This window comes from Bacillus rossius, chromosome 10 (assembly GCF_032445375.1).
Source record: "Bacillus rossius redtenbacheri isolate Brsri chromosome 10, Brsri_v3, whole genome shotgun sequence".
NCBI classification, from domain to species: Eukaryota; Metazoa; Arthropoda; class Insecta; order Phasmatodea; family Bacillidae; genus Bacillus; species Bacillus rossius.
This window is the reverse complement of record NC_086337.1, coordinates 37,858,605-38,146,962: the sequence shown is the minus strand read 5'-3', so window position 1 is coordinate 38,146,962 and position 288,358 is coordinate 37,858,605. Positions and strand designations below refer to the sequence as shown.

The window sequence follows — 288,358 nt, the reverse complement described above, 5'->3', positions numbered from 1 at the left end:
CTGAAAGGAACAGCCTCAACACAGTAGACCCCTGGAGGGAAAGAGTGGTGCCAACAAGCCCTACCCCTACACCGAAGGTAGAAGACCTCAACTCCCAAGCTCGGCTCGAAGGTAGACCGACCCCGAGCCTTATGTGCGTACAGCACCACCCACAACAAGAACTGCCAAGAGTCAAGGTGCAACTGGACTCACAGCCCATTCAGGCTCTTATCGACTCAGCCGCCACCACTAATTATGTGCGCGAGAGTGTCGTGCAGATAATAGGGACCCCTATTAATTCTCAACCCCAAATGGCACAGCTTGCCACCCAGGGATCCACCATGACCTTACTGGGCAATGCTGTGGTACAATGCTGCATAGCCGATGTGGAGATGGAGATCCCATGTCTAGTCGCAAAGGACCTTCGAGAAGAACTTGTGCTGGGCCAAAATTGGCTCACGCAGCAGCAGGCGATATTGGACTTTGAAGATCAAACTATACACTTCGGACGAACGTCCCGCCGGACTCTTGACTGGGGCACCAAAGGAATGGGTGACCTGAATGCCCCTAATCAAAGTGGTGTTAACCCTAATCCTGGAATCTGCACTGAACAACACAGAGACCAACCTATGGTTGTGTTGACGCAAGGGGACCAGAGACCTCAAGAAACTCCTTCCCTTCGCCCTACCACTACCAAGCTAAGTCAAAATAACTCGGGCAGTAGTTTTCAGTGGTGCCAGAAAGGAGGAACCCCAAAGGGGAAATCGACCATGCAGTCATGGAGACAGCCGCTGAGCGACGCCCTCTCAAAGGCAAGATGCCACTGGAAGAAAGAGCCTTTTCCAGACCGAGGAATATGGTTTCCCCAGAACAGGATTCACCTGCAGCCATGGAGACGGAAAACAGATCTGTCCAAAAACCCCGAACCCCAGGAACCTACTAGCCCCTCTCCACCAGGACAACTACCTCCAAAACCCTACGACCATGGGAACGGCTGAGCAGACCAGCCCGCTACCGACTAACCTCCGCGAAGTGTAGTGGCCAGTGTAGAGGAGCCAGCCTGGGACTGTAGCCCAGCGTGCTGACTCCTGGCATGTGCAACGATCCCAGCCAAGGCCACAGAGGGAGGGGGGCGAATTGTCATGTCCACCAGTTTGGCCTCGGCTGGTATGATAGCACAAGCCCCAAGTGCGCCACCCATCCTACACAATCTATGGGGAGGAAAGTTAGTTCGCCACCCGCCCCTAGATGGCAGTCAAATGGGAATGTAAATTAAGGGAACTTTGTCTACCTGCCCAGCCTAATTCAGGACGAATATGTAAATATTTAGTGGTATCAAGAAGCCTTTAAATTATACAGGTTAATGTAAAGAGCATTGTAATTCGAATATGTATGCACAGGAAGGGTACAGATGTGCCCTCCCTGATGAATATGTACATACATTGTATATTTACTCTGGCTGAGCTAAGCCAGGCAGGAAAGCTCTTCCCAGTAATTCTGGGTAAATAAAAGTGGCAAAAATACTTGAGCAGTATAATTTAGGCAGCGACCTCTCTGGAGGACCGCTCCTCCTTCCTACCTCTCCCTGCCCTTGGGCAGCGACCCCTACTCGGGGACTGCTCCCACTCTCTCCCCCCTTGCTCTTGGGCAGCGACCCCATCTCGGGGACCGCTCCTGCTCTCTTCCCCCCCCCCTACCCGATCTCTCCCTGCTCTTGGGCAGTGACCCCTGCTTGGGGACCGCTCCCGCTCCTCCCCTCTACCTGGGACAAGTCACTTTGAAGCCGGAAAACTGCGTAACTCATTTACGCTGTCCTTAAACTCTGGACATGAAAATTACGTAATAAAAGCAAAACTCTCTGTTGGGCTAAAATGATTAGTTAACGAGTCACACGAAAAGACGTGCGACTGAGTGGGATCGGCGCAGAGCTGATTAAAGGATTTTAAGAAGTTACACTATTGCTGAGACTTGGATGAGGTGCGAAATCTGAAGTATCTGAGTTCGGGGAGCGACCGACACCTGCGAGTCCCCGACGGCAACTGAGCACGAGGGTGCCCTGCGACCTCGCGCCGAGACACGTAAAGCGCGGGAAAACAGCTCCGACCAGTTTTTGACTTAAATGACATATTTCACAATATATGATTATAGAACAATAGGACATAATTTCCCTTGAATTAGTTATCTTTTAATTGTTATTAATTTGGTTGTTTTTGAGTTAAAATAATAATTTACCAACGACCTAGAGATATATAGAATGCTTATCACTCTGGTTTCATCGCCAATTGCTGCTGTCGACGGCATACTGGGGAACTACAATCCGAGCGAGAGAGACAGAGAGCTGTTTTGACAGAATGGTGGGCAAAACATAGCTGTAAAAGCATTGGTTCTTATGGGAGAAAGATGCAAGTTGCTAGTAAATTCCCTAAAAATGTATGTTTTTCGCAATTTTACAGTTTTTGCGGGTAATACTTAAAGATGGAACGAGTGAAATATAATTTTAAATTCAGTTTCATCGTAGTGCGATGTGTAAGTACGACATTAAATGCGCTAGAAAATAGCTAACCCTTCTTCGACCCAACATTTGTGAACAATATGTAGATCAGTTATTGAACTTATTATGTATGTATTTCGGGTAGGTAATTTGATACAATACATGGAATTTATCTCATCACTAACTACTATTAATTTAAAATAATCGACTGAAATGGAATAAAAACCATTTTCTAAATGATTTGTTTGAGTTTTATTATTTGTGTTATTTGTTATTTGTCACTCATCCCGTAATATTACATAATTAACTTAGTACACTGCCACTTTTCTGCTGTCAACGTATGTCATCTGCTAACAAAGCACTGTTTGCCAAGATCTATTGACCTTGACTGTTTGCCTACCATTCTGTCAAATTCAATTGGAATCAAAGATGGCCTCCCACTAGCAGTCTATAAATATATCTCTAGGTCGTTGTAATTTACTGATTTAGTTTAGCGCATTCCCACACATGGCCGGGCGCTGTAATCGAATTGGCGTTCGTCGCGGTGCACTTACACTCACTCGGCGGACATCACTCTCGGGCTTGTTCGATGCACTTAAGAGTAAGTGTTGTTGTGACATAACGGTCTTAGCGGACCAGAGGGAGCACCGGCGGTTGGCGTCAAAACATAAAGTTCCTTTTTGAGAGTGGCGTTTTCAGGGGCGGCATTTTGTTAATAGAGTGGACCAACACTACGTCAGTAGCCTGTTGGCCAACTGGAAAATGCGGCGGTTTATTGGTGACGTGGGAGTGAATATAGACATATCAATCGTGGGAGTCGTTCGACTCGTGTCACACGTCGCACCATGATACGTTTGTCTTGTCTTTTATATCTACGACTTGTTTGGTTTTTAATATCGAACTCTCGTTTGAATTGATATCGATTTTTAAAAGGTTTCTTCATAGAAAAAATTTTCGAAAAAAAATTATTTATAAATTTAGAAGTAGAACTTTTGCTGTAGAAGGACATATGAAGTTATTGAAATGATGTTTTCGTTATGTAATACTTTTTTTGTGTCAACAGGGAAGTAATAGTAATTATATTTAATTAGCTTGTTATACGTGTGTTGTTATTTACTTTTCAAAATAAATAACTTATTGACAGCTGACGCTCGACAAGTAGTTTTAAATAAAGAACCTTCACATTATTGCGTACCTGGATGCAATATGCAATACTGCAGTCGTAATGTGATATGAGTGTAATAAGTCAACAAAGTGTTTGAAAAAAGACATAATTAAAACGCTTCTGTTTAGGGTATGTTTTATTTAAATTTTGTTTCTGGAGTAGCTGTAATTAAAAGGATTTGAAAGTGTGAAAAAGTTACATATGAAGGTTTTTTTTAAAGTACAGTAAATGATTATAAAAATAAAAGTCGTGAAAGGTAAAGAATGAAAGTGTTAGTCTTTGGTTGAACATTTAATTTTTATAGCACGCTTGTATAATGTAATGATATAACGTTTCACTTAAACGGTTTTTGCTAAATTAAAAAAGGTGTTTTTTCATGTTTAGTTGTACGGCTTATGTAATGGTATATCTCAAAAGTATTGCAGTTTAAAAGAGGCTTGTTTACTGACTAGTTAGCTTAACCTTGGCTATCTTGTTCTCAACATGCTTTCCTCAGTTAAAATCAAAAACTGAAGCTGTGGGGTGTAGCATATTGACAGAAAAAATTTGACTCAAATGCCCAATGCAAGTTTTTGTTTCATTGCATAAATTCAGTTATGATTTAAAATTTTCATGAATTTACTTAATGAGTTAAAATATTAAAATAAATAAATAAAACCGTTTATTATTATTTTTTTTCCATTAATAAGCTTAATAGTATTTCACACCACAAAGTCATCTGGATTTTTTCAAAGGTTAAAGTTCCTTATCACGTGTTTCTTGATATTGATGGCATGATATTGTATGCATTCTTTCTGTGGTACATGATACTTGCTATTTTAATTTAGTACGTTGAAAGATCCTGACCCGACAAAAAAACTTGTGGTAAAACAATGAATAATGATCATATGTTGAATACAAAATATATTTTCCTTTTTATTTAATTTAAGATCATAATTTATTGTTTTATCATAAGTTTTTGTTATGTGCAGGACCTTTTGACATAGTAAATTAAAACAGCAAGCATTGTGCCACAGGATTAAAATGTATAGGACCATGCCATCAGGATTAAATGATAAACTTGGATATATGTAATACAGAAATTTTAACCTTACCTAAGATGAGCGAGTCAAATATTAACATTTCAGCAAAAACAAAGGATAATATATTACCATTTTGTAATTTAAAAATTTAAATACAAATGGCTTATGTTTCAGCTATGTTTGATGCAGTACCTTTGATGTTTTTAAAGGTTTTTATTTTGTTTATATATAAGTAACTAGAATCTGTACTTACTATTAATTATGGAATAAGAATTTTAAAGAATCCTCAAACAAATAATGCTGTGCCAGAAAAAAGCCAAAATTGTGTCCTTGAAAATGTAAAAATAACCCATTAACCTTTGAAGTTTTATATGAATATTTTCTTAATTTTTGCATAGTATACATACGTTTGTAAAGTTTATTATATCCTGGATAAGCTAAAAAAAACTTTTGCTAACCAATGTAAATTAAATGCATCCACTTCTCATTAGTATAAAAAGAAAAGAAACTAGTAACCAAAAATCTTCGCTTATTAGAAGCATTGAGGGATAGGTTATTTTATATTTTCAAAATACGTTTACAAAATTTTTTTAATGTGAGGTTTTTTTTTAAAAAATCTTGAGTAAAAGAATCGCAAAAATACTGCAGAATTAATTTGTTGTTTCTGAGAAAGGAACATAAAAAGCTAAAGTGTTTTTTTTTTTTTTTTTTTTTTTTTGTGTGTGTTTAGATGGGCAGTAATTTTTTATATGGTGCACGGCGGTGCGACCCTACCCGCGTTGCGCAGTTGCTGGGCGTGTGCGCAGATGTCCTCGGAGCGGAGCCCGCCCGCGCCCCCCCTCCCGCCCCTGCTGGCGGGTGAGGTGCCGGCAGCGCTCGCCTCGGTGCTCTCCGCCTGCACGTGTGGCAGCCCGGAGCAGGAGCTGCTGGCGCTGCGAGACCGCCTGTGGCTGCGCGAGGGCACGCCCCAGCCCCCGCACGTGTCCTTCTACCGGTACATCGAGCCCGTGCTGCAGGACGGACCCAAGTGAGTGCGCTCGCCTCGTCCGAGATCCCTGCCGTCGTGCGTGTGTTCCCACGCGAGCGTGTCGAGGGCATCATGCCAGAAGGGCGTATCAACGAAAATGCAAGTTTACAGGGGATTATGCACATACGCCCATCTAGCATGACCTGATTTCCTTTTCTTATTATATGCCATAATGTAATAGTTCACCACCACCTAATCTAATCACATTGACCATGCGCCCTTCTGCCACAACATTTACGTACCACATTATTAGGTACCCTTACGCCAATTATCTCGATATTGCAAAAAGTGTACATATTATGTACATTCATTTTTATTTTTTAAAATTAATGTGTTTTAATTGGGAAGTTAGTGTCAAGCCTGATTGTAGGGTGGGACCTGGCTGACACACTATCATCTTCGTTTTTATTCCTTATCAGTAGAGACAGGAAAAATTTGCGAATTCATTTCGCGACAGGCTAAAATACGAATAGTTATACCTCAATGATTCCTCTGCTATTGGCTCACAACTCACCCGGATGACTCTGGTCTGGGCCAATGAGAAACGCCCGACCAAAGCTTTATCGAATCACAGGCTGCTACGCTGGGACGCCTCACAAGACAGCAGCCAATGAGTGGGTGGTATTTGACCGAGTGTACGTAGGACTATGGAGTTCATCCTAGAAGTCAGTTGAACACGCAAATTTTCCCGGTCCCTACTTATCGGGGTCAATCTAGCCTGTAACTGCTGGAAGAAAATTAGTGATCATTTCAAGCAGGATAAAACTGTCTTAGTAAAATACACCAGTCCAGAATGTTGACTTTAAAGTGTTTAAATGTACATCGTGTTCCACAAAATATTGTACGGAAGCTGTACTGCGAGCTGTAGATTAATATTTTGAAAAAGAAATATGGCACAGATTTATCTCCATTGACACAGTCCCAGTGGCTAATTTCCCAAAGGAACTTTCGCCACAGGTAACTTTACCTATGTTAGAGTGTAAGTACTTAAAGGCGCCTTGGCTGTAATTGCAACACGCATCAACTAGAATTCGCAAGGCCGTCGCAAGTTTGGACAAGAGTCTAGAGCACGCGCAGAGTGCTTGCCATGAACCACCAATCGTCCGTGTTTACGACGAACACGATTAGTTTCGAGTCTCATTTGATACCTTCTTGTGCAATCAAGAGCGATGCTAGATGTGATACCAGCCCTGGTCTAGACGCGAGCCTCGGACTCCCTGCACGCCCTACCCAGGATCACCGGGAGCATAACTGCGCGATAGAGATGGGGACTGTGTGCTCCCGTCCCAGGCTGCCAGTGAGCCTGAGCCACGCCGAGGCACATTGCGCTTGTGTGACGGGCTTGTGCAGGTGGGGAGGGGTTTGAGGTGCCAGTGTGTCTGGTGCGCCGTGACTACTGGTGCAATCTGTGCTGCCAGGGTTCCCGCTCACAGGGAAAACTCAGGGAAAATTAACATTTTATTTACATAACAGAATGAGTAGTTCTTTGTGCAATGAAGTATATTAATATTTTTAATCCATTAGCCTATGTACTTCAATTACATTAATTTTTATGCCATTTATAATCCGTATCATTAATTAAACGTAAGGGATGGAAGCCTGTGTGTTTTAATTTCAAGTAAAAACAAATATTTATAGTACTTGGCCTGATCATAATTAATTATGTATTGTTTCAAGTACATATATCTGTTTGCTTTTCGATTTTGTTAGTAGTGTTCCTGAAAAATACAAAGTAAACTGTACACAGTTTTGTTAATTTTCTGCAATTCTGCATGTTATGTATGGTTGTTGAAATGTGTTGTGATAATAGGTAATGTGAATTGAAATACAACTTAAGATCATTGGGTCAGGGGAAAATGTTTAGGGTTGGCTAGGAAAAAATAGAAAACTCTGGGAAATTTACTGAAGTAAAGAGTGTGGGAACCCTGGCAACGTAACATGACCTCACATGATTAGAATGTTAATGTTATTTGAGTTACGGAGGATAGAAGTAATTGGATCATGCCATTTTGGTTTCAGCAGTTTTCAAGTCATAGCAGTATATTCTATAAGCTTATTATTAGAAGTTTCTCTTCGTTAAGGTGTAGTGCTTAGTTTCTAATGGAATGCCTGGAGTGGATAGTGATTTGCTGCTGCATACTTTTCCCTTGTGAAATCAATGTTGTTAGTAGTGAATTAATTTTTTGGGAAGGACTACATATTAATAAAATATAATGCCGTCAATAGTCACTGTAGTTGATAGCGGTTGTGCTTGCTAATGCTTTTCGTAAACGGATACAACATTGATAGCTTTAGCAGTTATCAGATCAGGGGCGTAGCCAGGGGAAGGTTTTTAGGGGTTCAAACCCCCCCCCCCCCCCTTAGCACCAAATCTTTAATTAATTTCTTATTCATCACTCAAACAAATTTCATATTAAAATTAATAAAGTTTCTTACCATTACAATATTTAAATATGAAGTACCGAAAACTGCTAAAATAGCACTATTTTACACCTTAAAATCCAAATTTTCCGGGGGTAGAACCCTGGCCGGGGGGGGGGGGGGGGGGCATGCTTCTTAACAACCCCCATACACAAATCCTGGCTACGCCACTGATGCTGTTAGTAGTGAATTAATTTTTTGGGAAGGACTACATTAACAAAATAATGCTGTCAATAGTTAGTTAATAGTGGTTGTGCTTGCTAATCCTTTTCATAAACAGATACAACATTGATAGCTTTAGCAGTTATCAAATCACTTGGTTCCTTCTGAAGCTCTGCATAATGTATGTGTGCCCAGATAGGCGGGCCCTTAATGTGCACACAAGGTGGGTTTTTTTTAAAACAGTAACTAGTTGATAATGATGTGTTATACTCTGAGAACTGTTGGATCCTCGCGAGGAGACGTGCGGCCGGCAGGTGTGGCCTGGTGGCGCTGAGCATGGCGTCCTCCTGCACGGCCCACCCGCTGCCCGTGGACCGGCTGCTGCGGGAGGCGCGGCTGCGCGGCTTCACCAACCACGGGGAGATGTTCAGCGCAGACGACATGGCGAGCCTGGCGCGCGACCTGCTGCGCCCGTGCCGCGAGGTGGAGGTGCTGCGTCAGGGCCTGGACGACCGGGAGTACGTGGTGCGCTGCGTCTCCCGGGGCGGCGTGCTGCTCGTGCCGTATCCTTCCTGCACTGCAGCAGTTGCGGCAGGAAATATTCTTGCTGCGACTGGACAGATTGCGCTAACCGTGATTGCTTTGAGTGTAAACACACAGTTTGATACTGATTTATTCCGTACTGCAGCATCGCGTGCCCATTGCAGCAGTTGTGGCGGGGAGAATTCTTGCTGCAACTTGACAGGTTGCGTTAACCGTGATTGCTTTGAGTGCAAACACACAGGTTGATACTGATTTATTTATTTATTTTTATTAAATTATAAATTTGTAACATGCCACACCATCAGCACAAGGTTCCAGTGGTGAGCACCTTCCATCGCATATTTTTAAAGCCTAATTTAAAATTTCACAGTAAATAATATTTCGTAAGTACATTTGCAGACGCCCGCGTGCGTGTTTAGCTAATGTTTGTACGTACTACGCTGTCTTGCAACTCGGTAGCAGCTCTAGTGGGAAATGCCGGAAGCTTTCGAGGCTGGTTCACATCTTGCATGACAGGCTGCGCTGACTCCTAGTCGTGCGTACACAAAGTTACTCTTTTTTTTTTAGAATCGATTTCAATAGAAACTAATTACTAAACCTAATAAGTACTAAATACAATTTATACATTTATATTTTTCTTAAATTGTATTTAGACATGTTAACAGTATGTAAATGCGTACATTTAAACAAAATAAATGTCATATAAGGAATAGTAAACAAACGGATTTCAGTGGGAGAACCAATTATTATGAATAACGTGCACTCTTATGGCAAAAACGTATTTGATTAGCGCTGTTTTGATTATCGCTCTATTTTCCTGGAACGAATTAGAACGTTACTTCGAGGGGCTGGTGTATATTTAATAAGAGAAAGAGTTCTACTAGATGAGGAATATAAATAATCCACATGCCTATGGAAGAATACTTTTGAATCTAGAATAACTCCAAGACCTTTAATAAAAAGAGGTTTATCAATTAAGAACTAATAATGTTATCAAAGAATTTAACAAATTTGGTCCTTAATCATCTAACATTCTGATTATACAAAACCAACTCTTTACAGTTTAGCTTTACTTCACAGAGATTTTAGTTATGGTACTCCTCCAGGTACACAAACACTTGAAGGACTATGCCTACTAGAATTATTAGGCTCATCTGTGGTGGTTATGTTACTAAGAATCTGCTCTAGTTTAAGTTTTCCATAAAAGGGGCTGATCATACAGCCACTAGGCCAAAAAAACCAATATTGTTAATCCTTATGAAGTCTTCTTCAAGCAGTGACACATGGAAAGAAGCATAAATGTATTGTATTTAGTTATAAGTTTGGTCACCTTGACTTGCAACAGGTTGAGTTCCTTTGAAATATAGTCTATGATTTTTTGTTCTTGGACAAGGGGCTAGATTCTTGTGAAGAAAAGAGCGTTAGTTTTTTTTTAGTGATTGGATTTTCGATACTTCGATACCTTCGATACTTGACAGTATCACAAAGTATCGAAAATCGAAACTGTAAGTTCGATACATTTTTTCGATACCGGAATGCTTGTTCATTTGTATTGAATTAAGTTTTGAGTCGCCATCCTACAAAATACAACTACAGTAGAACCTCGATGATACGTTCCCGTTTCATACATTTGCCCGTGTCATACGCATATTAATTTTGGTCCCGCCGAAAGTACTATATTTACAATGGTTTACTTTCCCGGAATATACACTTATAAAATCATTAATTTCCCGTTTAATACGTTTTTACGAAGCGGAAAAGCCCTAGAATTCGTAATTTTTTTTGTTATATTCCTCCTGATAAACTACGTTTTAATGCTTTTATTTTGAAAAACGTTCATTGTTTACCTTTGCAAACTTAAAAAAATTACTTTATTGCACCATAGATATAGATAGTATCAGGAAGACTGTGCACTTCGCTAGTAGCATCTATGGCCAGCACCAAGCGAGACTAGTGGCGCAAACTAGCAATGATTATGAAAATGGTGCACGCGCTTTACCAAGGCACGGATCTCATATTTTTTGCATCATTAATCTTTGAACTGAATATACCCGTTTGTTATTGTTTTCTTACGATCGGATTGTTTTGTTTTTTACGTTTCTCAAGTTAAAATTTTATTGAAAATTGTTCTGTTGCATAAAGTTGTTTGTAAAATGAAATAAACAAGCAAAAATTTCTGATTTTCTTTTTACAATAGCCTAATTTTTTTATTTCTAATTTAGGCTTGGTGACTTTTCCCCTCCTCCAAGAAAGGACTTCATAACATTTTGTAAAGCCACTGTTTCTCATGTCAGCTTTTCTTGATTATGGACTGTATTTTACATTTCTGGTGGTTTTATTATATGTATATATAATGATGAATTCATATCTTTCATTAATATAATGCAATTATTTACACATTATGTATTTAAGTTTAATCTGACATTGTGCTGGTATGCTAGATTGAATTTATATAGTTTAAAACTAATTTATGTTATTTGTAATAATTGTTACTTAATGGAAAAATATTTTTCCCTGGAGTATCGAAAGTATCGAACGTATCAAACTGAAAAAAAAATACAGATTCGAGTATCGAAAGTGTGGTATCATCCCACCTCTAGTTTTTTTATAAATAGGGATTTGTAATTGTTTTGAGCAACTATATGTTCCTAATACCCGTAGGAGTAATACCAAACTCTTTTGTCTGAATAAGTTTTTGAATCGACCAACCATAACTACAAGGGGTAGAAAAAGCAAGGGTTGAAAGACAAAAAAATCGTAACTCCCTTCATAAGAATAACATCAAATTTGTGAATATTTTGTATTCATCGTATAATTTTTACCTAAACTTTTGTCTGAAACAATTTTTGATTAGAACCATTCTTGCAAGGGGTTGGGAAAATAAGGGGTAGAATTTAAAAAAATTCATATCCCCCTTAGTAAAGTACACCATTAATTCCATTCAAAAGGTTTGTAATTTTTTTCAAGTCTTCAAGTGGCAAGATACAAGTTTGTTAATATAATGCAACCCCCACTCTTAGGCACAGCAGTTTTGGTTTAAATAATATCATTATATTCTGGTAAATATGGTAAATATATAGATAGAGAGCTAGATGTAGCGATACCTATATATGGTTTGGTATATATAGAGTAACTAAAGGTTAAAAGAGGGTATTTTATAAATGATAAAATCTTACATTGGAATTAATTGGGAATGTCTTGTTCAGGGGCAAACACTATTATTAGTCAAACTGAAAAGAAAAAAAAACACAGTTTTGTTTAGTTTTATACTACAGTGGTGTGTTCTTATGTGAAACACGTGTGTCATTTTTAGCTTTTAAGATGTTTAAGTGTGTGGTAGATCTTATTGCTGCTATTAAATATTTTTATTGTATCCCATATTTTAATTTTTGGTTATTTCCACTGTTTGTGCATGTAAGCATTCCAGTATTTGAGAAGTCTGGTTGACTAAGTTAAATTAGCAGTAAATTAATTTAGCTCCGTGCAGTCACCTGATGCACAATTGCGCCGGTGCCCTTGACCTCTCGCCGCAGCTACGACGCTGACGCGAACCACTCGCCGTGCTGCCGGCGCGGCCACAAGGCGCACTGGGCCGTCGTGTCGGGGATCCTGGTGTCGCAGCGCCGCTGCCACCTGGTGGCGCGGCAGGGCAAGAGCCGGCACCTGGCCGTGTGGCCCTACGAGGACCTGCGCCTCAGCAACCTCAACCTCTTCGAGCTGGACCCCGCGCGCGCCGCCGACGGCCGCTCGTACGTGCTTCCCGCGGGGGGCGTGGCGGCGGGCCTGCGCGGCCGCGCCGTCATGCTGCACGGCCTGGGGGGCCCGTGAGTTGGCGACCGTGGCTCCCGGGCTGCCTCGATCCCCCTAGTTCCTACTTCCCTTCCCGACCAGTTGACGTGTCAGCCGTGCTGAAGTGATATTCTGCTGCCTTTGCCTGTCGCACGTCCTGACTTGCCACTTACCTCGTCGTGCCGAGTAAATGGTCATTATTTTAATATATTTATCATATTGTTGCTGTTAGTTCAAAAAAGGTCGTATGTCGAAAATTTGGAATTTTTAAATTTCTCGGCTGTTCGTGTATTTCGGAAGGCAACCTATGTTGTGGGGAAAAAAGTCGTTTGTCGATAGCTGTAAAGTAAGAAGCGTAATTCTAAGAATGCTACTCAAAATTTCACAACATAATACGATAACCCTGACGAATGAAACAGTTTTTTTTTTGATCTCCTGGAAAGTGAGACATTTTCGACATACGACCTTTTGCAGTAACAGCGACGATATATCTGTTGTTCATTTGTTTGCATTCATCAACTTGTAATAGAATATACAAAACTATATACTGAATTTACTCGATTCTAAGACACTTTTTATTATACTAATTGGCGTCGTTATTTCGATTCTTAGATGCACCTAGTATTGATTTTTTATTGATTTTTTTTTTTTTTTTACCGTGGGTTAGGGCTTAACAATATTGATGATTTCCTATGTTTGCAGGCAAACTCGTTACATTGGAGTAATAATAAATATTTTGCTAGATAAGAATTCGGTATGTGGTACGAGAAACGGTCTGCTGTAACATTAAAGTTAAATGTTGATAATTACAGGTGCATCATGTAAACAAGGCTCATATTGATTTCAAAAAGACTCAGAGCACGTGAAACATTAATAAACAACAACCTCCCCTGACTTAAAGCTAACCAGTAGGCCTGTGCGAAGCGTCGCAAATTTGAATCAATTCGAATCATAATTTAATATTCGCTTCAATTCGAATACATTTTAAATATTCGCATGTTTAGAATAATTCGTAGCCGAAACACTACGTATCGACTAATAGCGTGCACGAGTCGACAATCGATCCTTACTTTGTGACAATCGATATTGCTTCTTGACACAATAGTTTCTTTGTTCCTTTGTTCCTTTGAACGGTAAATAACACTTGCTTGCACTTGCTTTTGTTTTTGAGAACGTGAGAGAGGTCTGCGCTTTTTAAGTTTTTAAAAACCACGAAAAGATACTGGTATTTAACGGACCGGAGATTGTGTCTGATTTAAACTCAGAAAATACGCCCAAAAGAAGAAAGAGTGAAGTATGGCATTATTTCACGAAAGGGAATGACGACGTTGCGAAATACAACTCCTATAATGTGAAACTAAAAACGCTACGAGGTAAATTACGTTGCGATGCTAAATTTGTTTGAAATAAAAATTGTGCCACCTATGTATGCCTATTTACTGTCCAAACCGAAAGTTTATTAATTAAAATTTGATGGAAATATACAGTTTTAATTACTGTAACCTAAATGTCCCGTTTTAGTTACTCCATCCAACCTATTGTAAACAATGTCAGGAGAAATTTAAACATGTGTACATAGGATATAATTCGCCGAGGTGGACTGGAGTTACAAACCATTGCCTTTACTAGACAATTATTCCAAAAGGAGAAATAATGTATAGGCAATTTATTGACTTACAATTTGAATGAATTTAGAGGTTAGGAAAAGGGACGTGTAGGCCTGTATTTAAATAAAAATAGCTGAGACTTTGTGGGGAAGCTGGGTGAAGGTTTGAGACTCAATGGACTACCCAGACTGTAGTCTGTTAATGGTAAAGAGCATTTTTAAACCAATATTGGAATATCATTACAACATTCTTTGTTTTAATTTCAATTTGAGTATTCTTTTATTTGCTTAGTGAAAATGGCAGGGAATTATGCAAGTCCATATTTATTCTTAACATCTTAAAGTTTAACTATCTACCATGAACAACCTATGCCTTTATTAAAATAAAGGCATAGGTTGTGTATTAACAAAATATATAGAAAATAATTTTTCTATATATTATTTATTTGTTAATGCATACACCACACATGAGTACCTTTATGTTGTGGTTCGGTTCCAGGTACATCCTCTACATTGCAAAATCACTTGCAAGCTAAACATGCAGCATTATACCATTGCATGATGCAAGATAAGAAAGAGACCTCAACAGTAAAACGAAATTCCGAACAAGCTACTAAAACAAGCTTGCGGCAGCCGACCATTTCACAAGTATTAATGAAATCCACAAAAATGCCACCAAGTGACCCCAGAGCTCAGTCCATCACGAAACAAATTACAAAAATGTTGGCAACAGAGTTGTTGCCATACGATTTCGTAGAAGGTGAAGGTTTCAAAGAACTGATGGCCAACCGGCACGTAGCACCAACTTACCAAGTACCTTCTCGGACCACATTTTCCGAACACTGTGTCCCGGCCCTCTACGAAGAAACTAAACAGGCACTTCAGTCAATGCTTGTTGCAGACCTTCCATCACTGTCAGCCATATCATTAACATCAGATGGCAGGACTTCTCGTTCCAGTGAAAGTTACATCAGTCTGACGTGCCACTACCTCAGGCCCGACTTTTCCCTGGTTTCATTTGCCATGAACAATATTGTAGTTCAGGAATCTCACAGAAGTGTCAACATTGCTACAGCAATTAAGTCAGTTTTATGTGACTGGGGTATTTCTGTTGAAAATGCCACTATACCCATTTTTTGCATCACTGACAATGCTGCAAACTATAAATTAGCATGTTCTTCACTATTTCATGAAATTGCCCGAAATTGTTTTGCCCATTCGCTTCAATTAGCCATTGAAGATGCAAAGAAGGAATGTGCAGGTACACAAACACTCCTTTCCAAAGCAAGAGCTATTGTTGGTCATTACCGACGTAGTAGTTCTGCAAGGAAACAACTGCACAAACTTCAAGAACAGATGAACATACAAAAACTGGAGGTTATCCAAAATGTGGACACACGTTGGAATTCTGAATTTGCTATGCTGAAGCGGCTGATTCAGGTAAGACCTGCTATGGTGGCCGAACATGCAGATTCAAACAGTACAGAAATGCTCTCTGTGTCAGAGTGGAAGCAAGCAGAAGGTATTGTTGAGATTTTAAAACCACTTGCAGAGGCCACAGATGAAATGAGTGGGGAAAAATATGCTACATCCCAATTTTGCACTGCTTGTTGGCTAACCTTGAGCTGCATATTCACCAGAAGAAAGATGGAGTAACATTTGCAAGAGTGTTAATAAAATTTTTGAAATCCAGATTACAAAATTTTATTATGGAGTCAGTGAATCACATTTCAATGTTAATAGATTCAAGGTTCAAGGGTGTGTTAATTTCTGACACAGAAGCACAGGCTACACTGATTTCTGCACTCAGACTATTGCCAAAAGTAAATAAGTTACCTCAAGATGTACCTACATCCTCTCAGAGTTCAGCATCAAGTTTGTGGTGTGTCCTAGACTCTATTCCTAATCAAGTGGACATACATGAATCGGAGGAAGTGAGAAGATACCTCAAAGAACCACGTCTTAACAGGGGTGACGATTCCCTTCACTGGTGGAAAATTGAAGGCAGAAACAAATATCCTCACCTAGCACAGATTGCTGTTAAATACCTGGGTATTCCTGCAACTCGGGTATCATCAGAGAGACTTTTTTCTTCTGCAGGAAATGTGGTCAGCAGCCGTAGGGAAAGTCTCTTGCCCGAACATGTGGAACAGCTAGTATTTTTACGTGCTAATTTGAAGCATAAGAAAACTGTGTAGTGTCCTTTAAAAAAAATATACTGAAGTGTATTTTGGCAATGTAAAACTATTAGCAGAGTAATGTATGGCTATAATTTTTAATAACTAAAGTATTTTTTTTAATGGTTAAATTGCAACTGCAAGGCTACAAGTGAATTTATTATTCTTCCATTTGAGTGTTATTTATTTATGCTACTTAAATTTTATTTTTAATATACAAAAAGTAATGAGGTTTGGTACATGTGTTTCACTATAAATTGCAGTGAAAAATTAGTATATTGAAGTTTTCAGTTGTATTGTTTAGTTTGGAAGTGAAAAACATTTTAGAGGATTATGTTGGCTTCTTATATTATTCTTGCACTCAATATTGCTTAAGAATCTGTAATTTCTATTCAGTAATTTTTATAAGAAAAAGCAATACCTTTACTTTCAGTAGCAATATATGGATTTGTGAATAGTCAGTATATTGAATCTATTACTAATTTTAATGAAATTACCTACCAATATGTAACTTGCATTTTGTTTTCACTTGTTTAACTACATATGTGCAGTTAAAAATTTTTTTAGAGTAACAAAATTCATTATTTAAAATTACAGCAGAAAAAAATATTTACTATTCGATTTGGCGTCGCACGAATAGTAAGTATTCGCTTCGCACTTCGCTTCGCATTGAAAAACCGGTATTCGCACAGGTCTACTAACCAGTTCAGCCATGCTCTAAACATGCTAGGTAGTACTGTTGTTAAGTAAACTACTTGAAATAACTAAAGCACCAAAGATAAAGTTCACCAGGCTATTACTAACAACAGGTTACTTAAATTTAAGTGCATCGAATATTTGTAGGTAAACTTCTTCTTTTCGAGAAAATTTAGAATCAAAAGAGGAATCAATGGTGTCTTATATTTGAGTAAATACGGAAGTTGCTAGGTGGCTTTCAATACGTTTTGTTGAATTTTTCTCTATTAATTATTAAATGCATTAGCTGTATTAGGTCTGGTTCTTTAATATCATATTCATGTCCACTACAGATAGCTGCACTGTTTAGGACAAAGTTTTAACCTTTAAATACTTTTTTTTTTAACCAGGGCTCTGCATTTTTGTAGCAGGTGTAATTAAAGGTGTTCATTGATGTATCAAGACTGTAAAGCTATGCTGTTCATATATTTTAATCGGAATGAAGTTATCTAACTAAAAGAGTGTGTTCATTTATGAGTGGAAGATGTTAGTGATGTTTATAATTTTTATTGTTTTCATGAACACCTTATTCAAAAGGTAACTTGATAGTGTATTTTATTTTAAATATTTTCTGCTTTCTTATAAGTAAAAACAGTTCTGAAATCTACAGTATTTGAATGAAATTTTTAAAATAATTTTTACAAACCTAGAAAATCAGGGTGATAACATTCTGAAAAGTCAAAGAAAATGGGGCAAATCTATGGAAGATGGAATTGGTGACGGAACATAAGGGTATTTACTTGAAATCCTGGAAAAGTCATGGAAATCCCCCCAGTTATAGTAGGTATTTTGAGGGGAAAATATCATGATCCAGTCTGCTATTACTCTGGTGGTGGTTTAATGCATATATAAAATGCTATTTAATGCAATATAAAAATAGCATAAGCAAGGTTCTGTTTAAACTAGGCCAGCTATTGGGTTGGTGGTAGCTGGATTTGCTTTATTTCTTTCATAAAATTGAAAGATAGGTAAGTTATTGAAACAAACAGTTAGGGAATTTTTTAAGTTGGGCATGGAAATTCTAGAAAAAGTCAAGAAAATTTTATTTAGATTTGCCTAGACACCCTGATGATTCTAGGTTTTTTTTAAATTGTTTTTAAGACAGTACAAAATATATTTTTTTGTTTATTTTTTATTAAACAATGCAAACTATTTAAAGTTTTACTGCTTCATAGTGGAGTTACAGTTATTTACACGTTTCTTGCTTTGCCTGACAACTAAACTTATTGTGTGAATTCTTTTAGTTATTCTTTATCAGTTTGTTATTACGTATTTCTTTATGAAAAAATAAATTTTAGTTGTGTTTTTGTAATCATATAATAAGTTTAGCATAGATAACAAAGAGTTATATGTGTTAGTACAGAAGGCCTCTCGATATGTAGAGATGTTTAGTTTTTTGAATTCAGGCAGCTTCATTTTGGGGTTACATATACGTTATAGTAACTTGAGTGAAATAGTGAATTACCTTTTCAGGGCTGATAATTAGATCCTGTAAGAATATGTGATAATAATGATTATTATAATGTATATAGATATCTTAAATCAAATTTTTATATGAAATAAAATAAATTATTTTAATTTTTATGTGTAAAATACATTTTGGTACATACTTGTTACTGGTAATAGCTTTTTCGCTCATTCTTAAAATATATAATATTTAATAGAGCTGTGTCAATACGAATCAGTAGAAGCTGATTTTGTTGCTATTTAGTTGCATCGCCAATTCTGTCGATTCACTATATACTTGTTAATTTTCGGCCAATATTATTGAAAAATGAAAGTGCCGGTCATAACCTAAAAATCTCCCAGAACCCTTTACACTTTTTGTACTACTACATAATTAAAACTCGCATCATTTCCTAGCTATGTAAGCCGGTCATACATATCAAACTTAAACATCCTATGTTTTGATAATGTTCTTGAATCTAATACATCGTAAATAAATATATCACTAGCACGGTAAAGATAGATAAGAACAAAAACTTGCTTTATTGAGAGCACGGCTACCACTGCAAACAGAAAATACCAACTGCTTGCACTGCAAAGAAATGTTCGTAATATTGTGACAGAGACATTTTTAAAATTAACTTAATGTAAAGTTTTTAAAATTTAATAAATAAAAAACCAAATAACATAGAACTTCAAGTAATGTAAATTACTTTTACTGTTCTGTTTCCCGTGCAAAGTGACCACATGAAATGCATTTCCGTATCAATGTTTAGTACCATAAATTTTTGCCGCCTCACACGTGAATTTGGTATTGGAATTCCTGTTCTTTAATTAAAAACAGGTACAAAGTCTTGCAATTTAGCATTTTAAAATTCCTTTTTTTAATTTTGTATTTCATAGTTACCTGTTATTAAATTTTCCAGCCTCCATTAATAAATTTATGTTTCATTAGCAATTAACGGGTCATCAGCAAACAAATGAAAAAAGTTAAAAATACGAGTTTAAAAAAAAACAAGTTATGTTACGTTTATAAACTAAAATACATGTGCATTATACATGAGTTATATTGTATTAGTATTTAGAAAATTTATAAAAAATATTTTTAACCAAACTGTTTTCTCCTGTATTGGTTCGGAATCTGTGAATCGGCAACAGTTGTATCGGTGTATCGGAAAAATTTTGTTTCGGTATAGCTGTACTATTTAATTGTACACTAGTTTATCATTCACTGAATTTTAGTTTTAAAATTTGTTGAATTGGCCATTTATTTTGGTCTTTTTTTAATGTTGTTTACTTGCATTTCTGAAAGGAAAAAAAAAAACAGTAACAAGTGAATAGTAATTATATTGTTTTATTTAAACAATTAAGATATTGCATATCTGTAACTTTTTGTTTTATGTATTTTTATGTTGTACTTAATTTATTCTTTGTTAAAAAGATGGTAATGTAAGGATAACAGCTGTGTGGTGTGTAAATGTGCTGTAGAGGGTTTGAAATAGTTCAAGTCTTTACAGGAAACAATTTTACAGAGTCGTAATATATTTTTGCACAAAAAGAAAGTGCGTACTGTAGAGCTTTTCTGGAAGACTACTTTCAGGACGTTTTGTCTCTCGTAAACATTATATTTAAGGCCTCCAGAAATGTAAATAATGGCGTGTACACATCCTGTAACTTAAAAAATTTAAATGTAATCTTAATGAAATTGTCCAGGGTTCCTTAAATGTGCTGTGTCACACACATGTTATCATTGGAGTCACTGCTCGGTGTGTGGACACACTGGGACACTTGATGTACTGACCAGCGTCCCTCTAAGATCTTCCTTACCTTGGTGCCAAATAAAGGGCCTTGCCACATGGGCGCTGTCGCATCTGTGCGACATGTCTCTCCTTGTTGGCCAACCAGTCTTCAGTAGCAGCCTACCATGTTCGCTGGTGTGGTGATGGTTCTGGTTCACGTGATACTGCATAGAGTGCAGCACACAGGGTAGATTGCTACAGATGTTCATCTTGGCTTTAGTCGAGAGCTTGATACAAAATACAGATCAATGGAAATATGTATTAACAAAATGTTGATACTTTTTTTTTTTAATGAGCTAAGAGTTTAATGTATATTTGTTAAAGTGTTATTTTCATGCCTACACAAGTTATAATTTTTATTTAAATTTTTAGGTTTTTCCATTTCAGAAAAATTGTGTCCAAGACAAAATGGTAACCTACATTTAAAATCTTGTTTAGAATTTTTTTTTGCACTTTTTTTTTTTTTTTTTACTCATTATGCTATTATTATCATTCTCATTTTTTCGTGACGTCAGATGCTGTCTGACCTTGAAAGTTGACGTTTGCCAGCTCTGGTCAGACAGATCCGCTCCATGCCACCGTACCATCACCGCCTGATGTCACCTGTCACATGAACCAATCAAATCCGCATCTGCACCTCCAGCTCCGACACATCAGCCAGACACGACGGCGCGATTGTGGCATGTCCGTAACAATACAGTGAACCTCATTACAAAGTACCTCTCTTTATAAAGTATATATTTTCAATCCCTACAAGAGGTACTGAGTACCAAAACCATGGGTTTTTTCCAGGTATGTTCATGGCCCCATAAAAATTTTTACACACTACATCTCTTGTACATGCAATGTGAATTTTATAATTGTGCATGCATGTTTAGGTAGGTCCACCCACATACAGTAGATTTCACTAACCTGGCAAATATATCAGATTGGGTGACCGAAATAACCAGATAGTTCATTTCTTATTTCAATGCGACATAGCAAGAAAATAAGTGGAACTTAAAGAATGAACATAGATACTTTTCTGAAGTATTTTTTCATACTGTATTCTGTAATTTTATGAAGATTGAAACACAAAACCCATTTTATATGTAATGGTACAAGATAAAAGGAAAAATTATACTTGTTAAATAATCCATTAGAGTAAAATAATTGTCAACGGTTCTGTTTCTTAAATTTAAAAAATGTTGTACAATTTTGTATGTTAGTAGCAATCACTTCTCTATTATTTGTAGTTTCTTGGAAATCAAAGATGCCTTTAGTTGGAATTTCTCACCGTTATTTTCCACTAATATTTTTATGTATTAAATAAATACTGTCTCATTTCAAGTTTTCATGGTATGTATAGTCTTTGTAAGATACACTCTTTAAAATTATTTATTAGATGAATGTTATCCAAGTATGTAATTGCATGTGTAATGAAAAATTTGAAAAACTAACATTTTTAATAATTATATTGCATACTTGTTTGTGGGCAGTTTAAAAAGTGAGATTATGAATTCTTGTTTAGGTATTTGCATGTTACTTGGGCTATATTTCCTTTTCTACTGTCAGCCGCTTAGATCACTGACAAATGTTCCTTTCCACATATCCCAAGGCAGCTGATAGGTAGCTGTGGAATGATTTGACATCTGGGATGGAGGCTATGTTTTCTGTTGGTAAAATGGCAGGAACAGGAACTTCATGACACATCTGAAATATTGTTTATATGTATCAGCATTTGTTATGATATAACTTGCTCATGTAGCTCATGCAACAATAAGGTAAACCCTTTGTAAAGTACTCATGAATATAAATCCTGAAACTTATTTTTTTGTTTTTAAATATTAACTGGTTCGCAAACCTGTGTAATTTTAAAATTATGTAATGTTACTGTATAGGAGCGAGTGATAATTATTTTGAGTCCGTTGTTTGGTGTAAACTGTTATTTTAAAGCATATTTATCGTGTGCTTGGAAGTAGTTGGCGGCACGGCCATTATTTCTACTGCCGATGGTGCAGACACATTTCACAACTGAGCTCACCAACCGGCGAGTGACGTTATTGCCCAGAAGCCTGTGAGCTGTCAGTTGGAAAGGAGGCGTGGCCTTGAAGAATAGTCGTATGGATGGTTGAAATGTAATAGTGTGTTGTTTTTCATGGCTGAGACATGCATAGTAAAAACTCCTTAACCACATATTTTAAAAAATGTATAAAATTATAAGATTATAACCCATGCTCTGCGTATTACATTAATGAAAATTATCATTGTGCAGAGATGTGCCATTTGTGGTTCCCTCTTTTCTCTCCTTATAACGTACTTTTGTCTATCTTTTTATTTAAAGTTTTAATGTACCTGTGTTTTTTATTTATAAAATATTTCAAGTATGGTAATGTGGAAATAATTTTGTAAAAATATTTCTCATACATAGTGTGAAAGGTAAGAGAACAATGCAAAACAAGACTTTTAAAACAATAAGAGCTGTGTAAAGTTCAGTTATGCAATAGGTATCTTTAAAAAAAAAATGTGATAGTTGCATTACAACAGTCCCTATAGTATACTAACATTTGGTAGTTGCCCTTGAAAAAATGCTTCAAGTCCAATTTTGTATTTTTCATATTGCATGAATTAGCAAGACTATTTTGTGAAATAAAAGTGTACGTGTTATGCACCAACATGGCATAATGATTATAATTAACTGTTCTGCTTGCCACTATAAAAGTGCAGTGGGCAGTTTGTGCTGCAAATGATTTTGCAAACTGATTCTGACTTCAGTATCTCTGCTGTTACCAAAGTGTATGCTGTGCGCTTGTGTGAAAGTCTGTATGGTGTTGAAAACTATTTTTTTGTCAGTTGGTATATTTTATGCATTAAACAAGTTACAAATTTTTTACCTTATTCATTTCTATTTTCATTGTATACACTTTCGTTAGTATGCAGGGCAAATAATTTGTCAGGCCACCTCCCCATTACTTAATGTAAAACTTTTCAACCCACAAAAAAAATTATTAAAGACTAAACATTTCGCCATTACTATAAACATAATAGGTGTGAACTACTAGACTTGTAAGATTTGCAATGAATTTTATATACAATAGACTTGTAATTGCAATTCTATCAAGATAAACACAAGCATTAAAAAAAAATCTGGAAACTCGGCTACACCTCCTGGTGCTTGGCTGCTGAGGATTTGGCCTCCAGCCTCCCCTCGGTGGCTGTTATCAGTACATTTTAGTTTTTTAATTAGGTGCTGGTATTATACTGCACAGTGCTCCTAAACTGTAAGAAATCACCTGAAACAAATGGGATATCTTATACACACATCTTCAATCTTCCAAAGTGGCCAATGGAATGACACTACATGGATACATCCCAAAGCAGTGGAAGGAGATAATTGAAACTTAACAAAGATCCTACTATTGTTTCCTCTTTTCGACCCATAACTCTAATGTCCTGTCTTTGGAAAATGTTTGGATGCATACTGAAAAACTGGCTTGAATGGTGGCTGGAGGCACACCATCTTATACGCAGGGAGCAGTTTGGATTCCGCCATGCTAGATCAACCATTGATGCTGTGACCATACTCCTAACCTAAGGTGGATACGAGAATCTCTGGATCATAAGAGTATTCTTATTACATCTTTTCTAGATTGCATTGATGCATTTGATACTGTTTATGTGTCAGTCCTGGTACAAAAGCTGGGAGCCTTGAGTATCCCTTATTATCTTATCACTGTTCTCTACAAATTTTCTTACATGCAGAACTACTTATATCAAAATTTGGGAACTGTATTGCATCAGGTACAAGTACTCCCCAAGGTGAAGTATTGATCCCTCTACTCTGCATTCTTTATAAACAGGACTTTATATTCAATATTGGCCTTTACATCAGATCCATTACATATGCTGATGATGCATTTCTATATTTGTTACATACTATCTCCCATGAAATGGAACATATGGCCAGCTCTCTCCAACATTTTGACATCGTCTGGGCCTGTGGCCCCTTTGAGTCCGATATGCCACCGTCCAAAAACCACCATCTAACTAAGCATCTGGCTTGTGGGGTCATAATTAACACTACAGCATCTGTAGCATTCTGTGAAGAAATCTTTGCTTGCTATTAATGTGGAATACGGAGTACCAGACTTGCTTATGGCTGCAACGGAAACGTAGGCCAATATTCGTTGCGATCAGTTACACATTATATGCCTTAGTTTCATCTTTAAAAATATTATCTTTCAAGTCTTACATTTGCCAAAAATTAAAGGTGAGGTAAGTATGTGGAAAATCATGTTGACGTCACCAGGCTGTCCCTCCGTCGTTGATTTATGCCCGGCTGCCCAGCTGCTCTAGGTAGAGAAGGGTTTGGCCAGATTATTGGTCCGGGAGGAACCAGCTCGAATACGTAATTATTCAAAGCCTGTGTTAGCAGAATGTCTTTTTTATTCGCACAGGGACTCTACATGGGGCTGGCCCGGCTCCGCCTGCGACAGTCTGAAGCTTTGAGCGGCAACGCAAGTATTGTTCACCTGCTCCACCACTGACACACTGTCCTGCACAAACTATTTATAACACTGAAAATCTAACTCTAAACCCATATATGTACAAACTAAGTGGGAAAGAGAGATGACTGTTCCTTGGTAAAGCGTGCGGTCCTATCATTGGCCTCTCCCCATCCCATGCTAACGTGCCGGTAATTCGCAGTCTATCCTGTCGCTGTCCACGTGCCGCGATTGGCCCGTGCCTGCTGCTTGACCTATTGAGCCAATGACGCTGCCCGACCGAGCTCGTTCCCAGACCAGGGCACTATCCCCAGTAGTCTGGAAAGTCGTTGCTGCTCCCTACGTCACAACGCCGTCGTCCACTTAGGCGCTGCCCGCCTCGGCGTCCTGCGTGGCACGTCTGTCCAGGGGCGTAGCCAGGGGGGGGTTTTAGGGGTTCAAACCCCCCCCTTAGCACCAAATATTTAATTAAATTTCTTATTCATCACTCAAACAAATTTCATATTAAAAATTAATAAAATTTTTACCATTACAATATTTAAATTTAAGTACCGAAAAATGCTAAAATAGCACTATTTTACACCTTAAAATCCAAATTTTTCCGGGGGAGGACCCCCGGACCACCCGCTTTAATAGGGGGGGGGGGGGAGGAGCATGCTTCATAACACCCCCCATACACAAATCCTGGCTACGCTACTGCGTCTGTCCACTGTGAAGGCCTGTCGGGGACTGCCGGTCGGGCGCGCGACTAACTCTCTCCCCCCTCCCTCGCGGCTCGGGTCGCCCCTGACGTGTCGCAAGCGGGAGACCGTGACGCGGTCGCCCAGTGAACAATGATTAACACAATCCCTTAAATATTAATAAAAACACTATAAAAAGGAATTAACAAAGAATATTTACAGAACGATTACAATTATTTATTAATACGATTATTTACACAACCTCCGAATCTTCTCAAAGGAAATTCCTCTTCGGCCGTTGGCCCCCCTAACGCGCGTGTCTTCTCCCCCCGGCTCTAGGCGACCTGCACTGCACAATACGGCGCTCTCGCCACACAGGGCAGGAGAAGGCGTTGGCGTGGCATAACGGGCTGCGGAAGCTAGGTAGACACTTGGGTCGACGTCAACGTATGTGGAAATAATATTTGCATAAAAGCAAATAATATGAGATTATATACGTTTTTATTAAATAGTTTTGAAAATGAAATTTGAACAGTTAACATTAATTTATGAACATGGATTTTATACTATTTCCTGTGAATTGTGTAAGGAATTTAAAAAAAAATGAACACTAATGAATGTATTAAAAATAGCATTTCAACTATAATAATAAAAACAACAGTACTAAATTCAAATTAAAATAGCCCGCCACGGTGACAGTAGAACGAAGTTCGTAAACCTACTAGATCACACTACCAGTATGAGAATGAGTTGGAAAACGGTAGGTGGCAGAACAGTCGTGCAGTATATTTATTGGAACATTAATAAACCGTTGTCTTACTCTACAGCGTCATAGATAAGGATGTTGTTTTTATAAAGCACTATGTTTTGAGTAATGATTTTGTGTGCACATGTTGGAATCTTCTGTTAATGTTGTGAAATTACACGATCACCCTTCCATTGTCAACCAGTGCTGTGAATTACTTAACTCTGAATGGCCAAGAAGCATAAATTCAAGGTAGGTAACAATTACGACAGTTTTAAGGTTAAGTACGTTCGTCATTGTACAGAGACAAGTCATTCCACGTAACGCTGACAAATTCCATCCCGGTTTTTTTTACATCGAAATGTGCAATTATACAATAAAAATTAAATTAGAACTTCAGCACAGTAAACATGAGTGGCAGAAAGCGGGATGCTGTACGGCTTTTATTTTAACATGCTGAGAACCAAAATAACTAACTGCTTTCTAGGAATATGTGTGTCATATCCACATAAACTCTGTGGCGTGTCCCGAACATGCCAGATTAGAGATTTTAGTGTAGTATTTTTTTTTTTCTCCAGAAAAGTTCATGCCATTTACATCTGATTTTCTTAATGTTATCTGATATTATGGGATTAAGGTAGCATTTCAAACCAATAATACTAATCACCCCGATGTAGTGCTCTCAAATGTCCCACTTGCTGTGCAGGTGTGCCACTCTCCGTACATCTCGGGACGAGTTGCCAACATGCTTTTGCCTGGTCCAGTCTGACCAGGTGATAGGGCACGCCAAGCTGTCGCCTCTCCTCAGCCACCCTGGTAGCTGCACCGTTCACTCAGGTATGCTCTTCGTGCTGGGACTCTGTTGGACCTGGTCCAAGTTTCCAGATATCCATGCTCTCAAGTGTATGCATGAGTGTTCAGGGCCTCATCGTATAAAATATCATCCTTGTATTATAAAATTTTAATGTTTTATGAACCTTAACAAACAGTCGCAAAAATGTCAGTAGTATTTAGACAGGCCCATCTGTGATAACATCATTCAAAGGCTAGGCCTGCTACCAAGCCTAAAAAATCTTATTTTGCAATTTATTTCTTGCTCTTTATATGTTTGGTGTATTATTACCCTTCACCTTACACCTCGTAAAAACTGTCTGCTCTTTCTTTGCACATGGTAGTTGTCTTGGAGTAGCAGCTGACCTTTAAAAACCTGAATTATAACAATTGTGTGGTTGGTTATTCAAATTTTGCTTACTTATGCCTCACAAGATCTAGGAACTGACACTTAATATTTTTTGGCATGACACTCAACAAAAATTTATTACAGAGAAATATTAAATGTAGAATCAGACCTGAGTGTTGTCGCACTTATTGTTCTGTGCCAAATTAATTTTCAGATGAGTGGGCATGTGTTGTACAACTATCTCTCTCACACACACTACACATCCCCTCTCCCTCTAAAAGTCACTCACCCCCATAAGACGTGTTTTCATATAGGTTGTTAATACTCTATATATAGGTAGGCCAACAAAAAGTTTCCATTTCTGTGAGTGTTATTTAATAGAAATAGGTAATAATGGTTTAGCATGAAATGTTGGTGGTTAATGTTTAGTTATTATTACTTATTTATTGTGGATTTTGATTGCCAGGCAAACAGTTAGGGAACCTTTACTGCTGACACTATACAAAAACAAAAACTACTGTCACAGAACAACTGACACACACATTCATAACTATACTAATAAACATATTTATGTATGTGATTGTCAGGTGTAAATGTACCTTATACTGCATGTATGTTCCTTGGCTGAACATCAAGATAGTTCAAACCTATTTTATTAAACTTCTGTAATCCAATAAATAAAAAAAAATAAGGTCTGCACTTCTTCCCACAAATACATCCATTGCCCGTGATTTTCTTGCATGTGTCTTCAAAATAAATTTTTTTGTAATGCATGTGAGACTTGGCGAGTATATTTCAAATATAAACTCAATTTGGCCATGAATTCACCCAACACCTTTGTATTTTGTGCTGCAGTGTTAATCCACCCAGGACACAGGAAGAAAGGTTTAGGCAGGCTGTTAATGGAGAAATGTGAAGAGTATGCAACAAGGTATGTACACTTCCACATCAAGCTAACGCCTAACCCTTTTCATCATACCTTGCACGAATGAATCTAGAGCGGGGGCAGAAAGGGCAGTCATATTTTGTGCTGGACAGTGAATATGTTTAGGGTTTAGGTAGTATGTATGTCAGTGAAAGTAAGTTAAGTTTCTGTACGTTTTGTTTTCTCAAATCACCAAATTTTTTTTGCTGTATTGTGAATTATCTGGAACAGTGTGTTGTGGTCGGAAGATGGCAGCCTTTGAGCTTATGTGAATTTTCGGTTTAAGGATAATAAAAAGTAGTAAAAATCAGTCGTTCTCCAGAGGCTTTATTTTTATCATGAATCGTTTAAAGCAACATTTTTATGGAATTTAAACATTATTAATGAACTCAACAAATTCAAGTGTTTTTATGTACAGTATACGCCCGATTATCCGCGAAATTAAGTGGCAGGGCCACCGCGGATAGTGAAAATCGCAGATAATCCACAAAAGAGCCGAAAATGGGAAACAAAAAAGGAATCATTAATTTCAACTTAAAAATCTAAAAATTTATGTACACTAAAAGTTACAGTTAATAGTAAAAATTATTAAATGATGCTAAAATGTTATTATTTTACTGAATATTTAACATACAATACATTTCAGTGATGTAATCATAAAAGTGCTTGGTAATTACTCCCTAACAAGGATACAGTACTGTACGTATGCAGAGACTTCATTAGACACTAAAAAAGCACAACTCTTTAAATTTCTTTTTGGAAAAATCAGTCACTTGTTTTTGTTTCTTCTTTGGAAACATATTTTCTTAATTCTAGATAGAATTTCCGCAACATAAGTTTTTCAGCCAACTGTGCATCGTCGTCTTGTTCCTCTAAATAGTGAAGCAGTCAGACGACGCTGCTTCGTGAGTCATCTGCGCCTTCGCACTGGGCTCGCCTGTGGCAGTTTTACTGTATACTGCACACAATACACTCGTCAGTAGAGTTCAGAATTGCTCACTTGTAATAAATTCCAGATTTACATATGTGCTGTATTTTTTCGTAGCATGCGCGGATAATAGGGAGTTTACTGTATTTGCAATTCACACCAATTTTTAGCTAGCTGGGAGGTCTAGGTTGTAACAATCTCCAATGCAAGTTTTAACATTGTGGAGGTGCACAGTTGGAAGTGTGCTCCAACTGTCACCTGTATCATGGAGGAATCGAGATTTAGGGTCGTGCTTCTGTTGGTAGCACTGTAGCTGTGTAAATATCATAGTAAGAACTCCTATGTGTATTAGAATATGAGCATGGTGTACAGTAAGTCCTCGGTTTACGTCGGGGTTACGTTCCTGAAAACCGCGACGTAAATAGAAACGACGCAAAATGAGCCATGTTTCATGCCACCCACCGGCCACGGCCCAAGGTCGGCCGGAAGCGCTGGCATACAGACGTGACAACGGGCAATTTTATCAGCAAATGACAACCGACAGCGTGGGAAACAAGTCCAACTAGTACTTCTCAGCTTTATAGAATGGTTATTTAACCAGCTGCTTTATTACCTTTATTGATTGAAATATAAAAACAGATATATAGTACATACTGTACGTAAGAGCAGGAAGCGTCCCTCATGATGTATGATAAGATAAGGCGGTGAACGTGTAGCTTACGCTACATAGCATAAATTAACTACCGAAGGAAACAAAGAATTATAAACGAATTATATACGGTGTTTTGGTTAAAATAAATATTTACGGTCATTGTAAACGACGTTATTGTGAATCGGCGACAACTTTAATTGAAACATGAGTACTCAAACATTAGCGACGTTAATCCGAAACAACGTAAATCGGTACGACTAGGACTTACTGTATTTTATTGCACATGTAGAACAAATTACATGTGTTTTTCTGGTTTTTGAACTTGTCTGTTGTACAGGTATATTCTATTAGTCAGCTGTAAACTCCTGAAACTCATGTACCTACGTTAAACTTCCTACTGCCCAACGTTGTAATGGCAAAATATTTGATAAGTATAGTCTTAATAAGCGCCAGCACATCAAATGTAAATCTCGAATGCAAGTGATTTATAAATAAACTGGCTTAGATATTCTATCATTTATTAAATTAAGTTATCAGAGTAATAATTATCTTTCAAATCAAATTTCACAATATAGTTACCTTTTGAGCCCTGCAGAGCTATTTTATGGAGAACTATAAATACTAATAGGTAATTGGTCTCAATAACATTCAAATGGTACTTATGTATTGGACTGCTAGCTAACGACTTACAAATTGGATTTTTTAATGCACAATTTAAGTTTAACACTTATTATAAAATTATCCTTGGACTAGCTAGCATTGTATTGGATTTTACAGCTTTTTTAATTAACAGAAATACAAAGTTGACCAATGTGTAAATTTTCTTTTAAAGACATTTTCAAACCTTATAACCTTTACCTGTTAGTCTTCGTTGCCGCTGTGTACCACTTATGAAATGTAGTCAGTGCTAGTTGGTATCATTCATGTTTGGTTACGTTGATGCCTGTAGAGAGTGCATGCACGTAGTTGAATATCTATATCAATAGCTCACCAATTGCATGCAATCCACATGCTCTGTGTAGTGCTGAACTAACTACATTTGATCACCTGCTTTCTTTCTTTTTTAGTATGTACTACAATAGTTATGTGTCAGTTCTATGACTTATTGATTTAAATTGTTTGGTGTACTTTTGTATAGGTACTCTGCTTTTTAAATAAATCCGCTATCATGAATAGCTTTATCTTAACAAATTTTTGTTGTATAAAAATCGCATCTCTACTTTCTAAACTTGATTTTAGTAAAAAAATGTGTGATGACTATGAGATTTTGATTTCCCTTAAACAACAGATACTGCCACCAAATAAGCCTTAACCTTATTGAAGTGATTCAGCATTAAGATTCAACAGTAAAAATTTCATTACAAAATTCTTTTATTGAACATGGTGTTGAATATGTATAGGCTATCTCTCTATAGTATTTTGAACGCTGTTTTATCTCTACATTTCAATGTTGACTAAGGATTATCAAAATGATAATGCATATTTTTTAAGTTGTCATTATTTCTTCTTATGACTATAAATTACAAGTATTAGAAAGTTTGGTTTGGCCCACCAAAATGCGTATTACATCCCCATGATGTTCGCAAAAGTTTATAAATAGATTAATCACACGGGTCCGCCATATTTTTTAGATTTCTGAGACTTCCACAGATAGCAGCACCGTGTTAAGGGATGCATTTCCGTTCCTTTCACAAAATTACTTCTACCAACGCTGTGCACTGAGAGCTAAGATGTTTACACATCAAAAACAGTTATCAATCACCACAATGTTTTCGGTAAGGGTTTAGAGGGCAGCCCTTCTCACTGAATATACTTGTTGGTCCGTGTTTCAGTGTAGGCATCCACACAATCTATCTATCAACGGATGACCAGCAAGGCTTCTATGCTGCATTGGGCTACGCGAAGTGTGAACCATTTTCCATCTACGGTTCCAGCCCAATCCATGGGCGTGACACCAACTCAGATATCAACAAGAATGACTGTTCAGAGGAAGCTAAATTAAAAACAGTAGAGAATCTAGCTCCAGGTCCAACTACAGCCGAGAAACCGCCACCACCACCCCCACCTCCTCCCTCTCTAAAGCCCCATGCATATGCTGCAAGCGCACACAAAACTTTCATGAGGAAAATTCTCAAAAAGGAAAAATAAACCAGTTGTGCCTTTAATTTTAATGCTTGGCTTAGTAAATCACATCCAAGCATTAAGAGTACATTATGTTTCATAATGTGAAAATAGTATAAACATTATTTGTGAAAACTTCAAATGTACACCAGTTATGGTAAAAATAATTTTCCTTGCGCGTTTGAACTGTTCACAAAGTAGATACCAGACAGAAAGAACCCTGGTCTTTTCCTTTTGTCTACCTCCGAGTGGTATCACCCCTGTGTGTGAACATGAAGTACTGGATGCACCATGACAACATGCAAGTGCATTGGAGATCTTTCTTTCCCCACCATTTTCCCTTTAAACCTCGTCCTATAATAAATCTTCCTGAACACAGCTGCCATTCAGTTCTTAATCTGTGCTTTTAGTCAGTGACGGCAAAGCATGATGAACCAGTCAGGGATAAGTTGGACTAGCACACTAAGGTTTCCCACTACTGCAGAAGAATACATCCACTGAAAAAAAGGGTTGCAAGTATACGCTTGCTGTGAGAATATCATCCATCTTTAGCTTGGCCAACCTTTCATGCTATTATAATTAATATAAAAATATTTTTAAAAATAATTTCTAATCAACTAGGTAGCTCTGTACAATAGTACCCCTCATACCTTAGTAAAAACCATACTGCAAAATTTACAATGTGATACATAACATGCTGTCCAAATTATAATTCTCAATTTTCTCTCTTGGAAAGGGGGAGAGTGTTTTATAAGATAAGATAAAAAAGTTACGTTATTTTCTTTAAAGGTGAAAATGGAAATTTCAAAGGTACTTTGCCTGAAAAAGTTAGGAGAATGGTTATTTATGAAAAAAAAAAAAATCTTAATATGCATAGGAAATTTAATCTCCATTTATATATATATTATATAAAATAACATTCATGTTTACTGTGTTCAACAAAACATAGCTGGACAATAATACACATTTTACTCTAATTGATGTCTCACGTATTGGTAGCTATCCCTAAAACCTTATTGTAATACTCTGGTTTCGACAAGCTTTCTACAAGAAACGCGCCAAGGTCTTCTTTCGAAATTTGACGCCCTGGACTTGCATCTTCTTTCACTGTGTATTTGCTACTTGGATTATCTGCAAACAAACAATAATACATGCAGCTGGTAGCATAAAATAATAATAAAACTTTAACCTGACCTTGTACCATTCGTCTATACCATTCAGTAAATTTGTGTAGAGAACATACTGGCCAATTTGTGAAAATTTCAATATTGCTTGTAATTCTAAGGCTGTGATCATAATCACTTCACAGAACAAGTAGGAAATTTCAGGCATTCTGCAGGACATGAAAGTTCTGAAAGTAACATAATAATAACAGTGTCAGAAGTCATGAAACTCCTCATTTTCATGAGTCTTTTACTAACTTGCACTTATTTTCTTAAAGGCTCACTTCAGTTAAGTCATACATTAATATAAACAGTTGGAATCTGTTCACTTAAATCAAGGGGAAATTATTTGTGAAAAAGTTTTATCTTTATATTTTAATAATTAGCATTCATTTTCAAATGAAAAGATAACATTCCTAGCAAACAACTGTGCTTTACTACACACTTAACTGGCCAGGTCTTTACACTTGCAGCGAGCCATTTTTTGTCAGTCACATTGTAAAGCCAGCGCAAAGTAAATTTTTTTAACAAAGTAAATCAAAGCTTACCGGAAATGTGTGGTGGCAAGACAGCAATCCACTTTAGCCCGCTGGCCTTTAAGGCATCAAACATTCTCTTGTGGTCAGCATTGACGTTACGAAACACAGCCGGGACTTTGTCGTCTTCGAAGAATAGAAATGCTGTCATAAGAATTATACCACCATTAGAGAGGCTATTATATAGTAAATTAACCCTAGAATAACTCTAAAATAAATTCCTATACCAACTAACATAAACTATTTAAGGTTTGGATTCCAAGAGAAAAATAATTTATAAGAATTTACAAAAATTAAGCATGATATGTAATACAGCAGCCATATGTATTTAATGCTAGGGATGTGCATGAATTCAAACAAACCAAAAAAATATTTTTTTTTGACTTCAGGACTGTTCGGAATATTTTAAGATTTCCAAATTTTTTTTAAAAAGACCAGAGAGCCTTAAACGCTGGATTTAACATTTGTCCCAAGCCATAAATAACATCCGCGGTAGCAGCTAACTGTATGTTACCAGCAAGAGACGCAATCAAGCTGTTAAAAAGGGATTAGAACTGTCAGTATGTTTTTCTAATGAACGAACGGATGCAATCCCACCCTCAACCCTTAGCACAGTAACTACAAGCCATCACCCCTCCCCCCCATATTTTATCTTGACAGCTCAGGCAATTATCTTCTCATGCCTAGTTAACAATATAAAAGGGTCGACTCCTGTCGTAAGGAGGCTAAAAATAAATACCTTGGCATGTTTTACACAAGTTGCACGCATTGGAGAAATAAAAGAAAACGAGCTAAGTTTTTACTACAAAATGTTAAATATAAGGCGAGACTTTATCGACAGGAGCTACAGCCAACACTTAGATTTTGGAAGCTGGATATTCTTCTAAAATAAAAGTGTAAATGAACAAAGAATCATCCCTCCCAACCAGATATACATAGGATCACTCTCCCCCCCCCCCCTCCCCAACTAACTATACTCTTCTAAAGGAGATAAAATTATATCAACAAACAGGGATCCTTGCACGACTATTTTGGTCATCTTAATAAATATTAAGCTTCAGTTGTTTAGAGCTCCACACTACCTGTATGCCATCTCAATCTTTGCAACTACTTTTACAATGCAGACCTTTCAAATGTAACTATGTACATAAGTTAATGTATCCAAATATATTAAATTATCTTCAACTTTGTCTTTGGCAAAAACTTAAATCTTTGTCTTAGGTTTTGATTTGAATTTTTTTAAAAAAATGGTCTTTGCACACCTCTATTCAATGTACACATTCAATCTAAACATTTCACATTAAGAAACACAACTATACCTGAAAGACACACTGACACCATGTCCACTTGCAGACACTTCATTGCTGAGATAATGTTCTTCATCCCATCTGACATTGCTGTAGTCGGTGCTGTACAAGTAACAACCACCATAACATAAACTTGCGATATATATTAATAACTTTAAAAAGTAGCACACATTGTTTCAGTATTTAACTGTAGAAGTTGTTTCATAGTCTTATCCACTATCCTAATTTTACAAAGCAAAATTCTATCAAACAACAAAAGCAATTTCAGCTATTTGTACATGTTTTCAAGTTTTGATATTAAGTAATACTGTCTTTCACAGTTGGTAACACTGTTAAAAGTACTTTAAATCAATATTTGCACACACCACACACAAACAGATATATATATATATATATATATATATATATATATATATATATATATAAACACAAAAAAATACAACACTCCATGCAAACCTCAAGATAACTAGAATATTTTATGACAGCTTCTTTTCTTTCAAAAAACCTGTAAAAAAAAACTTTTTAAAAAAAATGCAGTTCAACACAAATACAAGAAATTATTTAAAAATATATTTAAGTTTTCATGATGTACAGGCCTAAACAGTATACGTGTAATGTTCACTCACATAAATCATTTCTGGTTCCAAGTGCTACGACGACTGCATCGGAGCCCTCCACAGTGCGCTTAACATCATCTGCTTTCGTAGCATCGCCTTGTTCAATGGCGACTTGTGTCCGTAACTCCTCGGGCATTTTGGATGGGTCACGCAGCAAAGCCCGCACTTTAAAACCTAGCAACAAAGCCAAACAAAAATTATTTGGTGGATCTTAACAGATTGCCTTTCAACTACTACAAAAAAAAAAAAAAAAACTCCTTTTGTGGTTACTGTAGTTAACTTGGCATTCTACACGTTGAGCCTAAAGGCGAGGCTACACTACGTTCGCTGCAACAGGTGGCCACACAGGACAGTCTAAGTTTGCGATGTCGTAAAGACACATGCCGTGGGATTCAGGTGATGATCTCGAAGTTGATGGTATTCTGCTGGCTCCAGCAGTGTGCAAACGTAAAAAATAAATGGGTTCATGAAGTCAATTCAAAAAGCAAATAATTTGGAGAATTTGATCAAGCAGGGGCATGAGGGCAAACAATGAATATAGGTAACTCAGTTTGATAGCATTTTATTTGTCATCAAGAATAAAATTGAGAAGAAAAAGCTAAATTACAGGGAAAGCATTTTAGCAGAAGGACAATCAACTACTTGCTTGAGGTCAGCAACAATTATTTCATGACGTGTAATTCTTTAACGATTGTCAAAAAAATAAAAGGAAAATTAAGATCAATGGGAATTAATACCAATTATTATTTCCTTAATAACATCTTAAGAAATCAAATCCCAAGCATTATCTTGCATATATTGCTTTCTATATTATTCTATACATTTATTCCATTAACATGGATATTTTTGAACTTCAGTGAACTTTTCCATCGACATGATAAAAATTTGTACAGTACAATTCCGTGCGAAAACAGATGTTTTTGTTTATCTGTAAAATACTTTAAATGGTTGCTTTGGAATCACAACATAGCGTAGCAACTGAATACTTCCGAAGTTCACCTAAGGTTACATAACTCAGTAGCACATATTATTGGATAAGTACATGCATGAAAGATGTCCATGTTGTCTTTCATCTTTCATAGACTTACGTGAAGGAGAAATTAAAGAATAACAAAGCTATATTAGAAACACTTAAAAGTGTGGACGGTTGATTAGGTTAGTAGAGCTGTATTAAAAAACTGTGAAATTGTGGGGACAGGTGGTTAGGTCAGGATAGCTATATCGGAAATTCATAATTCCTAAGCAACTATTAAAAATATTTTTAATGTAGCTATACTAACCTAACTAACTATCCACAATGTTTTAAAGTAGTAGGTATTTTTAATGAAGCTAACCTAACCTAATTGACCATTCTCAATATTTGACTTAATTTCTCCAAAACATAAACACACCGACCCACTGGAAAACAAAAATTGCGGTGGCCGCGTCTATGCACAGGTATTGTAACACAATTTACGAATAGTGATTTCTCAGAAACCAGTAGGAATTTAGAAACACTGTTTTTAGGGTAAATAAAGGTTCAAAAAAAATATTTTCCAAATTTTATTATTTCAATTACGGAAAAGCCACAATGCAAGAATTTTACCTTGTATTATAATTCAGAGTGGAGACACTTGTTTTTTGCCACTTAATCTTGCACTAGCGCCTGCTATCAGAACTACATGGCATTTGAATTTGTGATGTTCAGTTGATCAGTAGTCAGATAATCAATGTTGTATTTTAATTATTTGGTGAAATGATCTGCTGGTATCTAGATTGTTAATTGCCTTTGAATACAGCTGCAAAAAGGCAAGCCAAAACATCTGGCAATCCATCATGCAACAGACATTGTCTCAAGCCAGAAACCAAGAATTAGTGGTAGTTACAAATTCTGCAGTCATTGCAAAGGTATTGTAAATGGTTTAAAAGAAATTTGATTTAGAACAATTACCTTTGGTTGTTATCTGCTATTTTCAAACTGTCAGCAAAATATTAATCAGCAAAATTTTTGCCAGTCTAATTGTCTCATGATAACTCACTAAAAGTTAGAGGTGGGTCGCAGAGTATCAACCTGCTACTTTGTAACTGATACACACCTGTATCAGGTACTGCAAACGAGTACACTATTCAAGAATTAAGTACTTTATTATCAGTTTAGAATTCACCTGGAACAACACCACGGCCAATGTGCGCAGAACCCGATCGCAGATGACGGTCACTTGGGCAGAGCTTGTGAAAGGGGAGGGAGCGGCATGACAAATAAGGGATAAAGAAGGGAAAGAATGTAGGGGAGGAAGCACAGGGGAAGGCGTTGAAGGAGAGGCGCATAGCGAAATTGTTACGAGTCGTTTTGTTTATTGTCCCACATCAAAGTATGCTTAGTGCACAGTGCGTGCTTCTTGCGAAGACTGAATATTCTAGCTAGTACGCTAATAGCGATACAAGACCAAGGACACTGGTTCTAGATCCATCATCCTTAGGTGATAGATATGTAGATGTATGATCTAGGGAGCAAAGCTAAAACACAGTCTCGTTCAATGATAAAACTAATGAAATTTTAATATTAAAAAGTACATTAATAAAAGATATAATATTTATATTTGTGCGCCTAACAGCTATGAAAATGCAAATAAATTCTCAGTTGACTCTAATAACAGATGTAGGTAATCAAGATATGGACTTTCTTTTTTCGAAAAATATTAGTAACTAAATAGTGTTTTCATACATTAAAAGTTTACGATTTTATCAAAAATTAAAAATAAAAAAAAACAGATAGGTACATTAGTGAGCATACTATATCAATAGACATTTGAGTTACATCAGGCAGATAGCAGTGCCAATATCGATAAAAAAAAACACTTTGCAAGTTCAGTTACTATTTAACAAATAAGTATTGCATTATTTTCTTAACTTTCTCGCTTGATGTTCGGGAACGTTGATCAGACACAATAATTCCAGTTTTTGAGAACAATCGTTCACAAGGAACAGAGATAGCAACTGTAGCAAACTTCTCTAGGACTACTCTCTTGAGATGTGGGTAGTTACGAGTGTCGATCATCGCTCATACTTCTGGACAGTGATAGTGATGTTAAACTATCTTGATTATGATCAGGTAACAGTACAGTTGGATGTTTACGTTTCAAATGTTTCTTCAGATTAGTCGATGATGATTTATAACTTAGTTTTTGTTTACACAAATTACACTTAGCAAACTCATTATTTTCCGTGAAAAAATTCCACTCAAATTAAGTCTTTTTCCTGCACTTATCCATTCCTTATTTCACTATAAAGATACTAACTACAAAGCATGACAGCCCGCAACAATGTGCGTGGTAATACACGGCCAGGACGAACTGCAGTGAATGTTGAACTAATTGATACTGGCTGTATTAGGCGGGCATGAGCGTAACAGAGGTAGAGAATTACCGGGCGTGATAAATAATGTATCAGATTCTCCTTACGGTCGCGCGGTCTGCGTACGCGGAGTTTTTTTTTTTTCCCTCTCTCTCTCTCTTCTGTTGGAGAGAAGTAAGAACAGGGACGGGAGGTTGGAAGAGAGTGAGAAGTACTCCTTTAATGTTGGAAAGGGGGGAATGAAGTATTTCTGGACAGGGGGGGGGGGGGAGGGGCTGCAGATTACGAAAGGCGTGGAAAGAGAACACCAATACCTTTTTACGCTGGTGATGATGGCACGGAGGATGTGTAACCTGTAACGAGAATGCTGATACCTTGTTGCTTCCTGGAATCGCTAATGCTCTAGTTGATTCAGAAGTATCAGCTACTTGTAACTAGTACATTACTGTATCAGTAAAAGGTTGGAACAGATACCGAAAATTGCTGTAACAACCCACCTCTACTAAAAGTTCATTTACTGCATTTCCACATCACATAAGAACTTTAACAATAATAATAAAAATTATATGGCATCTGTATGGTAATTTCTGAAGGAGAGCCACTTTACTAAAAAATAATTTTAAAAATCCCTTAATTCTTAATGGTTTTGAATCATTTCCTAAAATGACATTTCTCATAAAACGTGTGACCCATTAGTTTCACACACTAGTCTGGATAAAAACAGCTTTATCGGGACAGTTAGCCAAAATAAGTAATGCCGAAAAGCAGTATTCTACCACTTTATGTTTCAATTAGCCACCAACAAATAATCACCCAACTGAAAAAAAAGTTTAATATTGACAAGGTACCTTGGGCTAATGCCTTCTTCGTGACCTCTAGCCCCACGTTGCCTGAAGCGCCAAAAATTGCTAACACAGTCATTTTTCTTGTGACTTTATTTCAGAATAGTTGTACATACATACAAGACGCTCATAAACTCAACTGTCAGCATGACCACAGCATAGAATGAATCGCTAAAATTGGCTGCAACTTGACGTTAAATTAACGCGTTGTTTATCAGAATACGCAGGTAGTCGATATATGAGCTGTGAATGTTCCGACATTCATCAAAAATTACTACCACAGAATGATATCTAATTTTTGCTGAAAAATCTTCTCTTATGCTTGTTGCAACTACTGTATAAGTTGCTTTCCCGTTTATACTATCACCAGATGTGATCATTAACGAGTGTTCCTTTAAATTAAAAACATGTAACAAAATCCTCTCTTCATTGTAACAACCACACTTTGTGATACTAACCTAGCATTTGTGTACATTAGTATTAACAACCTCAGAATGTAGCAAACACAGTAGAACGGAAAGGTCTAGATACAAGGATGGAAGAGGTGCGAAATGAGGTCAGGAGTTTGATGGGAAGGACAGTGGTGTATCCAGAGGGGGAACATGAGGGTAATACACCTCCCCCATACCCTTAAATATATTCCGATTTTTTACTAATTCCTTATCATAGTTTACCAAAATTACAAAAGTATTATTTTACTGCAGTGATATATATCATAGGTTTTTGAATCACAAGTAAAATTTACTAAATATTTAAATTATAAATATACTAAAATTTAATTCCCCCCCCCCCCCCCTAACTTTAGTAAAGTAGACTGATGAACCTACAGGATACGCCCTTAGAGGTTGAAGACATCTAAGCCAGATGGAATAGGGAACAGTCACCTTAAGTTGGGTAGTGAGTAGGTATGTAGATACTTAACGGTGATGTTAAAACAATCCCTGAAGGAAGGAAAGTAGCCAAATAAATGGAAAGAGGTGGTAGTGGTACCAGTTTACACGGAAGGAAGGGATGATACAAACCCGGCCAACTACAGACCAGTAAGCCTGACAATTTGTAGGGAAAGTAATGAAGAAGCTTTAAGGTAGGTACATGCTGAGAGTAATGTTTGATCTAGGTTGGGTGGACGATAAACAGCATGGATTCAGGAGAAGGTTGTCGTGTGAAACACATATGGTGGGGATTAGGGGAAAGCAGGTGAATGCAATCTTAATAGAATTTGAAAGGCCATTCGATTGAGTACCACACAAGAGGCTTTCGGAAAAGGTAGAGATGTTGGTGGATGATGAGAGAGAAGTTAGTTGAGTAGGAGAATTCTTGAGAGATTGAAGGTAGAGGGTGAGGGTGGGTGAGGAACGGCCATTCTCCAATGGACATGATGCTTAAAATACACTTAGACTAATACACACTAGCAAACTACCTCCGAACATGCGAACTCTTTATTAGGTATTAAACTTCATACAATAATGGCACATGGCCTTAATTTTATGCCACATGGGCTGGACAAAAGCAGGCCTGGAAATTTCTCAGGCCGTATTAAATTAAAAATGGGAATGCTGCACATCTTGCCTAGCCGGTGGCCCTGTGCGGGCTAAACTGCAAATGCCTTGCGTGGCGAAGATCTGTTAATTGAATTCGAGGCTACGATCCGCACCCAGACTGACAACGATTAAATGTACAGATTAAAATAAAACTTCCCACACTTGGGATCACATCATTACGTTAAGCAGCTGGTGAGTTCAGGCCGGCCAAATAAAACCAGCCGTGGGACCGATGCAAAAGGATTTGTAAAACTTACACTATGGCTTGAAGGTGATCGGCGAAACAAAGGTTGAAGGCCCCACAAAGCACGATGTGGCTAGTCTCGATGAGGGGTGGTGATGAACTCCCCGAAATAGAGGAGCGCGAAAACATGCTGTGTGTAAAAGTGAAGCATGCCTGTTCCCAGCTTAGTCTTGGGAAGACAAAGTTGCATATTATTAAAGTCCATCCCTTTGGAAACTTTCATTAACAATTGCAGTCACCCGCGGTCTCGTGATTGAGACCCGGGGCAGTGCTTTTCAGTGGCTCTTAAGGAAATCTCCGGTGGGCGCCAGGTTAATTCGAGGATTAACCGAGGTGGTCGTGGGTTTTTGCACCTGCGTGCACTAGGATCGGCGGCTGTTGATGGTGGAAGGGAGTCCCTGCTTTTAATACGCACTGGCCCTAAACAGTGTAGAGGACTGTTTCCTAACTGTTCAGGGGGCGTCTACGAAATAAAGAAAACTGTATTTAGGTGCTGGTTTTTAATCCGGCATCTCACAAAGTGTGGATGGGCACAAGTTACACAATTAAACTTGACCAACACGCTGACACTACACACACTCGCACTGAATAATTAATTACGTGTTACGTTGCAGCACTTGCAAATAAAATCCCTACAAGAGTTTGAGTGGGTTAACGGCCACTCCCGTGATGAACTGGAACTAGTTTCGTTCCCGGGCTCACCTGTGTGAGTCACGGGCTCACAAAGGTAATATTAAGAGACAAGTCTTTAAGTTTGTAGTCGGCAGGCGTATGCTCGACGAATTATATTAAGTTCTGATCGCGGGAGTCGGCCCAGACTGTAAAGTGACTGCGTCGCGAACCGTTGTTGCGCGACGAGCAAAAATTAACGCGGCCGGGTTAAGCCCTGCACCGGAAAAGGGCACGGGGGCACGCGGGGAGAGGTAAAAGAGGTTTTAATGAATTATGATATTTACCAGTATGAAGAATCAGGAGCACAAAAGTTGAAGTCTCCCCGCGGGATCACACGTCCGCCCCGGCCCGTGAGTAAAACTCTACTGCCGCTTTGTGCCGGCTTGGGAGGGGTGGAAGCGTCATGACGCGCCGAACTTTCTAATGTGCCGTTATTCCAAATTTATAATTATAATTAGACATTTGTAATAGGTGGGGGCCTATTAGGGATTGAAGGAAGACCAGAGCCTGGCTAGGAGTGCGGATTACGTGATTGGAGCAGTAGGGTAATCAAGGTAAAAGGTTTCAGGTACACAGACATTTTATACAAATTCAATATTAATTTAAAATTAATATAACGTCAACATTTCTGACAATGTTGAATACAAAAAGCATGAACAACTTCAATATTAATACACAATAAATATTACATTAACATTTCTGACAAAACGAGTTAATTGACAATTATAATTTGCATGGGTAAGCCGGCTACACAGTGAACGATCCAATCAACGATCGTCAAAAAGGGACATAATTTCCACGTATGAAGTTATATTACAAAAAAATTACATTTACAAAATTACTGCAAAGTGCAGGTACACGGAAGAAAGAAGTTTCATTATTCTTTAAAAAGCATTAACAAACAAATACGTGCGACGATGTCTAAGGGGGAGACAGTTACAAACAGAAAAACGCAAGTTAAGTTAAATTTAAATTTTGACGTCGTACCGACGCTACCTTCAGCCGGTTCTCACCCGATCAGTGACCCTCCCGTTCGGAGCGCCCCCCAACCATATCCGGAACGAGTCAAGTGAGGGATTCGCCACCTGACCTACGTAACAATTAAAACATAAGATTCTAATTACAAGGATATTTTTCAGTGCCATTAAATGAAATTCAGGATCTCATCAGTGTTAATGCTTGTAAACAACAGTCTTCCATGTGACTATATTTTCAAACAGTTAATTATTAGTGATAGAAATATTAAGCCCTCAGCAAACAGTTTCCAGGTACTAATTTTTAATTAAGTACCTGGAAGGATGTATTATATAAAATTATAACTTTAAGATAAAATAAAGGTGTTGGTGCGCGGCACAGGGGCTGGGGGGACGAGTCCTTCTGCCCCCGCGTGGCGGCCATCTTCGGCAGTCTTCGAACACTCGCGGCCGGGGCGGACGTGTGTCCCGTGAGTAGCTTACATTTTAAGTGCACCGATAAGTCTTCATGTTCAGTAAGTAAATATATCACAACCTCGCTTTACTGCTGCTCACGTGTCCCCGGACCATTTTCGGCAGAGCCGGGCCTATCCCGAACGCCTTAACAAACACCCCGCGCAACCGCGTCACGGGTTAACTCACGGTACTGGCCGCCTCCGGTAACCATACCGACCCGCGAGACTGCCGCGGAGATAAGGAAGGGTAGTTTGAGTAACATAATCATGTAGTGCTATGTAGTGATATGTCATAAACGTGTACCAGTGCTGTGTGTCAATCGTGCATAACGGCGCATTATTTAAGTAATTCAGTCCAACTCGTGTGTAATTTCAGTGTCACATGTATAGGTATGCAGTCTCCTACACTGCCTAGGGCGCATCCTGTATCCACTCAGTAAGCCAATCACCACCGTAAGCCGATGTACCTAGCGGGGCACGCTGGGGCAGCGAACCCACGAACCTCCTCACGGTCTAGTTATTCCAAGCTAGCCTGGCGCCCACCGGACAACGAATCTAAAGCTACGCCCTTAGCCCGCTAGGCATTCCCCGTAACTATTCCATAGGGACGGGTGGTGGCAATTTAAAGCAGAAATCCAAACAATTTTTGATGGTGGCGGCCGAAAAGGAATTTAGACAGAACAAATTTAAACTTAACTGATTCTACATTAGGGTGAGGTCCACCGCCTCACTGACGACTCGATTCAACTTACATTTCTCCCCTGAGGTCGCACACGCACGAAGACTAAGTCGAAGCTCTCGGACTACATGCTAGTGAAATTAACAACTGGTCAGCTACTGCTGACAACCAAGCCTCACAAAGGCTACCAATAGAAGAAGACCCTCATCATGTCTGCAGCAGATTTTATAAACTCGCGCCGCAGCGCGCGCATGCGCATATTGAAAGGGTGGGGGAAACGAGTACAAATTGAACAAACACTAGGAGGGGGGCGGGGGAAAGGAGGGAGAAGGATGAAGGGAGCGAAGTGCCGGAGGCCCGCGATGACGCGCACATTTCAAATCGCTACACATTATTATTTCTAGAACCCTCAAAACTTAATGACATCTGTCTGAATTAGTTGACGGAAGGCCTATAATAATAATACATAATAAAATTGAGATTAATAATATTTGAAAATCAAAAGTCAAGCTGGAGACTGTCTGTCACTTGTTGACTACTCCAGTGGCTATTTGCAGGTGAAAACAGGGAGGTGAATTAGGTTGATTTATGCTGTGGTTAATTATTGGCGGAAGGCCGCAAGGGATGTTCCGAACGCTCATTAATTGCGGTTTCCCAGGGGGAAAACCGCTGCACCCCTACGATGCACTTTCACTCTTAAGGGTTGTTTTGTTAATTAAAAATCACTTAATTACTCCCAGTGATTAATGATGTATAAGAACTCTTTGGCGGAGTTGCCATATGGGCATAATATGTGAAAACACTCACCGACGTCGACGGCTCGCTTGACTCACGTGACCTGGGCTAGGGTTGCGTTCCATTAGCGGGGTTTAATACTGGCGGGTGGAGGGCTAGCTTTATGGCCTTCGGACGGACGACGACACAATATATATTATTAACAATACAATATAATTGTTAAAATAACTTAATTATATGAGGAGTAACAATACTGGTCGATTGTATCTTGGTCGGCAATCGACATGCCGGCAGCGATACGTGTTCGTAGTATTGCACTCACTCGCTCCGCGCAGAGAGATCATTTCCGTTTCCACGCAAGTTACACCTTCGCGAGGCGGTGATGTGCCTCAGCGGCCTGTGTGATCGGAGGAAAGAGTGAAATTTTTCCTATTACAATCATATCATCGGAGGTCATGTGTTCATACTGTAAGAAATTGAATCTGAAAATTTTTTTTGGCGTACATTATAAAACAACTGTACTAAAAAATACTCCAGGAGCGTGCTTCTATTATATAGTTTGTAAAGTAGCAAAAATCGGTATAATTTTCAAAATTATAGATTTTTATTTTATTGTTCAAAAACAAAATTTTGCTTAAAAATAAATGAAAAACATATTTTTAATTTAACATAAAAGTACCCAAATTTGTAGTTGTTAAGGGAACCTTCCGATATTTACTTTTAAATTCGGTATGAAGTTTATCGAAGTAGTTATGTATGATAGTCTCGTTTTTATAACACGAAAACAGATTACCTAAGGAACATGGGTTTTGACATGAGGGTTTCTCAGCCTGGTATTAACAAATATAAACTTTCTATAAAAAATGTAGTACTGTTTGGTGTTATGGTTTAAAGTTAGGTTAACGTCAAGAGAGAATGATTGAAGTGACAGCAAAATTAGTAAAAGGTCCTGTATATCTTGCTGGAGAGGCAGTGGAGTGTTATATTACGTTTTTAAATCCTCAAGTGTCAACTCATAAACGGGCTCAAAGTAACAGGTAGGTTTACGTTTCTTAATAAACATATTTTTTAAGCATTAGAATGCAAATGATTTTGTTCTGTGAAATAGTGACGTGATGTACTAAAGAAAATTGAAATAAATGTCTTTACTTTATTTGAATATTATTAAGCTATTAAATTGTGTGCTACAGAATTCTGGTAACAAAATTCTTCAAAAATGAAAATAAAATTCCCAAAATAGTGTTTTTGCTTGGTGCTGATGATATACATTAACGTTTTTTAAATCACGACTCTTGTTAATTTCCATTTTTAATTTAAAAAAATTAAATTCAGATGCCTATGAATGAAAAACCTTAAATTTGCCAGGCTTCTGTTTTATTAGTAAATTTGTAACCAAACTTTCTTTTATTGGGCCACAAAATATGGAACATATTAAATACATTTCATGCTATGAATTTTTTATTTGGTCTGTTACTTGATAAATAATTTAAGTTTAATCATTAACCTGTAATAATTCATATGTAGATAATTTTGCCTTTAATTTCACAATCCCCTTACCCCCCTTCATCCGCCCCCGAATGTGTGCCGTGTATCGTACTTCAAATGGAAGTACATGTCACCTGCCCCCCTGCTACTGGCCCAACGAACTCCCATCACATTTTCTACACATAATGGAGGTGCTACTGTCAGACATCTCATTGCAAGAGAACACATGCTTACACCACTGTAAACATGGTTTTTGCTGGTTGTGACTTAGTTTTCGTTGAAGTGTTTCTCCTGTTTGCAGTGATGTGTTTGAGAACTTGGTGTGGGCGAGTGTCCAGATACACTGCCAGTGCTCCACAAGCAGCAGAGTTGCGTATCCGAGCGCAGACAACGCGTACGCCGCGGAGGAGATATCGACAGCCAACACAGGTACTGCGGCAAGTCTCGGTAGTCGTGATGCAGCAAAGTGCTGCACTGGTAAGGACACTCTAGAGATGACCTGGGTTCGAATCCTGACTAGGCTATCCAGATTTCATATTTCCTTGGCATCCCAAAAATCACTCCATACTATAGGACATTACGCGTACCTTTCCTTCTTTTAGACATCTGTTACCATCTGTAATGACCTTACTGTTGAAAATACATTAAGCATAAATTAAAACAACTGCTGGCTTCAACTTGGACCTTCATCTTTTTTTTGGGGTACAAGGTTTGAATTCCTGCAGCATTTGACTGATCTTCATTGAAGGGCCAGTGCTTCCGAAAAGAAGTCATTGCTAAAGAAGTGCTCAGCCACCAGTATACCAACCTAAATGAATATCCACTATGTGCAAGTGAAGAAATTCCATACACTCAATTAATTTTCTGAGTTATTTATAGAAAATAATTTAACATAAATTGTTTGTAGTGAACTTCCACGTTAGGTACTAACTATTGAAGACAATATTTTGTATTGCATCAACTTCTGTTGTTTCTAAACAAGTTTCTTTGCTTCTGTTTAAAGCTGACAACGTAGTGAGATAAAGATCTGAAGCTGAGTATGGTGTTTTCACGAGGAATGTGTTTTTTCACGTGTTATCCGACAAGTGGGTAAAATGATTAATGGGCTGACTGCCTGGTTGTGTTGTTGCATATTCCTCGCTCTGTAAAGTTCAGCTGTGGTCAGGCTCATTTTATTGTGTTATGCATCTCTCCATATCTTTTTTCATTTAAAAAGTATTAAAATAATATTTCCGTGTTACAATAACAATATGTGTATGGAATGGGTAATTTCTATGGGAAAAAAGGTCAAGCTTCTTTTTTTTTTTGTCCTGGATGATTCACAAGAAGTTACCGCCACTAATATGTACCTAATTTGGAGCAAAATGTAATTATTATATAAATGTGGGTCATATTCACAATATTAATGGAGGAAATAGGCTACATCACAATGAACAGCATACTGTGTATGGGAATGGATGAAGGGTAATTTTTTCAGACAGACACTTACCATGCATGCCACTACAGTAAACGAAGACACCCACGTGCAGTCGCGTAGAGCAACACGTGTGATATATGAGCATGCGAAGAAGTATATCGAAGTAGACTGAAACATTTTTAAACATTTCATGTAAGTTTGTTACACACAGGTGGTATGGTCAACTGTAAACAATATAGTGTGATAATACATCACTGTTCCTACCTCTTTATTAGTCATTTTTCAAAATTTTCTAACCACTATGTAAACGTTGGGAATAACACCCACTTTTATATGACATATTTTGCTGTAAATTATGTAATGGATAAGCCCTGTGAGTGGCATCACATCACATATGTATAGTTTTCATTGCTGTGGTGACTTACGCGGTAGGTATGATTGTTGGTTGATATTGGTTATGCGCATTTGTGTTCCATAAGCAGACACCTCGTTTGCACCTTGCCGAGGGGAGAGAGGTCATGTGGTACTATCAACCAAGCCAAAGATACTTTTTTGTGACCTCCGGCTGTCCACAGGAGAGAGCAAGTCTTGTAAGTATACGTAACGTCTCTGGATCAAGAAATCATCCAAAGTGTTACAAATTTTCTTAATTTAGGAGTATCAATAGATTTTTGAACAATTGTTAGCCTCAATTTATACTTAAGCGAACTGTGTTAACTTGTAAATAGGAAAACAAAAAGAGTGAAACTGTTTTTGGAATATATTCCTTCTCACTCAGTATTTTCATACAAACAACACATGACTTGCTAGAGTCTACATGGATTATGTTCTGGTTGTTTAATGTTTATGTACCTATGTAAAATTCACCTGCAAACTGAAATCCATGTATCTGTTACATTTTTCAAGGAACCTGGAATGTTATTATTACAAAATCGAGTAAGCACATGCTCGGAGCAATTTGCGCCACATAAGAATTATATGGGGCCATGAAAAGTTGGTGTGAAATGCAGGAACGAGTATTTTTGATGTCATTGACTTGATAATTATTCAATTAGCAACACCAAATAAATGCTAGATCATGGAATGTTGTGAATAATTCTCTGACTGTCACTCTGTTGTAATAGCGTAATAGCACTTATTATTAGTCTGTTGTACTGGCTAGTGTATCGTAACGCTTGCGATGTTTGTCGTGTTTCAGACATGTACTCGGAAGTCCTCCCAAGCGAGGCTCCGCCGTCGTACAGAGGACAGGCCGTCAAGTATTCGTACAAGGTAACCATTGGCACCCAGCGAGTCAACAGTCTCATCAAGCTGCTGCGCGTCCCCATTCGCGTACTCGTGGTCAGTGGTGAGTCCCTGCTCACCGCAGGCTCATTCAGTGAGAGCTGAATATTGTATTGGAGGTGGTGATGAAGAAGAAATATGTAGAAATTCTCTGTGTTGCAGAGTTTAGACATGCATCGACTATGTCTTTGTAAAAAGTCATACCTCCGGCTAGCTCAAAACGGAAATAACAATATTAACACAATATTCATAAAAAAAAAAAAAAAACCATCAACTTGTGCACAAAATAAATTAGCCACTAGATTCATAACATTAAAAAAAAATTTTAGATATTTTTCTAGAAATAAAAAATACCCTTAAAACAATATTAAACATCTACAAATAAATTATTCTAATAAGATGATTTACCACTATTACAAAAACAGCAAAACTTATGTTAAAACTTTTGGCACAGTCACATTCTAAGTCATCAGATAAGAATATAGATATATAGGTATGCACATGACACGGTGCTAGTAGTAATTTTTTGTTATCAGTGTTGCCAATAACTGTTGACTCATACTAAGCTTTTGATTGATCATTTGTGTGTCATGACTATAGACAAAATTTTTTAGTTTTATTTTTAGTTTAATTTTGTTTTTAAAATGTAAGAGTTCTGTCTGTTGGGTTTATTTTTATTAATACTGTTTATTTATACAGATGGTCCAATACTAAACACAAACATTAAATTATATCCTATGCTGTTTTCACGCAAACACATAATTTTTTTATATAACCTGCATTAAAAAATATAATATTGGTAGGATCATGCAGATTTCACGAAAAGATTTCGAGACTAGCAAAAAGTTAAAAAACTGTAGCATTATCTGTGTTTCATGATTGGGTGAGTTTCTATTGTTTCAACACCAATCACAGTAATTCAGTGCGGAAGCAAACGCGTCCTGAGTGGCTCGGTCAAATAAGGCAACGACGTCTCTCGCAGACGGCCGCCAATCACAAGAAATAAACCGCTGGTGCGCGTAAACCTTGTTTCAGTCTAATAGGCGTTCAGATTTATTCGCGAAAAGTACATGGCCCTAAATATTGGTTACGTGATTGGGAAAATTATTCAGGAAAAAAATAAGAGCATGAATTAGTGTATTATTAGGTAGTACCTATCAGAATCTGTAATTTTAAAAAAAAAATGGTAATAAGCAGTAACATCAATGGGGGTGGAACGTAATAAATTGTCATAATTCACTTTTTTTTTTTTGTTACATAAGTCATTCTTAAAGTTTTGAGTAAAAATATTTTTTATATTTAGTTTTATTTCATGATTTAACTTGCATTTAAGCGGTATACAGTGTATTAACGTGTATTTAGGTGTTATGGAAATATTTGCCTTGAAAACTTGTCCCTAATGGTGAGCTGGCAGCATACTTGTAGACAGTTTCAAAAACTGCTGGACGAGAGTGTAGGCTCTCACGCACGTCCGCCTGTCCAGGCTTCCCAGACGCCAGCCTGTGTGGCGACAGCGAGGACCTGGCTCCCAGCAACCCGTTCCTGGAGACGCAGCAGAAGGAGACGCCGTTTGATCTGGCGGTCCAGACCCTGCAGGTTCGTAGGCCGCTACTTCATTGGGGCTTTACGTCTCGTCGACAGCGAGGACTCTGTCACGGCCTGCTTCCCAGCAACTGCCTAGAGTGTTTTTTCCAGAAACCATGGAAACACGAAATCAGACTGACCGGACCCAGATTTAAACCCAGGTCCCTAGGAATGCGAGTCAAGCGTGTCACCGTGCTCCTTAACAAGTTGATGAAGTTTTATTCTCTATTTTCTGTTTTTCTAGACTCAACTGTATCCTTTAAAATTTTTAATAATTGTCAAATTTTTAATATTTTTTTTTATATACCTACTTTGGGTCAATACAAAATGGTCTCAATTTATGGTTTTCAGTGCTGATACTTATATCATTTAATTTAATTCCTAGCCAATGAAACATACATATAAAGTGTTATCCTCTCATCTGTCACGCCTTTGCAGAGGTTCATGAAGCTCCAGACTGAAGTGGCATACATGATGCAGTTTACAGGCAGAGAGAGTGGTTTTTAAACTAAGCGGAGGTTCAGAAGACAGTAATTAAGAGCAGTCTAAAGTGCTATAAGTGATGCAGTTTTCAGGCAGAGCAGGTAGTTTATCAACAACTAAGCTGTTCCCAATTGCAAGATACAAGTTGTTTGTAATTATAATGTGACCCCCACTGTTAGTTTCAACAATTTTTGGCTTAAAAAAAAATTCAGTTGGGTTTAGATCTGGCGAGTAAGTAGGGTGGTCAAGCAGTTCAAACTGCAATTCGTAGATTTTCACCATGGCAACTGCTGAGATGTGAGCTGGTGCATTGTCTTTGTGCATTTTTTGTCTCTGCAAATGTGACCTTTTTCTGCAATTTCTGCCTTCAGCTAGTCAAGTAATGATGCGTAGTATACTCCTGTCATGTTTTTCCTTTTTCAAGATGATTGATTAAGACAATTCCAAGGCTATCATAGAAAACATTCATCACCACTTTCCCGCCCAAAGGAACAGTCTTTGCCTTTTGTGTAGCTGATTCCCCCTTTACAGTTTTTGGTGTTGCAAAAGTTTATCGTCACCCAAACTGGTAGGCCATGTTTGAATTCACCTGTCTGAAATATCACTGTGCAGAGTCCCAGTACACAGCGCCCAACTTGTCTTTATTTTAGCGCAGGCGTATTGTCTTTAAAAAAACAAATATTCATAAAAACAGCTCAATACTCAATTTTCCATTTTCACAAAAAAAAAAGTGCATTTACGCATGCAAACGATTGTTAAAAAACAAATGTGTGTCAAAAATGGCTGAAATTTCACAGAGGACATTCAAAGCATAACCAGACAGATTCCCCACGTTGAGGTTGGAAACTTGAGTTGCCCATGTGATTGTAATTATGAAAACTTGGATGACTTTTTACATCCATTATATTACATCTAGTGAATATCTGTTGAAAATATTTGCATGTTGTTAAAATTTCAGTTTTGGCCCTTGAAATTCACTCACATTCTGGGAATAAACAATGTATCGACCAGAAGAAATTATTGATTCTTAATATTTTCTTCTCTATCCGCTAGTGGTGATATGGTGCAATTTATACATAATGAAATCTGCCAGGCTTCACTCCACCGAAGTCACACATTTAACTCTACGCCACATGTATGGTGCTTGGGTCTGATACACACCAGGGAGAAGGGGCGAACATGCAGGGCTTTGAAAGGGTCCTTTAAGGTGTAACCTAGTTTTGAGAGGGAACGGAACATATACTTTAAAATTGTATTGTTCATATACGTACATATTTCATTCGTCATATTACAGTTTAAACTGCAAGACATTGAATTTAAATTATCTTTTTTATTAATTTAAATTGAGTTATTGTCGGGTTTTATTGTATGCATTTGTTAACTCTGTTGCAGAACATGACCGCAAAGAGGAGTCCCAACTTCTACAATGTAACCAACTCGGGGGGAAAAGTTGTGAGGTTCTGTTTGTTCAAACAAGCTTATAAACTTGGTGAAGACATCGTCGGAACGTTCGACTTCAGCGATGCAACCGTAACTTGTGTGCAGGTATTTCTTTGTGACTTTTGAGCATACTGTAATTTTGCATGCAAAATACAAATGTTCATGGTGTTTGTTTTTTGACGTGACAATGTCTAATAAATCGATGAACGCCAGCTGCACGCACAAAAAAGTGTCCCGTTATGCTGTGTCCCGTTACACACACTGTCCTGTTACGCTGTGTCCCATTACGCACATTGTTCCGTTATGCTGTGTCCCATTACGCACATTGTTCCGTTACACTGTGTCTCGTTACTCTCATTGTACGCTTGCGCCGCATCTGTCTATCTTCCACTTGACTGTTTATAAAGTGAAGTGAAAAGTTAATGTGGTTTTCATTGCTTATTACAACAATTTCGGCAATAAAGGTAATTATTCTTGCATTTTAAAAATCTGATTACTAGTATAGTTTCAAGTATTTATTCTTTTATTATTAAAATAAAATGATTCAATTTTATTCATAAAGTATGCAATCATTTCATCAATGTTTTGTTATGACGTCACGTTAAACTATCGTCCGTAAACAGACTTTACAGACAACCAATTTTTTTTGTTTGATGCACATTTTAGGACTGAATCCAGTCTCAAAAAATTGAGCAGCAGACATAACATTATTCGCCTCCAAGTCACATTTACAATTTGTCATCTCCCCAAGGTTAACAGTTCCTCAAGTGATATATCACACCAGGGCTTTGTACATCCTGATTGGCTGCCGAAATAACTTAACAGTTAACTCTACATGATTGTTTATCTGCGCAGTCACGTGCCTACTTGCTGGATTTTCCCATTAACAATTCTAAGAAATAGCAAGAACTTGACTACGTCTCTCACCATTCTTTCTTTGTGAGGTGCTATTTTCTAGAAGCTCGAAGCATAGGAAAGCAGAAATACAGTACTTTAAATTGCAGAAACATAACTTAAAGGCGAAAACGTCAAAATAATTCAAAACCTAAGCATAATAACTCTAATTTGATTATAAAAACAAGGAACCTCATCTGGAATATCTCAAAATAAAAATCTTACCTCTTTTTCAAAATTTACTAAACTCAAATTGGAATATTGCAGTAGAAAAGAAAGAAAGAATGAAAAAAATCTTCATCTCTTCAAGTGGACGTATGGTATGTAATGCTACAACTATTACAATTGGTATTATAATTATTAACTATGTATTTGTGAACGGTTTGTGGTACTAGGAGGCACGTGTGGTTTTTTCGTGTCGCTATTTGACTAGTGTGCTAAATCTTGAAAGTAGCAGGTGGGTAGTATTTCCACGGATGACTGCACAGGTGCTGGTGATCCTTCAGAGCGAGGAGGAGATAGTGCCCGGGTGCAAGCGCTGGGCCAAGCAGGGCCCCGCGGTCGTGTCCTACAACAGGTTCCACGAGGTGTGCCACAGCCTGCGGCACTCCCAGCTCATCCTGCCCATCCCCCTGCACATCACGCCCGCCTTCAGCACCGACCTGGGTACGTGCCACGAGGATTGTCAGCCCTGTGCCAATGTCAGAGGCCCTTTGCTAAAATATAAGGCCCTTTGCGAAGTGTAGGGCCACCACCTCGTGCAACTATGTATTGTCATCTACACTAAAAATGTGTTCATACACGTAACTGAACCTGTACCTTGTTTTTGAATTTTCACATTGAACCGCAGAATGTCTTTAACTTCAGACGGCAAGGTAGTCTGCAGTGTGGATATTTTTTGATTGGTTAATAACTAGCAAAAAAATAAGTCACTAACCACTGCAAAAAATCTAAATAAAAACAAAACCTATTTTTATTTTTAGATGGGGTTAGGATTTAAACTATTATATTATGTGAAATATCTATTGCCATGTACTAAACTGTGTAAAGTATTTGTTAATATCTGACTTTTAAACTACAGTGAAAACCTATTAAGAAAATTTTTCTGGATAATAAGTTTTCGCTGTTAATAAGTCTAAATTTCTCTGTACCTTGATAAACTTTTGAACAGATACTTATTATTTGAATTTGATATTCATACTTGACAATATTTTGATATTGTATCAATATTCATTTTGAAATAAAAATCCGGTATTGGCATGGGCCTAATGATTATTAGTCTTCATAACTTATATATAGGGACAAGATGTTATGGTTTAAGATATTTTGGTATTTTTATTATGTTCATATAAATGGCGTTTTCTTTTTTAAACAAATATGAAACGAAAATATTTCTTGATACTTTTTAACTGACACATTAAGCATTCAAACAATAAAATAATCATAGTAAAAGAAAACATTATTGTGGTTTTTAGTTAAATTTTGTCAAATTGCTGACTGATTACATACATGGTTTTCATTTCAGTACTAAATGTTGTAACTTACATTTTGGTATTGTGGGTTGTAGTGGCATTCTTTGAGGTGTTATTTTGATTTTATCGCAATCCACTGTATAATCTTGTACCTGCTTATATAGAAAAGTTTTAACAAATTTTAATGGCTCATTTGTTGTACAATACAGTTTCTCATTAATTGGGTCTTAATGTTTTGTCATCACTGAGGTAAATTCACACATAAACTCAAGAAAACTGGGGAAAGCATCAGTCATGGCCTATAGTAAGGGTAGCAATGATCCTGGGTAATTCTGTAAAACCACATACAACTAAAATTAGGATGGTTGGACTGGGATTGTAACCCGGGTCCTCTAAGATTGTGTGCAGAGTATCTCACGTCTGTTCAACTTTGCCCCTTGGGTTTCTATTTAAGCAGATGACATTTTAATGGTTCTGGGTATTATTTGTACGCGCACACACTTGAACGGGCTAATGCTAAACTGAAGGTGGTGACTGCAATGTTGACCAAAATGCTCGAGAGAATCGTTCTTCAACCTCGACAACCAAACCTGTTTAGGAGATTATTTTGTACTATGAAAATGGGGTGCAGCATAGAATAGAAGACATCCTAAATGTACAACAACCTCATTAATATTTCTGGGTTAAAAGTACAGATAGTGTGGTGGTGATTCAAGATGTTGGATGGAATCTTGTATATTAAGAAGCGTAACGTGTGGTTCGCAGTCACCCTGAAATGGAGGCTCCACTTTGAGTTTGTGACGAGCGGAAGCAGCGAGGCGCTGCCTGTCCCCGAGCCGGACGCCAACGGGAACGTGTGGCAGGGCCCGGCCACGCTCCACATAGAGACCATGATCTGGAACCTGCCCGTCAAGATCTGCCCCACCGTGCCGTCGCAGGTGTCCCACGGCCTGCAGGCGCAGTCCAAGTACCGCGTCAACATCTGACACTGTTCCCAGCATGCGTCAGTGACAAGAGATGCACAGCAAACATCTTTTATTGTGTGGACTGTTGTTCAGTGACCTGCCAAGCAACCTACGCGACTAGCAGACCTTGCTGGCAAGCACTAACTGGCAGGGTAATACATTTCATGTACTGCTAGTGTAGCAGCCTTTTAACCCTTATATATTTATTTCTATAAGCTTGCTGTATGTTTTGTAAATATGGTTGAGATGGGTTGATGTATTTGTACAGAGAAAAATATATTAATTGCAATGTAATGTCTAGTAACCATATCTGGTATTGCTAATATTATTTTTAAAATTTTCTTATGTCTAATTAACTGTAAACATGAGCATGACAGTTTGGTAAACTAAAATTGTTTTGCAACGGACATATCCGCTGCTTTGAAGTAAGCGCATTTGCTGCTACCAGTACCCCTTTCCCTCACCACCATGTTCCCCTCTCCTGCCTTTTGTGTTTCATTGTTGTATTTGTACCATGTGATATTTTTTCCCCTTTTATTTCCCCTGTGCAGTGGGGGTTGTGTGTGCTTAGTTAATGCGGTGTTGCCATTTTGGAGCTTCTTTTGTTTATTAATATTTGGGTTGTTAACTGTACTTTGATCGTCTCTGCTGTCACGTTTAGTGCTCTGACAATTGTTCGAAGTCTAGCTTGACACGTCTCCGCTATTTTAAATTTGTCAATATAATGCTTAACTTGTACTTTTTTTCCTGTATTCTTGCTATTACTCTCAGTGTTGAGTGCCTTAACTTGTACAGCCTTTCTGGAATTGTTTTTTGGTCTGTCTATATTCACAGTTTTATGATTTCGCTTCTTGTGTATTGTGGCCTTTCACTGGGTCAATGTATAGGTTGAACCAAGTGCCGATATAATTTGTGTGAGTACTCTGAGGCGTGGCCACACTTGATGGCTGTGCCCCGGTATCATAACTAGGATGCTCAATGCTTGTTATTTGCAGTGTTTCTTTGTGTCACTTGGGACAATTCCTGCGAAATGCACGTTTCTTGTGTTTTGCTCTGTTCATCTCACTGCTTGTGTATGCCTACAGCTCAGGTTTGATTGTGGCCGTGATTCCTTTAGTTTGTTATTTTTTTCCCAGGGACATGACTTTTTTATTGCGCATGTAACATTGATAATTTAGAATTCTGTATTGTCATGCTTTCACCTCATGGTGTTCATGTTCATGGGCTTCGTGTATAGTTTATTGTGTGTATTAAGTTTTGTATATTTGTTTATCATGTTGCCCGGTGGTTTCATTAATTAATGGACTTGGGTATCTTATAGTTCGATATATGCACCACCGAGCATTCATTGTACCCGAGGCTGTTCGGATTGTGTAAACACGTAACTTGTAAGGGTGCACTCAGTGTGGCGTTTAGTTTTTTGCCTAGTGGCATTGATGAAATGTATTAATGTTGACGCACCTTTATCAATGTCATGAATGTTATGTCATATTTATTTTCTACACTTATTCTAATGTCTATGGATGCTCATTTTCTTTGTCGTATTGATATAAGCTTATTTGAGTAAGATCTTATAGCTTAATTTATTATTTGTATGAGTGTACTGTGGAAATGTGTATTTAACATTGTGATTCTTTTGGAAGCCTCATTAGGCCATGTGTTTACCTGCTTACCATTATTGAATAAACATGGAATCGGAATTGTGTTTATAAATCCTCGCTATGAACACTGTCCTTCACACTGTTCTTTGATGCACATTTACTATGTCAAACCAAACTCGTAAACTTTCTGCGTCTTCGTGTCTTTGGTGTGTGCGCCAAAGTAATTTCCTTGAGCTAAGGAGTTCCTTAGAACTGCGGTTCTAGGAAATTGCATCGGCGCGCACACCAAAGACAAAGAAACGTAACCACGGGCTAGAACGAGGACGCAGAGTTTATGAGTTTGGTTTGACATAGTAAATGTGCATCAAAGTAAAGAACATAGTGTGAAGGACAGTGTTCATAGCGAGGATTTATAAACACAATTCCGATTCCATGTTTATTCAATAATGGTAAGCAAGTAAACACAAGGCCTAATGAGGCTTCCAAAAGAATCACAATGTTGAGTACACATTTCCACAGTACGCTCATACAAATAATAAATTAAGCTATAAGATCGTACTCAAATAAGCTTATATCAATACGACAAAGAAAATGAGCATCCATAGACATTAGAATAAGTGTAGAAAATAAATATGACATAACATTCATGACATTGATAAAGGTGCGTCAACATTAATACATTTCATCAATGCCACTAGGCAAAAAACTAAATGCCACACTGAGTGTACCCTTACAAGTTACGTGTTTACACAATCCGAACAGCCTCGGTTACAATGAATGCTCGGTGGTGCATATATCGAACCATAAGATACCCATGTCCATTAATTAATGCAACCACCGGGCAACATGAGAAACAAATATACAAAGCTTAAACGACTATACACAATAAACTATACACGTAGCCCATGAACATAAACACCTTGAGGTGAAAACATGACAATACAGAATCCTAAATTATCAATGTTACATGCGCAATAAAAAAGTCATGTCCCTGGGAAAAAAATAACAAACTAAAGGAATCACGGCCACAAGCAAACCCGAGCAGTAGGCATACACAAGCAGTGAGATGAACCAAGCAAAACACTTAAGAAACGTGCATTTCGCGGGAATTGTCCCAAGTGACACAAAGAAACACTGCAAATAACAAGCATTGAGCATCCTAGTTATGATACCGGGGCACAGCCATCAAGTGTGGCCACGCCTCAGAGTACTCACACAAATTATATCGGCACGTGGTTCCACCTATTGACCCAGTGAAAGGCCACAATACACAAGAAGCTAAATCATAAAACTGTGAATATAGACAGACCAAAAAACAATTCCAGAAAGGCTGTACAAGTTGAAGGTGCTCAACACTGAGAGCATAAGCAAGAATACATGAAAAAAAAGTACAAGTTAAGCATTAGATTGACAAATTTACAATAGCGGAGACGTGTGAAGCTAGACAACAAACTGTCCGAGCAACTAAACATAATGGCGGAGACAAACAAAGTGAAGTTAACAACCCGAAAATTAATAAACAAGAGAGGTTCCAAAATGGCAACCCAGTGTTACTAAGCTATTTGTTAACTGAACAATTACAAAAAATTGCCTTATAATAATTGTAGCAGACGTAACTTAACCAACCTGTTCACTTTACTATTATTTGTCTAATGTTCTAGAAGTTACATGATGGTAAAAAGACATTCTACAAATCTGTACTATTCAAGGATTATATACCTAGTACTTGTGACATTTGTACAACACAGTTCAGTAGGAAACATGATTAGTTGATGCAGAATTGCTTAAAAAAGTATTGGTCACATTTCAAGTACTTCAGCAAGCGATTTATACTCTCACCATTTCAATAATATTAACAATGTAGATCATTAGGTATTGTTTTTGCTAGCTATGGTGGGAAATTAAAGAAGCTGGCAAGGAATATGGGAGGCACAACACTCATTCAAGCCATACGTAAAGTACTAAAACAATGTATTTTAAATACATGGAGCAATAAACATTTCACACTGTCAACAACACAAAATAAACACAATCATTACAAAAAAAAACCTTAAGGTTATATTTCATTTATGTTATCTAAATATTTTGTATAAATATTTGTTTTTCCACATTGCACTGCATGTAATTATCAACAAAGTACACTATTCCACAATGTGCTGCAGAAATGGAAACTAGAAAACTATAGGCCTGTACACTGCAATGACGACCTGGCCTGTCACCACACCACCAACACTGCCACCACCAAAAAAAACAATATCTTGCATAGGCAGGAGAATGCAGAGTCATTACATACATTAAGTACACATCCATTAAACCGATAAATCAGCAATGAATCATTATTAGGCTTGAAATAGCTAATGAACATATATGAAAGGTTTGTGTAGCGTACACAGCTTCATAACCAGGTATACTTATAACCTAGACACACTACAAGTTCATTACAATACAAAACCTGAGAATAGTGAATGTGATGTAAATATTAGAGAAGAATAGCCTATGGTGCTGCCAAAACAATGTATGCACAATCATAATGATTCAGTCATTTAGAGATTAAGTTTTGTAAAAAAAATTCCCACAAGCTTGACATCTTAGTACAAATAGATACTTTGCTAACTTCCAACAATCATTTAAAAAATAACTGGCGCAGAAAAAAAAAATTCTGCAGCTGTAAAAAAAAAAAAACTTTTACCACAAAATTAATATTTACATCAGATAAGAGATATCTTTAGTTCAAAAATTTAAAGTAAATTTCAAAGCAACATAAAAATATGTAGGTAGTTTTTTTTTTCACCACCTAAAATTTCATTCCAAGCTAAAAATTAAAATTAATTTGAATTTTAAAATCACTACCTAATACTAATGATACAATCTAATTTCACAAACATGTACAAAGCATTTCACATTGTGACAACAAAATTATTTTGCTTTGAAAAAATAAATACCAGCTAAAATAATACCTTGTTTCACTAACAATTAGTGCAATGCTCTGTTGTTTATACATCATTATTCTTTATTAACTGAATGAAAAACAATTTAATGTTAGCAAAAAAAAATAATTTTTTTCAAGAAATATTAATGGAACCTTCTTCCGAGTACCACATACATGAATGTGTCTTACTGTACTTAATTTAATAAACACATGAGTGTAGAAACAGTAAACTGGCTGCTATTTACAATAAGATATCCCTACCTATTCATACATTGCTTCTTCTAGGTCAACTACTTTTAATAACACTGCTTTTTCAACGTTACTGTGATCACCCACATATGAGTGTGGCTTGCAAGGAGCTTACGATTGATTTCTTCCCAATGGCCACCATTGTGACTCATTTCTGTCTGACTCCACTCTAGATAAATACTTTAGAAAATACTTCGAGTGAGTTAAGATGAACATTAAAGACAATCATGCAACAAAACAAAAATAAGCTGAATGGGCTTGTTTGAATTTAAGGTACCGACGTCCGGTGAGCTATTATTGTAGCTCCATACCTCCCCCTCTACAGAACGCGGTCTTCCCTTGTCTACAAGGATAGAACTGAGCGTAGTTAGACCGAGAAAAGACCTTGTAGTTCATGCACGTTTCTCAACTACTAAGATCTTATTATCGAAGTAATACTGCTAGTGATGTTGTTTATTTATTGTTTGTAAAAATTAGTAAAAAAATATTAAAAAAAGTTTTATGGCATTTGGATTATATATTGATACAGAATGTAAATGATAGATTATCATTCACCATTGTTTATTTAAGGACAGCTACCGAATGGAGTAAACCTAAGATGGACAGCTACCGAATGGAGTAAACCTAAGATGGTATCATCTGATTTGTTTTTGTTTACAGCCATAGTTAAGCACTAACCAGATTTTGAACACAACATATATACAAGTTAAAGTAAAATACATTAAATAGTGCTGCTCATTACCTGCAGTGATATATTTCTAAATATTTGTTTTATCTATGAGTAAATCTGTAAAGGGGTATCATGATTTTAAAGCAAGGGCATAAATTTACTTGTTAAAATGTTAGTACGTACATTTAATTATGGCAGAGATACTCCGTTTTCTAATGACCGGAAAAAAAAGGGGGGGGGGGGGGGGGGAGTGGCTTTAAAGGTTGTCCACTCCTAGCAGGTATTCTGGTTGCATCTTGAATGATGTTTAAAAAAAAATACACAAATTAAAAGTACCAGATTAATTAAAACAATGATTTGGTTGCAAATTATTCATATCTTTTTTCCATTCTTGCACACGCTATCCAAGGGAACATACAACATAACATTGCTTTAAAATTTCACGTAAGACACAAATCTAAAATATTTGTAACATGTTACATATTAATATAATAAACTGAATAAACCCTTCACAATAGGCTTTTGTATAAAAATTAAAAAAAATTGTGCATATTAAATATCTCTTAAAAAAATCATTTTTAGTTATGATTTCATCAGCACCAATTGAATCAATGATAAGATAACTAGTTAATTTTTCTTATAGAAATAAGTTTTATTTTTGTTAAAAGTTTCTTGATCACCAAAAGTATTGGTGGGATCAATTACATGCATTTAACTTATTAATGGTATAGAAATCATATGAGACACTCAAAAACTGAGTACTTTGGCAATATAGGTTTTATTCAATGAATCTTCAATGCATTCGACATGACAGTTCGTCTCTCTTTACACGGTAACATATACGCACCTTTGTGGCACCTGAAAGAATATCAAATGTGCAATGGCCTTCAAAATACTTGCAGTACATCCTTCTTACAGTGATGAAGTGCTACCTGCATCAAGGATTATCAGAGTATTCATACAAATCTAACAAAATTTCCCTGACCAAAATATCAGAATTTGACTATTTTTGATGTGTTAACATCTTAGCTCTCGGTATACAGCATTGTATGGTAACTTCTAACTGCCCTGACCTTTTCTGACATTTCAAAATGTGGGCACCCTGATTGTGCTTGAAAGACAGATGGGGGAGGAACTGATCCATCAAGGACAGAGCAAAAGTTGTATCAATTCTGCCTACCACTAACCAATAGCTCATTGTGTCAGTTTTATATTGGTATCTGATATAAAAGATGTATGTATATGCATGTAAAAGCAACTGTACAAAAAGAAATTCCCCCATAAAAATTTTGCATGGTTAATTCCAAATATATTTTCCATTAAAGCTTTAGAAAAATTTTTGTTAGTGGGACGATGAAATATACTTTTACAAATGTAAAACATTGGTGAAATTGAACCCATTCTTTTAATGCCACAAACAAGCCTTCAGCATGCCAAACAAAACAAGAAACACGTTAATGCTTTGTTCGACTCAAAATTTCAAATCAAATTATCTCCCCATCCCCGCTTTTTTTTTTTTTAGCAATAGATACACCAAACTGAACTAATTCACAAAACATTTAAATAATAAAAGAGTAAAATTTTGACTAACATTTTCAAATTTTTTCTGGTTCAATAGCCAGGTTTATTTTTATTCTATTTCAATTTACACCAATCTGTTATAATTCCATATATTATATTTCACTGTTTTTAATTTACCTATGTATATTCTGCAGATATTTTTCTTGGATTTAGTGTGAAAAAAAGTTTAACTGCATATTACATTCAATTAGAAAAATATTCATGAATAATTTAATATTTAAATGAGAAACGGATTCACATAGAATTTATGTTACAATAGCTCATCCTTTAAAAATAAAGTACAAAAATTTAAATCATACAAGTTTAAGACATACAAAAACAGGGACTTGGTTACTTTGACCATATCCGCTAACCAAAGATATTTCGAAGTTTGAACTGCTGCAATATCAGGCAGCCAGGAGGGGTTGGGACAGAGAGTTCATGTCAATGTCACAACAAAACTCGCTTTACCAACACTGTAACAGTTATACCAAAAAGTTTTCTTCCATACTGCTTGCATTGTACAAAATAAATTTATCAAAACCAGGAGCATACACAGAATTTAATTTTGGGGAGAAAACAACTTTGACCAGTGTATGCTTTAAAATTCTTTCCTTTTTGTTGGTGGGAATCATAAACACAACTCACCCCCTGATCCAAACCAAAGCTTACACTGCTGCAACCAGGTCAGCCCGTTCAAGATTCTGAAAAAACAGCTTCACTTGACTATGACATTTATCTACTTCAATTGAGCATTCAAAAGTTCATATTTTAAACAAGGTAAAGGTATGTAATGGCCTAAGAAAAAGTGAGAATAATTTAACAGTAAACCACATATTAAAATTCTTAACAAGCGACTGAAACAATACACCAGTCAGCATGTGCATCTGCTTGTTATCGTGTTCTGTGAGAGTCCATCCAGTAATTCGTGCGATCTAGCAAACAAGCTGTCTGTCTGTCTGTCCGTCCAAAGTGAATACAGCTACTTCACACTCTCAACTACATATCACTTTCATGCAGAGTTCAAACAGCTTTGCTAAACCAGAAGGTTATCTAAATGTCAACAGCATAAGTCACAAACACTAATGCTTGCTATTAAGGTGTAATGTTGTCAAACTGTACACTGTTTGCAAAATCAATTTACTGTGGACTCTAATAAAAATAAACTTGTACGAAAATAAGTCTCCATTAAACTTACTCAAACAAGATAGGTACCACACAAAGAACAAATAGCAAGCCAGTTACCAAAGCAAAGTAAATAATGCATGTGTGTGTGAGTTGTACAAAGTACCTAGGTATGTTGGTGAAAATAGGCTTTACAGAAAAATCTCCCGACCATATCACAGAGTACGTATAAACTAAACATCTTAATTATCTCCCATAGAAAAATCTACTGCCTGAAACCACTGAACCACATAATTCACATAATTGCACATTTTACAGTTAACAAAATAAAAACTAGCACTATGAACGTATGAACCATTAAAATTTTTTCTCTCCTCAGAATAAAAATTATAAAATAAAAAATAATTTGACCTTTTCGTAGTTTGGAAGTGTAGCACTTTATTCTGCGGTCTTTTAAACAAATTGTTTTTGTACTATATGTAAAAATTTTTCAGTTGTATTTTGAACACAAAACAAAATACTATTTGTAGAGTAAATCAAATAAAAATATAATAATGTTCTGCCATACTACTGGATGAACATGAAATTATGAATGAAATAAATTAATTTAAAGTAATAGGTTCAAAAGAATTGTGTGTGTTTTTAGTGGTGCACGGCAAGATGCAAATTCCTACAAAAGTGTTGGTGCCCTTGTCAATAGTATATGCTTTCAATTTTCGAACCTCAAATTAAATATTAATTCACTAAAACATCCACAAACATTTTATTTACAAAACATTCTACACAGCATCACTATCAACCAGTTATAAATCATAACAAAAGACAGAAAAATTGCCTATTAAAAAAAAAGGAATATTTGCACGACGAATCACAGAAACACCTTTGGTTGCGACAAGTCTGCAGGCGGGCGGGCGGGCGGACTCGCGTCGTGAACGGCGAGTGTTTCGTGAGAGGCACGCTGTGGCGGGCGGGTTCGCACCGCGTTCGCACTAGGACGCCGTCGCAGTGCCGGCACCCACTTTCCTCCCCTTCACCACGGCGGGCTTGTTCTTAATCGAACCTTTCTTACGCTTATTAGTCTGAAAATAGAACAGTCGCCGTCATCAGTCGGCCCGCCGGGTTGCCAGCGTGACGACACGCACGCACACACACAATCACAGAGGCAGTCAAAACTAGTCAAACTAGCCACTAGAGTACCTTCTTCGAAACAAACACCTTGCTTCGCTTTATCTTGCGCTCCGTGACCGGTATTCTAGGACGGTTGAATTCATCAAGTTTCTTCACTCTGAAAAAAAAAAAAAAAAAAAAAGCGAAAAATGATTTTGAATAAAAATAATTGTTTTCACTAAAATAGACTCATTAACTAGAACTAAACCAACATGAGTACTAAGTAGGTAATTGCTAGAGCCACCTGTTTTTCGCGGCACGTGAAATCGCGAAATTTTTGCCATAATCTAGGAATTTGCGCGAAATTTACCGCGATGGCGATAAAACGCGAAAAAATCACGAAATGAACGTATTCCTCTCGCTGCTGTGTTTACTTTTATTCGATTGAGCGCTATAAGTCAATCAGACCGTGTTAACGTGAGATATATCGATATTTCGTCGACTAGCTCGTTGCTGTCCACAAAAAAACTACCATTTCCAAACAACAGAATAACGAAAACTGCTTACACTCAATAAATTCCGATGTCATGTTCGTGCTAAAGAATCGACGGGTTTTTGTTTACGTGGCAATTACGAGACCTCTGTCTGACCGGGTTAGGTTCAGGTTCATGTTGTTAGGTAGGTAAGGTGCAAAGAGAAAGTTCGAAGTTGTGAGAACTTAAATGCGAGCAATGTGAAGTTGAAACACGTTCTCCAACTCCAACAGTTGCCTACTGGATGTGCGAGAACGATTCGTCGATTTAATACATTTATTCGGTTAGTAGTATTTAGTCGAATGTCGGGAGTCTTGCGGTGTTGTTATTCTGTGATTTAGTCTCATCGTAGATCTGCTTGTTTACTGTTTGCTTTGCCGACTGCGTGTAGTCTACGAAGGTTTAATGTAACGTTACAAAATAAAACGTTTAGAATGGTGGTTACAATTTACGACCGCGTGAAAGAATTCTCGCACGAAGTATTGTAACGTGCACGTCGAGCGGACCAGAAAGGATACGTGTTTGAAACACATTAATTGCAGTGCTTCCCACAAAAAGAATAAAGCGTTCGCACAAGCTGCAAAACAATTTGAAGCAGCAAATACGTCAGGTGTCTAACGTCAGATTTCACTCACCGACGTAATTTCCCGCACGAAAAAGGCTAAAGAAGACAAACAAGAATTTGTTATGTCAACAGATTGTGCTTTCATGGAAGCCAATATTTCTTTAGAGAAACTTGATCATCCCAAATCAAGTACATTGAAGGTAGGCCTACTTTTAAAAACATCCTTTAATTTACAAACTTCGTGATTTTTTTATTATTGTTTTCACAGAAACTTGAAACTACACTGAAATTTGTAAAAAAAAAAATTAAATTCCAGTCAATGAGCATAACATTTCAATACACAAGAACTGAAGTGCTTTTTGTACCTAAATAAAACTGAATAAAACCTAAATTCTCATAATATTTTTAACATTTCTGGTTTTAAATTCCTGAAATTCTATCCAAATGGAAATGCCATAGGCCTAATTACCGGTATATAACATTCCTGATGTTCCTTAGTGTTCCCAGGTGCTGGTGATTTAAGTAATTATTAAATTATTGTTTTTTCTGCATGACTTCAATAAAACTAAATATTTTAAAGATCACAAATTACCTGAGTTTTTAAAAAGAAATTGAAAAAAGCATTAAAAAGAAAAAAAGTTCTAAAAGCGACAAAAATTTTACCGAAATTAGTTTTAAAAATGACGAAAAATACACCGAAATCAACAAAAAAAATTGACGAAATCTGCCATTTATTTTCACCGCAAACAGGTGGTTGTAGTAATTGCTCTAATAATCACTGAGCCAGCATTTAAATCTTGGCCAAAGCTACAAGAATAAGTTCTCAGTAAAATGTATCATAGATTAAATTATGTATACATAACATTATTCAGCTCACTCAAATTAAATTAAATAAGGTTCCAAAATGCTACCATCCACCAATAACAGCAGTTTCCAATGAACTCAACAGAACACATGAAACAAAAATCAGATGCAAAATCTGATAATTGGATGCAAATTCCAGATCAATACAGGAGGTGTACAATTCCAACTGATTGGTCAGAATGACAAAGATGCTAGGAGCTAGAAACGTGAATAATCGATTTTAAAAGGGCATACATAAATGAACCTCTAATTTTATCTTTGAGACTTTTCAATAATCATGATTATTAAAAAATTGAAGAATTAACTTTTGAAGTAAAAAAAAAAAACATTGAAACACCAATTTTAAAAAAATGTTTAAAAATAGGTAAGCACCTTAATTTATAGTTGCATCAGACAATGTTATATAGACTGTAATGGCTCCAAACACACAGTTTTTTCAATTTATATCTACACATTTGGAGCTTACTTGCATAATACAATTTTTTAATAACATAAATAGAAAAGTATATATTATACTAGGATTTTACTGTTTTTACCAAAATACATCCCAAGAATACCACTACATTTATTTAAGTCAACCAATATTAAAAAGGAAGTACCATATAAAGTGTTACTTACTTGTATATTCTCACAAGCCAGTGCTCTGTTGTATAGGCTTCATCCAGATATGTCAGGTCGAAATTCTTGTTCCCAATTATTGCATTCCTAGTTCTGTCGAACCCAGCTGGGCTCCGGTAGTCCATCTACAATGGAGGTTAAAAAATAAACCAGTAATATCATTTATGCCTAGACATACGTGTTTTCTGTACTTAATCCACTTATTCTGTACTATAAAAAGTTTTACAACTAACGTAGTATTAGGCGTGATGCTTATCTAAGAAAATGCTAAGTGTGAAAACCTTAGAAATTAACTAGTTCAAATTAAAGTAAATTCACATTAATTAAAATAACTTGGAACCAAAATTTTGGAAATCTGATTATAAAATATTAAATTATAAAAAAACACAGAATATATTATTTTAACTTTAGTTAATGGTAAATTATTCATTTGCTCTTGAAAACCTTACGATGAAATTGGCCAATTCAAGAATAATATGAATTGACCCAACACTAATATTGGTGTCCCATAGTCTGCCATGGCCACGGTCTCAAACGTGTTCGAGTGAAGACCCTTCACTGTACTTTTTTTTTAGATAAACTTAGAAAACACAAAATAAACCTTATTACTTTATTTAATCACCTTGAATTCCCCAAATTTGTAGTAGCTCAGTTTGTACATGAGGCAGTTGAGAAGTGTCGGAGTTCCTTCTGCGTCAACACGGAACTCACCACGATCGGTGAAGTAGTCGCTCTCCTGCGCGCAAGAAAACCACCACAATCAAACACATTGTGCACCCTGCCACAGTCTACACGATCGATCATCACCGCAGCAGAGCTGGACTCACCCGGATGTCCTTGGGGTGCTCGCCCTCTGCGATGCGAACCATCCACAGGAACTTGTTGATGTCGTCACCCGAGTAGCCAATCACACCGCCGAAAATCACCAGCACGTAATCTACGTCTAGAGAAGTCATGATTTTGTACGCCTCGCTCTCGTTCGATGACATCGCTTTGCCTACCTGCAGGTTGGATAGAAATGTACAGTGTAAACAGTACCAACTTCTCACTAATGAACTGGGGTACTTACAGTGCTACAACCAATTTTAGAAATTTCGTTCTTTTTTTAAAAATGACTAGAATTTTAAAATAAAACCCACTTAATTAACTCCCAATTAGCATAATTCATCTTTGCAGAAGTAATGATTGAATAGGCAGTATACATTCTACAAGTATAAAACTAATTTCTGAGTGTTTCAAAATACCAACAAAAAAAAAACCTCATTTTGGAGCATTTATTTTTGCGTGCGCACACACACACACACACACACACACACCTATATATAGAGACAATAAAAACTCATTTTATGAAAAATTACCAAACACTATTAATTAGCAAGAAATGTTTCTCAATGCAAGTTATATCACAAGCCCTCACCAGAGCAATGTGGCTATTATTCCAAGTGTTGTTGTCAACTAGCGTGGTCCTATTGGCCATTCCCGCTATCTGGTAGCCGTAGTCCCACCAGCTCATCACTCTGGCATCACTCGCAGTGTTTTGGGACAACCAGTAGTACGCTTCTCTGAAGTCGTCTAGGATTTGTCTAGATCTGCAACAAAAACACACACACACATTTACATACACAATCCTTAGCCAGTAGCATTTAGCAGCAAATGCATAAAACTTGAAAATAATAATTTCTCTTCTAGAGGCTGGCTCTTCACCTCAAGTGTCTTACCAGAACAGGAGAACCAAAATATTTTTGCTGTGATTTAACTTAGCTTTCGTCCAAATGGAAGTGAAGAGATAGCACCTATCTTTTGTAAACTATTAGAAAAAATTTCTTAAACGTGAAAATATACATCCTCAATGTAAATGGAACTAGAGACTATAACTCACTAATAAAAATCCTGATGATGAAGCATGATGTATATATACTCGAGTTTTCTGCCTGGTATTTCCTATTATGAAATGGTAATTTTTATTACGAAATAATATTTATATTTTCATTATAACATTTACGTTTGATCTAGTCTCTGATATTTAAAAAATATATCACATCACGGAGGTGGTGCTCTTGCAGTGTAGGTGGTGAATGTGATTAGAGTACAGCGAAGCGAGACAACATACCGTATTTACTCGTGTATAGGGCGGACCACGATTTTTGCAACAAATTCCAAACAAAAAAAAATTAAAATTTTTTTTCCCATAAATAAATTTTACTAACATTTTGTGGTACCTGTTAAGTAATTACTTATGAAACAAATGATAATTTAAATTGATGTGTGGTGATCAGTGGCGTCTCGTCAGGGCAAGCAAGGCAAGCAGTGCTTGCCCAGGCAGTTTCCAGACATTGTATTTTTTAAATAAATATTTTATTCAGAATAGTATTTTACTTTGGCTCGTGCAGTTAGGTGTATGTATTTTTTACACTATCTTCTTGGGACCCAATACTGTGCACTGTGCGCTATAAAAAAAAGAACTCGTTAACACAAACACATGCTGTTTTAGAAGCGTTGCTAGGTTTAGAAGCGCTGGTAGGATCGCTTTCAGCAGGAAGGCTGCCGCAGTAGTTTCCTTTCGGAAGGGGGGTGGCATGGTACAAAGGTTCAGGGAGGGGATTGGCTGGAAAAATACGCGGTAGAAGCTACGAAGGTAACGCTTTCTTGCCGAACTGGAGCGAACATGGCCGAAGCAGACGGTGGAATTTTTCCGCCGACTGCTTCGGCTATGTCCGGTACAGTTCGGCGCGGCAGGTGGCGATGTCGCGTTTCAGTCGGCGGTCGTCTCTCGGGGCGCGCGTATCTCTCCCGTGGGCTGTTGGCTGGCAGTGCGTGGGGGATTTGTGGGCGTACGATGATACTACACTCCCACTTAGTATATAAGTAATGTAGAGTAGGTATTTTACTATCAGAATAATGTAAGTCAATCATTATTTTTCAAAAATAATGTATTTAAAAAAAATGTTAATTTTTCTACTGTGGAATAGTCAATATTCAGTTAAGAAAACTACTTAAATAGCACCATTTTGTACCTTGAAATCCATATTTTCCCGGCGGAGGGCCCCCAGACCCCCCCCCCCCCAACCTCATCATGTTTTGGTGTGAACGGAGTTATTGCTTCCCCTCATGTAAACCTCACGCCTCGCCACTGGTTGTGATGCGTCAGGAAAATACTTAAACTCTGCTGTGTAGACGGAAGATAATGAAGCGCTGTATCGTCACAACTGGTACATGGACGGGAGGGAGGGAGGGAGGGAGGGAGGGAGGGAGTGAGTGAGTGAGTGAGGCAGGCAGGCAGGCAGGCAGGCAGGCAGGCAGGCAGGCAGGCAGGAACGGGACTATGACCATCAAGTAACCTTGACAGTTGACAGGACTAAACACCACCACTCCCATCACGTAGCTTCTACATAGATATTTCAACTGATAGTTAACACATTTTTAGGGACACGCAAAATGAAGCGTGCCACGCTACGTTGCTAAGCTGGCACGGAGGACTGGATGACTCACCGATAGCTGCTGGGACGAGGAAGCGAAGGAAGTGGGAGGGGGACTGGTGACAACATTCTCTCTCTCTCTCTCTCTCTCTTTTATTTTACTAGCTGCGCTGGCTTTCTGTAGAGGGGGAGGTCTAAAAATAAACAAGAGAGTGCAAGCTTGCGCACGCACGCACGTGTGTGTGTGTGTGTGTGTGTGTGTGTGTGCGCGCGAGAGACCAGGTTGTGTGTGTGTGTGTGTGTGAAAGAGAGGCCTTGTTGCTTGTGCATGTGTGTGGGGGCTGGCCAGAAACGTCACCCGTCACCCAGCAGTCAGTTAACTACTTCCACTCCTCCTCCCCGCCTCACTTTTTTTCTTCCGTGTATAGCGCGCATCCTTATTTTTTTCCTTTACTTGAGGGGAAAAAAGGGCGCGCTATACACGAGTATATACGGTAGTTGAGTAAAGACCGGTGTATGACAGGGGCGAGTGGTGTGGGAGAATGACGTTCAGGAGAGGCGTCGGTGGTTTCAGAGTCCAAGCTTGCTGGCAGCTATCGCAGAGCGACTCAGTAGCGCAAGTGCACTTCGGGTAGGAAATGCTTCCGAGGCAAGCGGACCTACTGGAGTAGACGAACCCCTCAGGGACCAAGTGAATCGTGAGCAGTACCGTAAGTGCTGACACTCGCAGCTGGTCGGAGCAAGTGCGAGAGCTGTGTGCTGTAGAAAACTCACCTCTACCTCGTGGAGGGCTTCAAGGCTTCAGGAACTGCTATCATAATCAGGTGGTATTCTTAACTACCCCTGCAAATATATTTCCTTCCCAATAACCCCCTACCCTTCTTTCCCATGATCCACACAAATCTATGATAAAATTTTCCAAACTTCCCATTACCAAAATTACAAATTTCCTTGATTAACATTTTTTTAAATCTACCTATTTCAAAGCTTTTAAGAAATAAATAAAGAAAAAAAAAACAGCTTTTCCAACTCACATAGCTGGCCTAGTTCAAAAAGAACCTTTCATACACCATTTTAAAGTGAACAGTCAGTAGAACCCTTTTATAATGTTCCTGCTTTATAAAGACATATTTTTTAAGTCCCAATATTTTCCCCATAATCCCAAAGTATTTATTTCCTGCGTGTTTGGACTTGTAAATATTGTGTGTAATTTAGTGTATAGTGTTTGAAACATTTGAATTTTGAACTTCCCGCGCTGCTTGCTAGCAGCGCCAAGTTTTTCAAGTTGACTGCCTGCCAAGGCATGTAGCCCTGCAGCTTCCGGCAACGGAGCAACAGTTGTTGTTCAACCATCATGGCGGTAAGTTGTGCTATCGTGCAAGCTTGCTGCCAATCGAGTTGTTTGCGAGTGAATCGTTATTGTTTTGTTTTATATGGATTTTACAGTCTCGTACGTCTCTAAGACAAAACACTGCGTATAACATTTCACGAATAGTACATTTCCTGCTTATAATGTTTGCTTTCTGAAATGCCTCTGATTTTACGAAGGTGGAAACGAGCGATCTCAACCACCCAGCACTGTGAATGAAGTGGTAACAAATGCACACTGACCCGTCTTGGCTGTAGGAGGCGAGCACGATGCTGGGGCTGGAGTAGGCGTTGCTGGTCACCCAGGTGCAATGCACGGCGAACATCATCAGCATCATGAGCACGGCGAATATCACGATGCTGCGTATGTTCACGCCGAGCCCGTCCGTCTCCTTCTGCTGCTCATGCTTCATCTTGCGCAGTTTACCAGCCTGCACACGCATAGCGAAGGATCAGGAGCTGCAATATCGCTGGTGCCTGCCAGCCACTTACAAACTTCACGCATCACTTCAACATACATCTAGTCAAACTAACAAAACTTGTACAATAGGTATATATACACATGTGTGCGAAAACCATTTTTTTTTATAATTTAAATCAAAGTCAAAGCTGAAGATCTGAAGCACTAAGTCAAGATAAAGTAAAATATTGCTTTACTATATTAAGGAAATTTCAAGGGACAATTTTAAGCACTTGAGTAGGTGTATCAGCACATAATGAATATTACATATTGAACAAGAACAAAGTGGGAAACAGTTTGTATGCAAACCAACTGTCACAACTGCACCTAAATTTAATGCACCTAATTTGACCATTTTTTTTTTTACCTATTATCATTGGTTCTACTTATAACGAATGAAATAAAAATATTTAGTCTGCAACTGATAAAATGCTTTAAAAAAATGATGGTGAAAATATTTAAAATGTTTGTTAGTATTACTGAAACTTAGCACAAATATTTTTATTTAAGTCTTCCCGTGGAATGTTGAATAATAGGGGCTAGAAAAATTAGCTTCTATTTTTTTCTTCCAAAATTATCATTTATTGTTATGAAATTTGCATTTTAGATGTATTTGAAAGCTAACCCGAACTCCCTGTCATCCTGGATGGGTTGCGCTCAACGAGGTTCTACAGAAGCACCGCGGTCACCTTGTCGTAGAGGTTGCGGCTGCCCTTCTCCCCGGCACCGCTCTCGTCCTCGGTGTCAGAGTCGGTGAGCTGCGGACTCTCCTCCTCCTTGAGGAAGAGCTCCAGCAGGCGCGAGAATGCCACGCCGCTCAGGATGCACACCACAGGCGTCAGAGTCAGCATCAGGCGCACCATCACTCCCGCGAAGTACACGGCGCTCAACGCATACAGCACCACTGCAACCACACACAGTACCATACCATGCACGTCAAACATCTTGCGAGCTGAGCTCCATATTTCAATGGCAAAGTGTCGCTCAAAACAGACCGGCTGAGCCAAATAGTAAGCGGAGGCAACGGAACCAAACAGTGCCAAAAGCATACATAAAGTATCACCTTAAATCTTCTCTAGAACATCAAAATGCTGAATCATCTCTAACTAACCCCCACCCTCCACCCAACCAGACATAACAAAGCACCAGTGATTTCAGCCGCCAATAGTTAAAAACGAAACACAGCCATAGCCCATAGTGTTTACCAAGCATTATGCAGCTCTGGCAGTATGACTTTATTTAATGAATTTTAACAGGTGACTAGTGTTCGGTACCAATATGAAGCATTAACTGCTGTCGTGTGATGCACGATGAAAAGAGCAGCACTCACCGAAAACTCGCTCGTCTGTGATGTTCTTGATGCAGTACCACAGCCCCACAGGAAACGTAGTCACCAGGATGTGCAGGTCGAAGAAGAAGGAGAACCACGTCGTGGGCTGGTGCTCCGACACCGACGCAATGATGGGGATGTGGATCTTTGCGTATGTTGTGTCCCATAAAGAGTAGAACCTGCACAAGTTGCAATTATTATGAACACCTCCAGTCTGCTTGCCACGGAGCAAGACAAGAACTGCCTCAGAGATCATCTGGGCTCACATGAAACAAAATGTAAACACACACAAGCCTAGGGATAAAAATGAAGTTAAAAGACTAGCAAATGCAGTATTGTTTTTATAAATAAACTTTTATTCTAAATTTGGTCATGTAGTACTGTTTGTTAGCAATTCTCATTAGCAATTTTCTTATTACAAGAAATCTAAATAATTCATTTTTTGCAAAGTCAAACAAGCTCTGGCTTTGTCATCTTTGGCATTACTTTTCACAATGTTTTATACAAGAGTGGATAAAATTATGGAGACTGCGAAAAATACTATCAATTTTACTGCAATTATACTTGAGGCCGGTAAAGCTATCTTAATATTCCATTACTAGTACAGTCGGACTTGAATAATTTGAACCTTTTTAATCTGAAATTGTGGATAATTCAAACCTTTGTCGGTTCCTTGACATTCTTATACACACAATATAAAAAATTTGTGCGTAATTCAATTTTTATTTGGATAAATCAAATTAAAATCGAATTTAGTTCTGTACAAAAACTACAAATATATCCTGCATAATAGCACCAGGACACTTAATAAGGAGCAGGGAAGATTTGTAAATGTTACCAGGCTTGACTGTGAGGTTAGAGGAGTCCGTACTGTACAAACGTGGCGAGACTCTGTGAGACTGTGATCAGCATTCTGTTTACGTACCGCCGCGTCAGTAGCCACGAAGGTGGCCAGATACGGTTGTTAACTTGGTAGGACATTTGTTTGCATCTAGTCAGGTGAAGCATCGAGTCAAGTGACCGCATTACCACCCAGTTTTATAAAGGCCTGTAGTGATGCTCACTGATACATCCTGCTAATTCTGTCGATGAATTTTACGAGGTACTGATGTTAGAAGAGGTAATGTACCAAGTGGAAGGGTCACAACTAACATGTACCAGTCCACGAGTCCTTGCCCGCAGCTAGTCACATAAACAATAAACCAGCAGATACCTGCCGCTCCAGGGCGCGATGAAACCGGCGTAGGTGAGGCCGACGACGGTCAGGAACACCACGCCCGCAGCAAGGAGGGCAGACACGGTGAAGAAGTACTTGAACTCAGACTTGGACAGCACGGACTGCAGGTACTTGAGGACTGCGATGCACATCAGGAGAGCAAACACCCCTGCGGAGCACGGCAAGCGGTCACGAACCGTGCTTGCTTTCACACCAGCGGGGCACGAGTACGCCAGGAATCACGCACGCCAACAAAAACCTCAAAGAGCACAAATTTCTTTGAACCATGCTGCTTGTTTGTAAAGTACTAGTGATGTTTGGGTCCCGATTACCAGTACAGGTACTGCCCAGCGCTAGCAAACTGGTGAAATGTGAAGCGACTGTGCTGCCTAGATGCTAGGAGACTTATCTGTGGTCAGATTATGGTAAACTAACTCGCTAAGTCATACTGAAAAAATAAACACACTATTTATCAGGACTTACTGCATCTTTGGTGAGACTGTAAATAGTGCGGAGGTTAGCTAAGAACAGATTTTTAACAGCAGACACCAAACCAAGAACAGAAGGAAAAAGTAGAACCAACACTTCACTATTTAATACTGCCCATGCCAAATGCGTTCACGGATGAAAATGTGTGGTGCAAGGCATGCATCATTGCAGAAAACTTTAAGACGACACTCAGCCAATATATTTGTGACAGTACATCATGAATGTCACCAACATTAATTGTTAAGTGGAGCATTTAGTGAAACCAGTTTGCGTATTTTTAAACTTACATATATTACCTTCAGACAAATAATTTAACTATTTACTGTATGACTGTTTACAACCGTCTGTTTCAGTAAGTACTATATTTTAAGATAGCTTCCTATTCCCATTTATTACAGGCCATTGAAAAAAGATCGAACTATCACTGATAATCATTTATTTCTAGTTTTATTGTACACAGATAGTACAAAAATATAAATTGAATGGTATTATGTACAAGGTTAGAAGCTTTTGCAAATGAACTGAAAGATTTAACCTATTGAAAGGATTATCTTATGGCTCTCCTCCGATATTTGAATGGCTGCATCTGCGTGTCGTGGCAGCAACAAGACTCGGATGGGAAGAGAAACTAACCGGTCGCCGCCATGTGCTCGCTGGTGCGTATGGGCTGGAAGCCGACGAACGGGATCTGCATGCTGAAGAGCAGCCCCAGGATGTAGAAGGTGGTGTAGCTGGTGAAGAGGCGGTTGGAGAACCTGCCCATCAGCAGCAGTGTAAACACGTGCAGCGGGATCAGGTTGATGATGAACACGTAGCCACCCCACGCCGACACCTGCAATTCAAGTCCACAATGCACACCAACCTCCAAATACTAACTTTGTGCCGTAATCTTATGTTATCACAGAAGTAGGATCAATCCTGGTTAGCAGGAGAATTAGGGAAACATGTCCTTTTGATTGAACATAACACATTTGTAACATATTCACAAACACCAAACACATTAACATTCATAACAAAACTTTGTGTACAGTATACTTCAAACTTATATTTAACTCATCCTGTGATTCTAGCAAAAAATGTATCTTTTAAATTTTTATTTATAATTTTTGTCTTTCTCTGATTAACATTTAAGGCCCCTTTATATATTTTTTATTAATTTTTGTCCCAGAAATTGTTTTCTTGGAAGCCAACTTTACTTTACGAAACCCTTACAACCATCTGTACAGTCAAACTCATAATAACAAAAAAAAAATATTAAGTAAAATAAAGTAAACTAAAAACTCACCATGTAGAAGTAAGATAAAGCAGTCATGCATGCCCAAAAGACTGAGCCTGTTTTCACAGATTTTACCTGTAAAAAAAAATTTCAAAATATGTAAAGCCCTTCCATGCAAGTTTCATCAGTAACAAATTAAAACCCACTAAAACATTTGTGACGTGGCTAAAAATATTTTATTAAAATTGAAAACTTCATGGCTAGGAAAAATTTTATGCCAAATAAGTAGGGGTAGTCAAATTTCGTTAATGACAAAATCGCGAAATTTAAAAAAAATCACTTGCACATGAAGTGTAATACAAATAACCTTACTTGGTAGTGATAAGACGTTAATATACTGCATTTCGTTTTAACGAAATTTGCTGTGATGCGCGAAATCCGTAATTTTTCACGAAATATGACGAAATCGCGATATTCGCGCGAAATTAACATTTTTTATCGCGAAAAATCACATTGAAACATTCTGGAACCTGCACAAAACGTTTATTATTCCAAGAGGTTATATGTGAGACGCCATCTTTGCTTTTGTTTTTCTCTAACACCCATAGAGTAGAGTGTAGCAATAAACATTATCACTTAGCTACTGGTGGACAAATCACAGATGGCGTTGGTAGTTACGAGTGTCGAAATGTTCTATGATTTTGTTTTCACGAGTGTGTGTCTGTCGAGTTTAAGTTCTTTATTTCCGAGTGGATGCAATATGTCTCTCTTCCGCATCTATGATCGTTTTCCGTTAAAGTTTTTGTGTCATTTTGGTCATATTACCATGGTCACTGGATAAACATATAAAATGCCGAAAGTTGTGTTTTCGAAAGAGTTAAAGAATATGACGACAAAGGATTTTACGTGTTCAGTAAAGAAAAAGGCATCATGATGTGCAAGTTCTGTAATGTGCAAGTCGATTGGAAAATAAAATACACGTGTGAAAAACACTGTAAATTTCTAGCATCGCACTGGAACTAAGCGTCAAGTTACTCTAGAACCATATATTTCACGAATGAAAATTATTACATCCAGACGTACGCCTACTCAGTCTCCGTCGTCGCATACGTTCCTACGAGACGTAATAGGCCATAAAACGGCAAAAATTACATTATTTTGCCGACCGCAAATGCGTCTGGTGACGCAATCGTCGATAGGCCTTAACTCAATCTTTGTTCCTTTCTCTGAATCGGCCAAACGCAGTCCAGAAAAATAGTGTCACTTCCATATTAGCCAATCAAATCATAACTGTCAAAATGCAAATTGTTGTATATGGGCGTCCTAGCCGAGGCGACTATTTATTTTCGTAGTTGTCACGGGAATGCACGAAAATAAATGCCGGCCAAGAGTGCCAACATATACATGAACAAATACCGCACACGCAGTTGAGGCGGTGAAAAACGTAAACAAATAAAAAAAACAATACTCTGTAATGTTGAATAAGTACAGTGTTTTGGTGGGGACTAGTTTGCAGGAAATATATAATAGCTGATTTTCAGAGATAGTCAAAATGGACTTGAGACACTAACATTTCTGATCAGTTTTCAATTTTTTTTGTATGTAATCTTGAGAATTTTAATTACAAATGCAGCGTGCTAAATTTTAGATGTGCATGTACTTCAAAACAATGTTTTTGATAAAATTTGACCAAATAAAGCAATTATTCCATCAAACATATACATGTGTATAAAATTATAATGACGAAATAGTTATTTTTTCTAACTAAACAATTTTTTTTTTCACCGAAATTTTGCACCGAAATAACTCTTTTTATTCACCGAAATGGGCCTTTTTTATTTACCATTTTTCATTGGCCCTACAAATAAGTTTACAGGGAAAAATGTAGCTCATTAAGGTGAAAGACGTTAAAAAATATTTTGAAATAGGTCTTATTGTATTTGTGCATGTCTGAACTAAACAAAGCACAGTAAAAATGCTCACCCAGAGGTAATAAGTAAACTGCAATGCAAAGATGGCTATTCCCTCGTTGTCGTAGCTCCCCGCCACTGAGCGGCTTATGTAGCCTGGCACTATAGCTATGAAGCAAGCCGCAAACAGGCCTGCCCCCGCCGACCACAACTCCTTCGTCAGCAGGTATGTCGCGATGGCGGTCAAGCCACTGCTCACCGAAAACAAAGTTACAAAATTATATAATTCAAAAAGAAACCAACATCTAGACAATATATAGACCAGGGGGGTATGCAGTAAGCCTGCAAAGCTTCGACTAAGCAAATAAATCAAAGCTATTTTTTTAATATATGAATCGACTTAACCAGGAAATTTGAAATTTGTTTTATTTGAAGTTTTGGTTGTGATGCAAAACTTCGCGTCTGATGTAAAGCTTTGCATTTGTTGAAAAGCTTTAAAACATTGGAATCCTAAGATTGGCTCATGAAAATATTAATTTTTTTTTTATATAAAGTTGGTTACTTAAAAGTTTCAAGTAAAGGCGGCACTCCATTTGCTTTTATGAATGCTCAACATTAATATTATACATGGTTATTTTATAATTTTTATTGATTGATGTTACACATAAGGCCCAATTGGTTAATCACTTAATCAGTTCAAACATAACAAATGTTAAACAATTTTATTTTTACTCCAATCCTGTATTTTATAAAATTAGTTTAATACAGCTTTGCTGAGAACCATATTTGCTATTTGATTTTACGTTCGCTTCACATCAAAAAACTAGTATTTGCACAGGCAGGGAGCGGAATTGGGATATATATCCCCTCCCCATCTACAAAATCCTTAAAAAAATCTATCATTTCAACCACAAAAGGAAAGTACTTGAAAGCAAACGGTGATCAAAGTGGTTCCATCTCTTCCCCACAACCTGATATGTCTGACAAAAGGGCAAAATCACATGGCCGTGTTTAGTTCTGGAGGAACCAAATTCAATAAACGAAATGTTCCATTGCACTAGCGTGCCAACAGCAACACACCTGAACGTTGGCGCGAGGAACACGCAGATGTCCCGGATGTGCACCGGGATGTTAAGGGCGTGCAGAATGTAGTGGATGCTCCCGGAAGTGAGCATGAGGCCTGGGTAGACGGTGCCTCCGACTATCCGACCCAGAGGGTACCACGCCCTCTCGTCGAACCAGTTGAGGAAGTTGTAGAAGCCATTCTTGACCATGTACGCTGTCGCTCTGTAGTTGAACCTGCGCACAATGCCATGAGACTGACAAGCCTGCTCTGATAAACATTTAACAACTTTTCCTCTACATATTTGAATGAGTGTCAATTTTATGACGAAAAGCTGGTTTTCCTTTTTTTCTGAGATGTAAAAAACAGAAAATAAACATATAAAATTGATCCACCAGAGTTAAGTAAATGGAAATTTCAATTTATGGCCAAGAAAATATGAATTACAGCTTATAGTTGAGGGCCTCCGTAACAGTCACACAAGTCAATATTTATGTGGATTTGGACACCACACCAAATAATAATCATCTGAAAGTTTCAGAGGTTAAATGAAAGTTGCTAAATTTTAACTTACACCACTAAGTTCCAGAGTCCTAGATTATTGCTCCAAGCCTACTGGATTATAATGATTTCATAAAAATATTTTAACTGTGCAGTGCAACTGTGATACACTGAGACTTGGAAGAGGACTATACAATACTATCAGCTATAATAAGGGATGCCGACCCAGGCATACAGTGTGCAAAGCTTGAGAAGAAAACCCACACAATTTATAAACTGCTCAAGATATTCTTATGGTGTGTGTTTACAAAAAGCATTCAAGAATAATACACTGAGTAGTTTTGTTTCCGTATTTCCTTTTTGAACTGTATTTTTAAAAGAGTGAAGATGGCTAATTTCAAAATAATATTTAGGCATGAAAATCATGGCAGAGATTCTTGAAAGTACTCAAGAGCCTTGCATCATACCTTTATTCTCATTTCTCTGTTATATAATGTTACGGTGCCCTATACACGAGAAGACTGTGCCAGTCCACAGCCCTGAGCTTAGAGACGATACTGCGCAAGAAGCACCGGCAAGTGTCGCACTCATCATTCCACCTCACTAACACAAATACACCACTTAGATTTGTTTCACTAGACCTATGTTAAAACTTATTTCAATACTGCCAACTGTTGTTATAATATAGCAAGGTTCCCCAGCACAGAGTTTCAGCCCATCCCTGTCTTCAAAGTTGATCTGCAGAGAGCATGATAATCCACCTAAACTTGTATTTTACTAATCTGCATGCATAGCATATTTTGAATAAGGATGATAAAGTTAGGCTCACACAATGTTTCATATGATACAATACTCTGCACAAGTAGCACTGAAATAACAACATACGAGTTGAGTTCAACTGATCCAAGTGCTTTATCTGCAGAACAATTGATGCATCTTAAACTACAATATAGCCAAAATATACAAAAAAAATTTAAGTAAGATATCTAACTACATATTTAGGTTTTAAACCCAATGTTGAATAAATAATAATTTGGGGATGAAAATAATAAAAGAGAAAAAAAAGGTGGTAAGATATAAAACTTTAATAATTATTGTTTAAAAACCACAACAGTGATAGTTGGTTATAATTTTTTGCTTATCGTAAGTACAATTCTTTTTTTTAAGAAGGACTCGGTTTTGAAAAGGCTAACATAGATCAAATTTCTGTCCATCACTGGGCATCATCTGTATGCTAAAGTTGTATTCACGATGAAATACTTGGCTACTTACACTGCAGACATGTCTAACCTTTACCAAAAGGACGAAATGCATCTCACGTCTAATGAATTACATACATAATGACAGTAGAGTAGACTTCCAGACTCAAAGCGAGAACAGGCACACAGCAGAGCTCTACCCAATAATGAGCAGAAGCATTGATGTTCAAAATGGACTGATGCTCTAAAGAGCCCTCATCCGACCAGTGATTACTTAGTTACCCCTGTATGGGCAACTGCAGCCAAAACACACATTAAACTGCAGCAAATTAAAAATAGATGTATTAGAATCACCACAGACGCCCCCAGAAATTTGTCCTGTAGTCACTACGTCGCGAAACGAACACAGAAACTTTACACAATTTATGTGTCTAAATAAAACCAAATTTTAAGAGAAATACGAAACTCACCACATTCCATTAATTTTGTCTTTGTAATTATGATTCAGATGAAATACGGAAATACAAATGCCCTTAATTGGTCCTTTATCACCGATACAAAAGCCAAAATATCCAAGTAGCAGCTAGACCAATATGATACATACAGGCTCAAATTATATTAGGGCCATTTTAATATTCATTTCTAAATAACGCTTCATCACGAGTGTCTAAATACAAGACCTGTGCTTGACCTTTAGACAGTTCACCAAAAGCTATAGACTATATTTACGAATTTATGCACATACATTATTCCTTACAGACAAGGGCAAGCGTAGCCTCAAAATCATATTTTAGCATTTCTTACACACAAGAGTCTAAAGGAATTCAACTGTGGTTACTACTTTGACTGACTGTCCGGCAGGCTTCTATCTCCTGCACAGAATAAATAACCAAATTATAAAAAGGGAATATAATAACAGGATCACCTAGAATGACTAACAGGATTTTAAAGTGTTATTGCAAAATAATTATTAAATGGATATATGTGTGGTAACTTAAAATGTTCAGAAAATATTTTAAGTTTCAGACCAAGCCAAATACACTTTGATTTGGACACCATTTTAGCTCTGGCGATATCCACACCAAGTCTTCTGTCCACAGCCACCAATTAAAAGCTTTATTATTTTGAGTTTTTTTCTAGTGAATGCAAACATCGCCATTAAGTTGCACTGCGACAAAAAAATTTCTGTTTGGCATGCCACAACATAAACTGAGCTTGATGTTGACTGGTCTACATTCTGTCACGCATCACCTCCTCCTCTTGCGGCATTTTAGGCCCCACAGTCACACAAAAACTTTAATATTTACTGTGGGGATACGTTAAAAATAATGTGTACGCTGAGAAGACAACAAACATCAAGTATCTGGTCGTCGCAGCAATTGCAACTGTATTAATGGACACCATTCAGAAGACATGGCAGGAAATTAAATACTGAATACATATCACAGTAGATAAAATGGCTGGCATATTGAAGTGTACTAATCTTAATACATAAACCTCTGTGATCCTTTCTGAACAATTTAAAATGCCACACATGTATATGTTATTATGTACTTATTTTATAATAACAGCCTAGAATACCAGCAATCATTCTCGATAATTGTGTATACTGCTATGAGCAAAAACTGAATACTGTGTTTAAGATTTTGTAGAATATTTTGCAAGGGAGACTTCATAAGGGTCAGCCCAAAAAAAAATCTAGCTAAGCATGCGGTGGATTATTAATTACAGCTCGTTCGGCAGAACACAATTCATTACTGATGACGATAACGATGTGAGGGGCTGACAAAGTTGTTACATTTTAACAATTTAAATTAATACTCTATTAGGACACTACTGTAGCTAGGAATACAATTTTACAACTGATTTAGGGAAAGATATACGTCGTAACTTATACATGAATAAACCACAAACATAAAGATTATATACACCTGGAAAAGTAACCACATCAAGAACAAAAGTATAGTGTGCACTACACTCAATGTACAAATCTGACTTAACACTGATCAAAAGACAAGGGGAATTTTTTTTTTGCAGAATTTAGTTAAGCTTAAGAGGAAATTGTAAAAAACAATTATGAGATGTGTACAGGATGTTCCAAAACACTGACAATGCTCAAGTTGCTTACTTATCAGGAAATTAGATTTTACTGTCTGACTGAACACATTTAGCATAAATTGCTTACCTAAGTGTGTTCCAAACAGATGGAATTTTTTGTTGTTTACGATGTACTTAACATAATGGCACTTGAAAAAAAGATTAAATTACATTACCACCCCCATTTTCTTACCAGGGGATAATTTTGCTAGCTATGTTTTCACAGGAGTAAGATCTCAGTTATATGAAACACTAATCACCAATTTTTTATGTGCAAATGGTTCCCAAAATACTTAAAAAAATTAAAGAAATTAATTTTTAAAGTCACAACTCCCTCAACAATTTCTTTAAGGGGAAAAGCTATAAATATACACATTCATTTTATTTTCTCAAAACAAATCACATGCCAAATGTAATGTGTGTATCAGAATTACTCTGTATACCTGCTAAGTTTCATGAATAATTTAAAATTTTTTATCAATCTATTTTAAAAACAAAATCTGTTTATTTTAAAAGCAATTACATATAGTGAGTTTATATGCTAGTAAAGCTCATTTAATACATCAAAACTTTATCTACTTGCATAAACTGACTTCACAAAGAATTCAAAAATTTATATCACAGCCAAAAAAAATCCTGCACTAATAATTTATGCCAATAGTTAAGATTTATCTGCATAAAACAAGATACAAGTGAAATAGTTTGTTAAATTTATGAATATGTTGAAACATCATATAATTCTTTCTTTGAATGATCCTTACAATGGGGAAGATTGATTTAAATCTCTATTATGGTTATATGCCTTTATATGGCATATGTCCAAGAAAATTATTTAAATAGCATAACTTACATATTGTATATTTTTGAATCATACCTGCATGCTTAATACTTATAAATAAATAAAATTAAGTAAATAATTAATTTTAGTTTATTTAAATTTAGTGCAGAAGTGTAATATAAAAAGATTAAATAATATAATTTGGCAAAAATAAAGCTATCTACACACATTGTAGTACTTAAATTATTCATACGATAATGCATTTGAGACTGGCTCAAAGGAAAATCCATTCCAATTCAAGTACAGTTTTTAAAATGTAAAAAAAAAGGATTTTAGCACTACTATACAAGATATTAAAAACTGGATAAGTACTATAACTAAAGGTGTAAAAAATAAAACCAATGACACTAAAAAACAACAGCACATTTTATTGAAAACTCAACATTAAACACACAATGCAGCAAATTTATGAAAATTAAAAAAAATGTATCAGCAATTAAATGGTCAGAAATCAACAGTTTTTCCATTATGTACACTACAATATGCACAATATTTACAATCAGCACCAAAAAACTGTAGCAACTTAGGTTTTTATTATGTGTACACATGTACACTAAAATACCAGATGCCCAGCTATGATCATTTCACATTTCAAGAATAGCCAGTTCAACACATTTCAAAAAAAGGACAGTAGAACAAGCTGCCACTAGTTATTTCAAAGCTGAAAAGTTGGGTTGCTATCTTTAGGTGGCCAACGTCACCATACAACTTATCAGGAAACGTATTCACAACCAGTTGTAACAGTTCAATGGTGCCAAACTGCAAACTTACAATGCTACACAGAGAACACTGCAAAGTTAATTCCAAACTTAACTCTTCTCATTTGTAAATTACCTAAACAGCAAATCAATATAATTTCTTACAAAAATTATTTATTACATACACAAAATTAATATTTTAAATATAATTATGGAATCAACAGCAAAATTTGCTCACATACAGAAAACAAAATGCAATATACATCCAAGTATTTCTGCTTTCGAAAAAAATTACACCTGCAACACAAAAACTTACTACTGTATACATTAAGAAACAGACAGACATATTACCGCCACATCAATGCAACAATACTGTTCACATCTTTTGCAAACACTAAAATTTAAAAAAGTGTCCTCCATACTAGTGCAAATGAATAGCCTAACAGTCTACTGTATGCAATGAAATAAGAAAAATATTGCAGCCATAGGAATAAAACTGCTGTGTGAATACAATAAGCATTGTTGGCGGTGATACACATAAATGATATTAAATCAAACAACTAATGCCTTATTTTGAAATGAATACATAAATAATACACAGCACCAGACATTGAAACTGAAATAATATTAATGATTGTGCTGACCACTTAAAAACAAATAGCTAGATTATGGAATTAGTGGAATATGTTGATTATATGCAAGGTGTTTTCAATCTCTAAACATGAAGGTAGTCACATTATCATGTAAAATGGCTTAACGTTAGTTTTTCACATCATGTTGACTTTTTTTCTAATCATTACTTTTATTTAAGGGCTATCTCTGAAATTTAAACAAAATAACTCCTTAGGATGTTTTTCTGTCACACTGTTTTCAAGAGATATACATCAAGTGTAATATAATGGGTGTAACAAGTTATGTTTGTAATATTTATATATCACTTGACAACTTTTAAGGCCCACTATATTACATTTAGAGAATACACGTTGGAAATATGTTTTGACAGAACAACAAATCCAACAAAGGTATTGTGTTAAAATTTCAAAGATAGCTCTTAAGGCCCCCGCCCACCCGGGAACACATTCCGTGTGCAGAGCTTCCGGAAAAACAACGCAATTACAAAACTACTCAAGATTTCCAAGTAGGTCTGTTTACGAAAAGCATTTAAGGGTTCGCTGAGGGCCGAAAAGTACTTTTGATTTCGGATTAAGTTTTTAAACTGTATTTTTACAAGAGTTTGACAACACATGGCTCTCTGACCCCTGTTGTGAGTGATACCCTGTCGTGACGAGAGCGCCGGCCAGCCTAAAACTCAGGGAGTGAACTGGTTCTCACCTTGTGGCTTACAACAGGGGGCCAGGACAACAGCGACCCCTCGAGCTGTCGGCCGCTCGAGACGTTGTTTAGTTCGGTCTATGTCGTTAAGGCACTGGCTGCTAAACGGCGAACCACTCACGAGTCGCTAGTGGCGAAGCGCGGAGCAGCGCTCAGACGCGTCCGTGACGGATGACAGGCGAGCTACGACTGCCTCCCATGCACCGGCGCACGGCGAGCGGGAAGCAGAGGAGGGGGGACGCACGAGATGCGTGAGACAGTATGCAGTCCGGGTCCGATTACACTGTTATTTATCACACCAGCCGCCGCGCTCGGGTGCGCTCACAGCTCAAAAGCACTTTTTTACACTCATGCCCAGACCAGACGGCTATGGGCAACAGCGGGCCTAGGGACCACGATAAACATGACAGCTGTAGTCAAGTTAAAATGGCTAAAGGTGTGTTTTCAGAATAAATTAAGCATAAAACAGATTCTTGAAAGCACTTAAGGGACTTGCATTCCACCTTTACCTTCATTTCTATGCCATATAAAGTTACGGACACCGCTCAAATTTCACAGTTGCCCTGTGCAAGACGAGAAGACTGCGCGACAGTTCACAGCCTTGTGCTTTGAGGCGACACCGCGCCAGAAGCACCAGCGAGCGTCGTGCTTATCATCCCGCCTAACTAACACACACACACTCAAGACTACGTGAGCCCCTTAAATTGTAGGAATGATGTATGTACGTGTGTGTGTGTGGAAGGGGGGGGGGGGGGGGAGGAAAAAAAAAAGGCATGTGAAATTCAGCCTTAAGGTAACAAGAACTCAAGAGACCATAGCAGGCTCCCCACACATGGGTACAAACTCTGTGCTCATAGAATTGTGTTATGACAGGGTGCTGAGACTGAACCCGCAACCCTTGCCACATGTGCTTCAGCGATCGAGGTCGTCATCAACATTAACAGGGTGTCTACAAATATCTGGTGAACCGATTTCAGGACCTTTTAATAAAATTACATTACAATTTTTATAACATATCAACTATACCTATTGCACTAAGCATAATTTAACATAATGGAAATTGATCTGCTATTCACAAGACTGTGCCAATATTAATTTTATAAATCTAAAACCTTTTTGAGAAATTCTTTCGTGATTTAAGTGGACAGGCGCCCACCATTTGGATATTGAATGTGCAACTATAAGCTGAAGTGAGACATAAAAACAAAATTAAGTAAGCAAAGGGCTACAGAAAATCAAAGTTTCCCGACTTCATGCTCCGTTACTGTTTTTAAAGACAGTCCATCAGATTAGTTTCTAACTTTTCATCACCTATATACACCATGTATAATAATAATAATAATTATTATTTTTAAGAAATTATACCAATAACTGTAAAAGAATATTATGCATTTTACTAGTGCAGTCGTAATTTAAGATTGTAAATTAAAATTGCAAATTTGAAGAATTTTTTAAAAGATTTATGTTGCAGCTTAATTATAAATCTTAGTGCTGTGTGATGTTTTAAAATCCACTTGGGCGTGATTATGCTAATCACAATTCACCATAAATACTAGTCTTGTTTCCAGCTACAAGCCGTTACTTCAATACGAAGCAATTTCAATTCTATTACCAGCTGCCTAGTAAAAGCATAATACAAATTAATTTGAGTATTATGATGCAGTCGAGTCAGCATCACCAATAATTTTTTATATATATAAATTTTTATATTCAAAATAACTTGACCTGAAAACTCATTTTTCAAAAGGCATGTCAAGCACTGAGAAAATACTATACAATATAAAAATTTAATATTAAAAATTACCTCTTTTTTTAGCACTATCAATTTCTATTAAGTTTACTTTTTTTTTTTTGCTAATCACCTGATAACTCTAGTTGTAGAATAATGTATTTTACATGCTGTTCATATTGTATATATGTGTAAATTCACAAATCAACTTCTTTATATAATATTAGTGTGGGTTAAATCTACATTCTTCTGTTTGTATACATATATTAACAAAAATCGACTTTCAACATACTAATATAGTTCGTTTATTAAGTTAACAATTTACTTCCTATTTCACTTGTACAATCAGGTGTTGGAAGTTGCCAATGCAGATTTCAACGCTGGCTGTCGTCAGTTCTAGTTTGTAAGGTGAACCTCGCAGGAGATGTGGCATTGCTGTTTAGCAGCGGCAATGCGGCAAAGACCTTCGTACACATAAACTAGGCTGAGTAAATGAAGATAGTTCAAATAAAAGACAGCACTCTTTATGTAACAGGTTTTATCAGAAACACCCACTCTTGTGCACTCTCACATGCACATACATACATGCACAAGAATGATGAATGAATGAATTGGAATGATTAGCACACCGAGGTCATTAGCATCCACTACACGCACACGAAACAAAACATGGTTTTTATCAACTACATAACTAATTTGAAGCTGATAGCAAACACAACAAACCTTTAGTGGAAATTTTTCAAAGGTGTTAAATTGTTCCACAAATTAATACTTAGAATTTGGATATTATCAGCAGGATGAAATGTTTTCAATACCCCCCAGGTCAGAGAGGGAACACAACCTAAAAATATATTTTATAAAAAGAATCTCACAATGAGTTGCAATGAAACAAAAAAATAATTTTAGGTGTAAAAACAAAATAGATAATTTCTAAATTTAGTAATAATTAATCCAGGTGAAAATTCAGATGTGTTGTTAACACTTCAGAGTCGAAGCTTCTGAGAAATAAAGCCAAAAATAACTGAAGTAAAAGTTTGGTTAAGCTAGGTCAATTCCTATATTAATATTACCTACATAAAATATTGTAGAAATATTTAAACTCTGAGATTTAAATTTTATTTACATAGCTGACCTAACATGACCAACCTTCCACTTTAGTTAAAATACATTTCCCAGGAAATGCCCATACTCTGAGATTATACCAGTTGCTTTTTACTTTGGAGCTGCCACATTCATAGTAAACCCCAGATTACAATAACAGTCAAAGAAGGTCATAGACAGAAGTCGTTGATTGACACACTTGTAGAGTACATAGTTGTATAATTTGAATAAAATCAATATACTGTCTTACAACTAAAATGACTAGCAAATCAGCACTTACTAAAACACTAAAGTAATCAATCAAGAATGATAGTTCATCAATGTGTGAACAGGGTTTTTTTGGATGGCCATATGATTGGGCCATACCTTTCTAACTCAACTCACAGGTAACACGTACAATATTCCTGTAGGATGAAATACCCAAGCTCTTGGAAGATATTCCGTAGACCACCCAGCATGCCACGTGGTTTCAACATGATGGGGTGCCAATGCACTTTGTCCATTCTGTCCACTGTAATCTCAATTCGAAGCAATAGTAGATACACCGAAATGGCCTAACTGACTGGCCTGCACATTCCTCCTAGTTGATGCAGCTGTATTGTTTCCTGTGGGGCCACATGAAGAGGCTGGTTTGCCGAACCCCAGTGAAGTCCTAAAGGATCTGCTTGCGCTGCTTACAGCAGCTGCGAATGCTCGACCACTATGTTTCTGCTAGAAAGTGTGCCTTTGAAGACTGAGCTCACGCACCAACCTCCCTCCCTTTCCCACTCATGTTTCCCCCCTGTTTTGTCATCGGTGTATCTCCCTCCCTTTTTCAGGGCCTTTTCTTGCTTAAATTCTGTTCTCACGCAGTTGCGCCTCCACAAGACATATGTGCTTCTGTTTCCTTGTTTGAGGCAATCTTACTTGGGCTGTATTGTCAGGTCACTAACTTTCTTCGGATGTAGTCTTCCTACGCTACAGTTAGTACTATTCCGCAGGACACGCGTCTGACCACTGGCACGGCACGGCGTAAGTACAGATGGGGTTGTGAGATTGGCATTTTGTGGCTTTGCTGGTAAGGTTAACTCCTGCTAAAAAAATTTTTATTCTAAATGCTCTTTTGACTGCCAATTCAAATTCAAGTTGTTTTTATATTATAAATTAGTTTTGAATACCAACCGTTTTGTTGCTGCATGCGCTGGCGTCATGCGTAGTGATGCGATTTAATCATATTAAGAGCTTGGATTCAAGTTAGCTTAGTACAGTTGAAGTATTCTGCGTAATTTTCCTTGACATATCATTATATGACTGTTCAAACACATTCAATTTATTGTGTTTCTGACGTGAAATGAAATTATAAATAATCTTGTCAGCCTTTTCTTTTCTGCTGCCAATATCATAATTGGCCTGCACTGTCTTATGTTTATCCTGCGTGGATTGGAGTCTGTTGGGAGTAGCTGTTACTTTTAGGAGACTTCCAGTGTTAATGATCATGGTATATAGGTACAAGGTTTTTTATTGAATAGAGATTTTCCACGTCGGCATGTCAAGGCGTACTCGTAAGTCAATAATAACGAAAGCACTCCACCCGCTCATTGACGCAGCAAAAACAGTATAGATTCATGCTTGGTGGTACAGAAAAACACCATGCGTGGTGGTATAGACAGAAGTCATTAATAAGGCACATTCAGGACCACAGCTATGCCAGCTTAACAATTCTACCACGTTATTGAACAACATGATTATAATGGGAATACCAAAAGTGAAATTGTAACATGTAACACACTAGGAAACCAGAAACAGTGCACAGAAATGAAAACCAATAATAACGATAAACTCTTAGAAAACTAAAAATGCAGGAAGCGCAGTAATTCAAACTGGCGGCCAAGGTCAACAGCCAGAATCCACTCAAAACTATCTAAGTGTGAGCTGCTCAATTGGTTCCAGATTACAAAATTGTGCCGAACCATAGAATACCATTTTTAAGACTGAGGTCACTTGTGGCGGCCTCAGTAGTCTTGGATACTATTATTATTTTTATTTTGTGTAAAGTTTATTCTAAGATGAGTTAATTTTTTATAACACTATTTATGTCCTTATATTATTATATTAGTGTATTTTAATATTTATTTATTGTAACTTTTTAATAGTATACTTGGTTTATTTTACGTTAACTACTCTTACTCTGTAGTGGGACGTACAAGAAGAAACGAGAACGATCTAGCGGAGTGAGGGGTGGTAGCAGAGGAGGGGGGTGACAGCTGACATGACGAGTGGGAGGCGGCTGCCAGCTGTTTGCGGGGAGTGTGTGTTTGACCGCCGGCCGCGGCACTGCTCGTGAATAGAGGAATCGCGTCCCAGCCATGGGCAAGTTGTGTTACATTACGTGAGCAAGAATTAACGGCAATATGACGGTAATGCCATGGCACGTTTGGCGAAGCAAAAAACACAGTGGTACACGAGTGCGCGATGGTGTGTGGCTAGTGCACGGGCCACAGAAGCATTGCGCTGCTAGAAGCGCAAATAGTGAGTGGGGTTTACGCCCGACCCCGGGAGTCACCGGCTTCAGAGGTATGCTTCAGTACCAAGTAAGTGTGAGAACTGGAATTTAGTACTTTATTTTCCCGGCTGGTACGATTTACAGAAGATGTGTATTGAAAACAGTGTGCGGCGACAGGATTTAGTGGTTGGATTATATAGACTAAAGAACGTCATAATTTCGGTTCTCCCCCCCTCCTCCGTAATAGACTTTCTATGGGACTTTGGATTAGAATTAATTATACTGCAAGAGGGTCTGTAAACCAATGTTGTTACACTGTGAACGTAATTATAGGTACCAATTTAAATGATACCTAGAATTTACCTTTTAAGTCCCTTTGCCTTTTTACTGGATTTAAGTTTGAGCATCTTTGGTTTGCTAATTCATTATTATACCTATCACGATATAGTTTCCAGGACTGTCGGTAAATTTAGTATGCTAATATATTTTTTTGCGCTCTTGCCAAATGTTAGACCAATCGATGCGCATCTGTTAAGCTTAATTTCTTTACAATCTCATTATCAGTATGTCAGTGGTGACGTGTACGCAGGACTGGCGTGGGGAGTGCGGACGTGCGTGACTACCCCGGTATAAGGGGGGTTGGCCACAAGACCTTTACACTGTATTTGGCTTGTAAAGGACATGGCTTTGTATGTAAAAAGTCCTGTACTCTGTAAATTGCCGGTTAACTACTAGAAATATTGCAATGCAATTTACAGAATGATTACAAATAATGACAGGATGTAAAACAAAAAAAAATTCAATTTTAATTTGCTCTATTTAGGATGTGTCCATCCCTTGATAACCTAAGTACCGGACTTTTAAGAAAAAGCAAAGTATACCTTCAGCCTTATGCCGCAGGGCAATATTCATGCAACATTTTGTTCAACATCAGTGACTTTTTTTTTAGTATTCAACATCCCTTAGTGAAAAATAAAACCATGGTAACTTATGTGCAATGTACATCGTAATCACAAATAAATACAAGAAACTAACTACTATACCGTTTCTACAATATTTACAAACATAAGACATGATGCCTAATAAAAAAAATACATGTGATATTCTCGATTAGATCTGCGACCACATACCATGGATCAAATTCGTGAATGATGCTTTCGAATCTGATGACAGCAAACAGGCGAGATGCAAAGCCTGACAGCCAGGCCAATAAAAGTACCGTAAATGTTATTAAACTTTTCCATCCTGCTGCGTTTGACATGGAAGTTTTAAAATATTTTGCCGACGCAACAACCATCTTCACACCGGATTCATTAGAAGACAGACACGTCTATAGACAGTTTGGCTTATGCCCCAGCATAAACTTCCCCATAAGTTGAGTATAATTTTCTGAAAAAATTATCTTTTGCCTTTATTAAAGCTAAATATTTTTTTCCAAACAGTTAGTTAATAGTGTTAGTCATCATAGATGAAAACCATGAAAAAGTTGTAAAAATATATGATTCTACATTTAATAAAAAATATTATTTGTTCTTAATGTGGTTAACTTGTGACAACACACCAACATGAAAAATGTAATTATATCGAACATCGCTGTAAGATTAAGAAATAATGTACATTTAAAGTTTATAAAATTTATTTTTGAAAGAAAATTCTAGAAATTTTATTTTTTAATTGATTATAGAAATAGGTTTTGACTTTAAATCCAAAAAGAAATTATCAATATGTTGGCAGCATTATGTTGGTGTGTATTTTGAAAGTTTTTTTCTCGTACTACTATTTACGTCTGCTGCTGAAATTTTCTGCGTGTTGACAAGTGGAAAGTGTATTGTTTTACGTGATGTAATAAATACTGTGACCATATGAGAGATTGTAAATAATGGCTGTAAATGTACGTGAAGATACCAGTCCACGCAAAAAGCTGACAGTAAGTTAATAAATAAACATACTTTTTTAATATAACCTAAAATATTGTTCCAATTATGTAGACCACATTATAAGATAAACGCTTTCTGTGCGTTAACTACAAAAAAAACATAAAAGTCTGCTCAGAATTTGTTACGTATTATAAATTATTACTTCACTATTTTTTATATAAATTTATCCGTAATGCTTTACTTGATATAGTGGGAATAAACTATGGGGTTTTAAAAGGGCTGCTCATCTGAAACAAGCTGACTGGTTTGCTGAAGGATTTAGTACAGGAGGTAGAAATTGGTAATCAGTTAAATTCCGGGTTCATTGACTTTTAAAAAATGTCCGATAAAGTACTGTGTATGAAGTTTATGGATAAATAGAGGGGAGTATATTGTATATAAGGATGGGGGAATGGATAGGGAATTTCTCACAAACATGAAACATGGTGAGAATAGAGGATAAGCTGTCTGAAGAGAGCAGGGTCACATTGGTGCCGCAGGGCACTTTTATTAGTCCTAATAGATTCATATTGCGTATTCAAGTCTTTCCCATGATCCTAGTGGCATGATCCTGAATACATTAATTCTGTGGTACATGATGCTTGCTGTTTTTATTTAGTACATCAAAATATCCTGGATACAACAAAAATTGTGATGTCATTGAATAATGATTGTATTATCAGATAAAATAAAAATCCGAAAATGAATTTTTTTTTGTACTTCCTAACTTTGTTTGTATTGTAATATTTTTGTTATGGCCAGGATCTTTCGACATACTAAATTAAATCAGTAGTATCATATACTACGGAACAATCATACAGGATCATGCCATCAGGATCAATGGATCAACTTGGATACGTGATACGGAACAATTACTGCAGTTTGTTGGGTCCACGGCGCTTTACTATTGTGGTAAATGATATAATGAATGGAACTGATGGGGACATGCAACGTGGATGACTGTGCAATGGGCCTACAGCAGGTTTTGGAAAGATTGGAGTAGTGGGTTGAAAGGAATTTTATGAAGAGAGAGATAGGCAAAACAAGTGTAGACATGTTAACAATTGAAAAAATATATAAAAGAGTGTTTACCACTTTCAGTAAGGAGGGAAGGGGTGTTGGCAGATGGAGAATGTAGTGAAGAAGGGGCAGGCAGGCCTTGGGTATGCTGGAAAGGGTTCTGAGGGAAGAAAGTAACACATTGAGAAGGCTCACACATTTGTGGCTGAAGCATGCTGCGGCGGTGTAGAGTTCGTACACAGTGGTGTTAGGGGCGGAACTGGGAGGCAGACAGAGTAGTTAGGTGGGCGACGGGGAATTTGAGGAGAATTGAAAATTATGAAAAGGGAGAGAATTTAACTAGCCTGTCAGAGCTAATGAAGGAAATGGGATAAGAGAATCTAAAAGACTGAAAGTGGACCAAAAGGTTAGTTAGGAAGCTGGAACGCAGGATTGAGAGAGAGAAGGGTAAAGCAGGAGGGAGAACTCCAGAAAAATTTTCAGAGAGGAGGTGATTGAAAAGGGTCGAAACTCTCTGGTTGTGAGAACAATCGGGAAATTAATATTTTAGATGAGGAGTGTGTGTTAGCGAAGAATGTAGTACAGTTCAGGAGGAGGGAAAGAGAAAAGTGGCGTGACTGCCTACCACAGGACTCGTGCCCAACAGCTGCAGACTTCAATTTAATTCTAATTCTACAGTGAATGAGTTTCATTTTTATTCTAATAAAGATTATAGTGTTTGTGAAATAAAGAACCTGATCTTGTGATGGTTATATTATTAACATGAGCTAACAAGGATATTAATAAAGCATGACCTAATTGATTCTGACACTATTGCACTACAGAAATAATATTGTTTAGTTTAATCTCATCTATTAATTAATTATTTTTTTTTAGGTTGTATAAATTTGCACAAAGATATTGGACAAGTCATGTTATGCAAAAATGCAATGATAAAATAGCAGTCAATTAAATAAAAATAAGGTATTTTAATAAACATCTTTTAGTTCTAGAGTGTAGCTAGTCAGCAATCACTGCATTCATTTATTTATTGGCTGTCCAAAAGAGCATACATTGGTATGGCCTATGTAAAACTTAATGTGAGTGTGTAGCAAATCAACCCAAATTTGTTTTTAAGATTTAGCTGTTTTTAAAGGTGAAAATTGACTGCCAGAATTTTTAAGATACTTTATGTTTATTAATAAGACTTATGACTTTTTATTTATAATCCAAAGCATGTAACATTTTAAGGTAAAAGTTCAATATCACTTATCCAAATTCACCCCTTATCTTGATGGCATGATCCTGTATTTATTGATCTTGTGGTACATGATGCTTGCTGTTTTATTTTAGTGAATCAAAAGATCCTGGTCACAGCAAAAGCTTGTGATATAACATTTAATTATTATAGTAAATTGAATAAGAAGGAAAAATTTTCACAAGATATGACATAATCTGATTGTGCTGTAATATTTGAGTTTTTTTCTGGCCAGGATCTTTCAGCGTACTATATTAAAACAGTATAATCATTGTGTACCAAGGGATCATTGTTTACACAGTGATTCCATCATGATCAAGTGATAAACTTGGATACGTGATACGGAATAGTTACAGTTTTTTACTTGCTTTATCATTGTGCACTTCTGTTGGCAGGCATTACCTGCCATTGAGGATCGCTGCTACGAGTCGAGCTTGGAAGACGAATGGGAAAAGAACTCGTCGGGCGATGTGTCGGAGGCAGACGTCAAGTCAAAGGCGGTCGTGAAGTACTCGACTGCGCGGTCTCTGGCCAACTTTGCCTGCCTGCGCAGCAACACGGACCTGAACCTGCCGCCTTCCAATTGGCTGAGCAACTCTGCGACGCACTTCGGCTTCCAGCCCATCGTGACGGACTCAAATGGCTTTTGCAGGTATCCGAGCTGCTGTCAAGCCCGGCTTTAGGATCTGGACTCTGTTTGGCTTACATGTGAAACAAATAATTAATGGTTGAATTTTTTAACATTAGTATATGTAACATTGCTTTTTATTTTGTGAATGTTATTTAATTTTTTAATTTTGAGACATAGATTTAGATTTTAAGTGTAGGTTTGAGGTACCCTTTGTGATTCCAATTCAAATTATGGATTTGAGAAATTTGGGAATTAATTTAACCCAGCACTACCAAAAAATATATATATATATTTTTTTTAGCTTTCAGATTGCACACATGTTCCCAGACAGTGTGGGTGAAGCAGATGTGATTTCCGATGCTGAAAATATCAAGAAGCTACTGAAAATTGCATATAGTAAGGCATCGGTGAGTTCATTTTCACAGATTTCTGTGATTAGTATCTATTGAACTCAAGGAAGTTGTGAACTTCAGTTATTTGACCGTCCATTTAGAAACTGGAAATTTTATCGCGAGATCACAAACTTTACTGTTAATGATAAGGTAGTAAGTGAAACATATGAATCAAGCAGAAAAATTGTTTTACTGGACAATAGTTACAAACACATGAACATCTATTATTATGTGTGTAAATGTATGTATACACACATATACATTTATATATCTGTTGCCATGTGGGTGTCTAGCAAAACAGTTTTTTTTTAAATTAAGGTTTTATATATATTTGGCTTGTACTCCAACAGTGGTTAAAGCTGGGAGGTAAGGCAAATGTTTGATTCCCAGTCGAGGCTTTGAGGAATATTTTTTTTTTTGTGGAAAATTGGCCCTTTCCAGGTTGAGGACTGGGTGTTTTATTATCCTTTTCCCTCCACACGGAAGGTCCTCGGTGGCCGTGTTCTCGAACGCATTATGCTCACGTGTCGAGGGGTGTGGGTTCGATCTCAGCACTTCAAGGGGACTTACATTTACGAGCACGGGTCGGTACGGCAATCCTGGAGCCCCTGTGCATAACCGTGCGGCCTAAAACGCTATCAAGCATCAAGCAAACCTCCATACTGCAAGAGGCAGTGGGAAACCACTGCAGAATCATTTTGCAATGACTGCCACAGCTTCCACATTGTGCTGTTACCTGGGGCCACCACACTCCGAAAAGACTCATCATCAGTATCATCAGTTAGTAGGGACACGTTATGTGGCGGATTGTGATAAAATTCAAATAGCTCCAAACAGAATGTCAATACACCATATAACAACATGACTCAAGTTTATATACCATAAAGCACTGAAATGCAACTGAAATCATGAAATTAATCAGCATTTTCAATCAAAACTTAACTCAAATCACAAAAAGTAATCTTTTAATATTTTTAATTCACGTAATGTAATTTTTTAGCATGTATTTTGTACCAAAATGTATATAACCAAGTGGATTGGGAGAACATTTTTTTTAATCTTGAAACTGTTTTTAGTAACTCTGGTTTACATTACATCATTGGTACATTTTTCGAACAAGCAAATACTTGCCGATTTATTTTTTCTTATGCTTATTATAAATTACTTTATTTTAAAAATACATCATTTATCAGTCAAAATTACACTGTTTTAGTGAAATAAATATGTATAATGAAACATATAATGTATGTTTCTTATTTATTGAATATATTTATACTATCTTTATAAACAAAAAGATTAAAAAAAAATTCTTATTGAAAAATGAAAATAGCATATGAATAAAACCATAAAACCTTGTCTCTATCAATTAATCATCATTATCCATCCATCAGTCATTATCATCCATTGATTATGATGCACAAACCAAACGCAAAACATTGACGTTTCAGCGTAATCCACGTAATTAGATTGTTGCTGCTTGCAGGTTAGCATGATGGTGCACCGAGTCGAGAACACGCTTCTGATAGACGAGTTCGATGTGTACCGCTACTTGCTGCGCACCTCGCAGTCCGAGTGGGAGTGGCTGCGGAAGTTCTTCTTCGACCACGTGCACACCACTCTCGGCGGTGAGAAGGTATGTACATTAACTCCGCCGGGTCCGATCAACAAGGCCTCCCGAACCTCCACATAGTCGGAAAACTACAAGGATCTGCCGTTAAGCTGTATCACTTTAGCCCGGAACTTCCTGAACTTCTGCACAGGTGTAACAAATGAGAGATGCAGAAAGAAGGAGAGGGTGGGAATGGACTTTGTCACTTGAGATCTCTCTGCTTCTCTTCTTTGCTATGGCTGCTGGGGAAGGCACCGCCTGCTAGACCACCGTATATCATCACATCCTTTGCTTTCTAAACAGACCCCGCTTTTGAACTAGTCATAAAACACAATTTTTTTTTTAAACTGCAGCTCGGTATTTCAAAGAGACCATGTAAAAAAACTATACTGATGACAGTAATACCAGAAAGTGTCTAGTAAATATAGAATAAATCTATTAATTTTCAAGTGCTATGTACTTGAATGTCAGTTTCCAATCCGTAAAGTCTTTTTCATAAACTCATCATCAAAAAGTTTGTTGTTGCATTATATTCACAGCCGCATTTTTTTTGGGTAAACTCAGTACGTTTCAATTCTGGTCCAGTCATCCTGATTTCTGTTTTCACGTTTTCATGAAATCCCACCAGGAAAACGCTGGCATGGTTCCGTAAAATAGTCCTTGAGCGTATCCTTCTACCGTGTCATTGGTCTGTATCATGACATCTCATACAACCTTGCTTTTGTGTTAGTGAGGTGGCATGATAAGTGCGACACTCACTGGTGCCTATAGTGCAGTATCACCTGTAAGCACAAAGCTGTGGACTTGCCCGCAGTCTTTACATTGTGCATATGGCGACTGTGACATCTGAGCATTAACCAAAGTGGTGGAGAAATGAAGATAAAGGTGCTTTCAAGAATCTGTACGGGCGTTTCGTGCCTAAACATTATTCCGAAGACACACATTTTAGCCATTTTTTATCTCTTTAAAAATATAGTTTAATATAAAAAGAAATACTGAACAAAACTACTCATCTGCCCTCTGCTTCTTAAACACTTTTCGTAAACAGACATCACTCTGATATCAAGTAGGTAAGTTCCTGAGTCTGAGTATTGAAATATTTGAATGCCGGTACTGTGATGAAGGGCTCGTCAGTGACTAATGTCTGTGTGTCGCAGGACAAAGGGCTGTTCCACAGGAACAAGAGCCGGCTGGCCCTACAGCAGAAGAGCCTGGTGTCCAAGTTCCTGTACCACAGCCTGGCGGTCGCAGAACCCGAGCTGGGGGCGCCCCTGCCACAGCCGGACCCCACCACCGACTCAGCCGTCCCGGCGGTGAGTCTCTCCCTCCTGCATCGTCTCGACTTCGTAGCCTTGCTTCTCGTTTACTTTCAGTATTCTTCTGTCAGCACTGCCACAAGCCTAGTGTATTGTAAGCTTGAGTGGGAAAAGCCTTTACGTTGTTAGGAATATCACAGTTTTGCTATCATGCTCAAATCTTATTTCTAATGTACGTCAACAAAAATGAACAAATTTTAGTCCCCCTTCCCCTCCAGACATTAAGTCAAGGAACTACTTTCCTTAATATGTTGCCAACCTAGCTGTGTGTATATCACATAGTGACTGCGGCCAATGATTTTTTTCTCAAACAACTAATTCCTAGCTATAAAAATGATGGTCAAACAGAATGTTCTAAAAGCATCTTTGATTTCCTTTAAAGCCTTCAAGACTGACTGATAAGTTTCTGCCAGAATCAAGACCAACATTTAGTCATTAAGATATTTTTTTTTAGCTCAGTATTTTAAATTTATGAATGATGACTTCTGCATCACGAATCATTATACATTAAGTTCCAGAATATGGGAACACCACATAATAATTTGACTGATATGTTTATCATTAAGGCTTAATCGAAACTTGCCTTTAAATGTACTTTTTTTTTTTTTAACATTATTACTGATAAATTTATAAACAATATTCTGGTCAAATGAAGTACAGGAATACTTTCAGAGGCTGAAAATTTATCATTTCTTACAGCACAATATTAGGGTTGATATAAATTCCTGAACCACTGGTTGTACCATCCCTGATTAAAAATATATTTACTTATTTATTTAAGTGCCCTTCTCACGAATACACCAAGGAACTTTTTGCACATAGTACTACCAAAACCGAGACCCTCCACCCTTGCCTATGTTTGTATTAAAAGCCTAATATTGTGTCCTACATTCCAGGCATCGCCACTGCTACCAGAACCAACCCCACAGCAAAAACATCCTTATCCGGCTTTCAACCACCAGTTTTCTCGCAACATCATGTGGACGTTCGAAGATATAAGGATGCTGATCGGCACAGACTTGCCGATATTTGGTGGCCCAACGCATCCGTGCATTAGTCTGAAACTAAGGTACAGGTTACGCACTATTATTTCCTTATCTGAACAGACTTCAGTTTTGGAATGTTACAACTCGTGCTGGAATCGCAATAGCGCAGTGTTAAATTTGGATTAAATGGTTTTTTTTTCAAACTTGTGGTGGAAATACAGGGATGGTATGATGGAAATGATATACGAAATGTGACAATATATATATTTCCTCGAACCACTTGCGTGCAATGACAGAGTGACGGAAGGGCGTTGTTCTCGCCAGGGACATGTCGAAGCCGATCAGCGTGCTGACGGGCATCGACCACTGGCTCGACAACCTGATGTGCAACGTGCCGGAGGTGCTGATGTGCTGCCACCTGGACGGCATCGTGCAGAAGTACGAGCTGATCAAGACGGAGGACCTGCCCCACCTGCAGGACTCCAAGTTCTCGCCCAAGCTGATACGCGACGTAGCCCAGAACATACTGTCCTTCCTTAAGGCCAACGCCACGAAGGCAGGACACACCTACTGGTTGTTCAAAGGTGAGTGCAACAGTGTTGGGTAATAACTACGAGTGCTACGGATATTTTATTTAAATTTTACAGTTGTTACTTCCTGCTGCAGTGATTTGCCCTGTGCCCAATAAAACTTAAAAACTTGAATTGAAATGACAAATGTTTATATATATAAAAGGGAAAAGTTTAATTGAAAAGCTTTTGATTTTATATTTTGTACGTTTAGTCCAAGATATATTTAATTAACTCGTGACACATTTTATGACTTGGTATTTCAGGCAAAGATGACGACATTGTGAAGCTGTACGACTTGACGTCACTCTGTACAGATTTCATGGATGATAAGGATCAAAATCCCTTCACTGTGCCAGTTGCTATGTTGCTTTACAGGTGAGCATTGTATGTCAAATAATGCACATTTTCATATGCTGTCATTCTCAACTCTTCCGACAGAAACATAATGCTCTGTAAGTGCAAGGTAGTGTTTTTCCAAAAAAATATTTAGATTAATACTCACTTAACTTCGATTAAATCAATGCCATGGCTAAAATATAATTTTTAACTTATTTATATTTATTTAAACACACTATTATGCAATTATAAAAGAAAATCATTGCAATATATTTCATTCTAAGATTTGGTAACTTTTTTGAAATGTGGTTTTAATAATTTTAAAGTCAGGTTTTTTTTTAAGCCCTTATTTTAAGAAAAACCGTTGGCAATATTTTATTTTCTTATATGCACTGTGTTGTCTATTTCTGTACATTTAAGTCTTTGTAGTGAGAATATGTGGCCAAAACGAAACCAACCCCATCGAATTCTGTCCAGTCGTTCAGGTTCTGTTATATTTTTTATATATATTCTCGTCATTCATGAAGGATGCGGCCTTTCCTATCCTATAAAGTCGTAGACATAGTGGTCGTGTTCGCTGACCGCCAGGGTGGCGCGGAACATGAAGCAGTCCCCGGACAGCCACCAGCAGCAGAAAACTGTGCTGATGCTGCTGAAGAACTGTGTGTCTCTTTTGGCAAAGGAGAAGTACCCTCAGGTGAGTGACAACCCGTACGTTATTTACCTGTGTACAGTTATAAAAAAAAATGTTCTGAGTCCAAGTTTTTAAAAATTGGATTTATTTTTGAAATTTGTCATACAAATTATTCCCCTGACTGTACCTCACACTCTAATGTTGGACCTGACCCTGAGCACAAGTGCAGGTGTGGCTGCTTGTGCCAGATAGTGACGTCGGCCCACTACATGCTCTCGGACCTGTACGTCCCGGCCGACACGGACCCGTCGTCCCCGGAGCTGAGCCCCGCGCTGGAGGAGGGCGGGGAGGACGAGGAGGAGGAGGTCACGGGGCCGACCAGCGTCGCCCTGGAGACGCTCTGCCAGGCGGGCAAGCTGCCGTGCAGGAAGAGCCCGCGGGGGCCGAGGAGGGGCTCCGCCCCCCGGCGGGCCCTGTGCGTGGACGTGCCGGAGCGCTGCCGCCTGGCCCTGCGGCAGGTGGTCGCGGGGTTGCAGTGCCTGCAGTTCTTCGAGGGCGACGACTCGGACGCCAAGCCCCCGGACCTGCCCGTGAGTCGCCTTCCTTTTATAATGAAACCATTTAACTAAATCAACTCATCTTTTTTGTTAGTGATAGTTACTGTTTTGCCCTCACGAAGTTAATTCAAACTTTTATTTGCTCCCTTGTTAGCTGTACGCATATCAGTCCCGTCTGACATTACCTCCTAGCAAAATTACGTATATGTGCCTTGTATCCTGCTGTCCCAAGGCATTGACTAGGATGCACCTATCATTCATATTACGGTACAAAGGCAATATTTACACTTTATAGATAGTAAATATTTAATTTCCTTTAATATTTATTTAGTTTATATAATATTTATTTAGTTTAATTATATTTTATTCCTTATGTTTATTTTTACTATATGATTAACCCAGACTGTAAATTTCTTTCGTTATCGTTAGTCTATGTATTACTCTATGTTTATTTTTTATTTTAAATATTGTCAAATTTAGCATAGCAGTATTTTTTTTAAATTAACGATTAATTTAAAGATGAACATGCCAGAAATAGTCAGTCAGTTTATTATCTTTTGTTTTAAAAACAAACTAAAGAAAATTGTTTACTAGTGACATTCTTTTAGAATGAATTGAGACTTGATGAAGACAACAGCTAAAACGCAACGATTCTGAAATTGATTTATAATTTAATATTTTATTGAAGATTGGAAATGGTCATTAATGCAAATATTAGTTGAGTTTGGAAGAAAATTATAATTTTAATCTACGAAGATTCTACTCAGACATAAAGATTTTTAAATAATTTTTTAAGAAGAGAAGTCGCCATAAATTCGTATTCAAGAGATTGCCAAATGCCTTTGATATGCTTTGAATACTACGAAGATAGAATATCGTTTGTAAATACGAAGAAAGAAGAATCCTGTTGAAAATGAAAAGTCACAGTTCGAGCCCGGGAAGGATGAACGTCGCGCAATCCAGCCCAGTTGCAGCCCATAGTCGGAAGGATGGAGTCGTTTCGGCGCGTATTCCAGCCGCACGATAGAGGACGGAGTAGCAACCCAACTATCGCAGTCCTTGACGAGTCTAAACCAGGAGTCTCCGAGAACCTATACGTCTCGTGGGTATCCTGCAGCAAGGTTTGGTCCCTTACCCCATCAACCGAAGACTCACTGTATAGAAGTCCCTGAACGAATTACAATTTAAGAAAAAACTAACATAGTTTTACCGATCTAAACTCTGTAATATTATATTGAATATTCACTTGTAAAGAAAACCTATTAACTTGTTCATCTTTAGATTTAAAATAAAATTCCAGAATTGTGATCCCGATCAAGATAGTAGGTATAATTTAGTATAGATGGAATTTGGTATTGGAATAATGTATTACTATTTTTGCTGACTAGTACTGCTTGAAACGTACCCAGTAGTCCACGCTCTACCGCACTGAAGTTAGTTAAAAATTGATCACTTCCAATAATTAACATTTGATATTAAAAATAATTCACTCAATTTAAAAGAATTAACAATTATTGTTAGATGCTTGAAGTTGATAGTCATATCAAATTCCATCTGTAGTTTAGAATAGGATAGTTGTAAGTTAATTTTTCTATGAAGTGTTATTTTGTGCATGTCAAAGTGTATTGTCACCATCGTCACAAGCACTGCACATAAATATGTATAAACAGTACATTTGGATTTGATTACACTTTATTCCAAGGTCTAAAGTCACGATATTAGTATTTAACGTACTTTTGAAACACCTTACCTTGACTTTTACACTCAAGCGTCTTAATACAATTCTTAATACTGAGAGAGTTAGGCTAGAGTAGAAGAAATTATTAAATAAATTAAATAATTTCATTTTAAACACTAGCTGACTCTACAACGGGATGTGTGTCCCAGCTTGCTGAACTTCTCCGACTCCTGTTTATGCTCTGGCTTTGGTCCCTCAATTCCCAAAACCATTTTATAACAAATGCATATTTTGAACCAGGGTAACTCTAACAGAATACATAACACTTCTGAGATTTTACACTGTGGCAAAATTCTTGCCTCTGTTTGTAAGGAAGTGGAGGAACTATTTAATATAAACCATTCATGTTAAATGTTGGTGTTTTACCTTGTCAGAAAACTTTTTAAGATTAACATTAACATGATTATTGTTTCATTGCAGCAGAAACATGTCAACCCTGAGGATAAGCGTGAGGAGGAGGAAGTCCAGAAAATGGCATACCCATTTCAAGCAATCCCCATGCCGTATGCTTCACTTTCCAAACACGACCCTCCCATCGTGGAGGCCGCTCACGAGAACACGCCCAGCGTTCCCGGCAGAAAGACCTTGGGTAGTCGACGTAAGAAGAAGGAAGGAAGGGGCGTCGGGGTGACTCCGGAGGGTGACGGAGAGGCAGAGGGGCGGGCGGACACGTCCCCGAGAGCCCTGCTGTGCAAGTCGAAGGCGGAGGTGAAGCTGTCGTGGAGGGCCCACCTGCGAGCGCTGCTGCACGAGAAGGCACGCCTGGTGTACGCCACGCTGGCGGAGCGGGCCTTCGCGGCCGAGCGGCACGGCGAGGTGCTGCGGCACGCCCGCGCGGCACTGCGCTGCCACTGCACGCTGGCACGGCTGAGGGGCGCCGCGCCCGGCCGGGAGCTGGCCGCCCACCTGCTGACGCGCGCCGCCGACGCCTGCTTCATGATGGCGCCTCACTGGGGCCGTGTGCAGCACGGTCCCTGCGCGCAGCCGTCCGACGACGACCTGTACATCCTGCGCGACGCCGAGCTCGAGGGCTGTCTCGAGGGTGAGCACGGACTATATGCATTACGTGTCTTACTTATCCTTAATATGTATTAAAATTGTTTAAAGTTTAGCGTGTTACAGTAAAAGTATCGAGATTAGCTCTCGTATGTTGTGGATGTGTTTGGTGAATCCCGTGGCTCGCGTGCGGCAGACCTGCCGGAGCTGCAGCTGATCCCGGAGGAGGTACGCGACGTGGAGCAGGTTCTCCTGGCGAGTCGCGACTGCTACACCAGGGCCTTCTCCCTGGAGACGGAGCGGCAGGGGGCCAGCCTGCGGCGCCGGCTGGGCAACGTGGAGAACGAGCTGGGGAAGCTGTACATGGAGCAGGCAGGAGGTGCTCGTCATATCTTCCGTCAGCAGTTCTCGCTTGCTCGTACGACTTTCAGCAGGACACAGATTCATTCCTAGAATGGTTCCTGCAGGACGAGTAGATTGACTTAACGTAATATCATGTACATATGCCATTGCTGGTTTACTCTGGTTCGTAGAAGGATTAAAAAGATATAAAGTGTAAACCAACAGAGAACAAGCCAATATAAGTGGTTCTTGTTGCAACTGTCTGTTCATTGTCAGTCTTTTTGTGTTTCGTCTGTGGTGTAATTGTTTCTTACTAAATATTCCTTCCACAGAATTCCCAGTGTTTTCCAAGAACAAACATTTGACATTAGTATCTCCAGGAAAATGTTAGGGAGTTTCCTTATTCTGGACCATAACCAATTTCTGTCCTACTCTGTCTAATAGAGTGCTGTTGACAGATATTAAGCATAAGTCAATTTTCAAGAGTTTAAAAACTTTTAATTAGTTTTGTTTGCTCGTTCATAGTTTTCAATCATGTATATTCATAGTTCAAAAATAATTTGTTTATAAATTTTTAAATCCAACCAATCATTAATGTGAAAAGTTTTGACAGAGCACGTAAGCATAAATAAAAAATATATGTGTGTCTTAGCATAAGAGTTATTCAAATTTTTTAAGGCAAGAAATAATAATCTGTATAATAGGATGTATCTGAATTTAATTTTGGGACTACGGCCATGCTGGATTATTAATTCTGACACCGGATTTAAAAACCATTGAGACTTCTGAAAATTCATTAGATAATGAAGAAATCATTTAACGTGTGTTCTCTTTTACTTTTTCGTCAACTTTCTGCACCAAATCTTCAGTAATGACAGTCCCCATTTTATTCCTCAACGTGGACATTCGTGCGGCCTTCTTTAAACGTTTTAACCCATTTCCGTACCATTCCATTGATCATAATGTTTTTTTTTTCATACACTTCACTGGTGTGACAATGAATTCCATCCGTTTTCACGGCTTCAGCTCTAAGAAAACGAATCACTGTGCGTATTTCACAGTCGGCGGGATTCTCAATCGGCGGAGGCGTAAACACTGTCAAATGTTTCCGTAATGGTGAGTGTGGCTGGCCAACAGATGTAGGTACACACAGGGGCGTGCCTTGGGGGGGGCTGGGGGGGGGGGGACGAGCGGGACCGGACTCCCCCCCCCCCCCAGGGCTAAAAATATTTTAATATTAAATTCATAAAATGAAAAAAAAATAAATACTTAGTATGATATTAAAATTAATTCAATGACACAAGTATAAATGTTTAATTTAACTCTTAGTTCACTTTCCATTTTTAGCGTAAACTAAACTACTGTAAACGGATATATATACGACGCATCCCCTCCCGGAAAGGCCCTAGCCTTCTGCCTGACCCCTCCCCCCAAGAGCAAAATCCTGGGCACGCCACTGGGTACACATGCCGACCGCAATGCCGCAGCGGCCGAATTCAAAAATGGTTCTTGCTCGCAAAAACGTCCCCCTCGTATTTTGAGCATCCTTGCTTCCGAGGTCCTGATGTTGGTTTGACCTGGCGCAGCTTTGTGCCGGTCGCCGGAGGCGAGCGGGCGTGCGCCCGAGGTCCAGCTACTGTTCCGCACGTCCCTGCGGCACCTGGAGGCCGGGGTGCAGCACTTCAAAGCGATCGGGGACCGCGCCAACCTCGCCGTGCTGCACCTGAACGTCGGCCGGCTCATGAGGATGTGCGCCCACTTCCACTCCCCGGACGCGTCCGTTCACCGCTCCAGCATCGGCGCCACGGAGCGGGCCTTCTACAACAAGGTGTGCGTCTGCCCGGCTGTTGCAGCATTGCTTGTCGCTTGTGTGCCCTCGCACCTCAATATGCCGCGTCGCCGTACACCAGATTCATATATGGACGTAGTTATGCAAAAAGGAACCAACCCACAATTTTTGTTATATTTTTATTTGAAAATAAATTAAAATAGTACCAGTTTGATCGTACCGTCGTTGTTATTATTTTTTATATCAGAATTTACACTGGACCATTAAAATTATACCCACATTATGTTATCAATACGAGAATTACAATTTATAATTTTTAACTTCAAAATACTCAGAATAGTTTTCATGCGGGTTGGTTCCTTTTTGCATAACAACGTCCATATGTAGTGTGTAAATTTTTTAAGAAAATATATATTTTTAAATAACTGTGCAGGTTTCTACAGGTCATGGAAAAGTAACGAAATTGAAGGACTTGTCATGAAAGTCATTAAAAATCCCTAAAAAAACAGCATTGGTGCTGGAAGTCAGGAAACTTATAACCAGCAGTTTTTTTTGCTAAGTTGCAGTTTGTTTTATTTGCCTCACTTCAGGTTACAGCAGCAATTTAAATTTTAACAGGTTTAAGACTGTCTCAAAACATTTAGAAGTTATCTCTAAAAACTTTTTTTTTTGCAGTAGTTTTCTGACACAAAATCCTGCATGCACTCGTGAATAGTATACCTGTTATTTTGTATTATATTTAATTTTGTTTATTATTTTAAAAAATTAGATGAATATTTTATTTTATTTAAAAGTCCTGAAAAAGTAACAAGATTGTTTCATCAGAAATTTGTATTATACACCCTAACATATGTTTTGTATGTGAATGAAGATGCTTTCCTTGAAATTTTGCTTTTGGAAATTTTTTTTTTCAGATTTGGAAAGATATATGTATATGTATTTTTTTAGAGTTCTAATGATATTTTAAGTCAAACCAGTTTGTGTATGCTAGTACCTGGATTAATATATGTACAAGTGGGTCCAATTACTGATAAACAGCTTCTGGTAATCAGTTTTAAGATACGGTACTCTGCGGTTTTGAAGGTGGTGCACGTACGGAAGTTCAGTAACCGGTTGCGTGTGGATGCATGAGTGGGGGGGAGGGCGACTGTCCGCAGGCCACGAGCAGCTACCAGTCGGCCCTGATGGAGCTGGGGCACCGGCGCGCGAGCCCCGAGATCTGGGACAGCGCGGTGTACGAGCTGTCGACCACCTACTTCACGCTGGCCTGCCTGCTGCAGGACTTCCCCCCCACCGACGACAAGGTGAGGGCCCTGCTCGTGAAGCAAACATTTACGTCTCTATTAATCCAGCTCTAGAAACACAGATAGTTAGGTTCTTAGATATGACCATGGAACAATCAGCGGGAGTAAAAAATTTAAGTTATTAATATTTCCTGACTTATTAGGTTTTGGAAGTATAAAAATTATCTTGAGCAAATATTAGCAAAAGAAAAGTAATTTGCAAAGCTTACTCAGTGAAACATCTGTAAAAAAATTGCTATGTACCAAAACAATAATGTGAAAATGCAATAACCCATAACGGGTGGTGAGGCATAGTTTTAATGCATGGGTAACTTCCTTTGAAGTGGGACTCGTAAGATGCAGCCGTGACATAGCGAAAGAAGCATAAGACAGAAAAGTAGATAAGATACACCAAAAAAAAAACAACAAGGAAGAGCCAACCAACGTCAGCAAATCCGCAACATTACCCACGTGGTAAAAATTTGAATAATAACCCAAGCAGATTTGAATGCAATAATCTCAGTGTGGGGGAAATGGTCCAACCACTACTACTCCATGGCCTCGCTTGAAGCTGAGATGAGCGTGTGGTGAACTTTTCAAACTCTTGTGTTGTGGCTTGTTTGTCGTCATTATTACTGTGCCATTTTGTGGAGTGTTGGAATCCAGTTTACTTTGCAGGATGATGAAATGAATGACCGAAAGAATGAGTGAATGAACTGAGGCTTAACAGAGGCTTAGCATCTCGTCTGCATTAACATCACTACAGTCAGTAGGAGGTGAAGTAACGTGAAGTGAAGCGAGTGAAGTGGAGCAGTCGTGAAATGCATGGGTGAGGGAAACTGGAGTACTCAGGGTGAAACCTACCAACTCACTGCGAATTCCATCGCGGTTCCCATTTATGAAAACTTCAGGTTAAGTTATTTACCTAGGCCTTAAAATTTTTTAGAAAAGGTAATTTTTTTCATTTTGTTGAAAACCTTCTTATCATAGCCAGGCTAGTGGTAAACATTATGTAGTAATAACTTTATATAACTACATGCGTGTTGGTTTCCAGTGTATTGCCTGATGCAGCTTTGCTTGCAGAGTGTGGACGATGTAGAACGCGACGTGGTAGACCTCTTCACAAAGACACTCAAGTACTGTGATGTTGACACCCCTGGACCCACGCAACCCGTCTACCAGTTCCGTGAAGCCACTGTTCACGCTCGGCTAGCTTCTCTTTATCACAAGTCTTTCAGGTATGCCATTTATTGTTGTTCACATCATGGGTTGATTTTAGGCCTTTTTTTCATTATTCAATTAAACTTCAAGCAATGAAATTTTAAATTCTGTGAACTCCTGAGTTTATGAATTGTTTTATTAACTGTTTTTGAAAGCATGTGGGATTATAAATTTTGTCAGTTTATATATTGTTTTAACAAGAAAACAAAATGTGAAATGTGACTTGTCACAAAACAGTAAACTCTCAATTAAAATGAAGACAGAACCGTAATGATATACTCTGAGCGAACTAAAAATATCTGGCAGCGCAGTAAAGGTCAACAACCAGAATCCACCCGAAAAAATCTGAATGTTAGCTGCTTCATTGGTGCTGGATTATAGAATCTGCAGAACAATATAATTCCAGATGAAACACTTTTCGCTGTATAAGTCGCCGAGTTGCGATGATCTTCAATGAAAGACACTCAAATATAAGGTGACCTTGACTGAAAGATGATGTCAAATAAAAGGATACCATAAATACAAGATAACTAATATTTCAAAATTAGTTTTAAAAAAGTTAATGTTAAATACCACATGATATTTTCATTTCAGTCTCATAAAATGTCATAGGTAATTTGTTAATCATTGATTAGCTTGATCGAATGTGACATTATGCTTCACAATGTAGCTATTGTACTTGTACGTGTCTGGTCTCATCTGATGGGTTTATTGGTAAAGGCATATGGCAACACTTGTGCTGTTAGGTGATGTGTTGTAGGTCTGTGGATGCTGATGATCCGAAACGCAAGAACCTTGTGCAGTTGTCAAAGCTGCACTACGAGAAGGCAGCTCGCCTCATGTCACACTTGGAGCAGGTCCCGGAGTTCCTGAGGGTCCAGATGGAACGAGTTGCGTTAGCCGAGTTCCAGGCGGAGAGTAAGTGGGCTGTTATTCTGGCATGTCGTTACCAACCGTCTAAAAAGAACGAGAACTGTCATAATGGTAGCGTACATTGCTGTGGTAGCACTGAATAAAGCTTCGAGGTTACCTAGCAGCAACCCCGAGTCCAGACAGCTGTTTGTTTGCTCCTCGCCCGCAGGCACTCAGGCGTTCGGCACGAAGGTGAAGCTCCTGGGCCAAGCCGTGGAGCTGATGGTCCAGTGTGTGCCGATGCTGAAGCTCATGGCGGGGCAGCCCCACGGCGGAGGAGGAGGGGGGCCGGCCGCCGTGGCGGGGGGCGGGACGGAGGAGCAGCGGCTGGTGCAGCTGCTGAGGCAGAGGCTGCAGTTCGCGCTGCAGAGCCTCGTGAAGCTCCACATGGGCCGGGCCGGGGCCAAGAAGGAGTGAGTACACCACCCACTTGCTCTGGAAGGCTTTGTCCCCGTAACTGCATAGGTAGAGACCGGAAAAATTTGCGGGTTCAATGAACTTCAGGATGGACTCTAATAGCCTCTACACACTCGGGCAAATACCAACTGTACATTGGCTGCTGACTTGTGAGTCGTCTCGACTGGGCAACCTGTGATTCGACACTTCTATGAGTGAGGGTCTCAAATTGGCTCTCAGTCCTCCAGATTAACAGTGAACCAATGGCAGAAGCCTCACTAAGGTATAATTATTTGCATTTTAGCATAACACGAAATGAACCCGCGAATTTTTCAGGTCTCTCTGCATAGGATTTAAATGGGTAAAAATATCTTTGTGATGAGAGAAAATTATCCTGTAAATGGGTAATTATTTATCAAAATCTAAGCAAACTTAAGACTAAATCCATAGAATTTTATGAAAATCTTATAAACTCAAATAACGTCATCTGCCTCACGGAAATTTGGTTTAATGAAGGAAAAAAAAAAGCATTAATTCACGTTACTTCAACGATCAATATCATATTTTTTTAGGAATGACAGGGACATTCTTCTTACCTTAAAGAAAAGAGGTATGTAGTGGTGTTTTAATTGCTGTTAGTAAATATAAATTCCTATCGGTTCAAGAAATGGTTAAGTCTCGATTTGCTGGGAATTGAAGTGACCTGGCTAAAAATTTAAATTTCTACTACATCACTCTAGGTAATATTTATTTACCTTCACATACAACTCCCACTACATACCTAGCTTATTTTGAGTTTCTTGAAGATAAACTAGTCATCTGTCAAGACAGTATACTGGTATATTTGGTGATTTCAATGTTCCCGGTGTTGACTGTTTTAACAAAAATACTGACATCATCTTGCATTCCCACATTAAATTGAAGAGACAATGTTTACTCAGTTTTATCTCTAGCCTTGGTCATAATCAGTGCAATAATACTCAACCAATGCAATATATTCTAGATCTGTGTTAATTGTTCTATTCTCATTGTTCAATCACAAAGACTTTGGAAGTGTGAATCAAAGTTCATCCTGCATTAACTGGGGGAATAATTAGGTATGTGGTGGGGAAACCGGTAGAGGAGCAGAGAGCGTCGGCGACGACAGAACACCAGTCTCTAACATTTTGTATTTAATAAGTGTTGTAGGTTGTTGTTGGGTCTGGAAATCACAAAAGCACCACGGTCATATTATGAAAGTCATGGATAAGATCCCAAAACGCATAACCCTTCCTTTCCGCATTCTTCGTTTATGAGCATGTCAGTCACCAGTCCTTCGCCGTAACCTTGGAGCCTGCGAGCGTAACAGTGTACAGTGCAACACCAAACCTTTACCATGTGGTGTTTGTTACAGATGTGACCCTGTGCTACAGGCGTACAAGAACATGTACTCGCTTGCTCTGCAGAGCAGCGCCGAACACCTCAGTGACCTTATTTCCTTTCTGCTGGACGTGCTGCCCAAGATAGAGCAATTAAGCAGGGAAGCTAATCTACAAAATACCAGGCACTAGACCTTTATTTTTTTGTCTCTCTAGCAAAACACATAATGGGTTCGTAAAACGTTACTGTCTCTGTCCAGGATAGAGATACGCATTTCAATTTGTTTTGATTGTTTTATGGAAATGAACATTGCTGCGTAGAGGTTTGTATTCTTAACGGTGGTAATTACCTACACAATTACTTTACAAACACCTTCTATCAGATGAACTTGGGTTCCTCTTATTTTGTGTTTGGGCATAAATGATTGTATATATTATGTATATACATTTTTTTTAAATAAAATTTTAAAAGTTTTTATTTTTTATTGTTTTACCTATGTAAACACTTATTTCATTAATGTGCCTTTTTATGCAATAAACTGCAGAAGTGGGGTATTTATTCAATAACGCCAAGTTTCATTATTTTATTATGATTATTATTAAGTGCAATTATCATTTAAAATTATCTTTAGATCTTGGAATTATTTTAGTTCTCTCCTCACTATAACCCTATCTTTAATTTGAATTAACATATTTGTCTCATGAGTCATGAGCCATTCTTGTATGAACAAGACCAAAACATGAATTTTGTGATGGTGTTTTACATGCTGGTCAGTACCAGTCTTCAGCTGTTTGTGCTCGCTTCTGGCACACATTAGTCATTTTTGAGTGCAACTGCAATGCAATAAGAAACAAAAGAGCCTTCTCAGATATGCCTGTGCATGACTACCTTCCCCTCCTGCTGTGAGTCAGGAGAGGGATGGAAACATACCGTTACGCCTTACATGAGCAGCAAAGTTGTAACTCTGAAATTTATTTGAACATGCGTTTGGTAGTGTAGTCACATCTGAGCTGTCCAAACAATACTATGTCCTTCGTGGTTTCATGTAATTTTTTATTTTAATGTTTTAAATAATGAAGTCAATGGTAACAGAATATACTTCTCAATTACGTAGTAGTTTAACCCTAAAATACACATACAAACTTCTTTCAGATATTCGGGAATTGAATGGCCTTCAGAAAGGCATGGCTGAAGAAACCACTATGAACAAATTTATGGCACAGCTAAAAACATTAACTGCATTGATATTTTACTAATATATTTCACACTCCAGAACATTGAAACAGGAGTTAAAGTTATCACTAAATGAACAAGAAAATTTATTAGTTCTAGGGGTGGGCGAATATAGATATTTTCGTTCCAAAGAGAATTTGAAGCAAATTTTTATAAATATTCCCGAATTCGAATTGAATATCGAATACTCGGCCAAATCAAACAATTTCTTAAATGCAAACACCAAACAATGCAACCATCTTATTTATAATAAATGTACAAATCTTAAGACTTACAAGCTAGGTTGAATATAAAAAATAAGTGAAATTCACAGATGCACAAAATATATGCAAGAAATTAAAAATATTAAAGTACTTAATGAAGTACAAGTTTGGTGACAGAAAATATTTTTCAAAACTTATTTAAATTGTCATGCAAAAATGTTAGTTCCTGCACATGTTGAGGTCTCAAGGATTGTCGACGTGCTGTCACCACATCTCCGGAGGAATATCAACTACAAATAATGTAAACTGCTAAAATCTTTCACACACGTTTGCTAATACGTAATACAAATTTAACCATCAACGCAACAATATCCATTAACTTAGGCCTTTTGAACCATTGCCAAAAACTTTGTCACGTAACATTTGCTATTTGTATACAACTAAATACTGTATGGTAATATTTTATACGGCCGGCTGAACTTTCTATGTTGTCATTGTATAATAATAATAATAATAATAATAATAATAATATTGAACAAGAACGATTGAAGGTAAATATAAACTTTTTTTTTTACTTTTGGTCTTCAGCTTACGCGCACAGCAGTTTAGAGACAAACTATGTAATTGTTGTTTATTAAATTCCTTCCAACGTAAAAAAAATACATCTTTACTCTTTGCACATAAGCAGGCCTGGCCTAAGAAGTGTAGAAAGAGTGTGGGTGAAAAATGAATTGGTTGTATGGTCGCCATCTTTGTTTACAATTATTCACAAAACTCATTTTTTCTACTGTTCCATCCATGGAATATTTTCCCAGTTTATAAATGAATTTTATTCAATAATCTTATTTCATTGGATTCAGTGCCGTAATCGCTGTTTTATAAGTCCGTTGGTGATATTGTATCACGTTAAATCATTATTGTCGCAATTTAGTGGGGGGAGATCAAGACTAATAGCGAAGTCTGGAATGAATCTGGCACGTTTCCAAACACGATTATAATTTATTGGGAGTTGCTATTTGCCATTTTCTCAGAAAAATACGATACTGACAATTATTTTACTCTAAGCCAATGTAAGTTGAACAAAGTATAACGAACATATTTGTATTATGGCTTAGGCTAAGCATGTTTGTGTTCTCATTATGCTAAGTTAACTCCAAGTTGATGTTATTGATCATAGCATCGTAGGCATTCTTTAACTTTTAGGCAATGTCTGTATAGTAAAAGATTAACTTAAAAACTCTTGAAATGGTTTTTTCCTTCTATTTTTCGAACTTAGAATAATTTCATTTTTCAGAGTACGAATTCTCATATAACAAGTGTTCGACTCGAATTCAAACTTTCGAAGCTTTGCCCACCCAGATATAGGTTATGTTGTTCATGTTAATAAATAGCTAAAAAGCTGTGGCTGTTCGGAAAGCAAAGGATGTGGTTGTATAAGGTTGATATGGGAGAGAGCCAAGGTGAAGAAAAGCAGAAAGAACCTTGTGACAAGGAGACAAACTGCATTTACACCTCTCCTTTATCCTGCATTCCAAGTGTTATCCTCTCATCTGTCACGCCTGTGCAGAGGTTCAGGAAGCCCCAGACTGAAGTAAGCAGTTTTCAGGTTGTCTGTAGTTTTTAAACCAAGCTGTTCCCAATGGCAAAATACAATTAACGATTATAATGCAATCTCCACTTTTAATTTCAGAAGTTATAATGAAATAAAAACACATCCTTTGAGAAGCCTTTATTTAATTATGAAACATGTTGAATACATATTCTCTGCACCCACAACATTACACATAAAAAATATTACACATGCATGCTGTTATAACAGACTGCATCAAAGGATTTTTTTTTTAGTTTATCAGTACAAGTCTTCAATGTTGTTTTCTCCTGAACGAACAACCTATAAAAAAAAGACAAGAATTTAAAAGACCGAATCAACCAAATACTAAGAACATTTATAACTTATGTACATTTTACAAATTATGTATAGTGAGAAAAAGAACTAAAAAAAATTTGATGCCTATATAGATATGTAACACTTCAAAACTGTAGTATCTGTAATGACATCTCAGTACAACATAACTAAGAAAACTCAGCTTTAGTGCTTAATAATTACAGGTACTAAACAGGTACTTAAAACATTTTGTATGAATCTGAAATTTTATACTTCAAATCCTCATTATTTTGAACATACGCTAGTACTAATCAGTACATTTAGTCCAATACAATACTTTCACGCGAATTACATCTCAAAAATCGAATCCATCCCGCTATTTACGTCACGTAACAACCATAGTAGGCCTAAAAACATTGAGGAAAACGTAACGTTTATAGTCGGCAATGAACATTTTAAATCGCCTAATATACATATTTTATAACATGAAAAGTTGCTTTTATTTCTAAACATATAATAATTTAAGCCTAGGCGTGTAAAAGTCAGAGTAATTATAGCAGGAGACAATCTAAAATGTACTAGGGAAAAATGTAAATTCACGAATGTATAAACGTACCGGGAATGTCGGGAATATTACGATTTTACGAGGCTGCTTGTAAGTTGTACAGTAAAACCTCCATTAACGAATATTCTATTTAACGAAAAACCCCATGCAACGAAATAAAATTTTGGTCCCGCCGAACCGCCATAAGATCAATGCTGTTTTAACCTCTAAATACAGAATTTTATTTGTTCCGAAATAGTGAAATTCCCTTTACAACGAACTGCCGCTTTTGAACAACACACAAAAATAAACATCTCCTACAAGACATCCACTAATTTTTTTGCATTTACTGCTAAAAAAATATGTGCGTATAACCATAAAATAATTTGCACCATCGCGGAAGACAATAAATAAAGAATCATGGATAACACACATAGTGTATACATGCCACACTGTTCAAAATGGCGGGTACATTTAGCGCTAGTGGCGGAAACCTCTCGTACCATCGCTCTGGCAAGACGAACTAGTATATTTTGTGTTTCTATGGTTAAAGATGCGCACACGCAAATATTTTTATCTATGGTGGAGTAAAATTTCCGTTTTTTCAGTTTTCACTGTTGTTTATTTAATTCCACACGTAGTTACGGAAATCAACACGGTACTAATGTAAAATGAATTCTAATCCTAAAAAGTGGTGACAGATTGACGTTAAAATTAAATTAGAAATTTTAAATGCTGTTGAAGATGGAAAAAAAAGTGATATAACTAAATGTTTCGACATCCCGGCATCTACACTTTCGACCATATTATCCAACCGGGAACAGATCAAAAACAACGCTTCTCTGGTAGGAACAAATCGAAAACGTGTGAAAGTATGTAAAAATGATGATTTGGACAAGATACTTTTAGACTGGCTAATGGAGGGTAGGGCATCTAACATCAACGTCTCTAGGCCGATTTTACAAGAAAAGGCACGCCAGGAAGCACTGGGGAAGGGAATTTATAATTTCCAAGCATCAAATGGTTGGCCATTAAACAAGTGTATTCTATGTACTTTTTCATGTTTAATTCCTCATATCGTATTAAACAGTCAGAAAGACAGTTCTAGCCATTTATGTGAAGCTTTATGATGACTAGAAATATATCGTGCGAAACCTCCATTTAACAAACCCCTTTACAACAAACACAGCAAATTTTGGTCCCTTGAGATTTGTTAAATAGAGGTTTCACTGTAATACTACATTTATGTCACAACTTAGCCGAAATACTGGTACGAGACATAAACTTCACAAGATAAAATGAGCGGAGTCATGGTAACGGTTTTATACGTATTTTATAATTTCAGAAATATTGTACAGTTGACGCATATTTTTTAAACTAACCATTTATTTCTGAAGATCGTAAATAATTAATTTTTGGTATCAAGACATCAAGATGAACGTAAACTTGAACATGTCACGGCAGCGAGAAAACTGGTGCGTATACCAATAAACTAGTATTAGAACCGGACAAAACTGGTACACGCAAGGTGGAGCTTATATTTTTATTCGCTAAGCTGCATCTATTGGCTGGCTGCTGATGGAAGGTCACGAGTCTGGGCGGAGCGTTGAGTGAGTTATACTGCGCATGCGCAGCTCAGAGAACAGAGAGAGCCAGCCGGCGGCTACGCCGCGCCGTAACAACAGCTGATAGAGTACAATGACCTTTCTCCGCGCATGGCGCGCTATTGACGGTAAATTTCCAATTTGCTGCCTTTTTTTTTTAAATTTTTTACTGTTGTGCAATGCGTACGTGTAATGTAGCCAGTATTTGTTATGAACGCTGCAGGATGTGACTGTATTTTAACTAACTTTAACGTATTTCTTACTTTTCCCTTTATTTACACTTACCCACTTTTTTACTTTGTCCCCATGAAAAGTGCAAATAAGGGGTTTTGCTGTATTAGCTAACCAAAATAAAGTCAAATTATTTGATGTTTTGAACATAGCCTAGAAAATTTCTCACTTTTCCCATTTACACAAATTTACATCTATGTCCTGTGAAAATGCACGATCACTGTAATGAATACTGATAAGCAATTTAGATCATGTGGAAATGCTACTTACCTAAAATTCAAAGGAGTTTAAGAGTTGTTTCCAAATTGTAAAATAAATGTTATCTAATGTGGTTTTATTATTTTGGTGAATTAATTTTGCTTATTTACAAATTAGGCCATGGTTGGGCAAATCATGTGCAATAATTTATGAGACTCAACTCAGCTATGTATTTTTCATTTTCAGATAATGGATATAAAAAAAACAGAAAGCAATAAATATCTCTTAACATGAAACTGGAAACTGTGTATGCTGTTGATCAGAGTGGCAAAAAGGTCGACCTAGGCAAAAGATTTAGGCCGCTTGCACAGTCTTGAATTGAGGAAAAGTAAAGTATTTATTCCACCATTTGATTAGTCTGCAAAGTTTTTGCTTGGATTTTACTTACCTGACTCTGCAAACCAACCTCAGGATCCTGAATTCAATTCTATTAACTATGCAGCTACTTATTTCTGTAGTACATTTATCACTTGTTAGTTTTGAATTCACATCGTTATAAAGAAACCCCATTGTAACAGTAACAAACACACCCAAAATCAGTCCCTTCAAGTTTACTGTACAGAGATTTAACTGTATATACAAGAACCAGTGACTGTATTACTTAAGTAATGTTTTACTTTTACAAATTCATGTTTTTAATTATAAGCAGACGCAGTACGCAAACTTGATAAATGTTTACCGAATTGTTTTAATTCAGTGCGTGGTAAGAATGATGTGCTGATTAAGACACCTTACTGAAGCACACAAAGTTATATCTAAGGATTTTTCTTAATATTTCATTAAATTTGAATGATCAACTTCCATTCTAATTTTCAGTGAAATGGTTCTTGCACACCCTTGCACCTACTGTACTTTCTTGGTATTACTCGCACTGCTGTACTCTTTTGGCAACTGTAAGTGGAAGATGTTAAGGTACGCCGACCAACCTTCTGTTAGACGCGCTCGGCCTCCCGTTGGCTGGCACAAGATCGTCGAGCAACCAGCACACACCACCACACTCTGCGCGTGGCTGAATACTGTCGTGATCTTGTAACAACCTGGACAAACACAAAAATACACAGTTACACAACTACTTAAAAGGGCTTGAACTTATCTGTAGAACCAAATATGAGGCTTCACCACATAATTAGACAGCTTTTGAGTTCTTATTTATTTAAGGCATTATCCTAATATGTAAATCTACTTGCCATTATATATTTAAGATTTTTTTTTAGGTCAGAAGCCATTCATTGCTGGTTATACTGTATGTTATACGAAACCTCAATAATGGACACAAAAAAATTTGAATATATGCAACACACACAAGTTTTTTTTGCTTTTGTGTTTTATGAAAGAGAAATATGGCACGGTTAATTCGTAAACTGGATAACCCACACCCAAATAATCTGGAGTATACTGTACTTTCAAAATTTTCTAATTATCCTTTCTGGTAGTTAATGTATAAATGGTTGGTTTGGTTAGCTACATTTAAAACACTGTGAAATAGTTAAATTTATAATACTAAATTAAGTTTTGTAGGACAATCAAGGAACATTTGCTGAAAAAAAAAAAAAAAAACAATTTGCTCTTTTTTTAATGTTTTTTGGTGCAGCCCTTAAAGTAGGTAACATGTTACAGTTACTGTCTTCAGACATGCCTCACCTGGACATTTGACATCCATGAAGTAGGAGTTTGGATGCTGCACGAGCCGCTTCAGCTTGTGTTTCCTCTTCTCCTCCGCCGGTGACGGATGCAACAAATCTTTTGCGAGCTGCACACAACAAAAAGAATCTGCAATTGTGCCACTCCATTACGAAAAATAACCAGCTGGAAATGGCTTCCTAACAAAGTTTCTACTGAGAGAAAAATAGAAAAAACCATAGACTGACCAGTATGATTTTATCTACGACATACAAACATCTGCAATCGCATATATCCATAATTTTTAATTTCATTGCGTATCTCCCTTGGGAGAATTTAAGAATTCAACTTATGAACATTACATTTACAACCGTAGATCCCTACTTCAGAAACCTTAACTTTAAACTTAAAAATTTTTAAATTTACAAAAGTACATTTTTAAGAATTTCCCTAAACTATAATGATTGTATCTAGAGAAAAAAAGTATTATTCCTGAATTCTTGTTGACAAGGCCTATAAAGTAAGTATACCAACACAATCCACGAAAAATTAACATAAATTGAATATTAACTGTGATAAAACACAATTATTCTTGCAAATGAATTAAAGAATTTAAAAAAAACTTAAGATGGCAGGATCAAGATTAGAATCAATTACCTCCAGAATGCAAGCAGTGCCAAATCATTCAACCCTGTTCAACCCAAGGAGCATGTAAGAAGATCTGGAGTGGACATGTGTAGGGCGAGAGGGAAGCCAGCCAGTTGCAAAGAAGGGATGAAAAGAAAGAGGAAGAGAGCGTATTTCTACTGGAAACACAGCCCCAGCCCACTTGTCCTTGAGGTGGAGGCGCAGTTGTGCGGCTACGATGGTGATTTTCTGTAGCGCATATGGCTGTACAAATCGATGGAATTCCAAGCCGGATGGCGTTGCTTCACAGATAACGATTTTTTTTTCATTTGTTAACTAAATTAATTCCCAAAACTTTTTAAGCATCAGAAAAAAGTGGCAAATGTTTAAAACAGAAGTAACTAATCTTCGAACTTTTCGACAAACCTAAGAAAACTAATTAACAAAGAGAAGTTGTTTCAGTTGTAAGAACAATTCTTTACTTTTTTCATAGATTTCCAAAACGTGACGATCGACGACAGCTCTGGAAAAAGCAACAAAGAGGAAAAATTGGACTGCGTCTCCGAACCATGCATTGTATAGGCCTACAGTGCATTTTGAAGACAAATGGGTCTTAAGAAGCGAAAATCGAACTCGATTAAAGGGTGGTATGGTGTTTGGTATATTAAGGTTTCCCTCAAAGTAATGGTTTCACAATGCTTTTAAGATATTAGTTACATCCCAACATAAGTTTAAAACATTTCTCTTAAGAGTATGCTTCGTTGCATTAAAAGACGTGCCTTAATTATTTTGCAAATTTATCATTGTTATGGTGACAATGTCAGGGGTTTTCGTATTTTTTTTTTTTTTTAGAAATATAGTACAGTATTAGCAACTACGTTAAGAACTGTTATTTTATTCACACAGAGAAAAGAAATACAAAATGCTAAAATTTGGCGTCTGTCTTTTTATATCCTATATAGGCTTGTTATTATATGTGTTTTGTAACATGTATCAAATGTTAGATATATTCAACAATTTTTTGGTAATTATATATATTTACAAACTTTTATGTACGCGACTTGAAACTACGTGAAAGGTTTTCAGTCTATAAAGGCATATTCTATGATTTTTTAAAATTATTAAGTCTAATGCAAACAATTAATAAAATTGAAAGTTCCTTACATTGTCAGTATATGCATAGCATTACAGTTATTCCAAACAATTCTCTACCAGTGTTTAACTAAGGTTTGCATGTTACGTTGGTTGAGTAGACTGGAACATGAACATGTTATTGAAAAGACTTCTTTCTACTAATACACGTATATTACAAGAGATTTGTAATAGATTAAATGAGGTAAGTAAGAATTAGTTTTTATAAACGTTGTGTATGAAATTATAAATTTTGAGACGTATAATAATAAAAAGAAGTGCGTTCCGAAGACATGTCGGTAGTTTTACCCACTGAAACATTGTTCCCACTTCAACTCTCTGTAAAAATAAAAGTATGGGGTTAAATGCGTCAAGAGGGGTATATAAATAAAATTTGAGGCTTCTTCCTTATTTCATACGCTGGTGTCCCCCACTTATAATTGCAAACAAAATTTTTTCCTCTATGTTGTAATTTACTCTGCGTATTCACAAAATTTTTTGGCAGTAAATAGGTATTTAATTTTTAAAAATGAAAATATTCATGTTTCGAAAAAAATATTAAAGCGGTGAGGGGAAAAATGTTTATAGATACTCCAGTAAAATTTTCAGTTTGATTGTTTTGATAGTTTCAGAGCTGTTGCGAGTTTAGTTTGGAGGATTTTTCGACTGCGCGAGGCAAGTTTGGCTCGTTTTCGTTTTCTTCCAGCGTAGGAAGCAGGGAACAAACGCCGATACCCGGCTTCACCTTGCATCCTCTGCTAGCCTTCCCTTGTCCTCTCCAGATGTATTACTGTATATTAGCTCCATGGTTCAACCCTGTGCATCAGCTACAATTTGTGACCTATTGTTTAATGAGTTATTTAGTCAAACATGGTTGAATAAAAGCAAGTGTGTGTACATCTCGTCAATATGGAAAGCAAGAAAAAAAAAAACTGTTTAAGTGACACCTAAAGATGCTAAGAGAACACATGTCTATTTAACATCAAATACATTTTAAAGGTTCACGTTTATTTTACTTACAGTACACCAAGTCAGCATACAATAATCATTTCAGCATTCTCTGATTTGACTGAAAAGCAGTACTAGTGTTACCCAATCATCACATGTTGTTTGACAACCACATTAAGTTGTTTATACACACTGTTGACACACCAGTGGCAGAAGGATATTTAGACCATCAGTACCACTTCTGAGAACTGTCAGATCCTAGGCAAGTTACGACAGACACTTTTATAGGGTTATCTGATATTAAGAATTCACACATCAAAACAAATCACGTAAGGAGTCATTCATTAGTGGTGAAGGGTTTACGGAAAGGTGAACAAGCGCTCACAAATGTATTCGGAATCAGCCCTGGTTTACAATTTGAAATTTTCAATATAAAAACCAGCAAGTTCCAAATTTATTCAGAGACCAGCAAAACATAACCTTCATACAAAATAGTAATTCCAGAACTGCAACTGGAAACATCACGTAACATTTATCCTTTGATTGTGACAGCATGATCCTGTATGTACCTATAGATCCTGCGGTACATGATGCTGGCTGTTTTAATTCATTACGCTGAAAGATCCTGGCCAGGCAAAACCTCAAATATCACAATACAAACAAATGGTCAGATTTGTGTAAATTTGTTTTCTCGTATTAACTTACAATTGTAATTCATTGTTTTATCAAAAGTTTTTGTTATGTCCAGGATCTTTCGACATATTAATTAAAACATAAAGCATCATGTACCACAGGATCTATGTATAAAGGATCATGTCATCAGGAACAAGGTAAGAACTTGGATATATGATATGGAACTTTTACTAGGCTCACTTTGAGGTTAGCCTGTAAATACATAGTTTAACTATTTTTGAAATAAGCACAGAAATGAATAAAAAAAAATACAACTCCATTCCTTATTTTTTTAAAATCTTTCAATCTCCCTTCTTTAGAAACAGCTGTTAAAACTATGCAAAAAAATTCTATGTTAAAAGCTTTTTCTCAACATACAACCATTTATGATAACGTCATTAAAATTATAATATACAGTTGTGGATCATTTCTAAAGCCCCTAATTTGTTGTCCATTTCAACTGAATATTGAAAAAAACAAAATAAAAAAAAAAAAACAATTCATGGCAGAAAAAACTGCTTGGCCCCAGCCATAACGTAATGACAAAGTTGCTGTCTTTTTGAACAAGCCTGGCTTCACTATATTCCTAAGGATCTTTGAAGAATCGTTAAGATAAAGTTACAGCTAATATCAAGAAAACAGGGAAGCTAAGAACATTTTACACGTGGCTACCCCAACTTAACCTCTACTTAATGGTTACAACAGGAAAACCACTTATTCAAATGCAGTGCACTATTAAAGAATGATTAAAAAACAGGGTTGGAAAAAACCTGGTTAAAATTATCTTTTTTTTTTTGTTTATACCAGTTTTTTTTATAATGTTATTTTAGTTCTCAACATGTTCAAATGAAAGCTATATCACATCCCACTTTCTGCCACTCATGCTGAACCAGAAAAGTTATAACATCAAAGAACTGAAATCCAGAATATCTCCATATCTGATTGGAACTTAAACACAGAAAGGACATTTTCCCAAAGGAGGATTCTCCATAGAATGGGTGTTTCTCACAGAATGCAGTTTTACAGTAGTCAGGGATTTCCTACAAAATAGGATTTTATTAAAATAATAAATTTATTTAATTCCTCTTTTTGACGTGATGTCTAATAAATCGATAAACGCTGGCTGCACGCACGAAAAATTGTCCCACTACGGATGTGTCCTGTTTACGCATGCGTGGCATCTCTGGTATGTTGCGGACGGTACAGAGAACTCGGCCAGGGTTCGAGGTTATTGTTGTGCACCGCGCCACGGGAGTACATTCGCAAGGAAATGGCGTTCTTACAAGTACGTATTATTTTAATTACTAGTGTAAATCAGTATATTTAAACAGTGTTGTATGAGTATTTTTTTAGCTGTGTAACTAAATATTTATTGCTGGGAATACTTTTCACGCTTTAGTTTGACATTGGTAATTATTTGACATGAGTTATTATTTTTGATTAACTAAATCACACACCATATTATAGTTATGAGCCCACGAGCGTGTAAATATTTTGAGTCCAACAGAGAATATGCTAGTTAAAAGAAATTCAAACAAATATTGTGCGTGGAATATTATTAGTCTATAACATCTGAAACAAATATTTCCAATATGGCCTCGTGGCTTTGCGGTTAGCAACGCTGACTACCAATCAATATGTTGGCGGATCAAATCCCGGCAGCTAAATTTTTTTTTGTACTTGTAAAAATAAATACGGCGCGCACGACACTTCAAAAGTAATAAATATATTTGAATTAATGAATGCAAATGAAAGTAAATTTGTTAATAAAATTGTAAATTTCATTTCACTCCTCCTTTGTATCCATACAAAATAGTGATAATTCAATAAAAATGATTCAATTTTATTCATAAAAGTATGCAGAGGTAGATTTTATCATACAAAATAAAGAAAAAATTTTAAAAAATTTCTTCCTCAAAGAATATAATATTTTTAATGCCTAAATGGTTTGGTTGCAAAAACCTATTACAGCCTAGTCTCAGGCCGAATATAATAGGTATTTCATTTTCTTCTGGATCAATCATTTCATCAATGTTTTGTTATGACGTCACAAACTATCGTCTGTAAACTGACTTTACAGACAACCAATTTTTTTTACACTAATAATATATTTAATTTTAGAGTAGTATTTAGCTGGGTATAATTTACAACCTATTTAGATTTTTTAAATGATGTGATCTTGATAAGTATATATTTATTCTCATAAATCACAAGAATCATTAATGAGTAAACTTTGTTATTATTAGAGTGGAATTAAACCTTTCATCAAATTTTATTAAGATATTCAATTTAAAAATACATTAAAAAAAAAACAATTAAAACCACGGTTTAAACCTTTGTGATTTAAATAAGCCAACCCTGATTGAAAAAGATAGAGAGACTGAATAAATATATGTTCAGATATTTACTTCTCTTTTAGAGTGGTATCTAACACAATCCAACCAACCACTGTTGCAATATCACAGTATTTATAACTTAGGTAGCCTAACCTAACCACTCAAAATGGGAAAATACTGGTAAAACACTTAAATATTACATTACCCTTTTGAGAGCACATAACATGAAAACATGTTAGGAAATGCAAGAAAAACTATATCTCCCTCCCCCAGATAAGAAGCTATCCTTCAGAATTTAAGATGGCTAGCAAATTTGTGATAAAATACCCTCAAGAATTTTCAGAGCATGAAAATAAAAATTTTCTCACCATCGATAAGTTGCCAATAACTAATGAATATTCAGATTCAAAGACGTGATTCATATGCAACTATTAATTATTTAATCACACTACAATTATAATTGACAGCACTGAAGTCATGCAGTTGTCAAATTGCTGATATACTATAACCAGAGATGTTTGTTTTAGGGTAAAATTTTCTGCCAAACCAAAATATTTTCCATCGAGTTATACTTTCACAGAAACAAAAAAAAAATTAATAACTTTTTAATACATACAGGATAAATAAAACAGTTAATCTTTCTTTATGAAATAATGGCTCATTTAACATTTGAGTTGAGTAGGACACAGGCTACCCTCCACCAATAGGAATAAAAAATTTATTGCTTAAAAAGTATTTACTAATCTGTAGAAAATAAATGATTGTATAACATGTGGTTATTATCACGAAAGTGAGTATTTTAAAGTCCCAAACAAATTCTAGCTAGACTTATTAGTTGGTAAATATAATTAAATGTGTGTATTTTCCTTTTATAACACACTGTTATGACATCCTAAAGTTATATTATTAATGTAATGTATTAAGGATAAAAAAAATTAAATATACTAAATATGTCATTCTCCTGGTATGTCCCACATCTCAGATAGTGCAACTTACTGGTATGTCATTAATAGTCTTATTGAAAATTGGCACATTTATATATTTTTTTCTTTAATATAAACACTTCAATAATAAGTTTAATTTTTTTCTCCTGATTTTTATAAGCCAAGAGAAATTTATTATTCAATTTGTAGTTCTGTCCCAATATTTCAAGGTCATTCTCCTGTAACAAGGGAAGTTTCCTGAAAATATGAAAATAGGTTTCAATGTCGAGACATTTTGTATTGTGGTTGGTACACTGAATATTTTTTTCTTTTGGGAGGGAAAGACATTGCAAGAAAACATGTGTGATTTGTTGCGTGTTTTCTGAAGAATAGCAAAGTTTTGAATTCAGGTAAGTGACTGTTTCTACTGTCATTTTCCTGTATGCATTTTCATCTTAAGTTCAAGTAATAAAAGTTTTTATTCTAACTTAAAATGTAGATATCTTAATTGGCAATTCATTGTAGGTGAAATCTAACCTCAAATAATGTTCTAAGACTTCAGCCATGGAGTAAACCAATGATGTCATTCTCCTGGCTGTCATTCTCCTGGTATGAAAGTCATTCTCCTGGCTTTTTAAGGTTCTGATTTTACCAGGAGAATGACTCAAATCCAGGATAATGACACACTCAGACCAAAATCTTTTTTTCTTCTCTACATTTGCCTAGCAGTAAATAAAACTTCTAAAGTATACTTTATCATATGCATGCAATGAGGGCCTATTTGACAATATAGTATCAACAAAGTTACAAATTTACATAGAAAATGTTCATTGTGTTGCAGATTATGGCTCCACGGAAAAAACAAAGCAGAGAGGAACAACTGGAAAAAAAAAAAAAACGAGATGCTGAAAAAAAGCGACAAGAAAAGATAAAATGCAATCCTGAATTACAAATCTCCCTACCTTATTTGACAAATTGGAAGAAAATTGTCCAAACATTAAACTTTGGAAAATCTCTGTGAACAATATTCTCAAGTTTGATGACATTCTATATAAAGGAGGAAAACTTGTTGTGACTGTAAAAGGAACAATGAAAGTACATCAAGTGACAGTTACTTCTACACCCAGCACACACACCAACTGCTGCTTGCAGTGCACACTGAATCAAAATTGCAAGCATTTTGGGATTGTGTTCTCAAGTGACTCACAAAAGTCTCTCATGTTGGTCAAACAAGGTAGGGCATGTTATCAACTTCGGTATCTTTTTTAATTACTGTATGTACTATTCAACATTCAGTTTAATAGCTGATTGTGACATTACATCAGGAAATAGCATTCTAATGTAGCCTAACTGAAAATTGGCATCATCCTACATTGAAATAGTTATATCCTGTAATCAATTAAGTGCAAAGGGTATCAACTTAACTTAATTGAATAAAAACTTCATAAGTATATGATTTTAATAAATAATTAATTTACATTACTAACAGCTGAAGTCAAACGACATAATGAGCGGAATGCAGTAGGTACTGATGTATGTGAAACTAAGATGTTTGTATTTTTTTCCAGATACAACCTCACAGTATTCAGTTGGGGAATGGGTAGCAGTCACATATGAAGGTCAAACCTACCCAGGAGAAATTACGTGCACTGACAATGATGGAGGAAAGACAGTGACAATCAATGCAATTGAGCCAACTAATTTAGGAAGAACAGCTTGGAAATGGCCTTCTCCAAGGGATATTCATGTGTACATAATTGATGATATCCTACAGAAAATTCAGCCCCCAGTTCCATCAGGGACTAGAGCATCTCAGTTTGTGTTCTCAGATCCTATATAAAAACTGTGCAAATTTTGTATTTGTATCATGAATTATGTTTACAAATTAAACCATCATACCAAGTTCAGTTTGTCATTCTCCTAGAAGTTGTCATTCTCCTGCCTCCCAAATTTCAAAATTGGTATTCAAGTATTTACAGACATCAAACTATGTAACCAATAGATAATTGTAATTAAGTACCCTTTTAAGATGAACACTGATTTTTTCCAAAAATTTTTAAGAAGTTTAACAATCAAAAATATTGTAGTACCAAAATCCTTACTTTCGTGATAATCACCCATGTATCAACATATCTTAAATTTGGTAAATCTGTGTTGGTAATGAAACAAAGAAATATTTTCTTGAAAATAATAAATTATATTTTTCCAGAAATTTTCCAAACTAACATTTCTCTCTCACATTTCTACTTACAACCAAAATGGAATGGGAGAAAACTTTTTGTAGCACTTAGATACGGGTTGGAAAGGGGGAAGAAAGGACGTATATGAGAAACCAGTAAAAATCAAAATCACTCTCTACTGTAACTTTTATCACTAACCTCATCATTAAAAAAACTCCTACATTTCCCTATTGCAAAAAATTCCCTGAATTATTCAGGTTTCCAAGTTAATTTTATGGGTAATTATTGCAATTATTGCTTGGTTACCGAGGACATATGCTTAACCCCAATCCTTTGTTTTTCATTTTACCTTCAAAAACTTAATGCTGCTGTGCTTGGCAGTTAATTTCTTTTTTTTTTTAAAAAAAAAAAAAAGAATACGACACATATTAAGAAAAAAGTATTTATAGAATAGACTAAACAGCACAAATATTGCACAATTAATTATATTCCTTCAGCTAGTGGACCTTAACTTATCATGGAAACTTAATTAACAAAAGAAAATATTTGGCACAATCTTGTCAACACATGCATCCTCTTATCTATTAAATAAAGTTCTCAAATTACTACATAGCAAAATGTTCAGAACTTATAATTGGTATAAAACATATCAGTTTTAGCAAAAAGTAATGTATTAAGCAAGAGTTAGATCAAGAGCAAACTCTAATAGTAATTAATTGTTTGTTTAAATGCTTATAGCATTTACAACTGTAGCTAGTTAGACTGAACTACTGGAAGTTCACTGTAAGTGTAACACTATGATCATGTTTGTTAAATGTGGCCGGGCTTTAACGCTCTTGGTTGATACATGCATGATTTAAACATAAAATTAAGCTTAAGTAAATGCGCTGACGAAATTCATTAAACGCTATCCACATGAACACAATTATGCTACATATGACAATTCACGTGCCGTAATCCACAAAATAAATTATTTCAAAATAAGTTTAATCAAAAACTACAGCAATCTGGAACTATTCGAGTATTGATTACAATTTGTTTAAACCAACAACCAGAGGCATTCTGCAGGTATTGAAGAACGAAAAAAAATATTACAAAAGCATGCCCAACTGATCTAGGTTGAAACATGCAAACATGTGGCACTAGCGAGGTTCACAGTCATCATTTAAAATATAACACAAACGTTCCTAGCACGCATTTAAGACATATGAAACAAAATTTAAGAAAACATTTACACATTCTAAAGTTAAAACATACAAACAAACAAACTAATATAACATATTACTTATAACATTCACATACAGGCATGGTTTCCACAACACAGGACCTGCCGGAAAAGGATATGTCCCACATTCAACGCAAAAGTAACATATGAATACAGAAACTCTCCTAAAAAAAAAAAAATGTAATAGCAAAACGGCCATAAATTAATTATATTTTACTCTTCAAAAAATAATTTCATTCCATACAAAAAAATACACAATAAAAGATTTAATAATTATTAATAAGGTTGAACAACAAAAATAATAATTGTTACAGATCATAAAGGTTGCCTATATATTTAAAGTCTGGATGATAAATGGAATATAATCGGTTCTATTTATGTAGTATAAAAGAGACTTTTCATTTAGAAAATATACTGCAGATAGCATTTATTTAATTTAATTTAATTAGCTGCAATTGGGTACAAAGTGCCCGGTGGCAAGCATTCTCCCTACTTCCCCCTCACTCTCCTTCTGAACTGGTTCACACTCCCAGCCGCCACACACTCCTCCTCCAGCCTATTCCATTCCCCTACTGTCCTCACGAACATCGCATTTTTTCCCCTTTCTGTTCTCCTTCTCTCTTTGAATACCTTCCTAGTATTTTCCTTCCTACTTCTAGGCATTCCCATTTTGACTTTTCCCCCCAGCTCTCCCCATCCTCCCACTCCACTCAGCACCTGGTACATCTTGACCAATATCTCCTTCTGTCTTCTATCCTTTAAGCTCTCCCATCTCATTCCTTTCATCATCTCTGTGGTACTGCACTCCCCCTTCCCTTCTCTGTCCGTTCTCCACCACTTGCCCTTCACCCATCTAGCTGCTCTCCTCTGCACCCCCTCCAGCTCCCTCTCAAGAACTGCCGTGTATGGGTCCCACACTGCTGCGGCATACTCCAGCATGGGGCGGACCATAGTTTTATAGGCCTTGTCAGGTATGCTGCTGCTTCCCCCCCTGAGCACCCGTCCCAGCATGCCCAGGGCCTGTCTGCTCTTCTTCACTACCTTGTCTACATGCTCCCCCCACCCCAGGTTACCCTGCAGCACCACCCCTAGATATTTATAGCTGTCGGCCTCACTTATCACGTCTCCCCTCCAGCGATATTCCCTCCTGATAATCTTCCTCTTCCTGGTAAACCTGACCACTTTCGTCTTTCCCACATTTATTTTCATACCATTATTTTAGGATAAAGTTTTATATTGTCATTTAAAAAATATACTGTGGCTAGGCAATCGGGATCCATGACATATCATTAGAATAGTCCTCTAGTGCGTGCAGCCGGCGTTCGTCGATTTATTAGACGTTGTCACGTCAAAAAGTCTCCCGTTGCGTACATTGTCCCATTATGCTGTGTCCCGTTACGCTCATTGTATGCTTGCGCCGCATCTATCTCTCTTCCACTCGATTGGAACAACCATCGATTTGACTTTTTCGAGGTACATTAAACTTGAAACACTCCCATTTGTTTCCTACTTTTCCTATTATCGTCCTATCCTTAACAGAATAACACAGATTGGAAGAAGTTAAATAGCAAACATGTATAAAAGTTATAGTTAAAATAATCTCTTCGTTAAAGTAATAAATACATTTGAATCAATGAGTGCAAATAAAAGTAAATTTATCAATTAAATTGTAGATTTCATTTCACTCATTCTTTGTATCCATAAAAAATTGTGATTATTCAATAAAAATGATTCAATTTTATTCATAAAAGTATGCAATAATTTCATCAATGTTTCATTATGACGTTGTCACGTTAAACTATTGTCCGTAAACCGAATTTACAGACAACCAATTTTTTGTTATTTTGTTAATATCGTTCATTTTTAAATGAAGATTGTTATATGTGTTTCAAGAAACAAAAATAGTGTTACCTTTAGCACATTCGATTGCATTTGTTTTTGTTGATATTGTTGATGTTATTGTTGTTCAATATTTCGTTCCCTCCAATTTGGGGAGGTTTTGTTTTGGAATGATATCTCCAGAATCGTTCAAATTCTAAACTCGTGTTTATTTAGTTATTTTCTGGAGTTCATTTGTCTTGTGTTTTAACTGTAGGGAGTAAGTACAATTTTATTTTGTGGCAGAGTTTTGATATATTTTGTATGATTTTATTTTTCCGTGTCATTTTGTAGTAAATTTGTTGAGTAATGGTTTTTTATACATTTTTTTATCTTTTCAAATCAGAAATATTTATTTTCATGGAAAATGAAGTTAAGTTTTGAACAGTTTTTGCGAATCTGACCACCTTTGTTTTGTTAATACTTGCCTTCCTTTTTTCCATTATTTTCCACTCTCTGAATCTTCCACCCATGATCCCTCCTCCTTTTATACACAATAGGTTTGTTTCTAAGCTAACCAAATCTGGTGGCGTAGAGTTTGGAAAAAATGGTATTTTGGCAAATAATTCATGTAATTGTTTATGGCATAGTTCAGTTAAGCCTACTGTGATAACACTTAAAACGCTTGTATGTGTATTTATGAATAGTATGTACACATACATCTCTGTACACATACATACTTTAAGTACTTTGAGTACATTCCACAAAGATTATCTTGCTAGATCATGTGGCCAACCCCCCTTATACCGGGGTAGTTGCACACGTCCGCACCCGCCACTCCAGTCCCGTATACGCGTCACCACTGCCATGCTGATATTGAAATTGTAGTAAAATTAAATTAAACAGACGCGCATGGACTGGTGTAACATTTGGCCAGTGCGCAAAATAAATCATTAGCATACTAAATTTACCGACAGTCCTGCATAACCTATTGTGATAGTTATAATAATGAATTACCATAAATAACATGCTCAAAATTGAGTACTGTAATAGGGTAAAGGGATCTAAAAGGTTAATTCCAGATATCATTTAAATTGCTATAATTGAATTCAACACATGTGGCGACATTTGTATACAGACACTCTTACAGTAAACTTAATTATATTCCAAAGTCCCACAAAGTCTATTACGGTGGAGGGGGGGGGGGGGAAACGAAATAGTGACGTCCATCAGTCTAGATAAATTCAACCAGCAATTCCCGTCACCGCACTCTGTCTTTCAAACACGTCTTCCATAAGTCATATCAGCCGGGCATAAGTACAAAATCCAGTTCTCGCACTTACTTGTTACTGAAGCATACCTCTGTAGTTGGTGACTGCCGGGGTCGGGTGTAAACCCCACTCTCTTTTTAGCGCCTCTTGCATCGCGCTGTATCGGTGGCCCGTGCACTAGGCCCCCAAATATTGCGTTCTCGTATACCACCACTTATGTTGCTTCGCCCAAGGTGTCGTGGCGTTACCGTCATATTCAATCTTATTCACGTAACGTAACACCAGTTACTCATCGCTGGGATGCAAATTCTACTATTCACCGAGTAGTTCCGCGGCCGGCGGTCAAACACACACTCCCCCCGCTGCAAACAGCTGGCCGTCGCCTCCCCTTGTCACGTCAACTGACGTCACCCCCCCTCCTCTACTACCACCCCTCACTCCGCTAGATCGTTCTGGTTATTTCTTGCAAGTCCCACTCCAGAATAAGGGTACTTAACGTAAAATAAAAAAAGTATACGATTAAAAAGTTACAATAAATAGATAATAACATACACCATTAAATAATATAAACACATAAATAATGATATTGAAAAAATTAACTCATCTTAAAATAAACTTTACGCAAAATAAAGGTAATAGTAATAACCAAGACGACTGAGGCCGCCACAAGTGGCCTCAATCAAAAGTAGCAGGAAGTATTTTGAGATGTATTGAAGAGTTTAGGGTAAACATTGAGCATAGTGGTGCATCGAAACAAAGGCAATTAAAAATTTGTAACATTTTTTTATATCCTTATCGCCTCCCTAAAAACTGTGTTAATCAGCATTGGGATACTCTTTAAGTATTTGAGCAAAAATGATTGTTTTATTTGTTGTGATAGGAACAATAATTCAATTGCATTTATCTGTTTATGGTTGGTATAAAAGTATTGTCAACATTACCTGTAATGAAAATGCTTTAATAGCCTAGCTGAGACTGTTTTCCATGAAAGATATCCTTTATCCGGTAGCCACCACTGTAATACATTATGGCGGCGGCCAAGACTTTTTTTTATCCTAGTTTGTTTTCTATTTCAACTGAATATTGATCAATATTTACTCTAACTATATTGCACTGCCCGTAAGGCACTGAATTTAAAAATATTTTTTTTTTTAAACTACCTCGGCTACGCTGTATGCCTACGTCTTTGGAGAACCACAGGATCATGTTGCAGCTAGTATCAAGTAAACATTAGGGCAGCAACAACAGGATCAGGGAAACCATCTGTGCTATTATAAAGCATAATACAAACTAATATCACTGTATTTACATTATAAAAAGGTATATTAGAACATACAGGCAATGGAACAGTTTGAAATGTAGGGGAAGTATCACACTCAAACTGATTATTTTGTTTTTGCTATATTATGTTACCTACTATATAGTATGACTTGGTAATACATTAAGAACTTAAAAAATAAAATTATTTTTTGAATTTCTAATGACATGGAAACATTTTGTTCTAAGAATTCAACGTGGTGAAAATCATATCCTTGTATGAACTTGCTACTGTAAAATAATTCGGCAGTAGCTAATGAAATAATATAAATATCGCAGTGGAGTTTTACACTGTAATTACTTAGGGAGAAGGTGAGAAAATAAATAAAAATTTCAAATGTTTGTTGGCCTTTGTTTCGATTCACCCCTGTACCTAATATTTACGGATTCTAGATGTCCCCTAGTTTTTTTTTGCTTTCATCATTAAAGTTTCTTTTTTTTTTTCAGTGATCGCCATAGCCAAAAGTGCTGTCAATTCATTTGTGACTGACAGCAATGAAGCCTTGGAGCTCAAATTAGGTGAGGCTTTGACATTCATCAGCAAGTATTAACATGTGTGTGTCTCTTTCTTGTGGATGTGACTACTAATGCTGTCTCTGTTCTAGTTCGTGATGTTTCGGACCTGGAAAATGAAACTACAACTTTTAAACCAGAAATGTCACATCAAATTTTTGGGGAAAGGTTTGTATGTGTACAATAATTCATTCAGGGCACTGTTTACTGAGTAAGATTGAATCTTTTGAAACCTGAGCGTAAGGTATATTAGACATTGCGATGGAAACTGTGTAAGATGACATCTACAGTATCAGCACTCGTAGAGGTCTTTACACCAGTGCAGTAATTGGTACTGATTCCCGAAGAATTAACAAAAAATATATATTTCAAAATTAATCCATTCCAATGCTTAACTTCTCTTACTTCTTTGGGCACCATTCTAACTATGCTTCAGAGTGTAATAGAAATAGTAACTATTGGACATGAAACCATTTTCTCTCTCAGTCTAATGTAAACATTGTATACAAATAACACTTCTTTTCAGCTATATTTAACAACCGTTTTCTGTTAACTGAAAACTAAAGAAATGTTCAGCAGCATGACTATGAATGAATTTGACTTTTATGGATCAATTTTTACAAATATATTCAACATTTAAGTATCCAATAAAATTGTTCAAAGTACGCAATCAGAACCAATATAATTATGTATTTTGTTGTTTAAACATTTTAAATTAACTTTACTTTCAGCTGTTTATAGAGTTGTACCATGACTAATTATTCAGTTGTACCAGAGCTGTTCCTCTTGAATTATTATGATGATCTGTTAATAAACAAGGAAAAATCAAGTAGTAATCCCATTTAAAATAACATTAAAATATCGGTAACTATCTGATTCATTGGAAATTAAATTGTGTAATCTAGATCGTACGTACAAGTGATAGTTTGCAAGGTTACATCACAATTAAGAAAAATTTTTGCAAATGAAGTTTGATACAAATTCAGTTCAATACTTGGTAATTGGAGTTACCAAGTTACTTATTATGACCTTGTATGAAAACTGGATTGGAGAGCAACATTTGAAAAATACTCAAATACCTGGGGGAGGGGGGAGGAAATACATATATTCATTTATTTATTTATTGGTTTTTTGCATGTGGCATTTTGCTTTCATGCTTTAAGATCTAGTTGTTCAAAATTGAACATTGAAAGTGCAATCAAATTAAAATTTACAGATTTTTCAAATCACATTGCTAATTCTCATTCATTTTCAGCAAAACATGAATGTCTAGTTGTCGGTAGTAAAGAAAATATTAGTCGTGCAGTAATGGTGTGGACGCAGTTTCTTGTTAGTGAAGGCCTTCAATCCGGTACGTGCAGAACCACCAGGGGCGTTGGAACCGGGGGGGACAGGGGGGATGCATCCCCCTGAACTTTTTGGGTGGAGGGGACTGTCCCCCCCAACTTTCTAGACCATGATATTTTTATTTTATAATATTATTCTGCCCAACTTTATTTGTAATTTCTTCACTCTCAAATTTTATCTTAAGGAAACAATAATAATTTTAACATCGATGTATCCAATGGTTAGATACAAAAAACTGCTTAAAAAGCACTATTTTGCACTTTTAAAATCAAAATTTTCCGGTGGAGGACCCCCGGACCCCGTCTTAAGTAAGAGGGAATGGGTTTACATGACATCAAAATCATTATTTGTCCCCCCCAACTTTATGAACACAGCTACGCCAATGAGAACCACGGCTTAAAGGATTATTGAACATCAATGTATGTAGTTTTAATGGAAATACCAACAAAATAATTAACATACAGTTCAATGTTGTTTAAAACAAGTTGTAATAAATTGCTCTAATTCAAGGAAAAAGATACGAGTGAGCATTACTTAATGTTTTTAAAGTCTCTGACATCACTTGTGTCTTCTTGAAGAAAAAAAAATGGTTATGGGAAGTGTGGTCTGCTAGAAAACAGGAAACACTGTAGTGAAATGAGAAACGACAGTATCGATAAACTCTGAGCGAACTAAAAATGCAGACAGCCCAGTAATGCGAAGTGGCATCAAGGTCAACAGAAGTAATCCACTGAACGGGAGTGGATCAATTGGTGCCAGATTGTAGAATGTGCTGAACCATAAAATGCCAGATGAAAGACCATTTACTGTACTCTGTGTATTCTACAAATATGTATGTTTTCTGAAATAGAACACATTCCTCTGCAATATATGAATGAACATTAGTGATAAAACAACAGTTGATATCAGTAATAACAAATATTACTACGATAACAGAATATGTAATGTTATCAGCTTCATTTGTTTCAGTATTAGAAGTGCATGCATTTAAATTATTATTGTTATTACTATTATTATTTATTTTTAGTTAGGGGTTATTGATATAAAATTTTATTTGACCTACACAGAACTTTTAATAAAGGTACCCAAATAAAATAGTTGGTCAGATATGTACTGACGTCGTTCCAAGTGCTCCCTTCGCTCGCACAGGTCGTTATGTTCCCTCGTCGCCTCACCAGGGTGGGGGGAGTAGTTCGTGGCTTGAGGAGTCGTGCTCCGCTTGGGACGTTTTTGCGGGAAGCGGGCTCCGGGTGACGCGCAGCGATGCGGAACGCGGCAGTCGAGCTTCAGACCTGGACCAGGCAAGTTGTGTGTCGCGCCTCGCAAGTGGTGAACAGTTCCGCCGGGAACTGAGCAGCTCCGCCCGCACCGGGCCACCACCTCTACCGATCCAGCTCCCTGCCAGCCACGTGGCGACGTCACGACCCCGAGGATCTCCGCTCTACCTGTAAACTGGCCCACAGGGTCTAAACTTAGGCTAGTTGGCGCCCTCAGCGACGGCAACATCGTAGCAGGGGCCGGTAGGGCGACAGTACCTACTCTTATTACGTAGCTCACATTGTAGGAAGCTGCCTGCAAAATGTTGTCCAGACTCAATATTGTTTTCTGTTCCCAGTGAGAGCATATTTGGATACAGAGATCTGAAAATCAAGCTTTACTACACTGCTGCCAAGCTGACAACCTATCTTGGCATATCATATTCCGAAGTTGTAGATCCAAAGAAATGTGAGGGCATAGAGGTTTGTACATTGTTATATATAATATGTTCTGATATATAAAAATTTTGTAAAGTAATCCTTGTAATTTTCAATTTTGAAGTTTTTTTTTTGTTCTGTCAATTTAGGGAGATTGTATTTGTGCTTGATTTTTTTTTATATAAAAAAAAGCTAAGAGTTGCCAACAATTAAGCACGTGTAAGTATTGATGTTGTTTCTGGATTTACAAAATGTGAGAAGTCTTTCAGTTCTTCGCCAGTGATGTGTAAACGTCTAACCTCAGTAACGAGCAAACTTGTGTGTTCTCATGTTGTTCATGTTGCAAATAAATTTATAATACGAAACTCTTAACACAAAATTTAATGTAGAATTCTTTAAAATGATGCCGAGCATGATAAATGAATTTATAAATAAAATAGTCACTTTTAAAATACAAACTTTGTTAATGCAATTCACACACATACTCTTTGCACCCGCCGCTAGAATTTGTTGCCTGAATCGTTAATGTTCCTTGCCACCATCAAATGCAGATGCAATTACCAGCATGAAATAACCGGAAATTTTAAACTATTAAAAACAGCTCCAATAAAACCCTGACTTTGGACCTGATTTTCGACAAGGAATTTTATTAAAAAATTGCACATCTTGTTAAAATTAACTAAATAGTTAATACCATAAAATTTCCGCACACATTATATGTTATACTTCTGTGGCATTACCAAAATATCAACATGAAACATTTTAAAAAGCAAATTATAACACTTAGTATTTTTTTATGTATTTGTTTTTTGCTTAAATGACTGACAACAGTCTGTAAATACTTCCTACAAACAAACAACCATATTAAGCTGATTCAACATTATTATTGTATTATAATGTTATTAATAAAGTAAGAAAAGTGACGAGATTCAAACCATTTCTCTTGAAGTTACCAAGCGTGCGCTTTACCGCTGCGTTACTAAGTCTATTGGGAATTCGGAAAGAGAATATGTATTATAATCGTATTAATGCCAGTTTTCTTAGGTATTTTAAAACTTGTGATTACTTTTTACTATGACTATTTTAGTTTACCAAATGTATTCCAAAGTAGTTTTTCTTACATAAAGTTTTATTTTGGCACACTTATGTTTACGAAAGTGACTATATACAGGTTTATGTTGCTAACATGGGTCTGCTATCTTTGTGACAAATTTCCATTAATTGACTTCTCTTCCATTTTATTGAAATTACTCCTACTAAATGCTGTATACCTAGAGCTAAAATGTTCACACATCACAAAAATATCAGTGAGCTTACTTAAATAAGTTCTTTAATTACGTATAATATTAATAGTAAGCACAGATATTGGAAGAGACTGTACATTCTTGTAGTTTTAGATAAATTAGTTACCTCCTTAAGTCTTGACTTTTCCACCATATTGAATTATTATATTTTCGTACATGTGATAACCTAACAAATTTTTTTTCCCGTGGGAATACCATTTTAAGATGGAAGTGCTGAAATTTATGTATTATGAAAAATGTTTATTAAGTTGAGAAAAATAAGGTTTTAACTCCGTAACTGCATGCTTTTTTATTTAAAATTCATTGTACTTTGAGAGGTTTTGTAGGAGACTGACCAAAGAGTGGCATTCTGTTGACCACAATTTATTTAACCATCGAGATTAAACTAATAATATTTTTGTATGTAAAATCATATTTTTTTGACTTCCTATAAGTTAATTAAAGTATATAGTTTTATGTAGTTTTTATGTGCCCAGAAAGTTGTTTTAAATTACTGTAGACTTATATCAAATGGCTTATTAAGGAGAAAAATAATGGACCCAATTTTAAAATTCATTCCTTTTTTTGTTGTTGTTTTTGGCAAGCTTTATTTATGAATACTAATTTCTTGTGTGTAAAGTGTAAGTGTATGGGCTGGAATATTTTTTTTTCTCTTCAGATTAAGTTTATGGCAAACCATTGTATTGAATACTTTCTTTCTCAGGTTTCGGTTGAGTATCTTTTTTTCCTAATGATTTTGCCAATGTTTTTCATACTCAGCCAGATGATGTGGGGAAACTCATCGCAGAAAAGTTGCAACCAGGGTTCCACACAAATTTGGATGACTTCTGCAACGACTTGGCCAAGGATGTTAACTTCACACCTTTCGGGCAGTTGGAACGTTCGTTCAAGACCAAAGGCAGTGAGTAATGTTGCTTGTTTTTACACTTCATGGCATGACCTTCAAGCTGATTACCATTCGTTATCTTTGGCAGCGAGCATCACTTTGTATCTTATGCCTACGAGTGCTTTTTTTTATTTTTATTGCATTGTGTTTTATGTTGAATGGTTTTGCCCAGAGGCTTAAATGTGGTAGGACATCTAAGACTATAGTGGGCTCCAAAACACTGATGCTTGTTAATTTGGGTTGAGCTGAGGTGTTGGGATGGAACCGCGACCCTTGTCACTCAGCGATCACTGCAACAGTGGACCACCACTGTACATGTGTGTTTAGCTTCTTGGATGAGTTAGTGCAGTCCAAGGTGACCACAGGCTTTAAAAAAAATTGGAAAAGTTGAGCGATTTAGGAACCATGTAAGATAACCCAGAACATTTCATATAATTTTTTTGATGTAGGATTTTTTTTTTTTTTGCAATTTTGTTAATACTTCAATTTAATACCAGCTTTATGTAATGTGTAGTTTAATTAAATTGTATTTAGTCATTTTATAAATATTTTGCATGAATTCATTTTTTTATGAACCTTAGTTTTATTTTTTTATCACAATTTGTTTAATCAAAGATTCCAAGGAAGTAATTTTTAAGAAAAACTTTTTCATGGTATAGGAGAATGTTACGATATGAATGTGCTACAGTTTTTATTTTGCATAAAAAATTTAAAGGAGCTGCTTCAATGGTAATGCTAATAATTATTTTTCTCTCTCTCACAGATGAAAACAGCCCACCAAAGTGCTACGAAGTGTATTTCTGTGATATTACAAACCCAGGCTTTGCAAGTTTTCATGAGCGATTGCAGACGTTCATACTGTGGTACATTGATGCTGCCAGCTTCATTGATGTCGATGATGAAAATTGGAGATTTTTTGTGATGTAAGTTTTTTATAACGTCTTGAATCCATCTAAATACATTCATTGGTATTGATGTGTATATGTCTTCTTATTATAATTCAAATGTGCTAATTTGAAATACTGTATTATAACATTGTACACCTTAAATGTAGTGTACTATAATCAAAGGTTATATGAATTAAAACCAACATTTTTTAACAGGCAACTAAAAAATATTTTAATGATAATAATGCCTAATATATAATATAAAGAGATAATTAATTGGTAATGATTAGGAAGAACATTTTATAAATTGCATAAAAACCAGAGTTGTCATTATTTCAATAAATAATAAAATGAGAGTTAAATTTTTGCAATAAAGCAGAAATTTAACAAAATTAATATAATACAAAAATTTTATTTTTCAACATAAAAGTTTTTAAATTTTTTTTAGTGTGTATTTTGTTAGAACAAATGGTTTGTGAAAATTTATTGTGTTTCCCAATTGATGATGCCCTCTTAAATCGTTTATACCCAAAGTGCAGAAATTTTCATGGAAAAACACATATTTTTGTGAATTATTATGTTTTGTTCCTAGTAAAATGACAGTAAACTCTAGATTATCTGTGTTAGTTGAGACCTACCAATGCCCAGATAATTGAAAACATGTAGAAACCCCGGGTGATCAGTTTCACAATAAGGGCCACCCTCGAATTCGGCCCGCACCATTTATGTGTCTTCAGTAGAATTCTAAGCACAAGTGAAAACTTTGTGCACCGTGTCTCAGCTTATTGGACTTACGGCACTGTGTCACCATGCGGTCTTGCTCCGGGCTTCCTACGTCTACTGGAGAGGCGGCAGTCACCCACTCGTCTCCCTTTTTAATTAATATTTTTTTACCCCTCAGCGGCAAGTTATCATTCCTTTTCAGTTCCTTGTCCTTTCATAAAACCAGCATGAAGAGAAACATGTGTCATGTGGGAGAATACATAAGTACCACTTTAATACACCTGTGTTCTAAGGTGTATTTTTCACAGACGTAAGAAAGGAAAGTTACCATAAATCAAAGATGGATGCATGCAGAACTGTGTGCGCATCTTGCGGAGCCGTCGCTGCAGTGTAACATCATGAAATGTTGCAGTTACAAGCGCGGGAAATAAATAGGATGAGCGTAAAAAGCGTAAAAATCTTTCGTGATGGACACGTGAAGATTGTTCTCACGTACGTCGCTAGTTCACGGTCATTTACAAGGGCCGAAGAAGGAAAGTTAAATCAACACTGCTCAAGATAAGATCGCGTAAAATGTGCACAAACAAATTCTGAGTAGTTTGTTTGTTAGATTTCTTCTGTGTCCTTTCCTCCAGCCGAGTGCCGGTCAGTCACGGTCTCTCCGGGCGCCTGCAGGGCCGATGGGCAGGCCGAAAGTATCATGACGGCACATGAAACAAACCTGAGTCTGCTGAGCCTGGAGACACGAAGCAGCAGTCAGGGCATCCCCCTTGGGTTTTAAGTGTGACAAATGTGACAGCTGAGGGGCACAGATGATTAAGAGTTTACTGTACTATCAAAATGACACTATTTTGTTGAAAATAAGTTTTAACTTTTCTTAGCCTCTTGGTATGTTGAATATTCTACTATTTGTAATAAAATAAACAGCATTTATAAAAATAAAACCAGTAACATTGATACGTCATTTTATAAGGAAATGATATTGACCAAAGAACATCTTCAATCAGGGGCTAATGTTGGGGGAGATATAAGGCCCCCCTCCCCTCTTCCTTCCTATCTTCCCAAAATCCTAAGAAATAAAAAAAAAAAACTTATTTCCCACCATAAAATGTAAACAATTTTAATTCAAACAGCAGGAAAAGAGGTGGTATCTCCCTCCTTGAGATCAAATTGTGCGTATGCTCATGCGAGCGGGAGTGGCGTGACATGAGCTGTGTGCCCGGCAGGTACGAGAAGTACCTCCAAGGCGGCTCCGCGAGGCACGCCGTGGTGGGCTACATGTCCTTGTACCAGTACTTCGCGTACCCGCTGAACATCCGGCCGCGGATCAGCCAGATGCTGGTGCTGCCGCCCTTCCAGGGCCGCGGCCTGGGGACGGAGCTCCTTCGCACCGTGTACCAGCACTACGTCGCGGAGCCCAGCGTCCTGGACATCACGGGTCCGTGGTCTTCATCTTCCTGCTGCCGTCGTTCCCTCCCTCCGTGCCTTCTTCCTGGCACTCATCGGTCATCACAAATGATAACTAACAAATACTTTTAAAGCTAATCAATTTTTTTAACCTTTTTAAAAATCACTTGGATGATTTCATTTTATAGCACACATAATATGCCAAACTGATTTTAAACCAAATTGTTTTTGTAATTAACCCTCCGTAATTCCATAACTAGAAGAAGCTTAAATCAGTAATAATTAAAGGGAAAAAAAACAGTAATTCTTTGCAGCACTACAACTGTGGCAGAACGTCGTTGGAATTGCCCCCTCGTAACTCCGGATAACCCGGACTGGTGTAGAGGAATCAATAAAAAGACAATTAAGAAGCCTTGCACGAAAACCACAGCGCTAAAACACCCACATAAACCACTCGGGGCAAAAACATAAACTCTATTTTATCATTTTATGCTACAATTAAAAACAGAGTGTTAGCTTTAATTCGTGTCGGACAATCGTTAACTGCATTGTACGGCAAACATGTTTGCTGGGACTGTACATGACTTAATGAGTCATGCTACACAGAGAGACAGTCGGAAGATCATATGCTTCCACTAGGTTAAATATAAAGCAAAGTTTTTGTAATTTTATTAGAGTTCTACTAATCCAGACCCCTCTCGACAAGACATTTGATTAATCCTGATGTGATTTAAAAACAAAAACATTATGTAATAATTTTGGTAGGTTAAAAATAGGTCTACATATACAGTAAAATTAAAAATAATATTAAACTGAAGTAAAAGTATTCATGAAGAAAAAAATTGATTTTCAAAATTTTATTAATCTAAAACTTGTATCTATTACGTGCATTTTACGACTGATTCCGTTTAATCTGGACTTTCGTCTAGTTGTTAGCGGAACTCTACTGTAGTACGTTTTCTTATGTTACTTTCTACAATATATTCTCCATGAAACAGATTTTCCTTATTTCAGACCTTCCCAATAATCCCAACTTAACGAGGTTCTCACGCAAAACAGCATAGAAATAATTATCTCTGAATGAACGGTTGTGACTATGGTAAGGAACACTCCCAGCATTTGTCTCGAGTGATTTTGGGAACCATGGAAAACCGAAATCAGGATGGTTGGTCCGGGAACTAAACCCAGGTCTCCTGTTTTATCGCTGCCCCACCTCACTCGGTCCTAACTCAGTTACCAGGCAAGGTGACTGTCACTCGCGGTCATGAGGCCCTAGGTGTCTAATCCCGAACAAGCCGTACTGATGACCTATTTTCATAGTTGTCAGAGATGCTCCAGCCATATACAATTGCTATGTCCTAAATTGTGTCCGACGGACACTGATCGCTGATTGGTTCACGTGACCCTCTTGACGTCATGGATGGTGTGGGTGATGGTCTGAATACATGGTTATCTTGAACTTTTTCCCAATCTGTGTCCTATGGTGGAATAGATGAATAACACTCGTGATATTTGCTATGTCCAGTTCCCTTTTCGAAAAGGTAAACAGAAAATAACTGACATTTATTAGCATTTACTTTTGCCTTACAGCTTACAGGATAAATAAATATTATCGAACTCCACAACTTTCGCAGCAAAATATTCAAAACTTAGCTGCGTGTTAATTTACAGAGCATTTACAGTAAACAAAATCAGTTATTGTGGCACTCTATATTTACCACGCTCTAGTGGTTCGGATATTGGACATGGCAATTGTAGACCAAGCTGTTTTCTGTGCGACGATCTGACTTCATTCAATTGGGGTAAGGGCCCGGACCGTCTACGGGGTTGAACTATTGTGGACGGGCCTTAACTTGCTTGCAGTGGAGGACCCGTCAGAGAGGTTCCAGCGCCTGCGAGACTTTGTGGACGTGGCCAACTGCAGCATGCTCGATGCCTTCCGCCCGGAAGAACTGCACGCGGGCTTCAAGAGCTCCATGGTGGAGGAAGCCCGTAGGAGATTCAGAATCAACAAGGTACCTTAACAGCATGCGGTGCAGTCATCTTTCTCGAGAAGAAAGTGTTGATGCTAAGAAATACAGAGCACTATCTGAAATGTAGTTACATACTTTTTTTTTTGTAAAAAAAATAAGTTTTAGGCATGTTCGTATATCAGTTTTTTTTATATTTTGAATTGAATATGAATATCAAAGTATGGCAAATACATATGTAAAAATGAGCAATAGAATCCCACTAAAAAAATATTTTCACTTCATGTAAAATTAGACAAATAAAATAGTCTGGAAAATTAGACAAATAATACTTGAGTGAAAGGTTGGTTAAAATAAGTTGGCTACAATAATTATATGGAGAATTTTTGTTAAAATATTTAAATTATGAAATAATTGTTTTTTGGACTATGCAGCTAACCTAACTTAACCCTAACTTAACATAACAAACTAACTTAACATTTCAGTTTCTATTCGCCTTATTTTCCTCAACCTGCTACTCAGGGCCGTTTTATGAGAATGCGAGGCCTGGGGCAACAATATTCGGAGGCTCCCCCCCCCCCCCCCCCCTTTTTTTATTGTAGTGATAATTTTCAAATATGAAAAACTCATATTTGCATTGACATGTATGTATGTAATAACTAACATAAAAAAGGATAAGAAGTACCATAATGAAATGCAGCCTGTATACGCAGAAATATGAAACATATTTATGCAGGGAAAACAAAATAATGTATAACAACAAACTTTCTAGTTGAAATGGAGTAATATTTCATAGCCAACCCCCAATATTTCTCTGCTTCATTTACGAAAGTCTCAAATCGTTCTCAAATATTTACACAATTTTATGAGTTGCATATCCCAACCAATCAAAATTACATGTTTACTAACTCACTTTGCAATAAACTTCTTCCTTGCTTTTTTAGCAGCAAACAAGTTAATGAGTCCATCAATTGAAATGCTGTTCACAAGATCATGTTCTGTAGAAATCAACGCTAACGAGTTTAATCTCTCTTGTGACATGGTAGATCGGAATTGATTCTTCAGAACTGACAGTTTTGAAAATGATCTTTCACTTTCACAGTTTGTGATTGGTAGTGTCAAATACAAGCGCAGTGCTATTGCTACATTTGGAAATACATCAATTATATCACTGTTGTATAAGTGCTGCAAAACATTTTGTGGAGTGAATGATGTAACACTGTCTTCAACTTGTTGCTCTCTGAGAAATGATGATAAGTGTAAAAATTCATTTGTAATAACAGGCTGCAGATCCTTTCTTTATTTTCTGACCAACTCGGTAGCACTAGATTTGAGTTCATCTTCACTTGCTGTAGTTAAGTTACAAAGAAACCCAAATGTTGAGGCAATATCTTTGTAGGAAGCAGTTCTCTTCTCCAGTTCCATGCGGAGCTTATCAGCAATGCATAGAAATGTGGAAATTCTGAAATTCTCGCGGGATGTTACAACAGTTGAAAGTTCATCTTTTCCATCCAAAAACTTTTTATTTTTGGAAGATCTAGTATCTACAAAAGTTTGTAACACATGGTTGCTTAGTTGTGTTGCTTTAACTTCAATTTCATCAAAATTATTTCGCAAATCGGAAACAAAATCTTTCAAAGAATTCATCAGTTGATGACCAGTTATGACATCGAGTCCAGGCTTCTGTAGATGCTTGGTTACTGCACCGAATCTTTCCATAATGTCGTGACAAAATACGGCCATAAAAGCAAATTCTAAATATTGCATTTTCTTCATGAGGGAGTTCGCTTCCATCCTTGTGACTTGCGTTTCATTTTTGTCGTTGAACATATCATTAAATGCACAGAAAATCTCATCATAATGAATGACGAGAGTTTTCAATGCATCTTCTCTGCATGACCACCTTGTTTCCGACAAGCTCTTGACAGTGATTTTTGGCTTTCCGCTATTTCCTGTGCTTTCCGAAATAACTCCTTCAAGAACTGACCACCTGTGAGTGGAAGCAGCGAAAAATGAGTACAGCTTTTCTAAAAACAGAAACAGTTTTGTTGCATGAATACATTCACCAACACTTTTTTCCTTCTAAGTTTACTGAATGTGCTGCACATGGAACATACAGCACAGAGCTGTTTATTGATTTAATGTGCGCTTGTAGGCCCTCGTATTTTCCTGACATGTTGGCTGCATTATCAAAGCTCTGACCTCGGCAATCCTGGATATCAATAGTGTTGTCTTTTAGAGTACAGGTTACAACTTCACTTAAATTTCTTCCTGTGTGGCTGTAAATTGGAATGAAACACAAAAACCTTTCCAAAATGTTACCGTTAAGGCAGTATCTAAATACAAAAGATAACTGATCTGTATGGGAAACATCAGGTGTAGACTCAACTATCAGTAAATAATATTTGGCCTGTCTAATCTCATTTAGCATGTGTTTCCGAACTTCGTTGCCCATTAGCTCAATGAATTCTTCACATATATCAGAAGAAAGATACGATACATGACCTTTTCCTTTGTTCCCATGTATCCTTAAATGTTCCTGTAAAAAAGTATCAAACTGAGCAAGGAGTTCCAAAATTCCTAGGTAATTACCATTACGAGGTGATCCAAGCATCTTATTATCACCACGAAAAGGAAGACCACGACTGCACAAAAATTTTACAACTGCCACTACTCTAACAGGAACATTTTTCCAGTAATTTGTCTCAGTAGTCACTTTTGCATCTAAATGTGATGAAATTGACATTTTCTTATTTTTTCTTGAAACCCATTTTAAAGAACATGCTTTGTGTTCAATACTGTTTTCATGCTCCCTCAATTTTTCTTCTGTTTTCTTCCAATTATAAAAACCATTTACAAATTTTGATAGTTTACAATTACTGAAAAGTTTGCACGCAAAGCAAAACACATTTCCCATACATTTAGAGTACAATAACCATTTTCTCTCCTGTTGCTCTCCATTTTCAAGAACTCTCACAAATGCAGATGTTGTTAGTTTACGAGTACATTTTGGATATTGCCTAGCAGAAGCTGTGTAGTCTCCATCATTATTACTAAAAAAGTCCGGCCCCTTATCAACACAATAACTAATCATTTCGTCAGTGATATTGCCAGGCCATGCCACAGGATCTTGCTGGATTTCTTCTATTAACACTGCACTATCAAACTCTACACTTCTTTCAGTCCTAGCACTGTTTCTAGAAGTTATGTGAATTTCTGGAGTTGTGTTAATGAGATTACAATTATCAATTTTAGTTACTTCTGTGTTTTCTTTAACTTTATCAGAGCTTGAAAGTGGTAAAGTCAAAGGCAACTTACCATCACAATCACATGGTTCTAGTGTTTGAGGAGGTTCATGGTTCTTTGTGAAGAAGGCTGTAAGTTTTGGAAGTTTGTTTATTTCTTCTTGTTATCTTCTTTTTGCTTTACGTTTGGAAGTACCACTATCAAATTTACGTACACTCATTTTGTGACATTATTATAAAACACAACCAATTAGCAATTATTATCAAACTAAAACTCTCGTGTAGTATCAAGCTCTGTTAACATTATTCCCGCTTGATGGACTTCTCTATTGTTGAACACAACTACCAACATGAACATCATAAACAAGTTCGTATGATTCATAAACCAACAAAATCATTAAATAAATAAAATCATTACTGCAAAAACAAAATTAATAGCTTTAAAATCTCACTAAAAACATATTTAGTTGCACAAATAGATTAAAACAGGGATATTGATTGTTGTTCGTCAATCTTACATTAAGAAGTTTTACACGTACATTAATTACCTACATGACATCTGTTGGAACTAAAACGAATCACACATCACATTAATCTACCTCTCGAATCGAACAGTAGCACCCGTAGCACCACAATCGCTGTTGTGGTAGCCTATGTAATGAATCCGCTCGCTTTGCCCGCACCACAGTAGTTATCGGCGACTGGCGTCGATGTCGGTAGATATAAATAAAACCATACAAGTTACAGCATGGTGTGGTTTTATTGTGGAATCATTCTTTACAAAACTAAATAAATAGGTATCTAAATTTAAAGACAAGTTATTATTACGCCAGATATAAAATGGGATTTCACTTTAAATAATGATATATTTTCTTAATAAAATTTGAGGCCCCCTAGAATGTGAGGCCCGGGGCAAATGCCCCTTTTGCCCCCCCCTAGACGCGGCCCTGCTGCTACTCTACGTACTGATTCAGAAAATGTTTACGGACTGTAAAATACAGTCAAATCAATTGAAATCTATTTTATGAAAAACATTAAAAAAAAATTTTTAATGCTCTATTCTAAAATTAGTGATTCAATTGAGCTCATATTTACATATTTAAACCTTAGTTATTGCTGAGTATTAGTTGTTTACTGCAGCCAGATAAATTGTATTTTAGTTCAGCACTATTATAAATACAATTTTTGCTAATTTCATCTTTAATCTTAATCTTAAACCATTATTTATGTGTTTTGATATATTTTGAGTCTCAATGTCTGTTTCATCATAGATAAATACAGCAAGAAAGCTACTATTGTAACACATGGTGTTAGATCAATTGTGACTATTGATTTATACGCCTTCAAAAGTATGACAATTATTTCTTTTTGTGCCCATCTCAATGGAGTGTCCGTGTTTTGTGGTGGTGTAATTATAGTTATTGATGTTTGTTTGTTGTTTCCCACTTTTGGTGTGTATTATGAAAACAATACAAATAATATTTTGTTTTCAAGTTTGAAATGACAAACATGCAGTGTTTTGAATTGTTTACGTGATTTTTTCGATTTACGTTCAGCGAGCCAGTAGCGAGAAAAAAAAACTTTGTTGCATGTTTAAAATGTTGCTTCTTGTTCATGTTTTTGATTATGAATTCCCATTAACCATCAAAAAGGTTATTTATATTGCACAAAAAACTTAATACGTATCAGCAGTGAATGTTGGTATATGACAAACTCTTGAGGTATGCTATGTCAACTATTCGTAAGCAAACAAATACTTGTTATTTCGTAGTTTTAGTATTCGAGGTAGAATCAAATACAAATAGTTTATTTTTCACGTTTGTATTCAAAAATTTTAATATGTACTCGCACAGGCCTAGTTAGTTTTGTTTTAAAAATCCTTAAAAATTGTGATGCATTGTGACACAAAAATAAATATTAAGTTTCATTATTATAAGGACTGGAAACTGGTTGGTGTTTTAACGCACACAAAAAAATTGCTTGGGTCAATGATGTGATAGAAATTACATGCAGAGTCCCAATAAATGTAAAATAAAGGACTGCTTCACCTTTAAAGCCTCAGTTAAAAAAGATTACTAGTTAAAAATTTGAAGATTAATCTTTTTGCAGTCTATTGTCAGTGAACTTGTAAATAGTTAAACATTCACCCTTAAGAATTTTAAGATAAATAAAGTAATAACAATAATTTCATCCTTAGGGTGCTTGGTTAGTTGTTTGTTTTAAACTTGATCCAGGAATTTAGGTACACATAAGAGAATCGATGTTTAATGAATTCTGAGTTTTAAACATGGTAGTGTTTGCATGTTTGTGTTTACGTCAGTTTTGCACATTTTCAGTGTAGAGAACATGTCACTTTCGTTAGTTAATTTTTGTGTAGTCCACAAGTAAATTTTTCATTCTTATTTTACCTAAACTCTTTGTTCTACTACTCAGTTATTGCACGTAAAAAGTTGTGTATATGTAATACAGAATTACAGACACTTAAATATACAGTATTTACCTGAATATGAAATGAGGGAACAGCAGACAATAAAGTATGAGTTGTCTTATTTTCAGTTAAATACAGTATTGTATCTCAATTTTTTTTAACCTTTTTAATTTGTTATAGAAACAGTGCCGCCGTGTGTACGAGATCCTCAGGTTGAAGCACACCAACATTCAGGATGCCAGACAGTACCAGTCGTACAGGCTGGCTGTCAAACAGAGGCTGAATGTGCCGTACAAGGTAAACGGAATCTTTTATCTGTGACACGGTCCAAAAAATTATCCTTAATTTTTTTAAAATCTTATTAATGAAGTGGAAATACTTTTTTAAGATGCAAGATGAATGTAGGAATGTGTGAAATGGGGGAAATTGGTGTTGTATTGTATTAGTATTGTATGGAAAAGCTTCAAGGGAACATGAGAAGTGTGTAAAATGTGAGAAAACCTTTATGACTTCTCCAAATGAATCAATTTAAACATGAAAATTGAATTATATATTTATCTGTGTATGTGTGTGTGTATGTATACACACACATGCGTACACTATGATGACACCTGGCTCACTGGCCCCTGTTGCGAGTGATTCCCTGTCGTGACGAGAGCGCCGGCCAGCCTAAAACTCAGGGAGTGAACTGGTTCTCACCTTGTGGCTTACAACAGGGGGCCAGGACAACAGCGACCCCTCGAGCTGTCGGCCGCTTGAGACACCATTTAGTTCGGTCTATGTCGTTAAGGCACTGGCTGCTAAACAACGAACCACTCACGAGTCGCTAGTGGCGAAGCGCGGAGCAGCACTCAGACACGTCCATCGCGGATGACAGGCGAGCTACGACTGCCTCCCACACACTGGCGCACGGCCAGCGGGAAGCAGGGGAGGGGGACACGAGATGCGTGAGAAAGAGTTTGCGGTCTGGGTCTGATTACACTGTTATTTATCACACCAGCCGCCGCGCTCGGGTGAGCTCACCGCTCAAAAGCACTTTTTTTACACTCGTGTCCAGACCAGACGGCTATGGGCCAGGATAGACACGACAGCTGTCGTCAACACTTTATTGCCTTAAATATGTATGTGCAATTATTTTCATTCAAAATTTTCTAGTCACTACCAATTTGCAAGACTTTGGAAAAATATTGTACAATATTTTGAGAATGTATGAGGGATTTCATTAAAACATAAATGCCCATGTTAATTGGTTTAACGGAACAGCAAGATAAAAACTTGAATAATATTCCACAATTTAAACACACAAGTATTCAAAGTTATTTCACTAGACTACTGTCTTACAAAACAGTAGCAGGAAACATGGCATGGAAGATTTAAAACACAAAATGAGGGCCCGTCATTGTAAGTGCTTTGTTTCGCTGTGCCTCTGCAGAAGGAGATGCTGGACCGACAGAAGCTGAAGAAGCTGCTGGACGACTTTGAGTACGAGGCGACAGTGACCTTCTCGTCGGCGGCCCAGAGGATGGAGCACTTGGAGCAGCAGTACCGGGAGGTGGAGGCAGAGTACCGCCACGTGCTTGATCGGCTGGAGGACCGCGGCTGATGCCCGCCCGTTCGCTCCCCCTCCCCCGAGTGCAACAGGGGCTCACCGAGCTCGAGAACAATGCTGGGTCGCAGTCGTTGTGCCAGTGGAGGGATTGGGCAGTTCTCGCGGCTAACTGTGCAACTGGGGCATGAACCCCACCTTCTGAAGCAAAGCGTTTATCTCGTAGTTGCGCGGACGGACACTTCCTTGTCTGTACTGTGTTCACGTGTGGGAGTTTGTTTTGTAACAACCTAGAACTGTCGAAATTGAGTAACATTTATATACTATGTACTGATATACCGTATTGTGTAACATGTGTCCTTGAAATAAATAATAATTAAAGAGCTATGTTTGTAGGAATATTTTTCACACAAATAATTTTTTAATTCAATAAAGAACCAAATTTAAAACCTTTTGTACATGAAAATACCTTTTTTATTTTATCTACTTGATTGCATGAGCCATGTACCAATGTGAAACGTGTATTTCCACTATGAAAAAAAAACTCGAATTTGAACCAGATGTGAGAAAAGTGAGCTAGTAGTTTCTAAGTTTATTTAGAGACCAACATAAACTTTTTTAGATCCATCATACATTCCATCTAAATCATTTTAGAGTATATATAGGATTGAAGAAAAACTTTTTTTTATATTCTTTTTGCTCGTGAGCAAGAATTATTTCCAGAATTAAATGAAAGTAAAACATGTCATTAGCTGTATGACGGGATTAAATGAACATCATGCCTACAACGGGCGTGATAAACCGACGACGCCTTAATGAAAGAAGACTTTATTCTAACCATGCTCGCGTTTAGTGGCGAAGCATCACACCAATGATGCATCGTCCCTGTGACGGGTAAAAGAGAGAGCCATAATCTATTACCAGTTGGTTCAAATACAAGTTTTTTGACGTGACGTCTAATAAATCGATGAACGCCGCCTACACGCACGAAAGTGTCCCGTTACGCACTGTGTCCCGTTACACTCATTGTCTTACGTGGAAACCAGGCACTCGTTAATACATATTTTCCTTTGTTTATCGCGAGGGGCGTTATTATTAATGAATTATAAATAAAATTTCGTGCCTGGGGCCACAATTGCATATCATTTTGAGCACTGGAAGACATAAAACGTAAAATATTCTTGACAAATTTTAATCTCTGCCCCAGCGCACCACAAGCGTCTAGGTTGGAGATTAAAGCCGAAATTATTTCTTAAACTTACTAATACTTTTTTATTAACTGCAAGGGCATTTTTATTAAATTCTACGTTTAATTTCACGAAGAACAAACTTCGTCCTTAAATGTGCAATTGCAAAAAAGCGTAAAACATTCTCGACGATCTTGAAGTTAGTATAAACATGGCGGCCGACTAGCAGCCAACAATATATTATTATTATTAATTTACCCGCCTACCACTATAAGAAATAAACATGGTGGACTACATACGTTTTTAAAACTTCCACAACACAAAACAAAATTTTTATAAATATATATACATCTGAAATTATTATTTCCAATATGGCATCGTGGCCATGCGGTTAGCATTGCTGACTACCAATCCAAAGGTTAACGGATCGAAGCCCCACCGCCGTTATACCTTCGTTTTTTTACTTGTAAAAATAAATACGGCGCACACAACACTACAAAAGTAATAAACATATTTGAATTAATGAGTGCAATTAAAAGTAAATTTATCAATTAAATTGTAGACTTCATTTCACTACTTCTTTGTAACCATACAAAATAGTGATAATTCAATAAAAATTATTCAATTTTATTCATAAAAGTATGTAGAGGTAGATTTTATCATACAAAAGATAGAAAAATTAAAAAAAAATTACTTCCTCAAAGAATAACATATTTTTAATGTCTAAATGGTTTTGTTGCAAAAACTTATTACGGCTCAGTCTCAGGCCGAATTGGATATTTAATTTTCTTCTCGATCAATCTTCATCAATGTTTTGTTATGACGTCACGTTAAACTAACTAACGTCCGTAAACCAACTTTACAGACAACCAATTTTTTTTTTTTTAATTTGAACCAGCTGGGAATAGAACACTGATCACTTTAATCACATCTTAATTTTAAAACAGAATTTATATTGCACAAGATTCACACTACATTTTTTACATAGTAAAATAAAAGGAATGTAAAAAAAAATTCTAGTTCTACCTTGCATTGGAAATACTAGTTATATAAATAATGTTAGAAATACAGTAGACTCCAAAATAGTATTTTATAAGCTCTCTAATATATACCTATACCTCACTTAGCACGACTAATTCATTCCTAAAAATGCTTGTGTTTTTCGAAATCGTGTATTCTGAAGCATTAGTTTCCATAAATAGCAAGGCTAATTTAATTAATGTGTTCCAAAATTGTGAACGAAAATATACTTTACGTAAAATAAATGCGTTAAACAACACTCAACTATAAATATGTCACACCATTTATCATTATATGCCTCCCATCACACTTTGTAAGACAAATACGACTCCGCATAATGGGAGATACGTGGTTATGTGTACTTTATCGTCAGTCGGCTGGCTGACTTGCCCGCCCGGGCGTGGCCAACTCACGTCGCGTACCTTTCCAAACCATCCTTTTCTGACAGTGAAACCAATATTACTGTCCGGATGATTACATTTTAATTTTTCAAAAAACAAAGTGCTTATTTGTGTATCACCACCTGGTTAACACCAATCCTGTCAGGCCAATGATAATTTTTTTCATTGCAACATTCATTTAACAACCTTTTCCACCTGAATCATCTGTTAATTTCTGTTCCGGTATCTAATGTCAAATATATTCCAGCTAGTGAGCTAGTACAACCAACAGCATCAGACTTGTATTAAATTTGGTAAGAGTCCTTATTTCGTACGATTGTGCACACAGTTGACTTGCTTAAAACTAAAGTGTGACCAACATAAGCGTGGCCTTCGTGACAATCTGCGCGCCGTAATACTTCTAGTTTTGTCTCAAATACTTGAACACGATGTAATAATATGAGTGATCAAACACGTACAGTTACCGGCAGCTGAATGGGCATTCATGGCTTTTGTTTGAGTGAATTCCCTGCCACTGGCTAGACTGAGTTCACGGCCCGGTTTGTGGCCAGGCAACAACGGTACGGCATACGCTCGGACGTAAAAACATTTGGTCCTTTACACTCCATAGCCGCAATTGAACTTGCCATAGCAGATGTTTGTACAAAGCCGATAGCGTAGACAGACCTGCGCGCGCATCTCTTCTCCCCTTGTTTTGCTAACGGTATCCCACGGCACATCTGTTGTGTACAGAAATTGAAACAGACTTTGTGGCGTCATGCTCGACTTTTTTTTTGCCCGCCGAGATTTCATGCTAACTGAAATTTACAGACGTGCTAAGTGAGGGATAGGTGTACCTGCAATACTTAAGCTTAACAAAGCATTTTAACTCTAACTATTTTAAATTTATAATGATAGGTAAGTAGTTGTCAAATACTTTAGTAAATTGCTGAAGAACCGTTACTAAATGACTTGTTATGCCACATACAACTTCCCTCTTCACCTAAGGAAATTTAAACAGAGCTGTGTAAAACTTTAATCTAGTGGCCAGTGCCACATCAATTTTCAGTAGCTTTTAAGTTTTAGAAAAATGTATGCATGGAGTGGAATTTTAATGACCCAACACAACATTTATTGAACTTGCCACATCATGATTGATGGAATTGAGAACTGGCACATGAATATAAGAATTTCACAAGCAAATTAAAACAAACCTTTTATTCTTCTCATCAGTTAAATCACTTATTAATAATAGGCTTGACAACATTTTTCATCTCACAAAATGCAACTGCATACAAACAAATTTTAATATACAAAAATCCATATAAACTTAAAACACTGTCAGAGAGCAAATACATAAATGCAATAAGATTCACTTTATACATAGGATGAAAAAACAAACAAAATACGTAAATATGTAATGAATTTTTCACCAGTCATATTAAGTCCTAAACATTAAGTAGCAACTTAACAAAACGAAAGTTTAATTAAAGTACCTACTAGTTAATCCTAACACTTGTAATCAACTCCTGACAATTGTCAGTGTACTCAACTGCATAAAATTAAACTTTCATATAGCCTGACATAGGTATTCTTGTTCCAACTAACAACATACAAGGTACAAGGACAAATAGTTTCATTTTCTAACATCCCCATTGCTAAAAGGCCACCCTAAGATTACATACATTTAAATTTTTTTAAAGTGGTGCACACCATGATCACTGGAGTTATTAAAATGATTCACTGCTTTCTAAATCACCAATTGTGGGTGAATTTCTGTGTCTTAACTTCTTTTACTCTTAAAAAAAAAATCAAAATGAACATGTACTACATATCATTTGTTACATCAATAACATGATAACGGTGATAAGCTAAGAAAACCGATACATGGTTTTTGACAGTGGTAGATTTATGATAACCAAGATAGTTTCTCACTATCTCTATCTGCAAAGAAACTGGATCTTAGTAAATATCTTTTAAAGTGTTGCAACTAGCTGAGAATGCACTATTATTATCATCGTAGATTTATGATAACCAAGATAGTTTCTCACTATCTATCTGTGAAGAAAATGGACCATAGCAAATATCTTTTAAAGTGTTGCAACTTGCTGAGAATGCACTTATTATCATCATCCAATAACAAAATACAGGCAAGTCAACCCGGTTTCTGTAAATTACTGGCAATCTGAAGTTAATCTAAAGATAAATATTTATCTACACTTTCATAATAGCACAGTGATGAAATATGTAAGTCAACAAAGTGCAATATTTCTAACTACATTCAACAAACCTAGCTAGCTTCATGGCCAGGACAAGGGTTTGATTCCCCACAGTAGCAGGATATTACAATTCAAGGTTACAAATCTGATTATTTATTCATATACATATTACTTTAAAGTCATGAGGACTGGCCCTTCAAAGACAGTATCTTCGTTTAGAAAGCAAACATTTCGCCAGCGGTGTCAGCCCTCTCGGCCTCGATGGTCCCAAACAATCGATTAGCTCTCTGATAGCGAGCATCCTGACATCCTAGTTACTGCAACACTTAGTTTGCATTGCGTTAGACAGAACCTACTTGAACACTGTAACCTGCCAACTCACTTACTCATTTTCACATTACGACCTTAGAACATTTTTTTTCAAATGCAGAGATACTTAAAAGATTAATTTTATTTGTCCCGAAAAGTGAGACATGCTTATTACAAATCATTATATTGATAAAGTGCATTATGTATGTCAAAATGTCAATAATTAGTATCATGGAACTTTTAAGCATCATATTTGTTCAAAAATATGCTATTTTTTTAATAAACTGATTACATAAAAAAATAAACAATGACACCAAAATCTCCTGTTTGAAAAATAAAATTAGCCAAAGTGTCATATTTGTTGAATTTCTTGAGCCATTATGAATAAACAGAGTTCATAAAAATTAAACACAATAACACCGAAATCTCCTGGTTTAAAAGCAAAATTGACCTATTAATAAAACCATAAAATCTTGTATATACCCATAAGGAATGTAGTACAATTCTAAATAACATACACTGTCTTCAATATGGCATCCCAATGGTTTGGCACATTTTGTAACCAGGCACCAATCAAACTGCTAGCATTCAGATTTTTTTTTGTGGATTCCTTTGCCGCCAGGTTACATTTCTGTCAGTTTTCATTTCAGTGCAGTGTTTCCCGTTCTCTAGCGGATTACCAGGGTTGGCACAAAAAAAGTTTTTTTTTAAAAATTTTTTTGTTTAAACTGGTTTTTTTTAGGTACAAACCAAGTTTTTTTTTGTTACATTAGTAATTTAGGTTCTCACCTCTCACTATGTTCAAATGAAAGCCATACAACATCCTACTTTCTGCCACTCATGTTGAACCAGAAAACATATAACGTCAAAGAACTGAAGTCCAGCAAATCTGCAATTCTGACTGGGATTTAACCACAGAAAGGGTATTTCTCCACAGGAGGAGGATTCTCCATGAAATGGGTGTTTCCCACAGAATAGGGATTTCCACAAGAATTAGAATCAACTAATTTATTAATAATTTTAATTTTAGAGGAGTACATATTTAGCTTTGTATAATTTACAACTTATTCAGATTCTTTAAATTATAATATCTTGATTAGCATATCTATTTTTTTTGTTCCTGTAAATCACAAGAAACATTAATGACAAATATTTGTTGTTATTAGAGTTCATTCAAAATTTTGATATTTTATTAAAAAATACATTAAGTATTAAAAAAATTATTTTATAAAAACCACTTGGTTTAAACCAGCCAACCCTGCAGGTTACTTTTCACATCTGGTACTCCCGTTTAAACTATATAATCCGGCAGACCTTTCACTGTATGTGCTGCATCTTTCATACATATTCCATTTGCAACCAACTACAGTCAAACCTCAATAATACAAACATGAAGGGACCATACTTTTGTCTCAATGAGTTTTGCACTAACCAAACTATAACAAAATTTAATCACAATATTTATGCAATTTCTAAATAAAATTAAAAAAAAGTTAAAGCTTGCACACAAATTCATACTGCACCAAATGTACTTTTTTTAGGGATTGAAAAATACAAATTTAGGATGTGGATGGAAAAACTTATTCCTCCTGTCTCACACTCAAAAGGTTTTAAGACAGAAGAAAAAAACTAAGGTCTACATTATTAGTTATTACCTACAAAAATACACAAATACAACCATCCATTCGGAAGAATAAAATTTCTAAGCTTTTTTCCTCCCAACCTAGAATGAACCAAAGCAATGGCATCTGTATTATTTTAGTTGAAAAGTCACATTGTTTCTTTACATTATTCTGAGACACGTGTATTAGCCATCCTTCACTACTTGTAATTGTTTAACCTTGGAACAAGAAACAACTTTGTAGTACATAATAACCATACTTTCGTATTAAATAGATTACTTAGCACCACTATGTAATTTCTAAGGACCGTGAAAACAATTATTAAGAGTTTTGCATTAAAAGCGATTTGAATAATGAGGTTTCACTGTAGTGTTAACAATCTAACTAATAGCAGCTAGGTGTAACATGGACGTAAGGGTCATATCATCAGTGGACAAACACTAGTTTAGACACACAATCTGAGCAACAGTTCTCATAAATTAAAGTCCGGCCAGGGTGTTGGCATGACCCTCACATCTTGAGCACGACAAGTTAGTGTACATGGCTACCAAAGATCCCCTAGGCACAATGAAAATTAAGAGTCTGTGGAAATAAGTGCCGCCTTGAGACCTGTATACAGCATGCAACAAGATTCCACCATCTTGGGGGAATTGTCGAGAAGTATGTACTGAGACAGTATCAGTTAAGTACATTTTTGTGTCACAGTGAAATAAATTGTACACTTTATGAGCCCAGCTCTAGTTGAACATTAATATAAAATACATGACATTTGGTGAACTGACAAGCAAAATAACTGAATTAGGTATAGGTAATCTGAGAAATTAATTTCAGATTTTTTTTTAACTAAACCAGTTATGTATCTAGATCAGTGATGGCCAACTGGCGGCCCGCGGGCCAGATCCGGCCCGTGGTAACGTTTTATGTGGCCCGCAAAAACTATCCGTCGAGACGAAAACACACTTATGCAACGGCTGTAAAATAGCTGGAAAATTTCAAAAATAAATGTGGATTTTAAGTCGTTGAACAGTGTCCAAAAGCCACAGTGCTCTCACTAAGTACTAGAAAAAAAAAAGATAAGTGCATTTATAAAAGGTGTCTGTTTTTTTAAGAAATTCTTAGAATTATTTTTCTCTATTTAGTCAATTGTAATAGAGTTCATAAGTAAAAGTAAACAGAACATACAAAACATGTGTTTTCTTTAGAATTCCGTAAAATTGTAAAAATTATATCAGTGCGTGGTTTGGCCCTTGAGTGTACTTTGAAGTGCTATGTGGCCCCTGAAGTCAACGAAGTTGGCCATCACTGATCTAGATAAGCAAGTCAAAGAGTAGAATGACAATATAAATTCAAGAATTTAAGTACAAAGAGCATACATTTTTGAGTGAGATTTAGACTGATTCAATGTAAAAAAAAAAATAATAAAAAAAAATTAACTTACTGTTTAAAGATGTAACTCAAGTCCAAAAGTCACTAAATTTCTACATTTTTTTCATATTTAAAATATGCACAATTACTTAGAGAAATGAGAGATTTTAAAACTTCAACTCCATCTTACAAGTCATGACTGTTTTTTGTTTTGTCATCTTATATAGTATTAGCTAAGGGCTATTTCTGTAAATTTTAACACGTTTCCTCCTTTGTACATTGTCGCTTAAGAAGCAAATTTTTCAGGAGAGCTTAGTAACTTTAAGACAATGCTGAAACTGAATATGTTAGATAAAAGACCATAGCAGGCCATTCTGTTCGATTTTCAGAAAATTAACTTTGTAAGAAGAACCTAAATGCTTTAATTTCATGGAGAAACAAAACACTAATTTTAAAAAAAGTCACTTAAGCGGTGTTGTTTCTTAAGCAACAACATTTTAAACAAGTATTTACTTAGTGTAACTTAGTGGGTGTAAAATAGGGGGGTCCCTGCAAGTACTAGAAAAATATTCAAAATTTGTGAATAATTTGATACCTATTCATGAATAGGCCAATACCATATGAAACACTATCACAAAAAACATTATTGACAAAAAAAAGTAACATGTATGATGTAAGATTTATTGGAAAAATTTCTGCAACATTATTTACACACTGTTTATATATAACAAATAATCAACTATGTTTTTAATAATATTCTATTTTATGTATGTAACCATATCAACAAAATAACTTTCAAACTTAAAATTTACTGGTTTAAGAAAATTCATTTGCTTTTTCTTTTTAATTTCCCCTATTTTACACCTCTTTGTAATGGTTCCACGTATATTATCTCTTATTTATTTTACTGTATTTTGGATTAATTTTTCTTGGAATACTGTGTAAAATGTGGAAAAAAAAAATAATAATCACTGTATGTTCTAATTTATTAGAAAAAAATTCAATATTCGTAAAGTGTGATATTCAATTCAAAATTTGATTTGAATGAGAAAAACAGTATTCGCAGAAGCCTGGTGTAATTTGTCGTGCAAGTGATAATTACCAACACTTGTGCAACTTTTTACACCCATTATACCACACTTAGTGAATATCTGTTGAAAATATTGGTGACAGAACAAATGCATGGGAGGTTTCTGTTGACATTACAGAAATAGTCCTTGGAGAAAAGTAATGCCTTTAGCAGTATGCCTAATATTTTACGAACTTATAATTTAAAGTTTTATTGTTCGGAGGCCTTTTTGGTAGTCTATAGAGAATAAAAAATAAATGATAATTTATAATGTATGCTTAACAGAAGCTATTTTATATAATAATTAGTGTTTGACTGCATACACCCACCAATAAAATTGAATATTAAGTATGTACTTATAATTTCAAACCTCAAATCCACTCTTAAAAGTGTATAATTAGTTACACTCTGGTGCACAGTGTGAAGGATTTGGAGTCAGAGTTATTAAAACCATATGCAGACCTTCAAGTAGCAAAAATTACCATTCATGATTGTAGCAGACTGGCTGGATAAAAAAAAAACTAGTGGAGAGAAGTACTCACAACTGTGTTAATCAGAGAACACCTGGGGATTATGGTCTGCTCTAAACCACTTGGATACACAGCTGCTTTTAAATGCTGAGTCACAACTGAAGTAGAAAGAGAAAAGTGTTACCTGGGTTACAATAGGGAGGTGATTTCTTCAACGTTACACCAGGGTTCGTAAGCCTCCGTAACACCTTCAAAAGTCCTTAATTTGTCTTTAATTGAACAAGGGCCCTTAAAAGTCCTGTAATTTCACTACGAATCAAAAACTTCTTAATAAAGACTGATAGTGTGTAAGTAATGAATAAATGTGGGTATCTGAAATTTTTTTTTTGTTTCTGGCTTGCCAGCAAACAACACTTTGCACGTGCGCAGTACAATCTGCGAATTTCGGGCCAAGTGATTAGGACATTTACTTTCGAATTAGTTTTTTTTTGTATTTTATACCTAATGTTAAAAATAAAAAGGTGTATTTTGCGGTCTTTGAACTTATCAGGTAAATGTAATTAATGATCAAATTCAATGTTAGTGCTACAATAATAATAATAAGGTAATTCTGGACAATAGGGGCTAATCTGTAAGAATTAGACTAACCAACAGAATTATTTTTTTCTGCATTAACTATTTAACTATGTCATATATATATATGTATATATATATATATATATATATATATATATATATATATATATATATATATAGGGATTTTATGATCTCATAAACAGTTTTATACCTCTTGGTAATGGTGATGGTGATGAATTAAAAACTTATAAAAACTCTTAATTTTTTACCAGATAAGGGGGTACACATCATGTATACTTAAGTGATAAAATCAGATTTTATAAAACCTTAACTTTATAATGGCAACATAAATATAAATGAGCATGGGAATGGTACTACATGAATATCAACATTAAAAAGAGAGCCATTTTGAATCATGACTTCACTTGTATCAGCATACGTGAGTTCTCCACCATACGTAGCACTATCAACAGCAGTAGGGGTCCCGTTGCTGTCGTTAATCACTTCTTAGGCAGGAGTACAGATACAGGCAGACCAGCCTCTAGCCGTCCGACGAGAACTGAGGGCTGTTTCTGTACGCCTGCAGTTCGATTTTCTCCAACTCCTCTTCTGCCACCGCAATGTCGTTCTTGATCATGGCAATCAGTTCGTCTGAAAAAATTAAAAGACTCCAATCGACTCGTTGCTTTACGAAGATGACACAGGTCTCACGAGCTCAGCCTTTAGCTAACGTACAGTTGCTTCAGACAAGGGTGGTGAAACAAGTGGTTCAGAAAGGTAGCATGGGTGGGAAGGGGGGGGAGGAAGGTATGCCTTACATATTGTGTACAATTTGAGCTAGCCTTAATGTCAAACATTTTAGTAAAATGTGGTGTCCTGATATATATATATTTTTAAATTGAAGTATGTAGTTATTATTCTAAAAAAAATACATCACTAATTACAAATAATAATAATAATAATATAAACAGCATTTCAGAAAGCCATCCACTAATAAGTTATCATGCCAGAGAAAGAATAAATAGTTAACATTGAACAAGGTGTATAAAGGTGGCTTAAGTTGTGAAGAAACCGATAACATGTGCTTTCAGCTATCAGTAAAACGTCATAAAATATAAGAAATGGACAACACAACATTCACAAAATACTTGCCAACAGAACTGAAGTTCATTTCAGGCCTGATGCGTCCCACAATGAAGACTTTGAGGGTAGCACCGTAAAAGTCTTCTTGAAATTCGTGAAGAACATGCGTCTCCTAACAACATAAAAAGATAAAAGTGAACTCAAAATAAACAGAGTAGAAACATTTTACCTAATACTACAACTATGTGAAACCCACATATGTACTGAGTAATTATTGTTTAAGTCCTAGGGAATTACTGAAGTCAAACTTCTTACAGCCGACAGGGTAAGAAGAGGTGATGAAGTCATTAGAGCTTAACAAAAAGTAGCACACGGAAAAGCGGTCAGATGTTACGGAAAGTGTAATGATCAGGAAAAGAATGGCACAACTGTGTTTGATGCACTTCTATGCACTTCTGTGTCAAGCAACTGGGTGTTGCAAGGGCTCGGGGCTGCGAATAAGTCAATACAATACCTGCTACATTATTTTGAATCCACTTAACACGTACTATACTCGGAATTTTCAGTTTATATCAATTTCAAAACCCATAACTTGGACAACCTGTAATTATAATGTGCTACCATGAACATTAAACCCACTCGAGTTGTGAATTTAGAAATCATATTTACAGATCCTATCCATCCATGCAGACCCTGCCTCAGGCGGGAAACTACATACTGATAGCTCATTTTCGATTTCATATGGCAGTAACATTGCTGCCTGCAGCTGTGTTGGTGAGCTGACAAGGACAAACTACAACCAGGCCGTGAAGTTTCACTTGTAAAGCACATGGCGGCCAAGGACCCATGAGTTCTTGCACTACGTACTGACAATTGTGCAACCTACATACAAACTTCAATCAAATGTTACAGTTATTGATTTTGAGGTAGAAAAGGGGAGTGTACAGTCATGTAATATGCTGTTGGTTTATAATATTACTTCATGTGTGTGCTCCAGAGTGTACGCAAAATTGTATTCTGAGGGGGGAGGGGGCGGGCTATAGAACCTTTACCCGTGCTGTTTGCTTTCAAATTTTTTCTTTGTATTTTATATAATAGGTTTTATTTACGATTTCTTATAATTTCAGGGGAGGAGGGGGAATTAACCCTCCCCCCCTCCCTGACTTATCAGCCCCCCTGCATATGCCCTTGAGTGTGCTCTATTTGCTTTGAATGAACAACATATTTCATATTTCAAACTGCTGGACTTCCTTCATGGAACACATCTGACAACACACAACGCAATAGCACTTACAGGAGCGACATTTCCCAGATAAGTGGACAGACAGCGTAACTTGTTATTTCAGTACGATAAGTTTTGATGAGGACGACACATATCACGTCAAAAAGTAGGGCAGACAACAAGCAGTTATTCACTATGTATCTACGACAATAGAAACAGTAGACCATTAAAAAGTATGTCTTGTGGTAGTAGCCAGTATAAAATATTTCATTAAAATCAAAGTTAATGGGTGACATGGCATCAATAAACTAAGTGGAATGATCATCATTACCCTTTCAAATACACTTGACAAATAAATTTCATAAATACTTCAGTTACAATCGAGACAAAATAAAAAATACTCATGCATTAACGAAATGTAAACACACAAGTACATGCCCGCATACAGAAGTAATGCACAAAATTTTCCTTGGACACATTAGATTGTTTATTTTTTGGATAAGTATTTTCAGACACGAGAAGTTGTCTAAAGATGTCAACGCCCAAAGACAATTTCCTTAAACTTTTTTGGATAAGTATTTAAAGCTGTAGGACGCGGTCAAAGATGTCAAAATCCGAAGACTATTTACATCTGAGAAAGGTTTGTAAGCTAAGAACATTTCGGTGCACCCAAGTCTAACTTGTGCTTGACCTTCTTTTATTTTTATTTAGAAATATAAGAGACAGTGGCGGTCGTGAACTTCACTCACACTTTCTAAAGCTAAAGTCTAAGTAAACCTAAGAGCAAAGTATGTAGTTATTCATATGAAAAAGAAAATTCAAACTAGGGAAGCAAGTTCACCATGGACTTCTTGGTGTTCTTGTAAAATGGGTTCCAGCCGATGCTCATGACCATTTTGTGAACAGGTCCATTGTCGACTTGCGCCCAGCCAAAGTACACTCCGGTTTCCACGCTCTCTGGAAGTCTGTTCACAACTTCTTCATCGAAGTTGGCTGCAACAACCAGAAAATCAGATCACAGTTTTTTTTTGACCCCTCGTCTTATCAAGGGCAAGGTCACCAGGAGTAACTGGGGGAAGAAATCAGCGGTGGCCTATCATAAAGAGCCACCCCGGCAGAGTGGTTCACTAGACACATTAATGTTGATATTATGTCTTATGTGCCAATGTTAAACAAAAATGTCATTGAATATCAATCAAAATAAATAGTCATGAACCATTCCGTGTTTTAAGTTAAAAGTTTTAGTACGCAGTCATTGTCTCATCTTCATTTCAATTCATTACACTAAGAGCGACTCGTTGACACAGACATTAAAGTCATTATCAATTATTCAGAAAGATAATGGTTTAACAACATTAAAATTATGTATCTTAAAATTCATATTTACCGGTACATAAATTTTATACTCAAAATTGTTTACCGACTTTGAAAACCATCCTTTTTCCCTTGGTAACTACAAACTTGGGATGCATTGAACTTTCATCCAGTTGTTTGAGTCTTCAAATAAATCAATTTTGGATTATTTTCCTGATAGGAGGAAACATTTTTATTCTTTATTTGCCTAGCTCCCAAATATTTTTTTGAGCATTTTATTACCCATTAAATTATTAATAACAAAAAAGAAAATGGAATTTCATAAATAATACCATGACTGTATTATAGCTACTGGGACAGAAAAAAAAAAAAATACTGCCCAGTCTGTGTACTAGCTTGTGAAGTCTGGTACATAGTTAAAATTTAAATTGTTTATCTGATAAAACTGTCTGGATAAACTACTTTTGTACTGAACTAAGTGTTTATAGATAGCATATCAAATTTTTTTTTTCAAGCTGCTTGAGATATTGGGCTATAAATTACATTTATATATTATGTCTACTACGGGAGGATGTCTGTTGCAAGGTTCTGATCAGACTTTTGTAGGTATAAACTTAATATACTGCATTATATATATATATATATATTTTTTAAACTTTTATATTGAAGGGTTGAAATCCAGTGTCTTACAAGTACCGTTCCTCAATCAGCAGAACATTGTATCCTTTTTGTAGTTCTACATTATGACACTGTTGAAGGGAAAAAAGATGTGAAACATGCAACTTCCTTCAAGCATCCAGTAGAAGCTTCAAGAACATGTTTCTGCACACTTAAGACTGAATTTCGTGTAAATATTTACCCAAGAAATGAACCAATGTTATTTAAAACATACAGAAACTTTTAAAATTTCTGCAAGACTATGGAAGGCAACAGTATGGTGAAAACAAATCATCGCCATTTTTAAGTAGAAAAGTAGATAAATGTCCTTGCACCCTTTTCTCCTCAGCTTTTCCAAAACATTAGATTAGAAGAACCAGGTCATAAGTCAACTTTCATGAAAGATAAAAGTGAGTATAACACACGTCTGAACTTGTTCGTACAAGTATTAACTGTTACAATGGTCATAAAAATGTGTAGATGCATGACATGTATTTTAACTTTTACTTTTAATCCACACCAGACTATATAGGGTCAAGTAGGATAATTCAAACCATTTATCATTAAATTTAAAATTAATAATTTTTTAATGTTTGTGATCCACAGTACAGTAGGAACATATTTAGTTTTTTACATCTAAAATGTTTTTGTGTTACGTAAAAATTTCAGATTTCAACAACTGCGGCCTAGGTTAGGTGGTCAGAATTACCCCACTTGACCCTAACATAGGTATTCCTACTAGTATTTAAAATCAGTAAACAATTAAAAAAATAAGTCTGGAGACAAGCGGGAGAACATGTGACGACTCAGACCCTGCAGTGAGGATTGATAAGTAATCAGGACAGACAGCACTGTCTGTCTCACGGGCAGGTCTGCTTCACTCGGTGTCGGCTGAATGCCGCGCAAGCTGGCCAAGACACCACGGCTCACACGTCTGTGAAGGCAGGCTGCCGTGTGAGTGGGTCAGTCAGTGGCAAATGCAAAATATCAATGGCGTAGGTCAACTATAGAACCAGAAGTCAACAAGTGGAAAGCGGTCCACAATGCAAAGAAAGGATCAAGGAGGATGACCGAATACATTACTGTACTCTTAAGGGTGTCCACAAAAATCTGTAATAAAATTTTTCTGACTTTCCCTAATAAAAAATTAACTTATTTTGCCATTTTCTGAAAAAAGAGTTTCCAGTCTTCACCATCCCTAGTCTAGATACTTACCTCTTCACTTGATTTCTTTATTTTTATAGTATTTTATAGTGTTTATTTTATAGTGTATATGATCATTTTACATCCATCCGGCATCTCAGTTTATTTGGTAGAGTAGAATTATAATTTTGGTGGTCAGCTTACTAGGCGTATCGCATCCTACACCAGGCTGGTGGGGCTGCCACCTGTAGGCCACCAGGAGAGACTATGGTCCATGCAGTGGAGCAGCCATTAAAGATGCCTCGTAACGGCATGGAGTGAGCAAGTGGGGAAATGTGGTAGGCCTATGAGATTCAGCACTTAAAAGAGTAAAGTGACAAGGAACAAAAATGTAGCTACAAGATGCATTGATTAGAATGATGTTGAGTTAAAACAAGTAGAAACATTCAAGTGTAGCAGACGGAGGGGAGGTTAAAAACAAGGAGGAAATAGTAAGGAGAGGACAAGGGGGTGCAAGGGATTCTACAGGCGTGTGAGATTAGGCATGGAAGGAGGTGCCATTAAATTGCAGACAAGTGTTGTATGATACCTTAGTCACTTAAGGAGCAGAGACTTGGACTGCAGACAAAGAGAGATGCTGAGTAGATCAGAGCAATAGGAAGGAAATTTATGAGGAGTATGTTGGCAGTTACGAGGCGAGACAGGATCAGGGACGAGACAGTACATGACTTGAATGAGATCATTGAAAAAGCAAGAATGAGACAATACGGCCATGTAACGAGAATGGGAAGAGAGAGGCTGCCTAGGAAAATGATGGAGTTGAAATACATAGGAAGAAGACCCCAAGGAGGACCAAGGAAAAAGTGGGCAGAGCAGATAGTTAAAGGAGTGCAGGAGAGAGGAGAAGACTGGAATAAAGCAAAGGATGAAGAATGGTGACGGGACAGAGGAAGATAAACACATTTTACTTTGCTGACCCGGCCACAGCCCGGAAGCAGTCGATCATGACTGATGATTATTGATGAATGATGATGATCATTTTATAGTGTTTATGATGACCATGCAACAAAACAACATCTAAAAAATGCTAAACATAGTCTGGATGGCCAACTAGAGCATGACATTTCCTCCTTAAATAACTACCACTGGGGAATTCCCATGATATTTTCATGATTACCTACAAGTAATTTCCCCGATTTTTCCTGTTCAATTCCAACTTGCCTGATTTTCCAAAACATGGACCCTCCTGTATTACTGTACTTGTCATTGGATGTACACAGAAAATGAGTAATGCACCCCTAAATTAATACAGCTAAAAAAGGAATAAGAAATATTTTCATTAAAGACTAAGAAAAATAAAACAAAGATTGTGTCACCCTGAAACCTGCAAAGAGGAAATCACAGAGAACATCAGTGAGAACTTAGGATGGTTTAGTCTTATTCAAGGTTATTATTTTAAATTTAAACTTGTAGTCTATTTTGGTGTAACTTCAACAAAAAAAAATCTTAGAATCCTTTTAGCAAAATTAGCTGCCAATGTTAAAGCTAAGTAAAATTAAATTTTCTGGCAGAAATTAAAAGTAAATCTCTGTACTGCACAAAAAAAAAAAAAAGGAGTGTGTGGTGTGTGTATACATACATACATACATACATACATACATACATATACATACATACAATAGGATAGATTGAAATTAAAAAAAAACAACACTGAATTAACTACAAAATAATGATCAAGAAATAAAAAAAGTAACCATGGTGTTAAAACATTCAACCCTTTAAACATTTATTTCATGACCTAGGTTTCCTGAAATTTAGTTATATAATTACATACAAAATATTAAAAAAAATTGTGAAATGATAATATAAAAAAAAATACAACCAGTAAATTCCTGAGTTGTCAGTGTTCTTTTTCAAACAACATTTTTTTTGACGTGACGTCTAATAAATCGATGAATGCCGGCTGCACGCACGAAAAAGTGTCCCGTTATGCACATTGTCCCGTTTCACTGTGTCCCATTACACTCATTTTATATTGCTCTTTGCTAACCTGAACCTCCTAGCATTGCGACAGAGTCCGTGGCGTAATTCTGTTTTCATGCATTTCAATGTAACATTTTCATTGCTCTTTGCTAACACGTTCCTCCTAGCATTGCTGCAGAGTCCGTGGCACAAATATCTCTCTTGCACTCGATTGTAACAACCATCGATTTGACTTTTTCGAGGCACATTAAACTTGAAACACTCCCATTGGTTTCCTACTTTTCCTATCATTGTCCTATCCTTTACAGAATATCACAGATTGGAAGAAGTTAAATAGCAAACATGTATAAAAGTTATATAGTGAAAATTATCTGTTCGTTAAAGTAATAAACATATTTGAATTAATGAGTGCAAATAAAAGTAAATTTATCAATTAAATTGTAGATTTCATTTCACCCCTTTGTATCCATACAAAATAGTGATAATTCAATAAAAATGATTCAATTTTATTCATAAAAGTATGCAATCATTTCATCAATGTTTTGTTATGACGTTGTCACGTTAAACTATCGTCCGTAAACCGACTTTACAGACAGCCAATTTTTTTATATAAACATTTTCCTTGAATCTCAAATATTTCAAAGACTAGTGTTCAATGACATTTGAGGGTCCGACCACCCAATCCCTTAAATACTCATACATTTAGTGAAAGCTAAACCGTTCAAAAAGTCTACATTTAACAGTGTTTAAAGTAAATATATAATAATGACCTTGAATGGAACCCCCTTAGCAAGTAGCCTACCAGCTAAAATTGACTAAAACTTAGAATTAACCACTTGCTTCTTAAAGTTTGAAATTATCCATCTGTGACAAAGACAAGATATGGTTGGGAAATAAGTGTGGTTATCTGTCTTATGTTTCGAGTACTGGCCCAGCACACTTGACTTTGAAGTGCAAAGTATTACTGTTGCAACAGATTTGGACACAATACTTCTGCTTCTTCATGTACTTGTTTATCTTCTGTACTATCTACACTTCAGGCATTCATTACTTAGAGGCCAAACAAAGTTCATGTCCTTTACAAAATTAAAGTTGCGTTGAACGACAATTGAATAACAGTAAGTAGAAGGAAGACAAGATTACAAATATTTTGCCACACAGTCCCATGATTAAATAAGAAGAATTAACTACTTAACAATATATATTTAACTTCAATTTGTCCTCAAATAACTTTACTGTCCCGATTTAGTTGAGAATTCATTTAAAAAATTTACCACAGAGGGTTTACCTACATTCCAGTTCCTGGATGCAATAAATGTGAGATGAATTTTTATATGCTTTAAGTAATACTTCCGATCGAAGCCTAATACTGACAGTCCCTCGTTTCAACGGCCTTTGCCGTCATTGCAACAAAAGTGGGAATCAACGCCATGTTTCTCTAAGCACCTATTTATTTATTTATTTTTGTTTTGTGGATCCCACATGAAGTCAAGGCTCCAGAAGTCACACAATGTAAAATATATGCACATGCATTGCTATTTACATAAATTTAAAAATATTAACATGCTTACCTCCTTAAAATACAAAACAATTCATTTATAGAAAAATTACTGTACAGTGTAATACATAATATTGATATAATAAAGTTTAGGTCAATAGTTCTATTTCTATATTTTCTATCAAATTAAAAAATTTGCACAAAGAGTAGGAAGGATGTTCTACATGACTTTGTTTTACTTTTCTTTTTAGAATACTTGTAAACTGTTTGTTTGTATGTTTGTTAAAGAAACACACCACCTCGCTCTGAAAAGAGTTGGTAACCATGGGCAGTGGAAAGTTCAACCACCTCCGACAGATGGCAGTTAATGTTAAACATGAACAGCCCTTTGTATTGTTAAGTGTCGTTGCCTTTCGTCTACGAAAAGCTTGTGATGTCAGATGTACAATGAAGTACAATTCCTCACCAATGGAGATCATCCTCTAGGGCCATCTACGGAAATAAATCTTCAACTTGAACAACCAGTGCTTTGAGTTTCTTACCCTCCTTCTTCCCGTCAATAAATCCTAGGGACGACGCTCATCACTTTCTCTCCTGGTAGCGATCTCTGGGACTACTCCCTATGCCACACCTCCCCCCCCCCTTCCCAATTAGTTGACACCTTCACCGGATGACATCATTGGTCATGGTGGCTGGCAAACCTATATTAAAAAATTTCCCTTATCTTTGATATTTTTTTGGTGCCAATAACTATACTATACAAACTGCATCTTTTAGGCATACCATACTTCACTATTGCAGCAGGTAATTAAAAAAAATTGTTTTATCACATTGTCAAAAAGCACTACAGACAATGAGCGTGGTCAAAGGGTTGATATAGGTACTTATGAGCAAAATGGAATGGGGGGAAAAAACTTTTTGTAACATTTCATTTAGATACAGGTTTGAAAGGGGGAAGAAAATATGTTCACACTGAACCAGTACAAATTAAAATACCTAAGTCTTCGCTATACTTAACTCTAATTTTTCATGAACCTCGTAACTAAAAATTGTCATTAAAATAGAAATTGAAAACATTCACAGACTACCTAAGAAATTCCACGATTTTTTCCCGTTTCTGAAAATTTTTCCTGACTTCAGGTTTATTCTGTTGCTAGCCACCATGCGTATATATGGTGTGTAATACTGTGATTGCATTTTAACACCTACACAAGAATTAAATAATATTTCCACGCATGTACAGCACTAGAATTACTTTTTGACTAGTAACTAATGCAACCTATACCACCAAATATGCTACCATCTTTCACAAATACAGTATTGTCAAAACACAAATAAAATATATCTCAAAAGAGATTAACACATGATACCAATACTATTTTATCTATTATTGTTATTTAAAAATTATTTGCACATAGATGCTATACAGTATTAATGAAAATGATTTCTGAACTATGAAGGATTCTTGCAATAGGACTTTATGCCTCAATAGATGAACGTTGGACTGATGGTCCTCTATAGTCTTGTACTTTCAGTTCGTTAAACTCAGCAAAGATATGTTAAATATGGATCTGCAAACTCCTTTTCGACACATATGTGTAAAAAAAATGTATTGAGCTAAATAAAGTGATGCATGAAAATCAATTAGGCCTATATGGCTGAGGCAATGAAACAACAAAGTGTGTAATACTTTAGAGCCTTAAAAGAAAACTTTCAAATCAATCAGTTCCAAAAAAAGTTAATATAATTTAAAAAGATAAATAAAATATTATAATTAATATGTATCCAAAGTAAAACAATGATAATAATTAAAAATATTTGCACAATTTCTTTCTTTTAGAAATAAGTTATATAAAATTATTATTCAGCAATATTAGTGGAACAATAGTTTGTTATTTCAGAACACCATGGAAAAACTAAATAAGGATGGATGAACTGTGAGATGGGCTCGTTTTGTGCTTACATTACCTATTATTTGTACAATACCATTCATTCAGCAAGGTTGTTTAAATCACATAAAACCGCATTCTCCTCACATAGGGAATGGTATAATTTGATTAAAGATTGTGTATTGGCAAGGAATGAGGTTTACTTCAATAGAAGAGTTAGAAAAAAGTAGGGAGGTCTGCTTGCCATCGGGCAAACTTGTGCCCAACTGCAGCAACTGGACAATCATTTAATTAATCAAATAAACTTTAAACTGCACTATAGCGGGAAACTATTGAGCTACCTGCTAAGTGCATTAATAGGATTTTTCATAAATGCTCACCCGTAGGTATTCCAAGTTCTTTGGAGCCCCTTCCGAAACCCTTGACAACTTTTCCTGATGCAAAATGTGGCAAGCCATTCTGATTCATTACTGTAGTCCACGTAGCTCTACTGTTCCTTGTTTTAACCTGTAGAAACTAGAATTCGTCCAGCAGCCTGCAACCCTTTTCTTGTACCAGTCCACGTCCACACTGACGATCCTAACGCAGCGTGACATAGCTTATACAATTCCCACTACACAGGATCTCTCCCAACCACACGGACGTAATATAACAGCTGACTTGCATAACCACAGATCACACGTGTCTCATTTATCTCGTCGTTCATTCTACAATGCTGACAACCACCTAAAAATAAAGTTAACAAATTTAGATAACATCTATTTATTATATTAGGCTTTAAATAAATATTTACTAGAGTAAATATAAACCAAAACAAACAAATAATATTTTTCTTGGTAATGCAACATTTAAGAAGAAAATAAACACAGTGTAACAATTATGACATAAATATAATAACACCTCACGTCACATATGGAAGTTGGTGTAACTGTCGATCACATTAAAGAACGTGGTAGTGTAAGTGAACGTAGAATGTTTACAATTGTATACTATACAGACTACAAACGTTGATTCATGAAGCACAACTGATGGTTTTTAATCAAAAATGTTGATAAGGAGGCAAAATCGTTTTTATTTTAAACATTGGAGTGGAACTATCTTTTAAAAGAGTTTCAAACCGCAACACAAAAAAATAAAGTTATTTTAACTATTAAATGTATTTTTAAAATTCCGTGTAATCACTACTTTAGATAGTCTTTAATTATTGTTTGCGAACGCATGAAAGAACAATTCATGTGTTATATGTTATTTGCGTATGGGCTGTACTGACTCCTGACTATATACGTGAGCACGTGACGCTTGTCCATATTGATGTTGTGATCTAGAGTGTGTTTAGGGAGGGGGAGGGAGGTAACGTGGAGCTTGCACGAGGTGACGGGCAAGGCTTGTGCACGAGCTGATAGGTGCACGGTGCTCGGGCCAGCTTCTACAAGTGTTTACTTCAGATCTGTCAAGAGCTGCTTGTGAATAACTTGTAGATGGTGAGTGGTGTAACGATACACGCTATTTTAGGTTTAAGGAAGCCCTGGTTCGTTTATTTGTGATCGTGACCTCACGAGCATCGAAACGTAAAGGTAATAAGACATTACAAAACAAACCTTAGTTTTCCTCGTTTAAACTCTATCTGTCAATAATGTGGCACATTTTTCAAGGGAATCTTCGTATTGTAAGTAATTGCTTGTAAAATATAATAATGAAATATGAAGTGATAATTTTCGCGATTTAAGTAGGTATTAATTTTTTTGGAATGAACAGTAGAGACATTCCTTGTTGCTGTAGTGGCAACAAGAACACGCATCAGTGATTGTGATTAGTGACTTTCGTGTTTTGATACTTCGCTTCGATTTACTGAATTTTTTCAGTGAATAAAATGGTTGTAAATGATGAAAATGATGAGGGTTACGGATGCAATGTAAGTTAATTCAAAACACGTATAAGTCATCATTGTTATGTAGTTTTGAGATCCTGTTTAAAATGTGCTTGGTGGTCTCGTTTCGCAAGCGTGTTTAGGTACGCCTTGTGTAGCCATGCAGCACACTTAAAAATATCTTTAAATGTAAGTACATCGTAATTAAAGTACGACCAACTATTACGTAGTGTTTTAATAAGTGTCTCCCAACTCGTGTAACAATATTGAGAGGTACTGCCGTATCATTATGCATTCTTACTCTCTTTTGGTGGCCGTTGTATTTGTTTAGGACCCCGTTATTTATATGTTTTGAGAATCTGTACTCTGATACTAAATACATCGTTAAATTTTACTATACAAAGAAAAATTTAACGTAATGTAAGGGGCAAATGTTGGCCTACTTGAGGTTAGTTTATTGTATCCATTAACATTTCATATCATGCCAATTGAGCATAAACCTAGTGGCAAGGTGTTTACTACACCATTACTCACATTCCTTGACTTTTATTTTATGATCCCTCTTGGTTTCCCGTGCCCCACTTACATCTGTTTTCCTTACTCTATGGCTCGGTTTTTCCCCGTCCAGTCTTCACTTAAAGCCTTCCTCGTTTCAGAGTTTCTTAGCCCGCTATCTTTAATTACAACTTTATATGAGTCTGTTATAATGGTGGTTTAATGATTTGCTTGAGCTGGTGAAGCAAGATGACTGCACAAGTTTTGGCGTGAAGTGTGCATTCTGAGTGGGAAAGGCACAGTGCCCAGTTGCTCTGAACCTCCTGCACTCCTTGCAGGCTTGTTTCACGGCAGTAGTTGTGGACTAACGCACAGGCTTGATCACGTTGCAGGCTGAGAAGCGGGCCCACCACAATGCACTGGAAAGAAAACGCCGTGACCACATCAAGGACAGTTTCAGCAGCCTGCGTGAATCCGTGCCGTCTCTCAAGGGGGAGAAAGTTGTAAGTTTACTTGCCCCCATACATCGGGACTGAATCCTGACGTATGAATTTTATATGTTACAGATGCATGAAACAATGTCCAAAACTTATAAAAAAAGTTTCAATATTTAATGAGTTGAATTGTTATTTTTTTTAGGTCCAAAATATTTCTTTGAAGGGGAATCTGAATTGGTACTTAAAACACTGAAAAAGATTTTTTTATTTTTATTAAGTCTCCATGCAGACTTGTTTAAAATTGTTAACCTGACCTACATTGTCATGAGTCACTTAACTTAGCACCTGCACCATGGCTATTAGCTACTTTACACTCTTAAAACTTGCATAAAATTGTCGTCTGTTACACTAAAACAGGCTGTACATAACGGAAAATAGATTTAATTTGTGCCATGCATTAATTATTGTTCCGATCCTGCATGCGTCACATATGGTCTGTGCCTGTGATTCTTGTGCTGATTTGTACATTTAGGTTGGTTTCTATTTCTATTTTGCTGGGTTAATGCGTAGCTCACTTAGGTACTTAGTTTTACATTGGTAAAGAAATCCATTTTTAAGCATCCTGTGGATGCTGTTATGCTTTGGAGCCATTCATAATCTTAAAAGTCTTTCTGTGTAGATCCATGCGACCGTGGCATTTTTCTTCAAAATGTTCTGGGTGTTTTTCACACCAGTACAAAAAATCTGAAATGGTGTTTTTCAACAATAAAATGTCTTAAAATAAATCACCACAAAAGTTAGTAGAGCTAAAAAAAATATATACCTATATATTTGGTAAGTCTTTGTGTTTTCTACCATCAGCCTCTACACTGGAAATTTATCCAGCTTTTCTGTCTTTTTTTTATTATATATTTATTATTTGCCTAGCATGCTATATTATTTCTTTGTTTCAAATATAGCAGTCTTATTTTTGGTTTCACATCATTTGTGTTATTTCCAGGTGAGTCGGGCACTGATCCTGAAGAAAGCCGCGGACTACATCCAGTTCATGAGGAAGAAAAACTCGTCCCACCAAAACGACATTGACGATCTGAAGAGGCAGAATGCGCTTTTGGAACAGCAAAGTACGTAGCCTACGTTGCAACTGTTTAATTTGTTTCATTTAATGTTTAACTTTATCAAAATAATTTTGTAGTTAAATGGGGAACATTTAACATATTTTGTCAGGTAAATCTTGTAGCATAGTAATATTTTTCTCTGTCTTTTCTAGTATTTCTCATTGGAATTTAGAAAATAAGCTGTAAATTATTTATGATAAAAAAATTTTTAAATAGCTCAAGTTTTCTTTCTAGTTGTTTCAAGTTTCACCTTAGTGATCATGTATTTCAGAATAGACAGCCAAATGTTCTATTAATAGAGTTTGTGAATGAGAAGCATTCATTTGATCATAGACACATGATGCTCATATGCTCAAACATAATACTGTGGTACGTTAAGAGTTCAACATATTTTTAAAAAATTAATAGATCCATATTATTAACAGTCTAAAATTTATTTTCAAAAACAGTTTTATGTAGTGGTGAAAAATTGTTGGTTCTTTGTGAAATGATATCTAGTTTGACTACAGCTGTTGGTTCGGTCCCATGTTTGAATTTTAAGTAAGGCCTGGAAGAGGTTTCCAGTCTGTTCACATGCAAGTTATTCATTGGAACCCATTAATATTCATTTTCTGTTTCCTCATTGAAGGACCTTGATGGATTTTGGTCATTTTTGTTGAACTTCCGCGTAGTTACAAGGATCCTTACATAGTCAAAGCTGCACCCTTTTGTGAAAGGATGAGTTGCTCGCATCCTCCCATGCTTTCTTGTGGCCTTTAAAGAGGTTTGTGGTGCTACTTTTTGGTGAAAATGTAACAATATGCTGTTGCTTTAAAATGAGAGTTAGAAACACAGGTGCCATGTTGGTTGCAACACGTTTTTGGCCATAATTTTTTTGAAGTGAAACATGTTTGCTGAGGGGGCTACAATTTTCGAGCGTTAGCAAAAATTCTGATCGCATAAGGGGCCTAGTTGGGTATGTGGTGGGCGAACCTATAGAGGAGGAGGAGAGTGCGTCAGCGGCGACGCCACTCCAACACATGCACTAGCGGTCGAATGGGAAGACTGCAGGGAGGGGGGATAGGTACGTAGCGTAGCATGCTCTATGCTAGTTATAACAGCCGGTAGGGGAGAGGTAGAAATGACACAGTAGTGATGCTAGAGAATTCTCGTAACACCGTGTTTATCTATTCATTTGTAAGAGCTAACGATTGACATTACAATATTTATTTTATTGTATTTAAAGTATCTACAATTTATTTATTCGTGTGGAAAAGAGTTATTGATTTGTGCAATTAACTTTATGAGTATAATTGATTTTTATGTAAATAGTGTCATTGGAATTTGAAAATCAAATCATTCAAATTTGTTATGACCTAATAAATGTTGAAATTTAAGTTTCTGCATTTTTTTTGTAATTTTATTTATTACTTTCAAACAATTTACTGAATGTGTAAAAATTAACAATGGCTTAAAAATATTTAGAAGAAAAAAAATTTAAGGTGAACAAATGACTGCCGGAAATGTTTCATTTTTGAATCAACAGGATTGTAGCATCAAAAGAATTTGGACTTCCTTTCATGTAGTTTCTCTTTGAGTTCAGCCTTTATGTTGAAGGATCATTTGGTTAAGACTGCATCTTAACTACATAATCTAAATAGCAGTTGTAATGTTTGGTAACACACACAGCTATTATTGTGTACTTAGTAATATTTAGTTACAAGATTTTAAAACCATTTTTATGTAGTACAAATACTTGTGAGTACTGAAAACATTTTAAAATAATTATTTTAGCTCTAAAAAAATATTATAAGGTTCAGGTTATAACAAAATTCTCCGGATGTAGTGAGACGAGTAATTTTTGATTGTGTGTGTGTATATATAGAGAGAGGGAGTATGGGGGGGGGGGGGGGGAGAGAGAGTTTTAAAAACTACCTAGTATTTAAATTTAAATGCCCTTTTATGACTTTGCTTGGCTTATGAATGCTGTTTAAAACTATGCCTTTTGGGTTATTTTTGCCAGTAAGTGAGCACATAAAAGTGTGTAGTCACTGCATTTGTAAAATATACTGGTTTCTGAGGTATGTGCATGTTAGTTACTTTAGTGGGTTATTTTTAAAGGAAGGTTGTTACGGGTACAGAGGTGGGTCTACCTTCTCTCTGTGAAAACTCTTGTTTTAAAATTGCTATATCTTATTAACATTTTAACATTCCTGGAATTTTGTGGTGGATGTAAAGTTTATTCGCTCTTGTTGACAGTTCGTGCGCTGGAGAAGGTGAAGTCAACGGGAAACTTCGCCTCGGAAGCGAATGACGTGTCACTGGTGAACTCCCACTCTGACTCCATTTCGAGCTTCCCCCCGGAGTCTGAGTTGGACACTTCGGACTCTGAGTCGTCGCCCGCTGTGCACCGGCCCAAGAAGCTGAAAGTTGCCGTGGTCTAGAGGATCGTTTGGAGTTTATCTTCTACTGTGATGTTCGATGGCCATCAGAGCTGCAGACAGTTTCCTCTCCTCTCGGGGAGTGGAAGAACGGACTCGATGCTGTTTTTGTTAGTGATGTTTGTAAGGTTTGCTGGATCAACTGCAATGGATCGGTCTTGAGCGACCAACGAGAAGAGAGTGGTTCCGTTGCGTGGGGAAGTGTCTACGTGCGGTAAACACAGGCGTATAGAAGTGGTTGATGAGCAATACTTACATGAACTGTGTTATAGAACTGTATATGTACAAATCTTCAGAGTGTGTGAATACAGATGTCAGTATATTTTGTTGAAAAGATAGTGTACATTAAGTCGTAAGTTCTTTTCTATTGTCACAAATTATAAATTGCATTGTCACTGTTATGAAGCATCATTTTCTCATTTATTGTTTCTTGGTGTAATACTGACAGAAAATAATAGTTTTAGAGACAATATGTGTGAATAATTACCATGGTTAGTTTTATGACTATGCAGTTTGTTTCATTTGCATGAATTTAAAAGCCAAATGAACCCAAATTTAGGTATGGCATAAAGGTGTACGGTACAACCCTATTAAGGTATTAAGAACCTAAAAATTTAGAATTATTAACAAAGAAAACTTATTAAAACCATAAAATTATATTTATTTATAGGTTAAGTGCTACATTTTCTAGCATTGTTGTGTAGGAAATTTCATTAAGTGGGATATTCTTAAAAGGGTTTTGCTGTATTTTGATTGGGACTGAAACAAACTCAGTTTCAAATATCAAAAATCTATACTTAATATTATAAAGCTGAAGAGTTTTTTTGTTTGAACGCGCTAATCTCAGGAACCACTGGTCCGATTTGAAAAATTCTTTCAGTGTTGGATAATACATTTATCGAGGAAGGCTATAGGCTATATTATATTATCAATAACATTAGGGATCCTTACTAAAAGTCCAATTAGATACAACATGCAGTACACGTACAAAGTGTGTGTTGACGATGCCGCAGGTGCTAGAAGTAAACGACTATTTCATTGTTAGTGCAGTCCTCATCACCTTTGAAATTTTGCGGGTACTTTAAATATCAAAAATTGCCCTTTTTTTCAAGTATATATATTTTACAGACTTGAAACTTAACAATAATGTTCCTTATGTTACGCAAGATGACATTTTCCGAAAATTAGATCCCATTAGGTGGTTAAAACCAGGCAACAGTGGGTACTTTGTCTGCATGAGAACAGGATTTTGCATTGTTCATGCCTTCTGCGTCTCCATGGCAACGGGCATCGCGCGGCAGTGGCGTACCCACAAGGAGGGGCATGTATAATGAGAGGCGCAAGAGTGATCTGCCTGTAGACTGCCGTAGCGAAGTACGGGTACATACATCAGTTGTACGTTGAGTGCACGAGTCGGGAAACCATCGGTGCTATTCATTTTCTCTCCAGTACATTATACAGCATTGTAATAAATTTTCACTGAATTTTTTTTTATTTACCATTACTCTAAATGGGAGATGTGGCTTAATTTTTTTCCATTAGTATAGCCGTGCGAAGCCGAGTCGGGCAGCTAGTAGCCAGTATTTCGCATCAACATTTTGCTGTGTGGAATATGTATTCACTTTAACAAAATTAGTTATTAAAACTGGTTTGTTTGTATGTGGTAAAAAATTTGTTAGTCAAATACTGGAAGGTTTTAGCCCCAATATAATTGCAGTTTATGTCATTGGTAGAGAGGGTGAAAAATAGCATTTATTCTGGTCATTTATAGCATCTAAATATTTACTTGTAGCATTTTTGTAGCATTTATTACCAATAATATAGAATTTTATAAGCGCTAACTATTCTATGAAAAAAAGAAAACTGGACATACAACTAAAACATTTATCATTTAACTTAATAAAAAATCAACGTAATTGGCACACAAACACAACACAGAAGTGTTTTTATCCATTTTTCATGGAAAGGAAAATAATTGGGACACAGCAACACAACCCATTATAAGTTTTTCCTTCAGTCAATTATCATAATAAACTGTATGTACATTGCAGCACAACTCCAAAAAAATTATTCTTCGCACTAAATTAAGAGTTGTAAATGGAATTGAAAGAAAGCATACAACAGGTCTCTACAGTCTGTTCACTCATCCTGTTTCTCCTATCCGTCACAATCAAGTTATATTTGCTGAAGAACCTTTCAGCTTCGACGCTGCTTACTGGTGCCCATATGCTGCGAAGTGCTGCTTCTGAGAATTCAGGATACTTGATCTTCACAGCAAGTAGTAACTGAACTACGTCGACTTCACATCCTTCTCTCAGATTAGTTGACAGCTGCTTGTGAAAGTAGCAGTAGCCCTCAGAAAAAGTGTCTGTATTCATGCCAGACATAAATGTGAGTCGTTTTTTATGTTGTTCAGCTTTTTGCATGTCAACTTGTAGTCTTTGGCCAGCTGTAGCAGGATTGAAAAGAGCACCTACCCCTTGATAAAACCGATTGGCTTCTGTGCCACCCATGTGGTTTGCCAATGTCTGAAGGCATCTTTGCATGCATGACTTGATCTGTACCTTAACTTCTTCCTTCTTAGTCATGTTTGAATACTCATTCAAAAGCTTGAGCGTACCTTGTGGGAAAGCACCATCAGCATAACGCTGCAGACTGTTTTGCAACGTAACCAACTCATCCCACAACTTGTGAGCATAAGGGTATGCTGAACCTTCCAAGTTAGTGATAAGAGCTTTCATTGTACCACATGTTTCACTCACAAATTTTAATTGTACTTTGAGCTTCTGGCTCAAGTACTGATCCTCAAACATTTCAACAATATAGGCACTGCTACTGTTGCCAAACTCACATTCTGAAAAGAAGCTTACAAGTTGCTGTATATACCGAGCCAAGTATTCTACTGAAGTAAACCATGAATTCCACCTTGTTAGTACAGGTGCTGGAAACAAGATTGCAGGTAATTCAGGATGGTGATGATCTAAATATGCAATATATGCATTCTTTATTTTTCTTGAATGAAGAAAAGCCATTTTCATTTTTGCAACCAGTGTATTAAGTTCCTGAAACTCTTTGAGGTAACAGTCACCAATCAGACTAATTTTATGTGCCCAGCACTGAAAGTGAATAAGATTTTCACCAAGAATTGTCCTTAAAGCAGCAAAACAAGTTCCCATGTATCTGGCTGAATCAGATACAAGACCCACTACATTGTCATAAGAAATGTTGTACTTATTTAGAGTCTCCAGTATAGCCTGACTGCATGTTGTGCCGTTTGCTTTATTTAAAAATGAGCAACTGGCCAAATACACTTCTTGCACTGCTGTTGCAGACACTGTGCGAAAAAGAACTGCAAATACACATCTACCTAAACTGTCTGTAGTTTCATCCGCCACAACAACAACTTGTTTGTTTTGCAATGCTTCCTTTATTTCCTCTTGTATTGCTTCACCAACCCTAGGGACATAATTCTTTCTGAGTGTAGATGCTTGGGGTATGTCCCCAGAACCAGGAATATACTTGTTGATGTATTCCCTTACAGCTGGATCATCGATTTTTATAAGAGGAATATTAGCCTTGAGAAACATTTTCACAGTCTCTTCAATAAATTCCTCTTTCTCAATTTTTGCTTTTTTTTGGTTATTCAGCGTGGTTGGTAATGTTGCCTGTCGTTTCCTGTCATCTTGCTCAGAAAATTGCTTGAGTCTGTCAATGTGACCCGATGTTTTAATGTGTTTTTCCGACGTATCCTTTTTCTCCCAGTTGATGCGAAGGTTGCACGGCTTGCACATCAAAATATTCGTATCGCTAACATAAAAATGATGGCCCTTATATTCCGATGCGCGCGAATGTACGGAAACGGACTTGGTCCGCCCCATATTAAAATAAACAAATAAAAACAATTACTGAATGGTAAAACGTGAGCACTTTATATCAAAAAACCCCGCACAAACTACACTTTGTTGACAAACAGCGTAAAAACCAACGGTAAAAACAAAGCAAAGGTTTACTACACCGCATGTGTACTGTAGCAAATGGCGCTACGGAAATACATCGAGAATCGTCAATCGATATATCGAACCACGTAGTACCATTACCTACGAGATTAAACGACACTACTTGTATCTCGTACGCAGTAACTTCGATAATTTCATAGAGAGAATATACCGCAGCTATGGTTTATTTCTCTTGTATTGTTTGTAAAGTTGTTGACAATGCCGAAAAAAGTGTTGGCAGCAATTCTTTGGCAACATGGTGGCGTGGTTTGTTTCTAAAGTAAATATTAGGGTTTGATTACAGTCATATACGTGAAAAATTAACATTTAAAATGTCAAATTTTCCATGAAAAATTATCATAAAATGTATTTTTAATGTTAGTTTTGCCCGGCAAAGTGTTTATGAGACGTTTTTAGTGTAAATTCGCAGGAATATGGGATTTTCGCATTTAATCGCAAGTAATTAACGAGTCGCATTAATTCGCGGCTATATCGTTTTTACGATTTTTCACCCTCTCTAGTCATTGGAGTTAAAAATCTTGTACTATATCAGAGTCATAATACAGCAAATGTTTGATATTTCAATACAAGTCACATTCAAATATTTTAATAGAGCAGAGTTGGGGCTTTTGCAAACTCGAAGAATAACGATTATGAAATGCCCTTTTTCCACTTATTTTTTTTTTTTCCCATATTTCCTGGCATGATTTCAAATAATTCTCTAGGAGTGTATTTTGATACTTAAAGTATTTTATTAGTAGTTTACCATTTTAATGACAAGTTAGGTTTACTTATTGCAAATGCTCTGATATGGTGAGACGTGTCTGTTGGGTTTGGTTAAGTATTGGTATGTATGTATGTACTTTGAAACAGTGTGGGTGGTTGGTTCGATTAGTTCTATAGTACATTTAAAATACTTCAAAATAGTGGGAACTGTTGGTTAAGTAAGCTACATTAAATATACTGTAAAATATTGGGTTGATTGGGAATTACCAATTTAAAACGTAGTTATCTTAATCCAACCGTCCTTACTATTTTATAATATTTATAATGTAGCTAACCTACCCTAATCAACAGTTCACATAATTTTACAGTATTTTTAATGTAGCTAACTCGGATATTTTCTAAGCCAAAACAACGTTATACTTTACATCTAAAAATTAGAGAAATTAAACATGTTTCTGTGGCCATTAGTAAAAAAAAAAAAACATTCCATGCTTTGGACCCTGAATTTGACAATTCTGTTGATTGTAAGCCAATTTTGGACTCATAGGCAAAAGGCAACAATTTTTCTATATTAACTAGTGTTACAAGTTTTTAACTTTAACAGTTAATTGTAATACTATTTGTTTTGAGCAGAATCATTTGTTAAATGACAAAATAAAATAAAGTCACTTATAGGTATTTAATCTGGTATCTAGGGGTGTGTGAAGCTTTGGTAAAATAAAGTCCAATTGATGACTACTTAATTATCTTCCACTTCTGAATAAATTCAAAAGATTTTGGTAATTGTTTAAATTGCAGAGACCAGTAAAAGTGTGATTTAAAGTTTGTTTTTTTTTTTTTTTTGCAGTAAAATACACCCGCATTATCGGCCAATGGCATTTCACGGTAAAGAGGGCCAGTTGTGTTATTTTCTCTTATGTTTATTCAACAGTTCGAGAGATTAGAAACGTACCTTGAAAATTCATTTTTAATGCAGTACTCGCTTGATGATATCGGTTCCTCCCTCCCCCCTGCACCTGATCTTTTTGCTTCAGAACTTGAAAAGAGAAGTAAATTTGTAGAGTACTAGTGGAAAACATTTGATTCAAACTTTCAGTTTTTGAACTTGGTGACCTTAACAAGCGAAGAATAATTTTTTTTGTTGGATAATACAATGATTGACTGGAACACTTTAGTTCATAGTTTCTTCACTGTGGCCACGCAGTAGGGGTGTGCAAATACTTGAAATTGCAAATATTCGTGCGAATCAAATATTTGATTTGATTCACATTCGAAATTAAATTAGGTATTTGAAAATTTAAAATATTCGAAAGTTTTCAAATGTATTAAAATATTACTTTTGTTTGACAAAAGTGTGATACAATACCGTAATATGTCAAACCTCGAGAAATCATTTTCCTGAGAGACTTAATGGAAAAAAAAAACTGTAAGTGGACCTTTACTTACATCAAATTTTAGGTTAGGTAAATGGGCATACTGAGAAAAGTTAAAGCCAATGTAGCGTGAAAATTATCATAAATGCTTACGATTTTACTGCAAACTTTACTTGATGTGTAGCATAATTTATTTATTATATCCAGTTCTTAGCACAATATTTGGGCAAGCCATGTGCCATATAAAAGTGTAGAACTATTTAAAACAATGCCAGTGCATCAGCTTTCAATAATAACCTTTAAAAACTAATGCACACATACTCTTTGGTCACCATTCTATTAATTTTACTAATAAAAATCTAGAGAATTTTTTTTAACGATAGAAAAGTAAACACAGCTGCCATCATGGCTACAGCAAAAAAGAAAACGTATCCGTTTATGGTTATGGTCAGCAGAGCGGCCCATGGCCAGAGAATTGTGTTGCTAGAATTGCTCTAGCGCAATCGCTTTTTAAACTACCGAAAATGTTACGTAAATAATTAGATAAAATTAAAAAGACACTATAAACAAAATTCATTAAAAATTATTTTGCCTTGGCACATTTGATTCCAAAAGACTCTGAGAACGGAATATTGACCGTGCTTACGAGCAGTTGTAATAAACAACTCTTCGATATATTGATTGGTAATTGCTTGACTATTTATTGCGGAAAATAAAACTGATACATCGAAGATCTGTTTACTTTCATAAACTTTTTTGCCGTTTTTAATTTTCAGAAGAAGAAGTGAAGTGAAGTTCAGAACGTTGTTTTTCTGCTTCTGGGAACATGTCACTTCCAAGAGGCAATGCCTGGATCCAGAACATGTAAAATAATTGGTCTTTTTGCACTGCAATTTACGTAATGTTGATGGCAAGGTGTAGGCTTGGCTTTTGATGACGACATTTCTGTATCACTGATTGTGTTTTATTACTAAACCATTAGAAGCGACATAAAAATTTACATGTTACTTGAGTAATAAACATGTATATAAAGCTAAAGAACATTACTCTTTTAAACAACAATTTATAATATGCCAAATTTTGACTGTAATTATTCAGATTTATACTTAGAACTTAATTAGAAAATATTCGCAAATTATTCGCTATTCGTAAATATTTGCAATTATTTGATTCACATTTGATTTGCATTGAAAAAGTCACATTCGCACAGCTCTACCACGCAGATGGCTTGATAGTAGTAACCTCTCTGCGTAACAGTATTAACGTGGTTGGTCAGGGTTTGACAACTCAACAATGCTGGAAACTTTAATTGACTGTGTGTAAGAGAATGTTGGGAGGAATGAAACCCCTATGGCTTGGGTTTAATTGGGAGTAAAATTGGCTCTTTCTAATGAAAAATGCATGAGTGCTTCACCCCTCCATCATTCTTCTCCCTCCAAACTACTCCCAGGCCACCCAACTGTAGCTCCAATGGTAGTTCTGCAAGTTCACAACATGTTACACGTACAAAAATTGCATGTGTCTTTACAAAAATAAATACAAACAAATAAAATTTCACATATCAGGACTTAGCAAAGAAAATATAGCAAAAGGAAAAATACCCTATATTATTATTATTATTATTATTATTATTATTATTATTATTGGCTTAGCACTGTTCTATGTCATAATGAAACACATACATAAATAGGATGACCACATTCTGAAAAGTCAGGGAAGCCTGACTTGAACAGCATAATGCGCCTTCAGTATGACTGCCGAGTCTTTATTGTTTAAGATGACCTCCCATACTTCTTGATATCAGTCTTCTCAGTATCCGTAACTTGCTTTTGAGTAGACTTTGATTTTCATTTTCTGGTTTATCCTGAATTTGTTTTTTCATTGTCTCCCAAAACCACCTATGACAAATGCTTCAATAGTTTTTTGCAGAAGACTGTGACCAGTTAAAAACCCAATTTACATTGCTCGCAGGGCCCCATACAAAAAAAGGAGGGGGGGGGGGGAGATACAGGATATATAGTTCTCCCCCTCCCCTCTTTCTGAAATCTTAAAAAAAACTATTGTTATCATCAACAAATGGAAAGAATTTGAAAGCAAACAGCGGGCAAAGTAGTTGACCATCCCTCTAAATTAAATTCTGCGTACGCTCCTGATTGGTTGTATGGTCTTTGTCTGTCTCCCAATGACCTCATTGATGAGTCTTAAAATAAATGTAAATTTGATGCCTAACATCAATATTCTTTTTTAATTTTTGTTTGAGGCGAATTTGTCTTCACCGTCTCTTTGGCTCCAGAGGCCAGTGCATCCAGAAAGACAATCCCTGTGTGAAAAGACTATTTTTGGTGTCTGGGCATTAACCAGTGCTATTTGTTTGTATTGTGTGCTATTTTGATGGACAAATTAAATACACACTATGTCACTATCCTAATAGTATGTATTTGTTTGGTGCAATTATCTGTTTTTTTTTTTTTTTTTTTTTTTTGCATATTGTAAGTTAAATTGTGAGTTTACCAGTAGGGGTGGTTCCCGTCATTTCATTCCTAGAAGACAACAAGCACCATCTGCTGGTGATCCCTATTCTTCTGATTGCTTTTGAGGCTAAGAGCAGAGACAACAAGAAGGCAGGACTGTAAAATCCCAGGTAATATTTACAGTTATGGCCATAATAACAAGCAGTCTTAAAAATTTTTTATTTAAATTGTGGTCTTTGAAAATTTTTACATTAGTAATAAGAAGGGGGCAAGAAACATATTATTGCCTCTGGGTTGCTAGATTCTTTCAGCAGCCCTTACTAAAAGTGCCATGCACCAAAAGGCAAATCCTTTATGTTTCATACAACTACAGTCCTGAATACCTAAGTAAATGTTATTTTGGTGCAGCTGCCGGCCTTATCATATCTTGGTGTGTGCATGTAGACAAATGATGATGCTGACTGATTTTCAATAAGTGTTGAATGTGATGGACACATGAGAGGTGAAATGGTGAGATGGAGCAATGATGTAAGTACAGTAGCCCAAAAAAATGGTAGTCCCCAGAAAAAAAAAATAGTTTCAAGGCAAAGCCCACCACTTTTTCAACCAGCAATACATGCGTATTTGGCCCCGCTGGAATCGAACTCAAATTTAAAATTGTCCTCGAAATCGATTTACAACTGTCAGATTACGTAAACACGAATGACACGTGCATTTGTGTACATTTAGTTTTCAGACACCGCAGCTTTCTTTAATATAATGTAACATTGAATTTCAAGGTAGAACATATGTTAATATTCCCTGTATAAAACTAAATATTTAATATCATCTACACAACGTATTGACTAACGACAGTTAAAGGCAAATCCTATACCTATATAGTTATGTTTATCACTGACTTGATCGCGTAACGCTGTAAGATAGCGCCACTGTGCTGAAGTTAGCTCTATCCGGTCGCTTAGAACAACAATAGCCTAAGTCATCACACACAACTACGGCAATTTACACCCACTTTATGAACTTTCTCAAATATAGCAAGTACATAGCGTCCTTCAGACATGTGTGTACTATCAATAAAAAATTAATCTAGTGTGAACCCTCGTACAGGTTTAACCAGAAGCTTCAACAGCTTCGAAAGTGTGATTTTCATGGTGTCTGTAACAAAAAGTTTTTTTTTTTTTAAACCCGCGAACTTTCTTCAATATAGCAAGAACATAACGAACTTCATATATGTGTGTACTATCGATAAAAATTAAATTTAGAGTGCGAACCATAGTACAGGTTTAAGTGGGTTAACCAGACGGCTTTGGGCGGCATTCTGCAGGAAACCGCACTTTATGTTTTAAACACACACTTTCATATTTTTTTATGTGTATTTTATATATGTATTTCAATTTTTCACCAAAAGAAGAAGTTAAAGAAAACATTTGTTTGAATTTGCGAGTTTTTAATCATTCTTTTACTTTTCGAATTTGATTTTTTAACTTCGCAAAGAACTTAAATATTTAATTTATAGCTTAAAATAAATTTTGATTACGTAAGTACGTCGTTATAATAATTGATTAAATATTATTGAATGACCAGAGACAATACAACAATGTAGTTTTTCAAAAGGTTCTTTATTAAAAACAAATTTTCTGTAAAATATTTTGTTGTGATTACCAGAAATAATTTTCATTTACAACACAATAAAACAAATTAAATTTTTAGTAAATATATCGTGTACATTATTATAAACTGCTTGTTATATTCACCATTTTTTAACGTACGCCTTTTAACTAGGATTGTAATATTTGTTTACGGCCGTCGTTTTGATTTCTATTTTCGAAACACTGCATCAGCTGATGTAAAAAAAAGTCAAATGTTTACATGAAACAGTTTAATGTTCATTAATTCAATATGCCTAAAGCGCTCTTCACAATAGCGCGGCGCGGCGCGATCTGGCGACGCGATGAAGCGGTAGCTCGCGATGTAACGCTCAGCCGCTGGCTGTACACTTCACAATGGCGCGACGCGGCGCGGTGCGATACGACTGGCGAATAAAAAAAAAATGTTGAAACGGCCTGCCATCTGCCGGCGACATGTGATAACACAAAAGTAAATATAAACAAACTTTTCGAATGACTGAATGTATTGTCTGTAATTTCATATGCGCAAGTGTACTGTAACTACGCATCGGCAAAAAAAGACATGAATAGAAATCGCCATGCGGTAAATGTTCACAGGCGGAGAGTGTTATTGTGTTTATTATTACTTGATGATGATAATAATAGAAGATGGCACACAAGACCCACAAATGCAAATAGATTGGGTCAAGGGGACTACCACAATCTCATCTCAGAAATGCGATTAGGAGACCATGACAACTATTTCGTATTCATGAGGATGTCTCCTAATCAATTTGATGCATTGCTGCATATTGTTGGTCCAATGCTACAAAATAATTCTCGCCGTCAACCATTGAGCCCAGCAGAAAGACTGGCGATGACACTAAGGTATAACTTGCATGTCTAGTGCAGATATTGTGCTTTTGTAAGTACATACACTTCTTGTAATTGTTTTGAATTTGCCTTTTTTTTTAAGGTACCTTGCATCGGGAAATGATTTCACATCGATATCATTTTCATTCAGGGTAGGCCTTTCAACAGTTTCTAAAATAATTGCGGAAACAACCCTAGCAATATGGATTGCCTTCAAACCGTTTGTATTCATGGAATTAAATGAAGGAAACTGGCTGAAAGTAGCTGAAGATTTCAAAATACTTTGGCAGTACCCAAACTGCATAGGCACACTGGATGGAAAGCACTGTGTCATTCAGGTATAAATAAAAGTTTATAAAATCTTAGTTCAGTACTGTAATGTAGGCCCAAGGGCACCCATATGAGAGTTTGTAGAGGGCGGGGGGGGGGGGGGCAGACCATCAAAAATGCCTTTAAAGACTGAAAATTTGCCCAAAATCTGCAAATACACCTAATTTCTTACCCTTTTCTAAGAGCCGCGGAGTGTTGGGAAAGGGGGGGGGGGGGGGGTAATTAATGAAGTTGAGGGGCAAATGAAAAAAATTTTAAAAATATAAAAACATTTAATAAAAATACTACAGACCTTCCTCTATTTTTAGCAAACAACGCCTATCCGAAATTCGTATTCGTTTCTGAGATATTAACGTTTTTGTAAAGCATTGCAAACCCTTACAGTAGATGCGGCAGCCACCATGTTGGTTCTTGTTTTCGTTCAATTATAGTATATTTGCGACCATTTTCATTAATAAAAACAAACATATTAACATATTACGACTGACCTAACCCAACATAACCCTTCACATATTTTATTTGAATCTGCAGTGGGAAAAACAAGCATATTGTGCTCACATGATCCTATTGTAACTGACCTAACCCAACCTAACCAAAATTTACCTAACTTAACATTCATGATAAAATGTAAAACGTTGAAAAACTCACCTATGTAGGAGGCGGATATAAATGTTTCGCTGCCAGCAAAAAATGGCGCAATCGTTCCCGATCTTCGGAGTACTTGCGCCGGAACGTGAATTCCGAAGGATACCCGACGTAATGAGGAATACGCCGACTATATCGAGGTACATTCTGCCTTACCTCCCGTCAAAGTGTCTCTATTCTTTGGGTTTTCGCCCCTGTGTCGGGATCAACAAAGTTGATAGTATGATTCACGGCCCCACTCAGCTCATAGGTATGGGTGCCCTTGTGTAGGCCTGCATGTATGTTAAGAGTTACAGGCAGAATTTCATTGGGGCAATGGAGGAGGGCTGGTGTAAGAGGCAAAAGTTATAGCAATGAAATGACAAATGAAATGTTAAAAATATTATTAAATTTTCCAATACATAAAATGAGAAATATATATGCATTCACATATTGATGTAACAATATTTTCTGAAACAATAGTGACTAAAAGTATTGATTTTTATTCCAGAAATTACCAAATTCAGGGTCAGCATTTTTTAATTACAAGTCAGCACACATCATAGTTCTTCTGGCACTGTGTGATGCTAGGTAAGCTGAATAATACAACTATTTAGTAAAGTTATAGTAACTGCTTACAAAGTGAGGTTTTGTTGGTGTTGTCTGACAACAAAAAAATTGTTTTCAGATACTGCTTTACCATTGTTGACATTGGTGCTCCAGGCAGGCACTGTGATGGAGCCATATTTGCAGCCAGTCGATTTGGTAGAGCACTGAACAACAGGCAGCTACACATACCTCCTCCAAGAACACTGCCAAACAGTGAGAAAGTTTCACCATTTGTCATAGTTGCAGATGCTGCATTTCCTTTGAAGGAAAATATAATGCGACCCTACCCAGACAGAAGGCTAACGCCTTCAAAAAGGATTTACAATTACAGACATAGTCGGGCAAGACGTGTATCAGAGAATGCATTTGGAATTTTGTCACATCGTTGGAGAGTGTTCAGGTATTCTATAAGTTATGGTGTCTCTTGTGAAATCAATTTGCTCTGTTTGATTAGATCAGTTACCATTTTGATTTTAGCATAGGGAAAAAATGGTTTCCACTCCTGGAAACAATTTTAAATGAGAATTAGTGATGCCAGTGTAGACTTAAAGAAAAAAGGGGCGGGGAAGAGAGATTTGGGTGGGTATTGACATTAAAGATCTTCATTGCTAAACAGGTGCCAAATGTGGAGGATATAGCACAGTACCAGGAATTGTAGTGAGAATGGGATAACTCTATTTTCAATCAACCCTGTGAGAAACAACTTGTTGCAAATATCTTCCAGCTGTACTACATGATTCCTCTTAACAAGAGCATTATTTCGTGTATTTGTTTCAGACGACCAATGCATACCAAGCAGAGTACTGTCTGTACTAGTGTAAAGGCTGCAGTGTGCCTGCATAACTGGTTAATGAAGGGGAACCACAACAATCGCAATAGGTACTGCCCTCAAGGCATGGCCGATGAAGAAGATGCAGATGGGATGATCAGACCAGGTGCTTGGAGAGAAGATGCCCAATATGGTGCCATGCAAAACATGCCCCTATCTGCCAGAAATCAACGTGCTGTTAATGCTGTGACAGTGAGAAACACCTTTGAAGAATATTTTGCAGGAGAAGGTGCCGTACCTTGGCAATGGAATGTTCTGCCTAACATGTAGTTTATAAATAGCTACAGAGAGAAACAAAACTACTTACTTTATGTGTACAAAATAACAGAGCCTATTTCCATTAGTTTAGTTAATGCACTTTGCATGTTGCTAATTCAGTGATACTTGTGACATTGTAAACTCAGTTGATCCCTACCTTACTGTATTTTCACGTGTTATTCAGAATTAAGTAAATTGTTTTATGTTAATTTGTTCCTTCTATCTTGCCTGAGGAAATGTATGTGGCAGTCAGTGAATTTCAACATTTAAATTACTATAAAAACACATTCTGTTGCACATCACAACTATTTTGTAAGGTATCAGTCTAATAACATTTTATTTATGGTGAAGTTGAAATACATTATCCTTCCACTTTATGATGTCTTGTGTCTTACTACTGTTGCCAAACAACATAGGTTCCTATCCAAGTACAATAAAAATGCCTTTGTGAGAATTATTTCTTTTAACCAACACTGAAATGTGCTTCACATATTGTAAACAAAAACCTGCAGTATCATAAACATTTGAAGTACATATCAGTCAATATAATTTATTTATAAAAATATGCTGTTTAGAAAATAATATTTTTAACACGTATACAAGTTTAACGGAAGGAATTTCATTTAAATAAAAAAACAAGATAATTAGTTTTCAACATTTAATTATCATCGTCAATGTCTGCAAGCATATTCATGATTGCTGCCTGCAGTTTCCTCCTTTTCTTTTCAGTGAGGCCATTCATTTCTATGGCCAAACTCATACAAAAGAGTTCTGACTGCGTGTGTTGTTTTGCAGGCTCCGGCCTCGTTGAACGCAACTCTTTTAAAACTTCTAATTTGTAATCATAACCTTTTCTTTTCTTGCCTGAAATAAAACAAATTAATTATCCAATTACAAGTATGCAAACAAATCAGATCTGCAATTTAAAAAGCATTAGTGCACTTGTAAGTACCACTTGCACAAGGTGGGGCTCCTTGGAATGCAGAAGACGAGGCAACAGATGAGCCACTGCCATCTTCTCCCTCAGTCTGCTGGAATGACTCCACCTCGCAGATCACTGCTGGCGAGTCCATTGCCTCTTCCAGCATCTCCAATGTGATGTTGGAAGAGGTGCTAATAACAAAAATCAGTCAACAAAAAAAATTTATCTTACACAAATATTTTGCTGAAAGTATAATTTTAATTTAACGATTTATAGATTTCATATGGGGGTTACATTTGACATCCAGCACAGGATGTAAAATCAAAGGGTTATTGGGGGTACGTTCATTTAACCTACAATTCAGTGATTTTTGCCCAGAGTCAATATTTCGTAACAGTAATTTTTGTTGTCATGTACCTATCTTGTCATTTATGTTTTATTCACAACGCAACTCACTTTTCAGGTTTACTGGCATGAATGTTAGTTACTGTTCCGATGTGCATAAGATATAGTATTTTCACCTAATTTTCAGCTATTTGTATTGAAAAGCATGCATGCACTTTCGAAATCAGTTGTAATTTTTCTGGGCTTACTACAGTTAATGAAATTATTCTTAGTGCAGTGCAACTGTACTTAGACACAGGTGCCAAAATAATATAACAAAAATACACTTACATTATACTACCATCTTGTGATATATGGAAAAACCAAATTACTTTATAAAGCCTGTATTCCACGATGGAAGTTTCCTTGGAATTTACCAATCAGAATTAAGTAGTGTGCCCCTAGTGTTTAAATGGGTAGTTTATTTTGGAGGGATTGTTTTAAAAGGTGGAAAATATGCACCCATTGTCCATTCATATGTTGAAGCAAATACAATATGGAATATGCATTATATGAAAACTGTTGCCAATAAAAAGTGATCTCATGTGGGTTTTCGTATGTAAATAAGTGTAATCGAATAAATTTAGAATCAAGTGGCCGGACTATTAGTATGTGCATATAAAGAAAAATTATGCGATGTAGGATTATATTTGGATTAAAATTACGCGATGTGTTGTGGGTAGGCTTAAGTCTACTTTTGTGTGTGATATAGCTTATAGAGCATGTAATTTACTATATTTAAATTAAATTACACTTTGGGTGTCATTCCAACCTATAAAGTTCATGTGTTCGTGAAAATTGAATTTGTGATTGTACATGAAAAATGCAAAAAAAAAATTAAATTTTTGAATTATGACATGTATCCCTAAATTGTGATTTTAATTGTACAAGTACTAGTAAGTTATGTGTTTCCGCATAGTCCAAATTGTATTTTAAACAAAGTGTTGAAACATTTTTTAGGGTTTTCATGCCATCCGGACCAGGATGAGCAGTAGGTTATATATATGCACAATAATTCGTAATACTGTATACATATTCCAGGATTAAAAATCACTTCGAAAGAATATATATATATATATATATATATATATATATATATATATATATATATATATATATATATATAACACACACATATACAATTATTCAATGTGAAAATAAAGGTTATCCTAATCCCAACTTTGTGCAACTTTAAATTAACACACACCAATTAAACCCACACCAATATAATTAGATAAACAACACAACATAAAATTAAGAGTTTGCTAAAGGAGTAATCATTGGCAAATATCTAGAGTATTTCCCAGAAGCCACTAGGCCAGAAATTTACTTCTTTGCTTTCTCCATCAATTTTTGTAAAATCGTTACGCAGTATAATTTTATGTTTCATAATGATTATAAAAATTGGTGTACAAATTTATAAAATACATTTTGATGGAATAAATGCTACATTAAATTAATTTAATTGAACAAACAAATGTGCCTAATTAGAGATTTAACTTTTCAAGCAAGAAATGTAGGCTGGAAAAAAATATTGTTCATAAACATGAAAATACGCAAAATCGTAATATTTTTCGTGAATATAATTGTTTTCAAATAAACGAAAGAACTATTTTAATAATAAATGATGTTCACTTGAATCTTGTTTTTTTTGTATGATACTCATGCAATACGTTATTCCAGAAAAACACCCATACTTGCTGCCATGGAGGCTTTGCAAAGTTATTCTGTTGGAAGCTACTAGTGGAGCCTATACAAAACCTTCCATCATTGAATACGGACTTCAATGAAAGAAACATGGAAATAAATTAAAGTAAATACGTCTACAATAATACAGGATCAAAACATTGGCAGAAACAAGAAAATATTAGATCTTTGACTCATATATTTACCGTGGTATGTCCAATGTTGCATTTAAAAATTGAAGTTGCTCCAAAAATGGCCATTTTGATGGCTTAACACCACCCGCGTCTCCGCTACGTGTCTTCTCTCTTTTCAATCTCCTGTAGGTGTCTCTCAGGTTCTTCCACTTACTCCTGCAGAGATCAACTGTTAATAAAAGAAATGAACACTTTCAGTAAAATAAATGTAGGCCTATTAAATATACTAACATTTGCAACATACAATTCAATACAATACCACATTTTCAGGTGTCTTACATACGAAAATTGGGACAATTGAACAACCCGATACCAGCCTATAATTAATGACGACAACAATATGGCGTTGCTTGCGTCATTACCACCCCTACTTTCTTATGGGACAAGCGCGGGAATATGTGGGGGTTTTGGGCGGGGAACATTTTCTCATTAACTACAACTGCCATAATTATATTTTTTTCTGGTATCATGTACTTCACTTGAATCCTACCCATTCAAGTGAACTTCTCGATACCGCAAATATTATTTCTGCGGTATCGCCAAGTTCACTTGAATCCTACCTATTCAATTGTACTTCTTGATACCACACAATTTCCGTGGTATCGTGAAATTCACATTAATCCTACCCATTCAAGTGTACTTCTCGATACCACACAAAAATATTCACTTCTCGCTTTTACTGCTTCCCCATCTACACACATTTTCTAAAATTCTAGTTATATCCTTGATACTACAAGGTTTTCAGTTCTACAAATTACTCTAATTCTTCATCATTTCCACCTCCTAACACACTCCTTCACCTATCAACTACCGTTCTCTAACCTATCTCCCATCACGACAAACATTCTCTAATCTTTTCTTCTGGTTTTTTTTTACTTCTATCTCCACACTAACCACACTACTGTCACTACTACTAAAACGTCGCACTCTCTTCCTAACCACCACTCCCATCCCAATATTCCCTCCTCTATCAAACAATTATTTCCACTCACCTGTCTTTTTTCTTTCACATTTACCCTTCATAACATACCATACACCATGACAACTTAACTGCCACCCGTCTTAATTCACAACTACATTGATACCAATCGTTGAACATTTTAACGCCCACAGTGATACCAACAATAAGAAATTTTGCATTGGTAAAGCACACTATTTCCTTCAACTGTAAGTATTAAATACACATATTTCAAACTACTACAATACCCCACTCCCGCTTTAACTTCCAAAACTACCCCTAACATCACAAACAAACACGCATAGAGTAAAACAATTACGTACCTCCAGTTTTACCAACTCTATAACTTCCATATTTTATACCAACCCCTTTGTCCTACTAATATGACGTCATTAATTTCCCCTCCGGTTTTTTCAACTAATAAGAAATCTGGCATCGAGAAGTTCCATTGACCCAGAAAATTTTTGAAACTGACTTAAGTTATAAATTTCCGTAATAATCAGAATAACCACTGATGAACGTTGAACGTTTGTAATTGCGATTCACCAGCAGTACAGAAGTAAAAGTTCGTATTGCGTATCCAAGTTAACCCTGTAATCCTGATGGTATGATCCTGATGGCATGGCCCTGTACACCCCATCCTGTGGTACATGTTTTTTTTAGCAGCACCTCCCTACTGCTAAAAGAAATAAGCATCATGTACCACAGGATCAGGTGTACAAGATCATGCCATTAGGCTCATAGGTTTATCTCGAGACACCTGGATACGCAATACGGAACTTTTACCCAACTACATTCCCCTTTCATTCTCAACCACTAAAATATGCTACAAGTGACATACCTGGGATACCCACAATTGCAGATATCTCTGCCCAGGCGTTATTTTTCTCCATTTGGTTCATGTAACCTGTGTTGGTTACATCATACAGGCACCGCCTCATTTCAACTTCTAAGATCAGGCGTTCTTCGAGACTCATCTTAAAATCAAACAAAAAGGCCACTATTTTTAAAACTATATATTCATAAATATGTTTTGACTTATCAGTAACGTAACATTATACTTACTTTCCAGATACCGATTACCAGTACCTTGTATTTAAATCTTTTGTTTACTAACAACTGATATTATTCTCCGAATTCTTGCTTCTGATTGGCTGTTTACTTTTACGTCATCAGCGACATCGCCCGCCGCGGCAAGGCAGCCTTGTCGCTTGTGCTAGCGTCGCGAGCTCTCTCTCGTCGCGAGCGATGTTAACCATGATTGGTCAGTATCGAATGACGTCACACCGCATCGCATCGCGCCGCGCCGCGCTATTGTGAAGTGCGCTTAAGGTAATATAGTGAAAATCTTTCGTATCATACAATACAAATAACGAAATTTCAAACACTACGCAGTTTGTATGCGTTCTATCCGTTGGTTCTATCTCACAGTTTTACAAAGGTTTGAGGACTGAGGTTGAGGTTTCCACGAGGGAACCGGGAGATTGTTTTGGAAAACATCAAAAATGGCGGTTAAGTTACTTTTTCAATTTTCATTCTTATGTCTATAAACTTAGTTGGTCAATTATTTAGCGAATTTCCTTGCTATTTGTAGAATTATGACTGTAGTTCTGTTAGCAGTATATCATCTTACCTATATTTTCTGGAATTAACTTATTTCTTATGAAACGCTGTTGATTATCTGAAATTAAATTTTTCAAAGTGTCCTCTCGTAAATAGAAAAATGAAAACACGTTTAAATGTGTTTGTTTAGTAAAATATAATTATATACCACAGGGTGGTGAACGAAGGATAAAACACTGCAGGTAGGCAGGTGTTGTCATTGATAAGGGAGGGCTTGAAAACTAAGATAAAGGTTTAAGGCAAGACCCTTTGTGTTTTAAAAAATCTGTACCAAGTGTTTCATTCCTAAAAATTGTTCTCGAAACACGCATTTCAGTAATTTTCTCCCCTATAAAAATACAGTTTAAAAACAAAATACGAAAATGGAACTACTCATCCATCCTCAGCATATACTTAATTCTTATCGTAAACAGACACCACTGATATCTTGAGCAATTTTTAAATCACTTGGTTGTCCGTAACTCTGCACACTGTATGTGTGCCCAGGCAGGGGCATAGCCAGGGGGGAGGGGGGGAGGGGTTCAGACCACCCTCTTAGCACCAAATCTTTAATTAATTTCTTATTCATCACTCAAACAAATTTCATATTAAAATTAATACAATTTTTACCATTACAATATTTAAATTTAAGTACCGAAAACTGCTAAAATAGCACTATTTTACACCTTAAAATCCAAATTTTCCCGGGGGAGGATCCCCGGCCCCCCCACTTTAATACGGGGGGCCCATGCTTCTTAACACCCCCCATACACAAATTCTGGCTACACCACTGTGCCCAGGTAGGTAGGTACATTAATGTGCTACCTAAATATCTATGCTACTATAACATAGTTTAAATATAAAGCTTAGTAAACCTCAATTTAAGTTTGAAGCGTAAGATGGGTAAAATTTTGTATTACGTAATGTAATTTAAAATATGCTGAAATGTTAGTTACAAGTTAGGCAACATTTTGGTATATTTAATATAATATAAAAGTGTGAAAAAAAATTTGGTTTTTAATTTTTCTCTAATTTAACTCATATTGCCCTACATGTTCGTTAGTTTAAGAATTAATTCTATCATAAAAGAGAATTGTATTACTGATTCCCGACTGTTTTCTATTTACAGCAGAGGCCAAAAAGGACTAAACTGAAGAGACTGAAGAAAAAACTTAATGACTCTGGCTTGACAGCAGCGCAAAAGTTGGTTGCGAAAGCTAATCAAATGGTACGACATCAGTTAAGTTATATTTAGCAGCAGGGCCATCAAGAGAAACCAAGGGCCTGCGGGCAAATAATTTTGATGGGCCTCCTCCCCAACACACAAAAGTTGAAGTTAAAAAAAAAGTTGTGTAACATCTAATCTTGGTAATGAGCAAATTCATGTGTTCTCATGTTGCAATACGCTTATAATATAAAATTTTGACACAAAATTTAACTAAGAATTCTTTAAAATAAAGCAGAGAGTGATAAATATATGCAAAAATTATTTTCAACTACTTTTTTGATGCGAATCACACTGTTTTTGCACCCGCCACTAGAATTGGCTGCCGGAGCAGCTACGTCAACTATCGAATCATTTTATTTTCAGAACGAAATATTAAACTTAATGATGAAACTGCTCTGATAAAAGCAAAAAAGACTTGAAAAAAATTCTGAACCCCGGCTTTTGACATGATTTTTGTCAAGGAAATGTATTAAAACACTGCCCATCTGTCAAAATTAACCAAATGGTTAATGCTGTAAAGTTTCCCTTTGGCTTTGTGAACTTCAGTTCGCGCGATCCACCACATATGGCAGCACCGTGGTCACACATTTCCGATCCTTGCGACTTCTGTTCCATTCAAGAAATTACTCCTAACAAATGCTGTATACCGTGAGCTAAGATGTTACACATCAAAAATCTAAAGTCTGTAAACATTCCAGTGCCATAACTGTAAATGTGATTTGCATGTTGCATAATTTGTAAGCTTTCCGATGCATTCTATTAGTAATATACTTGTAATTCCGTGCTTCTCTCAGAGTGCACTAAAAAAAATCTCAGAATTTAACTAGTCCTCTCTGGTGCCTGCTCCCCACTGCACCCCTTATCAATGACCCTGGTTAGCAGGGTTAAATTTTGTAATGTTGTTAGTGTGTTCTGTTTAAATATCTGTACAGTGGAGATTCAGCATTTGGTACATGGTAATTGTGTGTTTCAGGCTGATCCTATGGCTGCATTTGTGGATCTCCGGAAGTATGAAAGTGATGGCTTGGTGTTTCATCTAGAGTGCAAGAAGGCGTCACTCTTACCGCAGGCAACTTTGGATTGGGCATTTGAGCTGTTGAAGCGAAACATGCAAAACTTGTAAGTGTTCATGAATTAAGTTATATTTCTGTGTTTGATCCCTTAGATATTTAAATGTTAGTCTCCAGTGTTTGTATGGCGTGTAGACTTTAATGCAAATGTATTGTGTGCTGGTAACATTAATATCATTCAAATGCTCTGTTTGTATTGTTTTTAGTTGTTTCATGCTGTGGGTCTGTTTATTTTTTATTTTTAACTCTTTGGTCATTAAATACAAGGCATGTGTTTTTAATACTTTTCTTTTGGTGTGGTTCCTCATTTTCTTGTTCTTCGTAGAGATTTTCATGTTTTTGTTCAGCCCAACTATTCAAATGACAAAAACCAAATATTCTAGGTGTGACTTGATGTGGTGCTTTGATCAGAGAGTTAAGATTTTGCGTATCTTTTAAATACAATCAGGGCCTTTAAATTATATTTTTTTATTCTTTAAAAAAAATGTTTTAAGTTTTCTAATTGGCTGCTGATACAAAAATATGCATAAATGTACTGTTTTAAGAAATGTTTCCTTGTTAATAAACCTGACATATTTGTTCCATTACACCAGTCTCTTTATATTTGATTACTGGTATATAAGGTTCTAAAATGTTTGGTTTGGTTTTCTTCCGGCAGGTACGAGCAGTGTGAGTGGGGCTGGAATGAGAAGGCAAAGAGAGATGAAATGACTGATGAGATGGCTTGGTATCTTACAGCAACTGCCAGCGACAACCAACTAGTAGCATTTTCACACTTCCGATTTGATGTTGACTACGGAGATGAAGTACTTTACTGGTAATTGCTGGTTGACATTGTAATTTTTATTAAACTGCTCGTGATTAATTCTGTATACATTAATAATGCTACAGGTAAGGGATATTTAAGCATAAGCCCGGACTAGGGCAGTGCAGAGTCCCCGAGGCGGCTGTGCAGTTTGTGCAAAGATGTTTGCCCGCGGGGCTCGGTTAGCGGAGTCCAATCAAGGCGGATCCAGGTTTGATTCCCAACAGGGGCGAAGCCAGATTTTTGCTAGTGAAAAATCTTTACGGACATTACATCGAGCCGGTGGGTTGTCCATCCATTTATTCCTTTTGTTACAACAACGTCATTTTTCTTTCCGTAACCTCTTGCATCTGATAACTCTTGATGTGGACCCTGTTCTGCCGGATCATACCTCGTCAGCAGGAACTCGGATATTTCTTGTTATAATTACTTCTTTTAATTATATATCCAAATTACTGGCACAGCAAAACATAACTTGTGGATTAACAATTGACGTTTTAGTCTGTTGTTTGTGAACAATCTTCTGGAAAGAAATGAGTATTTATTTCACGTTAAGTTATCATCAGTGTCATAATATTTACACTGAGCCACTGGAATTGTACACAAGTATCCAAAGCAGGGTCTTGTAGATCTGTACCGCAAAGCTGTGGCTAATGTTTTACGACCACCCGCGAGCCATGAGCCCCGAGCCCGCTGCCCGCTGAGAGGAGGGTCGGTTGCCCCCAGCTACGAGCTGCAGCTGGATGGGGCAGTGCGCAGGAAGGGGCTCGGACAGTTCATGTTGCGGGCCCTGGAGCGGATGGCGTTCTCTCTCCGTATGAAGAAGGTGGTCCTCACGGTGCTGAAGCTCAACCCGCCCGCCGTCGCGTTCTTCACCGCCCTCCGGTGAGTGCCGTTCCCGTTGCCACTGTCCCAGACTTGCAGGATTCACTACTAGTGTGATGAGCCTTCTCTCGAGGCGATCAGGCTCCATTCCCAGTCCAGTGGGGCAGTTTTTTTTTTTCTAGTGAGAAATGTTACCATGAGCTGGGTGGGGTTTCTCTCAATTTCTCCAGTTTCCCCCTCTAATACATTCTGTTAGTGTTCCATCTTTCTGCCTGCCGTTTATTCCTCATGTGTTTCTGATTTCATTATCGACGAGATTATTAAACCCTCACCCTTTGAACTCCTTTTTTCAAGACTCGTTCATCTTTAAAATCCTGTTTCAGTAATTTGTCCGGTCTGGCTTCCTGATCTCTCGAATCATGCGACTTGGTTCGAGGGGTTAGAAAACTGTATTCAACAAAAAATTTTAACAGAAAATTGCAAGTGATGAACCTGACACGACATAGGAATTCTAAGGCATAATACTTCATTTGTTAATTTATTCAGTCAGCATACGTAGGTACATTCATTCATTCATTTATGTAACCTATTTGTGGTGATGTCACTAATATCAGCAAAAATTGGGGCCATGTTGGTTGAACAGTCAGCAGAGGCAACTCCAGGGCCAGACAAGCCCGATACTGCCCAGGGCCCCGCGCCACCCCTTTTATTGCTAAAATGCACCTGTCACGTCAAATGTTTGTTGTTAATTTGTAGACCCGTTTTCAAAGTATAACATAAACATATTTTATTTGAATTTCAATAAGAATACAAAATTTCTCAAGATGAGTAGAACCAACATCAAAATTTAACTTAGATTTGTTTTGAAGAGTTCATTTTTCAAATGTTCCTTGGAGACCCTTCCATCCTTTTCCTGGTAAGACCCCTCTCCAAAATATCAGGGCTCTGCAAAGCCTAGGGCCGTGATTGGCGGTTGGATCACTCGTATCCCACCAAGGTGACCCAGGTTCGATTCCCAGTGGGTTAAAACCGGAATTCTTCGCAAGTTTGAAATGTGGCGGATGTTGCCGTGAGCCAGTGGGTTTTGTCAGGACACTCCCGTTTCCTCCGCCCATTTGTGCAGTCAGTGCTCCATCCTTGTCGTCTCTGATGACCTCGGCAATGTCGACGAGTGGGAGCTGGAAAAATTAGCATCTATTTGAGAAAAAAAAAAAAAAAAAGCATATATTATTTAATAAATTAGCATTAATTAATGTGAATTTAACATTAAAAATGCAACTTATTTAATACTTAATATTTATATTCTAAATGTTTTTTAAATTAATATTTGTACAAAACCCTCTATTTCAGTTTTGAACAAAAATATTTTTTAAAAATTTCTTTTTAGATCAAAATCACAAAGAAATTATTTAAATGATTCTACTGAAAAAACTTATAGTGCATGCAATATGCCAGCAAACATTAAGTTATTTAGAATAAATGTAACTCGGCTGAATCACAGAGACATGGCAATATCATGAATCATGCTGTTCAAAAAAATTAGTTTAGGGAACAATAATTACCAGAAAATCACCATGTGGTACAGGTGTAACGTACCTGTAGTATTGCTGTAGTCTGCAAGAGAAGAGTGCAATCTGTTTAGTTTTCATATTTCTGGTCAACATATTTCATATTTCTAGTCTACACGTTTTGTATGTGAGGTGAGAAAATCTGTGTTATGAGTTTGTTTATTTAACTGAAGTGCTTGTAAGCACAGACATATGTAAATTGAAATATACATGCGCATGTGTCCTTGACAGACTGCAAAGTACGAAAATAAGATGAATCGGGTCACATAAAGTCCTCAAGACAGGTTTTTTTTTCTGCATAGTGTGAAAAATACATTTTGTAAAATTTTTAAAACTTTAAAAAAATATTTATCTTTAAGAATATTTTTACAAATGAATATCAGTTTAAAATAAATAGCCAAATAAAAAAAGCTTTGATTTAAGAAATTATATGAAACTTGTATTTATGTTAGAAATTAAAAAAAAAGCTTCTAAATTGTAAATTAGCAAAAAAATAGCATCTATAGCAAGATGATAATTTTTCCAGCCCCAATAATACGCCATTAAGTTCATGCAAAATCATTGTTCCTTGAATGATTTGTGCAATGGGGAAGATTGATTTAAAACACTAATGAACATACGCCATCCGTTGAAGGAATTAGTGTTCGTCTGTACCATGGTATTTTTTTCCGATTAATTCCTTGCATGGAATTAATTCTCTGTGCTGTCTATGCATTCACACGTTTGACATCAGCTGATTTTGGCTTCTTTTTTTTTTTCTGTGTGTTTATATATTCATCTTTCTTGTCTATTCTTGTGGTTTCTCTATGACGTACACTGAAAACCAGCAGTTGCATACGTCCATAAAAATCTGTTAAATCAAAATTGTTTATTTTAGAGAATCTGTTTCCAGTGCGATGGTAACGTAGGAACATGATTGTATGTTGTGTATAGTAGCACTTGTTAGCCTTGGTGAATAAGAGTACATCCGGCTGCGATGTTACTGAGTTACCTGTCAGGAAGTGTGTCGTGTGGCCCCGACAGCTACACCCTGGACGACACATCACCTCGGGAGGAGACTGATGGACAGCGCGACTATTTGATACTCAGCAAAAAGAACAGGAAGCGTGGCAAGCTCAAGTTTTCGTAAGTGTGAAACAAACCATGTGCAAAGACAAAGAGACATTGGGCAGAAACTTTGATCGCTGGTGATGTTTGGGTGCGGAGACTGTGTATAGTGTATATTTTTAGTTTTTATTCAACTTGATAATATTTATTAAACACATTTTTGTAAGTCTTTTTTATTGTTTTTTTCTTCTTCTTTATATACGTAAGTGAAACTTCTTTACAGTTAGTAACACACATGGCATTAGCAGTGCTGTCTTAAGCGCTGTTAGTGAACTACAGTGAAAATACTTTCATTTCCAACGAAAGCTGTTGTTTTCGTCTTAGCTGACTTTGAGTGAATAAACCTATCATATAGGTAGGTAGGAAGGTAAACTCTCAACATGCATGAAAATAGAATTTGCACAGATCACAGATAATATTTTTTATTCACATGCATTTCAGTTGTAACACATTTTAAACAGGGTTGGATATGGTATTTGTTGTTTATAGACCTGTGTTTGTGCATATTTTTTTAAAATAGAAAAATATTTTTTTAATGTCATACAGATCAAAATATGTATCAGGCAGTAGTAGGTCAGCTTAAATAAAATAACTTTCAACTTATTTTGTTTTGGTTGACATTTTTTTTGGCCTCTATATTTCATATAATTCAAACAATGCATTTCAAAAGCGTGCAAATGTATATTTGCCGTTTGTATCATATTTCTCATAACTTTTCTTGCCATCTGGAATACTTTTATTCATTCTATAACATACTTAACACGTCTCTTTGAATGAATTAAAATGTAATTATAACATGCTCATGCCATGGTTGGGGGGGGGGGGGGTAAGAAACATAACGTAGATGTGCAGATGTACAGCTCCTGCACGCTATGCGGCCAGATCGCGGCGGCCAGCTGAGCGTTATTGCAGTTGGACATCCTTCAGGCCGCGGCGACTCGTCAAAGTGTGTGTTCGTTCGGTGGGGCACGCACTCTCGGAGCGGGAGCTGGTAGCTCTGTTTGTGTACCTGCAGGTACAAGCCCGTGGGCAGCCCCCTCGGAACGTTGATAGCACGGCCATCACACGGAAACTAACCCTGATAAATTGTAAAGTTCCCTCTACAAAAGAGACACAGTGTTGTATGCTGTAATAGTATTTGTTTTAATATTGAATGTGTACCACAGGCACAGAACTGAACGTGGCTGTTACGTATTTTGAAAACTCTTCTTAAATAAATTTTCTTTGTATCTAAGTAAAAAAAAAAAAATTGGAAATTTAAAAGGCTTTGTGTATTTAGTACCAAATTAGTCTCAAGTGAAATGTTGCATATTGAATTAGGTATAAGATTGTTCCTGCTTGACCTGTCTTCCCACTTTGCCTTCTGGCCAGTGTTTCGAAAGATGCAATATTTGTAACGAAACCAGAGGTCCGGCACGAGGTTTCCGAAACACAAACCCACTGAGGTGCCATCTTGATTTACACTTCCATAGAGGAAGCCACGTCTGGAACTATTTGTGCACACCGCGTATTAATGTGCGCAGCTGCCAGTTTTTCATGCATCCATAACACACAAGAACATTGCATATTATTATATTAAACAGCCAGCAAGGGATGCAAATTTTTTAAATACCTGGAATACCTATGAGGATGTGCAATCTGTGCTAAAATAAACACAGGTGAAATGGAAAATTGAGCCTTGTCAGCAACAAACTAAATTTTTTGTTAGATTTTGAGATAAATTTGGATAAAAAATAAATATGTTTAGTATTTTAGTTAAGATGAAAACCATTTATTTCACTCTTAGATTCCACTGAAGTCATGGATACTAGTAAATACAGATGTTTTGTATATGCATAATTAAATGTGTTTCAAATATTTTTGTACCCTACAAATTTCCGAACCCTCTATCTGTGAAGTCTTGCTTCTACTGCATGTGGCAGCCATGCGTGTTTTTTTTTTTTTACATTTGTCTCTGTTTTATTTTAAAATTAGGTCAGATTATAACAAGAATTATTTTGTCTTTGTAAGTTCTTTCTTATGTTAGGTAATTTAAGCATTAACTGTTTGTATGTGTGTTTATGGGGTTTGTGTCAATTGCAGCTTCCTCAGAGAGATGGCTGGTTGACTATTTGGGATTTACCATGCCAGCCATCGCACAGATTTTTTTAATAAAGTTAATGTTTTGGTATCAAACATATTTTCATGTGTCTTTTTTTTTTTTTTTCAGTGGCAATGGTCTGTTTAGTTGGCAGTCAAACCACACTAAAATAATAATAAAAAAATTTAACTGTTTTCCTTGATTTTTATATGCACTTATTTGATCATTGATTTGACTCTTCTAAGAAGATTTTCTGATTAAGAATTTTTAGTTTTTAAGTCTCTTAGGAAACTTCTTAACAGATTTTTTTTATTGTGTATGTACATTTATTGGATGAATGAAATATGTTCTATATTTTTTTTCAAGTAATCATACGTATATTTACAAACATTTTTGCAAAATTCTGGAATACAGATCTCATAAAAATTTTTACTGATGGTTCACCACACTGATCCCCCTGCCGATACAAAAATAGTTTTACATGTATTTGTACTTGTGTTAAAATTTATAACTGCTTAGCATATGTAAAAACTTGCAGTTCTGTAGACATTTTATGGTATATTAAAATATTTAGAAAATTTTTGAGATTAGTAACAAAAGCTTTCACATTCACTTTATAGTTTCTGTGATTATTAACCTATTTCTATGTCATTGGCAGATATTTTATTCCAAAAGTAAAGATTGCTCCCAAGTTTGAATTAATTCATTTCTTCCCCCATATTTAGGGGTGCTCTCTGGATTTTAAGCTGGTGGATGGGGAAAACAAGGAAGAGAGAAGAATGAAGCTTTGAAACTTAGGGACAGATAACCTTGATTCAATAGAATTTTATGTTAAGTAAATATAATCAAGTGAAACTTGTGATATAAAAATATAAAAAGCTACATACATTTAACAGTACTGTCTCGTATAAAGAACAACTTATATTAAAATATAGCAAAAAAAAATATTAATGACAATATCTAAGAAATGCTATAGCTCTTGGAGAATTTTTCCATGTTCCCCTCTCTTCCTGTTTTCAGATAAATTTTTCCTTGAGAGAGTGCTACTGTTTGTATCAAATCCCAACTCTCGATAATAGATATGCACTGTGTGCAAGTAACGTTTAAAGTCAGTTTTTGCTGCGAGCGAACAGCCTCTGAAACAAGGCATTTGATTACGCCGCGTAAAAACTTGTTTAGGTGAAAGCATAGTAGCCTCTCTCTTCACGAAGGATTCGTGTCTTGGACCACTGTAAACTGCGATCTAGTTTCGTGGATCACCTTGCGTCTCACTTGCACGAGCCGCTTCATGTAGTCAGTGGGGCCGTGTCGTCTCGGCCGCCATGCCGGGGATGATGCGGGGCAGCTCGCAGAGCAGGATGCGTAGAAGCACTTCCCGTAAATACAGTCGAGGTGCAGTGTCCTGTTTGTTAAGGCGTAATTTATCTGGGTGTCACTATCGTAGTGAGTGAGTCGGCAGTGTTCGACATCTGTGAAGTTTTGTTTCGCACTGTTACAAGGACACCGTGTGAAACTGGGTAGAGATGCTGTATCAAGAAATTCGTAACTTTGATGTTTTCGAGTCTTGCAAATTACTGGTTGGTATTCATCCAAACTGTGAAAGTTTTGTGACAATTCAATGAGATTATCCTCGTCTCGAATTGATGGAATGTGGGGCTTAGCGACTGTTCTTGGTCTAAATGTTTGTATGCAGCTGGGGCCGAGAATGTTCAGATACTGAGTTGATGCATCGTGCTTGGTCGTGCTTGATGAAGCTTTAAGTTCAGTTATTTCTGGTGGTTCTGTGTGTTCGAAGTCATCACTAGTGTTAATGTTCTTGTCAGAATACATAGGAGTTTTTGTTTGGCTTGAAGTGTTATGTTTCTCAGTCTGTAGGTAACCCACTCTGGTAATATTGTTTTCGCTCATAATATCCTTTTCTTTCTTGAGCTCTAGTACAATTTTATTGGCAGTGCTGCATCCATCCTTATTCTTAAAACACTCGTGTGTTGTGTTATTTGTGAGGTCCATATTGTATGTTTTATTTCCATCTTTGTCACAAAGCTGATTGGTACTTTCTTTTCTTTGTATTGTATTATTAGGTGTAAACTCATCACCATAAAATTGATTACGATTTTTGGTTTGTTGTATTGACCTGTTGTATTTTTTGCTGTCCTTGCTTTTTTTTTGCTTGTCATGGTTATCACTATGTTCTGATTTGCTGGAATTTGGCAGGATATCTGCATTATTTTCAGACCACTCTTCAAATTTCAGTGCATGCTTAAGTTTAGATAGTGGAATGTTTTTAACTGGCTTGCTTTTCAACCTTAGATTGAGTTTCTTTGCATGACTTGTACTATGACAAATTTGGCTATTTCGAGAACTAATTTTATAGGTCACTTTATATTTAGATTGGTTGTTATTATGTTTTTGCATTTTGTTGTTTGTACATTTTTGGCTGTTATTACTGCATTGTGAATAAGCATCACATGTTTTGAAGGGAATTGGTATGTAAGTATTTTCAGATTTCTCATTTAAGCGATCATAAACATCATCAGATGTGTTTGTTTTGGGCATTGATTTGTTAGCGTGTTCTGTATATATGTGTCCTGGGCCTTTGTTAAGGACCTGCAACAAACATGTTGCTTCACTGAGAAGAGCAGATAATTGAAAAAGTTGTGCTGGCGATTGATTTTTCTCGTGGTCATTTTGAGCTACCATTTTGTTTAGTTCAATGAAATTTTGGTTATAATAGTGTGTTGCATTCCCTTTCTTACATGATGGTATTTTGAAATTTGACCTTTCGGAATTGTGGGACACAGAGCAATCTGATAAACTCAAGGACTTAGGAATTCCGTTCAATGAAAGTACAGACAATGCATTATTATCAGACTGGGAAAGATCTTTTGAGCTTGGTTTTATCCTGTTCGAGCTGTCATTTCCTACTTCATATGTGTGGCCAGAGTATTCATGTGGAGTTTGATAAAACGTTTCTTCTGTATCGTTTAAAATAATTTCTGTGTGCAGTTTCCCACATCCCCGCAAATCTGTCCACGAAACAGACTTCTTCATTGTCTTCTTGGGTTGATGTGTATCTCTACGCATAGAAGCTGAAAATGGTTCATCCATATCAGTATTTCTAAGAGCTGCTTGCAAAGCATTTGTGCCTAGGATTAAATCATTCATGTCCTGCACGTGGGGATGTTTGTTCTTCAGTGGAAACTTGCTTGAAATGTTGCAATAGTTGTCCATGCCAATTGACACTCTAGGAAGTGCAAGCACCTCATCTGGAAAGTCATCAGAATCTTCACTTTCTGTTTGATTGGCTTGTTCATGTGCTGTGAATAATGGATTGAAACTATCTTTTGGAATAGAGTTGTTGGATTCTTTCACCCTTGCGGTTTTGTCTGTAGTATTATTATCATAAACATGTCCATTGATGGTTTTCTCTTTAACTTGTGATAAATCTATTTCAATTTGTTTTGATTTAGGGTTTGGTGATACATTATTTTGTAGATGTCTTATTTCATTGAAATTGGCAATAAAACCACATTTATCTGCAGATTTGGTCTGAATGGAAGCATCTGCTTTACTCATTTTTGTAACTTTGTTACTTTCCCTAATTTCTAAACCTCTAGTCAGAATGCCTGTTGATGTGGATTTATCTTTCATGCAAGTAACATTACTGCTTGACTGTGGTGGTTTTACAGGATAATTTTCAGTCAGTGGTTTTGGACTTGTTTCAGTAGTGCTGGCAGTGCGATCAAGTTCTGAGTTGCTGTTTTGAGATTTTTTTATTGCAGGTAAAAATTTGTGCACAAAATTTTTGAATGAATCTGCAGAAGCATTTTTGGGTACTGAAATGGCATTGCTGTTATTGCGATTTATATGAAAATATTTCTCTAAGCAGCTGTCACTAAGGCATGCTTCCTTACATATCTGCTTGTCTGTGTACCCTTGTCCTGTAAGTTTTATGTCTGTGCATTTATCACTGTCATTTGTATTGCTCTTCTGCTGGTTAGACTGTAGCTTTGCGGTAGTGTCAGTATCCTCTGGATCGAGTGATGCAGTAAACCCTTGTTCCTGGGGTTTATCTCCCAGTTGTGCATTCATTTGGTGTGTCAGACACTCGTTATAATGCACCTTGCATTCTGCCTCGTGACCTTGAGTTCTGCAGTTATTATTGAAACATCTGTTTTTAAGAGTGCAACTTCCATTCATGTTAGGACATGAGAAGGAACAGTTGCTACATAACTGTGCACACACAGGATATTTTTCAACAACTGCCGCACTGTATTGTGCTCTGGAGGCATGATGAATAGTGCAGCCATCATTAATGTTGTGGGGGCATGCAAACATTGTTTCATTAGTTTTGCATGCATGTGGTAAGGTTGACTCCTTGTCGAAATCCTCCCAGGCAACTTCTGTAAGACTAGCGTTGCAGAAGTTACAGGTACGATCGAGTAACTTATCAGCATTTTGTTTCGTTAAATGTGACTGGAAATTTGTTTTCATGTGGAACTCAATTTTGGATTGTACTTGAATTTTCTGAGCAGCTCGGTAGTTCAAGCCTTCTTTGTAGAGATCAGTTGAAGATATCAGTGGTTTTAAATTTTCTTTTGTAATTATCTGTTTATTTAGCAGGTTCTGAGACACAGATAGAGTCATTCTTGTGTCCATATCTTCATGAGAAGTACCTAAACAGAATAAAATCTTATTGGAGACTGTGTATAAAGGTGCTAGAGAGTCACAGTCAGCAAGAAGGAACATTTTGTTTGTTTCAGGCATGAAGAAGAACTCAGACGTGCAGATTTGGTTTGATGAAGTACATTTTTGTCCATTTAGGGAAGTATCAGTCTCATGACTGTTTGCTAAGTCAGTAAATTTTCGTGGGTGTAACTCATCTGATTTTTCACTCTTTTCTTGTGAAGATCCTGTAGCTTGACCTGTGCATTTATGACATTCATGAGCACATACTTCACATTGGTTCGTATCTCGGGAAGTATGTTCAGGTGTGTTACTGCTTATCAGATGGAATGACTGTTGCCTTTCATCGTGCTGCAGTGCTTTATTCCTTGTTCCACATATTTCCGTCATCCGGTTGTTGAGAACAGTTATAGGTGTATTGATACTGCTAGTACACAATGATGGTTCTGCATCAGAGCTGGATCTAGTGTATGTTTTATTGACATTGCTGGTTTTCAGAGGTTTGCCCTGGCTTCTGACCTGCGTGTCTGTGTGGCTTGGTTGAAATTCAATGTTCCCTGGATTCTGTTTTCTGTCGCATGATTTTATTAATCTGGTTTTGTTCTGCTGGCTTCTTGGATCCATTTCATCATTTTTGTTTTCATCTTCAGCACCAACCCCATATGGACTAGAAATGTTTTGAAGTTGTTGCTCTGTTGGGGAGTTTTTAATAAAATTGTTGAGGTAATCTTGAAAGTTTGACCGAGCTGTAAGATTGTCTAAATTATTGTGAATTCCAATGACTTGGCTATTTGTTGGGCTTGGATTGCTATTAAGCAACAAATTGCCTGTCTGACTCGACGTATCCAGTTGTGTAATATTTCTACGCTTGGATGTAATTCCTGAAGGAGGGTTAAAGTGCTTGCCACATGAAAATTTAACTATTTTAGTGATGCGCGGTTTTGCAATTTCAGTGGCAGTTTTCCCTGGTTCTTGGTTCGTTTCCAGGCTGTCATCTGAGAAGCACTCGTCTGTTGAGGAACGGAGTAGAATGGGCGTGTACTTTGGTGTTTCAGTAAACTGTTTCCAAATAGACCGTTGTTGTGACGTTTTATGTTGGCAGTTATTGAACAAGTCGCCGAGTAGCCCGCGAGTTAGATCTTCCGGTGAGTACAAGCCGGTGATGATAACCTGGTTACCGTTTGAATGGCTGTTTTTTACGATGCACATGGGTATTTGTGGGACCCGCGTGTCCGGGGTGTTGGTGGCGCGAGATGCCACTCCGGGATCGCCGTGTTCATCCTCTGGCGCGGTTTCCATCGGGACGTCAGGGCCCACGGACCTCTCCTTCACGCGCTGCGTGCGGCCGTCCAGGTCGGTCTGCACGTTCTCGTCGACGCGGAGCCGGTACTTCCTGCTCGCGAACACCGCCCTCTTGGACAGCTCCTGGAGCTTGGCGCGGGCGTTCGCGCACAGCTGCAGCTCTCCCGGCGGCTCCTTGACCGCCTCCTGCGGCGCGGGGGCGGCGCTGGAGGCGGCGGCGGCGGGCTCGGGCTTCGCCTCCGGCTTGCGCGAGGTGCTGTAGAGCCTCTGCGTGACGGCGGCCACTATCTCCGCCCTCCGCACGTCCTTGATGATCCTCTTCCTGGGCTTCTTGTCGTCGGCGGGCAGCACGCTGTCGCTGCTGGCGCGCCGGCTGCAGCCCTCGGCGCCCTCGGCGCCCCGCTGCAGCCTGGGGTCGGCGGCCAGCGAGGTCTCGGACGTGCTCTGGCTCATGCCCGAAGACTCGGTGGTCACGCTGCTGTCCGCCGAGGAGCGCGCCTTCTCCGACAGGCTGTGCTGGTTCCTGAAGCTGCTCCTCCTGCTCTGCAGGGACGGCTTGGCGGGCTTCTTGAACGGGGCGGCCGGCTGCTTGTGGCTCATGTCCCCCTTGTGGTCGGTGGGCCGTCTGCTGTCCGTGAGGTGTGTGGCCAGGCTTGGCCCATGCGTGGTCCAGTCGGCGCCAGTCCTGGAAGGAAGAAAAAAAATAATACTAACCGAGTTGCAATTGTGATCTAAATTACCCATATTTTACTCGCAATTTCTCTAAGAACTGTGGTCGGGTTTATAAACTACGCAAGAACATAAGAAATGCAACACTAAAAAAAAGTTAGTTTTTTTTTCTTCCATATATCCGTTTACGAATTACGCCGGTATCGAAATCGCAAAACTTTCAACGTCTTGCATTTCCGTCTTTTATATTTGAAGTGAAATGAACAAAAACTTTTAAAGATGTGATGTGCATAGAAGGCTACGTTTTTTCTTACTTTTATCACATACGTCACGTTTTCGCTATTAAAATATAACACAGTGAAAACAGACGACGCTTCAAAGTCAAATTACTGTGAACCTCTTACGTTTTCGTGAAGAAAAAAAATATATGAAAAGAAGCCCGGTGAAGATTTTAAGTTGTAGGTTTAGTGATATCTGCTCTGGCATGTTGAGTAGTGGGAGAGAAGGAGTTCTGAGACAGTGGTTACTGTGGGGGGAAGATGGCTAATGCTCAGTAAAGGTAAATAGAGCCTCCCTTGAGGGCTTAGGGCCCCTAGCGCAGCGGCCGTGAAAGTTGTTGGTAACGCCCATCCGTGCTGTTGCCGCTGCGATGGCCGTCAACAAGCCGCTGGGCTTACACACTAAGCATTTAGAGGAATAAAAAAAATATATATGTACGAGCGTTGACTACCTAATCGCCATCGTGTCTGGTCGCTCTTAGGACCGTTCTACAGTGGCACGGAAACGGATCTCACGGAAAATTTCACTACAGAGTCTGCAGCTTCCGCAATGCACCATTGAGTTTAATTTAATTTAACTATATATAAAATTTTGCTTCGATATCATAGCACGGGCAGAATTTACGTACATAATAAAAATAAACGACGAATGTTATAATAGCATACTAGATATTTTTGCACTTGAAATTTTTTTTAACGTTTTTAGAACACAAACATGGCTACAACAGCAGCCAAATACTCGGCGTCTATTGGTCGCACGGAGCGACGTAGACGGAAGAGCTCAGCACTGCCGAGCTGATCCGTGCGGGTCCGTCTCCGTCTGCGTGCCGTTGAAGAAACTCTGTTCCGTGTCATTGCAGGGCGGGTCTTGCCGGTACCGCAGCGGGAACCTCGACACGGTTCTGCCGCGACCCACAACGGCGGCGGTTTTCACGCGGTCCACCCGCGCCGCACGACTAGAGACCGTTCGTTGCCTTTTGTCTCGCCGTGCCGCTGTACCGGAACCACCAGGCCAGCCAACCTGTTCTCGTCAGCGTCCTGGTCATTGGAGACAGGCGAGATCGGAGCAGCTGTGGTTTGCAAAGGCGGAGGAAAAGAAGAAAAACAACAACAAAAATTATAAGCATTTCTGCGAGTCTCTTCAGTTCTCGCCAGAAGATGTGGAAATTATCACCTCGGTAACGAGCAGTTTAATGTGTTCTCACGTTGTAAACACACTTATAATACGAAACTCAGACACGAAGTTTAACGCAACGTTCTAAAAAATAATGCCGAGTTTGATAAATATACGAAAACGGTGTTCTCTACTACATTTCCGGGAAGCGAATTACACGTAGTTTTCGCACCCGCCGCTAGGATTCGTTGCCGGGGCCTGCTAATTGACTATCGAATCATTTCATTTGCAGACCAAAATTTTAAACTATATAAGGAAACGGCTCCGATAAAAGTGAAAAAGTCTTGATAAAATACTAAACCCCGGCTTTGGACCTGATTTTCGATAAGGAATTTTTTTTTAATACTGCCCCCCGTTTTAAAATTCACTAAACAGTTATTACTATAAAGTTTCCCTTTCAATGAAATTTGGTTCGCGCCGTCAGCTACAGATGGCAGCAGCGTGGTTACATACACATTTCCGTTCCTTGGCTTCAGTCTCATTCACCAAATTACTCCCACCAAATGCCGTATACCGAGAGCTGAGATGTTACCCATAAAAAAAAAAAAACCCAAGTAAGTGTCTCACATTTGAAAGTTCCCAAAAGTAGTAGCCTACCAATGGTGTACGTATCCTTCCGCTACTGTTTTGTAAACTGTGATTTATATGATTGTCAGTGTTCGTAAACAAACACCATGTGATTGCTTTGCACTTGTCTCAAATTCGAGACGTTACATGACAGACTTTACCACTGTTTCCATTACCGCCGATGTTATGGGACTGCTTTACTTAATTCTCCAACACGCGGGTATTTACTTCCTGGCGAATATTAAACAATGGCAATTAATACATTTATTATCATTTTATTATTATTTTAGGGCTATTTTTAGTTCATAGCCTACCCGCTGAAGCCACCACAGCCTGTGACGATTCTTCACGAGTTAAGTTCCAAGATTACAATTGCATGGTGACTTGTGCTTGTTTATAGCGCGTCTCACCCTTAGTTTATAGTGGGCGTTTAAATGGGCATTAACTCTCTCTCTTCCCAATTCACAATATTTGCCATTAGTGCTGTCCTTCTTTGTAATGTAATAATTTTTTTTAAAAATAAATATGGAACATTTTATTTTGTACAGTAAAATTTGGAATGAGAATTTTGGAAATACATTTTCCTGTTGCATATCATCAAGAGAATCGTCTGATATTCTTCAACGTTTTTTGGCAACATTTTTTTTTTTAGTTTGATATCATTTGATATGAAAAACATCTTTGCTTCTTTGAGCATAGCACATACTTTTATGGAATACTTCGTTAATAGTGACCAACTGCTAAAAATAGTTTCCCATGTGAAATAATAATTGGTGTGTAGTATAGAATTATTATTTTTGTCAAGATGACAACTGCAATACCTAATACTTTCAATAGACACTAACAACAATAAGTTCTGGTCCTAGAAAAATCATCATTAAGGAAAATTAAAAATATATATATATAAACAAATTATAGTTAAAAATTGTATAAGAAAAGATTTTTAATGTTAACAATCCAAGTAGTATGAATCTGGCAACAGTGGTTACTCTGGTCTTCAATTTAAGCGTGAAACTGATTATAGTTGCGTTCTATCGCACTCTTAAGGTACCTATGTACCACGAACTTTGAAACTTAATGGGTTGATAGTAATCGTGGTGTTGTCGACCAGTTTTTATTGTATGTTTGTATATCGATACTCGTTCGGGCGTAATCGATAACACCAGTGACCGTAACAACAGCCAAGATTCAACACTGCCGTCGGAGCGCTGCTGACTACTGCGACCTATCAAGCATCGAAGACTCTCGATTTAGACCTCTGGCGTGCTGGACGCTTGCATGCCGGCGGTAATGGCACAATAATTGCATCCTTGGAACCGCCACTTAGCAGCGACTCAATGGCCTATCAGACACGCGACAGCCGGTATTTATTGGACTGTTTGCTCTCGAGTCGCTCGTGGCGAGCTCACAATAACGCGACAGACGCGATGCGGCGACAAGATACCGCATTGTGGTTGTGTGGTTTTTAACCGCGCGGCAAGCAGAAACAAACTATTAGATGTACATTTTTTTTCTTGCTATTGCATTCCACTACATAGGTGACATTTGGTTTTAATTAACTTGTTTGATTATAATTTAATATTCATTTGGTAAAATCGTGTAGGTACGTCAGAGTAATAAAACAATTTCACAAACAGATTCAGTTACAAAACGTGATTTTTTTTAAATTTAATTATATGGTCAAAGACTAGAGACTCGAGCTATCTTTTGGAAACACAATATCTTTCCAAATTCACGCCCATGGTCTCGAACTCAAAACCCCTCGCTCCGTAAGTCGGTGTGCTTCCGACTACGCTACGCTACGTTTAAAAAACACGAATAATGGTTGTATCACCAATGCACTAATCAAAACCAACATTTTAAAACGAAATTCTAAAGCTCATTTCAGTAAATTCGCGCCTGCAACACGATGCAAAGAGAAAAACTTTCTAATCCGATATAGTCTGTCGCGTCCGCGAATTTTGTCGCGCTGACGTCTGTGTCGAACGTGATTGGTTAGAAAATTAAATTATTCGCGTCGCGTCCATCGCGTTGCGTTATTCGCACTGTTGTGATTTCAACATTAATGTATTTTTCTTGGAGTCAATTCTTATTTTATTTTATTTTATGAACGCTCATTGCTGATTTCCTTTCAGCTAGCTGGAATTTGCTTCAAATATCGAAGCAAAACTAAACTATCTTTAAGACATACAGTCAGATATATTCTGACCTCCGATCCCATGAAGGTAACCTTAGACGCGTTTTCGTGCGTTAGGCCTAACACAAGAGTGACTAAAAAAATCTTACTTCAACTTCACTTTGTCGGGAACAAATTGCATTTAAACTTTTTGAATATGGAACCACGCAATCATGAAAGTGCTTGGTGATGCCTCGATGGTAAAGTCGTTAAGGTACTTAAGTTATAACTCTGAGTCGTGGGTTGGAGTATTACCAGGAACATTAACTTGTGAAGAATTAGCTTGTAAGCAATCGCCCATTACTACTACCGGCGTGAGACAGGGTTCATAATATTCCTATACATAAACGAATAAATCAATGTTCGTTTTATAGAGGTGGCCTTCAACCATTTGTGGTCTGCCAGGTATTTTGTTTTTGCAGACAATGTTTTAGCTAGTATTATTTTTCCTTGTAGTCTTCACAAGTACGATTTGCACTGTGTATAATAAAGACGTCTGGTAGCACTTCACTGACTGCCCGCTATTTAGTGCATTACTGCTGATATAAAAATATTGCCTATTTTCGTTCCATTCCTAAAATCTGCAAATTAAAAAAAAAAAAAAAGTGCAGTTTTTTTGTTAAATGGTTTTGCCTTCTAAAACATGATAGGTACAATTTTTGTACCACAACTTCTTAGTTTCAGTTTGGCAGATATAAAGTATATTTTAATATACATTTTTAATGGAAGTTACTGGATTTAATCTTTTGTAATCTTGTAAAATAAATACAGACAGAAAGTTCGTTGCGGGCTTCAACTTTTAAGCTGAAGAAACAATGGGCTCTTAAAAAAAAGTTGGAGGATCTATGCTTTAGAGACCGTGCAATGTGATACAGGGATAATCATTTGGAGGATACATCGTGAACGTAGTGTTTACGGGAGTTTCGGTCATCATTGCCAGCCTCTCATCTTTAGGGACATCTTTTGCCTATAGTCTGTTCCACGCTTAGACTGCAGTACAGAGTAAATGGCGAACACTGTTGCCAGACTGATGCTACCCGGGTTGCTAAAATTAAAAGTTTTTTTGTATACCATCGTTAATCATAATAAATTTTAATATACATTTTTAATTATACTATATCTTGATTTTTTCTGAAACCATAAAACAGTGTAGGTATACTGACAGTATTATTACAGTTGCAGTCGTTTTGACCGGGGAAAAAAAATAATTTAATGCCAAACATCGATTATTATTTCAAAGGAGAAACAATTTGTAACAGCCAGTTACTTTTAACCAGGCTTTCTATGACAGTATGTGCAATGCTGAAAAGAGCTAAACTTCTTAAAATTAAATTACATAAGCAAAATGTTAACACAAAATGGTTGAATCCAAGATGGCGTCTTTCAATTACATCTCCTTTAAAAAAATGTAAGTTATCAAATGTTGCCCAGGAAAACGTATTTCCTCAATTATTCTTGTTCCAAATTTTACCTTGCAAAATACAATATTTTTCCGATACATTAAACAAATTTTCATTACATTACAAATTTGTATCTGAAACTTCTGCGCTCTATAGCGTAGGCTACATATAGGAACAGAGCACACTGAAGTAAGGAAAGCGCTAATAAAATAATTCGTGCATTGGAAAGAGAAAGTAAATACTAATTTAAATGCAAACTGAAATCCAAGGGATGAGATGCGCTATAACTTAGTAGCTGTTTCTGCCGGCCTGCCGTATCTGTGCCCCTACGACCTGGGATAGTGATGGGATTTTTTTTTTGGGGGGGGGTGGGGAGATCGCAAAATAACGTATAAGTGCAACGTCCACAGTGCAAGGTAGTCAATGACGACATCGACCATGACATACAGTGAGGAAGTCTAAGAACGTACTCGAGCGATTTAGGGAAACTATGGAAAACGTGAGGTGGAGAGATCGTACCCGGAAGACTCCATATTGGTTTCAACAGGTAGGTATAATGTCAAAACATTTTATTATCGTTTAGTATTAAAATCTCACCTTATTTAAAGTAGAAATAACAATAGAAGAATGTCAAAGATCATAACACAGTACCCAGCATTTATTATACAGTTATTGTAGTCATTCAAATGTAAAAATGAATTACGTAAATAGTAAACTTCACTGTAGAAATTGTTGTATTAGCCAGTAAATTTCAATTCAGGCATCCCACTCATTTATGTACGACGTTTTAACAAGTCCAGATTTTGACAATCAATCGATTAAAATTTCTAATGGTCCGTGCGACCAATAGAAGCCGAATACATGGCTGCGGTGCTAGCCATGTTTGTTTGTGTTCTAAAAATACGTTAAAAATTGTTTCAAGTACAAGAATATCTAGTGCTGTAGTATTACTTTGTCGTATATTAAAATTATTAATGCAAATTGTGGCTGTGCTATTATCTCTTCGTTACGTCGAAATGCAATCTCCTCGGTTGCCATTTGTTAACGTTTCCGACGTTTCCGTGCATTGTGGAAGCAGCGGACAAGATGGTGAAATGTTCCGGAAGATTCTCCTCCGTTTCGTTGCCAGTGCGTGACGGGTCTGAAACAAACTGCGGCACGCAACGGCAACACGCGCGAGGCTTGAACTTGTGTGACGCGCCGGGCCCCTGATCCGCCTCGCTTATCCCGGTGGCGCCATCGGCAGGTGTCGGCCGCAGTTACGGGCGCTATCGGGTGTGATCGTGTGAGCCCGCCGCCCGGGAGGGGCTGTTACGTTGTCTCTCCTCCCCCCTCCCTCCTTTTTCAAACCCATACACCGCTGCCACGGCAATCCCTGCGTGGAAAGTCCAGCCAACTGTTTTCACTTTAAACATTCGCGAACTGTGTGATTGTTTCTTTTTTTCGGTGCATTCATTTAACCTCTATGTAAATATACTTACTTACTGTACACGTTTACCTGTATATAGTATACTGTCCGCAGGGCTGGGCCGACACTTGTTTAAATGTAACTTGCTACAATCACGCTCACTTTTCGTAAAAAAAAGAAACGAATTGCCTGCAAAATAACTGCACTTCGAAAGTAACAAAAGTACATTTACTAATAAATTTACGTTTACGGAAATATTCCTTTGATGATTTCGTATAATGTCCGATACTTTTGTAAACTTTTCCGTACTTTCTCATAACTTTCGCATACTTTTACACGTGGTAAGCATACTTTTTTCATACTTAAGCATACTTTTACATATTTTCGCAACTCTAAACTCTGAATTCTGAGGTTGGATCCGGTGTTATAAATAGATTTTAGACAATTTGTATAGACGTTTCTAATAGGGTTATGTATCACATTTTAGCCAGAGGTGCCCACCCCCCCAAACACTATGACTCACCCCCCCCCCCCTTATTCTAATGATGCGGCCCCCCCCCCTAAATTTTTTATGCCATTTTCTCAATGATTTACTCAATTATTTTATAATATTATACTTTTTTGTATTATATTTTATCACATTTTGCATTAATTAAAACTGATTTTCTAATAATAATTTTGGTCATATCAGGTAATATTTCCATCCTGAACCGACAGATGCCAAACTGCTTATGTTGAGGAAAGTGTGCGGGGTTGCCAATTTGATTTACAAGATCCCTTTCAATTATCAAAGCACCAGTAACGTATTTTCACATTAGAAGCTATAATTATGTAAATAATATGTACATTTTTCTCGTCTTTTATCCCCCCCCCCCCTGAAATTTTAATGACGCAGTCTGCGTCGATACCCCCCCCTTGTGGGCACCCCTGTTTTAGCTATCATAAACCCATTGATTCATTCTTAGAGTTCATTGAAGACATTGGCAGACATTGTTTTCAACTCATAATTACAATTTTTTAAAATATTAAAAGTCCCCTAGGAATTTCCTATTCCTTTTATCTGTGAAGTTTTACTTCTAACGCACGCTAGCCATACATCTATGTTTTTTTGTTTTTTGTTTTTAACTTTATTACATCGCATAAGAAAATCTATCTACCTGTGGCATAGCAAAATCTGCATTTCAAAATGTTTGTCACTTACGCAATTACGTTTTGCTAGAAGAATGTTGGTCATCATCAGTATACAATCAGAAGGAAAGACTTAATTGTTGTGAGCACGTAGTTGCATTACACGTAGTTACATTATATATCCCAATTGCCATATCAGAACACCCGAAAATTTGAGGAAATGTTGCTTGACCACGCCTGATTGTTTATATGTAGGGACATGTATTTTTAAGCGGAAAGATTTTAAGACTAGCCGCATGTGTTAAAACACTGTGACATCATCGTCTGTATTTCGTGATTGGTTGAGTTTCTTTCGGATACATGTCTGCTGTCGGCACACCAACCTCAGCAATATAAGGTATGTGGAAGCAAACATTATAAATGACCTAGCCAAATAAGGCAATGACTTTTCTTAGAAACGGCCGCAAATCGCAAGTAAGAAACCACTTGCACCTTATTGCAATATAATACGCGTTTAGATCCCCCCCCCCCCCCTTCCTTTTCCCGTCAAAAAAAAACCTGCCCCTGTTTATAAATATGAGATAATTTCGCTAAAAACCGCCACTGTCACCGTAAAATACAGAATTTTTATGTGTAGCATCTCAGCTCTCGGTTTATAACATTTGGTGAGAGTAATTTTGTGAATGAGACCATTGTTTGGAACGGAAATATGTTCTGAAATCTGTGGTGGATGGCGCCAACCGAAGTTCATAAAGCCAAAGGAAAACTTTATATCATTAACTGTTTAATGACTATTAACAATATGGGCAGTATTTTAATAAAATTCATTGTCGAAAACCAAGTCCAAAGCCGGGGTTTAGTTTTTTTTTTTTGTTTTTTTTTTTTTTCGCTTTTATCAGAGCGTTTCATTATATAGTTTAACATTTCGCTCTGCAAATCTAATGATTTGATAGTCGACGTAATCTGCTCCGGCAGCGAATTATAGCGGCGGGTGCGGAAACTACGTGTGATTCACGTCAAGAAATGTAGTTGAATACACCGTTTTCGTATATTTATCAAGCTCGGCATTATTTTAAAGAATGTGACGTTAAATTTCGCGTCTGAGTTTCGTATTATAAGCGTGTTTAAAACGTGAAAACACATGTTTTTAAAATACTTACACCTTTCTTTTTCTCATGATACTCAAAAGTACTGATTTAAATCTAGGATCAACAAGCATTGCAGCAACATATTCATCTTTTGATTTGTAATCAGGAAATCTTGAGAATACAGCCTTCAACAAATTTCGTCCGAAAATTATGCCTTCGCCTGGTTCTGCTTTGCACACAAATGTATCTAACAAGGTTTTATCCCATCAATAAATGGTATAACTAGAGAAATTGTGGGGTAGTCTTGTCTACTAAATTCTTTAGTTGCTTCATTTATTGGCTCTAAAATTCTGACTGCCCCTTCGGCGAGTTTCCATTCATTGCCGAGTACTGAAAGACGCGCTCACTATTTTTATTTTATTTTTACTGTTTCCACAATACAACACTCCACTTCGTCCACGACTTAACTGTTTAAGGTGTTCCACATACATGGCGCAGATATCACGTAGTATCCACGCAATAATGCATGCATAGCCTAGCCACCTCCTGAGTGTACGTGCGCCACGGGATAATTCAAACATTGATTTTCAATCAGGCAAGGCCTCTCTATGGGATCGCGCGAAAAGCCTTGAACCTTCCATCACGAACCAGTTTGTAATAACGCCTAAAAGGACCTTGACCGTTAGGTTCAGCACGCACTCAAGGACTAAAGTTAGAGCTGTCATTACATGCATCCCAAGCAGATAAAACAAAATAATAAAAACCTTATATGCATCACGTTGTGTAGTTTAAAAATCTATTTATCATATATTTAATCTACACATAACCAGCAAAAAAATTAGCGCAAAAAGTTTCTACAGTATCTTCAACGAATATCTTTACTTGTAAATCAGGGTATGTATAAATTCCTAGTGAAAAATTTCCAGGACTTTTTCAGCACCTTAAACTATAATTTTCAGGACGGTGGTAATTTTTATATGCAACTAGCTGAAGACAGTGAGAGTAATCTTATTTTGGTCCAAATTCCATTGTGAAAATTTTACTGAGCTTGGAAGAAAATAAAGATTTTTTTTGAACATATAAAAAAAAACTACAAAACAGAGACAGTCTTTTTACATATTTATAATTTTTTTTACAAAGTTTGGGAGAACACAATAATTTTCGTCTGTCGGTCCTCAGTGATATATAAACTGTTACGAGAATACTAGAGACGAGGCAACGAGGCAGGCCGGCTGGTCCGGCGCGCCGGCCAGGGGGGAGGACCAGGGAAGCCCCCACCTCCCGGACAGGTATGGCGCTCGTATTTTAAAAAATTATGTTTTGATGCTTTTAATCGTGCCAACTCTATTTCATAAAACGAAATAAATGGACACGGCGCGACCTTTACTTCTTGAGGCTGGCGATGACTGGGCCGTGTCGTGTCTCTGGGGTAAGGTTTCGTGCTGCAAATTGTGTCAGAAGTGTCGGACTAGGGCTAGAAAGTTTGCCGTTGTTTTATCCCCCCCCCTCCACTTCTGCCGGGAACACAGTGCGGTAAAGCGGGTGTAATGTCGCCCTGCGGAAGGGGAAGTTCGCGTGTGGCGTCTCGCGGCCGAGAGTGGGGCCTACACTGGTAAAAAAATTAATAAATAAAATAAAAATCACCTTAAATTTACAAAGACCTCTGGTTACAAACTGTCCAGGGATCTTCGTAAATTTACGGGTACTAAGTAAATTATCTTGCAGCATGAATCCACGAAAAATATTATATTTGGCATACTAGCAGTACATTCGAAAGCTTGTTAATACTCCTGCAAAATCACTCTTATTTCTTCTACGTGTGCTCTTACCCTAAAAACAGAAATCGGAAGTCGAAACACCGCGTATTTTCTAACGAAAATCTAACTATCTGAATTACGAATAGTACTCTTTCTTTCGTCTATTTGATTCTTCGTTGAAAAGTCCGTAAATTGACTGTAATATGTAAGAATGTATACTCCGTCCGCGAAATATCGCCGGTCCTAAGGAGTAGGAAACGGACGGGGGGACGTTGTTCTCGTGTTCCGAAAGCGACGGAACAGGATCAATACCAGTTGCAACCCGAACTTCGCAGGTGCGTGAGCGAGATACGGAAGAAAAAAAGAAGAAGAAAAACAGGTTGGCGGAGTGAAAAAGGTGGTGGAGGGGAGGCAGGTTGGAAACTGCGTGCACGCAACGTCAAGGGGATAGTTTCCGGAGGCTTTGTGGGGTTGGCACGCGAGCCGCAGATCACGTGACTGTTTTTGGAAAAGAAAGAAAAAAATAACCTTCGAATTCTCGAAGAACACTGGTCACAAATTATCCGGGGGTATTCTTTTTTTTTTACGGATATCTTCGTGAGTTTGCGGGTACTGAGTAAACTTAATAATGTTCGGAGGCTTTCACGGCCATTGTCTGAAGTAGCTTGGCTTCTGGGTTGTAGCCGTGTCCTTGGCGAATAATTCACCGACGTTTCGGTTGACATTGCAGTCGCCATCATCAGGGAGCAGTTACCTACTATAAACTTAATTTGCACATGCACTCACAAGCAGGACCGTAGAAAGGGAAGCCCTGTTGTGTTTCAAGATTTACCCCCTTAGAGTTCACCCTGCGAGTTTACCTGTGAGTTTACACAGAGATTTTACTCAGAGAGTTTACACTGAATATTTTCCCTGAGAGTAGGACGAAATTGCTTATAGAATCCTTTGGAAATCTTATAATGTATGCACTACGTAGAGGTCACATTTAGAGTTATGACCACTGTAACGTTTAAAGTATTACGATTTATTTTAAATAGTGCGGTTTGAAAAATGGTGTATTATGAACGGGATCCGGGGGGGAGGGGGGGGGGGGGCAAAATTATATGGCCTGGGCTCTCTGTTTCTCTCAAGGGCCTTGCTCAGAAGAACCATCTTGGAGTACCAATAAACCTTCTACAGTTTGTACGCAAAAACATTCATCTTCCTCCCACGTGCAAGTTTACAAATTAAACAAGGACCAGGAAAACAGAATACGTAGTTTTCTACGAAGATATTGTTAATTGGAAACTACGAAGAACTTCCTTGTGAAAGCCGCAAATTTACTGAAGTTACTAATAGCGTTTTTTTTTCTTCTACGCCGATGACAAAATATTTCTTAGGTGATTATCATGTTGAGTCAACAACATGACCGCGTAGCCTCTATCGATACCTATGTACCTCCTATCGTGTACGTTCCTTCCAATCGTCGTACTTTATTTCCTCCTACCCTTCACAGTTGAATCTTCTCTCAGGTCGTTCTCTGTTCCTACCTTGGTCAGAGATACACTCAACTTTACATTTAGTACCTTCCTATTACCTTTCATACCATTTTAGACAATTGACTTTTATAGCATATTCTGTGATGATTTCTTTGATACACCAAAAGCGTTTTTTTTTTTTGTATTTCGCATGAAAAAAAAAGTGGAATTCGGAAAAATTTCTCCTTTCGAATACCCAAAAATTTTCTTTCTCTCTCTCTCTCTCTATCTATCTCTATCTCCCCCCTCTATCTCTATCTCCCCCCTCTCTCTCTATCTCTATCTCCCCCCTCTCTCTCTCTCCTCTCTCTCTCTCTCTCTCTCTCTCCCCCACCACTCCATTTTCGGTTTTGAGATGGATACACCCTTGGAATCAGCCATGGCCTATAAATTGTAAGGAACCATTCAGGCATTTTCCTGAAGCGATTTTGCCATCCGAGGCATTTAGTGTGAGCAATTCCAGAAACCTAGGTTTATAATTACTCGAAATGTGCATTTTATTTCAGCTGCACCCCACACATATTTTTTTCCCAGATGATCTAGATCAACGGGTGGGGAGTTACGTTTGGCACACGGGCCTGTGTGTGTGTGTGCTGGAATGTTGTGTAATGCTAGATAAATTTGCGTTTTAGTGTACACCCAGAGGGAAGGGGGGAGGAGAGAGGATAAACATAAACAATCCCCCTCCCCAACCAGTTAGAGCTGCTAACTGGCGTGACGTAGTGTCGTGTTGGTGAGCATTATAGGCTTATCAGTATGCTGCAATGCATGTGTCCTAATTAATCTCGGGTGTGGCGTGTGTGTTTTAGACACGTGCATGGGTAGCTAGCCCATGTGTGCATGTCCAGGTTAATCGGGCCGACACTCGCGCAGTCATATCATCGTGTGGTCGGGTTGGTGAACTGTAAAAAAAAAATGAACATGGTTAGTACGCTGCTGGCTGCCATATTGACAGAACTGCTTTCGTACCAGCAACAGTTCAGTCAAAAGCAGTCTAAGCCATTATTTGCTGCTGTACACAATCGCGTGGGTTCTTGTCATCTCAATCATGAAAAGGACATGTGTGGGGTTGGATGTGGTGGCTGGAAAGAAAGTACTTACACATTCAAAGCCAGATATCAGTGACTAGTTTTTTTTCAGGCTAAATTTCCTTTGTCAGTATATGCATATTTTTTTTGTATCTTATTTTGTCATTTTTGATGTGCAAACATTTTAGCTCTCGGTACTCGGGCATTTGGTAGGAGTAATTTCGTGAAAATGAAACGGACGTCGATGGACGGAAATGTGACGAAGATGGCGGAGCACCGCAAGCCCGTATATATTTACTTTCGTAAACATTAGGTTGCATGTCAAACGTATTAGTGTGCCAAATTAAACTTCATGGTAGTGAAACTACCCCGAAATATATTTGTCAAACTATAAATAGTCATAGTCAAAAGTAATCTGAAGTTTTAAGATACCCAAGAGAGCTGGCATTACAATGATTGTAATAAGTGTTCTCCTAGCGGTATGTCAATAGGAGTTGGTAGCATAGCTGTAGAGCGCGCGCTTTTTAACCCTATAGGGACGTGGTTGAAATCTCGTCACTGGAAAGTTACTATTTTAATATCATTATAATATCATATTGATATAAAATAATAACGTTGAATCAGCTCAATGAGGTCAAGGTTTGTTTGTAGGAAGTATTTACAGACTGATTTAATTCGTTCAAGTTAGTCCCGGTTGGGTGTTTAGCGGGTGTCGTGTGCGTTGTAGGATGGAATCCAGGCACGACAAAATGGCTGTGCAGTTAAATGCCGAGAATGAGATGCCTCAGGAGTGCATCGGTGCGCCCCTGCCGACAGACGGTGAAATTGGAATGAAGAAACTCACGAGGGGAAACCGCATAAGGCTGCATCCCCCCTCTCCCCCCCCCCTCGTCCACGGAAACCCAGCGATTGTCAGGCAGCAGGCAGAGCGAACTCGCCAGCAGCATAAAAGAAAAGATTTTTTTTCCCCCATACCCAATTTTAACTAAGTGTATTTGGAATGGGTCTAGGTAGGGAAGACTCCAGATCGGTATTCCAAGACCCCAAAAAAATAGTTTAATTGTTGAAATTGCTACACCTGCGCCCTAGCGGTATTACTAGTGCACTACAGGACACGGGCCAGTCCATTATTTTTACGGAACGGATGTCGGTGTTCTATCCGTGATGTATTTGTTGCCCGAATTCCGCGCATGCGCAGAGCTCGCTTTTTCGTTGATTTCGTCTTCAAATGGCGGACCCGCGTCTAGCGCCATTAACTCGTAGGTATATATTCAAGTTCGTGAATATCGGAGAACGTAACAAATGTATTGGTGTGCCAAACGAAACTTCGTGACAGCGAAACTAATCTGGAACACAGCTTTAAATAACAAGAATAATCGCAACTTAAAATTACTTAAGAAAAATATAACAACACCATTTAATTCATGCGGCGGTAAACTATATCTAGGATTTTTGCCGTTAGCAATTGTATCGATGGTTGCCAAAGTCCGCTAGAATGCGTTCGATCCAGTTTCTGGCTAAGATGACGTTTTTAATATAGGTAATTTCAAGAGCGTTATGTATGGCTTCATTGGTAGTGTACCATTGGAATCTACGATGGCTCGTAAAAGTTTATTTTTTATTAGCTGAACTTTGTATGCGCTTTTGTAGCATATCCCCATACCTCGCTGCCACAGAGGAGCAAAGGGTGGAAAAATTGTTTATTATCTTTTTCCATCTGGGGAATTTAAGTGATTTGAGCTTGGGGCAAAGGTTTCATAAGTGACCTAGTGCCATGCCTGTTACTCTCTGAATATGTTTGTTCCCGATAATTTATTTTTATCAAATGTTAAACCTAAATATTTCACGGAGTCGATTTCTTGTAGGAAAATTGTAAATTTCCTCTCTGGGATCGTTCTGCGTTTTGTTAGAACCAATGTTGAGGATTTCCCAACATTTATTTTTATTCGCCAACGAGTGTACCATTTCTGTAGGGAATTTTATTGTATTATTGCTGCTACTAGGACTGTTTTCGCAGTTCAGCCTCGCAGTTTATAAACTCCTCAGCCCCCGCTCTGGAAAGATCTTGCGGTCCTTCGAAGTGTCGCCTCTACATGGTCGACTCGACACTCGAAGTTTCGAGAACAATGGCGTTCTAATTACGCCACTTCGCGCAGACGAAGACAAGAGACAGGCAGAGAGCCGCCGCTCCTAATAGAATTACCGCGGAGTTGGGGGGCCTCCCTTGGAACCCTATTGGCCGGCGCGCCGGGACGACTGGCCTGCCTCGTTGCCTAGCCTCTGGCACCTTCGTAACAATATACAGAACAACGGATCCAGGTTCATCACGAGCAAATAAGTTGAAAGCCTCTATACGACTTATGGTCTAAATTGATTCCAAAGGCTGGTATACGTCTTTGAAATCAGAGTTGAATAAAAATTTTTATTGTGAATAACATAGAAAGTATTTTATATAGAAAACTGAGTGTCTGAATTATGATTGATTGAACGAACTTCTATCATCACTGTGAATTGTGTCACTGAAGCATAATTATTTCATTGAAATAATTGGGGGGAAGGGAATTAGTAACACGAACCAAATGTGTGGAAAATATCAATTATATCAATGAAATAATTTTCCTACAACACTCAATTCACGGTGGTTGTAAATTATCAGTCAATTAAACGTAGACGTCTTCAATCAATTAAACATGATTTAAAATATGTCTAACCTTGATGGAGAAAGTTGGAAGCCACATTTATTTCAACTCTGTCGTAAAATATTCTTGGCGACGGGAATTTTTACAGTGTGGCAGGGCCTTCATTTAATATCCGTCCGGAGAGCAGTGTGAGCATTTGTTATCTCGTTCAGAGTCGGGTTTAGAAGGCAGTGGCGTATCAGAGTTTCTGGTCGTCAGCTCGCGAGACAGGCCGCTCGCTGTTCGTCGTGTCACGCGCGGTCTGTTGTCAGGCTAACGTTTGGATCAGTGTGCGAACGATCAAAGTACAGGTTTTAATGTTGTTTACTCGTTATTGCTTTGTATAGCTCGGTTTTAAAAAAAAAAAAAAAAAAAAAAAAAGGACGAGTCAGAATTCGACCGAACAAACTTCGGCTGCAAATTTTTTTTTTAAACTTTTGGGCATTTTAGTGTTGTCACTTTTTTATTTTCCATACATTTTTCCGACGTGTTGCTTCTCCGAATTATTTTTCCAAGTAATCACTTACCGATAGACACAAGTTGTAGAACTTTATTCAATTAAACATTATCCAGACGATTAGTGCTCCATCTTAAAATACTTTATTATTTGCAATAAACCAGTTGTTCAGCTTCAACCAGGTACGTAACTAGACTAGTTTCCACCCGGGGTGAGAAGTCTTCTTGGTGCCCCAATTATTTTTTCAAACCAATCAAACAAAACTTTTTTACTAACAATACCTCATGTCGCCACCACATATTAATTCTACCATTCCAAATATTGTTGTTTCTTCTTAGATGGTAAATAAATATATGCATTTACAATCATTTCATTTTTAATACATCGCAGGTTGTATTGTACGTGTAAAATATAGGTTTTTAAATATTTAACGATGTAGTTGTATGTATACAAAAAAATTAAATTCATCTGCCCGCCATCATTTTTTTATGTTCTTACAATACGATATGAAAGTAAATATATATAGTGAAAATAACGCTGCAAGTTTAGCGCTCCCCCCCCCCCCCCCAATTCTTCCCCAAAAATAATATAGTGACAACCGTGGCACAAGCCCCGTTGCCCCCCCCCCCCCTCTTTTATTTCCTAGTTCCGTCCCTGGCTTCAAGTTCAAAGGCGTATACCAACCTTGGGAAGCACTTCGGACCGTAAGTCGTAGTTTGTTTTCGATGAGCCTGCAACCGAAGTTGGTTGGCAGAATTGTGACTTATTCTATATAACCCTGGTTTCTTCTGAACTTAGGAACTATCTCATTTTTCAGGAAAACGCCCCTTTTTCATTATTAATTTGTAGTTCGAGTTTTTGGTTTCACCATAACGTTAAAATAATGAGAGGAAAAAAAAAGGCAGTCCTTACATTTATGAATAATTCAGTTTTCATAGTCTCATACTTATTTATCGTTATTTATTTCTAAAACTCCTTCAATCAACTCATTATTATTATTCAAATCTTATTTTTAAAATTATAATTAAAATTTTTATTGGTGAAGTTCTTATAGATAGTAATAATATAAGCCAAATAAAATAATGTTAATCACGAGTATGTTTACAAGGTCTAAGGTAAATTTATTTTTGAGAATATTATGACACGTATTTTTTTCAATATCCCGCAAATCCACACAGATTTGCAGAATAAATAAGGTTTTTTTTTAATTTTTATAGTCTACCATGTTTCACAAACTAGCTATAAACTAAGTTGACCTTAACAGATCAGGTTGCAACGACATAATTACGTTGCTAAAAGAGGGAAAAGAATTTAATTGTAAATCAGCAAAAACATAATGTATGTTGAAATTCAATTTTTATCTTTCGAATTTAATCATTAAATGGAAAATATGAATCTAGTTTCGTTGATGGTATCAAAACCGAAGCAGAAGGTTGATCTCAGAAGTGAAATCAATCTCGGCATTTATAAAATATGCATTTTTTCTTCTTCTTCAAAATAGCTTATTTACGTGCTTTCTTTTATGACGATGGGCTATTCAAGAGGTGACTTACCAAATAAAATACACTTCTTTTTTTAAAATTTAAATTACATTGCTCGAGGTTCAAACCAGGAACTCCTTGCACCGAAATCAGCTGATGTTTCGACCAATACAAAAAAAGTTTGGATTTGTTTTTCGTGAGCGTCTGCAATCAACTCCGAACGGGAGGCGTGAAAAATTGTGTTAAAAAAAAACCTGTGGAAAAAAAAATGGATGGGATGGAAAGCTGGGTGTTGAGCTACGCACCAGGTTCAATGCAAGGTATCCATTCAGTCGTCCTCTGCGGTCGCACAACGTTCGGGGGTTGGCAGCACTGCTCCCGCGACGGGGCGAGGAGTCGCACTGGCTTCCCGCCCGACACCCCTCCAACCCGCTGGCGGTCTAGGGCAGTGGTATCGCTCCAACCGCTGTGTTTGGCGGAGGGAGGGAGGGGGGGCGTCGGTGGTGTGAAGTGGGTAGCATCCCTCCCCCCCACACCAGCCCCTTCTCCACGGCCATCTCTCACAAAACCCCGCCCCTACTCCAGGAGGGAGGGGGAACGCCAATATCCGTAGTTGGCGGTACCCGGCGTTGGTCGGAATGACCGTCAATTACAGGGCCCACCACGTGACTTCCGGCAAGATCACGGCCACGAGCGGGGGTGTGGGTATAGCGGTGTGTAGGGGGGAAGGGTGGGGGGGGGGGGGGAGATAGAAGCGCTTAGGCGGCTTCTGAAGTCTCGAGTGGAGTGGCGTTTCCCGCCCTGCCTCCACGTACTCTTCGCCGCGCTGTCAAACGACTTCCAGACAAAAGAATAGAGCTATTCTGTGCTCACATTTAGTCGATACGTAGAAGCAGGGTGTCCACAGTTAGTACTTTCGTACTAGATCTAGTACTTTTATAACTTTTTTAGTGGTTTAGTACAGATCTAGTACATTTAATATTATTGTAACTCCAATAAGTTTTATTATTAAGCGTAATTATTTTTTAAAAAACTATGGAATGTATGTGTGTGTGGTGTGATATTTAAGTTCGAGCATTGCAATGTCACAATAACTTCCTAAATTGTTAAAAACCATAACAAATTATAATTTAGTACTTTTTTTTCTAATCTAGTACTTTTTTTCGCCTAAGTTGGTACGATATTTTTTTTTTCTTGTGGACACCCTGCGTAGAGTGGAGAATTAGAATGGATTTCCTAACAACAGGCAACACAAAACCTGCAGAAATTACCAAATAGTTAAACATATGTATTACAATTTTTTTTCTTAAAATAAGGCCGTGAAAACAAAAAAAGTAATAATAATATTAAAAACATTTGGCTGTAAGATTATTAAAATCACGTAAGATAAACCTCTACAGTAACCAAATTTTAAAAAGACCTTTTTTTTTTCAATTTTAAGCTAGTTTTTAAATTACTTAAACATTATATTATGCAATTGTAAAATAAAATAGTTTCTTTAACATTATCTTATTTGGACTATTGAGTCCCAGATTCTGATTGTAGGTGTAGATTTGGGGCAATCTTTGTGATTCGAATCCGAATTGCAAGGAAATTTGATCACCATCCATCAATAATATTCATTCGCGTAATTTTTGGGACATCGTATGTGGTCGATGGCAGGGGCGAAAATCTGTATGATTAGCAGGGGGGCGGGGTATGTAGGGCGGAATAAAAGGCCCAACGGGTTTCGCGCGTGGGGTTTACCGGCATAAGCCATCTCTGGATAGATTGGCTGTGTCTATTTTATAAAGCCACTTCCCTTATATTGAAAATAAGAAAATTAATTTGCACATATGTTTTGTTTACTAGATAAATAGAGCAGACCAGCAAATGTTTATCGCAATCATTAATCAGTGACTATCAAAACAGTGGAGTGTAAAATATTTCCATGCAGCGGGCTCACACTGTAAGGAGCTTTTAAATTCCAAGGCTGGTAAAAAAAAAAAAAAGTCGGCGGAATTGGGGGGGGGGGGGGAAGAAGGCCCTGGGTCAAGGGGTAGTTGTTCATGTGCTTAAGTGTTTAAAATGTTTGAGCTTTAGGGGGGGGGGGGGTGAAATGAGCACTGACGGAATGCGTTTTGTTGTCTACAGAGGAACAAAAAAAATAATCTTCTGCTCCCGGTAACGTCCGCCACGTTTCCCACTCGCTGAATACCCGGGCCGGCTCGCCTCGATAGTGTTCCACCAACCCCTTTCAGGGGCGAAATAAACGAATGTAAGTGCGTCGGAGTCTTGAGGGTATAGGCCTTTTTTCTCTCCACCGAGTAGTGTGCGACATTGCTGAGACCGCAGGAGTTGGAACAGGGTGCGAGGGACGCGTTGCCCCACGGCGCGCCTGAAATACTCTCCACTAGCATGATGGGGGGGAGGCAGGTTGGCACGGCAGCTCTGACCTCGACAATACACTCTACGTACGCTCCCGCGGCCAGCCATTGGCTCTCTCTCTCTCTCTCTCTCTCTCTCTCTCTCTCTCTCTCCCCTCCACCTCCCCTTCCCCGACAAACAAAACACTCGAGCGGCGAAGACGCCTGGGAATCGATTTTTCTCCCTCATCCTCCACGACTATCGCCTCGCCATCACTTGTTGGTCTTCCGGCCTTGAAGACTGCTAGCTGCCCTCCGAGAGTTAGGGTGGGTTTATAAACTACGCAAAAAAAAAAAAACGCAATAAGTTCGATAACGACTTTTTTTAAAATTCTCGGTTATTAACTACGCACGACGCAAAAACACAACGCAAGAATTGCCCAACTTTCAACTTCTTGCTTTTCGGCTTGCTGTTCCGAAAAATTCTCAAGACGCACGGGTTATGTACGTAGAAAAATTTCCCACAGTGGATGAAAATAACACCTTAAAATAAACTTATGGACATTTTAGCAAATTTTCATGATAAACATAAATTAACAAAAGAAACCCGGGAAATAAATTTGTTTCGTACTGTTTTACAATTTCAAGTTGTAGGATTGGTGAAGTCTTGCGACTTCCGTGCGTTAGGCTATAAACGGCAGTGATTTTCTTGCGTTGGTTGATCGTGGCGTTCCTTGAGTATTCCAAACTATGCTTTAGGCCCGTCCTACAACGGCAAGTAAGCTGACACGGATCACGTAAAACGCAGACGGTTTTCACGTAAACGGGAGTATCTACAATGGCACGCATTAGTTATGTTCTCGTACCTCACTGTTATTTCAATATTGTATTAATTTTTTTTTTCCCGTAACCATAAAACGTTTTCCAGCACCGTGAAAGTGGCAGACGCGATAGTGAAACGTAAATAGCTTGCATTTCCGTGATCAGTTTTGTTTTTACATCTCTATGTAATTGTGGAATGGGCTTAGCGTGCGTGCACGTGCAGCTTTCTTTGACGCAGTTTGGGAAGCACGTGGCCACATAACTTATCAAGGGCATATCCAGGAAGGAGTAAGTGGAGGCATCCCCCCCCCCCCCCTTTTTGGTTTTATGTATTTCGACTGTTTGAAAGAAACTAGTTATGAAATAGAGACACTGCGTCATTTGTGAGAAGTCATAAGGCCCGGATCTTCGCTTCTGCTACTTCCACAAAGCACTGAAACGTGACAAATGGCCACCAATGAGATGGCATTTCAAGGTTACGAAATATTAATTTAACTAAAAATATATTATCCTTCTAGATCATAGCAGGGCAGAATTTACATTTATAATAAAAATTATAGAACAATAGGTATCCTTGTACTTGAAACTATTTTTAACGTATTTATAACATAAACATACATGGGTACCACTGCAACGTAAACGGAAAAACTGAGCATTGCCGAGCTAATCCATACGGGTCCGTCTCCGTTTAGGTGACCAGTCTCAGTTTCTGTCTCATAGTAGTAAGGGCCTAAGAACTACAATAAGAGAGCGTAATTTATTTCATTATTGTTTATAATAAATTGAATACAGGGCCACTCATAGACATGCAAAGTTTGGGTTTGTGGCCCCTTCTTCTTAAAAAAAATTAAAAAATAAAAAATATCTACTCCATCGGGCTAAATTTGCCATTATTCACCTGAAACTGAAAAAGAGAAACCTGGGACCTGGTTTATACCTCTCTCTATAGCAGTGGTTCCCAAACTTTTTCAGCTGGCGACCCACCTTTCCTTATAGGAATACATCCACGGTCCATCGGTCCATGGTGGAGTAAAAAACATTGTTTGTATCGCACCCCTTCCTTATGTATATATAACTTACCATTACATATTGAAAATATAATATAAGCTTTTTTTAAGATACCGATTGATTATTGATAAACAATTTGTCTTTTTTTGAAAATGGTTGACAAAATATAAGCACTTTGTAGCAAAACTGTTATTTATTTAACAATAGATATGTGTTTGCAAACAATTCGATTTGTTTAGATTTTTCTTACCTTTTCTGATGGTTTATTCGAATGTTTCCGATAGTTTTAGGATCGAGTCGCGACCCACCTGTAACCCTTCCGCGACCCACTAGTGGGTCACGACCCACCGTTTGGGAACCGCTGCTCTATAGGACTATACCACCAGACCTGTATGTTAATTTATAAAAATGTATTGGAATGATTATGGTTACTGTTTCAGGGAGAATAAAAAATTACAACGTTTAAAAAATTAATATAATTAACTTTAGTAATTAAAAAAAATATTTTAAAACTAAATAGTTAATTCAAATTGTCGTTTGATAGCTCTTAAAATTAAATTATAGCATAGCCCAAATGTGCTTCTATTTACTAACACTTAAATTTGTGAATAAAATTATGTTAAAGTGTTAAACCTTATATATTTATTAATAGATTTAAATTAAAAGCAAGAAAAGTTTTAAAAATAGTACACACACACACGACACAGTTAAAGTTACACACACAAATAGATTAAAACCTCTTCTCCTATCCTTCATTTCAGCAAAGTCATTTATAATCTTGTGAAAAGACAGCTTGTCTGCAAACTCATGCTTGATTCTTAATAACATTAGATGATTAAGTTTATCTTCAGTTGTGGTTGATCGTAAGCAGTTTTTTTATCGATGACAGTTCAGAATGTTAAGAATGTATAGGGCAGTTAAAATATGACCACTCACACACAGTTTTAATTCTTTTGGAATTAAAAAAAAATAAAATTCATCTTTCATGTCATCTTTTTGTAAATCTTAAGGATAAGCCGACACAAGTTCTTCAGCTTGTTCATGGATTTGCTTTTCACCGAAAACATATTCTGTTCATGTTGTGGGATTACCATCTTCTTTTGTGCTTGAGCAGTACCTACTCTTGTTCTTCATTAAATGGTGGAGTTAGTGCTGGTGAAAATAAAGCCTTCAAACATGTGACATTCTTTCAGCCAAATCATTTAGTTCTGTCACAAGAATATCAAGGGCTGGGTTGAAAACTTGCACGTGGAGTCTCTCTTCACGTGACTTGAAAACGTACTATTCAACATTTGTTATGTCAAGAATTTTTTTCTTCTTCCGGAGGCTGGTCACTTTTAACTGGGATCAATTTGAAATTCCATAGTTAAAATTTTTGATTCTTCAAGAAGCTTACTTAACCCCTGAACCTCGTATCAACTGAATACCAACAGTAAGCTCTTTCATGTATTTAGTTGCTCCAGGAAGGCAAAGTTTAGGACTTTGTAAAATATTGTTTCTCATGTCCATACACTTAAGAAGTTTTTATTTCGAACTGTGGTAAAAATAACAAATTCATAAGATTTTTGTATTCAATCAAGTCATTAACATCAGCTTGAACTTCAGATCTTCCAAAGCATAATTCAAATAACAACGTGTACCAAATACATCATAATAAATTCAACTCCGATGCTAGAAGCATGGCGAAGATGGCGATGCTAAGGCAAACGATTGTGTTGTTAATTTGAATATATGGTTTTCATCCGCGCGTCAACCACAAATAAATACTTGTATATAAAAAACTTTCTTGCGGTTACATACGCACCAGAACATACAACAATCACAAATTTGCATTTTTAAAAATATATTTGAGATACGTAGTATTTTGTTTAGCTAAAATTTAAAATTCAATTATTGTAAAAAAAAACATCAATTTTGCGTAGTCACATTTAAGATATTTCACAGACACATTTAGTAAACAAAACTTTAAAAATCCAATAATAATATAATTATCAATCCCACAGTCTAACCATCTTTCTAAAACAAAATTCCGGCATGCCTTTCAGTAACGCCGCGCCAGTGACGCGAGGAAAATAGAAAATGTGTCTAATCGGGAAAATTTTTGCCGCGGTGACGTCATAGACATGTCGAACGTGATTAGCTGGAAATCTTCGCGTCGTCGCCATCGCGCTATTGTGATTACATCATAATAGTATTTTGGAGAAGACTTTTAATTCAATTGATTTTTATTTCGGTTTTATTTTATGAAGAGTGTGAAGGGTCTCGTAATACTCCATGTTAAAAAAAAAAATTCTTTCAGCTCCGAAGTGTAGAGAAAAGTGTTCTTTTACTGTTTTATTTTTTTTTATTTTTCTGAAGGAAAAAAACTCACAGCTGGGAAGACGTGAAAAAGGAACTTTTTTCATCATAAAGTTAAAGCCATTTGAAGTTTTTATGAATGCTTATGCGAGTTGTTTACGAAGGGTCTACTGGAGGACGGGGTGTACAGAAATGAAGAGGCTTACATCAATATTGTAAGTTTGCACTCGGAATGGACTGTATACGAGAAACCAGGCAACATAAAAGCAATTTCTGCTTGAGACGAACTTTGAAATGAACTCGGCAAAGTACTCGCTGTTTTTACTAAAGGCGTGAACCCCTATATGATGCTGATAACCATGCCACCACTCTGCATGCTGAACAAGTTAAAGGAGAAATGTTATTTGATTACCTCATTATGTTAAACAAATAAATCAACAATTTAAACACCATGAAACCGTATGAGTTAAAACCTGTAAATTATGTATTTCTCCTAAATATTCATTTTAATATTTAAATCCTTAGCGATTTGCATAGTCTCTTAGAATCCTTTCCTTAACTGTATTATTTAATTTTATCACGGTGTATATTTGTGCTGATTATTTAGAATTATTGTAATAAATTGCTTATATGTGACGTGGCTGGGGCCACTGTGTGAAAACACTGACAGTATGGTCTAATTGACGAAGATAATTAATTAATATGAGGGATTTCTGGTTTTGATTGATAAGTTCTGTCTTACCTGAAATCCAGACACAGTCAGATGAGGCGATAGTTTATTTTGTCAGGAATACCCTGAGAAAGCCCCCAATGCCATGGCAGTTTAAGGCAGTCTTGCTTGTAAATAATAAAATATTTTTCGCATACCAGAGACCCAGTCTACTGTTAGTCTTTTTCCTCAAATTTCCGAAGATCTCTGGTTAAATTTACGGGTAGTACCGAATCGACAAAATCTTTAGAAATTTTTAGCGCCTACATCTCAAACACTAGATACATATTCTTCCTTCAGCATTAATATTTACCCTCCTTACATAAAACCACGGAACTCGAAAGTGAATTCGACGTAGTTTATATGAACACCTATAGTTATCTGGGACTCGTAAGAACACTTCGTTTATCTCAGGTGAACTGTTCGTTGAAAACTCAGTCAATTTACTGTGATTTATAATGTTATATATAATTTACGGTGTGAAACGTGTGGAAAAACATGGATTAAAAAGGTTTTTGTTTTAATTTTTTTTTGTAACCATGCCTTGAATTCCACGCAGTACTTTGTATGTTTTTTGACGTGTAACATCTTAGCTTTTGGTATATGGCATTTGGTAGGAGTAATTTAGTGAATGGAACGGAAATGTGGTACCACTGTGCTATCATCTGTAGCGGATGGCTGAACCAAATATCACAAAGCCAAAGGGAAACTTTATGCCATTAACTGTTTAATGAATTTTAACAAGAAGGGCAATATTTAAATAAAAATTCCTAGTTGAAAATCAGGTCCAAAGCCGGGGTTTAGTATTTATTTTAAGTATTTTTTTTTTGTAATTGGAGCCGTTTCATTATATAGTTTAACATTTCGGTCTGCAAATGGAATGATTCGATAGCCGACATAGCTGCTCCGGCAGCTAGTTCTAGAGGCGAGTGCTGAAACTAAGTGTAATTCGTGTCAATAAATGTAGTGAAAAAACAATTTTGCGTATATTTATCACGCCGGAATTATTTTTTAAGAATTCTGCGTTAAATGTATTGTCCGAGTTTCGTATTTTAAGTGTATTTGCACCACGATAACGCATGAATTTTCTCGTTACCGAAGTTAGATGTTAAACATCATTGACGAGTACTGAAGGTCTCGCTCACATTTTTTTTTTTCATTGAGATTTTGCACGTGCAAAGAACTAACTCTGTCCTGTCTAACACAATAATCTCACAAGGCAATCACTGCAGAGCTGCAAATATTAATTTCTGTTCTGGTTTTATAGTCAACTCTCTCAGGTACCTACAATTATCTGCTGGTTCACCTCAGGGATAGGATTAATGGATTTTGGGTAGGACTCTAAATTTACGGTACTAAAGTATGTAGAAAAGTTTTTTTTTTTTTAACATTGCGTTCTGAAACAACACCAGACACAAAAATAAATGCACAATGATGTTACAAAGGTGACGAAAACAAAAGGTTCACTTTTACACTACCTATTCATAACCACGTTTACAGTATATTTTTGCACATTTTCAGAGTTAAAAATTGCTTACCTTTTGTGTTGAATAATAAAAAAAAGTGCAAGGTAAATTAAATATACAATTACAAACAATAATTCACGACGTGTGTGCTATAAGACGTGTTTCATATTTGCATCTGCTCGCCTATCTTCAGAAGGGAAACTCTGGGTGCTTGTCGATTCTGAAACATTCCAAAAAATAAATAAATAAATAAATAACTGTTTTCAAATGATAATTTTGGGGCAATGATAGTGAAGTTTCTTGACTTGTGTATTTTTTGCTGAGTCAAAAAGCGAATAGTTCAACCAACGTTTCGGTCGACATTGCGGTCGCCATCATCAGGGCAACAGTCTCCGACTGAGAAGGAGGCTGTTTGTTAGCTTGACTGCAATGTCGGCAGAAGGGTTGGTAAACTCTTCACTTTTGACGCGGCAATGGCCGTGAAAGCCCGCAGTCCTCATTAATAGTGAGTTTCTAACAAAAACTAAATAAATCTCCCAAAACATTTCATTATCGCGTCTGCTGCTTCCACAATCCACGGAAACGTAACAAATGGCAATCAATGAGAATGCATTTCAAGGTTACGAAATATTTAATTAAAAATATATATTATAAATCAAGATCATAGCACGGTCAGAAATGAGATATATAATAAAACATTAACGACAAAGTAATAATAGTACACTAGATATTCTTGTACTTGAAACAAATTTTCAGGTATTTAGAACATAAACAAATATGGCCAGCACCACAGCCAAGTACTCGGCTTCTATTGATAGCACGGAGCGACGTAAAGGAAAGAGCTAACCCGTACGGGTCTGTCTCTATTTCCGTGTCGTAGAACGGCTCTAAGGCACGTTCTACAATGACACGTAAACGGAGACGGATTTCACGGAACAAAGTTTCTGCAATAACACGCACACGGAGACGGACCCGTACGGATTAGCTCGGCAATGGTGAAGTCTTCCGTTTACGTTACTCCGTGCGACCAATAGAAGCCGGGTACTTGGCTGCGTTGGTAGCCATTTTTGTTAATGTTCTAAACACGTTAAAAACTGTTTCAACTGCAAGAATATCTAGTGTTATATCGTTACTTTGTAGTTTAGTGTTATTATTTTTGTAAATTCTGCCCCTGCTATGGTTTCCAAGCATAAAATATTTTTTTTTAATTAAATTAATATTTCGTAACCTTGAAATGCAATCCAATTGGTTTGTCATTTGTTACGTTTCCGTGCATTGTTGCAGCAGCAGATGCGATAGTGAAATGTTCCGTGAGATCCGTGTCTGCTTCCGTGTCATTTTAGAACGTTCCTTAACGGTTACAGCGAACAACTTTGTCTGAAGAAGTTAGCGTGCCGCGTGTTGCCGTGTCGGTTTTGAATTCCTCCTTCCACGAAACACAAGCTTTTAATTTCTTTCCCGTGCTTTCTTTTATTCCTTTAGCCAGCCAATTTCTCCACACTTCCGTGAAAGAGCGAATGCCAGTTTCGTGTCAGAAGTCGCTCTCAGGTTAAGTATCAAAGGGAAGTGCTTAAATAAAACTGGTTAGAAAACCTCTCAATGTTTGCCTCGAGGGCCATCTGTTGAAACTCTTCGCGTTGTTCTATAGGGTAAAGGCCCTGTCACGCTGTCTCCAGCTTTATTGGACAATAGAGTAGAAGTAGTAATATTTGATGGAAAATGGCGTCCAATTTTCTCCATCAAATTATGTTGGTCATATTACGTAAAATAGGCCTATTTTTTACATCATGTCGTATTATCAGAGTTATCTCTTACTTTCCAGATTTAATCACATTTTGAAATTAAATAATGCATCTCAGAGGAGGTTAATTTTTAAACTTTTGAAACATCTATAAATTTAACTTACGTTAATACTAGTTACATTATAAACGATTTTTTTTTCTTTTCTAAAAATAGTAATGGGCACAAAATTTTCATATTATACATATATGACATTGTTTTGCATACGACATTTATATTACATTTTTTTTTTTTTAGTTATTTCGCTTTTATAACCTTTTTAATAGACCACGTGTCCTTCACGATTTGTTGGAAACTCTTAGTCACCCAACTTTTTAAAACAAATATTGCGGCGCAAATGACGTTTCGGTGACGTCGTAACCCTCCAACTTTATTTGACATACTGAGAGGTGTTGCAAGCGAAACTTTCTTGGCAAACTCTAATGGGATTCTGCTCTTTGCGGAGGCCCCTGGCATGGTCCTGATTGCTAGCACGTTGCGCTGATGTTTTCAAGGTCGTGGATTCGATCCCAGTTTCCCCCGGCATGACTTGAAATTCACTCTACAATCTCGAAGGTCCCGCTACCTTAGGGGAGTGGTAGTCTAAACAATTTTCCTCTTTATATTTCGTGTATTTTTTTTGTGCATTTTAAATAAATTCATCGTATAATCACATTTAATTATTTACAAAATGCTTTTTTCTACTAAAAAAAAACTACAGAAACATTAGTTTTTCATTTTATTTTGGGAACACCTAATTGGATGATATACTAAAAATAGAATTAAGACGAAGGCTAGTACATACGAACGGCTATTTCATGAAATCAGTAAACGCTAGCAATGACATGTAAATTTTCCTTTTGATGTCATAAAGACCGTTAAATAATGACTTTTTTTTTATAAAAAAAAGAAACATTTTAAACTATTATTCATAGTTGTATTATGCATTAATTCCAAATCGTTTGCAAAAAAAAAAACAGAGATATCAGAAGCAAAATTATTATAATCGTAAGACGTTAAACCGAGATTTCAGTATTGAACTTTGGCCATCGCTTGGCAACACCGTGCCAAGCTTATATGGACTTGACGAGTGCCTCACCCTTTCAAGAAAGTGAAGTCCACAATTCGGCCGGCGGGTCCTCGGTCAAGGTCGGCGAGCCGGGTCATCTCTTCGTCCGTCAGCTCGAAGTCAAAAACCTACACGGAATCAATATTGCTCAGTTAGATACATGCGTGCTCATCTTGCAGGTAAGAAGTAAAGGTGGGCTTACGATTGGAAATTTAAGAATTAGTCGTGTACTTGACATGTGGCTCTGTGTATAGGCCTACTAGTGGAATGGGTTATGATTTTCATGTAGGAATTATGAAGAGATCGTGTGCGAATCATATAACGGTTATATTATATTTTATTTTTTCCCGCAAGAACCAAGGGAGGCGCCAATCAGAGCACAGTAGAACGTGTTGTTGGCGCGAAATAATGTTTCGTTGGGAAAGCAAGTTATTAGGAAGTAGTGCGAAAGGAGTAGAAGGAATTACTTGCATCGTGTTAAGAAACGATAAAATACTTAGAAGAACATTGCATGAAAATGAAAAAAAAAAAAAAAAAAAAAAAAAAGGAAGCTCGGATTGGAATACATTTTGTTTTAAGATTTTGGAAATTTATAATTATGATGCGTTTCTGGTTATTTATGATAATAAACGAATACAATTCATGAATATATTTTCCTACTGTAAAGCCATGTTATGGTGGATTGTAATAGACGATATTAGCATTACATGAACTAGTATTTATATATTAAAGTTAAAAACCCTCGGATTCTTATTTGTGTACATATTCTAAGTTACGAGCTGAAATGTTGTAAATTTTAGGTTTAATCGTGGCCGTTGTGTCTGGTATTTCAAGTAGGTAGGCCTACATAACCAATTCCACCAGGGATACAAATGTTACGTTAAAAAAATTATTAATCGGAAAAGATTACAAACCGAAAATGCACTTTAAAATGCAGACGATACCTGCGATTACAAAAATTCAACTTGAATAACATAGCTTCTTTCACGCCCGTTTTTATTGGTTTGAATTTAACAACGACTAATTCAATCATAAACTGGATATTACTTAACCATGTGCTCGGCCTACAGGTTAAGTTTATAATTCTTAAGGTTTTAATCGTAAACCCACCTTAAGGCAGAGAATGTGTGCCATCTTGACAACAAAAGATTGTCAACAAACGTCAACAAAATAATGGGAAACTGAATCATAAACTTGTCACTTGTGGCCTAAAGCTACGCGTTCTTGAAAATTAAATTTAAAAACATATTTTTACAAGAAAAAATTTAGAATCTACATGAGATAAAACAAATTAAATTTATTATATAGTGATTTGTTTAAGGCTGGTTGTATTTGAAATATAGCTTTAGTTAGTAACAGCATCATTCCCTTTACAGTGGGAAAAAAGGTGTTTTTCGATCATTATCGCATACAGGTAGAGATCGCAACCTGAAGTGACAATCGCTTCTTGTATTATGGATTATTAATGTGCATGAACAAATTAAAACAAACAAAAAATGTTGCCTTGGTTTTACACTTGGTTATTCTTGAATTTTCACGTCATTATTTTGGTTTTATTTTTTGTTTTATTTAAATTTCTAAGGATTTTTCACTACATAAGCATTGCATTTTTTTTGCCCATACACACACACACACACACTTAAATTAAGGAGCTATCCGTAAAAACCCAAGGATGTAATGGCAGTTGTCGTGTTCGCTAGAAGTTCATTTTATTTTCCTACTTGCAGAGTTTTATTTTTGAAATTTCTTTTTCTGAAATATTTGGAATTAGCAAAACAATATATCCAAAATGGTGGGTGAAGATAAAACCTTAATACTCAACCGCCATTTTGAATTTTTTTCTCGCTAATTATAGATTTTTACGAAGAAATTTTTCAAAAATGATATCATAGAAACTAATTTTTATGTGCTACTCAGCTGTGGAAAACCCAAAAAATGGACTTATTGAAAGAAACCATGACATAATTGTATTATGAATTTGCCACAGAAAACTAAAAGTAGTGGAACATACGAGAAAATTGTTTTGGTTAAAAAAAAATTCATGGCATGGAGATTCATTAACCCCAAATGGCGGTCGATGCTGAGAAAAGCTGGGTTTTGAAACTCTGCAAGGAACGCAAGAAAACTACGGTAGTTTATAAAACACGCAAGTCGCAAGACATCGCCACCCCTACAACATGTACTGTAAAACATCGGGGCTTCCTTTAATAAATAATGTTCTTTTTTATCTCTCACCCCAAAAGTGTGAAATACTTAACAGTTGAGTTTATTACCATCCTTTGTTTTTAACTGCGGGATAGTTCAATAAGTGGAACACTTCACTCATGACAGTGCAGTGGGGTGACACGCCCCCCCCCCCCCCACAAGGGTGGGGCTGGGTGGACCCCTGTGTCTAGGGCCCGGGCCCAGCCCTGTTTATTATTTAAATGTTTAACTATCATAATTTTTTTTACAAACTAGAAAAAAACAACATAGGCTATTGAACGTTTTATAAATAAAGCTTAGTTTGGACTTACAAAAATAGTAACCATAATTAATTATACCCTGTATTTTCAGGTTAAATAACATTCTAAAAAGAGTGAAGGTAAGAAATAACCACGCAATCATAATGTAGCACGTGACTGTAAAATTGTGGTTGGGGGGGGGGGGGGCTTCTCCGATCCTGGGTCCAGGGCCCGTAATCGAATTTGGGGGCCATGGGTGATCAGCTCGGCGGGGCATGTGTCGTTTTGCCTAAAGACGTTTTGCTTAATTTTAGGCAAAACGCCGTTAGGCAAATCGCCGTCAGGCAGAACTCCGTTAGGGAAAACGCCGTTAAGCAAATCGTCTTAAGGCAAATCGCCTTTAGGCAAATAGCCGTTAGGCAATTTGACCATAGGGAAAACGCCTTTAGGCGAAATGACTTTAGGCAAATCCGCCGTAACGAATTCATGTTTAGGCAAACCGCCTCTAGGCAGAGATCGCCTGTCACTCGCTCGGCGTGGAGGCACCTGTATGTTCTCCCTGATGCGGGCCGGGTTGGTGCTCTTGGGGATGACGGCGACCCCGCTCTGCACGGCGAAGCGCAGCAGCACCTGGGCGGGGCTCCTGCCGTGGCTGGCCGCCGCCTCCTTCACCGCTGGGTCGCCCATCAGGTCGGGCAGCTCCTTGCTGCAACCAACCCTCCCGTCGTCCCTAGGGTGACTGGCGCCCCTGGCCAGAACTGGAAATGCCCCCCCCCCCCCCCAACCCCCTTCTCGGATTAAAAGGGAGTGGGAGGAGGGTTCAGTAACGCGATACCGTCGCGGCGCCCCTGGCGGGGGCCATCCCTGCCACCCGCTTGCTACGCCACTGGCTCGTCCCTCGCGTGCGGTCTCTCACATTCAACAACTGAAGCATGTCACATCACAACTTTCTTCATTTTTTCCCCCTCAGAAATAGTACAGGAGACACGTAAAACGTCTAAATGCTAGACATTTGAAACAAATTTGGTCCTGGTTTGTTTTGTGTGCCTTTGTATTTTTTTTTAAATCTTATATGTTTTTTTTAATTCAATTTATTCCTTGGATTAAACTGATTTTGATGTAAAATTTGATTTTTTCCCCCCTTTCAGAAATACGTATTTTAGTGGTTTAAGAATTTTCGATTTCTAGTTTGCTAAGAAAATAAATTAATTTTTAATTTAAATTCGGGAATAAAACATGCAGTATGTTGATGAAGTGAAACAAATTAAATAAGAATCAAGCATTTATAATGGAATGTTTATTATAATTTTTACAAAGACGCTAGCGACGAGGCTGTCCAGCAAGCCCGCGCGCCAGCCTCCATTACCGCTACACGCGCGCAGCAAGAACAGCGCCTAGCCGAGCATGGAGAACTGATGGCACAGCAGTTGGCTCAATTTGAGCAGACCACTGAACAGTGTGTAGCGGCTGTAATCTAAAGAATGCCGAAACATGATTATAAAGAAGCTGCAGCTGCTGCATGCCGGAAGAGTGACTCCTAAATCAAGACGGAGAACCCTTTCAGCAACCACCCAAAATTCAAGCCACCTGCTTCCGATGGCCACTCTTTGTTGGGGGGTATAGAGGCGACGGTTCGAAGCAGTTGTGAGGTGAATGGCTGGAGTGAGGAAGAGAATGCTACAGCACTCCACTTGTAGCCTTGCGAGTATCTCCAAACGAGCTGCTGCAGACCATATACCAGGTCCAGACCAGAATAAATATACTGTATTAGTAGAAAGACATAGAACTGAGGTATGGTGACCGGCATATGGGCGAGGTGTACACGACAGCTTTGAAGACATGCCAACAGCTATCCTCAGAAAACACTTCTGGAATTCGAGGCTGCCATTGATAGGCCTGTGCATTTTGCCTACCCAGAGGCTCCTGCAGAGTGCTGCGTTCATATATGAGCTCAGGGAAGCAGAAGTGCAGCAAACCCTGCGTTAAGCCCGCCACAAAAAGAGCTCCACGGCATGGAGACAGAATCGGTGCGCACTGCATCTAATATCGAGACAAGGAGAACGAGATAAGAACCATGCCACGAGGGAATTACTGATGCCACCACCAGCGAAGGTAAATATCACAAGGTCTCAGAAGGATGCTGCTGGAACTCAATATGTTCCCAGTTCCTGAGGACAGGAGGTCACCCACGACGCTTTGCCTGCCAACAATTAGGGCACATTCAGTGGGACTGCTCAACACACAAGTAAACCCCGCAGAAAGAAGAGCAACAGGGAAACAAGCAGTAGCTAATGTGAAGGGGCACACGCCAGCTCTACGGCCTTCACCGTACCGTTACTTCATAGAGGCAATGACAGTCTACTACTGAATGGGCGTGTCAACAGCAGGCAGTGTCTACTTACCATTGACACTGGGGCCTCGGCGTCCATAGTTCGCGCGGCGAAAAGCTGAGAAGGACACAGTCCGAGGACAGAAACCGGTGATACATCACCCGTGCATGGGACAACTAGACCTGGAGGTAAGAACTGGAACGTGGGCATTTCAATGGAATTGTCTTGTTGCATCAGACGCTACTGGGAGTGGATAAAATTAATCAATACGAATTTGTTCTTGGCATCGAAGGACTTGTACCCTGTAATTCAAGTAGTAGTTAGTGAAAATCTGTTTCAGTCCCATTTAAACATGAGCAGATAATAGTAGCTATAGTCAGGGGCGCAACAGGGGGGGGGGAGGGGGGCAAGGGTATTTCCCCCCCCCCCCCCTTCTGAAACCTTGAAGTGGGGGAAAACGGGGGCAAAGAAATAGCAGTGTAATCAATTTTTAGATAATAAAACTGCTTAAATAGCACAATTTTCCACATTGAAATACAAATTTTCCCGGATCGATGATTCTTTATAAATAGGAATATTGCCCCCCCCCCCCCCTTTTGGAAATTTAGTTGTTGCGCCCCTGGCTAGAGTAAAATGAGACTTTGGTGGCAACGTGAGATACATAACTAAACAAGATATAACTTGCTACGGGATTGCAGAAGCATTGCCAGAGTTGGTGGAAGAGGTTCCTGCGAGGGTTGCCGACCTGGACTCGGGAAGCAAGCAGGTAACAGACACGAGATAGGCCTGCACTGACCCGAGCAGCTTGGACGTGCCGCGGCTGCCGAGCGGCGAGTAGGCGCACAGCGCGATGCCCCTGGCCTCGCAGAAGGCGCGCAGCGGCCGCTGCTGCAGGTAGAGGTGCATCTCCACCTGCAGGCAGGCCGGAGGCACCTCCGCGCCGGCCAGCAGTCGCCCCAGCTGCGCCTCGTTGAAGTTGGACAGCCCGATGGCCCTGGCGCGCCCCGCCGCCACCTGCCGCTCCATCGCCTGCGTCAACACCCGTGCGCCGTGCTCCTCACTGCTCCCTGCTGCCCGCCGCCCAAACACCACAGTGCCACAACAACAATGAGTAATGAAATTAATAATAACAATATTATTGTTGCATGTTATTCATTACTAGCTGCCCGAGCCGGCTTCGCACGGCTATACTAATGGAAAAAAAATTAAGCCACATCTCCCATTTACAGTAATGGTAAATAAAAAAAAATTCAGTGAAAATTTATTACAATGCTGTATAATGTACCGGAGAGAAAATGAATAGCACCGATGGTTTCCCGACTCGTGCACGCAACGTACAACTGATGTACCCGTACTTCGCTACGGCAGTCTACAGGCAGATCACTCTTGGGCCGCTCATTATACATGCCCCTCCTTGTGGGTACGCCACTGCCGCGCGATGCCCGTTGCCATGGAGACGCAGAAGGCATGAACAATGCAAAATCCTGTTCTCATGCAGACAAAGTACCCACTGTTGCCTGGTTTTAACCACCCATGGGATCTAATTTTCGGAAAATGTCATCCTGCGTAACATAAGGAACATTACTGTGAAGTTTCAAGTCTGTAAAATATATATACTTTAAAAAAAAGGCAATAAAAAACAAATTAAACACAGAGAGAAGAAAAAAAAAACAATAGTTTAGGTTTGCGATTTAAAGTGATAAAAAGTATTTAAATACTAATTGAACTCTTATGAGGGTACTGATTGCTTCATTGTTAATATCACACGGGTGTTTTTTTACTTTTATGGGAAAATTAAGAATTATAAGGCATCTAGTGTGTGGCAACAATGTTAATAGGCAATAGGAAATAAACTTCTAGCGCCTGCGGCATTGTCAACACACACTTCGTACGTGTACTGCATGTTGTATCTAACCCCCTCCAACGCATTTGATTCTAAATTGGACTTTTAGTAAGGATCCCTAATGTTATTGATAATATAATATGTATAGCCTATAGCCTTCCTCGATAAATGTACTATCCAACACTGAAAGAATTTTTCAAATCGGACCAGTGGTTCCTGAGATTAGCGTGTTCAAACAAACAAACAAACTCTTCAGCTTTATAATATTAGTATATATTCAACCACCTAATGCCCGGCATGCCTTGCAATGCCTCAATCATTTTTTTTTGTAATTTGTTTGAAATAACTACACACATATAAAGCAGATCTCTATATATTACTCTCTCTATATCTCTTTATATTTCTATCTACAAATATATTTATATCTCTCTATATCTCTTTATCTCTCTCCTATAGGTTGGCTACATATATCTATGTATCTCTATATCAATTTAAATATTAAAATATATTTGTGTTATTCCTATCTATATTTTATCTATATTTTTACGTGTCACAGGTGTGACATAGGTGTGTAAAAACACGCAAATATTCAAATGCAATGTTGTGTCAAAATTTCAAAGCAATCCGGTGAAGAGCTTTTCGGAGATTTAAGATTTTGAACGAACGAACACTAAATTTTTTATTTAAACAGATAAATTTACTATTATTACATAATTAAAAATGTATTACATAAATACATTATATTATAAATGTATAATAGGGGACCTATCTTAGGTTACCCTGAAAGGTAGGGCCACACCTTAGCCCAGCGAGAGTTTTAAATAAATTTCTCAAATTGCTGCGAATAAATTTAATGGATGGCAGGGAATGCCTAAACAAGCGGTTTTTTTTCTAAGGAACATGTCCCTAAACGAAACTCTGCAAAGTTGTGTACAGTTCTCCGAAAAGATGAGAAACTGTTACAACGTGTTTTTGATGTGTAACATCTTAGGCGTAAATTCATGTGCTCTCACGTTGGAAATACACCTATAATACGAAACGCAGACACGAAATTTAACGTAGAATTCATTAAAATAATGCCGAACGTGATAAATATACGCAAATTGTATTTTCAACTACATTTCTTGACGCGAATCACACGTAGTTTTCACACCAGCCGCTAGAATTCGTGGCCGCAGCAGCTACGTCGACTATCGAATAATTAGATTTGCAGAGCTCCTATAAAAGTGAAAAAAAAAAAAAAAAGACTTAAAAAAAAATACTAAACCCCGGTTTTGGACCTGATTTTCGACAATGAATCTGATTAAAATACTGTCCATATTGTTGCAATTCATTAAACAGTTAATACTAGAGTTTCCCTTTGGCTTTGTGATCTTTAGTTTCGCGCCGTCCGTCACGGATGGCAGCACCGTAGACAATCATTTCCGTTCCATCTTTGAATATATATACTGTATAGAAGTCGCCAGCCCAGGTTAAAATTTCTAATACGGTTTCGAGGTAGTTGGTTAATTCACCGCCGCAATCGCCACCATCTCTAGGGCATAGACTTGTGGTGGTCCCTAGCGGACAAATGTCGAACTCTTCAAACACCCCTTCCCCCTCCCGTTGAACGACCTTGAGCTGCAGTGAATGTTTGGTTGGGGGGTGGGGGGAAATGACAGCGGGCGACAGTGCAGCGCTCTAACGTGTAAATAACAACCTAGGACGATACAGGTCGTTACGGCAGCGCCTTGCATGCGGTGAAAGTTCCCAAGCTGCTCATCATACGCTCCTGAAAAAACGTAGAGTAAATCCTATCCACTCGCGACTTCTATACAGTATATTATATATTCAAAGGTAGGTTCCATTCAGGAACGCTCTACACGGGAGAGCCGAGGACGACGGGCGCACCCACCTTCCAGAGGGACGCGTGGTCCGTGTCCAGCTCCGCCAGGATGGAGCCGTCTTCGGCGGCCGGGTGCAGCTCGTCGCCGCGCTCCTGGAAGCCGAAGGGCACGTGCACCAGGTACAGGTCCACGTGCTCCAGCCGCAGGTTCTCCAGGGACCTCGCCAGGTACTTGTCCACGCGGTCCGCGCGGTTCCCCGTCGGCGGCAGCTGCGAGGAGCAACCGCGTCCGTGAGTTACCGCGGAGGTAAGTACAGGGCCGGTGCAAGGTAAATTGGCGCCCTAGGCGAAAAACCTTAATGCCTCCCCCCCCCCCCCACCGGACACCCCAAAAAATAAAATTCGTTGCCTCAAAATACATCACGTAAGCCTAAGATTTTGTCAGAAATCAAATGTAAGCAGGCTTGTGTTTTTTTTTTTTACTTTTTTTACTTATTACAAATCATAAACAGGTCACCGTGGACTTTAAATAATTACTTATACCAATATAAACATTCCAAACTGTTACAAAAATCCATTTTCATCTAGTTTCAATAATCGTTAAACATATTATATCAGCTGTTGTGTGTCGCGCTGCGCCGCCCCCAGCTACTTGGCGCCCTAGGCGGTTGCCTAGTTCGCCTATACGGACGCGCCGGCCCTGGCGTAAGTCGACCCCTCACAACCTCTCTCTCCTGCCCGCGTGGCAGGACAACGCACGGCTTCATACAAGTTTAACGCTTAATTTCTTGCAGATGTGTTATCAACGGAGACCGGAAAAATTCCTCGAATTCATTTCGCGATATGCTAAAATACAAATCGTTGTACCTCAGTGCTGCCTCTGTTATTGGTTCACAACTCACCTGGATGACTCTGGGCCAATGAGAAACTCCCGACCAATACCTTTATCGAATCGCAGGCTGCTACGCTGGGCCGCCTCACAAGACAGCAGCCAATGAGTGGGTGGCATTTGACCGAGTGTACGTAGAACTAGGGAGTTCATCCTACAGGTCATTGAATCCGCGAATTTTTCCGGTCCCTAGTTATCAATAATCACTACATGATGGCATCTTTAATATTCTTCCTAGCGGATTATTTTTACGCTATTAAACAAATTCATACCAAATCAGCCTTTATGCAGCTACGATTTGTTTTGCTATCCAGTTTACTTAAAATTCAGAACAGACACTCACTCCATTGACTAATGCCTCCATGTTCGATACATTTATAGCGTTCATTTCCAACCCAAATAATTAAAAAAAAAAAAAACTTCTAATAGGAAAACAATTATAATTCGTGTTTTACAATGAAACTATGCAGTAAATAAATGCTAGGGAACTTTATACAAAAATTTTAAATTTTATATTATTGGAGTTACGAGTTTTGTTAATTAAGTCGACGGTTGTAGTGTTCATGTAACTTGCCTCAAATCTGAGAGGTCTCAAAAGTAATACCATTGGTATACGTATTCTACTTCAAAAGCGCGGCTCCTAAGGGTTGGGGATAGGGGCGATAGCCCCTCCCGATCCCAAATTATATATATTACATATATATTTCCAATGTGCGTGTTAAAACATTCCTTCCATCAAAAGTATTAAATTTCAATATTTTATACCATAAATTTTGTAGGTATTCTAAGGTCAAACTAAACTGGTGACGTATTTAACATCGTATTTTGCAGCTGCATCATTCTTGGTCTTCCTGGAGCCTCCTCTGTTGTTCTGTCAACAGCGTTGTGTAAAACAGCTTCATGTGGTTGTCAGTGTTTGCAAAGTGACAAGTGACGTGCCTTGCGTGCAGGGCCGGATTTAGGGGAGGGCAACCGGGGCGAATGCCCCGGGACCTCCACAAACGGAGGGGCCCCCACAATAATTTCAAATAATTCTTGTCTCCGATTATATTTATGTATGTTTTTTTTTTAAATACTAAGAGAATCTACTTGATTTCACAATAAATCATTTATTGGAAAACTCGACTGAAAAAAATACTTTATATTATTTGGAAAATAATTTGGGGTCAGGGGGGCTCCGCTCCTCTGTTGACCCGAGGCCTCCAGACCTCTAAATCCGGCCCTGCTTGCGTGTGAAGGGCTGCCAGTGGCAAGGGCGCAACAACAGGGGGCGGGGGGAAGGGTATTTTGCCCCCCCCCCCTCTGAAACCATGAAGTGGGGGCAAACGGGGGCAAAGAAAGTGCTGTGTAATCAATTTTTAGATAATAAAAATGATTAAATAGCACCATTTTCCACCTTGAAATAGCAAATTTTCCCGGGGGAGGACCCCCGGACCCCCCGCGCTTCAATAGGGAGGGGGGGGATTGATGATTCTTTATAAAAAAAAGTATATTGTTTCCCCCCCCCCTTTTGGAAATTTAGTTGTTGCGCCCCTGGCCAGTGGCGCCCGGGCTCGAGGCAAGTCGCGCTGCACAGTACCACGGGAGGAGGAGCCGCCGCGGACGGCGGAACTCCGCACCTTGGTGACGACGAACAGCTCGTCCCGGGCGACCCGGCCGGACGACAGCCACCGCGCCAGCACGCGGCCGACGGCGCGCTCGTTGTCGTACACGTAGGCCGTGTCGATGTGGCGGTAGCCCGCCTCCAGCGCGCTCTCCAGCGCCGCCTCCAGCTCCTGCTCGCCGGCCTGGAGCGGGAACCACGCATCACTTAGAAAGTCACAACTTAGAACTGTCATGACTTAGAAAACTTGGACAAATCCACGTAACTTAGAAACACACAACTTAGAAAGATCATAACTTAGAAACACACAACTTAGAAACACGCAACGCAGAACCACACAACATAGAAACGTCATAACGTAGAAAATCATAACTTAGAACTATCAGAACTTAGAAACACACAACTTAGAACTGCCATAACTTAGAAACACATAACTTAGAAACACGCAACGCAGAACCACACAACTTAGAAACGCCATAACGTAGAAAGTCATAACTTAGAACCGTCATAACTTATAAAATTCTAAGTTATGTGTTTCTAAGTTATGACAGCACCCCGCCTGGAGCGAGCGCGGGCCGTCAGGACAATCCAGGGGCCACCTAGCCCCCTCGGCAGCGAGCAAATCCTAGAGGTGGGTTGTTACAGCAATTTTCGGTATCAGTATAAACATGATACTGATACAGTAATGTACTAGTTACAAGTATCTGATACTTTTGTATCAGATAGAGCAGTAGCGGTCCCAAGAAGCAACGAGGTATCAGCATTCTCGTTACAGGTTACACATCCTCCGTGCCGTCATCACCAGCGTAAAAAGGTATCGGTGTCTCTGATACATTATTTATCACGCCCGGTAATTCTCTACCTCTGTTACTCTCATGCCCGCCTGATACAGGCAGTTCAACAATTCAACATTCACTGCAGTTCGTCCTGGCCGTGTTTTACCATGTACATTGTTGCGGGCTGTCATGCTTTGTAGTTAGTATCTTTATAGTGAAATAAGGAATGGATAAGTGCAATAAAAAGACTTCATTTGTGTGGAATTTTTTCACGGAAAATAATGAGTTTGCTAAGTGTAATTTGTGTAAACAAAAACTAAGTTATAATGCAATACTATTTGTTAAATAGTGACTGAACTTGCAAAGTGATTGTTTTTTTTATCGATATTGGCACTGCTATCTGCCTGATGTACCTAACTCAAATGTCTATTGATATAGTATGCTCACTAATGAACCTATCTGTTTTTTCATTTTTTATTTTTGATAAAATCGTAATCTTTTAATGTATGAAAACACTAGTTACTAATTGTTTTCGAAACAAGAAAGTCCATATGTTGATTACATCTGTTATTAGTGTCAACTGAGAATTTATTTGCATTTTCATAGCTGTTAGGTGCACAAATATAAATATTATATCTTGTATTAATGTACTTTTTAATATTAAAATTTCATTAGTTTTATTATTGAACGAGACGATGCACGCACTGCGCACTGAGCATACTTTGATGTGGGACAATAAACAAAACTACTCTTAACAATTTCGCTCTGCCCTGCGCCTCTCCTTCAACGCCTTCCCCTGCGCTTCCTCCCCTACATTCTTTCCCTTTATCCCTTATTCGTCGTGCCGCTCCCTCCTCTTTCACAAGCTCCGCCCAAGTGACCGTCATCTGCGATCGGGTTCTGCGCACATTGGCCGTGGTGTTCCAGGCGAATTCTAAACTGATACTAAAGTACTTGATACTTGTCAAGTGTACTCGTTTGCAGTACCTGATATAGGCGTGTATCAGTTACCAAATATCAGGTTGTTACATTTCGACCCACCTCTAGCAAATCCACGTGTTCTCGTGTTGAAAATACGCTTATGATACGAAACTAACGTAGAATTATTTAAAATAGATACATATACACATATTTCTGGACGTGAATCACACGTAGTTTTCGCACCCGCCGTTAGTATTCGTTGCCAGAGCAGCTACGTTGACTATTTTAGAGCGAAATTTTAAACTATAAAAAGAAACGGCACCGATAAAAGCGAACCCCCCCCCCCCCCCCTCCCGGCTCTTTTTCTTGAAAAACTACTAAACCCCGGCTATGGACCTGATTTTCGAAAAAGGAATTATATTAAAATACTGCCCGTCTTGTTAAAATTCGCTAAACAGTTAATACTATATGTTTCCTTTTAGCTTTTTTAACTTTGGTTCGCACCATCCGCCACAGATGGCAGCACCGTGTTTACGCAATTCCGTTCCACGCGACTTCCGTTCCATTCACGAAATTACTCCTTACCAAATACAGTGTACCAACAGCTAAAATGTTTACACGTCAAAAATCTAAAGACATAAAACCGTGGCCATAACTGTACATTACATTTGACTGTGCGTATAGCACAACTGGTAAGGTTTCCAATAAATTTTATTAGCACTAGTATTGCAATATGTGTTCTACTATCAGGGTAGATTGGGCGAACTCAAGAATAAAAAAAAAAAATTCGTAATTCAACAGGGGACTGTTGCTCTCTGTCTCCCCTCCCCCTTTTTATCGAAGTCCCTGGGGCCAAGACAATTGAACGAAGTTCTACAACCACAGCATATTTTGTCGCTGTAACAAAATTATTTTTATTGAAATAATTGGGGGTAAATTTTTATGATACACATATTTTGTAGCTCGTTACCCGCCCAATTATTTCAATTAAATAATTTCTTTTATAACGAAAAAATTCACGGTGTTTGTGGGACTTCATTCTTTTAAACATATCCAAACGCTCAGTGTTCTATTTAAAATACTTTCTCTATTATTTACAAACATGTTGTTGTTCAGCTCCAACTTTAAAGATGTGTACATGGATTGGGAAGCACTTTAGACATTAATTCTTATAACCTGGAGTCACAATGCTCATGGTACGATGTCATCATCGTGTCCATTAAAATTATAATCAGCATCATAAAAGTTTATAGTTAGAATTAACTCTCACCTTCACGCCAGGAAACTGACAAAAGGAACGGGAAACCAGAGGCCGTGAAAGGGGATACAAAAGAACAAGAAAAATAATAAAATAAATCCGAAGCGACAAACTCTTTTTTTTCTTTCAAGTCCACGGAAGGACTTGCTGAAGGCTACTTCAGCGGATATCTTGAATTAATTTATTTTTGCATATAACCGTGAGGTTTTTTTTTTTTTTTTTTTTTTAACTCAGCTCTCTCCAACAACTACGTGTGTCTGCGAATCGGCCTTCAAGTAAACATTTGTTTTGTTCGTTAACTCTGGAGTCGAATAGAATAAAACGTCTTTTGTTCTACTCTTTTTTTTTCCCCGTGCCAGGAAGAATTTAGGATACTAGATTTAAAAAAAAACATATATATGCATGTTTATTAAGTAGTATGCCTATGATTTAAATCAGTTCCTCTTGCACTGACAAATATACATTAGTTTCGTACCCAAGCTCATCCTCAGATATACGACGCAGTGCCTTCGTCGTGAAACTCTCCACGAAGCAAACTAATTCCGTTGACATAAGTGTGATTTACAACGGTGCCGTTTTTGACTCAATTTGGTAGCTTCTTCAATCGTTCTTCCTAGAAAGAATTACTGGCGAATGGCACTGCTGGTGTTGGACCGTTGAGTCTCCGAAACTGGAATTGTAAGAAGTTTTGTGGCGACGGTAGTTCCGAGTGAGATGACTTAACAGGATGATATACTTACGAGCCTTTGCTGAGCTTTGTGTTTCAGCTCTTCAGAAAAAAAAGAAATTGTGAGCGAGTCATTCAGTACTCTCCAGTGATTTGTAACTAAACATGAACATAGACGGCCAGCCCAAGCTGCGTGGTAGAAAAAAAAATAGAGGCTATCATTGAACGGCATATATGCGAATATAAAGCCTATCATTGAACGGCATATATGCGAATATAAAGCCTAGGCTATATTCGCGATAGCATGCAAACAGCAAATAAAAACAGCTCAGTTGCACACGCACAACACAGAAGTCGAAACTACGTACGCACACAACACAGCATCAGTTTGAATATTTCCGACAGATTTTTCCCTCATTAAGTTCCGTCAAAATTTTCACTTTAAAACATTTGAATATATATATTTTTTGCTATAATTTACAGAAGCGATTATTTACCTGAATCTAAACATTTAATTTCACCGTTTATTTTTTAAAGTTTACAAATAGTCTAATAAACTACAAAGAATTTCGTCGCAAATAAATACATATTCGAATTTGTTTAAATATTTATCTTTGAAATGCACATATTAAAACAAGTCCTCTGTTCTATGTCACTGACATAGGGTACGCTGATTGGCCGCAAAAATAATTCGGCACATAGGACAAAGAAAAATTGTATGTTCTGAAACTTTCTGTGCGCTCCTTTTAGTAGTAATGTGACAAAAATCGGTATTTGAACCAGCCAACTGCTATTCATTTTTAGTTTATTTATTATTGTGAATTGATCCCATTGGAGCAAGTACAAATTAAAAAAAAAATTATTTGTCACTGACAGCGAATAATCTGAAAGCAAAAAAATTACAATCGAATATGTGTATTATTTTATACGCCAGGTTGTGTTAGCGACAAAATAATTCGGACATCCTTTCACGATTAGTTTCTCACTAGAAGTGGCTTTATATGCCTTATCCCAATTTGAATGACGTCACATCTTCACACGGAAAACAGCCTTGTCTACAAATAGCGATGTCCGATTTCCGAATCTACAGATTTCTTAAATAGTCACCATAGCGCTGTAAATACATAGCACCAAAATTGTTTTTCGGTTTTTTTTGTTTACTGTTTTCATGCTTTGTAAATGTGTTCGCAGCTAAGTTTTGAATATTTGAATATTTGAATATTCAATTACAATATTATTTTGAGTATTTAGTTAACTTGTGAAATTTATAGGAATTCAATAATATTTAATTTTTTCTATAAGGCAAAAGTAAACTCTAATAAATTTCCGTTATTTTCTGTTTGCCTTTTGAAACGGGAACCGGAAACAGCAAATATCACGAGTTTTCATTCTTCTATGCTGTCAAAGAACACAGATTGGGACAAAAAGGTTCAAGTTGATCAATGACCACGCAAGAAGTCACAGGGGTCAAGAGAGCCTGGGACACAGTTTAGGACATTGCAATTGTAGACGGGCCCGTGCTATTCGGACAAGGCGGAAGAAACCATGCCACGAAAAGCGGGTAGACGGCTGACCTGCCAGGTGCCGAAGCCGACGGCCGGCATGCTGGCGCCGTTGTGCAGCTTGATGTACTTCATGTGGACGCCGCCTGTGTCGACAACGGACTGGCCTCCGGGCGTGACCTCGGCGGTCGTGTCGGTCGAGTAGCGGTACCCGCGGATTGTCGGACGTGCCGCTATCGTGGTACGAGTACACCAGTGTTGAGCTCGGCGTACCGTGTACCATGAAACGACGCTATCTCCTAGCACAATAGCATTAAAAAAAAAAAAAAAAAAAATTGAACACGTGTATTAAAGAAAAAAAAACGTAAGCGTGTCTTTCAGTACTCGCCGGAGATGTGTAATATCTAACCTCGGTAACAAGCAAATTCACTTATGATAAGAAACTCGGACACGAAATTTAATTTTTGATTCTTTAAAATAATGCCGAGAATGATAAATATATGCAAACTGTCTTTTCAACTAAATTTATGGACGCGAGTCACAGGTAGTTTCCGCACCAGCCACTAGAATTTGTTGCCGGAGCAGCTACGTCGAGTACTGGATCATTTGATTAGCAGACCAAAATTTTAAGCTGTATAATAAAACTGCTCCGATAAAAGCTAAAAAGACATTTAAAAAAAACTAAACCCCGGCTTTGGACCTGGTTTTCGACCAGGAATTTGATTAAAATACTGTGCATCTTGTTTAAATTCATTAAACAGGTAATACCATAAAATTTCCATTTGTCTTTGTTAACTTTGGTGGGTGGACGTGAATCACACGTAGTTTCTGCACTCGCTGCTTATACGTCGACTATCCAATCATTCCATTTGCAGACAGAAATTTTAAATTAAATAACGGCTCCGATAAAAGCGAACAAAACTTGAAAAAATACTAAACCCCGGCTTTGCACCTGCTTTTCTACAAGGAATTTTATTAAAATATTGCTAATCTTGTTAGTAGTTATTAAATAGTTAATGCTATAGAGTTTCCCTTTGGCTTGGTGAATTTCGGTTGACGCCATCCGCCACAGATGGCAGCACCGTGGTTACACATTTTCGTTCTATGCGTCTTCCGTTCCATTCAAGAACTTACTCTTACCAAATACCGTATACCGAGAGCTAAGATGTTACACATCAAACAAAGTAAATATTTTAGCAACTTTTTTGCTTCTATTTCTAAAGTAGCATAAAAACTAGCGGTGCTTGTGCTGCACGTAAAATTTCATGTAGAATAACCGAAGCTCACTTATTGTTTGGGTTTTTTCAGGAAGAACTATTTTATTTTGCAAACAATTGAACGTAATATGGTTTTGAAATTACTGGATTCGGTTATTTAAAATAACATATTTTATCGAATGTGAAGGAATCGCATGTACGTATTAGTTGCATGCAGGGGCGTAACAAGGGGGGGGGGCAAGGGTATTTTGCCTCCCCTCTGAAACCTTGAAGTGGGGGCGAACGGGGGCAAAGAAATGCTGTGTAATCAATTTTTAGATAATAAAACTGCTTAAATAGCACCATTTTCCACCTTGAATACAGATTTTCCCGGGGGTGGACCACCGGACCCCGCTTCAATAGGGGGAATGATGATTCTTTATAAAAAGGTATATTGCCCCCCCTTTGGAAATTTAGTTGTTGTGCCCCTGGTTGCATGCCTACATATAGTTAGCTACTTTACATGTATTTGTAACCTACGGGTAATAATATAGTGTTAAAAGCGCAGAGCTTGCTTTTAAATATTATTTCCAGCTTGAATTAAAATTATAGTTCTAATGTAATTTGATATTCGCATCCATCTAAAAGTTATTTTCATCGCTAATTACTGTGCGTTGCAAGTCGTCTTCTAGCATTTATCCACGCTAAATGCTGCGTTAAATCACTTTCCATATCATTAAAATAATTTGTTGTTTTAACAACTTTGCTAAAATAGTACACTGTTTATACCAACTATGCATATGCATCGTCTAGGCGGCCATAATGCATACGAAATTACAGAACCAAACGGCTCCAACATTGTAAACAACTGGCTCTTCCAGCCAAACCTAGGTCAAGGTTCACGTGGTTTTTTTTTACCCGAGCAAAACATCTTAGGATACTTTATCTTGAATTCTATTAACTCGTAAATAAAAATGTTTGTGCCATGATGATTACAAATTGCCAGATATCTTAATGGAATAAAGTGTACAAAATTGTAACTATTCCTAGTGTAATAATATCCTGAATCTGTTAAATTTATTTCTTTTAAAAAATTTTACTAGAATGCATATAACTTAGATAATTAAAATAAAATAAAACAATATTAGTAAACGATTGGCCCGTGGGGGGATCGAACCCACGACCTTCGCGTTATTAGCACGACGCTCTAACCAACTGAGCTAACGGGCCACAGCGATGCTGTGACCCTATTACACGTATTATATACTATTCTTTAATAATATTTGGCTACGAATTAATTCTGAATTCGGGCCTTAGAGTTAATAACGTTAGAGTTAATGACATAAACCCTTTTTTTTTTACCGAAAATCTTTTACCCAATTGAATCGGCGCAGTACAAAATTTGTTCTACCATTGGCTGCATCGGATGGTTTACATGCCTACAGAATATTTATCAAAAACATGTTATGACTAAGCACTGCGGACTTGTCTGAAGCTGTATTGACTACTCACGACCCCATGATTCAAGAGTGTGAAAAAGATGATTTTGGATGAGGAGTGGAGGGGGGAATTTTTATATCTGAATAATGTTTAAAGCGGGATGACATTTTGAATGATACATTATGGACTTTGCTATATTAACATTTGCAATGAGGAAAATAATTACCAGATAATCACAATCAAACACAGGATTTGTTAACATCAAAACACAGTCTCGTCCAATGTTTGTCTTGTATTTATTTGGTATACTCCCGTCTCACTCGTGGTGTGCCGGTTGTTGGTCGGTCGCTTTTCTTATGATAGGATGGTTGTTTGCCTGGTTCCAGCTCTGTGGAAGAGCAGCCTCACACTCTGTGGTGGGAGAGGACCATCCAGTCCATGGTGACTGACAGAGGACGCACCCATGTCGGAGAACTCTGCTGCGAAAACTTACCACACTACTAGTTGGTCCACGTGTTGAGGCCTGTGGACTTGCTCCTGCGACAAACAGCTTCGTAACTATAGTGCACAAGCCATTATAAGGATAAGACAACGACTGGGTAGTAAGGCATTACTCACAGGTTAATGTCTAACTGGTGGGCATTTTATTGCAGTTGAAGGCATTACGAAGTGCCAATACAAACACACACACTAATGATTACACACTCAACATTATCACTAGGCACTTGACGCCAACCGCCGGTGCTCCCTCTGCTCCGCAAAGGTCGTTATGCCACAACAACACTTGCTCCTAAGTGCGTCGAACAAGCCCGAGCGTGATAACCACGGAGTGTGAGAAAGTGCGCCGCAACGAACACCAAGGCGACGTCAGCGCCCGGCCGGGTGTGGCAATGCGCCTAATTAATTATATAATTATTCTTTCGAATTAAAACAATTAATTAATAACAATTTAAAAGAGGATTCATGTAAGGGAAATTATGTCTAATTGTCTTATAAGCATATATTGTGTAACTTGTCTTCAAGTCCAAAACTGGCCGGGTCGGTTTTCCCGCGTTCCACGTGTTTAGGCGTGAGGCCGCAGGGCGGTCTCGCGCTCAGTTACCATCGGGAGCTCGCAGGGGTCGGGCGCTCCGCGAACGTCGGGCCATCAACTTTAGCGCTTCTTCAACATTTCAGCAATAGTATAAGTCTTTTAAAATCCTTTAACTTGCTCGGCGCCGATCCCATCTCAGTCGCACGATATTTCGTGCGACTCTTAACTTATTAAATTCATCCCAACAGGGATCTTTACTTTTATACGTAATTCCATGTCCAGTTTAAGGACAGCGTAATAGTGGTACGCAGTTTCGGCTTCATAGCCAATTATCAGCATCGAGGATTCTTTGTAACGAGTGGTGAGAATACTACTAACTTTCGTCTTTTAGCTTTCACCATCCTAACTGTGTAATTTGTAACGTGTGTTTTAATTGAATAACTTTCAATTCCAAGAAACTGTAGCGTGTAGTCTCCCGCTGGCGTTTATACATAATTTTAAAGACATTAATATTTCGTCGCAGGCTAGACTGCAAACCATCCTGAACATAGGATTTTCTCCACGTGTTAACGTGTCTGCATAAGTTGTTGCAACACCAGTTCCGTGACTTTCTGCCTAATCTTTCATAGGGACGAGTGTACTCCGTTTCAGTTTGTCGATATTACTTTGCAATCTATCCCGGTCGCGTACTCCGTTTGCGTTCAGGGATACGCGTGTCACAGCGGTCCGACAACGGACGCGGCCAGTACCGGGACCAATAAGTATATCAATACTGAATAAAGCGCAGTGTCCTGTAACTCGTTTACCAGTCATTTACAAGGCATCCTGGGTGGCCTGAACAGCCCAGGTAAGTTCCGATTCCCGACGCGCTCCTGCCTGCAGCCACGTGGCCGAACCCCCGTTAAAAACCCCTGAGATCTTTTCCAACACTAATATTTAATTAAAAACTTAAACAGGCACCGGGAGTGGCGTCACACTTGACTCCAATTCCCGAAATTAACACAAAATGTACAAAAAAATACTGAAGCGAATGCGTGGTGATAAGCAAGAGAAGGCGGAGCACCTTTTTGCAACTACATCTGGCCTCGTTGGTGGCTCGGACAAGACTGGAAGCAAGTACTCCGAGACATCACTTCCAACAGTAGAGGATCCAGAGAGGGAGGGGGGGGGGCTAAGGGGCTCAAGCCCCCTCCAAAAGCATCTGGGTCCACTATTGTTTTAGTGTTTGCCTTGATAAAGCCTAGCCTCAGCTGGGTCAAGCCCCTCCCAAACCAAAATCCTGGATCCGCCACAGACTTCCAAGAACATGTTGCAGAAGTGACATCATGAAAACATTTAAATCCAAAAACTTCTGCAGCCAGTCTATTCAGTTACCAGCTGAAAAATTGGCCACACTTTACATTTTACGACTATCGTTTTTCGAGAAGTCTTAAACACAAAACATGAACCACTACACACAAAGCAGCCATTGACCACAGCAATCTGGGCAAGGTGAGCTCTGGAGCTGCAGTGTGCTGCATAAAGGACTGGAACCAAGGCTTTAAGGGCCAAGGAGATTCGGTGACATAGTGTAAGTTATTTCTCAGTCGTCTTTCTCGGCTCTGTGGCTAGTTCCACATGGCTGGCCTGAACTTACCAGTCGCATAACTTCTTTGTGCCCACTCGAGGGACGTTTCATTGTTATACGTGAGACTACTGCCCTGTTGGGGGATGCAATCCGGGCTTCACTTATTTTAACTATGCATCGAAAGACTGCCACAGCTTTGACCACAAATGGCCACCACGTAGGTGATTAGCAAGCCTTTTGACATTCTATTCTTAATATGGCCTGAGGACTTTCGTGACCACTTTTTGTTCAGCCCACATGGATTCTTGTACATAATGGCTTATAGCATTCAGTTCGTTTATGTTTTGCCACACTTCGGTACTGTTGTTTATGTTGTATACTTAATTTAGTGTTTTCTGCATATCGCATGGTCATGTCACGCGGGTGGTAGCTACGTCACTTAAGTGTAAGCATCACATTGTGCTACATTAGTTAACATGTTTTTATGCAGACGGAGTTACCCTCTGCGATTTTTAAATAGTCGATTAATGTTTGACATAAATAATTTTCAACTTCGCAGTTTTCACGCGCTGTCTGTATTCATTTTGTTTCTTTGTTTTAATATTGATCTCTAAAGTCTGTGTGTCTATGGTAGTCGTCTGAAATCTAAACATCGACATTAACCATGGAAGATCTTGAATCTGAAAATATACGCGTTATTATAAGAAGTTATGAATCAATATTAAAAGAAAGATTTAATGATGAAGATTTCCCTACAATTACGTCACACGAGCAGGTACCTACAACCATCATGATTAGTTGCTTTAACGGAAGTCTCGATGTTTAGTTATCTAACCTCAAAATATCCTGTTGTGTTCTCTCAAAAATACGTTATTTTTGTAAATGTGACAACAAATTCTCAAGAGACTTAGATAACTTAAGAATTTGAAAGCTTTTAGAAAAATTCAATATCTCCTAATGTGTGAATGTTTGTTTTACACATCTTGATTGGTTTATCCTGGAAAAGAGCGCATTTTATTTCTAGCAAAAGAAAGTTTTACTGCCTTATTTGTACCACTGCTAGAAGTTTGAACATACCGCACACCTGTATACCTACTGCGTTAAAATCATTGACTTAAGTCACTATATAAGGTGTAAACGCTGTATGTAAACGAGTTTGACCTCCGCGTTCTTTCTGCTCCCGCTTTGAGTAGTGTGGTGCAGACTTGGCGGTAAAAAAAAAAAAATTGTGAAGTGGAAAAAAAGTAAAAAAAAATTTCACTCTCTTGCTGAATAGTCAATAAACAGTGGCAGCACCAAAAAATGCTGTTATCTTGGTCTGGTACATAAATATTTATGACATGTTAATATTCAATCCCAACAGTAAAAACATCTTAATAAAATCCCACTTTGAAAATTTCCTGCATAAAAAGTTAAAAAATTCAGCAGTACTTTACCTATAAATATATACCTACAATTTTACCCTTTTATTAAGTTTGCCTTGTTCATAAGCCTAAATTACTGATTACCTTTAGATACATGTTGGCAGAGATTTATTGAATTTTCGAACTTAAAATTTATTTTAAAAAAATGCATTGCCAGGTTTTTTTTTAATTTTCTTGAATTTTTTACCACACTGTTATGGTTTCATATATATTTACCTTTTTATTATTCAACAGTATTTTTAAACAGTTTTTCTTGTACAACTGTGAAGTCAAAAGGAAAGCGTTACTTAAGCAACTTATGGTTGAATTAAGTTAGAAAAATATTTGATATTCATGATGAATTTAATGTTCTATTTGAATTTCAAACAGGATTTGCATAAGCCTAGAAGTTTGGAAGTAAAAAAAAATGCATTTTCTGAAATTTTTTCACTTATTTGCCACATATCTAAATAATTAATTATCAAAACTAACTCTACCCATAAATGATTAAACACAAACACAGCCAGGTTGACATCTTTAAGTTGGCATTAAATAAAAAAAATTATTATTTTAATGACTTATATCTGATTGAATGTGCTACATTAACCCGCGATCAGGCGCACTATGAGCAAATTGCTCACGGTCAGAAAATAATCGTACATCATTTTATGAAATCTTTACATTTGACTTCGGGTCTCTTTGTACCTTCAAGTCGGCATTTTGTGATTCGCCTAGTGCCATTCATAGCCCCTAATACACATAGGAATCGAAAGTGTCAACATTCAAAGTCAGCTACCTTCACTCTGTGAGCAGTTTGCTCTATGCGCGCCCGATAGCGGATGTTGACCGCGTTTCGGGTGTGAACGCCTATCAAATGCGCATCCGATTACACTCGCGGGTTATTACAGTCTGTACATGTCGCTCGTGTATCCCCGATAGTTTTCGCGCGGTTTATTTTGAAGTTTGGGTGTAAAGATGAATTGTGTGTAATGCTAGTAATGTGACACAATGAGATCTATAGGGACAGACTAAAAGTTAGCCCTTGCATTATTTACCTATTATTATGTTGATTTAAGTTATATTTATAAGGGTTTTACTAGGGCCTCTGTAGCTATTCAGCATGGCTGTATTTTAGTTAGATTTTTTTTTCAATATTATGATACTTCAAATGTGGATTTTACCTAACAATATATTTTATGTTAGATTACTATAGATGAAGAGGCAGGAAGGATGTTTGCAAATAATAATTATAAATAGTAGTGAAGTTGAATTTTATGTGAACTTCTTAAATTGTATCTTAAAAAAAATATAGTGATGATTTTATCCTACAATACAAGATATGCATTGCAGTGCATTGATAAATGTTCAAATTAAAGATGTGTAAATATTTTGACAGCATTAAACACTAATAAGTATTTCATATGAATCATCATTTGAAACTTCAAGTATATAAAACATGTTATTTAACTAAAATCTCGCATTTTGACAGAATAATCACAACTGTTGCTGCCGTGAGCAAAATGCTCAATGCGCGCCCTATCGCGGAACTTTTTATAGTGCGCCAGATCGTGGGTTAAATATGACTGGCCACTGAAATTATAATTTTTTTTCTCGTTTAAGAACTCTAGAACAAATATTTGGAGCAGTTGTGAAAAATTTATATTTGTGACCTTATGACAGTTGCTTGTGATCCACTTATGTGTACAAGTTAACTAGGTCCATTGCAGTGGTGCATGTGCTACGTGGGAGTTTAGTTTTAACAGGATTTCCACATTTAGGAAAGTCTGGGAAAAGTCAGGAAAGTTGGAATTGGTAGGGAACAGCAGGGAATTCTTTTCAAATCCGGGAAAGGTGCCCAGTGATAGTAATTTCAATTCAAGATTAAAACATAATCTGCCAGTCTGCCATCATCCAGACTGTAAAAACATTTTTTTTTTTAAGGTGTTTTAGTGCATAGTCATGCTGACTATAAAATGGCTTAAACTAGGTTCTGTTTGATCTAGGCCAGCTATGGGGATGGTAGAGGCTGGATGTACTTAATTTCTTTCAGAAAATTGAGAAAGTGGTATAATAATTTATTAACATTAGTCAGGGCAAATGAAAATTTTTGTCAGGGAAATGTTATCACAGATACCTATGTGGGGAATTGTGGAGTTAGGAGTCATCAAGAGACTGCATGCGTGGATTGAAGTCACTGTTTAAACTTGCCATCACCATATTGTATAGGGCAAAAAATTTGCAGTTAAACAATGCGTGACCACTTCTGGTGGTGGTTAGTAAGTTTATACTTTGTCGTTAATCAGTCACGTCCATAAAAGAGTAGGCTAATTTAAAAGTTTTTCACGATGCAAACACTACACTTCATCCAGACTTGGCCACCCCCTGGTGGACACCTTTTTAATGAAGTAAGTAGAGGCGAGGGTCACCGTGCTGTCGGCGTACGAGTCTCCGCGGACGGGAGAGAGGGTCCGCTCACGAGCGCTCGTGTTTGTGTCGCGCTGTTGCAGCTGAAAGTCGAGAGGACGGTGGACCACTGCTACAGCTTGTTCTCCGAGAGGCTCAAGGTCGACTTGGAGGCCCCCACCCTCAACAGATACATGCACGAGATGTACCTGAAGGTGTCCCTGAGCAGCCTGCCCACCTCTCTGCAGGTAGCGCTCCTGTTGTTTAACATAAATTTTTCGTCTTCACTTTTTGGTATTTTATTTATTTTTTGCTTTAGTTCTTATTTTGTCTGTTCTACATGTGGCACGACAAGGCTTACGTGATATCTTTTTGAGTTTGTTTAGTTTTTAGTCTATTATTAACTACAAACCGACATTAGGTGGCAGCTAATTATTTCACTTAATGGCCCCGCCTACCCGAGCGCACATACAGTGTTCAGAGCTTCAAAAGAAATAACGCTATTTAAAACCTGCTCAAGATATCTAGTGGTGTCTGTTTATGAAAAGCATCTAAGAATACACTGAGGGCAGATTAGGTAGTAGTTTTGTTTTCATATTTTATTTTTAAACTGTATTTTTAGGAGCGAGGAAAAAGACTAAATGTGTGTTTTCAGAATAATTTTTAAGACATGAAACACTCGGTACATATTCTTAAAAGCATTTAAGGTACTTGCATTACTCCTTTATTGTCATTTCTCTGCCATATAATGCTATGGTTACCACTCAAATCTCATGAGAAGAATGTGGATCAGTATAGAGCCTTGCACATAGTGGATCTACTGCGTTAGAAGCACCAGTGAGCGTAGCACTTGTCATCCCGCCTCACTAACACGGATGCACCCCTGACTAGGTTGGTTTCACACACCATGTTGATTTTTTAATTTACTTATTATTATTATTGAAGGGCTCAACACAATATCTCTCTTACATTTGTGCTTCTGTCACTGTCACTAATGTTTTCAACAGATGTTCATTAAGTGTAATATAAAGGGTGTAAAAAGTTGCTCAAGTGTTTGTTATTACGTCAACTGCAGTTGACCTAGTACAGTTATGTAAGACCACGAATATTGTGTTCAAAGAAGGGTTTAAAGCTAAATCCTGTGGTTTTTATTGAGCTATTAAATAAAATAATACCTACTCTTAAAATTCAATCTTAGTAAAAGCAGAAATACTTTATAAATATTTAAAAAAAAAAATCTGAATGGCTTTTCTTTAAAGAGGATTTAGGTCTTCATCATCGTAGATGGACAATATTTATTTTATAATTCCTAGTTTATATAATTTTCATCCAAATTATCATTGTGACAATAGATACATTAATATGTTTCCAAGCCTTTTTACATTGTTATAATTTGGCATTTACTAACAGGCTACGGCATGCAACCAACAAAAGAAAGTGTCTGATTATCTCCTGCGGTCGACTGCATGCAACAGTAGTCGTGAATATAGATGCATTACCTGTCGCCACGTCTGATGATGGTGACATTTTTAATAAAGTACTTTTTTAATAATTTTAATCACCTTTTTTTAATCTGTACCATTAAATTTGCATACTTCAATCTGAACACTTAAGTGTCATGCAGTTCTAAAGTGTGTGGCATTTCAAAGATCCACATCACCCACCTCTTTTTCAAATATATTATATTGGAGTGTCAGTGAGATATTTCATATTATCATAACCATCTTTTTGCTTACGGTACCATTGAATTTAAAATGAATGTTAAAAAAAAGTGATTTTTATTTTGTGAAGTTCTTGTGAATATTCTGGAACAGTGTCTGGGTTGGAAAATGTTGTATTTCAACAAGAACACTAGAATAAAAATATATTCAATTCTTAGTTCTAAACAAAAATAATTTTAAAAGGTTTCAACAGTATGTATCATCAAATTTGTTTATATTATTTAACATTAAAAAATTTAACTCTGTTTGACCATAGCACATAATTAATAGAATGCTTGTTTTTAATGGTGACCGACAGCTTCAAATAGTTTCTCCTGTGAAATAATGTTTCTTTTAAAACTATAATAGTCAAACGGTAGAATCAAAAGACTCTACTTTATGGTTTTGAGAAAAGCATTAAAACTCATTATAATTCTTGGTGGTATACAAAATAAGAATTTTAATGTGTATAAGCCGGGTAGTATCAATCCGGGTACAGTACGCTCCATTTACTCTGCACTACAAACTAAGGGTGAGACAGACCTTAGACCTTGTGCATTTCATCATCCTGCAGCATCCAGCATCCTCTTTACTGTTCCTCTTGGTTGGTGGCTCGCTCAGCCAGTTATACAATGGCTCAGCCACCAGCGGCAAGTCTCTTAAGCAGTTGCGTGGTGTGAGGAGTTTCAACTGGCTCTGTGTTGCCTGCACAGTCGTACGACGCCAGCAGACCGTGGCTGTGCTACTGGATCGTCCACTCGCTGCAGCTGCTGAACCAGCCTCTGAGCCCGGGCGACTCCTCCATCGTCGCGCAATTCCTCGCCAGGTGAGCCTTCCTTTACTGCTACAAGCCGCTGATCTTTCCAGGGTGAACTTGGATCACAAGGTGCTTATATAAACTTACTGGGCTTACCACTTGGGCTCTACTGTTGTCGCCAGACGTCTTGAAGGGTTGCCTCCCCAGTGATTGGCTTCCCCCTCTCTTCCCTCATCTTCGTGCACTATGCTAGTTTCTACGAAAGTGACTTAAATGCAGCTAACAGTCTGCCTTTCGTTTAATCTTGCCCGTTCAGTCCGTCACTTGGGGAGAGTCATGCTCTGCCCCATGTCGATGCCCATGTGAATAGGGGTTACATGTGAACCTTCTACGTATCCTCGAGCTGTAAACGTTTTGCGATGTTGCAGATGTCAGTCTCCAGAGGGAGGGTTCGGAGGTGGCCCGGGGCAGATACCCCACCTAGCATCCACGTACGCTGCTGTGAACGCGCTCTGCTCCTTGAGTACAGAGGAGGCGTTTCGCGTTATCAACAGGTATGTGCTATTCCTTGCTTAGTATAATTTCTCTTCACGTCTTTGTTGCAGTCTTGCTTGAGCGTAATGTCCGCATCCTTTATTTCATTCCAAGTTCTGAGGAGGTTTCTTAAAAATAAACCGCACAATGCTTGCACTGGGCTTCTAAAGCAGGTGACGTAATGTTGGATACCCTTAGAGGAAATGCTGATCGGGAAAGTAATCTCTCTGGCATATCCTCCCTTCAGGTCACTCTAAAAATTTCTCCTGCTTTTCCTTCCTCTCAGCTTTCTAGCAGCCACCAGTTCCTGTCATTTCTGCACGGTATCTGTCTGGCCACCTGCTACAGCCAGGAACATAGGCATAATTTCATTCTGTGGGGGCGGACCTCTTTGTCCGCTGTTTACTTTTAAATTCTTTCCTTGTTTTGGTGGGAATGATAGATTTTTAGGATTTCCAGGGGGTGGAAGAAGGAATATATATTTCCCCCTCTCCTTTCCTTCGTACACCATTGGCTACTGCTCTGCTTGTATGCTAGTTGGCTGCTGAATGATTCAGCGACATTAAAATTTTGGGCTACCTACCTGTACCTACCTATTGACTTACTCACATTAGAAGCTCTATTTTCGAAGAATTTTTCTGTCCGATAAAAATTCAGGAAACAAACACAGTTTCATGTCGGTGTGCTCATTGTGTTTCTGCGTTCATCTGGCCGGTGTCCTCGTGCGCAGGAACGCCACACGGAAATGTAACCCTGGGCTGTAGCTGCCCATTCTGCGCAGAGAGACGCTGGAGAGGTTCCTGTGGTCGGTGCGCCGGCCCGACGGCTCGTTCGCCGTGCACGTGGGCGGGGAGGTGGACCTGCGAGGGGTGTACTGCGCGGCCGCCGTGGCAAAGCTCACCGGCACCTTCTCCGAGGCCCTGTTCGACGGCTCCGCCTACTGGATCGTGAGGTGGGCCGGCCCGCTGTGGAACCACTTCTCTCTGCACGGTTTCCTTCCCCCCTCGGCTGTTTATATCTCAGATCCTACCTTTCAGGTTATTTTGTAGATACAAACACTTGGGCAGAGAAGGGGAAACATTTTCAGACATTGTATTCTGTTCGCTGGTCTTTGTCAAAAACAATTGCAGTGTAACCTCTATTTAACAAATCTCAAGGAACCAAAATTTGTTGTGTTTGTTGTAAAGGGGTTTGTTAAATGAAGGTTTCGCACAATATATTTCTAGTCATCATAAAGCTTCACATAAATGGCTAGAACTGTCTTTCTGACTGTTTAATACAATATAAGGAATTAGTGGTGCACCGATATGACTTTACCGATTACCGATTCAAATACCGATTATGAGAGCAATAATCGGCAGATACCGATTCAGTTACCGATTATAATGAACAAATTTTTTTAAGTGTAATAATGCACACAAAAATTTTTATTCCCATGTGAATTTAATAGCAAGATTAGGTAAAATTGAGAATACAGTTATAATAACAGTATAAAAATATATAAAATACACTATTAAGTCATTGCAAAGTGTAAATTAAATTAACTTCTATTTATATTTGTTATTGTAAACAACTTGAACTACAGTCTAATAATTGTAATTTACAGTGGGTAAGTTTTTGTTGCGGAAAACAAGCATTATTATCGACTTTCACATAAGGTTGCATTGAGAAATTACCGTTTAACAATGTAAACATGTTGCTATATTTTGTTCACTTGAGTTTATAGAAAAATGTTTTCACACTTCACTTTTTTTCTCCCTACTCGCCATCTCACTATAATTATATAAAAATGACTCAAAACCAATTCTAGCACATGTGATTTTATTTATGTTGACTGAATATATAAAATTATAAATACTTTTTCACTTTTCACGTCACATACAAATAACACAACAACGGATAATGTTACCAAGGACACCCATAACGAGTTTGTAAAACGCAGAGGTATCGGGACCACGATTTTGAACCGCTACTACGACTCGAAAAGATCGATTGTCATAGAATACACTGCAACTGCTTGTGGTATTTTGATTGCGTGCCATCTATTTTACGTCTCTGGCTATACGTATTGTACAAGGCCACTAAACAAAAGACAGAACAAAAGACGAAATGTAAATAAACGTGTAGGAAAAATGTATTTTTTATTTTTCGAGGCAATGAGATTTATTAAACTTAACGAAATATCTGTAATCATGATATGGCGGAGTTAGATGAATTTTGTAATACAGTACACTCCCTATTTAACGCGGTTGTCGGGGGACATAACTTTTACCCGCGTTGTTGCATAACCGCGATGTTTCGATGTGACCAAGGTCAAAAGTCATAAAACACCGCCTGTGTTCTAATAGGTCGGCAAGCACGCACAGTATAGACGGCCCGCCTTTGTGCGGACTTTGCATCCGCAGTTTTCACTAAACGCGGGTGAAAAAATAAAAATAATAAATTTTAAAGATAAATATTAAATGTTGATTTTTTTTTTCCGCATGCCGCGCACAGTTTGTCGCACGGCCTACGAGCGCGCCACACGCCGCCATACACACGTGCGGCACACAAGCTGCTGCCAGTCTCGTGGTGTCAGCCACAGTATCTGCTTCGTCTGAGTGTCCGTAACAAAGTAAGGGCAGTGTGTGCGGTTACACACGATTCTGTGGTCAAAGTCTTCTAAATAGAAAGGCCATAGTAATACTTCAAACCGAATATGAATCGCAAAGTACCGAGTTTGATTGACAAAATAAAAATTCTAGATTTACGTACTTACAGATAGCGTGTCTTTTGCAGAAGTATGCAGCAGATACGTGAAAAACGATTCTAGCATTCGTACAATATAAAATAAAGAATCGTCTATCATGTAAAGTGGCTAATCTTTGTTATCCATGCTTACATTAAATTATAAATGGTCACATGTGGGATACAAAAATTGCGCCAAAATAATTCTAGAGCAATAAGTGGCGCCGTATTAAAAAGTCTGTTAAACGTTGTCTTTACTTATTCCATCAAACGCTGTGTCGAGTTGCTGAGTGTGTGTGGCTCGGATCGGCAAGTGTTATATTCCCTAGCCTCTGGTTAAAGGTCGGGAGGCCGCTACACATAAACATATCCGGGGCTTGTTTACTACCTCACGGCAAAAGTGGTACAGTATGGTTCACGTAAGTATTGGACCACTGGGAATTCCTCGGCAAAGATTAAAAATACGCTAGCTGATTTACTTTACTATTTAATGTTAAAACATTATACCAAAGTAAAAAGATGAACGTGTATAATACAACGAATAATATTACGTATGTAGGTTCAAGTTATAACAAAACATTTATATGTCTCCGCTTGTCAACACACGTGACCACGAGAAGTGTGCCGACGGAAATGAGTGAACTACTCAAGGTCACCAGACTTCCCCCCTTTCGGCTTAATCGCCCCTCTCATCTCTGGCGCTTATATTCCACTCCTCCCGTCTACCCGGGTGTCTTGGTCGCATATTCTCGGCTCGCCTCTCCCCTCCCAGCGCTTGCCGTCAACCAAACCTATCCAAAATCAATCCCCAGCCGAGTCACGCTGGATAATGTCGCTGGACGGTGGGCTTTATCGGGTCCCCTGCCGATGCTTTATTTGTGGGTTAAAAAAAATGTTAAGAACTAGTGTTTCAGAAAATAACACTGGGCTGGATTGGACCATAATTTGAAAACACTACAAGATAGAGGAATTATTTACGGAGATATCTTGTTTAGAATTTCACTGCGGACATTTTCTACGCCTAGGCTTTTTTCTGCCCGTTGCTTAGTTTGTTAGTGACAACGCAAAATTATCCTAATCGGCTGTCAACCATTTATTGCATTATTATTACAGTAGAACCTCGTTAATCCGTGACGCGCTAATTCGGGAATCGGATAATCCGGGACGATTTAAAAGTGCAGAAAAAAAAAAGAGAAGTAAATATTGTCAGCGCCTAAAATTAACGTCACGCGGGCCGGCGGCCGGCAAACACTGCAAGCCTTCGCATGGGCCGCCAAACTCTGCAACGAAGTTTGTACCGACTCTTTGTGTCGCCCCCCTTTCAGCTGTCACATTTGTCACTCTTTAAACTTGAGGGGGATGTCCTGACTTCTGCTTCCCGTCTCCCTTTGTTTGTTTCCACCCGCCAATGCACGGCAGGCGCCTGGCGAGTGACGTGTCTGGCTGGCATTCGGCTGGACGAAGTTTTGATAAGGGGGGGGGGGGGGGGCTACCCAAAATTTATGTGTGCAAGTTCAGCACGATCTTATCTTTCTCTCTTCGGCTGTTGTAAATGACCGTGAACTAATGGCTAGGCAGTGCCGTATTTTTTTAAGCCGAGACTAATTCGAAGACGGCCCTTACCGTGAACGGATTATCCGTGTTTATTACTTTTTTTTTACAGGATTTTAATTATCCGGGCATCGGCGGGTCCCAATTAACACGAATAATGGAGAGTTTACTATTTTTTATCCATCTGCTACCAAGGCGCAGTAAGCCTCGGTAGATGTTACGTCACATGACCTTGGCCTTAACCCAGCTGCACGCCGGTGTCTCAGAAGCTTGACAAGACCTTCCGGGCTTTTAATCGCTAGTCCGTGAAATTCGGTAATCCGTGATTATCTCGGTCCCGACCATCACGAATTAACGAGGTTCTACTGTTGTTGTTATTATTATTATTATTATTATTAATTTCTGATTGGGGGACATGGTTTGACCCGCGATATACCCGATTCCGCGATCTATCGGGGCGCGGTATACCGGGAGTTTACTGTATATACAAATATTACAGTATTTCGTCCTAAAATGTGTAACAAAATATTACACGGTAAAAACCTACTTAATTACGCCGGGACGTAGATAATCGGCAAAGTAATCATTAAGATAATCACCGATTACGATTAATCGGTAAGTACCCATAATCGCCGATTACGATTCATCGGTATCCGCATCGGTGCACCACTATAAGGAATTAAACATGAAAAAGTACATAGAATACACTTGTTTAATGGCATGTTTAATAAGGTTGAATTAAATCATTATCTTGTCCAAATCATCATTTTTACATACTTTCACACGTTTTTGATTTGTTCCTACCAGAGGATGTGTTGTTTTCGATCTGTTCCCGGTTGGTTAATATGGTTGAAAGTGTAGACGCCAGGATGTCGAAACGTTTAGCTATATCACTTTTTTTTCCACCTTCATCAACTGCATTTAAAATTTCTAATTTTATTTTAATGTTAATCTGTCGCCGCTTTTTAGGATTAGAATTCATTTTACAGTAGTACCGTGTTTATTTCCGTAACTTGGAAATAAATAAACAACAGTGAAAACAGAAAAAAACGGAAATTGTACTACACCATAGTTAAAAATATTTGCGTGTGCTCATTTTTAACCATAGAAACGCAAAATATACTAGATGTTCGTCTTGCCAGAGCGATGGTACGGGAGGTTTCCGCCACTAGCGCTAAATGTACCCGCCATTTTGAACAAAGTGTGGCATGTATACACGACGTGTGTTATCCATGATGCTTTGTTTATTTATTGTCTTCCGCGATGGTGCATACTATTTTAAGGTTATACGCACGTATTTTTAAGCAGTGAATGCAAAAAAATTAGTGGATGTCTTGTAGGAGATGTTTATTTTTGCATTTTTTTCAAAAGCGGCAGTTCGTTGTAAAGGGAATTTCACTATTTCGGAACAAATAAAATTCGGTATTTAGAGGTTAAAATAGCATTGATCTTACGGAGGTTCAGCGGGACCAAAATTTTATTTCGTTGCATGGAGTTTTTCGTTAAATAGAGTATTCGTTAATGGAGGTTTTACTGTATTGCTGTACATATGCCCCTCAAAATAACACTCTAATTTGTTCCACGAAAACAGAGGAGCAAATTGAATTCAATTTTTCCATTATTCGTTTTCCGATCAAGTAAGTGTGTTTACTGACTACCATTTTTATCATGACACTACTCCCATTAAAATCAGTTTACAGTACAATATGTCTTAATACATTGGAAGAACATTTAAACATTTTTGTATAGCATTTTAGATTAAACAACCTAAAATTGAAGTATAGTGTAAAAAAAAAATTCATGGACCTCATTGTTTACATGACAGAACTGTGGTCCTTTCTAAAAAAAAGAAAGTGATTCCACTTACTTATGTTTGTAACAGTTTTAATCCTTAATTTTTTTTTTAATTTTTGATAAACTTGTGATTTTATTTAGAGTGCCATTTATTTTTGTTGATTTGGAGCACTTGGTTTATAAGGTTAAAGGTGTGAAATACCTTTTAGGTCATTTATTTTTGTTGATTTGGAGCACTTGGTTTATAAGGTTAAGGGTGTGAAATACCTTTTAGGTCATTATTTAATATTTATATTAAACACTGTAGTTATTGAAGTTTTTTTAACTGTCTTAACATCCATGAAATGAAAACTAATCTCTTCAGCATTTTTCTGCTTTCTTAGGTTTCAAAGTGTAATACGTACATATTTTTTTGGGTCGTTCAATTATAGAGGAAACAGTACACGTCTGTTGTTTCAAGTGTTTATTTACTGGTATTTACATACGTGTTTCAAACAGGGTGCTGTCATACGCACGTAATCGAATATCGATATCTCGCCGATTGCATGCAGCGCGCGCTCTCTGTCGAGTGCCGAGTTAGCTACATTTGATGGCCTGCATTCTTTTGTGGTAAATGTGTACCACGGCAATAGTTACGCGTTAGTTCACGTCGCAGATTCAAGTGGCCTGCGTTCACGTTACAGTTAGGTTGAAGAAAGGTTTTTGTTTAATGAATTATTAATATAAATTGTTTGGCGTGCTCTTGTATACTCCACCTTTTTCCATGAATGGTTTTTTTTTATGAATAACTTTACGCAACCAAAAAATTTTTTTTTTCCCGCATAATTGTTACACCCCTACTTTTCAAACTTGATTTAAGAATAAAATGTGCGACGATTATGCGAGAAAACACGGTAGCTGCTCCAGCACAAAGTGCTGGTCGTGTGGGGTGCAGCTGGGAGTGTTGCGTGTCCCAGGTGCCAGACGTACGAGGGAGGTTTCTCCAGCACCCCCGGCTCGGAGGCCCACGGGGGCTACGTCTTCTGCGGCATCGCAGCGCTCTTGCTCCTCGAGAAGCAGCACATGTGCGACTTGAAGGCGCTCCTGGTAGAGTCTTTTCAGCATTACAACGGAACCTCGTGACAAAAGTACAGTAGAGTCCTGCTAATCCAGACCCCACTCATCGGGACATCGATTAACCCAGACAGGATTTTGGAAAAAAAGAGGGGTTGAATGAAACAAAAAATATATATATATAAAAAAATCATATTTTTTTATAGTTTTACCCATTTAAAACTTTATTTATCACGTGCATTTTAAAGAAAATTTCTTTAAATTCTGACTTTTGGTTATCTGGAGTGGGTCCGGTCCCATCTAGTCCGGATTGGTGGGACTGTACTGTACTCAACGTTAAGTAGTTATTTTCAGATCCTTGTAATTAGAGACAAGATTTTATGGTTTTATTTTTAGACCAATATCATTTAAAAAAAAAAATAATAAGGTGTTATTGTTTTTATTTTTATAAAAGCTGTTTTGTAATAATTACTCCACCAAAGTAGTGGTGGAGTATGATAAAATAAATTGTAATAAATTGGTCTAAAACAGATACATTCAGAACACTAAAAATTAATTAGCGAGCATTTGCATTTGTACTTTAAAGTGATTCAATAAGAGATGCACAATGAAACAAATAAATTAATTTTTCTGGTCCATGCACTTAAGTACCTTTAACTTTTTTTGTTTGAAAATGACATTTTTTTGAATTTAAAACATTAAAAGAATAATGGTTTTTATAATTTCAATTAATTATTGATTATATGTAGAGACCGGAAAAATTCGCAGTTTCTTTCTGCGATAGACTAGAATCCAAGTGCGATAACTTATCGCCGCTTCAGTGATTGGACCACAGTTTACCTAAAGGACTGTGAGCCAATGAACGACCCTCAACGTAAGAAGTATCGAATCACAAGCATCCCAGTTAAGCAGGTGTCACGAGTCAGTAGCCAATGAGCTGGCGTAATTTCCGCCGCGTACATAGTCGATCGTGGAGTCTATCCTAGAGGTCATCGAAACCGTGAATTTTTCCAGTCCCTAATTACATGCTACTCAGTTCCATGATATGACTTGCATTTTAATAGTACATACATGGTGTATTAACTTGCGTTTCGGGGTTATGCAGCGGTGGCTGGTGAATCGCCAGATGCGGTTCGAGGGAGGCTTCCAGGGCCGCACCAACAAGCTGGTCGACAGCTGCTACTCGTTTTGGCAGGGCTGCTCACTGGCTCTCGTCCACCAGATCCTCGCAAGCGAAGGTGAGTGCCCCCCCCCCCCCCTCCCCCCTCCAAACTTGGTGTTCGTGACTCACCAATACCCGGTTAAACTGCGCACAATTTTTTTCGTAAAATTAATGTGTGTTAAAAAAATTATGCTTATGCAAAACTTTGATGCCACATAGCAACACTTTCAGTATCCAAGGTTGGCTTGTGGTCTGTGAGTACATATATTTTTCTGTGAGATAGACGCTGCAATAATCACCGAAGATTTGCAGTTGTGATCATCTGGAAAAAAAAACCTAAAGGAATAAAAAAAAATGTTCAAGAAATTATATCTCATGCTGTGGGAGGAAAATACCTTGTGGAAGGAAATTGTGTACGTGACTGGAGACTAAATAATTATTTGTATTTGAGTGATGGTGGTTTTGCAATAAAATTTTTATTTAAAAGGTGAGAATTGATGCTTATGCTTCCATTTTACATTAATGATGCTTTTTTTCCCTCATGTCACGGAAAACCGTAAATAAAATGTTAACTCCCTGCTATCTTTAGAGACGTGTGTTTATGTAAATAGTTTTACTGAATGTATTTATGTTAATAATTTTACCGAATGTGTTTTATGTAAATAATTTTACTGAAAATAATGACACATTTAATAGTTTTCTTGTGGCATGACTAAGGAATGCTGAAAAATTTAACTGGCAGATGTCAACACTGGTACCAAAATTATTAGTTTGCCATAATTTCCTATGAGTAATTTATAATTTTGAATAATTACCCATGGCCATAATGAACATTTCAAATAAATTAAAAATATTAAAAGTTTAAAAAAACAAATATTTTTGGTTATGGTCTAAATATAAGAGGCATGAGACTTATTTGAGGCACAGTAGCTTATTCGGGTAAATATGGTAGCAGAAATCATCTATAATATGGCATCTAATATGTTTATTTTAAATGCCCCCCCCCCCCCCACCCCCCCTCTCTCTCTCCTTTTTCCACTTCCCATCTTTGTTTTTGAGCTGTTTAAACCTTGGTACGAGTATTTTACTTGTAAATCAAATGACTGAAAAAAAAAATATTTGTATCATAATTTTGATGAAATCATGCATGTCTCTCTTTGACACAGCAGTAATAGACAGAGGTTGTCTACTTTGTACTGTAATATATAATGTTTTGATAATTTGCATGCAAATGTATGACCATGAGTGCATTTGTTTTGGCAGACCCGTTAACGGTGAATACAGATCGTTGGCTGTTCCACCAGGAAGCGCTGCAAGAGTACATCCTCGTGTGCTGCCAGGCTCCGAAGGGTGGCCTTCTGGACAAACCAGACAAGTGAGTGGGCGCTGCGACATCACATGATCCTGTGATCATGTACATGATCCTGCTAAACTTGTAGCATTGCAAGACCTCTGCCCTCCTCAACTTGGCTGAGTACCGTGTTTTTATCGCACAATCGTCGCACATTTTATACTAAAGTCAAGTTGGAAAGTAGGAGTGCGATTTTTATGAAAAAAAAAAGCATTTTTTTTTGTTAGGAAAGTACGTTTGTTTGGAAAGTACGTTTATTTAAAAAGTAGAGTATACAAAAACACACCAAACCTCCGTGCTCAGCCATGTGCTGTGAAAACTTACCCGCACCTTTTAATCCTCAGTATTTTTAACTGACCCTAATGTGTCAACTTTCAAATGTTGCAGGCGCCCTGATGCCTACCACACGTGTTACTCTCTGAGCGGCTTGTCCTTGGCCCAGCACCCCAAGACGGGATCCAGCATTGTGGTCGGGGAACGGAATGAATTGGTAAGTGCGTCTAATCAAGGCTGTACTTGTGTTATTTCTATTGTGATTTCATGCTAATTATTGGCATGCATAGGTTCAAATTTGAAAGGGAAGTTTTTTTATCGTGTAGCTTTTAATTTACTGTGGTTTATAGAAGAAATTTGTGTTTCAAACAGTGATTTTACTCTCCATTCAGAACTACGGTAGTATTGTAAAAATTAGATGACAGCTAGTATGATTTGATCATTTAGAGAATAGTATTTTTCATTAAAATTTTTTTTTTTAAAAATTCCCTGCAAAAAAGAATGATATCATTTGCATGTCTTAAGTTCATTAAAAAAAAATTTTGTGTGTAGGTTCTTATTCACCCTGTGTTCAACATCACACAGAATGCAGCGCTACTCGCTTCTCGATACTTCTACAACCTCTCGAGCGCCCAGTCTTGAAGTCCGCCACTGGGTCGTGGGACGTGAGATGTGCCAAGCGATGGCTTGGCGAAAAGTGCAAGTCGCCCAGTATTTTCAGTTCTACAAGACGGAGCAGCAGGGTTGGGGTTAATGTGTGCGCGTGTTAATTTAGGACCGGGGCGTGGTTGCGGACGGTGGGAAAAACCACAGTTGCACAGTTATTATTGGACACTCATTTCAGTTCGCAGGCTTTGTTTGTAAGATGATAAGTATCTCATGTATGAACGGAAACATTCATTTTTTGACATGCAGATATCAACTTCGTGGAACTTAATACCAAGTGCAGGTTAGTGTTTAAAAGAAATAATTTAGTCAGAATTTATTGATGCCATTATTTTCAGTGACTTGATAGGTTGGACTGAAATGAACATAATTTGTTTTTACTGAACATTGTTATAGAAATAAGGAAATATTATGGCTTGTTATGATTGGTGCTAGATATCGAATTTAACTGTGAGTCATGCCCTTTCGAGTTTCTAACTTCTAATTTCTAAACTCAAGTTTTCAGAAGATGGTAAATGACTTCTGTATAAGAACTTTTGTAGAGCTCATTAACTATATTTTATTCTTCTTCATAGTTGTACAATTCGCAAAGGAAATGGTTAAAATTTTATTATAATATGTTACGAATCCCTTTGGTCAGTTGTTTCTGTGAAAGGGGAAAAAAATTTTTTATAAAACATGATATCATCGCAGTATTCTAGGATATATCTTCTCTGGGTATATTGTGAACAATAACCAATGGTATGGTATTGGGGATGAATGCGTGCTGATACTATTTTGCTGCAACACTCGTTTATATATTACATTGTTGATGTTAACTAGCTTTTGGGTATTATTCTGCTCTGCCCACCTATTAGTAGTGTAAAACTAAAGTGAAAAAGAGTAAAATGGTTTTAAGATATTTTTGTGCTTATTGAGTTAAAATAATTTTGTGATTGATCAATATACACCCATAATTTGACTTTCTCAAGATTTCCTGTTTAATAAGAATAAGTTTTTAAACCCTGCAAAAATATTCTTAACACTGTTTTACTGTTACATGTAGCCCCCCTCCCCTTTTTTTTTAAACTTATATCTAGATTTGGCCCTTTCCTGGATTTTGCATACTTTTTTCTGGTTTCTTGTGAAGTGTAAAAAAGTAAATGAAAAGTGGGTTTGGCTTTATTATTTCTCAATAAACCAGCCATGCAGGCATACCTTATGAAATACATATGTTACTTCAGAATGACTTCCAACTTATACATCACTCCCAATAACATAAAAACTGATCTCCGAGCGCCCTGAGAGTACTGTATGAGACTCAGTGTCGCGGCACTGGGCATTCAGTTGCGGGGAAGCTGTCGAAGGGAGAGGGTGTGTTTCTCGGCTCCTGATCAGCGGAAGGGTGACATGCATAAGAAAAGGACAGTGTCACCCCTGGCGGAGGAATAGCTAACTGTTTGCAGGCTGGCGGCAGGTAGTCGCACAGACTTGCGGGGAGGGGGAAGACACTCCTTGCTTGGAACCACTTAGTGCCTGGTCTGGCGGCATGGTTCAGCATGTGATGCCAGCTTTACACGTGTTGCATGCTATGCAGATAATGCCGTAATTTCACAGCGAATAATATGCCTGCCATATAATATATAATACCTTTCTCGGATCATCTTTTTTGATGCTTCATCCACATACAGGCATAGTAGTGCATTGTGTGGTATACAAGCTTAAAAATAGCTAACGATAATACAGCTGTGACACAAAAATATTATCTTTTAGAATCAAATGTTACCAAAGCCATAAAAGATTTAATTTTATGTATTTGGGCCAATTTATTTCTATCCACCAGTTGACAAAATAATTGCCACATGAGTAAATCACGTTATCACTCTCAAATATAAATATATTTATTAGTGTTTTATTCTTCTCTGTATCCCAACTTAGAGCTCTGTTGTGTACATACAAACACATTTCAGAACCACATGATGACTTCCTATATTAATGCATTATATAGTTTTCACCTTACCCACCCTTCTTATGTTGCAGAGAAAGTGAGAAACAGGTCATAGATTTTCATTATAATATTAAATTGTATTATCAGTTATAACACCTGTTTCTGTTTAAAAAAAATTTCAGTAGATACGCAGAGCAGTGTTTTGATTCTACATTATAGTGGTGTGCTATAGAAATATATTAAAAATAAAAATTGTGTAATTAAAATATTTTCTTTTATTCAGATCTTTCCAGATTATCATATTAACTTGTAAGTAAATGATGCACGTTCATACAAATTACTGCACACACAATTTGATACATTTAATGGCAGCATAAAATATGAAAAATAGTTTCTATGACTAAGAAGCATTTAAATCCCATATATCAAGTAGGTAGTAAACGTGCGTAAAATTTAACTTAAAATACAATAGAAAAATTAGAGCATTTTTCACACACTGGTATATATTTAGGATCGGGCAGACAGAAGAAACAAGGTAAGTGATAATGATTTTACCTCGGCTTGACATAAGCCATTCAAGTGAAACATATCGTAAAATGATTTGTTTGTGTGGGTGCTAGAGTTTTAAGCAATGTTAATTATTCTTATCAACTGTTAAACAAGGGTTTTTAACACTGATTTGCAATAAGTGTTCGCGACTAGCTAATATAATTTAAACAAATGAGCGGTAAGGACGTGTCTCTAACTTCAACATATCGCTGGGCATTTGTTAGGCAGTTCTACGAAAAAATACAAAATCTGTAGTTCAAATTTACGAACTCGTCAAGGCTTAACTGCTTTAGCTTTAGGGTGATAGTTCGTCATTGTCATCAGCATTGTGGTGATGCATTCAGCATCGGAATTCCCTTGTAGAAGACCACAATTTCTGGCAACATACACTCAAGATAAAATTTCTTGAGTTTAGGTAGCATAGATATTGACCAAGAGTATTCATCTTTCTCAATTATTTCCACAAAGAAGTCTTGATCAGTACCATATTTACACGCTGAAGAGTCGCCCCTGTGTATGGGTCGCAGCCTTCATTTGGGTCTGCCCGTAAGAGTCGCCCTCAAGTAAGAGTCGCCCTCAAGTAAGAGTCGCATCATATATCTTACAGTAGAGTACAAGGGAAGTCTGTGTTCCATATCTCAGCTTATTGGTGCATAAGAAATACGGTTCTAGTGTTAACCCTCGGTATTATTTTCAGCTGCTTCCTGTGCTACTTTATTATTGTAGGAGGGAATGAGGCGGCATTCTTGTGCTTGGTGGTCTACAGATAAAAGTGTAAATCAGGGCAGGTGCGACATGGGTGAAGACTAAACCCAGGGACAGTGGGTAGCCATGACTCTCTTAGGTACGGTGAGTTCTGCTTGGAACAATTAAAAGCTACTTCCGTGGCCTCGTAGGGCTTAAACATTCACAAGCTACCGTGTTAAGAGTTTTGAATGAAGACGTACCTGTTGGGCTTTTGTATAGTTGTACAGGATAACTGTACAGGTCACAAAAACTCACAACATAAACAGTAACGGTGTTGGAAGTCACAAATTTTTAATTTTCAGCCTATTTGGTTAATTCTCAGAAACACTACGATAATCATATGCTACATTACTTAATTACTTCTTCTGTTTCAATCTGCCAATTTTGAAATTACACTAAATTTCACTAATTTTAAATGAATGAACATACATGTATGCATATAATTTTTAATTTATGCATTCTTATAGCAATTCTGTTTACAGAGATGAAAATGATTTGACATAGTTATTTGCAGATAGAAACTGCTGGCTAACCTATTGTGAATGTTTTGGAACTTTGCTTCTATTTGTTGGAAACTTAAAGTTGATTTGGGTGAAGACTTTACTATATTTCTTTAAGTAGGACTAGAGTAGTTTTATAACTACACATGTATAATTTCTATCTAACACTTTCACCTTTATTAAACTGTATTCGCACAAAGAAAATGTTTTGATATACTTCATTTTAAGGGGCCCGCCTAGTCAGGGGTGTATCTGTGTTAGTTGAGGTGGGATAAGTGTAACGCTCACTGATATTTCTTGTGGGCTATCGTCTCTGAGCGCAAGGTTCTAAACTGATGCGTAGTATTCCCATCGTACATAGGGCAACTATGAGAGTTAATGGTAACTATAACATTATATGACTGAGAAATGAAGATAAAGGTGTAATGCAAGTCCCTTAAGTGCTTTCAAGAATCTGGACCATGTTTTTCATGCCTAAATATTAATTACTCTTAAAAACACATTTTTTAGCCATTTTTCACTCTTAT

At 37.4% G+C, this 288,358-nt stretch overlaps 15 protein-coding genes and 1 non-coding gene across 31 annotated transcripts; 9 read left to right on the top strand and 7 right to left on the bottom strand.

The window, feature by feature from the left end:
• Positions 1-3,409: 3,409 nt before the first annotated feature.
• LOC134535993 (actin maturation protease) lies at positions 3,410-23,239 on the top strand. 5 transcript variants are annotated; one of them, XM_063375476.1, is made up of 5 exons: positions 3,411-3,764; positions 5,388-5,684; positions 8,582-8,830; positions 12,344-12,559; positions 14,705-23,239. In XM_063375476.1, exons 2-5 carry the CDS (start codon positions 5,407-5,409, stop codon positions 14,739-14,741), a joined length of 780 nt encoding a protein of 259 aa, XP_063231546.1. In that variant the 5' UTR covers positions 3,411-3,764; positions 5,388-5,406; the 3' UTR covers positions 14,742-23,239. The 5 variants fall into 5 exon arrangements, with proteins under 5 accessions (XP_063231549.1, XP_063231546.1, XP_063231547.1 ...); XM_063375477.1 differs by having other exon boundaries at positions 3,412-3,764; positions 5,464-5,684; positions 12,344-23,239; XM_063375478.1 differs by having other exon boundaries at positions 3,412-3,764; positions 5,445-5,684; positions 12,344-23,239.
• Positions 23,240-26,233: 2,994 nt separating this feature from the next.
• On the top strand, positions 26,234-32,455 carry LOC134535991 (N-alpha-acetyltransferase 80). The gene is made up of 4 exons (XM_063375473.1): positions 26,234-26,523; positions 26,978-27,108; positions 28,307-28,382; positions 31,789-32,455. The coding sequence occupies exons 1-4, from the start codon at positions 26,417-26,419 to the stop codon at positions 32,102-32,104; spliced, it is 630 nt and encodes a 209-aa protein (XP_063231543.1). The 5' UTR covers positions 26,234-26,416; the 3' UTR covers positions 32,105-32,455.
• A 486-nt stretch (positions 32,456-32,941) lies between these two features.
• LOC134535992 (flavin reductase (NADPH)) lies at positions 32,942-40,342 on the bottom strand. The gene is made up of 5 exons (XM_063375474.1): positions 39,882-40,342; positions 35,710-35,874; positions 35,096-35,185; positions 33,789-33,920; positions 32,942-33,208 (listed from the first exon to the last, which is right to left on the bottom strand). The coding sequence occupies exons 1-5, from the start codon at positions 39,952-39,954 to the stop codon at positions 33,063-33,065; spliced, it is 606 nt and encodes a 201-aa protein (XP_063231544.1). The 5' UTR covers positions 39,955-40,342; the 3' UTR covers positions 32,942-33,062.
• Positions 40,343-45,891: 5,549 nt separating this feature from the next.
• LOC134535990 (RAB6A-GEF complex partner protein 2) lies at positions 45,892-56,493 on the top strand. 3 transcript variants are annotated; one of them, XM_063375472.1, is made up of 8 exons: positions 45,892-46,212; positions 46,962-47,089; positions 48,560-48,667; positions 49,276-49,425; positions 50,845-50,957; positions 52,821-52,973; positions 54,251-54,428; positions 56,000-56,493. In XM_063375472.1, the coding sequence occupies exons 1-8, from the start codon at positions 46,091-46,093 to the stop codon at positions 56,218-56,220; spliced, it is 1,173 nt and encodes a 390-aa protein (XP_063231542.1). In that variant the 5' UTR covers positions 45,892-46,090; the 3' UTR covers positions 56,221-56,493. The 3 variants fall into 3 exon arrangements, with proteins under 3 accessions (XP_063231542.1, XP_063231541.1, XP_063231540.1); XM_063375471.1 differs by having other exon boundaries at positions 48,557-48,667; XM_063375470.1 differs by having other exon boundaries at positions 45,954-46,212; positions 46,962-47,137.
• An 8,579-nt stretch (positions 56,494-65,072) lies between these two features.
• LOC134535989 (dolichyl-diphosphooligosaccharide--protein glycosyltransferase subunit STT3B) lies at positions 65,073-93,933 on the bottom strand. The gene is made up of 15 exons (XM_063375469.1): positions 93,596-93,933; positions 80,506-80,724; positions 79,499-79,676; positions 77,585-77,650; positions 76,933-77,131; positions 75,808-75,979; positions 74,595-74,773; positions 73,954-74,168; positions 73,048-73,235; positions 69,438-69,609; positions 68,848-69,021; positions 68,643-68,756; positions 68,021-68,145; positions 65,531-65,618; positions 65,073-65,412 (listed from the first exon to the last, which is right to left on the bottom strand). The coding sequence occupies exons 1-15, from the start codon at positions 93,760-93,762 to the stop codon at positions 65,323-65,325; spliced, it is 2,346 nt and encodes a 781-aa protein (XP_063231539.1). The 5' UTR covers positions 93,763-93,933; the 3' UTR covers positions 65,073-65,322.
• A 315-nt stretch (positions 93,934-94,248) lies between these two features.
• LOC134535987 (erythroid differentiation-related factor 1) lies at positions 94,249-114,175 on the top strand. Of its 2 annotated transcripts, none has more exons than XM_063375466.1 (18): positions 94,249-94,392; positions 97,034-97,290; positions 97,571-97,676; positions 99,145-99,294; positions 100,428-100,583; positions 101,483-101,655; positions 101,897-102,156; positions 102,408-102,519; positions 103,069-103,177; positions 103,363-103,704; positions 105,833-106,451; positions 106,602-106,784; positions 108,334-108,575; positions 109,694-109,840; positions 110,903-111,057; positions 111,801-111,958; positions 112,122-112,365; positions 113,742-114,175. In XM_063375466.1, the coding sequence occupies exons 1-18, from the start codon at positions 94,345-94,347 to the stop codon at positions 113,896-113,898; spliced, it is 3,618 nt and encodes a 1,205-aa protein (XP_063231536.1). In that variant the 5' UTR covers positions 94,249-94,344; the 3' UTR covers positions 113,899-114,175. The 2 variants fall into 2 exon arrangements, with proteins under 2 accessions (XP_063231536.1, XP_063231535.1); XM_063375465.1 differs by having other exon boundaries at positions 105,830-106,451.
• A 2,682-nt stretch (positions 114,176-116,857) lies between these two features.
• LOC134535988 (small ribosomal subunit protein eS27) lies at positions 116,858-131,467 on the bottom strand. Its single transcript, XM_063375467.1, has 4 exons — positions 131,405-131,467; positions 121,307-121,415; positions 120,592-120,702; positions 116,858-117,034 (listed from the first exon to the last, which is right to left on the bottom strand). Exons 1-4 carry the CDS (start codon positions 131,453-131,455, stop codon positions 117,006-117,008), a joined length of 300 nt encoding a protein of 99 aa, XP_063231537.1. The 5' UTR covers positions 131,456-131,467; the 3' UTR covers positions 116,858-117,005.
• A 1,778-nt stretch (positions 131,468-133,245) lies between these two features.
• LOC134535986 (histone acetyltransferase type B catalytic subunit) lies at positions 133,246-154,068 on the top strand. Its single transcript, XM_063375464.1, has 10 exons — positions 133,246-133,425; positions 136,181-136,252; positions 136,339-136,414; positions 139,209-139,332; positions 141,351-141,492; positions 142,241-142,400; positions 144,314-144,525; positions 146,358-146,509; positions 152,318-152,434; positions 153,570-154,068. Coding segments are annotated over exons 1-10 (1,227 nt in total). The 5' UTR covers positions 133,246-133,424; the 3' UTR covers positions 153,741-154,068.
• A 10,020-nt stretch (positions 154,069-164,088) lies between these two features.
• Positions 164,089-175,412, bottom strand: LOC134535985 (putative riboflavin kinase). Its single transcript, XM_063375463.1, has 4 exons — positions 175,070-175,412; positions 167,047-167,198; positions 165,053-165,155; positions 164,089-164,551 (listed from the first exon to the last, which is right to left on the bottom strand). The coding sequence occupies exons 1-4, from the start codon at positions 175,155-175,157 to the stop codon at positions 164,442-164,444; spliced, it is 453 nt and encodes a 150-aa protein (XP_063231533.1). The 5' UTR covers positions 175,158-175,412; the 3' UTR covers positions 164,089-164,441.
• A 255-nt stretch (positions 175,413-175,667) lies between these two features.
• On the top strand, positions 175,668-181,427 carry LOC134535984 (protein max-like). 2 transcript variants are annotated; one of them, XM_063375462.1, is made up of 4 exons: positions 175,668-176,170; positions 177,444-177,554; positions 178,489-178,612; positions 180,845-181,427. In XM_063375462.1, exons 1-4 carry the CDS (start codon positions 176,168-176,170, stop codon positions 181,027-181,029), a joined length of 423 nt encoding a protein of 140 aa, XP_063231532.1. In that variant the 5' UTR covers positions 175,668-176,167; the 3' UTR covers positions 181,030-181,427. The 2 variants fall into 2 exon arrangements, with proteins under 2 accessions (XP_063231532.1, XP_063231531.1); XM_063375461.1 differs by lacking the exon at positions 175,668-176,170 and adding an exon at positions 176,442-176,601.
• Positions 181,428-191,632: 10,205 nt separating this feature from the next.
• Positions 191,633-195,098, top strand: LOC134535981 (uncharacterized). Of its 2 annotated transcripts, XM_063375451.1 has the most exons (5): positions 191,633-192,086; positions 192,175-192,409; positions 193,537-193,616; positions 193,714-194,034; positions 194,412-195,098. In XM_063375451.1, exons 1-5 carry the CDS (start codon positions 191,782-191,784, stop codon positions 194,731-194,733), a joined length of 1,263 nt encoding a protein of 420 aa, XP_063231521.1. In that variant the 5' UTR covers positions 191,633-191,781; the 3' UTR covers positions 194,734-195,098. The 2 variants fall into 2 exon arrangements, with proteins under 2 accessions (XP_063231521.1, XP_063231519.1); XM_063375449.1 differs by having other exon boundaries at positions 191,688-192,409; positions 194,412-194,733.
• LOC134535983 (uncharacterized) lies at positions 194,871-200,016 on the bottom strand. 2 transcript variants are annotated; one of them, XM_063375458.1, is made up of 5 exons: positions 199,931-200,016; positions 199,707-199,842; positions 197,920-198,076; positions 195,674-195,834; positions 194,871-195,585 (listed from the first exon to the last, which is right to left on the bottom strand). In XM_063375458.1, exons 2-5 carry the CDS (start codon positions 199,840-199,842, stop codon positions 195,380-195,382), a joined length of 660 nt encoding a protein of 219 aa, XP_063231528.1. In that variant the 5' UTR covers positions 199,931-200,016; the 3' UTR covers positions 194,871-195,379. The 2 variants fall into 2 exon arrangements, with proteins under 2 accessions (XP_063231528.1, XP_063231529.1); XM_063375459.1 differs by having other exon boundaries at positions 198,900-199,994.
• Positions 200,017-200,090: 74 nt separating this feature from the next.
• On the top strand, positions 200,091-207,241 carry LOC134535982 (N-alpha-acetyltransferase 40). 6 transcript variants are annotated; one of them, XM_063375456.1, is made up of 6 exons: positions 200,091-200,197; positions 201,597-201,695; positions 202,669-202,814; positions 203,424-203,582; positions 204,297-204,455; positions 206,966-207,241. In XM_063375456.1, exons 2-6 carry the CDS (start codon positions 201,693-201,695, stop codon positions 207,090-207,092), a joined length of 594 nt encoding a protein of 197 aa, XP_063231526.1. In that variant the 5' UTR covers positions 200,091-200,197; positions 201,597-201,692; the 3' UTR covers positions 207,093-207,241. The 6 variants fall into 6 exon arrangements, with proteins under 6 accessions (XP_063231526.1, XP_063231527.1, XP_063231525.1 ...); XM_063375457.1 differs by having other exon boundaries at positions 200,150-200,197; positions 201,600-201,695; XM_063375455.1 differs by having other exon boundaries at positions 200,154-200,376; positions 201,600-201,695; positions 206,987-207,241.
• A 35,248-nt stretch (positions 207,242-242,489) lies between these two features.
• On the bottom strand, positions 242,490-261,670 carry LOC134535980 (aldo-keto reductase family 1 member A1-like). The gene is made up of 7 exons (XM_063375448.1): positions 261,571-261,670; positions 256,391-256,558; positions 253,952-254,152; positions 251,011-251,243; positions 248,431-248,590; positions 245,471-245,568; positions 242,490-242,812 (listed from the first exon to the last, which is right to left on the bottom strand). The coding sequence occupies exons 1-7, from the start codon at positions 261,631-261,633 to the stop codon at positions 242,782-242,784; spliced, it is 954 nt and encodes a 317-aa protein (XP_063231518.1). The 5' UTR covers positions 261,634-261,670; the 3' UTR covers positions 242,490-242,781.
• Positions 261,671-263,850: 2,180 nt separating this feature from the next.
• Positions 263,851-263,924, bottom strand: Trnai-aau (transfer RNA isoleucine (anticodon AAU)). Its single transcript has one exon. It is a non-coding gene; the product is annotated as a tRNA-Ile (tRNA).
• Positions 263,925-267,352: 3,428 nt separating this feature from the next.
• On the top strand, positions 267,353-286,301 carry LOC134535979 (protein farnesyltransferase subunit beta). Its single transcript, XM_063375447.1, has 10 exons — positions 267,353-267,509; positions 270,645-270,788; positions 272,954-273,066; positions 273,426-273,551; positions 274,313-274,483; positions 280,560-280,689; positions 281,762-281,894; positions 283,082-283,193; positions 283,557-283,659; positions 283,995-286,301. The coding sequence occupies exons 1-10, from the start codon at positions 267,399-267,401 to the stop codon at positions 284,082-284,084; spliced, it is 1,233 nt and encodes a 410-aa protein (XP_063231517.1). The 5' UTR covers positions 267,353-267,398; the 3' UTR covers positions 284,085-286,301.
• The last annotated feature ends 2,057 nt before the right edge of the window (positions 286,302-288,358 follow it).

Excerpts from the sequence above, each read along its gene's own strand:
- LOC134535979 (XM_063375447.1), top strand. The coding sequence starts at position 267,399 with ATGGAAGATCTTGAATCTGAAAATATACGCGTTATTATAAGAAGTTAT. Across the intron at positions 273,552-274,312 it reads GCGTTTCGCGTTATCAACAG|AGAGACGCTGGAGAGGTTCC; the intron begins GTATGTGCTATT and ends CATTCTGCGCAG. Across the intron at positions 283,194-283,556 it reads CTTCTGGACAAACCAGACAA|GCGCCCTGATGCCTACCACA; the intron begins GTGAGTGGGCGC and ends CAAATGTTGCAG.
- LOC134535980 (XM_063375448.1), bottom strand. The coding sequence starts at position 261,633 with ATGAAGTACATCAAGCTGCACAACGGCGCCAGCATGCCGGCCGTCGGC. Across the intron at positions 251,244-253,951 it reads ACCACGCGTCCCTCTGGAAG|GCGATGGAGCGGCAGGTGGC; the intron begins GTGGGTGCGCCC and ends GTGTTGACGCAG. Across the intron at positions 242,813-245,470 it reads GACTTCACTTTCTTGAAAGG|AATCGACAAGCACCCAGAGT; the intron begins GTGAGGCACTCG and ends GGAATGTTTCAG.
- LOC134535986 (XM_063375464.1), top strand. Across the intron at positions 142,401-144,313 it reads AATTGGAGATTTTTTGTGAT|GTACGAGAAGTACCTCCAAG; the intron begins GTAAGTTTTTTA and ends TGTGCCCGGCAG. Across the intron at positions 146,510-152,317 it reads GGAGATTCAGAATCAACAAG|AAACAGTGCCGCCGTGTGTA; the intron begins GTACCTTAACAG and ends AATTTGTTATAG.
- LOC134535987 (XM_063375465.1), top strand. The coding sequence starts at position 94,345 with ATGGCTGTAAATGTACGTGAAGATACCAGTCCACGCAAAAAGCTGACA. Across the intron at positions 97,677-99,144 it reads TTGCATATAGTAAGGCATCG|GTTAGCATGATGGTGCACCG; the intron begins GTGAGTTCATTT and ends TGCTGCTTGCAG. Across the intron at positions 112,366-113,741 it reads CGGGCCGGGGCCAAGAAGGA|ATGTGACCCTGTGCTACAGG; the intron begins GTGAGTACACCA and ends TGTTTGTTACAG.
- LOC134535988 (XM_063375467.1), bottom strand. The coding sequence starts at position 131,455 with ATGTGGGACATATCCTTTTCCGGCAGGTCCTGTGTTGTGGAAACCATG. Across the intron at positions 121,416-131,404 it reads GTGTTGTGGAAACCATGCCT|CTCGCAAAAGATTTGTTGCA; the intron begins GTATGTGAATGT and ends TGTTGTGTGCAG. Across the intron at positions 117,035-120,591 it reads CCGAGCGCGTCTAACAGAAG|GTTGTTCGTTCAGGAGAAAA; the intron begins GTTGGTCGGCGT and ends TTTTTTTTATAG.
- LOC134535982 (XM_063375452.1), top strand. Across the intron at positions 201,696-202,668 it reads TTGCGAAAGCTAATCAAATG|GCTGATCCTATGGCTGCATT; the intron begins GTACGACATCAG and ends TGTGTGTTTCAG. Across the intron at positions 204,456-206,965 it reads GCGTTCTTCACCGCCCTCCG|TGTGTCGTGTGGCCCCGACA; the intron begins GTGAGTGCCGTT and ends CCTGTCAGGAAG.
- LOC134535983 (XM_063375458.1), bottom strand. The coding sequence starts at position 199,842 with ATGAGTCTCGAAGAACGCCTGATCTTAGAAGTTGAAATGAGGCGGTGC. Across the intron at positions 198,077-199,706 it reads TGCAATTGTGGGTATCCCAG|TTGATCTCTGCAGGAGTAAG; the intron begins GTATGTCACTTG and ends TTTTATTAACAG. Across the intron at positions 195,835-197,919 it reads GCAACATTGGACATACCACG|CACCTCTTCCAACATCACAT; the intron begins GTAAATATATGA and ends TTTTGTTATTAG.
- LOC134535990 (XM_063375470.1), top strand. The coding sequence starts at position 46,091 with ATGATTGAAGTGACAGCAAAATTAGTAAAAGGTCCTGTATATCTTGCT. Across the intron at positions 48,668-49,275 it reads CACAGGAGAGAGCAAGTCTT|ACATGTACTCGGAAGTCCTC; the intron begins GTAAGTATACGT and ends GTCGTGTTTCAG. Across the intron at positions 49,426-50,844 it reads TCGCGTACTCGTGGTCAGTG|GCTTCCCAGACGCCAGCCTG; the intron begins GTGAGTCCCTGC and ends CCGCCTGTCCAG.
- LOC134535991 (XM_063375473.1), top strand. The coding sequence starts at position 26,417 with ATGTTGGAATCTTCTGTTAATGTTGTGAAATTACACGATCACCCTTCC. Across the intron at positions 27,109-28,306 it reads TAGCTGCACCGTTCACTCAG|TGTTAATCCACCCAGGACAC; the intron begins GTATGCTCTTCG and ends TTTGTGCTGCAG. Across the intron at positions 28,383-31,788 it reads TGTGAAGAGTATGCAACAAG|TGTAGGCATCCACACAATCT; the intron begins GTATGTACACTT and ends TCCGTGTTTCAG.
- LOC134535985 (XM_063375463.1), bottom strand. The coding sequence starts at position 175,157 with ATGAATCAGAATGGCTTGCCACATTTTGCATCAGGAAAAGTTGTCAAG. Across the intron at positions 167,199-175,069 it reads AGAACTTGGAATACCTACGG|CCAACTTCGATGAAGAAGTT; the intron begins GTGAGCATTTAT and ends TGGTTGTTGCAG. Across the intron at positions 165,156-167,046 it reads AGAACACCAAGAAGTCCATG|GAGACGCATGTTCTTCACGA; the intron begins GTGAACTTGCTT and ends TTATGTTGTTAG.
- LOC134535992 (XM_063375474.1), bottom strand. The coding sequence starts at position 39,954 with ATGACTGTGTTAGCAATTTTTGGCGCTTCAGGCAACGTGGGGCTAGAG. Across the intron at positions 35,875-39,881 it reads GAAGAAGGCATTAGCCCAAG|GTTTTAAAGTGCGGGCTTTG; the intron begins GTACCTTGTCAA and ends CTTTGTTGCTAG. Across the intron at positions 33,209-33,788 it reads CTTGCCACCACACATTTCCG|ATAATCCAAGTAGCAAATAC; the intron begins GTAAGCTTTGAT and ends GTTTGTTTGCAG.
- LOC134535993 (XM_063375475.1), top strand. The coding sequence starts at position 5,407 with ATGGTGCACGGCGGTGCGACCCTACCCGCGTTGCGCAGTTGCTGGGCG. Across the intron at positions 5,685-8,581 it reads GTGCTGCAGGACGGACCCAA|GTGTGGCCTGGTGGCGCTGA; the intron begins GTGAGTGCGCTC and ends TGCGGCCGGCAG. Across the intron at positions 8,831-12,343 it reads GGCGGCGTGCTGCTCGTGCC|CTACGACGCTGACGCGAACC; the intron begins GTATCCTTCCTG and ends CTCTCGCCGCAG.
- LOC134535989 (XM_063375469.1), bottom strand. The coding sequence starts at position 93,762 with ATGGTTGTTGCGTCGGCAAAATATTTTAAAACTTCCATGTCAAACGCA. Across the intron at positions 79,677-80,505 it reads TTCCTCGCGCCAACGTTCAG|TGGCTTGACCGCCATCGCGA; the intron begins GTGTGTTGCTGT and ends TTCGGTGAGCAG. Across the intron at positions 75,980-76,932 it reads CGAGCACATGGCGGCGACCG|GGGTGTTTGCTCTCCTGATG; the intron begins GTTAGTTTCTCT and ends CGTGCTCCGCAG.
- LOC134535984 (XM_063375461.1), top strand. The coding sequence starts at position 176,560 with ATGGTTGTAAATGATGAAAATGATGAGGGTTACGGATGCAAT. Across the intron at positions 176,602-177,443 it reads ATGAGGGTTACGGATGCAAT|GCTGAGAAGCGGGCCCACCA; the intron begins GTAAGTTAATTC and ends ATCACGTTGCAG. Across the intron at positions 177,555-178,488 it reads CTCTCAAGGGGGAGAAAGTT|GTGAGTCGGGCACTGATCCT; the intron begins GTAAGTTTACTT and ends TGTTATTTCCAG.
- LOC134535981 (XM_063375451.1), top strand. The coding sequence starts at position 191,782 with ATGAATAGAAATCGCCATGCGGTAAATGTTCACAGGCGGAGAGTGTTA. Across the intron at positions 193,617-193,713 it reads CTGGCACTGTGTGATGCTAG|ATACTGCTTTACCATTGTTG; the intron begins GTAAGCTGAATA and ends AATTGTTTTCAG. Across the intron at positions 194,035-194,411 it reads CATCGTTGGAGAGTGTTCAG|ACGACCAATGCATACCAAGC; the intron begins GTATTCTATAAG and ends TATTTGTTTCAG.